The following is a 284,955-nucleotide window of genomic DNA, read 5'->3' on the forward strand; positions in this document are numbered from 1 at the left end:
GCTTTGATGTTCGAACAACAAAGAAGACATGTAAAATATTTCCATATGGACGGGGTAGCACAGTGTCTACATATGGCCGGTGTGTTTCGAATGCAACCGCCCCCACAATTCAGACCCCGCTGACAAGCAAAAGGCCCTTCCCTGTGAGCGAAGCAGTCTGCCTTGTGATGTTTCTCACATGTCTACATGGAGGCTCTGCTCCCATGATCGGCGCTCACCATGGTGCCCGGCTTTCCTTATTGGACTGGAATGCGCAGAGTCTTCCTGCACTGTCCAGTCCAGTTTGAATCTTCTTCTCATAACACAGGTGCGCCTCACTTATCTTGACAAATAATGAAATAGTGAGGCTGGCTGGTTTGTTGGCCTGTGGAATCACGCCACAAATGTGCTTTCGTTTTTTGGCTGCCGGCCTCAGGAGGCATTTGGGTTATTTTCCCATAAGATCTTAGACATACCGCTGTCTTGGAAATCATACATCACTGCATATGGTAGTTGCAGCAGTAGCAGAGCATATTATTTTAAGTAAGAATTTGTGCAAGCAATTTCTCAGTCTATGCCCTGTCTGAAGCAATTTTAGCAATGCAAGCACCAACCCTCAACGGATGGTAAAGTCGGTGTCTGTCAGTCCACCTCTTAAATATCTCAGTGACCACCAGAGGAGTTCCATTCCATTTTGTTCAGAGATTTTTGGTCCCCAGAGCATGAATCATAATAACTTGGATGATCCCCTGACCTCTCCTCTAGACCCACCAGAAGATGAAAGTTTTACTTAACCTTTTACTCAAATTTGTGAAGACATCCGTTGTCCCAGATAATATACCCTAATGACTTTTCCTCAAGCACCGCGGAGGCTCACATTTGGAGTTTTGAGTGAAATGTCTCACAACGACAATAGATTGTCATGGAATTTGTAAAATACATTCATGTAACTCAGTAATCAGTGTGGTTATCTAGTTCTATCAACGTGTCACTTCAGTCTGTCCAGTACTCTGGTTTGGGACCAAATAGCTGCAATACTAAGGACATTACTCAGTCTCAGTCTGTGTAATGTTAGCTAACACGCTAAACTGATATGTTGAAAGTGGTAAACATAACCTTCCACTGTGAGGATTTAAGCATGCTGATGTTTGCTTTTAGCTCAAATCACCACTTTACCTAAGCAGGGCCTTTATACCTCGCAACATTCAGGTCAAACACACCATGACGTCACCCACTGGTGTGTGGACTACAGTTCTGAAGCCCCAAATCTGGGTTACGAAATTGCCATCTTGGTTTTTAGAGCTAGACTTGACCATATTTGGTCGTGAGTGTGGAGTTGGGGAAGATACTATGCTTGGATCTGACTGAGAACTGGAGGTCATGTTGTGGTTGCGACTTGTCAGCCACAAGGTAGTCACACCATAAAGCATAATCCGCTTTATTGTCTGTTTTACTTCAAATGGGACCATAATTTACAAAAAGAGCATCATGATTCATTGAAGAAGACTTGAAACTAGCGACTGAGGCCATACACTCATGAGAAAAATGTTAACAGAGGTAATAAATCAAGTGAGAAGTAGGGTCCTTTTCTCATAAGCTTCCATACAATTGGACTTGTTTTTGAAACCCCTGCTGGCCAGTATAAGAATGCAGGTTTATGGTACTTCTGCATTGACTTCACTTTTAAGACTATGGGTCAAACATGGGTTGAGTGGAACTGCAACATTGAAAAGTTTGAGCAGTTTTGTCTTCGCCAGGTTCTAGAAGATTTTTTAAATATAGTGAATAGACCAAAATGTGGTCATGCAGCAGCACCACATACTGTTCAAATTCTCTACACAAACCTAGCTATATATATATATGCTATTACAGCCATAACACTCATGCAAGCTTTCCTAAAATGAACTAAGCGGATACACATTGAGCTTATTAGTTTATTTGGATCTCAGTGTCAGTGGCCTTTAAAACAAACAGTGGTGTTTCTGGGCTCTCGTGTCCTCATTTGCCTTCAGAGTGTTTATGCAAGCATGTCATTTTGCCAGTTGTTATTAGTTTAAACAGTTTAAATTAGAGTGGTAATAATAAGTCAAATGGAGGATCCTTTCCCATTGACACTGTGTCATTATGTGAAAGAAAAGCCTGTAAATCATCTGAAGAATTACAAATTGATGTGAAGTGACATCACAGCCTAAGTAATACTGATCCAATCTGTATATTTCTTTAAAGATTGACATGGAAGAAAATTGTTGAATTTGTAAAGCGAATTGAGACAAAAAATACTTTCTACTTCAGGACATCTCCTGCAACTTGATTTCCTGTTCTTAAATCAAAATATTCACATTTCTCTCACGGCATGAGATAAACCCTGGATACCCTGCACCCAAGGAAATCCAAAGTCTGCCTTCCACTCTCCAAACTTCATTGCTTTATATCATCCAGAAGAGTTCAAGCTGGGAGAAAGGAATTTATCTTATACGGCTGTGATCTTGCAAATCTGCCAGCTGATATCAAGCAAATATGTTGTGGTATGTGCTGATGACCTATCAGCACTTTGATCTAGAGTGCCTGAGCCGGGCGCTCACAGCAGCCGGCCAGCTTCTTTAGAATGGGCGGCTGTGCGTGATGCTGACAAGTCCTCTCCTCTGGACCCAATATCCATTGTTATTACTTGACAGAGGAAGCATTAAGATGAGACTCTGCTTCATATTATTAAAGTGTTTTGATGTCCAGAAAGGAAATTGTCTTTCTTTGGTGTTATGTTACTGCGCAATATCTGCTACTGTAGCCCAGCGTAACAGAAGCTACGACTTTTAAACACTAAGTGCTCATTAAAGCGTGGCACAGTTCACAATGCAGGGGATTCCTGTGTCCAATATCTCAGTATATTGTAGGTAAATACACTGTAATGGATTTGTAAGCCACGCTCTGTTTTGGAGTTATTGTTTAAAATGAAACACATGTAGACAGTTTTGGGTCGGCCGTTCACACCACTATCAGAATAAGACGTAATGTGAAGTAATTTCAGTGTGCTTAATACATTTTGCTTGACAGTTTTATTCAGGAAATCTCCACACCCTGACCTCAAAACATGGTGGGAAATTCAGCTAATTAAGTTAGCGGCCAAAAAGCATAGAAATGTTGGCCTGTGATTGGTCTACACATTTGGACCAGATTGAAGCATCATGAATACCGTTTGCTGAGAGGATGAGTCATAATGACTTTGGTATTCACTGGATTTTAGTCCAGCGGGACCATGAGGTTGACATTTGTGGCTTTAAGAGAAACCAGTTCAAACGTTCACGTTCCCCTCTGGATGAATTCTTATAACTTCAGTGATCACCTGACTTTTCATCTGGTGCCATCATTTGTACAACATTTTGATTTGTCCAGTATGTCCAAACTTTCTCTCCAGGCTAAGCTATACTTTTTGTTTACTGCATGCTAATGTTAGCATGCTAACATGCTCCACTATCATGATGAACATGCTAAGCATTATACCTGCTTAGCACTAGCATAGCTTCGTCATTGTGAGCACATTAGCATGCTGATGTTAGCATTTAGCTCAAAAACCATATGTGACAAAGTGCAGCCCCAGTCAGCAGCTAGCACGGCTGTAAGCTCTCATTTGTTTGTGAGTGACCAATCCATATAACAGACTATACAATACGATATGATATACTTTATTGTCCCCAAAGGACTCACATGCTGGGAACATATAGCTGCTTCCATAGTGGTGACTGTGGCTGAACAACATAGCCAATAAAGCCATTTTCACAAATCAGCCCTGAACAATGTCCACAAAATCAGGTCCAGATATTGGGTCTCATTCATGAAACGTTAGTAAATTTGTGCGTAGATTTGCACATAAAAGCCTACGCTACTAAAAACCTACTCCGGATTCATGAACACTGCGGGAAACTCAGATCTGATCGTAAACACGTGTGTATGATCGTGAATGCCAATCCATCGTAAAGTGACAGCGCGCTCCCGGTAATCAGCTATTAGCATAAATCCCCGCCCATGAATTGCCAATGACCACCATATAAGGAGGTGTAGCTGCATCCGGTCGACCTGTCAGTCATGGCGCAAACGAAGAAAGGGAGAGAAGGAAAAAAGACCTTTGCGGAAGCGGAGATAGAAATACTTTTGGGTGAAGTGGAATTAAGAATTTTTTTTTTATTTTCATCTGTTAGCAGTGGTGTGACAGGGACAGGCAAAGCGAAGGCCTGGAGGGAGGTGACAGATGCCGTCAATATTGTCTCTGTAGTCCAAAGAACCATGTCCGAGGTGAAGCGTAAATGGTTTGACATGAAACTGGAGGCAAAGAAACGCATAACCTCACACAAAAGAAATACATCAGCCACAGGAGGAGGAGGCTCACAGTCGCAGCTATCACCTGCAGACGAGCGCATCGCGGGGATAACTGGAGACCTCTCTGTCAGGAATTATACCTGGCGGAGACAGCGACATGCCTCCACTGGAGCCTATATTTTTATTATCATCATTCAACATGTAGAAAGAACGTGTAATCTGTTGAGTCGATTTATATAGATAATTCACAATCATGAACCTAATCTGGATCTTAAACCTGCCAATTGCCAACTACTTTAACTAAATGTGTTATATTTGTATCATATATTTAGGCTATATCACGTGTTTCAAAGGCATCTGCGTATTGTGTACATAACAGAGCGCAATATGAATTTAAATTGTAATTTCCAATAGTGACAAGCATTATTTATGTGCATTCTTAAATTTACACAAGCACTACGCGTGGTCAGCAGTGTAGATTTTGTTAGTAGCTACGAAAAGATCGGAGCTACTAAAATATTGATGAATGCGAGATGCACGTAAATTTCCGTCTGCGAACAGTTTACACACAAATTCGTTCTGCTCACGTTTCATGAATGAGACCCATTGTCCGGAGGAAGAGGGCAAAATCTGTGTAAAGCAGGTGGAGGACTGTTTTTGCCCTGATATCGATACTACATTAATTTTTACTGTTAGGGGTTTTTTTGCATTATTATTGGAGGTTGGTCCAAAAACGGTTTCTCTATTTCCGTGTTTACGGCCAAAGACAACAGTTGATCCGGTGTCAAGTCTCTTGCGGTTGTTCACAGTGGTTAAGCACCAAAATCCACACCAAATGCTGTTTAGAAGCCTTATCACACCTGGGCCACTGGGTTAACTGTCAAACCCCACTCACTACCAGCCAGCCAAACCAAAGAAGGAAGTAATAATATGACTACTTGAGAGCATGCTGCCCAACCTAGCATGAAGAATCAGCTATATCACCAAAAGAGTGGGAAGCAATAAACAGGCAAGTAGAAAAGATTCCAAAGCTCTCATGCAATGTCTTCAACACATCCACTGCTCACTGTGAATTATCCAGAAAATGACCCACTCTATTCACACATGCACCCAGTCTGACTTTGTGCAGACATACAGCTCCTCCTGATAATATCTGGATAATTTCAGGCTAGCAGCGCATGTGTGAAAAGGGCTCATGACCAATGATGGACAGCGTCTTACCAGAAGTGCAGTGTGACATCTCCTGTTCGTCACATTAGATCCTACTGCAGACAGATATGGAAACACATGCAATGAATATTCTCCTCACATAGTTTGGGAAACTCTTTTTATATAATGCATATATTCTAATACCAAATATTACAGAGTCATAATGAAAGCTTATCGCAGTCCAAACCCTCAGTCCCCATGAAGCGTGACCGCAAGTTTAGTCCGGTAAAATGAAAACACATTCATCAAATGGCATGTACATATATTCTGTGGAATTAGTTTTGATATTATCGTTGAAATTAGTGTGTGTGTGTGTGTGTGTGTGTGTGTGTGTGTGTGTGTGTGTGTGTGTGTGTGTGTGTGTGTGTGTGTGTGTGTGTGTGTGTGTGTGTGTGTTCTCTGGCACACAGCAGGAAATGAACACATTGGGTGGTTCTCCTGTCGTCCACGCCATAAATCTTCTCTTCAACACTGCCGCACTCTATATTTGGGTTTCAGCCTTCACACCAGCTTCCTGACAAGTGTGCATAGTGCAATATGCATTTGGAAAATGTCCTCTGAAAAGTTTGAAGCTGAAGTTGCTGATGCGTGTGATTCCCAGAACTCAAGGTTAGAGGATCCAGTGCCAGAGCTCAACTCAGTGTCAGTACAGACATGTTGGACGCCTCCAAAACCAAATTAGGGGTTCTGACTAATTGTTGGCGAAAGACTGTTTCCTTTCTTTTTCTTTTTTCCTTGTTTAGACTGTATTCCCACATATACTAGCTACCACAGTTAACACACACACACACACACACACACACATACATGTGCATGTGATCTTATGGGCTTTTGCAGGTGTACAATGTCAGCATGAAAAAGGAGTCAGAGACAATACCCAGACCCCCTTATCCCCAAAATGGCCACCCTTGAGGATTTACAGAGCGCTAATATCAGCCAAACCCTTGAGACCTTCTGAACACACCATTATGTGTGTTTTTTCAGCAGCTGGGACCTACACCTCTCAGGACATCTACACTGATAGAACGTACTGTGTCTTCCGTCTGCCTTCACTGATGTGGGAAAGCGGGACTGCATATTCTCCGAGTTGGATGCCTGTGCCTGCGTGGGTGTGCATATGGTATATGTGTGTGTGTGGTAGCCAGAGAGGAGGCAGGTGGCCTGTGCGCATCGCTGCGTCAGGATCGATTAGTTCCAGAGACAGAGGCAAGATGTGAAGATCCAGCAGTATACTGTCAAAACAACAGGCTCGTCTCCAGACAGCTGGATTTCCACTCAGACCATCACATGGACTGCATGCGTGCTCAGGGGGGAAGGACAATATTTATAGGTAGGTTGTGTGCGATCCAGTGTGGGCTAAGAGCGTCTTTGGGCAGTATTTGCTGCAGTCAGAAGATCAATGTCGTGCAATAGACTGATAGACCTACAAAGAGGTCATTCCAGGTGATTTAACACACACTGACAGCCATAACAGAAGTCCTCAATAGTACGAGCAACACTGCTGGTGAACAGACTGTGACTTTTTAAATGTACAACGTGGTTTCATCAATAGACTTTACAAATGAGGTTAATTTTTGTGTAGTTTTGACAGGGATGTCATTATATGTCATCTCTTATCAACTACAGTATATCTGCATGCAGGGGCTGGAGATAAATGAAAGGGTGCATTTAGACAGTATGTGAATAGTAAATTAGCCAGCAATCAATACTCCAACCAGGGCCGGAATTAAGTGGACAGATTACTCTAGACTATATTTTTAGGTTCCTTCCCTTATATGCACATTTTGATATTTGGTAAACAAACACAATTACTTCAATGCCACACTTACATATACATATGTATATATATATATATATGGATAACATTTTTAGACTGGAGAATCTTCTTTTAGATTTTCAAAGTATTTTAATGTTGAATATATAAATAAGTATGTTAAACATTATTTAAAGTAGGCAGTTCTTTTCTCCTCTGTCTTTGCTCCGTAGAGGCAAATGGGCCCGAGGCATGTGCCTAGAATGTCTATGCCTACATCTTGCCCGGCTCCAACCGTGTGTTAGCCTCAGTGTTTGTGGTTAACTCATGGTGAACATTTTCAACTCATTGGGATGCATCTTCACATCAATTTGCGCAAAATTTGAGCCTAATCAGGTCTTTCCATTGAGTTTGGGTGCAATCACACCACCTCTAGAATCTGTCTCTTGTTTTGTCTGTACACAGTCAGGGCTTAGTCGATCATTCCCAGGAAACAAGAGAAGAGAAAACACGGTTCTGCTATACAAGATTATATCTTTTGTTCAACTGCTCACAACTTTCAGACAGTGGTGCCTTAAAGCGTGGCCAGGGGTGGCCACTGCCACCCTGGTCTTTATGCTGGCCCCCTCATTGGTCCCCCCTCATGAGTTGCACAATGCAAGACAGGTTTCTGAGTAATGAGTATTGTGGACAGTTCATAGTAGGGTTATATCTGATATTTTTAATAGGTACTATTTGTTTAGAGTAAATCAGTATCAATCAGTAATATGTATTTTCATAATATTAAGTGTGAATAAAAGTAACAAATCCATAACCGGCCAGCTGCTTTTAACCATCCGTCATTGCGTCCAAAACAAGCAGACAGGACGGCCTCTTTATGGAGTTCTCTGCCCTGATTGGCTAAGGTGGGCAGGGATTCTTGAAAATGTCTTTTTTCTTTTACTGCATGAGCAGCAGGAGGAAAGGCATGTGTTACCGACCAAACACTCTGTAACAGTGATTACTGTTGGAATATAGAGCTATTTAACACTTATTTCAATTAAAAAAATATCACTCACAGCAGCTTTAATAATGCCAGTCATAAGTCCCTCTCTCTGTACTTGCAGCGTGTTTCTTATGAATGAAATTGGTGAATGTTTCTTAATTTACTTGGGTTTTTCCAGTTGCAGTGCATTGAGCTATTTCAGCCACCATACTGAAGTTACTTTTTTTTGTAGGCAACTTATTTCAGCTGTTATTCCTAAACTGATGGTAATGCAGGAGGGCAAGGAAGGTGTTGTGTGCAACTTGTACAACTATCAATCTGGGGCCAGCAGTGAGAGAAGAACCACAGCACAAAGAGTGATTCAGATTCAGTAAGACTTGGTTACTGTGCTAAGCAGTCACTTTCATTCAATTCAACCATCACATTTCATTGGAGTGATTCTGGGGCTATTTAAGGTCTTCACACTCACATCCGCCCTGGATGCAGATGTTTTTCTTACTCACTGTAGTAGCTGCTGTTGCCAGAGGCCCCTCGCTCCAGCCTCCACCTGCTTTAGCTTGGCTCTGTTTGTATGTACCTTGGATGGTGTTTACTCCTACTTATTACCCACTGAGGGATCATGTGTATGTCGTTTATCATGTGTTGTGTTTTCGCATTGTCCTGAGCTGTTGCTGCAGCAGGGAGTCTTCATGAGGGGGAATATACTGCCTAAGTCTAATTGCCATTAGCTGTAAGTTTTTCTGACATAACTGAACTGATCCACGCCAACATTTAATGTTCACTGGTTGTAATAAGTAATAATAATAATAAATAAGTATTTAAAACATTTTTTTTCTAATTTAATCAATACTGAGCATCACCTGGTTGTTTAACTGACCTAAATTTGACTGAAGTGAAGATCATCATTTCCAATATGTTATCACTTAATCCACTCTTACATGTTGTATCAGTCAGGAACATGGACCTCTAATCTGCTTTTCAGAGTTGACATTGTATGGCTTTTTTATTTTTATCTTGGACACATCCAATTTTCCATCAGAACCTCAATTACGGCACCAGTTGCAGGCGATTCATGATGCAACAGCTGAGCCTCTACATCCTGGCAGGTTCCCCGTATGTCCGGTTGCTGTGGCCGTGTTGGCCCATCTTTCATCTTTTCCGTTACGCAATCTGGATAAACCTCCAGCTCTGATGGATCAGAGAGCCAAACGTTACAAAATAAGACCAATATCTGAATGCCAGTTCTCATTTGTGTCGAGCAGAAGGGACACTAACATGAAGGGAGAATGAGCAGAATTTAGAGAGAAGCTTTAGGTAATGATGTCCTTTGGGTATCATCAACCGAGTCCCACATGGAAATGTGTAATAGCTACATTGGTCCACCGCGTATGAAGTATTAGTTTAGCAATAATGGCTCTAAAATTGTGAGCTATTTCGTCTTTTTCTGCCTATTTTTTTCCATCCGCATCTTTAAGGTGTATGCAGTGTTGTGACTCTCTGAAGATGAGTGATAATGTTGGACTGGATAGACTGGAGCGCACACTGACAATGAAGGTGTTGGACTGGAGAGGCAAAGACCTCAGATAGAGATCATACTTGTTTGATGCATACTTGTGTTGCAGTGTATTTATTTTGTTATTTTTGAAATTCACCAGAATGCAGGAAACAAAGTCTCTGAAAGTCAAAGACCCTGGCTTTGGTCCTGATATCCTCCCTATTTCTAAGGTCTCAAGGTCGGCAAGTATGGTTAGATATTACCAGCAGAAACTGAAAAAGATTTTAGTTGGGATAGTTTCTGAAACTAGAGAGAGCGAAGGTGCAGTGTGTGTCAGGAGAGATAATAATTATGATTCATATTAAAATCCCCTCACACACAGTAGCTGCTGGAGTCTGCCGACCTTATTGACACAGAGAACTGTCAGAGAGAAAATTACACAGAAATATGTCATCCTTCTACAAAGTGTTTGTATTTACGATAATTACTGTTTACAGCTAGACTGCAATTCCCAGTTTATCTCAAGGAGCTTTCTTTTGAGTCTTTTCTGGCTTTTCTTACATATTTTACCTCCTGTTGAAGAAAAAGCCCAGTTACACAGTATCATCTACAGACTAACACGACCTGAGTAGATGGGTTTATTTGCTGCCACTTTCAAATATAGCATGTGTATTGGTTTTACATATACGTACTTTGTCGTGCTCTCTTAATGTATATCAGTTTAAAGACAGAAAATGTAAACATCCTCAGTCCGCCACTGCTTTACCCCACAGATTGAAATAGACGATATGTCAGGAAAATCAATCAACTTGCACCATTTCTCACTTTATCAGCGCATATTGCAGAGATCACTAACGACTGTGACTTCATTAGCCGTGCTGGCCAGAGGATGCTGTCCGCTCTGGCTCCTTCCTTCACTGTTTCCACCCATCTGTTGCAGAATCATTTCCAAACACTCCATCAATACTTTCTTGACAGCTGCTGCCATTTATTTCAAGTAGCCACAGCTCTCCTCCTGTTCCTAATCATGTTAATGTAGTTATCTCACTCCATAAGAGCATGTATATGAGAAATGGAGGCCTGGATAAGAGTGTGTCTGGCTGTTTAAAAGTGTCGCACTTCACTTTGTTAAGTAGATATTTATAGTGAGAGCTCTTTGCACCCGGGCCAGTTTCCACTGAGAATGATCATACTGCAGTGGAGTCTTACTCACATATTACTGTCTAGAGTCTAAGCACAGTGTGTGGTTTGACCAAGAACCGACACACCTTCTCTTTGCCTCGCCACAGATTTAGATGCCATGTGAATGCGCACAGATTGACAAGATTTTGAAAGGATGTATTTTCAGAATGTGTCTCAGTTTCTCAGCCTTCACTCTTCATTAGGCTCATTATCTTGCTAAAGGGAGCTCCTGCTATTTTTTTGCAGGAGTGCCATCAGTCTGCTCTTTCTTGGCCGCCCCCCCCCCAAAAAGCAGAAATGTCCAGCTTGTTATTTATCCTCACGCTGTGGGAATGGCTGATTAAGTTCCTCAGAGACCCATTAGAGCAGGCAACCTGTCCCACTCAGCCAATGCTACCATCCATCATGCAAATCTAGAACATGGACACTGCGCTCAAGTCCACCACAGTCAGCTTTATTATACCCTCATGTCAAAAACCAGTAAAAAGTCTGCTGCTAACAACTCTGGACACTTCCTTTAAAAAACTCCCATAATAGCAGAAATGGGACACCGGTGGGCGAGCGTGGAAGGAGCAACAGGTCTCGTATCAGTAGGGTTCGGTTAGCCAGGTTTGACACCCCCCCTCGGTCCTGCCCCATATTTCTTCTCCCTGCGGTAGCTGACCCAGGTAGCTGGTTCTTGGACAGTCGGCTGGCTGCTGTGTGTTATTCTGCCCTCGACTCTGGTGAAGGAGGTAATTTGCAAATAGGCTTCAGGACTCTCAGCACCGGGGCTCCAGCCTAGAGGCCCCCTGACAGGTCTGATATGGTTTTCCAATGGAAAATCTCTCAGAGCTGTGGTTTGGATATCTACCAGTGGGCCTGACTGAGCTCCAGTTTATTCTGATAAAAAAAAGTTTCCTCTTTTTGATTCTTTTTTCGGATGTGAAATTCACAATCACAACTGTTTACTACAGAAATTAGAGAATACGCAAGAAGAAAACAGTTATTAAGGCTTCTGATGAAATGCAACATTTATCTGTTTATTGGATACCAGTGGCAGACTCAGGATGTTTGGGGGGCAGGGGCAAAAAAAAGAAGGGCACCAGCTGTATGCAGTGAAGCACCAGCGTGCAGAAAGCCACGATTTATTTATAGTGACCTGGAAGGACACCCTAGAGGGCACTTTATCACGTTTCCCCACTGGAAGGGCACCCTAGAGGGCACTTTATCATGTTTTCCCACTGGAAGGACACCCTAAAGGGCACTTTATCACGTTTTCTCCGCTGGAAGGGCACCCTAGAGGGCCCTTTATTATGTTTTCTCCACTAGAAGGGCACCCAAGGGGACACCTTATCATGCTTTCTCCACTAGAAGGGCTTCCAGAGGGCAGTCTATCACGTTCTCCCACTGGAAGGGCACCCTAGAGGACACCTTATCATGCTTTCTCCACTGGAAGGGCACCCAAGAGGACCCTTTATCACGTTTTCTCCACTGGAAGGGCACCCTAGAGGACCCTTTATCACGTTTTCTCCACTGGAAGGGCACCCAAGAGGACCCTTTATCACGTTTTCTCCACTGGAAGGGCACCCTAGAGGACCCTTTATCATGTTTTCTCCACTGGAAGGGACACCCTAGAGGACACCTTATCATGCTTTCTCCACTAGAAGGGCATCCAGAGGGCACTTTATCACGTTCTCCCACTGGAAGGGCACCCAAGAGGACCCTTTATCACGTTTTCTCCACTGGAAGGGCACCCTAGAGGGCACTTTCACTGTGTTTTTTCATACCCACCAGGTTCCACCAGAACTAAAATCAATCTCTTTTTTTTTACCATCAAAATCTTTCTCTTGGCATCAGCTCCTGTGAGACACTCTTGATAAGGCCTTTGGGTCTGGTCCATCAGAGATATAAACACACACAAACCATTTAAGGCTAAAAATTTGAGCTGATGAGGTTAAAACTGCTGTCTTAGTTTAAGTTTGTTACAATGATGAAGTGTTTATTTGGCTGAAACACATTCAGCGCTGTTAAAACAATTAACAGACACGACCACATCTCAATTCATTGTCTGCCAAGACGTGTCTGTGTTTTTCATCTGTTTAAGCAACCTAAATGCAGCCTCATGCACATGTGTGGAGGATCTGGACTCACACGCAAATGTGTCTAAAAAAAAAGATCCCCTTTTTTCCCTCCTCGCCAGTGACTTTTTTGCAAATAAGCTCTTTCTCAAACAATGCAGAAAGCCCCATTACACGGCTGATTGTAATTGATGCCTTTGATTGTGTCGGGCCCCGCCATACACAGCCACGCAACTATAGCCCGAGGCCTCAGACCTTCATCAAGTGAGGAGAAATCCCAAAAACAGCACGCACTGCTGCTTCTGTTGTGTATCAAAGCAGACAGCGGAGAAACCAAACAACGTCTGCATTGAGACCAGCAGCAAAACTGAAAAAGCTGTTGATGCTGTGCATTTACAGCAAGAGTGTATGACCGATGAGAAAAAGCCTTTAGATTCCCTCTCAGTTCTCAGAGCTGAATGGTCCACACTGATGTGTTGTTCCTCTTGAAATAAAGCAGCTCATTTGATATCAGATTCAACTGTTTTTGTGGGAACTTTATGACTCTGCTGTTGTTGGATACCAGTTAAACATTTTTTTTCCTTTGGAGAAATTTCATATTTTTCTGTCACCAGCCTGGAGGTACCGAACACAAATCGTTTTTCATTCATCCCATCAGTCGTCAGATGAGTGGATTTGCTGTGTTGGAGAGTGGGAAGAGCAAAGCAGAGCTCTGGAAGCAATCAAAAGATGTTTATATATTTGGCAAAACGATATTCACTTAAAGCTGAGTATAAAATGGAACTGAGACGACTGGTGGTTTAACTGCTTACTATCGCAGCCATTAGGCTGTCACTTTTAAACCAGTCATATTTCTTCATTAGCTTGAACCACAGTGATTTACTGGGCTTTGAGGGCTTTTTATGATGAGAGTCTAAGTCTTGGTGAATGTGTGCAGGACCGTGACCAGCTCCCCCAACTCTCTATTCAATAGCTGTCTTGGAGACTTCAGCATTTACTTTTGGGTGCATTTCAGTTTGGGTTTCATTTTTATGAATCATTTGTTCATCTTTTGACGTGCAGGGAGAATAACAGGCTTTTATATGAGGGCTTTCTTAGTGTCCAACACAAGTGTGAATGTGGTATATCTTTTGGTTTCACACGGGACACGAACAGTGGTCCTCTGAATGAAAATCGGGTTGTTTTTGACCCCATCCATCCACCCAAACATCCTCTATACGCAGAGTTTCATAATGACTACAGCCACTAGAGGTTACTGCCTAAAAACAAGCATTTAAAAAATTATTTTGGGTAAAAAAAAGTTGCTTACACGGACAATCCAAATGGCCCAATCACTAAAATAAAAGGTTGAGGTTATGTTTCCTGCAAACCATGGGTACATCAGAATTGGTACACTCCATACAATATCGCGCCATTTCACGATCAGATTACATGTAAGATCAGATAAGATGAGATATGTATATGAGCTGTCTTTCATGTGAGAAGGAGGGGATAGATACAAGACGAACAACAACAAGAAGATGGGTTCAAGAACGTTTTTATTTTTATTTTTAAGCATGAAATCATTGGATATTTTTAAGGAGAAGATGGGACATTCCACAGCCACGTTTTTGGCAACAGAACCAGGTAAGCCCAAACATGATCTGTTCCTTTCCCCAGTGTGGTAGTCAAGACCACCTAAACCGAGACCAAGTCATGACCAAGTCCAGAGTGTGTCGAGACTGAGACAAGACCAAGACCAAGGCAGGGCCATTAAACCATAAACCACAGGACATAGGCACTCATAAAATTGATCTAAAAGATTCATGTTCGCATAAAAAACACCCACAGAAGACAAATGAAAATTCCCTTCATGTCAGTGTGAATAAAACATCCCAGATTGACTTTTTTGTTGCTTGTCTGTTGTACTTTTATGTACAAATGCTGCTTTTCCACTGGGCTGAATGCAAAATATTATGGCTATGGTACATGTTCTCTACAATATGAACTCTCTGGCATATCTACAGTATTATTATCTACCAGTCAACATTAAGGAGCTCTGATATGGGAGTGTTTCAGTCACTGCTGATGCGACTCATCTTAGTGAGGACAGTGATAGGGAAAAGTATGATGTTTCATTCTTCACATCCTTTACAACCACTGGGGGATATTAATGTAGTGCCATGTTTACAATGAGACACAGCAGAGTAACAGGACAGGACAGCCACAATTTAATTTAGAATGTTATGTAGTAAAAGAAACAAATGAATCAGATTCACATCTCGTCTGCAGTGTTTGGCTGTTTGTCCAAGCAGATGTGAGTGTTAAGGATATTAATTAAAGAGATTCAGATGAATTCAACCTTCCCAGGGGCATATGAAGCCAAATCATTACTGGTCACACACATGGAAGTGGATTTCCTCTCCATTTGCAAAACAAACAGATAAATTGCCTGTTTCTTGGTGGGTGACACAAGAGATCAGATGTGGCTTGTGTTAAACCTCCATTATCGCCTTCTGTTTAGAGAAGTGATGCTTATAAAGAGCTGATAAAATTGTTGTCTAAATAATGATGAAAAGTCAAGCCAGGTGCATGAAACTGACATTTTGAAATGCATGAGCCAGTCTGTGTTTTCTCTGCACAGTTTGTACAACAATCAAAAATAAGTTCTGCTTTCTGTTTTCAACCACTCAGCAGGATTTTAAAACACGAAGCAAGGGTCTCACAGTAGCAGATTGGTTTCAGACGTCCTGACAGCCGGGCCTAAACCGAACATTTTTGATTTAATGTTTCATGACTCAAATTGCGGACTTTGTATGTTGCAAAATCAGTTCAGCAAAAACATAAATTCCATCCAACCCAAAGGGCTCTGTTAGTTAAAAACATGCAGCAACTGTTTGCAGCTCAGCGGGATCCATTCAGCTCGTCCACTGCCTCGGCCCAGCCTTAGAAAAGAAGCATGATGTTTTAATAACGGCAATCTGTACCAAAGATGGTTCTTTTTAGGCTCTCTGTCATCATACAGCACCACGGACACGCCTCAACATCTTTGATATCAAAAGGCAGCGTGTTTGGTCTTGTTACGATGAAATGTGCTGTAACCTTTTGCAGATATTCTGATAGTTTACATTGAAAATCTAGTCTGAGCTGTCAGCTGGTCAGGGGGTGGAAGCGCAACGTGACGGCAGCAAATCTTTGTTTAAAGATTAAGTTGTGTTGGAAACTGAGACTGAGCCTGTTGGATTTACAGGATGTGAATTTTAGAGCAATGCTTTTCAAACTTCTTTTGAATGCACCAAAACATGCAGCACCTGAACAAAGAGTTTCATTATGTGAGTGCTGCTTTGTAATGACCCTAGGTGTGGTTTGACTCACAGAGCAGCTCTTTGTGTGATGGACACCTGGAGGAAATAGTGCAGGAGGATGGAGGTGGTGCAGAGGCAGGACTGGTCTGTGGTTCAAAGACTTCACTTCTTCCTCTGTTCTGAATGATTTATTGTGTGATTCATAGTCCTGTAGACTGAATGAGCTCCTGGACATTAATTTAGTGAAGCTGCATTAGTCAGTCTGATTAATTAAGATTTTATCAATCAAGAAATCAAAGCTGTGGAGTCACAGGTGTCCAACAATCCTTTTTTGTAAGTGCGACTCTGGTTGCCAGACCTCCGACCGGACAACAACGTCCAGTGACCTGCGAGGAGCTAAAAATGTTCCCTCGCAATTAAACGCTCACCACAATTTCCTGGAATTCCCAAGAGATCATAAATCACTTTTGGGTCGGTCGACTAAAACACTTGTGTTAATACAACATCAACTGCAAATGACCCTTCAAATGAACATCTGTGGGCCATATTGGGCTGACTTCCCTTTTAGCTCAAAATGCAGGAGACCACATGTGAAAGGTGCTGGTGATTCACAACTCACTAAACAAAAAGGTACAGGTGAGATGAAAAAACCCAAACAAGGTTTTATATTCTGCCACAGTGGGAGCAGGCTACCCTGCCTTGCTCAAGGGTGTTGTTATAATAGTTGCTGAAAGGAGGTTGAGCTCAACTTTTTGTGTTTTATCTGCCCTTTTCCTTGTTTGTTGAAGGAATTAATGTGGTGACCTTTTGTTCACACCCAAGTTTTGTAACCTTCCAGCTACTGACACTACAGTGGTTCAGTCAGCAGACTCACATGGAATGTAAATCAGTGAAGAGCTGATGTTTGGCTCCACGCAGCAGGGATTGGGGACTGACAGCATGGTTTCTCCCTTGGGGAATGCAGGCTCGGAGCCTACAGGTGGATGCTGGGGTAGAGGTGAGGTTTTGAAAATTATCTTTATGAACAGCAACAGTAGCAGCAAAATGGCATTCAGGTGGGCAGTGTGGCAGCAGGCCTGGTAGCAAAAATAATGAGCAGTCCACCGCCAAAATGCAAAAGGTAAGTTTGACTCAGTTCAGCCTTTCATGTTAATGAGGACACACTTCATTATTATCATTTACTTGCAAATACCAACATTCATTGCCAATGCCAACACGTCCTAACTAAACAACTGAATAGGTTGATTGCTAATGACTCCCAACTCTACATTTATGTGCATGAGTACAAGCAATAAGTGCACCAGACTGGTTGTCACATGGTTAACGTTGTGCCATGGTTGTAGTTTGATTAGGTTTTGGTATGGTGACTTAATTACGTTTTATACCAGGCCTAAGTTATGTGCATTACGCTTTTTTGTTTTTTTGCAGGGAAGAAGATAGCATTAGAATAAATAACACCAAAAAAATCTGGGGACTCTGATGCAAAACTGGTCGAGTACAAAGTTAATTTGGTAAACCACATTCTTTCCTTAACCTAAAAGGTGCCATATGTAAGAATTGCAACCTGTTAAATTCATACCCAAAACAAATAGGGGGCATGTCACATAGTCACCGCTAAATGCTGTTAATTGTAGCTGCCAATAGCTTATTAGCTCAGTTAGCTGTGCAGCTAGTGGCCCATACTGGGAACTCGGAGTACCTGAGACTCGTTATTGTTTACACTGCTAGCACAGGAGGTTTGGACCAGGACAGGTCAGGGCTAGCTGGTTAGCATGCCAACTTCAGTAGATACATCTAACACAATACATAGATATCATAATGTCAAAACTGTTATTTCTTCACATTCTGTTAATTATTTTAGTTTTCAACTAAAATCTTACATATTGCACCTTTACCCAGGCAGCAATTATTCAAGGTGTACATACTGGACATAAACATTGGCAGTACGTTTCAGGGTTAAGCAGAATAAGCCAAGTTTGACACTGTTGTTTGGCGACTGGGTTGGAACAGTGTGTTATATGAGACTACAGACTCAAGCCTGCCTAAAATAGCTCGCAGGCCTTGTTTCATAAACACCAAGACTGCATGTGAATGGTATGTTTCCATACTGTTTGCTTTTATGAAAACAAAACATTGCAATCAACAGAACATGATCCAAACCATCTTCTGTTCACGATCCAACTCAAATGGTTCAAGTTTTGTTGAAAAGATTATAGTGTAAATCTGTAAGGTAAACACCAACATGCTGCAGTGCCTGCCGCCTCTGTGTTTGGCACATGTGCGCTCATGATTTCTTCGGTGAGGAGGGGAGAGTCGTGTATCAGATGAGAGAAAAGAGGGAGTTGGAGAGGGAGATGTAATCGAGATCGAGGTGAACTGTGCCAAAATATATTTCTTTCTTTTTTTTCATAAATAATCAACATGTTACAAGATTTGTTCAAATATTGTTTTCAAGGTTGGTTTTATGACATCCATTTTCCCTATTTATCCTGCCACCATGTCGGCTGGCTCCAGCACATGCCCAAGGTTATCACAGGACAAATTAACCAATCACAGCAGGATTATCCAACAAGTGAGCAAAGCGAGCCTCGGCAAACCTCCAGGGTAGAGATCTGAAGAGCTTTGTTTTGGTCGACTTAAGAAGCATGGGCTCGTTTTAATGTTCAGCACTCAGCCACAGTGGATCGCTGCTGGTGTGCAGACCTTACATGAGATAATTATAGATTTCACCATGTAATCATCTCTTCTAATCACAAGAAAGACTTTTCTACTTTAGGCATCATACTTAAACGCAATTACTTTAACTTTATGGTCAACTGTCGAATTCTTAAGAGCTTGTTTATATGTAAGAAATGTGAGCTCGGGTTTTATCGCAGAGACATCATTGAGTCAGATATAAGAGTGGCCTGGGCTCAGGGCAGGGGGGCAAATATTGCTGCTGGGCGGTTGTGGTTTTTGGAACTGTTGTTTGTAAGAAGGAAGAAGGTAAAACGAGAAACCAGCTTATTTCAGTTGATTGGTATTTAAATGATAAGTTGACCCAAAAATGGAAATACAGTCATTATTTCATAATTCAGCCTCATGCTGATGGAAAGTCGGGTGAGGTTTCAGACCGCAGAAGATTTAACAGCAATCCAACGATGCAGCATTCTCCTAAAAAACTGAAGTAGATGGGGACTTCTTTAAAAATGTACAAAAACAACAAGAAAATAAATAAAATGGCTCTACACAGCTAGTCTGTCATAAACCAAGTCTCCAGAAACCCTAATGTCACAAATTGGTTTAAGAAAAGACGTTATTTACACATTTTTTTGCTGTGAAGCTCCAGAAATGTTTCGTGGCTGCCAAAACTTCACCTGAAAACTCCATCATCATGAGGGTGAATAGATAATGACTGAATTTTCATTTTTAGGTCAACTTATCCTTTAAAGTGATAGTTTGGGTTTTTGATGTGGGGTTGTATGAGGTACTTATCCCCAGTCAGTGTATTACCTGCAGTAGATGACTGTCAGCTCTCCCCCACAGTTATAAGTACCTCATATAACCCTACATCAAAAGACACAAACTTTCCCTTTAAATAAGGGATAATGCCAGACGAGGTGTCCGTTATCAGGAACTAATGATTATGAACACCCTGAAGGGCATTATCCCGCTTATACCACTATGTTACTTGGCAAAGAAAAAACATTAAGACCATTAAAGTATATTTTTATGTGTTTCGCCATTGAAAAAAGTTTTTCACGAGTAGTAAGTCTGTTTCTCTAGTAACACAGAAGAGTTTGACTTATAGCTGAAACAATCATTACAATCCCATAAGGTTCTTATGTAATGGAAACATTGTTCACTACTCCAGTAAATAGGACGGACCTTAGATACAACTTATGCTAGAAAGATGCAAAGTCAATAACATTGCATACGGTCGACAAACTAGTAACTATAATTTAACAGGGTGTTAAACAACATGACTTGCTCGCTAACCAGCCATTTCACTGTCCCCAAGTCTGTAAACATTTTCACAAATAAATGACAGGTCATGAGTACTGTCGGACGCAGCCTGAAATAGCGAGTTGAACAGCGAAATGGGATGTGGGAGGATCTCTTGGAGCCAGTAAGCTCAGAGGGACAGTGCAGCGGGGCTGTGGTGGGGAGTGAATGCACATAAAGTCAGTTCAGGCACTGTTTTTAAATCAAACAGGGTTTACTCAGCTTTTTACGAGTTATCTGTTACTTATGGACAGTTAAGCCAGCGGACACTTAGGCTGCCTACTTTTTAATTTACAACAGCCCTGACTGTACGCCTCTTCTTGCGGCTTGTGTGTTATAACCGCCAAATTACACAAGAGAGAAAAAAGCATTTTTTATTCTCTTGCATGTTCTTAAAGCATCACACTTGTGTATAATATACTGGTTTAACCCCGCAGATCTGACTATGATCAAACATGACTTACACTCTATCCCAGATTGCAGTCTACAGCACGCATCCCTTTACATTAATCAAATACTGTATATAAGTTCTCAGCCAGTGTACTCCACACTTGTCTGCACTTCACTAGCATCATCAAAATTTTGATGCTCCACCATCTGTAACTAATCTAATGCATCCTCTCCCTGGATGACTCCTTTCACCACTCATAATTTTTTCAATAAACAATCCCAAAGGTCGACATGGCGGGGAAAACACAGGAACGCATGAAACAGGTCTGCTTTGGTAATCAGCTTGAACAGATGTGCGTGGCTTTGTACCAAGAAAGAAAAGCATTTGGGAAATAAATGCAGCTTATCACTTAAAAGGCTCCCGGTGGGCAGGATGCTCCATTTGTTATGATCATGAAAAAGTGGAACCGGTTTTCATTGCTGAGAAGAGCTTATCCATCATGCCATGGTATGACAGTGGAGACAGTGGCCTTACGAGCTGATGCAATAGATCTTCCTGTTTCATCACCCTGAGATCTGCCAGGGTTTAGCCTTCGATGGGTGCTGACTATATTAGTGAGAGGATCAGCTGCATTTAAAGATGGTTCGTATTTATGTGTCTCTGAGGCAAAGTGTGCCTAGCAGCCAAAAAAACTTCCAAATGGTATTTCTTGGTTAAAGTGTAAAAAAGTTGATGAGGGGTGTTGACAGTAATCAGAAAGCAGGAACTGTGCTTTGGCAATGTTTTTACTGAACTTGTGTGTGGTCTAAGCACATTGTTTTAATCAAATCAACGAAAAAAATCTAAAAAAGAAAATTACTTGAGTTGAACAAGTTTCAAGCCTTCTCCACATCACCGAGGACTGAAGAACCTGACAATAGTAAAATTACAATCTGTCTACACATGAAAGCTGTGGACTGCATTGACTTTGACTCCTGACACGCATGTTAACATTCATTTTCCTGTCAGGATGAATCGTTCGGTGATCCCTTGACTTTCATCCAGCGCTATAATCACTTCAATATTTTATTTTGTTTAATACTTTGATGTATAATAAATCATTACAGGGCGGCTGCTGTGGCTCTGGAGGTAAAGTGGGAGATCCACTAATTGGAAGGTCAGTGGTTAAATACCCGGATCCCCCCAGTTGCACGTGGAAATATCTTTGGGCTAGACACTGAACTGAATGTGTGTGACTGGCTAAGCATAAACCCCTTTGGATAGGAAGCACCGCACACTGTAGGTCCTGATGAACAGGTCAGCACCTTGCATAGCAGCCTCTGCCTCAGTGTGTATATGAATTGCAAATGTGACACTGTGTTGTTCAGCGCTTTGAGTAGTTAGTTGACTTGAAAAGTGCTATATAAATGCATGGCTATTTACCATTACATGTTAAACTAAAATAATGAATATGGTAAACATTATGCCTTCTTAGCATTGATGTGGTAGCGTTGTCACCATGTGCATGTTAGCACGCTGACATTAGCATTTAGCTCAAAGCACCAGTGTGCCTAAGTACAACCTCACAGAGCTGCTAGCATGACTGTAGACACTGTAGTCACTCTTGTCACACCTTCCATCCACCCTAGTTATGTTCCACAAAGTCCGTGCAGCACTATTGTCATTGAACACAATCCAGACAGAAGTTCTGTTATTTAATTTAACATTAATTTTGGGTTTTGCATTCACGGTCAAAATAAATAAGACATTTTTTTCTGAAATATTGAAATCATCTGGCGAGGGAGAGTAGCAATATTTCAGTTTGATTTTAAAGCTCTGTATCGCAAATGCACCTCTTTTATTCATACTGACCTTCTACATCTAGTGCCAATCTACATCATAGAGTATACATACATAATAAAATCACTGTGAGGCAGAAAAATGTTGCATGAACATTATCATAGTAAGTATTTCCAACTATGTCAGTAAATCCATCTTTTTGGCGCTTCAGTAAGGGTTTCTTCTCTGGCTGAAGCACCACAAAATCCAAGTTTCCAAAGAGCCCCTAATAAATCATCACATTTTTTCTTAGACTGCTTTGGAAGGAACATTTAAAACACAAATTCAAAACAAACCAGACAATTGAAACATTTCAGCATGGAGACAGAAATTATCAACTAATTAAACATCACACACTTGCAAAGCTTCTGGCTCTAACAAAACAGCACAGTATCTTGGCTCTGTACCTGACAAAAACCAAATACAGAAATAAATCTCAAAATAAACAGAGGATGATGTAGCATTTCTAGACATTTCTTCGCTCACCTACACCTGGGTGGTTACAAACTGGCAAAAACATCATTATTTTCTTGTCATTCATCACAGGCTTCGCCATCCAACACAAGCACAGCCAAACCTTTAAGTGTGTTTGGTTTTCCATAAATTTGAAACCACGTTCCCACATGTGGGCATTGTTCATTATGAATAGGTTTGTGCATTTGAGGCATCATGTCTGATACTTTGCAGAAGGCCATTTGACTTTGACATCAGCGAGAAAAGGTCAGCAAATCATTTTCAGTGCAGACTGAAAACAGAAAGCTACATTATATTAAAAATGCACACTGCTTGAAATCCTCCATGTTCCTGTAAAAACACAAGCTGCAGTGCATCTGACCCACATGTGACACTTGTTGCATTATTTATCATTCATGAATAATGAAGCGAACATTAGAACAACCCTGAACATCCCAGTGAGATATCAGACAAAAATGTGCACAGTTCATTTTAGGGTAGCAAGCGGATAATTAATTTGTCTTTGTGTAGCTGCTTCCAAAACCATGAACTGCAGGAAAATAAAGACATGGATGCTCTAATTGAAAGCTGAAAATGATTTAAATATTTACATCTTGTAAACTATCCTTGCTGGAGTGAATTGTATTGCATCTGACTTTGGCATTTTTTTTGACACTGCTGCTGAATAATTATTCAACCACGCAGGCGGAGGAAATGTACCCAGTAATTGCTTTTGAAAGAAACCATTATGCCTCCATGAAAGACCAGTTTTCAACCAAGTTACATTAATACTGTTGGCTTGTTTTCATCGGGGGCTCAACAGACATTTTAGGATGTGGACTGTTGAGCAGCTTGGCTATGATAATTAGCTGCTGCCTTTCCTTCATTTCATTGCTTTGTTCATTTAGCCAAGAGAGGAAATGGGACAGTGAGAGCAGCCCAAAAAATACAAAAAGTGCTTTTGGAAATGCGGTTTAATCATTTGTCTTCCCAGCGTTACCATGTCCATGGAGTCTAAAATCAATCTTGAAAGAATAATTTACCATTTGTGTTCTTGCCGAGAATTAGATAAGAGCAGCGCCGCCCCTCCCTACACGCAGAACACGCGCTGTGCGTAGGGCCCCACGATCCATGGGGGGCCCCATTTTGCGCAAGGGGACACATTCTCTGCAAATGCGCAAAGGATGCGCATCGCTGCCGTGAGGCGCGCGTAGAGCACCAAGTCAGCCCGAGGCAGGAGAGAAAAAAAAAAAACGAGTAATCTGACACCGCACACGTTGGCGCAATGATTGACAGCACGCAGCATCTGACCAATCAGCGGTCAGATGCGCCGACAGGCAGTTGGATGCAGGTGGAGAGATGGCCTCCAAACGGCAATATGAATCGGGAGAAAGCAAAAGAAAGACAAAGTCAAAACAAGAGGAGGAACACCCCAGCTGCTAGCCTGCTAATCATGAGACAGAAGAGAGGATAATTCTGGACTGGAGATTAAATTTTCCAGCAGCCCTGATTATCATTTATTGAATGTCTTGTTAACTGCATATACATTCACCTCTGTTGAAAAAGGAGTGGTTAATTGACCAGTTGGTGGTCGTATGTTGGCTCAGGTTTATAGCCTATCAATCTATGCTATCAATAGAAGTTTTGGGCTATTTTTATGGAGGTAAAATGTCGCCATCTCTTGGTGAATTTAAGATAATCCTTTATTTGACCCACAATGGAGAAATTTAAAGCGTTGCAGCAGCAAACAGCAGTATAGGAATATAGAACCTAAGTACAAAATGTAAAAATAAGTATATAAAAATATTTAAATATAGAGGTATCAAATAGCGGCAATAGCTCAGTCCGTAGGGACTTGTCTTGGGGGCTCAGATGTGGCCGGTTCAAGTCCCGCTCGGACAAAAAAAAAAAAAAAAGTATGATGTGAACTAGTAATGGAGAATACTAGTTCACATCCTGGGCATTGCCGAGGTACCCTTGAGCAAGGCACCGACCCCTAACAATGCTCATTGGGCGCCGCCTTGTGGGATTAAAATAGTATAATAAAATCAAATCATAATGAATATAATTATTATTTGCATTAATTTTAATCTTTGTGAGGCTAGTGTTTACATTAATTTCATTGTGTAATTTACCATTAAGACCAAAACAAATCTTAATAATCTGCTTGTATGATGGATTTCTTGTCATAACAGGGTCAATGCTTAAGTTTGTTACTAAGGGTGACACGGAGCCAGCGCCCAGTACGTCACAAGGGCCATCAAGCACCATGTCTACTGAAGCAGCCTGCATCTGTAAAAGGCTTGTTCCATTGTTGAAAGAGGCTGTTCATTTGATTTGTTCCTACTAATAAAGGTTGTAAACCTAAATGGCCTTTCATGATACAGTCATTTTGATATGGGGGGGGGGGGGGGGGGCTCAAAATAAAATTCTGCTTAGGGCCCCAATTTGGCCAGGGGCGGCCCTGGATAAGAGGACTGACCGGCTACGGTAAATATACATGTAAAGCTACCGGTTAGCTGAGTTTAGCATAGCCCTACACATAACCTCCTCTAAAATCAAAACTGGAAGATGGAAAATGCTTTATTATTGAATCATTAGGTAATGATTAGTTCATAAATACCTGTGAATCAATATACTGACCAATTTCTTGGATTGTTCCTGATTAACTGTGAACCACAAACTAGTAACAACTCATTAATCCCTAAATTAGTAGTGATTAATGAGTAACATCTCATTATGTTTCACTTTACTTGAAAGTAATTAATTAGTATTTGATGGTCTACTTAGTGACTACTTAGTAATATGTGTCACTTTACTTAACGTTACACAAAAAGAGTAGCTAATGATTTAGTAATTAGTAATTAACGACTACTTTGTAACAACACAGAATTATGTTTCACTTTTAGTAACTTGATGAGTTGTTACTAGTTTGTGCCACTCAACAGCTGGCTCATAGTTTATCACTAACAACTCATTAAGAAAGTGGTCAGTATGTTGACTTACAAATATTTATGAACTAATCAGTACCTAATGTTTAATTAATATAGTATCTCTCAGTCTGCTCTCTAGTAACTCATCTATAGCTACTATATTGTCGTCAAATCACAGTAATTCAGGAATTACTCATTAATGATTCATTCCGTATTCCCTCCTTAGTAACTCCTTACATTTTTGTGTAGGCTGCCTCACCATTAAGTATTACCTAAAAGGAAGACAGATTTTGTTGCCTTCAGAGCCAGGTTAGCTGTTTCCCCTTGTTTTCAGTCGTTATGCTAAGCTGAGCTAACTGTCTGCTGACTGTGACTTCATATTTACCATACAACCATGAGACTGGTAGCTAATCAATCTTCTTACGTCTCGACTCTCGTCACGACTGAGAGAACAGGCGGATATAGCTAGCCTAGCTCTGTCCAAACACAACATAACACCTTCCAGCACCTCCAAAGCTACACAATTAACACCTTACAACACATATGTGTTTAATCCATACAAAGTGTGAAAGCAACAATTCACCATTTTATGGGTGGTTTTGTGCCAGACTCCTTTCTGCCCCGGTTTCTTGTCTTTACATTAAGTTAAAAGCTAACCAGCTGCTAGCGTTAGCTCAATTTCTGTATGGATGTAAAAGTGGCACCAATCTTCTCATCCAACTATTGGCAAAGTGAATATGCATGAATACTAAACTTTAACCTCAACACTTAAATTCAATCGGTAAATCAGAGCAAACTTACAAGCATTATACTACAGTAGTTTAATAGTGTGCATTTTACATTGTGCAGTTGTGTCCTGAATGCAGCTGACACGGCCCGTTGTGAACCGTGTACTGCCCACTCACTAGCTTCCTCTCTGTGCTCAGATAAAGAGCCTGCCTTCACACTTGTCATTCCTTTGCTAATTCAAGATCAGCCTTACACTCCTAATTACTCACTCATTCATCCTCTTCACACAGTCTTTCTTCCTTTCTGTTTCACAGCACCAGCATGCAGGAATGCTGGGAGAGCGTCCTCATTATGGAGGAGACAGCAGTTTGGGAATAGTTCTTCAAACACAAGTTCGGTCGCCGCTTTACTCGGAGAGATACAATCGACCTTGGAGTGTCCCTGTGGGGAAAACACTAAAGCTGAGTTATGCGGTTGAGTGTGGGAAGAAAAGTGTAATAACTTTCACCTGAATGCCTCCACTCTACCAAACACCATGGGTTTGTCATTCACAGGCGTCAGACCCCCCTGTATTCAGAGAAGGAGGCCTGCAGGGATCTAGCACTAATGAGGCAGCAGGCATTTCTCTGGCTCGTTACAAACCGCTGTGTGTGAAGCCTTTCTCTTTACCAGAAGCTGCACCCAGTACCAGCTACTATTTCTTAGACTGAAAGGGATTCACAATTAATGATGCAATTATGCTAATGGAGTTGCCAAGCTGCTCGTTTGCCTCCCCTCCTACTAAGTATCAATCCTGCTGAAGAATGAGAAAGTGAAAGCATCACTGCTCAGATTCAGAGCGTATATTTGCCCGTGAATCTGAGCTTTCCTGAGAAATGGCAGGCAGTGAAAAGTTGATGACAACAATTGGCTGAGAAATAACGGAACTCTTGTTTACTGTCGCTCAGCTTTCCATGCTAATGTGTAGGATAGCATTGGCAGGCAGGTCTAGAGTATTTTCTTGAGATTCAATCAAGTTTTGGCCACAAAGTGAGCCGTTTAATATTGACAGTATGACATCATTTATGTTGCTGCAGCCACAGAGCATAGTGTGAGCTATTCTGGCATGAAGTTGCTTTTTCCTTCTGTACAGCCAGGTCCAACTTTTCAAAATCCACCTTTAAGTTGTATAAGTCTAGTCGCGGATGGTCTGATTGAGTCCATTTTCTTGTCATTCATGGGCAAACTCAGTCATACTGTTGGCCTGTGTAATTCTCACCAGACCATATGGGCGCACCTTGACACCCGCCAGCCATACAGACAGTTGAAAAAGCTCTTAAGAAGACAAATGCCGGTGGGAAGGACTGGGCTTTTTCTCCATAGTGACAAATGGCCATTTAATGAAAAGAGGGCGGTAATTGTGCCTGAAGTTGCCATAACAGTGGCCACATTGGAAATCCAAGGGAGTAACCCATATTTTCACTGGCACTTCCACTATCATGTAATAACGATTGGTGTATTTCTTACGTTTCCATCCAAAACCAATGCTTAATTTCATGCAGTGTTTAGTTAACCTTCTAAATAGCGCCAGAACCGGAATCCAGCAGCAACAGCAGACTGTGCTAACTCACTGTATCAGCTTGCGCTCTTGTTTTGAAAAGCAATGAGATGATAATCAGATTGACCCTTTGTACAATCATCTGCTGAGTAAGAGACACTGCCAGAGTCTTAGGTGAGTCTATCACCCACTAGGGTTATAGAAACATCTCTTTGTGACAGTTCTATGGTTTTGGCCATGCAAAATTACAAGATTTTTAAAGCCATTTTGAACCACATTGTTTCCTTACTTAATCCACTGACTTTATACATCAAACTCTGTTTACAGCTCATCAGGATTACTGCACTGTTGTGGGAGCTGCATGAAGCTGATATATTGCCTCAAATAATGTCACTTCTGTTGGTTTGAAGTTTGAAAAAGAGAAGATAAGAAGAAATCTGGGGGTGTGGCATTAGAAAGAAGTGAGTTTACAGACTTACTAGCTTGCTCCTTGTCTCTGCATGAAGCTAGTGGCTCGAGTTGTTCATGTGCTGTGGGAATTATTGGGAAAAAAAACATTTCTCCAACTGGGAAAATTCGCTCGAATGCCGTCTCAAGTTGGAACAACAACTCAGAAAAGTCTGAGAAAATGTTGGTACACGAGTTGCAGAGCTGATGTTATATGACACTGAAAAATGGCGGACGAAAGTAAACATTGGGTTGACGGTAAGAAACTTTTACCAAAGTCATGTATTGTATAGTCACTGATAGTTTCCTTTGTGTTTCCTTGTCACTCAAAGACTGGAAACAGCTGTCAATGTGTTGTCAGTGCTCCCACACTGACTCACATGAACACACCGAAGATGGAAGAATGACTTCGTAGCTCTGGAAATGACACCGTCTGAGGAGCACCTGAATGCAGTATAATGTTCTTATATATATATATATATACTTTCTGATTTGTTGTTCTGACTTGAGGGGGTATTCACATGAATTTTCCGGCTCCGAAAAATGTTTTGCTGATTATTCTGACACGCCATGAATGCACAGTGACACCCATTTCTCCAACCAAACTTTCTGAAGCTGAGTTGCATTGTGGGTAACAGTAAAAAGCGATGCATTGTCTGAAATGCTCCTCACTTTATTTGTCTCTTTGCGCAAAGACACAAAAAAACATTCATCGTACAATAATCTGTGCTAGTTTGTGTAACTTTGAAGTGATACATGGGGATTCTTTTCAGCACAACACAAGATAAATATCACAGTTTTCAGAAAGTGAAAATCTGGCAGCAGTTGTTTTGTCTGCCTTTGTTTCCAAGTGTTCAGCCTCGTTAACATAAGCTGTAGTCAGTCGCTATTGTTTGCCGTCTCGGCTTTGGAATCATCTCAACTGTTTGATTGCCAAATCGCTCACAGCTTGGATACACACAACTAGTGCCAAAGCTGGTAATCACACCTTATAATCAGGCAAATAAGATCAACACATTCACCAAACACCTCAACCAAAACACTTGTTTTGTCACTTCTATGAAGACTAAAATGACGGATTTTGATGTTAATGCAACACTGAGAGGATGTAATTATTTCAGCAACTTCGACTGCACACCACCCACAGTACAAACATCACACAGCGCAGTCAACCCTCTAAACTTCATTTCACAAACATGTGGATGGTGGTGCTCAGGGGTGGTTGTGTTTTGATTAAATTGAGAGCAGCAGTAATTGGAAATGTTGCACCTGCGAGTCCCTGCATAATCATATTACTTCCCATGCCAAGATCTTTCCACTGCTCCTCATTTCATCAGAGACAAACTGCTTTGGGAGCATGAACACATATGCTCGTTTGTTTCGCTCCACTGTTTTTTTGGCTTGCACGGATGAGAAAAGGTTAATTATATAAGCAATGCACAGAGGAGTCCTGTGTGTCAGCTGCAGATGAAATGATGAATTAAAAGGCTAGGACAGAAACTGTATAATGCCTTGTAGTATTTGCATTTAGTACTAAAACTTTTATGGCACCCTATCACTTTATTACAGCTTGATACAAAGTGTTATTGCATTTGCCCTTTAACAAGCTTATTGCCAGGTTCCTGTCGGCTTTACCAACAATAACTGTCACATTACACAACATCTAAAACCACACTACACAACCTGAACAATGGCTGACAATCAGGCAGTGGAAGAAATGAATACTAACTAATGGTAGACAATCGTGTCTGTGTATGAAAAGGGTTGTAAATGTGGGGGGAAGTCTGCTGACAGTTCCCAGGAGACTTCCCCACCGTGAACAATAGCATGGCTGCCTGAGTGTTTGCTCTTGTCAGTCAACTTCCAACACGACGACAGAGACGAACCAGCCAACGGCAGCTTGAGTCAACTCCAGACGATGATGAGAGACCCGGAAAACTGCAACTGAGCTGCCCGTTTCTTCACCCTGCTGCTTCCAAAGTCTTTACGAAGGCAAAGTGTGTTACGTGAGGGTGGTGCAAAAACTAAAGGACTTGAATCTGTCGTGTTGTTTTTCTGGATGAGATGTTTTTGCCATACCGTGCAAATGCAGGTACTTAATTTTGTTAAATCATCAGATGCATACTTCAAATGTCTGCATGTTTTAGTTTGTCACAGTTTCTATTATAAATCACGCCGCACTTTGTTTTTCATGCTGAGCATCATTAATGAAATAAAAATAACCATGCTGAAATCATAATAACCATAATATTTTGTTAAACGGACTACATCAGCGCAGAGCACATTTCAGAAAGTGTTCTTGACATTTGGACCTCACAGGCTCTCCCAGTTTCCTCACAGAGTGACATTTCATACGTGTGATATATTGGAAGTGGAAAGCGTAACACAACACTTGCACAGACAATTAATGTTGTAAGTGAAATGTAGAATATGCGGGTAATCCTCCACAGATGGAAAGAGTTTACAGTGATACAAGCTGGATCGTTATTCTTCTAGTCATGATGACAGTGTTTTTCATGAGAGTAACTTCACAAACAGAATACACATTAAGCTAGATGTTTCTTTTTAATAAGGGAGTATGATGAAAATGACTGAGATTAAATCTAATCATAGATTTTGTTTATATTTACAAGATCCCGTTACACACTCTTGAGGAAGGTCCAGAGGGACTGAAATGTCAGTAAAATAAATAAATTGTGATGCTGAGCAAGAGCAGCATGTGGGATCTGCTTTTTTCAAGACTGTGATTTATATTCACAAAGAAGATGCTGTTGAACCATACAGCCAGTAAATGTACCCAAGTCATAATTGAGTAAGAGTAAAGATATCATGAAATATATCTTTGGTAAAAGTGAAAGTCAACCATACAGAAAGTTCTTGATTAAAAGTCTTAAAGCATCTGATTTTAAATGTACTTGAGTATCAGAGGTCACTTTATAGTAATAAATGTACCTAGGTATCAAAATACAAGTAAAGGTAAATTATATTACTGTAAATGCATATATACTGTTTACTACAAAAAAGAAAATAATATAGAAAATACAAATCATAGATTCCACACATAAATATTGTTTTGATATTTTAGTATACAGTATAATTGTAATTGTAAATAAAGCACTTTTTTATATCTTGTTCGCATATCAAAATTATAATAATTAGTCAAAGCAAACATGAAAACAAATTTAATTCCAACAACAAAACTCAGAGTCTGTGGCTACGCTACATGTAGCAGTTTTGTGAGGCTGTACTCAGACACAGCAGTGCTTTAAGATAAATGCTAATGTCAGCATGCTAACGTGCATACAGTGACAATGTTAGCATGCAGACGTGTAGCAGGTACAATGTTCACCATCTTAGTTTAATATGCGTTGGTCTGCTAACATTTGTGCACATGGAAATCCATCCATTGAGATATTTCAGCTTGGAACAAGTTTGTGTCATCAAAACCAGATATTTTTGACTGGACATTGGGACATCTCTGGCCGTGTTTGTGGTGACCCAAGAAGGTATTTTACTGCAAAACATGATCTCTTTCCCAACCCTTACCAAGCTTTTTTGTTCCTAAGCCTAACCAGATCATTAGAAAAGCAATTTCACAACATGAAATAGAAAATTGAACCTAATGAATCATACAGTTGCATCATAAAGTAATGTAAAGTTTCAGCATATCAGCAATGTGCAGGTAAGTGCATTTCTGTTTATTCTGGTAAGTGGGTTTGACCAACATTACCACCTCTGGAGCTACGCCATTAGCATAGCAACAGTTCCTGCTCTCATGCAACAGAGCACTTATTCAGTCATCCAGCAAAAGAATCCTATTTTCTCCTCCTTAATGTGCCCGTCATTGTGTCATGTATATGACACAGACTGCACCGCTGCAGATAAAAATGTCAGCTGATAGGAGATGAACCGCTTTATCTATTCTAACATTAAAGCCTTTCACCTCAGCAACTTGCTTATGAAATCTCATCATCACAGCAAGGCCCATCAATGTTTAAAATATGCATTTTATGTCTACATTTAGATAATGTCATGATGAAATATTCCCCCCGGAGCTCTGAGCAACACTTTAGGAAACAATGGCCGTTTTCATTTAGTCTCATTCCTTTTCAAATTTTCATATTTTTTTTGGACCACCTAATTTACATTACAGTGGCCGTTCTAGTGGTAAGACTAACAAGGGGCTTTCAAAGCCTTTGGCCCAGGGCTTCTTTTCAGATGTGGCCCACTGTTTGACAGATGAAACACCGGTCAATCCCCCTTTCAAATCCCTTTCCCATTGTAGGGAAATAGTGCGGGTTCTGGCAGAGGCTGAGTTGCTCTGAGTGCACCGCTCATATTTAGACTGAGTCACAGTGAAAGGACGATACTGTGATGAGGTTTCTTCACGGTCAGATGGGAAAAAAGAAAGAACATACATCTACCTTAGCTTCCTAACAGTAAACCAGCAGGGTTTAAAGGAGCTTAACAATATTTTGAAAAATGCTTCTATAGTGTTGTAAATTACATGAAAATGCACCAAAAAAAAGCTTTTCATTTGATTCTCACTGTAGATTCTTGTACTGAGGCCATATCAAGCCAGTAGCAACAGGTGTATACATAAACAAGGATAAAGAGCCCTCTCAGTGTGGCTTATCACCATGTGTCCACAGTAAATGAGCGTCCCCTGCCCATCCTTTCACATCCTGTTCTCCTCACACTGTGACATTTCAGTCATGTCCCCCATAACAGAATGTCAACCTGGGCGCTGTATCCCGGGCCATTAATCTCCCTAATTGAATAAAGATGAAGAGAAACCGCTGTGATGAGAAAGGGCAGAAGAGTGTCCTGGGTGTGATTTAATGACCCGAGTGATTTATGGCTGAGGATAACACCCCGTTTAGGACTGTGTGGGTGGCGTGTCAGAGGACAGCTCGCAAAAATGCCCTTTCCACCGTTCTCCCTGTTGAGCTCAGGGCAGACACCCCTGCTGCACCTCAGCATCGTAAATTTCAAGCCAAAAGAGAAGCCAGTGTGAGAAGGAAAGTTTGTCTCGTCTGTGGAATACACAAGTAGTCAAACCTGAGAGAGAAGGAGAGGAAAGAGAAGACGTGAACAGAAAATGTACAGGAAACAAAGGGAAATGATGAGAAAGGTTAGGTAAGGAATACATAAGCAGTCAAACCCAAGAGGAAGGGAAAGGAAAGGAAAGGAAAGGAAAGGAAAGGAAAGGAAAGGAAAGGAAAGGAAAGGAAAGGAAAGGAAAGGAGAGGAAAGCAAAGGGCTGCAGGTTGCCAGGTCAGTCCTTGTGGGGCCTGCTGTGCTGAATGCAGCATTAACTTGACAAATTAAAGGCAAACCTTTGTGGAATACGGTCTCTTTCAAGGCTCATTAGTGTACAATCACAATTTGTTAGATATAGGTACACGGCTACTGGAGTGGCTACTGTAAATATACTGTGTGATTCAGACGTCAGCACAGTGTCCATGAATAGAAAAAAACGAGAAACAGCGCACCAATGCCGGATCTGTCTTATTTTGTTTGATGGATTTCATGTGAATTATGAAAATGACTGGTACACTGCAGCCTCTAGTTTAAAAACCATAAGGAGATTTTTTTTCACAGGAGGAAGCAAACGTGCGCACACACACAACCACACACACACACACACCTGTTTTTAAAAAGCGAAGCCTCCTTCCTTCCCTTACATATTTCAAAGGAAGGCTAATGGCATTCACAGACGCAGCGTGATTACATGGCATGTTAACGCTCCTGAAGACAAAGTCATGTCTAAGGCCTAGAGGGGAAATTTATTTTACAGCAGGGGCAGCCTGACACAGATGTTAACAGAATTACAGCCATCTGCCTCGAGGTGGCCACCGCCGTATGCCACTGCTGGTGAGTCATGCCATGTTTGAGCAAAGTCACACTGTGCCATCAGCTGTCAAGACATTCATAATGAAGCAAAGGGTTAAATGTGAGCACAGACACACATACACGGCTGGACGGACACGAAGTGGTATCGTGACAGCACACACAGACACCGGGGCTCCTGCTTGTCATTTGTACACTGTCGTCACGCTGCAATCTATCACACAAAGCTCAATGACTGCAGGTCGGTGATTAATGAACTTCTCAACATGTCTGAGCCTCCGGGTGCCATCACATAACGTGTGTGAGTGTAATATTAGATCCTCAAGTACAGCAGCCACGAGTGTGTTGCTGGAGTATTTTTGTACAAGCCCCTGGCAGACTGTGTGGGCTTGTTTCAATATCTACGAATTTGCCTTTAATTCATTTATTGTTCCCATTATTCCAACCTCAAGACATCTGGGCTCAGCCAGGGAAGCTGAATACACACAAATGTGCTTAAATAGAGGCGTATCTTTCATCCTTCAAGTTCACCAGTGTGCTCCAAAAACATTTTCAAAGTAAATTCAGGCACTTCCCTCCATAGTGACTCTATGCAAACAGAGGATCAAGGACCCAGGATGCAGCAGGGGTTTGTTGCTCGGGCGAAGCTGGCAGAATCCTAAAAAAAAGAAAAAAGAAAAAACAGGAAACAGGCAACAGCTGTGAAATTAATAGAAAGGCAGGGCACTATTCTTGGATGACTGGCACTAAAAGCATCGCCAGCCTGTGCTGAAAGTTTGGAAGAAGAGAAGAGGACTGTGATTTCAGATTTCAGTGAAACCGGATGTAATGAATGCAGAGGAAGAGGGTTGTATGGAAACGAATGAAGCAAACCACCCGTGTAGTCATGTAGGCCTCATTATACTCTTCATCTGTTTCATGACAAAAGAAGAGAAGTCACAGAATCTTCACTCTCACAACTTTTGCTGGAAATTGTTTGATGTCTCATCAAACATCCATGATCTGACTGAAGCTCTGAAGCTCTCCAGTGAGAAGTAATTGCACCTCAGTGGCAGCACTGCAGCTGCAGGCTCCCACCCTGCAAGTGCACATGTATTTAGGCCCCGTATTGCTACATTTACATAAAAGGAAGAGACGAAGGCCAGAGTGAGTTGGAAGAGACAGCGAGATAAAGACAGTGGCCCCTCGGAGGATTTAATGCAGGAAGCACACATAGTCCATATTATGGTTACATAATGCCACCATGATGTCTTAAAAGGGAATTCACACACTGCATAAATATTGAATTATGCTCTCTCAGAGAAAGGTATATTCATGTATATTCATGCCCGTAGCAGGACATGGTTTCAAGTCATTTCATAAGTATGTCTGTGAAATGCTGAAATAGGAACAGTTGAGTTCCAGCAGAGCTTGTTCTCTTCTCTTTTCTCAGGTTAGAATCTGAAATGAGGTAAATTCAGGGCAGGTGAGTGAAAGTGAGGCTCTGTTGCAGCTTTAGTAGCAAATTGCTTTTGTAGTAGCAGCCATTAATTAGAGGAGAAATAATTGCCACCCATATTTACCCCTAATGTTGCACATCTAAAGCAGAATCAAACATAAAAACTTTACTTTTTTTTCCCATATGATATGATAGACGTGTCTCAAGTTGAATATATGTTGTGGGCAATGTGTAGCCATCTGCTGGCACAAAGAAGAAATGCATCTTTTTTTTTCTTTTGGGGTTAACAGGGAAATACATTACTGTGCCAAATGAGAGATTTGTGTGTGTGCGCATGTGTGTGTGTGTGTGTGTGTGTGTGTGTGTGTGTGTGTGTGTGTGTGTGTGTGTGTGTGTGTGTGCGGTATGTATGATTTGTAGGACAGACCAACCCTTGATGACATGCGCGTTTCCTTCAACCAGAGGCAAATGGATAAGCCACTGGGGCAATGAGGCAATAAATTAATTAAATAGCACTGATGGTCTTTGAGTAATATTGGATTTTTATGTCTCTCATCAAATCCTCATTTTCCTCTGGTCGGCCTAATTTTCCAGCTTTGGAAACGGGTCAAACTGCAGTCCATACAGAAAACTGCACTTTTTGGCACTGCCTTCGGTATCCCTGTGCAATATTAGTGGTGAAGTTAGGAGAGAACCTTATATATTGAAGTTACATTCACCATTTTCAGAGGTCAAGTAGTTTACCACCATGTGCCTGGTGTGACGCTTTTCAGCAGCATATAGGGGCAATATGAGGATAATAACAGCAGAATTTATTATATATAATAGAATATATTATCACTAAATAAAAAAAGAAAATGAAACTAAATTTCCTACAGACATTTTGTTGTGTTATGATAAATATAATAATATGCAAGACTGCCAAATAGTTTTGCATGTTTATGTGACCAACCATCAGTAACATATTTAGTCTGAAACACAGTATTCCATCATTAAATGGTCACAAATTGCAGCTGTTTGACTGACAGCTCATTTGAGCAGATATAAGCGTCTATGACCAGCCTAGAGCCAACAACAGCCAATGCGTAATTGCGTTGACCCACTCTCTCATCTTTCTCCTCTCTCCTGAGCCACTTATGTGCCAGCTGATTTGCTCTTTGAATACACTGTTCTCCACCTAAGCACTTGCTATATGCACATAGTTAGTGTAAATAAGGAAATAAAGAACCATGATGAGTTTTTGCCCCTGTTACTCTCAAGCATGGGTATTTTGAGGTCACAAAATGGCAGTTTTTTGCCAGGCGACTGAATATTTCCTTAGAAAAACATGTGTTAAGTGTTCATTTTCAGTGATATTGTTATCTAATTTGAACTTGGACCATGTAATAATATACAATGTGGATTTTCCTGCTAAAAGGGGCAGTTACAGGTCACCTGCTGGTTTATTTTTGCATTACAAAATTGAGGCAAGAAAAATAGATAAATAATTCAGTGTGTTCAAACTCCTATAGATCAATGACAGAAGCATTTACACAGCTTCTGAAAGCTTCGGGGAAAAAATCAGCTTATAACCCGTCAAAAGAGCCCCAAAACCATGCCTGTACTACAAATGGTGCAACATAGCTTTGAATCTACTTTGGGCTGGACTGGGATAGGTGTTTTAGGATAATTTTACATAAATTTCCAGGAATGGTAACAGAAAGAAAAGGAAAAGGAAAAGGAAATGGCAATAGTACAGTTTAGAGTCCATTTTGAATGACTTTTCTTGCCCCACATTAGATAACTATAAATTGTGTCCTACTTTCATGACCGTGTAAAAGTCAAATAAATGTAAAAAAGGCACCCCATTTTATCCTGAAGGTTAACTGAGGCCTCCCTCTGTGATAACAGCAGCACTCTAACAAAACTTTATCGCCTCTTGCTCAAACGCTGCTCTGTCAGTGAGCACTGTCAGCATATATTTGTACACATGGAGGTTATATGACCATAAAGCCTGGAGAAAGAGAGCAAACAAACCATCTGTTTGGCAGTAGAGGACAGAAATAATATTAAGGGCAGTGACGTGGATCCTGTTGCGATTCCAAACCTCAACTTTTGGTCTTAATCATTAAAAGTGCCGACTGATTTCAAGTTTCTATAATCAAACTTAACTCCTACTCTCAAGCGTGCTAGAGTAGCAATCTAACTTTTGGTCTTAGTCCCACTGCAGATCAAGCAAAACCCCTAATACTGGATGTTTAATGTGGTAAGCTCGTCTGAAGCCATCACGATGCCTGTGCTTGTCCCTGGACGTCATGCTCGTTATAAGAGGCTTTGAAATATTAGGAACAGTCAGATAGTCCCACAGACACAGTAGCTGAAGACTCCGGCATGACAGGCCGCGTCGAAAGGCCTAATCCCAGTTTCCACTTGCGCCAATCCATCAATCTGTAATGATTCATAATGCTATAATCTGGTTCTCCTTACCCTTCAGTCCCTCTATGCACAATAATACTTTGTCATGTGTAAACAGTAAAAAGGTTGGATAACACTCTTTCCCTGTTGTTTTTAGCTGTTGAATTATGCATTAGTACATATATGACAGAAATAGAATTGTTGTTTTGGCTGTCTCTGGCAGACAACTGCAGAATGCTTTAAATTATAGATCTAGTCATCCTTTCTTGAATAATAGAACTGCTGAACTTTTTTGCCTCGCAAGATAATCATTGTAGTTGTTAAAATATTGCAAAAAAACCCAAAAAAACCTTGGTGTTTCTTTCTGATGCAAGGCATTTTTATCTCAAACTTATTCAGTGACTTTTTCATTCCAAACTTTTGGGCTCCGTGTTGAAAAGGGGCAAAGTTTATTTCCTTTGATCAACAAAAAACACCAAGTGTTGAGAGGCAGAAGTTTCTGCTATCTATGTCAGCACATATTTCATGAACCCAAGATCGGCTCTGGGAATAGTGTAATATTCCAAACAAATAACCGGATTTTCTCCTCGCTCAGCTTTATGAGTGTGTGTCAAGACTCCCATCCCTCAATATTCTATAAGAGGAAGAGCACACAGGCCAAGCCATCCTTCTCTGAGTGGATTAAAAAGAAAACTCCCTCGAGATAAAGATGAAGACAGATTCCTTTAATATCTTTGTCATAACACAACCAGGACACTCTGCCCTCAGACTACACTTCTCAGAGATATTGTCCAGTCAAAAATGATTACAGCTCTCTGGTTAGCAAGGCCACCGAGTTGATAAGGGATCAGCTGTCGGGTCTTACAGGGCACTGGGATGATCAATCATTTGTTGTCAGGGTGTAACAGACATTTAGAGGAAAGGGGATGAGACGAAGACCTTTAGCTTTCAAAACTGAGTTTCTGCAAATAGTAATAAATGATTCATTAACACAAACCCTCATATTTGGTTTGCAGTGCAGACAAGCAATGCCCGAGTACTTTCAGTCAGGGAATTATGTATAAAATGATACACAGGATATTTTCCATTTGACATAAAAAAAAAACAGCATCTTACAGTAGTTTTGACCTTGAAGAGCCCAGTAGTAGCCTATTCAGTGATCGAAAACTGGGTTTTGATATCCAACAAGACTGAGAGTCCATTTGTGAGCACGGCTGTGCTCTAAGCTAAATATAAACATAAGCATGCTAACAGGTTTGTTACGACAATACTAACATAATGATGTTTTTCAGGTATATTCACTATTTTCACCATTTTAGTTTAGTGTGTTAGCATGCTAACATTTGCTAATGAGCAGATTCCATTTTTGACCTGATGATGGCGCCAAATGGGAATATAAAGGACCAGTGTGTAGGATTAAGGGGGCCCTTTTGGCAGGAATGTGATATAATATTCATTAGTATGTCTTCATTAGTGTATAATCACCTGAAACTAAGATTCTTTGTGTTTTTGGTACCTTAGTTTATATCTAAAGCGGGAGTAGGTCCTCTTCCGCTGGTTCCATTCACTATGTCTCACTGCCATGTTTCTACTGTAGCCCAGAACAGACAAACAGAACATAATTTTATTTTTTTTTTACACTTTTTCACACATGTTCGTAAAAACATGCTAACATTGTAATGTTTTGAAGGTATACCATTTTCACTATCTTGGTTTAAATTTTGACCTGATGATGGTGCTCGATGTAAAGTTATCACCACAATGATTACAATTAAGGGGAACACTACGAATGTCTGTACCTCATTATTGAGACAGCCCGTCCTCATCAAAAAACCACCACAACTTTGAAAGCAGCTTATTATGACCCATATTTATGTCTGTTGTTAGATTTTGACCTCCAGTGGCTGTAGTAAACGTAACGGCCACAAAGGAGGAAGTCAGGGCAAAACAGCTTAAAGAGCAACAAAGTCCATGTAGTGAGGGGGAGGACGGATGGTTAGATTAAACAAGCCAAGTACTTTTACCCCAGAGACCATTGTTCATGTCGCATGTTTGACCGAAAGTAAACAGTGACTTTTTTTAATTTACAAACATAGTAAACTGGCTTCAAGTACATTGCATAACTGAAGTTATATAAGTAACGTAGCTCTTTTCACTCAAACCACAATGTTTGCAACAGTCATGTTGGTTTGGGAAATGCGATATATGTCGTTTTGGGAGTCACTGGCCATCAACCTGAGGATGTGTTGGTTGAGACATTTAACTCAAAGCCACAAATATCAGGTAAAGTCAGAGGATCACTAAAGTCTGAACCGTGAATGTCTGCAGAGTTTTTGTCTTTACTGCACTAACCGATGGAAAAGAAACTTTTGTCCAGAGTAATACTGATTCTAACATGTTTTTGATGAATTTCTAATGATTTGATCACCACAAATGAAGTTCCATTCACATTGGAGTGTAAACAGAAATCCCAGGGATGGATATACAAAAATGCATATAATACATATAAAACCAAAACTACCTACATGAGTGAATTCTTTATCACTGGAAGCAAGAGAAAAACAAATGTGTAAACTGATCCTCTAGTTAGGGTTTGATTAAGGGCATGATAGTTAAATATAGCAAATGTCTCTTTCCTTATTTTAATGATTTTTTATCATTTGCACATGTCATAAAAACATCTTCTAAATCAGCCCAATAGTCCCACAGAGCTTGCATTTAGTGTTAACTCAAATCCAAAACATGTTTTATGGAAACCTCCTGGACCGAACACAAAAACCAGCTCTCCACAGCCCTTAAAAACCAATTTCTTAGCATCTTACTAATGTTTGAGACATTCCACAATGGTAATGTGGTTAAAAACAGCCTGAAGGAGCTCCCAGGGTGAGAAGAGAGTAGAAGATGTTAAATCTTATTCCTCCACTGTAATTCATGTATGACACACACAGGACAAAAAGAGAGAGGTTGGACCTCTTGAAAACAAGCCTCTTCCTGGCCACAAGAATGCAAGCGAGCAGTGTGTTTTCAATTATATGAAACCAGCTCGACCATAGGTTGCTTCATTTAGCTGCCTGTCTTGGAGTCGGCATAATTCTCCTTTTCAATGAATCACAGTTTAGAAAATAAAAACATGTCTTTGTTCGCACGCTGCTAATCACACAGTCAGTATCAGAAGCTTCTAATTTCCAGATCAAACTGGTTGTGGATTACTGGATTTGCATACAAAAACAGGCTCTCCGCCCTCAGCAAAATGTACATTTTTGTGGGATCTGACAAAAGAAAACGCCGCAGCAACAATTTTGAAATCTGCACAACAGCATTATTTCATACAGCGGTGGCAAAGCAGTGAACTGTGTCAGCCCAACAGCTCCGGAGCATGGAAAGAAGTTTTTGGAAGTATTTGACATCATGTACTGACACCAAAAAATAAATTGCATTCAGAATTTTTTCATGAAAGACACATGTCATCATCCATAAAGCTGCAACAAATGACATCTGTAATCATGGGGATCAAGTCTGGTGGTTTTTGCTTGGTGACACAACTTGGATTCTTTAAGTTCTCTGGACTGTGGTTTACCAAGTCTCCCAATAGACACATTACCCCGACAAATCTTTCCCAGGCTCTGTGTGTGCCAGATAGAGATTTGCTTAATTATTCCCCATATGAAGGGCCCGGTGAGCACAATGTGTGTTATTATGCTCATCCACTGGGTGCCGGTTTTCACATTGTGCCCCCGTGCACTCAGGTTTTTCAGACTCTGTAATTTCCCCCGGGTCTCTTGAACATGGCTGTCAGTTTGACTCTGGCTCATAGTTGGGAGAGTGGCCACCTTCTCCTAGGCAGACATCTCATACCCGCTTGCCTTGGCGTGGAGACAGGAGGCTCCCAGTTCCCATTCCAGCTTCCTGCTCTCCACGGAGGGCCCGGCTTGGTGTGCAGCCCTGGGAATAGAGGTTGAGAGGTTGGAGCGGGGACAGAGAGGAGGGAGCGGAGGCCGAGGGGAGAAGAAGGGGGCACATTTGAAGGGATATTTCCTTTCACGGCTTCCGCTCCTCTCATTTTCTCCTTATTATCAGCATGCCTGGTGCCAGACCTCCAGCTTGATCCAGCTGAGGTGGGAGATGACATACAAAGTGCAGACAAAAAACTCAAAGTGGCAGTTGATCATTTTAAGGGGAAAAAGAGCCGGCTCCTGTTCTGGGGGTCTGCTTCTGATTAAGCTTTCCCTGGTTCTCCGAGTTAAAGAAAGAACACCAGTCACCTTTATTGGAAAAAATACAAACAAGTTATTTATTCATCTGCACACCCTCCCTTTTCTAAACCTCTCATTCTTCATCAGCAGCTTATTCCTCTTCACATCTCAGCATGTGTTGCACCTCCTTGACTTCAGCTGCCTCTCTATTCACAGGGACCCACATAGGCCTATGCACATCCACTCCCACACTCCCACAGCCTTGAAGGCAGATAGAGCTTTATCTCATGTTTAATTTACAGTGAACTCTAGCTGCTATACATCCAGCAGCGGGCTACTGCCCTCCTCCACCACACCACAACCTTTGTTGGCCGCCTGTGATGAGTTGTGCAGCCGCAGCCAGCACTTTTATTCACTGCCAAAATAAGAGTTGGGCAGAGAATAAAATTGTGCTACAGGCCAAAGCAAGTCTGCAGGACTGCTGAGAGACTGAGTGGTTTCTCTACCACGGGGATCCACAGCACAGTGGGACGGACAGAGCTCCGTGCACGCAGAGACATTCCAGACGTGCACACGCATCACTACAGACTACCGTCCATCTCTCTTCCCTCAGGTTTCATGCGTTTCACAAGGGACTGATTTGATTGGCCTGTAATGTATCAAGTTCAACTAAAGACATTTTCTATGTGATGTTATTTTTTTTTTTTGTAACCACCTGTTGTTGGCATGGTAACAGCAAGTGCAGTTTAATACTACAGCAAACACTCACTGAGCAGCTACTTTGTCAGAAATACACCAGATGGCTGTCGTGTGTTTACACAGCAGCCAGCACTGTGTAGAACTAGGGATGAATCGATTGTGAAATTCTGGGCTGATACTGATTCTGATGTTTAAAATGACAATTTGGCCGATAGCCAATGCAATTTGTTGTTGCTGTCGTCGCTGTTGTTTATTTGAAGTTTTGATGTGGATCCCAATAAATTAACAGATCCAGGATTTTTTTTTAAACTTTTTTCTAACATTGTGATTTTTCCAAAATCTAATTGTATTTCTTATAATTCATATCTGTATTTAACTGTTTCAGTGTTTTTATGTTTGAAAAGTTGAAATAGATAATTAAGAAAAATTACAGCAATATTGTGAGGTTTGACTGAATAAGATGGCTCAATTTATTTAGTGTCATTGTGAAATTTATGTAAAACTATCTTTAGAGTTATATGCTTTCATACAATATAATCTAGTGCGGGTCTTAACAGGCAGCTGTCACAGGGTGCAGTAACTACATCTACTGCAGTCTGCCTTGGATTTTGAATGTATTTAATAGCGACTGCAATTTTAACTTTGATTTCTCTTACAGTAAGTCACATTCCTTCATTGCTACCAATGCTTTCATCAGTATTTGATGACCTGGGAATGAGACTCAACAATCAGCTGTCTTTGAATGTTTAAAGAAACGTCCTGAACACAGTAATATAAGGGAAAATAAGAAAGTGCAGGCAAAGGGCAGGGACTCTGCAGATACAGACACCACCACACTCCTGCACAGAATACCTTTAAGGACTACAACTTTAAATGACTTTGATGCTTGTTTGTTTGTGACTTAAAGATAGTAACAGTAGCAGGTAAATATAAGCACCGCCAAACCTAATCTTACTCTCAGACTGCGTGCACTGACTTTTTAAATGGAGTCACAGCATGCATTTCCTTGGCAAATGGTTTTCTTTCTAGTTGGACCTTAAGCTTCACTGCTCTGCGTTCGCCGCCCTGTATTGAAATGGATTTAAAGCTAAATCAAAAGTGACTCCCAGGAAAACAACAGAGAGAACCTGCTGACAGCCTATGTATAGACAAATAAAGACTTTATTGACCCAGTCCCTTTTACAGTCCACTTTGAGGCTTTAAAAAGGGATTTTCTCTCCGGGCAACATTAATGAGGTTTACCAAACTCTGCTACCCAAAGGTATTGTGGTCTCCCTTACAGCTGAGAAACTCTCTAATTCTCCAGTATATGTGAATATTAAAATCTTATGGGGAGTATAAAGGATAGGGTAATGATTTTTGGGGTAGATGGCATCAGCCGCAATGACAACAAACATTATTCTGATGCGGTGTACAGTGCATTAGCCTGAGACATTGATATATGACTGTTTCACAGCAGAGCTCCTGCTAAACGCTGAGGTGTGTGTTTACATTGATCATAATCAGTGATATTTCTGCAGCCAGTCCTGCTTCCCCTTCGCCATAAGTCACTGTCATAGCTGTTTGTCCCTGAATATGCACAAGTGGAAAAGCTCACAGTCAGGGGGTCAAACTGAGGCAGCATAAGCGGAACAACTTTGAGACGGTGATATTTTGCACGAGGCACTCCGACAGGACAGCGCAGAGGAGAAACCGGAGAGGGCGCTCATTATGCTGCCTTGACCTCCGAGGTCAGGGACAGGAAGGAAGCCGGCGGACACAGCGCCAAACTGGAACTGAGGTATTTTTCTGTTTTTAAACCAGCCACAGATAATGAGATTTATTGTTTACTAGAGTAATGAGAATATAAAAATCATCTGTGAACATCTCTACATACTTTATTTTTACAAGTCAGTGTTTATATTCAGGTTATTTATCTACTTTGAGAACATACAAATGTGCATAACGTGATATACTGTATATGAGAGAGGTCCCTCCCCCATCACAACACTTATAATGTGGGAAATACAGGAAATATGTATTTAAATGAGGTATACTGATACAGTAAATAACTGCAAAGTGTCCTTTTTAGAAACTGGAATAAACAGCATACTGTTACTACAATAAGTTATTAATGTTTTATTACTTGTATGTTTGAGAGACACTCACAATACATTTTTGATATGTCGTACTTGTAACACGGATAAGATCGACTTCAAATTAAGTAATCAAGCATTTATATTAGTACATACATAGCAATATACTAAAGTGTACAAAGTATACTTGAAGTTGTTGCACTTTAGCAAAAGTTCCCTAAATACACTTCCAATTGTGCTTTTCTACAATTTAATTACAAACAAAATATTCTTGGTACAAAATCAGTTTTTCTATTTTGGAACAACCGATTTTGTACTAAGTATATTTATTATTTTATTTTTTAAATAGTAAACTTTAATTTAACTAATCATTAAGTATACTCAAGTATGCTAAGATTTAATATACTTTGTATATTTTGTTTTCAAAAGGGAAGAAAAGAAAAACAAGTAATGCTCCTCAATCAAACACGATATCAACTTCAATGCCAGTACATGTATATATACATGCTTGTGTCTTTTGTGTCTAAAATAGTGAAAGTTTAATCTTTTTGATTCATACAAAATAATCTTTATAGACACATGTCTGAAAAGGATAACTTTGGACGAAGAAACATGTCAACATGTGGCTTACTGATGTCCTTTTAATAGTTTTTTGGGAAATAGTGAAGCTTTGTGGCAAGAAATAAGATACATCAGGCTTTGGATATAACAACAAAATGTGTTATTTTGATGAATTCATTGTTGGTTTGGGTTGTCTTCCAGGTGCAAGCTCGAATAAAGTTTGGAAACCAGAGCTGTTTAAAATGCACGTAGACCATATGAGTGAGGGTTTTGTCAACCAGTGTCAAGTTAATATGTTTGTGCACAAAATGAAATCAGTGCATAAAACAACATGTTTGCCATCCTCTCTTGTGGTCCTATACAAAGAGCCTGGAGACCTGCACCAGGATTTACACATACTGAGAATGGAGCCAGTGATTTACAGTAGAGTCACTGCAAACGCCTTGGAAACATCCCATTGGTTTGTGAATGGAGAGTCTGTTTTTTATTGCCTACAGTTGTGAATAAATGAATGTAAACTGGTTGCACCTCCCATGAGACCAGACAACCAAGTCATTAAATGTGATGAAGCTTTGCTGGAAGGATGGAGGGGAAAAACCAGGAAGGGATGGAAAAGGGAGGGCTGGAGGAGTGAAGGAGAAGAGGAGGAGGAGGAGGAGGAGGAGGAGGAGGAGGAGGAGGAGGAGGAGGAGGAGGAGGAGGAGGAAGGAGGATGCAGTCAGGAGAGAGAAAACACTTTGGTTTAATTAAGACTAATGTGCATTGGGTAAGAGTCATCATGTTTAGGGAGGACTAGTATGGAGAGTGCAGCACAGCAGGAGAGCGTTACAGAGGAGTTTCACAACAGATGAAGCACGGCCTGGTGAAATGAAGTGTTGATTTCCTGCTGTGTTGATCATGTTTTGCCCCATCCAGCAGGAAGGGAAGGTCAGCAGATATACCAGAAAACAATTAAGAGCACAAAGCTATTTTACACGAAGGAAGGAACTTAAAGGTTACTCCAAAACCCATGCATTTGATATTTAAAAGCACGTATAGTTTTAATTTGTAACAAATTTGACTCCAATGAATCACACAGACTCATTACGAGTGAAGAGTTTTTTCTTCTATTCTGTAACAACCACACGCTCATCTGCAGCTGTTAACCCCAGCTTAGAAGGAGGCAGGCTTAATGACTTTAATGACTTAATGGATATGAACTTTATGATCAACATTTGGCTCAAAGCAAAGCCAAAAAAAAAAAAAAAAAAACACAGAGTCAAAATCTGTGAGAAACTCATTTACAAAGAGATTTCCCAACACCAATAACCTTATAATGATCACAAGTAAAAGGATCACAGCACTGAAACAAGAACAGTTCAATTTTTACCATTTACGTTTACTTGTTCAAGCAATTTTCCCTGTTTAAAACTTTCATCTTAATGACCCTGAATTCAACCAAATACCTCCCTTCATCTCACCGCTAAATTGATATTGATCTACATTATAGGGGTTGTGCACATTACTGTGAAAATAAGGCCCATAAATGAAATAGCAAAGGAATGCATGAAGTAAACATGTGTAGGCCTATGTGTCTTGTTTGTTTCACACAGACAGAGTGCTAATCTTAAGGGATTCTGTCTCAACAACGTGGAATTTCTGCATTGTATGGACATAATATGGTTGTATGTGTATTAATATCTGTAAAAGTGCAGTGTCACTGATGATTTTTCTGATTTTTTTAATTTAGAATCTGATCTGGCCCATCTGATTCAACTGGCCATATTATATCTACTGTCTATCATAACAATTACAGCAGTGTGGTGGTAGATCCACCACTTTGGTGCAGACTGAAGGAGCTTGAACACTTTTAAATGGGTTGCCTTGAAATGTTGTACAGACACTCATGCTCCCCAGAGGATGAAGCCTGCTGACTCTGGTGGTCTTGAATAAGGGTTCAAGGGGATTGAGTCTTTCTATTTATGAATTTTATTTAATGCTAATGGGATCATGTTAGCATGCTAACAGGTATATATAGTTGATAAACATTACATCTGCTTGACATCAGATTGTTAGCTTTGTTATTGTGAGCATGTTAGCATGCTGACGTTAGCATTTCAGCCTCACAAAGCTGCTAGCGTGGCTTTAGACTCTTAAGTCTGGTTCCCCAGCCCAGTCACCAGGAAAATATGTCAGCAGTTAATGTTTCTGCTCACCACTGATTTGTTGACATTTGTGTGACATAGTACCATACTGATATTTCAGTTCACATTACCTGTAAACCCAATCAGCAGAATAAATGTTAGCCAAGTATGTTTCTGCAAAAACAACAGATAAATTCAAACTTACCAGTCCTTTTCTTCTCATAATGCTCTAGTTACTGACTGCTCTGCTTAGGCTTAGGTACAAAAACCACTTGGTTATGGTTAGGAGAAGATCATGGTTTGGCTTAGGATACCTGTTTTGGTCACCATGAAAACAGCTGGAGATGGTCCGACTTCCCAATGAAAAATAGCCAGTGTTGGTCGCCACTTAAATGGATGGAAATGTCCCCACAGATTCCAACTGCGGTCGCCTATTTGCAGCCTTGTGTGTAATAACTTTTGACATGGGACCACAGCATTTCAACATTTGTAAGCATGACATCATTGTATGTTTTTTTGGAGCCCTTAGGACAATTTCCAGCTGTGATTGTGGAAACCAAAGCAGGTTGTTTAAGCCAAAAACTAATCTTTTCCTAACCCAAGAGAGTGTTTTTTGTGCCTAACCAGACAATAAGCATAGCATTGTCACAACAAAAAACTGACAATTTAATCTAAAGAAATATAAAGTTGCATCATAAAATTTCTGTTCCGAAAATTTCGAAAAAAAAATGATGTTTCGACATATCTGTGGTTTGTAGAAGCTACTTTTATTTTGGCGATTGGGTTGAGTTCTCATACTCCTCTGGCCAGAGGCACTTTCATCATGCACTGAATATATAAATGTTTGATCACAAAAGTACAGCTGTGAGTTGATTTTATCAGCAGCTGCTGTTACCGTATACTGTTTGTCTGCAGAGATGCTGTCAGTAACCATTTACACAGTTTTCAATTGTTTCTCCTCACATACCTCTGACCAGCACAGTCTCCAACATGTTGAGGTTTCAGCACACAGACAAAAGAAAAACCAGTGTTTACAAATGTGGTGAGATTTAATTCTTTTATTTATACATTTTCGTACCCACTTACTCCATTTCATGGTCACAGGGGTCTGGACTCTGTCCCAATGAGCACTTGGTTGGGAAGTCAGGTTGTGGCAGAATTTGATTTAAGCAGCGTGAGGTCTGGAGTTTATGGCACTCTGTGTCTAAACAGACAGTGAAACATGTCGTAACTACTTCCTCCAGAGACAAATTTCAGAGTCATTTACCAATGGATGTGTTCACTTCAAACAGGAGGCACACACTGACACTGACATTAAATCATGTAAATGGTCATTAAATCGGCTCTTTCATCAAATCTACATGCTCAGAGACACACACGTAGAAGACAGAAGATACACATGTGTAACTCATTTCTGTGTTTTCTTCAAATTCCTGAGCACTTAATAAACAGTCGTAATGCGAATAAAGCAGGAGAATGTGAAGTAACAAAAGCAAAGTGATGCAGGGTGATCCTCAGCAGAGTGCTTGATTTATTTGATCCCTGTAACACATATCCACATGTGTATACACACACACACACACACACACACTCATCAGCTGCTGTGAGGCAGCGCAGGCGAGCTGTGGAGACCAAACAGCTGCTCTCACGTATCACCTTTCACTACCACACTAGAAGAGTAGCTCTCAGGGCCCGCTAATGTCCATGTAGATACAGTCAGAGAGGAAATGTCACAGTTCCCCACAGAATGTTAATTGAGCGACCAAAACAAACAGCGTTTGAGCCAGAACAACACGCAGGAATCCTTTAATGACACTGTAGCGAGCAGCTACTAACTCCTTTTAAATTACAAGAGGAGATAAAATAATGAAATAAAAGTAATTGCATTGTGTATAGTCATCAATTTGCCACGAGCGATAGACACAGAGTAATTGGTTTCATTTGTTCATTTTCGTCCACATACGCAATGTATTCTCATAACACACAATCCTCACCATTAAGGGAAACTAGACAATATGGCCTTCATTTTAAGTTGCATTATATTTTGAAATCATTATCCCAAGTATTCCATCCACTTAAAATTCCACCCACTTAAAATTGCAGCTAACAACCTGCCCAAGTGTGCTGATTAATGAGATCCTGCAGCAGATGAGGCCATTACACAAGGAAATCCAGTTGTTTGTACCAGACAATGAAGTTTCAGTTATGTAATCTGTCATCAGTGTTTGAAGAATGAGCGAGTTCGAAATGGATGATGTTGCCTCGCCTCCATTAATTTACACACACATACCATGTAACTGATTAGGAATCAGTTATTAGCTAACTTTAGCTCTTCTGTATCAGACAGCTGAATTAGGCGCACTGTAAATCTTCGCTTCTCAAATCAGTTTGACGGCTAAACTAAATATTTATATTGCTCTTTTATATGATACATTTCTTTCCCACTGAGTCATCACTGAGCCGTCTCCTGCCAGCACTCTGAGGCAGTAGAGATGATGTAAGCCGAGGTCTGAGATCCTGTTCTTACGATCAGTGTATTGCTCATATCCCTGTTTCTACCTATGACAAACCATTAGTCACATTACTGACCATTTGGCTTTGGCACACAGTGATACTTGTGGTCCACAGCATCCTTCTGTTATTGTTTACAATACAGCGATACTGCCCTCCTAAATCAATATATACTGTTATTTGTATATTACATTGTTTGTTTTATGTCGCTTGTATGAGTTCTTGTAAATATGTACAATGTACCACAAATGAGAATCGTTAAGCGTGAGAAAAGTAGCCTTCATGGCTGAATGTGCAGCAATTTGCTCCCCGAGGCAATAAAATTTAGCGGCTCACATTTTCAGTAAGTACCACAACAAACTACTGTAAATACCTGCTCACAGACTGAACCAAGCTCTCCCGTAAGTGCGTGACACAGTTGGCGGTCGGACCACAGAAGGGGTGAGCCACCCACGCATCATTCCCGTAGACAGAGAGGTTGTTTTGATTAGAAACTCTATTGCATGTGAAGGAGGAACTATCCATGAGACTGCACAAATCTGATTCCAGTAAAACAATGCGTCCCGCCAAGAGGCCGGCGTAGTCATCCAAGTGCAGCATTTTCATCATTAGTCATGTACATTGACAAAAGCTGTGGTGGCGCTGCGGATTTTGTTTCTCTGATACAGTGTTGTGGTTGTGTAGAGGATAGAGGATCAAAAAAACACTGCAGATGCAAGACTAATATGTACTGTTAAACTTATCACTTGTAAGTTTGGATGATTAAGTTAGCCATGTGTGTGCATGTTGGATATGTTGTAACTTAAAAAGTCATCAATATTCACTGACGGATTCGAGATTTTTGAGGGGCAGGGGCGAAAAAAATGAGAAGGGTACCATGTGTATGTCGGGGGGGCACCAGCGCAGAAAGTTGTGATATATTTATAGTGAAGAGAGGGCACTTCACCATATTTTGTCCACTGGAAGTGTGACCTACAGGGCACCCCTGCACCCCACCACCTGGGTCCAGCAGTGTCGATATTTCTGCCATAATGCCTTCAATAAAAAGAAACTTACATTCATCGATGATTCCAATTTCTCTGTAGAGGAGAGGAGAGGAGAGGCTGGATGTTCTGGAGGACAAAGATCCATATCCAAAGACTGCATCATTTCATGCCATAAAACTGTCTACATACTTTTTAATTTAAAAAAAGAGAGATAAAGATTACAGAATATTGCTGCCTCTGGACCAGGATACCCACACACGGGGACATGAAACATGAGTGCAGCAGTAACCTCATCACTCTTCCTGCATTAGAGCCGGATCCCTACGTTTAGCACTGCCTGGGTCTATGATTTCATTACAGATGCTTGATTCAATACTAACAACTCCGATGACTTCAGGTCAATTACTCAATGACAGCGCTGCAGGCAACACCATCCATCACCTACAACTAACCTTCATCTCATCTCCCCCGTACACCGCAGCTCAACCTGTCCTGTTCACTGTTACAGCACACTCCGAGTCCCTTTCACCCCACTTTTGAGCTCAGCTTGCCTGATACTATACATACCACTCACTCCAGCCAAGTGCACAGCTGTGAAAACAATCATTTCACATCTATTTCCCAATTCTATTGGCTTAAAATCATCTGTGCTCGGGCTTTTGCTTGTACCTGTATATTCACGAGGAGGTCTGAGTGAGCTGCCTTTTTATATGTGATGGGTTACTGAGATTGAAAGCCATCAGATGGACTAGATAAGACTTGTCTTTGCCGGCACAAGGTCAGACTATACCTGTCGCACAGAAACAGAGATGGTGCCTTATACTCACACAGTGGAAAAGATATAAGGAAACACGACTACAGGTGTTTGGACACCAAGGACCAAACACCAGGATGCCACTGGTCCAGTTCTATATGCTGCTAGCTGTACTGGAACCACACATTAAAAAGAAAACCATCGATTTCTGTGAGCCAGTTGATCCTGACATGAACAGCGGCCGGCAGTCTAGGTAGAGACTCACACCACACACGTTAGGAAAGGGTGCGAAGAAACACAGAAAATCAAACCTGTTCCAACAAAAATGATGGGCAAACGTTTCAGAGTCAGTTTGTTAACATGTATGAAACAACATGAGGTCGTATTTATTTAAACATATTTATTTGTTTAGGCAATTTCAGATGAAAAGATGGACTTGGTGCGCAAAGGCCTTTAGAGGCTACAGCCATACTAGCTACTCCAGAGCTAAATGATAACGTTGCACGTGGTATGCTATCTAGCTCACAGTAACAATGCTAACATGCTGCTGTATAATGTTCACCATCTTAGTTTAGCTTGTTAGCATGCTAACGTTTGCTGATTTGCACTGAAAACAAAAATCTTGGATCTAAAAGAGGCTCATCAAACAATAAACAAAACAAAAGTATCTTATACAACAAATGTTAGGTCAGGATTTTGGAATGGACTCAATATGACCTCTGTATTTCTGAACTCCTGGCTGCGGTCCTATTTGGACCCAATGATATCGCTAGAGGGAAAGTCAAGAGTTCACCAAAATTATCACATATGAGGGCGGTATGTCTTGAAACAACTTGCATAGCAATCTATGGATAGTTGCTGAAACATTTCACTGAAAACCAAAAATGTTAGCCTCGTGGTGGAGGAAGAATCTGGAGATCACTGAAGTCAGTCGCACTGATCCTCTGGAGACTGTGTTTATCTGTCTAAAGTTTCATGGCAATCCATCCCGTAGTTGACGAGATATTTTAGTCTGGCCTAAAGTGGTGGATTGATAGGCAATGCTTTCCCTATTCCCTGCCACTTGTAAAAAGGAAGGAGAAAATAGAAAAGAAAGAAAGGGAGGACTCCGGTCAAGTGGATTACAGGAGGAAGACAGAGTGAAAGAGACAATAAAAGCTGGAGGGGGCTAATAGAATCTCCATCAGCCTGTGAAAGAGCTCATAGAGAAATTCAGGAGGTTTAATTGTAAGCTCAATGAAACTTAGGTCCATCAGAATATTGACCACCTTGTGAAATAAACTGAGGCAAAATGAACACACGCCTCAAATCATTTAATCTAATGAGTTCATATTGACATTTTATTGGGCCTGTGTGACTGCATGTATAGAACTAGTTCAATGTTTACACACCAGTCTGACTGTAGCTCACCATCTCCTTTCTCTTTCTTTGTAATATTTTGTTTTATGGCCACTAAAAGATTCAAAGAATGAGTAAACGAATGACTTTGGCCAGTCGGGTGAGACACAGACCCACTCCCCAGCTCCCAGCAGGACCCGCAGTTATAACCGAGGTAATGGCCTTGAACTGCAGGAGTCTTTGCAGCCTCAAACAGAGCCCTACGGTCACTTGCCCAGATTATTGAGCCATTACTACAGCTTAACTAGGAGTAGGAGGTGGAACCAAACTCACTTCAAAGAGCCTGAAGTGAGCTGGTTGTAAAGTGAAGAATTCCCTGTGCAGTACTGACATAAAGATAATGTTTTTGTGTGCAATTTTGCGTGATTGTCTGTGTTCTGTATGCCTACGTTTTGATGTCTAAGGAAGACAGTGGGCAGTAGACTGCCTCTGTCAAGGTCAAGGCAGATGGGAGGAGGCAACAATAGCTCAAAGAGCTGAAGAGGATGTGGAGGAAGAGGGATGTGTGGAAAGGAGCAAAAGACCTTGGATTTACGTCAATGACTATTGTGGATCTGTCTGAGGATTTACAGACAGGCACAGTATATTCTAATAAAAGTGCACGCACAAACTCAAACAAAGACTCCGAGAAGTGAACGTGAGTGATGAGGGGCACATTCAAGGCCTCGCCACTGCAGACAGCTCATCTGTCGTCCTCAGAGATAAGAGGGGGATTCAGGCGGGATGGATTCAGAATGTGAGGCAGTCTGTGTCTCTGTCTGCAGGCCGAGCATTCGAGATTGAAATCTTTGAATAACAGCTTTGAATGAAATGACAAGCAATAATGCAAAACTGTGTATTCAAGGATCTGTTTGAAGTCATTTTATATGAGTTCTTGGAAGTATGGAAGTTCAGGACTGACAATACTTTGTTCAAACAGAGGTTATTTATTAAGTTAATATGAAATGTATTCTACAACATGTGTGCATGATACCATATATGACAACATTTAAATGTGAATAAAATTAAATATAGTTTGCATTTACAGTTTTTTAGAATGCATGTGTCATGCCAAAAATAAAACAAAAACTCAAGTATTCATCATCCTTAAAAGCATAATTCTTCTGTTGTTATAATGAAACTAAATGCAAAATAGACCTTATGGATTATTATTATGTACATGTACTGTCCAGGGTTTACAAAAAGTTTTGGAAAAGGGTAAAGAAAAACATCACTCTGATGAAAATGTAGAGTAACACATTAAATTGAAAGGGAGTTATTTCATTTTAAATGCAGAAGCCCAGTTTGCTTTATCATTATGCTGAAGCGAAATGCAAAAGAACATTTCGTTTCAGAGTCTTTGCTGACAAGAAATATACAAGAAAACACAGAAATACATCGTATACATACAATACATACGTTTGTCCAGTGATCATGAACAAAATATTTCAGCGATACCTCATTTATCATTATTTCATTGATCAGTAATGAGAAACACCCCGCAAATTTTGCTTGCAGAGGACCAGTCTGCAGAGATTGTTTGCTTATTTGAACATGACACAAATGCAAAAAATAAATTTCATTAAGTGTTAGTGATTCTTTCTCCATATATTTTGATGTAATTTTCATTTTGGGCATTGGTGTTTTATTTTTAAACATGAGAATGAAAACTATATATTTTTTTATAGCATTGTCAGTCTGAGATTTGTATAGAATGAAAAAAACATCTCTTATTTTGTGAAATAGTACAGTTTATATATAAATACTCTACAGATTTCCGCCATCTGTCATTTATTTCCACACAAAGAGATGTTGAGCCTATTTTTTCTTTCTCGCTCAGTCTGCCTTTGTGCCTCCTTAAAACCCAAGAGAGAAAGATATACCAGCTCAGACAATGCAGTTGCTGTTTCGATGTCCTGATAGGGCTGGATACGTGTTGCAACCTAAACCCAAAACGCAAAAACACAGGTCATTTGTCAAAGTATGGTAGCTGCGTTCAGTCCAGAGCCCTGTTCCCACCATGCTATTTTTGGTAGTGATTTGGATGCAGACTGTCCCAGAAAGTCACGTTCTGAGTGCAGTCTGTGGGGATTTTGAACTTCTCCATCCAGCTAATTACAGTCGTGGCTCTGCTCTTATACTCTGTGTCTATGAGGAACAGATGGACAATGGGTTTGACGGTCTGACTGTGTGACGCGTTATTGCGCCAGCAAAAGATCTGGTCAGGGAGTGTGTCCCAGAAGTCAGAAATTATGGGAAGTTAGTATCATTTTAAAAACAGGAGGGTGGCTGAACGGATCATAAACTGGGTTTGGCCTGAAGACAGCAGCATACAATACAACGGCATAATGCTGACAGATGGTGTGTGAAAAAGCTGGGAAGTCTGCAGTATCAGGCTGTGAAGTGGCAACTGCCCAGGGTCTGTGGATGCTGTGTACAGTATCTCCAAACAGTGGCACAGAAAATGCTAATGTGTTGATATAAAGGCCGTACATATGACAGCTGACCAAGATATTGTGTTTGGAGATGTATTAAAAGTTCACTGCTTTCCTGAGTAAGGTTGAATTTTAGACCCAAAATCAAAGAGTGATACAAAATTATGGTGCATGTTCACAAAAGTTTTCAGGATTATCATATTAGTGCTTCAAATGTGGAGGAGACTCAACTAAAAACTTTGATTTGGGTTTGTCTGTGAGACAGGCCACAGTGGATGAGAGTTAATGCAGATTAATACTGCCATCTAGTGGAAAAGTGTTACTATTACAGATTATAGGAGCTTTATTGAAATGGGTGAGGCATATCCTTTTTTCTTCATGCTGCATTATATCTTTTTAGTCCAGTTTTGATATGAAAACATCTGACAAATTGGCATTTACATGTAGACTCACTCCATTTACGTACTGAGGGGGTCTCCAGATATATACTACTGCACTTCCATGTAATTGGGAGGTTTGTAAAAATAGATTTTATAAAGTAAAAATGCAGCAGCAGAGCTGGAGACAACCTAACTTGTAGTCCCTAGCTTGGCTAAAACCCTGGTCCTACATTTCCCATGATGCAATGACATAAAGACTTGGCTTTCATTATGCTGCGTTCAAGTCAACATCGGAAGTTGGACCAACTATACCAACTTCATATTTCTGACATCAAATTAGATGAAATAATACAAATTCTGTAGTCTACAAATACACCTACCTCCTCCCATGGGTGATGCCACTGTTGTGTAACATCAGACAAATTTACAAGTAGGAATTCAAGTGGGGTCAGAGGTTGGACATTTTTGATTAGCAGCATTAGACCCATCCAGCCACTCCTTGTAAACTCCACACCCTGTTTGTAACATAAGCTTTCTAGTATAGGCTACGTGCAGAGTCTCTAGCTCTCTGATGACGTTACCAGAGTGTTTTTTCCAGACTTGCCAAAGCTTCTCTGGTGCTACAGAAGATATTATGCAACAGTTTTCACACGTTGTACAGGATGCGTGTGTAAAATTGGTGGAATGCCCCTTTAATGTAGAAACTAGAGGAATAGCTCACACTGCACTTGTGCTTCTCTGTGGAGTATCTAGACATATATATCACATCATACTGTGTTCAGCTTAATCAAGATCAAGAAGTATAAATATTTTTCCGAGATTTTTTAATTGGTTGTAATTATCTCTGATCCTGACGCCCCTGAACCTGCTTTAAGGAATAAATCATTTATTGTTATTTCGTAATATGCAACTATGTTGTGCATATCACACTGTAGTTTATATAATTAGTCATATAGTATTTAAATGCTAAGATCATCATTGTCCAAAAGTCATATGTCTTACGTCTCAAACTGAACGCTGTATCGTTCCTCTCTCTCACAGCAGACATTTGGACTTGTCGTGGCAGGAAGAACACAGGTGTTACTAATAACATTAATGATGGCCCTGTTCCATTTAAGTCCACTTGGCCATGTAAGTAAGGCCAGCATGCACAATGCTGTGGCCCCGACACTGGCACTGCAAATGGAATGCAGCCATGAATAACATTATTAGTTACAACTGTGTGTGATGCTTCAGAGTGCCTGCCGTGAGAAAGATATGTGCCCTGTCCAAAATCACACACACACAAGCGCATTCCCTCTCAGTTATGGAGGAAGTATTTACTGAACTTTACTTTGGTAAAAGCAGCAATACCACTATGTAGAAACACTTACAAGTCAAAGGCCTGTGTTTAAATGTCAAAAATACTGTAATTTATTGAGTTATCTGTTCATTTATTTATTTATTTTTGCATTAAAAAGGTCCAGTGTGTAAGATTTATGTTTTCATTAGTGTAAACTCACCTGAAAATAATTCGGGTCTTCATTAAAGTAGAATGATCCCTCTATATCCACAGAGGGAGCAGGTCCTCTTCCACTAAGTCCACCATGTTGTGCGGTATCATTTGTATGGTAGCCCAGAATGGACAAACCAAACAGTGGCTCTGAAGAGGGCCGTTTGCACTGTTTCCATCTTCTTTTGCATTTTTAGTGGCCACTTGGTTTAATCTCTATATCATATTATGAGCTGATCAAACATTTTGTATGTTTCATGTTATTCTGTAAAGTAAATAGCGAGAACAGCTGTTAAAAAAAAAAATACATTTCTCTCTGTATTGTGGTAGAGTGGATGTAGAAAGTGGCAGAGCAGTCTCGCTCTGACATTTCGCAAGAGGCGAGTTGTTGCAGGAATACGATGGCCAGAACGCCAGAGTCTGAGTTGTGATGAGGAGTTCGTAGTACACTGGAGGAACTGCCAGCAAGTATTAATTCATTTCATCTGATTATTATTCAGATTATTTCTAGTAACTATAGAAATTCGACTCTTTGCACTGGGAGACCATGTACCACGTCTGGTTGACAAAATAATCTGGCAGCGTGAGTAGAGGAGGCCAGGGTTTTCAACCTAGTGCTGATTACCTCAACCCACTGCAGGTGTGTGTGATCAGCCATAGCTCAGGCCACCAGAAAGCCACGCCCACCAACCCCACAGCACCTCTGAAACACATAAGCACAGAACAACCACCCCAAAATAACACAAAAATAGTCCAAATGTAACACAGAAAACCAATAAATACATTCTTAAAAAAAAGGAATAAAAGCGATGAAACAGGCAAAATCACAGAAAAAGAAAGAGAGAAGTAAAAGTAATGCAAAAATGGAAATGAATAATGATAAATAAAGAATAAAATCAATAAAGGACGCTAAGAACGATAAGGAGACGACAGACTTTAGTGTGTTTGAATGCTAACGTTGGCTCAATATTACAGCTGAGGCTGATTGGAATGCCTTTACCTTTGATATATTGATATTTGATATATTGCAGTATGACATCACACATATGCAACAAACAAAGTCATTTCAAGCTGTAACTTGTAAATGAAAACATGTTGGCAAGTTTCCTTAGTGTCTCTTTGGTGTTCAGGACAAATTTCAACCCAAACCAGTGAAAAATGAGCGATTGGTGACGTTTCTTGTATCGTTTCTTGAATCACAAAAATGCTGAAATTCAGCTCAGAGGGCCAAAGTCCAAAAATTCATAACAGATGTTTGTTTTCAAAAAGTATTTGTGTGTGTGTCTGTGTGTGTGTGTGTGTGTGTGTGTGTGTGTGTGTGGGTGTGGGTGTGTGTGTGTGTGTTTGTGTGTGAAATCAAAGCAAAAGAATGGAAGCCAAAAGAATCAAAGCCAAAAGCATCAAAGCCAGATAGAACCTATAGCAGTCTATATAAGGTCTTCAACATTTCTTTAGTCCGACTCTTCTTCAACCACTGCACCAGCCGTGAAAACAAAAGAAAAGCTTCAAGAGGAAGACGTCTGATACGGACAATATCTGTTCATCAGAGACAACAGCATTTTTCTGAGACAGATTATACCAGCCGAAGGAAATGGATTTCTACAGCGAGCAGCCCAGCAACATGTCTCGGCAGAGACTTCTTCAAGAGCTGGAAGCGACAAAAGAGCAGCTGAAAAAGCAGAAAACCCTGAAAGAAATGTACATCAACAGGGGAAAAGAAACAACCAGAGAGCTAGAGCGGCTGAGAAAGTACAGCAATGATGTAACTCTCAGCAACGCAAAGATAGCTACTCAGGTGAGAGATAACACCAGGCAGAAGAAGAAAAAGGACCTTCATAAAGATTATGAAGAGCTCCAAGTGGCCCATCTAATCAATGAGGAGAAGTTTCAAGCTGACCTCCAGGCGGAGAAGCACAGAAACCAGCTTCTTCAAAAAGAACTGGATCAGATCAGTGTCTCCTACAATGAGATCAGCCAAAGGTATAGAGCTGATGTCAACACTGTCAAACAGCAGGTTGAGACACTTAAACATGAGCTTCAGAAGGAAGTCCAGCAAAGAAAACTCCTTCAACAAGAACATGAGGAGCTGAAAAAGGCACAAACATCCAGCCATGAGAAGTTCACTGCTGAGCTCCAGGTGGAGAAGCAGAAGAACAACCTAGTCCAAGACAAACTGGACAGGATCAGTGTTTCACACCATGATATCAGCCAAAGGTATGAAACTGAAGTCATCACTGTGAGACAGCAGGCTGATGCTCTGCAGCGGGAGCTTGAGAAGGAAGTCAAGTCTCACGCAGACACAGTTTCGAAAGGCTTGCAGATGATTACCAACTTGAGGGCTGAGCAGGATGACCTCCGTCACAGGATGACCGAGGAAATCAATAATCTCCAGCAAAACACCTTGGAGAAGGAGGGACACTATGAGAGACATCTGGAGGAGCTGAAAACTCAGCTTAATGTTCAGATCTCTCTCAACCTTGAGCTCTCCACAGAGCTTAAGGCCTTGAAAGAAGCTGAAGTCCCTGAGGAGAAGAGGTGTGAGCAGCAGGAATCCATCCCTACTGCACCGGCCCCTGAACTTCTGGATGTGACTCAAGTTCCCGAGGAGAAGCCGTGTGAGCAGGAGTCCATCAATACTGCACCGGCCAATGAACTTCTGGATGTGACTCAAGTTCCCGAGGAGAAGCCGTGTGAGCAGGAGTCCATCCCTACTGCACCGGCCCCTGAACTTCTGGATGTGACTCAAGTTCCCGAGGAGAAGCCGTGTGAGCAGGAGTCCATCACTACTGCACCGGCCCCTGAACTTCTGGAGGTGACTCAAGTCTCTGAGGAGAATCTCCCAGGCAAACCAAAAAAGACTGTCTGGAAAAGAGCCCGTCACTTTCTGGGATTGAGGAAACCAAAGAAGTGGAAGAAGTAAGATGGCTTCAACAACTCAAGCTGTCACATTCACCATCATAAATCAACACCAAGGACCTCTCTACTGCGGACAGCCAGTAGATACCATATGTCATCTGTGGTCGGGCATGGGGGGGGCAGTGTATCACCGTTACCTCCCACACACATATATCTTGCAGACATAGTACGGGGAGCTCTTCAACCACTGACACAGCCGTGAAAATGAGGGAAAGAAAAGAAAAGCTTCAAGAGGAAGAAACAACCAGAGAGCTAGAGCGGCTGAGAAAGTACAGCAATGATGTAACTCTCAGCAACGCAAAGATAGCGACTCAGGTGAGAGATAACACCAGGCAGAAGAAGAAAAAGGACCTTCATAAAGATGTCAACCAAAAAGCTGACATCTGGCCAATCAGAATTGCTCCCCATACTGTGTCTTTCCAAAGTAACTTCAAGCTATATGTGTGCTGTCTGTGTGGAGTTAACGTGTCCTCCCCATGCCCCTGTGGGTTTACCCCGGGTGCTCCGGTTTCTCCCACAATTTTCAAAACAATTGTTTAAATTTGGATTTGAATAAAAAATATTTAAATTGGGAAAAAAATAAAATTCCTGCTCAAATAACTTAATTCTGTAGTATGTAGTAGTAGTTGTATAGTAATGTATGTAAAATGTAGGACTTTGTCTTTCTTGAGGTGGGAACACATTTTGCCACTCAAGTGGTATTTCATTTTTTGCACACTGTCAACATGGTCTGTCAAATATCCTGATCAAGAGGGACATAACATTCAATATCAGCATGTTAACACGCTCAGAAGGAGAAGGCTAATATGTCAATGCAAAGTTAAATTTATCATGTTCAATGGCGTACTTTAATAATAATAACAATAATAATAATGATAATAATAATACACTTTATTTATATAGCACCTTTAAAAAGAGAGTTTTCAAAGTGCTTTGACAGTTAAGCTAAAGCAGGAAACTCAGGAAGTCAATATTACAGAATAAACACTCAACAGTCGAGCCAAACACAAGGAAGCCGAGTCTAAAGCATGTTAAAACAAGAAGGTAGAACAGACAATGTAAAAACACAAAAAGACAATATGATATAGTCCAAGTAAAAGAAATAAAAGCATCCTGTTCTGTCATGCCAAGCTTACCATTGCACTTGTATTTGTATTCAGCAGATCGTAAACACCTAAGCAAAAATACAGACAACCCTATTGTATCAAATATGATTAACCTTTAGTTTGACACTTGTGTATATATATATTTGAATATCAATCCTTCCTGGTCACATTTTAGCCCCATTTGGGGCAATGTCAATGTTAAACCAGGGAAAAGTGATCCAGGATTTCGGTTGTGGGCTGATAAGGGGTTAACTAAAATGAAATATCAACTAGTGACAAAACGGCTCTCTCTACAGATGAATCATTACTGTGATGTTGTCAGACATTTTTCCTGGGTGTAACTGCCAACAACCATTACAGCTGTGTCACAGCTGCCAGCTGAGGCGATCTGCTGGACCTGTCCCAAAACTTTTGGTAAGAATGAATCATTTACACACCAAATAAATACAGGCCCAGGTTTAAAAACAGCAGCATTCCCCTTTAACACTAAATAGCTTACTATGTAGTGAGTTATACCTAAATTGAGTTCATAAATGATAAATTCTGCAGGATTTAACAGTTTGAAGTATCTGGAGACTTTTCTGTTGTGTAGCAGCTGCTGTCAGTCCACAGGCATGTCCCGTCCTCCCGTCGTCAATCTTTATTCTCGTCAGCACTGCCAACTTCTTTTCATTAAGGAAGAAGTTCAAGTGAAGTGAAGTGAAGTGAAGTTCAAGGCATTATGCTTTCACGATTGTAATTACCCATTATGATCATCCTCTTATTTAATATAATCATAATGCAAATCTAATACTCACCCCAGGCTCTATCCACGTCTGAGTCACTCAATAAGTACACCAATTTGTGAAAGGAAATTATTTGGGGTACGGCCCAGAATAACATTTTCATTTAATTTGCCCATTGAAAGAATAATGTGTTTGTTCAAGTTTTTGAGCTGTAGTTCTTGGAGGTTTTGCAGAGGCCACAGCTCTCCTGCCAGTTTCAGCTCAGTCTGCGTCTGCATTCCTCTGCAGCAGCACAACTGCCACATCTGAGTCTGAGTCGCAGCTTTGTCCTATTCTGACTTCCACAGAAACACATCTGGGCGCCTGAGGGCCACATGTATGGAAATGACCTCTAGAAAACTGTGTGCTGTGCCCACATGTTGGCAGTACTGTGTATCCTAAATGAATGCTAAAATAGCTCTCAAACAAATAAAAATAATTTTATATGGTTGCACTTCTGGTAAGTGTTCCTTAGGCTTGTGGAGAAGGTGGACTGTGCCAAGCAGTGAACAAAGTCTTTCTTTGTGGTTTCTGCATTATGTTATGTTCCAGAACGTGGGGTGCGTGCATTGTATAATTGGAAATAATCACTTAGCTGAGTTTCATGTTCACGGAGTGTGAACTTTCCACATTTGTCCTCCTGTGAACCACAAACCCAGCTAGTCGCCGGCGGTCATTCTGGCACCGTCACGTACGCTTCGGCCCGCTGAGGGAGCATGCAGTTGGCAAAAACAGAATTAACTTGTACACAAACATAGCTCCAGAAGGACTATAAACATGGTTGATCACCCGATCAGTTCTGCAACCCACAGAGTGAAGCCAAGATAAACAAGATTGTTTTAAAGAAAGAGAGATAATGTCTGAACTCTATTATCATTTCAATCTAAAAGTATGACAACAGCAGAGTCGCCAGATTAAAATGTTGGAGTTTTATATCACATCAACATTTCTGCTGTACTGTATGTATCATTATACGTTCAGATTACTCATATTTCTCATCAGGATAAGGGAGGATGGTGTGGTGGCAGTAAGATAGACAGGTGAGAGGGCTGCCAGACATTTCTGCAAACCGTAAATATGTTGAAACTTTAGATTTCTTTCATTGTTTCTTTAGGTTTGATTATCTAGAATTTCATAATGTGACAATACTGTTTGTGATCTGGTTAGGTTCAGGCACAAAAAAACCTGTGGTTAGGGTTGGGAAAAGATCATGTTTTGGCTTAAAATACCTGTTTTGGTCGCCTCAAATGCGGCTAGAGATGTTCCAACATCTGGTCAAAAACACCTGGTTTTATCACAACAAACATGGCTGGAAACTGCCCAGAAGTCTCCTTAAAAATATCCTAAATGTTGAAATGCATCCTCAAACTGCAGTCACTGGCGTGGCTTGCTATCTGTATCTACAGCATGGATATGGAAGTTAGGTCATAAACATGTGATTTGAAAGTGCGGACATGCTAGTGCTTTGTAGAAATGTGCTCACATTTTATTCTGGTGACTGGGCTGGAGAAACAATGTTCGAGACCAGTTTACTTCCTGTTTCAACTGACAAAACTGGGTAATTTTAGCACCAATTGAGACATTTTCCAGCTGCTGCTAAACTGGCTGCCAAAACTTGATCTGTTCATTACCCTAACCAAGTGTTTTTTGTGCCTAACCTAGCCGAAACCTTAACCATAGCGTTGCCACAACAACTGAAACATTTATTCTGGCGACTGGGTTTGACTTGTTGCACTGTTGAGTTGCATTAGCACAACAATGGATTTTAAATTGCTGCTAGAGATGAAAAGGATGCTGACCATCAAAGACAAAGAAGTGTCTTTAACATATACCTGTAAGTGATGAGAAAAGGATTTTTTTTAAAAAGACCGTCTATGAACCTGGTGACAAGCAGCTGAAAGCATTTAAAGAGACGAGGTGCACAGTCAGAAGAGGGAGGGAGAGAGGGAGAGAGAGAGATCAGATGTGGATGGGAGGGGGGGAGAAAACAAAGTCCCGAGGACAGATGGGGTGGAAGAACATAAGTGATGAAGAAAGTGCACAGTCTGGTGTTGTGCGAGGCTGCAGATGCAGAGTAAAGAGAAGGAAGGAAATGCAGAAGAAGAGCATCCTGGGTACTGACGGGCAGAGACACAGTGGCAGATGATACAAGCAGCTAACACTGTGAGAGTTATCAGGCCACCATGCTGCCCTGGAGGATGGTCATTGTCGGTCTTTTCTACTGCTGCATCAAAACAGGTGTTACACAACAACAGGCTAAAGGTAAGACTTGAGCTGAAGTGTGATATTTGACTGCAGATCAGCAAACATTTCAGTTTGTGTATGTAGACTCAAGTTTTCTCTACATGGTTCTTCACAGAGCAAAAATTATTTCGCAGCAGTGTGAATGTTATTTGTGTTGGCTACAGGAGAATTTCACACAACAGAACATTAAGTCAATTATTTATACAGTGTTAATGATGTTTTTGTGCAGGGGAGAACAGTGATTGAATCAGTCCTGGCTGCAGACTGAGTGTACTTTGGTTTAGTGTAACATAATATTGAATCATAAAAACAGTGACTTTTTATTTTCTATTTTCTTTCCAAACTCTTGAGTTTTTACTCAAAACAAATTAACAAAATCTTGTATAAGCATAGCTTTGTAATAGGAATGACCTCATTATGTGTATTGGACACAGGAATATTTTTATCTCTGCAGTCCTCCTACATGCGTGGGAAATGATCCGTCTACAGCAGCCCATTGTTTTGTTTTTCACCTACAGTACATTTAATAGAGCAGAATCCAGTACAGTACAATGCAAAAAATACAAAATAAGTGCCGTCTCACTCATTTGTCAGTTGAATACTGTGTTTTTAAGTTGAAGCACATTATATTCTATGCATGCTTTTATTACCATCTCGCTACTAAGTTCAGATGTCATCCGCACCTGTTTCTAATACAAAAGGAGGAGCAGGAGGATCTAAAGACAATCTGACAGAGGAAACTCATATTCCTCAAGTGAATGAAAAGCATACCGCTGAGATATCCAGCCCTGCTCCTGTCATGAATTTCTTTTCTCTCATCAGTTGGGATCTTTTGATGATTTGGTCAAATGTTATTGGTTCTATCGTTCACGGAGACATGAACAGAAATTAAAATCCAGGGATAACATGGCGGTGCAATAACTCAGATGTTTGATGTTTTCTGGTTCTGGCTGGGGACACTTCTACATTGACAGGAAGCACAAGCAGCACTGAAAAAGCACTGAGAGTCATCAAAAGCACATATTTGTCCTCTGTTATCCCTTTGATACAGAGTTCAGCTGGTAAACATATGAACTGTTTTGTGCAGTTTTACTGATGTGGGTAATTTTAGGTATGTCCAAATTGCTCCAAAATAAGCATTCAGTGCATTTCACCAGTATGTTTCACTAGAACATAGATTTATTTAATCGTGGTAATTTGGAGAACCCCTAAAGAGAAAAAGTAATCTTTCTCTATAGTGCCAGCCCTTATTGGCCTTATTGAACATAGATTAATGGCGATCATTATCTAAACATTACAACTGACTCGTGTAGATGATCTGATCCTGCAGCAGTCTATTAAAATATCATCATCTTGTTGAGCTTGTTACTTCTGACACCAAGTCAATGGCGAGGAGGGAAAGAGTTGGCATTTGGGTCGTTGACTCTGGCTCAGACATCTAATGGATTTCTTGATTTTGTTTCTCTCTCTGGTCACAACATCTTTACTCCAGACTGGACTCCAGACAAAACTGTACAGGTTTAATGGTTTGGATTGTGCTGCTGCAGATTAAATAGATGACATCAAACAGCACAGTCCAGTTCAGTCACGAACTCTACCACTGTCTCCAATTCTGCGTGACAGGGTAGCTATCTGTCTGGATTTATGTCTGCATGATTTCCTCTTCAATTTTTTTCTTCCATCTGTTTTTTTCTTTTCATCTACACTACATAAACAGTCAGTTAGGGTCAGGGAGTGGTAACCTAGAATTTATCCCATATACCAATACTGAAAGGAAGTACTCAGATCTTTTCCTTAAAGGTGCTTTGTGTAAGAACTGGCCACCTGTTGAATTCATACTCACATATAGGGGGGCAGCATATCACCAGAGTAACCAAAGACTGCTGCCAACTGCAGCTGCCGTTTGTAAGTTAGCTATGTTAGCTCAGTTAGCAGAGCAGCTAGCGGTCCGGACTGGGAGCTCAGAGATCCAGGTAAGTGTTGGCGGTAACGCTGCTAGCACAGGAGCCTTAGAATGAGGTGACCAGGGCTAGCTGGTTAGCATGCTAAGCATGGTTTACAATATAATACGTAGACGTCTTAATGTTAAAACTGTTATAAAGTCACACATTCTGTAATTTTAGTGAAGTTTTCAACCAAACTTCTTACATACTGCACCTTAAATAAAAGTAGCAATGCCACAGTTTAGAAATACTTTATAACAGTTACACAAGTTATTATATTATAGTTATAGTTATAATTTTATAATAACAATACATAAGTAAAAGGGACTGTCAAAACATCCTTAATATACAAATTACAATATTTGTCTGCCTCTGAATAACCGTACAGTAGAAGTAAATATTGGCAGAAAATGGAAATACTGAAATAAAGTAAGTACCTCAAATTGTACTTAAATATGGTATTTTAATTGAGTAGATGTACTTAGATACTTTCCACCACTGCTTTATACCATATGAAATGTTAACTGTCTGAGCTCCAGACTTAACATGCTTTCATAAAACCAGCCAGCAGAATGTTACAGACACTGGACAGTAAGTGAAAACAGCAGTCTGAATTTCTTTCCTGTTTGTCCCCTCACAGCTATGATGGTGGATCCCCCGACTTTTCCTTTAGTGCCACCAGCAGAAAGTTTCTTCTTTCTACTTAAACTTCATTATAGCATTACCATTTGGAGCATTTAGCTCAAAGCACAACTGTCTAGCCTCACAATGGTTCTTGTAATTCAACCCAATCTGCAGAATAAATGTTGGCAATCATGTTTCTGCACACATATCTTGAAACTTTAGATTTCTTTATGAGGCAACTTTAGATTTCTTTGCCGTTCTTTTTTAATTTTGTCTTCTGACAACACTGTGTTATTGATCTGGTTAAGTTTAGGCACAAAAACCACTCATTTTGGCCTAGATTACCTATTTAGTCACCACAAACACGACAAGATATGTCCCAAGGTCTAAAAAATAGACCCAACAAAAAGAATCCCTTTCAATCATCACTCTAGATCCACTATAAGCGTGAGGCAGTGCAGAGCCCCTGCCCACTGCCTGCATTTTTTTATTTTCTTAGTATTTTGCTGTGTTCAGGATGTTTCTTGGTGTTTACAATACTGGACAAAGATAGTCGATTGTTGAGTCTCATTCCCAGGTCGTCAAATATTGATGCAACCCAAAGCGAGGGTACATTGAACTCAGCAATCAACTGTCTTTTTTCAGAATTACTTACCGCAGCTCTGAGCTGTTTGTTTACAAACAGCAACTGACAAATCCTGTATAGCATGCCTTTATGTAATGTGACTGCATGGTATTCAAGGGCTGCCTATGCAAATGCATTATGGTTATACTTCCTCATCGTCAAATCAGGGGGAAGGTTTTTCTTGCCTGTGAGTTTTCTTTGGCCACACAAGATTTGTCGTGGTTAACAGCCTGCTCTGAATCATGTGTCTGAGGAATGCTGTGAAGAGGCAGAAATGCTAAGCCAGTACACTTCATGTCAAAGTCATCTGGATCCTGTTGTGTAATCCGTGTGCTGCTCCGCCTTTGATTCTTCTGCTGCTTTTGAAGTTCGAGGTCACGTCTCATCGCCTGCAGATAGAAGTCATCTGTAAGGTCAGAGAGGTCAGCGTTTCAAATGCACAGTGTGCATATCGTAGACGAACTGCAGTATAACGTGGTGTGAGCCCGGTGAGCCTTGGCCTCACATGAGCCAGAACGTCAGCGCCCCACTGAAGCCTATATTTCATGGTGGAGTTTAGGGTTTGTTTTTTGCTTTGCCTTTGGTTCCACAGCAGTAAATCACAAGAAAAAAATGTGATGAAATTATGAAAGGAAAGGTTTGCTCAGGAATCTGTCCTGGCTTTTCTACCTCCCTAATTCTCACTGTCTGTCTCTCTTTACCCACAAGCCCTATTTCCAGCTGCAAGCAGAATAAAAAGGGAATCTGCAACTGCGGTGAACCCCACCTTCCAGGACTCCTTTGATGATGTTCACCTATTATTTGAGGTGAGACAAATCTATCTGTTTGAAGTGCAAAACCAGCAAATAAACCTCAATAATGAGCATTTCTTTTCCTTCATTTTATCTACTAGATCCTGCTGGCTGGCGTACACTTTGAGGCCAGTGGAGAGTTTTCAGTGCGAGATGCCGAGCTGGCTTCCCTCCGCAAGACGAGAAACCTGAAAGTCATCTGTGAGGAGATCATTCCCAGGGAGCTAACAGACATATTTCAGCTCATCTCTGCCCTTTCAGATCACATCGGTCACCTGCAACAGGACGATTTTGAGCGCACCCTGTTTACGTTGGTGTACACCACCCAGCAGATGGTCAATTCCACTATTGAAAACCAACGAGACATGTGGGAAGAGTCTTTTGTTAGTCTGTACAAAGCCATCAAGCAGGATCTGACGGGAACGAATTAAACAGATACTGGTGTTGCTACACAGCGGCCCCGTGTTGGACATATGGGGGGTAGTCCTGATATGTGCATGGATGAAATGTTTTGCGTCTTGTACTGTATGTTGGCAGGTTGTAAATGAGCCTTAGGCCCTGCCCACTCGTTCACAGGTATCTCTTAAAACAAAGCTATTTCAATGCATTTTGGCCTTTTGTAAACATGTACAGGGGGTTTTAGTTTACTGAAAATGGACATTTTGGAAAAAAAGATAGATATTAAGAAACTCCAGATTCAGTGTTTACGTCTGGACAGTAGAGATTTTTAGAAACAATGCCACAAACACACTCGTTATCAGTGTTTGTAACAGCTAAGTCACATGTGAACTCGGAGTATGTGTTATGATTGGAGTATTTGAGTTTGTATGTTGACGGAATGGATGTTTTATTGTGTTGACGTTGTATTTAGAAAGACACAAACAGACATTGATAACACAATGATGAAAAAGAGAGACAAAAACGGTTTGTTTTCTGACAAATTATCCAAGAATTCTGTGAAGAGCAGTCACACTTCTGTGCCTCGTTCATAGTATTTTCTGTAACTAAACAACCGACCACAGAGCAAACCATCACTTTCTTGTGCATGTGAATGGCCATGGGATATGTGTTTTCAGGTGTGTTGTGTGGATGGAGATTCTTTCAGAAATGGTGCTAAAACACTTGGACAGAGATATCTGTTTTAAAAACCCAGTTTCCAAAAATACCCATGTACATACTGTACTAGGCCTAAGAGAGAAGTCAGAAACTGTTGCCACAAATCATTAAGGTGCATGGACTGAAAAGACACAGTTATTAAAATTGTTAATTCAAACATGAGGTATTGTGTTTATATATATATGAACCTATACATTGGATTAGTATGCTGCAAGTGGCAATAAACAGCATGGATCTACTCACATTCACTTGTCTTTTCAGTGTTTGTTCACTAGCACCTGGTTTTGACTGACAAGATCGAAGAAAAAAGTCTAAAGCTTTAAACCAAAGAAATCGTTGTTTATATATCAACAGTGTAAGCTCTGTGAAAACCTCAGCTTACTGTCCAGAAAAAAACTATTATATATACATATAATATATATCAATGTCAGCTTTTTATCATTTATAACAATAATTACAAAATATCAAATAAAACTACATCCCTAAAGGAAGTCCATGTATTAATATTATGCACAATGTCAATTGCAAATGTCACTCCAAAAGTTCATGTGAAATACTTTGCACCATGTTGTTACAGTACAAAAGAAAGAGGTCCAAACTGAGCTGCCTCTGATGGTTTAGTTTTTGGAAAATCCTCAAACTGGCATGCTGACGTGAGTGCACCACTCACAGAGGGACTCCGATAATGATCTGCGAAGGCTCTGGATGTCCCAGCGGCTGCTTAGGCTCCAAGGCATTAGTATCTGTTCCAGATCCATCCAGTGAAGTGGGCACACCAGGAGGGCAGAAAGGTATGTACCGGAGCCAGGAGGAAGAAGACAAGTAAGAGGTGATGCCGAAGGGAAGGTTGTAGACTTCTCCGCTCTCCAGGGTGTTGCTGGAGTCGTCCTCGTGAGCCTTGTTCCAGGCCAGGATGCCTCGTTCATGCTTTGATCCTGTTGGACACGAGTTAGATGTGTTAAATCATACTAGCATGGTCTACTGAAGGTGCTGACTGTCTTCACGTTATTTTCTGACTGGACTTGTTTTCTCAAAAAGCTTGGGAACGCTGCATCATGTTCCAGGAACAATCGTTCTTAGTAAGTCTTCCTGTTCTACTACATGTACAACTGCCTCTCCTCAAAAATAAGTGTAATTTCTAAACTGCTTTGGAATAGAGTTTCTCTTTTTCTACCTGGATTGTCTCCTATTGAACAGTGAAGGAGGATTAAAAGAAGGAAGTTGCCACAGTATAAGATGCTATAAGTTGCTAACAGTGTCTTCAGGCCCAGACCTACAAAAGCCAGAAAAACCTGTTGCTTTCAGGCCAAGTATATCAAGATAGCCTTTTCTTTTAGCCCCACCACCACCACCCCAGCATCCTCCTGCAGGCTCCAGCAAGGGGCTTCAAGATATCTGCTCATCAGTGCCGAATATTTCTATGTAAACATATCCACGGGGGCTGATGAGGTCAGAACTGGGACACCAAACTCAGTTGTCTGACTGAAATATAGTAACCCTGGACCCCATTTTAACAGCCACCGTGTCCCTGTTGTGACCCTTCTGAATATCTATCGACTGTCCCTTACATTGTCGTGATAATCATCAGCCAGTCACTTACAGTCACTTGACAGAACATGAGCATCAGCTTTGGAATAAATAAGGTTTATTGTGTCGAGTATTTTGACCTAAATTGAATCTTTACTTGACACTTCTGCTGAGACTACAAGTTGCATATTTTTACAATGTGATTTCACTGTTAATAGGATGATAGTATAAAGTATACAGATTTAAATTACTTAAAGATGAGAGTTTAAGATTTCATGGCATCTAGCAGTGTGTGTGCAAACTGCAACTGAATAGCCCCCGTCTCACCCTCCCATAGGGTGGCTACTTAAAACATGAAAATGCAGAAGGCCCTCTCCAGTGCCAGTGTTTGCTTTGAACATTCTGAGCTACTGTAGAAACATGGTGGTGCAACATGGCAGACTCAGTTGAAGAGGACCCGCTCCCTCTATAGATATAAAGGGCTCATTCTCAGGTAATATAGTATTACTAATAAAGTAGACTAAATCAACTAAATATATAATTCAGTGGAAGATAATACCTGGGATTGTGTTGTCCAGTATGAAGCCAAAGAAACCTCCAACAAACATACTGGTTGTCAGGAGGACCAGCAGCACCTGGTCGAGTTCAACCACACCTGAACACAACATAATGAAATGAGTTCAATCTTAAAAATTAAAATGATACTTTTTGTAATTAAGATTATATGGTGTGATTTTATCCATGCACCTGTAGCAACAGCCTCAGGGTGCTTCACTATCCAGTTAGGAATGACCAGGCCAGAGAACATGGAGAAGCCAAACACGAAGATGTTTCGAGATGAATTCATGTCTGCGTACTGAAAGTGTGAGGGGGGAAAACAACATTGGAGAAAATGTTGGTCCTGTTTTTATGCAATATTTATGTCACAGTATACTTTTTTTTTGCCGAAATGCTGAGTGTACCTGCAGATTAGATACTCCTGCTGCAGAGATGACGCCAAACATAACCATGAACATGCCCCCGATCACGGGTGTCGGGATAGTGGTGAATATAGCACCCACTTTACCGAACACACCCATGACAACCATCAAGACTCCACTGGCTATTATCACCATGCGACTGCCAACCTTTGAAAAGAAAACTTGTATTAGTACGACATCAATATACCCTTAAAGAAAAAAAGTGGTTTTAATTATCACAAATCTGTCAGATTGAGTAACAGAGGCTCATCTTACCTTCGTAATACCAAGCGCTCCAACATTCTCGCTGTATGAGGTGGTACCGTTTCCTGTACCCCAGGCTCCAGCCAGCAGACAGCCCAGTCCCTCAATGCCAATCCCTCTGTTGATAGCATGTTTAGGGGGAGGTGGAGCCCCGGATAGCCTGGCACAAGCGTGGTAGTCCCCGACAGACTCTATCATGGAGGAAATCACACCAGCCAAGATGCCAACCACCCCTGCCAGGCTCACAGTCGGCATCCCCCACTGACCTAAGTTTGGATTCAGACATAGGGAAACAGAGAATGACACAGAACATATGGCTTGCAAGACCTTTTTTTTATTTTTTATTTTTTAAAAAGAGTCACTTCAGGTGATAGTTTGGCAGCTTCTTACCCGGGTATGGAAAAGTGAACCAGGGAGCTCGGCTCATGACATCTCCCTTTAGATCAGTGCGTGCCATGTAACCGTACCGGTGTGGATCAGTAGGAAGTACATTGTAGATTGTCAAGATGTAGCAGATTAGCCAAGAAATAGTGATTCCAAGCAGCACCTGAGGATATGTACCAAAGAAAAAAATCACCTTTTATGTCTTGTCAACTGATGTAAAGACAAAATGCATGATTTATTTTTATATCTCAACAGTTTGATACACACAGGGAGAATCTGGAAGACGTAGACACGAGAGATGTGCAGTTTTTTATCCTTGCTGTACGAAGGAAATGGCACAGGTATGTGACGGAGGTACTGAGAGAACAGGGTGATCAGCGCTGTGGTTCTGTGTGGGACAGGGACAAAGACAATAATTCACATTGTAACATTCACAGTGTAAAATATAAGTAGCACTGCATTTATTGTAGGTAAGTAGAGCAACTTAGCAGGTTCTTTGGCAAGAAACTTTTAATAGGCTTTCCTGCCCTGCAGAGAGATTAAGGCTTTACACAGATCTCAAGTCTATTATTACATTTAGAAAACCTTGGCTGTACTCTCGGCAGGGGATCAAGCAGATTTAACATCACCTATAAGATAAATTGTTTGGCAAAATTGCATTAAACTTGCATGAACTCATTTTTACAGAGTTCTCCATTTAGTCGATATCTTGTGCTACTGATCCCAAACTATTAAAAGGACACTCTTTGGGGAATTTTACCCACATGGCAGCCAAGCCCCAGTGGTTCCCAGCACTGGTACCAGCTGAGTCAAACAGGGACAGTCCAATGAGAGAGATGGTGGGAGCGATGGTGAGAGGTCCAATGAAGCGCATGAAGAGACCAATGAGGCCAGAGAAACCAACAAACACCTGCAAGAGTGAGCCCACCATGATGGATCCCTGCAGCTGAGGAGAGACACAAGGAAGTTTAGACATTTAGTCAAGACGTGGCATCACTCTCTTTACAAAGGTAATTACCAGAAATGAACATAAGTTATAATCTTCAAAACAGAATATATCATTGTCATCTCATTTTTGTTACCATATACAATGTACACATTGGTTGAGATGGCTGTTCATTCTACAGTGATACCGTTTGTGCTGCTTAAATACACTGATAAGTTGCACTGAGGTCTCAAAATGAATATGTTATATATTGAGTTAATGAAACATATCACACTTATTATCATGGATGCTCTCCTCTGATACAGAAAAGTCAGTGTCTCGTGAGTTCAGACTGTTATTGTCAACCACAACTATCCATTACAAATAAGGTTTTTCGAGATCCATCTGTCCCATTTCCACACAGCTAGCCACTCACTACTGAACCTGAACAACAAACAATCAAAGCAGCTGTGGCTCTGCATTGATGTTTTAACACAGAGCAGAAAGGGTTCAAACTAGCATGAAACATGCACACATAATACAACCATAACACAGCAATTGAACAATGGCTACTTCTGTGTAGCTGAAGGTTCTGTTAAACAATGAGCATCTGTCCCAGCCTAAGCACCAGGGCTGATACACAAATACTAATTTGATACACTCGTCCTTGCCCGTGGGACGGTCCTAAAAACCAACACTGTCACGTACAGTGGTTGACCTACTTCTAGTGTGTGTAAAACTCAAACCCAGTCTACCAGTATATCACATTTGGCTGTGGCTGGATCACCACATGAGCTGCAAGTGTTGTGCTAGCTTCAATACACAACTAAAAAAACAGGTAGAGAGGTCGTCCACCAATCGGAGGGTCGCTTGTTTGATTCCCAGCCCCTGCAGTCTACATGTCGAAGTACCCTTGGGCAAGATACTGAGAACCAAATTGCTCCCGGTGGCTCTTCCATCTGTGAATGAGTGTGTGTGAATGGTTAACGCTCCTGATGAGCAAGTGGCAGCTCACATGGGAGCCTCTGCCATCTGTGTATGAATGTGTGTGTGAATGGGTGAATGCTCACTTGCGTTGTAAAGCACTTCGAGTGGGAAAAACTCTATATAAATGCATTAAATTTACAGTCCATTCGGGCTGTTTACACCTACTCATTTTGAAAGAGCAGTGGCCAGTAGGGGAAACTCCAACTCTCAACTAACTAATGGTTTAATTTCATCACTCAGTGAGTCAGAGACAGACTTTGGCCATCCACACAGAGCACCTGTTGTTTTGTCGTTGAGCAGAGCTTCGTGTTTTTCCTAAAAATAGTGAATTTTTGTCAATTTAGGGGCATAACTTAACAACAAGCTGAGCAACATTCACACTGATATCGATAGGCATGTTATGGCCTTATAGTTGACATGTTAGCAAACAGAGCAGCATTAGCAGCCATGTTTCTAGCTGTCTGACAAATGTATGTCCTATATTTGGTGTTATTTTAGTTCTGTTAATGTCTTTACCAATTCTTCAGAAATACATGTAGTTGTTGTTGCTTTTAAAGTTAAAGGGAAAAAACTGGAGTGGCCATTTACATGTGAAGAAAATAGTCTTTTGTCAACTGTAAACTAAAGTTCAGTTGTGATTAGAAACATCAGAAGGTTTACTCACTGCTCTCATTCGACTCTGCCACACTTCTATGTATTCTGGGGAGGAGGTGTTGACTAGGGTGGCATTTTGGGTCCAAGCAGGACACGTCCACTCTGGCATGGACAGCATTGCCATGGAAGGTGCCAATAATGTGAACGTACCACCTTGGAGAATGGGCAGTCTGGAAATAAAGAGGTAAGGCAATTAAGAGAAGGGCACCAGACAGATATGATGTCAGGATAGGAGCATTTCCAGGTCAAATATCATCAGATATCATTATGTCAGATGTTCTGCTCCTGTAGACATCCAGTTTGGAGCGTATAACAAAAGAAATGAAAAGATTAAGTTTGCTTGACGTCAAGAGTGTCTCTGTATCTACGGCCACTGCATGGTTCACTCACATGTGATTGAATGGTTGATTTAAATCATGTGAAGGTGGAGAGAGTGACTCTCCTATTAGGCCAGCTGCTGTACTAGAGTTTAACTGAGTTAAAGTCATCTGCTATGCAATAATCCTCATTATGCTGCTCACTTGACTGTCAGCAATTCACATCAGATTGTTACAGACTTCAAATTTGTGTTTCCATCTCTCACAGTGAGTCAGAATAGTCATATGACAAGTATATTTGTGGAAAACATGGAAAACTCAAGGAAATAGCAAAGACACATTTTAGCAAATATCTTTTGATGGGAGTTTATAATGTTTTCATCCTAAGGGGGCAACAAAAAAATAGCATTATTTTCTTTTGGCTTCTCTGAAACATTGAACGAACCCATTGTTTTCCTCACAGCTGACCTCCAGGTATTTGGAGAGAGACAAGAAAGCGTCAGTGGTGCTAAGCCAGGAGAATGTGGATTTAGCAAGAACTAGATTCCAAAAGTAATAAGACAGAAATTCCTTCACTAATCCTGCTGTGACACAAATATTCGGCCTGGCTGAGCCTGCGCAAGCACAGCACAAGTTCAGAGCAGCAAAACATGGTTTAAGTCTGTAGTTCTGATAAACACAATCAGCCGAGACATCATTTCAAGTGTTCGGTGTTCATGCCACTGCACACAAGTGATGCTACACATTGAGTAACACTGAGAGAAGAGCTGCTGGTGTTGACTTCTTTATTTGGTTTATTTGGCTTTTTTATTGAGAAGAAATTTTATATTATACAGCATCAAATTGTATCATATTGTACCAGATCCTATTGTTTTGTGTTCATGTTGAATTACATTTATGTGGATTGTATTGCATCATATCATAACAGAATATATGTTTTCATATTGTACTGCATCTTATTGTGTCATATTATACTGTATTAGATCAGTACATGTACAGCAGCGTACTGTTGCCATGTCAGAAGAAGAATCAACAGATCAGTATCACATCAGAGCGTGAGGTTTATTGTTGTTACAAGATGTTTTCACTTTATAACTTGATATTTCCATATTTTTATGAAATGCAATCTTGTTATTATGTAAAATGTTTCATGTTGTAAAGATTTTTTTTTTAACATTTTATCACATTATAACATGAAATTTCATGTTTCATTCTTCAATTCTCATGTTTCACATCATCACGTCATAACAAGATAAATAGTATATTGTAATAACAGGATAAATTATTATGTATAAGATGAAACATTTTATGTTATAATAATAAATAAATAATAAAATCTTGTTTCATGTTGGTTTCATGTTATAACAAGATAAATAGCATATTATTATAACAGAAGATTCTTATAATATTGTGATAAGTTTGTATGATAACGTGAAAATATCTTGTTATAATGTGAAAAACATCTTTGTCAAAACTTTCCACATTATAATGTGATATTGATCTGTATGCTGTTGTAAATATAAATTTGGTAGCTAAGTAGAAGTAGTGCTGTGGCAAGAACATCAAATGCAGTTAGGTATCATTAGAACAGTAAAGTATCTCCATATGTAAATAATAATTTTCCCCATATTCCTCATCCCAGCTAAACCTGCCTGAACATTTGAAAGCATCTTTATGTAAAAACTCTACTTCCCCTCTGCTAATCACTTGACTAAAAGCTGTACCTGCTGTACCAACACACTGGAACACTCTATTGTGTTTTTGTGGTTCAGGCTGCACTAACTTTGGCAGCCTCACAGTTCAACAAGGTTAAGAAGGACTTCTGAGAGATGTTTTGTTCTACCTGTTTAATAAGAAGCAGCCGCATGGTGAATTCCACTTTAATGAACCTGCTGCGCTGCTGCACACTCTTATCTTATCTTCTTATCTTACTTAGTAAACGAATGTCTGGAAACAGACATCTATTGTCCTTAACCATTCCTAACGAAAGTAAACATTTAATCCCCCAGCATCCTATCTGCCTGCTCATTAACTACTTCTTCTTTACTTGCTCACCTAATGCCGAAGGTAACTTGCAGCAGAGTGCAAATACCAGAGACGAAGAAGATGGTGCTGATGAGGTGGCTTTGTGTGAGGCCGTCGTGCTGCAGACACAACCCCTGAGACAGGATTAGGGGGATGGCGATGATGCCTCCAAATGCGGTCAGACAGTGCTGAGAGAGCAAAGAGAAAAAAAGGGCATGTTATGTGCTGCAGGGTAATATTCTGCCTGAGAGGCTAAAGCATTATACCAAACATAAACTGATCTCTGCATGTGTGTAGGACACTGAACATTACTGTATGAGTGCATTACCCATAAAGTTTACTATCTCAACTGTATCTGAAGCAAATTTCACATCAGGCCTGCGAACATAAAACCAAGTCTAACCAACTGTGAAGGAAGCATCAAACAGAAGCTCTCATGCAGCCCTGCGGTCGTGTTTGCATTGTTACATAACATCATAAACAACACAGGCTCTTAATCAGGAAATGAATGGGGACTAATTGTCAACATGACCTTAAAACCGCTCTGCTGACGTACCTGGATGCCTAGAAGGATGCACAGGTACCAGGGAGGAACATCTGTCACACAGTATGCTAGCTTATTGCAGTCCCCCTCCGTGGACGTGTCCATTTCCTCTCCTGGTTTTGTGTCCGGTAGATCACAAAAGCGCCCTTCAAGCTTCAATTAGTGGGACAGAAAGGCAAACAGAGGTCAATTAGAGGTACAGAGGAAATGACGGCACGCAGCGCTGCAGCAGTCATTTATTTAAATAACAACAGAATGCTTCAACATGTTTGAACTCCCATTCAACCAGTCCATAAACTTGTATTTTCCTAGTGAGCGGATGTGATTAGCTTGTGACTTTTTATCAGCCATAAAAATAAATGATTTGCTTCAGAAATCAATTTTGTCAATCAAAACAAAAAGCCACAGTCTAATTTTCAATAGGTTTGAGGCAAGAATTGTTTCCATAATCAATCATAGATTTGATTAGATAGATGTCTTTCTATATATTTTTTCATATCATTCAAGGTTTGGACTGAAAAAAGATTCTTCTTGTGTCTCCGACTAGACAGCTTGCCACATATCTTTTCCATTATGTGATTTTTGGCATGGAGGAGCAAGAATGTAAACAAGTACGTTCACATGTATCCATGACTACGACTACTTTACTAGCTTATCTATCTGGTATCAATTATTAACTGACAATAAAATCTAGTTTCTACTACAATTAGAGGAGAGATTAGTTAATAACTAATACTTATATAGCCTGCTCACCTTCACAAAGTTTGAAAGCAAATCACTGAGATATTTACTGGTAGAAACACTGGAATAAAACGTATAAACAAACTAATTAAAATAATATAGTTCAAGCTTTACAACCATCAGAAATAGCTTCACAAGTTTGCAGTCTTTTCAAATCACATCCTTGTAGTAGAGGAAGTAAAATCCATACTCACTGCAAATGCATAGTTGTCAAGACCGTTACTTTCCTTCTCTGGAGCCATGTCAACTTCAGCCTACAGGCTCAGGTGCAGGTGGTGGTCCTCTGAGCCCGAAAACAAAACAGAAAAGTGAAAAAACATGAGTGAGAGAGGAGTGAGCACATCAAGAGAGGACCGGGGGAGTGTGAAACAGAGGGCGTGGGCTGGGCAGCTTGCTGGGAAGGAGCAGAGTTCAGACATGAGACTGTAGCGCATGCTGATTGAAATGAGTCCCACCAGCAGCTCATGTGAACCCAATTACAACAGTAATAGCAGCTGACCAGGGGATAGGCCATCAGCCTGGGGATGACATTTTTCCTGCCTTTGCTCGGTCTCAGAGAACTGTAAGGAGAATGAAAGAACAGAAACATATATAATTCCTTGAGGGAGCTACAGGGAGCAGTACTGTACTTACTGCTTGTTCTCGCCGGCTGTTTAACACACAGTCAAGTCAATTTTCTGTATACCGAAGTACTGAATGGTTAAAAATCCAGTCTTCGGGGCATAGCTTGGGTATGTCTTGCCTTTTTCAGCCGACTTCCTTCTAATTTTAACACCGAATATTTGTTTTGGGAGGGCAAACTTCCACAATCACATGTTGCCAGACTATCACATGGTGCAAAGCAGTTATTGATGACTGGGATATGTTCAGTAAATTGCATTTCCTTATTTACCGTATAGCTCTGCTTTCCCTGAAATGATGTTAGATTAAATTAGATTATTAGACGGAATTAAGAGTTTGATAGCAGCCCACATCTACTTCATTAAGAAGGTCCAAATGAGGACATTCGTTAGTGATATGGCAGCAGATTCTCACACTGCTGGCACCGCACCGGTGTGTGGGTGAGTTTTCACATGCCACAGGATTGTTTATCTGCGTCTTTTCTTGTTTCAAGGTAAAAGATCCAGGTCACAAACCGGCTGATGTGTCAAAAGGTAATTTGGTAAAACTCATCAAAGGAACACCTCAGCAGATTATTCCCAGACACAGTCACAGCCTCCAGCTGCCTCTGCTGAATTTTATGAGGCATAATGTCTGGGCACTAGTTTTTCCACTATTTACTTCACAGTTTATTAGATGATTAGATTAAAAAAGCACTTTCCGCGTCTAGATCTACAAGAAATTTAGACATTTACAATTTACACAATCATTACTGCATAACCCACAATTGTCAGTCCTCATAAAGTACAAAGTATTTCAATAGTCTAGCACCCTGTGGCCATGTATATCTACATACACTAGTATAGTCATATTACAACATGTGGAAAACTTTGAATATAAAATAATTTCAGGAAATTCATAAAAATGTATTTGACTGTATTTACTTGCCATAATATTAATAAAGTAGTTATATAAAATGTTAGTTGTGTTATGAAAATACATTCTAGCAACATCATTTTTTACAGCAAATCACATCTTGTAATCTATTAAAGGGGCAGTTCAATGCAAAACCAAAAATTGATATATATTTTTTTTTATTATTCGTCTTACCTTCAGTGCTATTTATCCATCTAGATTGTTTTGGTGTGAGTTGTCAAATTTTGGAGATATCGCCCATGTGGATGTCTGCCTTCTCTCAAAGACAATGACAATAAATGGCGCTCGAGGCCAATCCGCGAAAAGACTGATGCTCAGGTCCGATCACATATATCACTTATAAAATCACATATAAATACATCATCCCGATCCATCCTGCAGTCTCTCTGTCCCTCGCACGCGGCAGCAAAGATCCTTACAACAGCAGGTGCTGGTGTCATACCGCTTTTGTCAAAAGGGGCCACTAGAATCAACAAAAACTGAAAGTTCCTGGTAGTCACTTTAAACCACTAAAAGTAAAAAGCTAATGTTAGACTATAAACAGACTACATTGCAGTCGGAAGACATAAAGTTCTCCACCACTAAGCATCTTACTACACAGTGACTATACAAGCTTTCTATATATTGATCAATCTACAAGTTGTAAAGTTAGAGTTAGACTAGTTTGCAACTAAAGTCTGCCTAAAGACAGACTAGTGAGTTGATCAGTCTCCGTGTTCGGCATGATGATGTTTAATGTCAGTGGCACCTTCTGTAGTCTCATTGAGCCACTTGTTAGCAACCGCCGTTTTTAAGACACGTAAGCGCTTAATGATGTATTTGATGACACGGAACAAAACGTGTAAATATGTTCAGCATGTGGTAACCACAGACCTTATTTCAGGCATTTAACTCAAAACCCATTCAAAAAACTCATTGACTTTCAGACGAGGGAACCGGATGTGCAAAAATCCTAACAGATTTTTGTTGTTTAGGGCTCATTACTACAGCTCTCTATATGACTGCTAACCTAGCTGCATGGCTAACTGCACTAGCTTCCTAGCTGCAGCTACATTTAGCAGCACGTAGCTGCTACTTTAGCAACGAAGCTAGTGGTATCTGTCCGTCAGGAAATGCCATTAAGCACCTTGGTGTTCTTGGAGGCTGCGTACAGCACCAATCTGGAGGTGTTCATTTGGAGGCTGCTTGTTAGCAGTAGCTAGCAGTTAAAGCTAGCTGTCCAGAGCTGAGGCAGAGCAGCCAGAGGACAGCAGAGGGAAAACCAGATAATATTTTTTCCATAAAATATGATCTGATATAAAGTTTGACCCAAATCAATCAACTGAAACTGTAACTCCATGAGACACGCTCACCAGAAAGCCTCTGCTCTAGCTAGCTGCAACCTTTTCATACATCCATGATAGCGTGATAAGAATAAGGAGAGCATTTAATGGATGTTAAATTGAGTGCTGAGTGCAGGATGAGTCATTTTCAGGAAGTTACAGGCTGATAATTTAATCATTGTTGAGGCAATTAACTCAAAACCACAAATCACAAATGTCAACAGGTTTCACTGACTGGGGAACATGAATGTCTATACAAAGTTTTACAGCAAACCATCTAATATTCAAGATACTTCAGTGTGGAGATAATTGGTTGATCAACCAGCAACCGACTGGCACCTAGTATTTATATACCATAGGGTTATTTAATGCTCTCCTCCAACAGTTTGAGCATATTTCAAAAAGTAGTTACAGTAGTTAAAGTGAAACTTTTGTCTTGACTTGTCATATAGTCGAAATGGGAGCTTGAAAAAATCCCCCAAATAGAGTAGATAAAGGAAATTGAGCTCACATGAAACTTGCAAAGCGAGAGAGAAGCAGTGCTGGCACATCATGAGGTCTCCTGCTTCGTGTGCATGTGACTGTGTGCAGTATACAGGGTAAGGATCCAGCACGTCAGGTAGTGAAGGCCTGGGGATTGGCAACAGTATTCTTTCAAAAGACTTTATGAAGACAGAATCAAAATGTAAAATGTGAGCCATAGAAATGGATGTATTTCAGCCAGTGGTTGAACTGGGAGTGATAATCAGCTAACACATTGTTGTCATCTCCTCATTAAAGCTTGCTGAGAGCGCTGACAACCTTGACATGGATCTTTGTGAATGTGTGTCCAATCACCAAAGCAAAGCCAAAGATCTTTCTTTCTTCTGGTCATGTCGTTCACATGTGAGGGTTTTTTTTTTTTTTCGTCAGAGGCACATGATCACATTAGGACACACAGGCAGTGTACTTTTTAAATGTGTGTCTCTGAGACCGTTCCCTAATCAAATTGGGTGAAGGGTAGTCTGCAATCAGTCGCTGAGCAGACAGGGAACCTTTTACAGAATAATGTGTTGCACGTGAAGAAATTAAAGGGAGAGAATGAATTGTTTTCATTTTAGGGTCAAATGTAAAAAAAATAAAAATAAAAAACATTTCTGCTCCTGTGTATGAGAATTGGATTAAATCTGTTTTTTAGGGTTTGGTCATTATATTGGTGATAAAAGATGAAAAATGTTGAATACCTTTTATAGTATTACAATAATATCAACTTTTTTATTTTAATAAGAAGTGTACCTTAGATGTTTTTAATGTATGATAACCAAAATATCTCAGAACCTAAATTTGGACAGCATAAAGAATCGTTGCGATCTTAGAGGTAAAGTGTTGTCTCTCATTAATCAAATGGAGGAGTATGCATCCTTCTCCTGTGGATACTCAGCATTGAATATTATCTTCTATCCAGTTCTCTTCTGTGTTCATACAGGCTCAACTAGGCACAATACAGTGATATAAATAATATGGTATCATGGAAACAGCTGCACAAAAGAGGTTGAAGTAAAAAACAAACAATGAAGTCATTATCCTTGGTGTAGCATGCTGAAAAGCCCTGGAAGAGGCAACCTGGGAGACTGTAATATCATTCATACAAACTGCCTGAGTCAAAACATTTGATCCAGAGTCTCACTGCATCTCGTGATCTTTCTAATTGTAATAAGAGTACAGCCTTGAGTGCCTTAACCTTTCTTTCCGCACTCATCTGTGACAGAAAGCAAAACTTTTATTCACAAAATTTTTTTCAGTCCACTCACAACACTCACACTCTGCACACTAGATTATTTACAGACCATGGCAGACACATGTGGGTCACATTTTGTGACTCATGTGTGTGCAGAGATGTAGAAAACAGCACCACCCAAAACTGAGTACACTTTCATGTTGCAAACCATATTTGATCAGAGAGTCAAAATCTGTTGCTGCTGAATAGAGATTGAAACTTATATTTAGACATGCATTTGCCATCTGTCATTAATGTTCAGTTATATCATCTTTGTAACTTCGCAAATGTGGACATATGTACGGAGGACTGAAACTGCCAGAAAGAAAGAAAGAAAGAAAGAAAGAAAGAAAGAAAGAAAGAAAGAAAGAAAGAAAGAAACGGCTTGATAAATAAGTAAATATGCTATTAAATGCACCAAGAATAATACTAAATATAGATGTAGGCATTAAGCAATTTTTAAAAAGTGACATAAATTTACATTTCTGTTTCATTTTTTCTGTATTTTATTTACTTTGGTTCTAATTCAGCTATTTTTTTATATTCCCAATTGTTTTACCATTTTATTTATTCATTTTTTTATTCATTTTTTTACTTACGTATTAATTCATTAATTCATTCATACATAATCTTGGGAAATGCAAAGGGAGAAGAATACAGAAAACATATGTTAATTAAAACATTTGAATATTGAATGCAATACGGGAAACGTGTGCCTCAGATGCCAGATAAAACATGATAAAGTGTCCTCAAGGGCGTCCTTCAGGTGCAGAAAACGTGATGCAGTAAAGGCTTTACAGGCTGCCATACATAACATGCTAGATAAGGGTTTGGAACTGTTTGACCATAAATGCATCAAGGCATCACTGGTCTTTGTCCAGCTGCCTTTAAGGCTGATCGCGATGTCACCATGTTGAAACTACTACAACTACTACTTGCACACCCAACCACGTTGTTGAGACTTTTCACAGCAGATGATTTGACTCGACTGGTGTGATTAAAATATTAACAATGTCTCACTTCTGTTAAGGGTCCTGGTAAGAGCGAATCTGATGAAGCTACATGCTAACATGTTCTTCGCTCCCTCTTGTTTTTAATGTAACTGTTAATAAAATAGTGTCAATCGTGTGTACTGGAATATTGATTGTTTGATTTTTTTTTTATCTACTGTTATTTGCCCTCTACTGGCTGCACCCAGAAGAGAAGCACTGCTGTACACGGTCTATCTTCTGTTTCCTAGTAAGATATTCAAGTGAGCCAGAGCAGGCAATACCAGGAACTCCTCTGAGTGAAGTGCAGCCATTGTTACATCATTAAATACACCTGCTATGAAATGACAGAATGTCTGCCATTAAAAAGGTCTATTAATATCACGGAAGACCTCATGATGTTAAAATCTTATGGTCTTAATCATCAAAAAATGCATGCAATGATGAGCCACCACCAACAGATGGAGACACACCAGACACATAAGACAGTATGTGTTCCCATTATCATGTGTGGAAAGGTGAACTGAAGTTTGAGAGGGCATTCTGAGGACGAGGTGATAAAGGTTAGTCGTCCTGTAAATCTGTTGATAAGACAGAGAAGCTTTGATTTAAATATGTTTTATCTTTGAGTAATATCCAGGTGTTGATCCCACTACATAACCACAGAGGCTTTGTCTGAGCTCGGCCCCTGCAATGCAAGTATTTGTTTTTATGCTGGTTACACTGAAGGCAATAAAACTGGACAAACTCAGTTCTATTAAATGGTGTGTGATAAGAGCATATAATAATATCATCAGAGGTACACATTTACACGTTTACAATGAGCATGCTATGAAGAAAAGGTGACTTGGGGAAACTTTGACATCAATGGATGTTGATTGCAGAGTTTTCCTAGAAATATTGAGACACTGCCAGACGCTCCTCCCTAATAATGATCATGTGATACAGGTCAAACAGAGGCTGACAGGAGAGGGAGGCAACCTTACCTTCCTCACCTTGCAGAAAAGAGAGTGCAACACATATACCAGCGACTGGAAGAAGAGTCTTCTTATCCTGACAGCGGTGCAGAGAAATATATTTTGTCTATACTGTATAGGGTCATCTGATGACAAAGGATCAGATGGCAGGGGTTAAACTGCTGGAAATGTGGAATAGAGGAAATACAGAGAAAGAGTCCTGTATGGATGAAGAAAGGGAATCTCAGCCATGCAAGAAATTGTCCCATTCGATAGAAGAAATACTGAGGGAGCCTACATGTGTCAGAAAAGAGAGAAGAGTTCATCGTGAATGGTCTGTTATCAAAGAGAACACCAGAATATCTGACCAGCTCTCGTCTGCAGGTATGTTTTTTATTACTCTTTTATATAAACTGTCCCAAAAGGGCTTTCATCATCAAAGAATGATTACAAAAAATATCTCTGTTCATGTTCAAATTTTCTCTTTTCCAACAGAATCTCCCCAAATCAGACTAGAATCTCCAAAAGCCACCACAAACTGCTTAAGTGAGTATAACAGTTTTTTTAATTAGGAACTGTGACAGCCACATGTTTAAGTGGATGTTTAAATGATGCTGACAAGGAGGATTTCAGTGACGATAATTTGTCCGCAGATCAGAGGAAAAAGAGGCAAACGAGGGTCACGTTCACACCGTTTCAGGTGCAGGAGCTGGAGAAAGTCTTCCAGCAGAGCCACTACCCAGACGTCAAGACGAGAGACCAGCTAGCCTCTCGCCTGCACCTCACTGAAGGCAGAATACAGGTAGGACACATGCAGCTCATCATTTCTCATAATTAACTGCTCATTTAAGTGTATTTGTTGGACTTTTACTGTCTTTAATGTATGTTATATATATATTCAGCATTGTAAATGAGGCAATATTAATATTTGTGACATCACTCTGATAAAATTCCAGACATGACCGCACAAAGCCTTTTTCTTGCACCTGATTTATTGCTGATATAAAGGAGTCAATAAGTCAAACTGGGCTAACCAACAGTTTATTGAGTGTTAGACTGATTATACTAAATAATCATCAGTGGAACAATAGTAATGGTCTTTGGACAGTCCCAAATGATAAATGACACATAATAGTGTGCACTAAAAGCATTGAGTCATTGTTGTGCACACTCAAGATGACTGGGCAAATATGGACCCAATTTAGGGTCAATACACTGATGCAATAAAACTTTACCCAGAACTACCCAAAACCAGAGATTTATTTGACCAAATTTTAAATTACACAAACTTTAATATGAACTGCAGTATGGCTGTATGTGTTACATGTCACTTTGTTAATGATGGTTATTAATATTGCAATTTTGAATGTCCCTTTAAACATGGTTTTGTACAGCTAACAATACATTTGTGATAGTTTTTAAGGTCAAACTTGAGCTTAAACTATTGTAGTTTGAATAAATAACTGTAAGATTTAAAAAACATAAAGCACTAACACTTGGTCAAACTTACTGGTTAAAACAATGTTGTGTTAGTGCTATATTGATCAAACTGGGTGAATTTTTAACCCATTGATTTTTAGTGTGTATGAGCATTTGTCCTCAAAGGCAAATGATAACAAAACAGGCCTTTCAATACTCTGTTACACGTGTGTTTATGACTACATTGAGAGTTTATTTCACTTCTTGTTTCACATGTCTTCTCTGTGCTTTAGATTTGGTTCCAGAACCGCAGAGCCAAATGGAGGAAGACCGAGACACTGAAAGAAATAGAAGTGGTGACTAAACAGCACGTACAGTCTGCCTGTCATCCCCTGCTTTATTATGAGGTAACAGAAGACTTAAGATTTTGTAAATAGCACATATGATATGAGAATAATTTGTTTCAATGCACCATATTTATTGTCCATCTCCATTACATTTATAATAAAAACACTTTATTTATATAGCACTGTTCTTAACAAAGTTATGTGCAATAAGTGCTTTACAAAAGAAAAGATAAAGTTACTTAAAAGTAAGTAACACAATTTTAAAATCAGTTCTAAAACTAACGGGGTGCCAGTGTAGGGAGGCTTGGATTGGCTGCCAAGATAAACTCAAAGAGAGCTGGTGAAATCTGGAGAGCTGAAAAAAGAATGACCTCTGACTTATCATTGGAAACTTTGGAACAGGTTGTGAGTTTAGCTCAGCTGCTCGGATCTGATGGGTTTTAACAGCATGTACTGTATAGCTGAGTGTCGTCCGCATTAAAAATGGTAAAATACATAATGATTTGAAACACCTGGACAAGACGCAGTATATAGATAAAAAACAGAAGGGGGCCAAGAGTAGAGCCGTGAGGGATACCACAAGGAGCAATATAAGCCTTGTAGGCTTAGAGCAGTGCCTTTGAGGCCTACTCAAGGGGATAGCAATTCAAGGGGATAATGTGATCTACAGTATCAAATGTGGCACTTAAAACTGAAAGAACTAAAATCGAACAGCCTCTATCTGCAGTTAACATTGTAAACCATTATAGCGTCTTACATACACAAAATGCAGCTCAAAGTGATTTACAAATAAAAGAGAAAAGAACTGACAACTTAAAAAGCTGTTTAAACAGTTTAGTACAATAAAATGCAGTGTCATTGAAGTAAACACAAAAATAATGACTATATACATATATATGTATATATAGATATATATAGATATTATCCATATACTACAGCAATAACTAATTGTTGGAAAAACAACTTTCATTGTCATTATAATGCCAGCAGTTGTACATATATGCACACATAAAATAATGAATAGAATAATGTAAGATATGTGACATTTTCTGTTGCAATAAGATGCATCATCAGCCTTATTACAAATACAATAACATGAATTGATAATGGATAATTGGCTGAAGCAGGTATCTAATCTAAAGGTAATCTAAAGGTGATCAGACTGTACAGTCATCATAGGTTAACTGAGTAACTGAGATAACTTCTCATCAGTATCTGCACTCTCTTACACAGCTCTTACAGAAGCCTCAGCTGCAGGCAGCTTGCTGGCTGCCATGCTGTTTACCTGAACCGCTCCAATCCAGGCGGTTCCTCAGAGCCGCATCAACACCCACCTTGCTGAGCGACACACATTTGGATCACACAACTCTGTATTTTGATTCTCTGCAGACGGACAGATACAGAAGCACCTTCAGTATTCTTACAAACGAGGGTAAAAATGAGGGATCACATTGAGTTTCTGTAGACTGTAGTCTGTAATAACTGTTTAAATTATTTTTTGTAATGTGTTCTATGTGTTGTTTTTTCAACCTGGAAATAAAGTTTGCATGTTAAAGGTGTGAGGTGTAACAACTGTGTAGTTCTGGGGAAGACATTATAATTTTTATGCCTTAACAAACTAAATAAACAAACTTTATTTGTTTTCATGGCTGATTAAACTGAGTAAACACACTGATCTTAAAGGAAAACACAGTTTCATACTGTTTTACTTTGTTTATATGTGGCAGACCCTGCCACCTCTTTAGCTTCAAACAGTGTTGTGGGAACTTTTTTCCTCTGAGAACAGCTTGTTTATTCAGTTATGGAAGAAAATATCTCTGACTTTGTATTATTACCTCATTAATATTGTAAATATTCAAATGTTGAGTTTGAATTTCTTCTCCAAAACTACATAGCGCCCTTTTAACAACTAAACTTTTTTTTTCCTTTACCAATAAAGTTGACATTCAAAATCGGCTGGTTACTGTACTGAATGCATTCAACTCTTCCTTTGTAATAAAAGATCTTGTGATAAGTCTGCACTTATGTATTATGTATTTCTACAGATCAAGGTTTGAGGACACTCAGTTCTGCGACATACTTCTTGGTAGAGAGCTGTGTTTGCGCTCTGTTATTGTGCCGTTTGATTTTTTTCATGACACCACACTTCCTTGTCAGAGATAAGATACGGCTCTGCCATAAACTGTTCATCTGTTTGACTCTCTGACAGCCTGTGCTTATCTTAATTTGGTATCATAAGTCGGGGTTACTGGCAGGTCAGCCGGGTCATTAAAAGAACATGTTGAATGTCACCATTGGGGAAAGGTGTGGACAATTATTGTACATTGCTGCTGTAAAAATATGCAAATAATTGTGACTTAAACTTTAAGAAATGTGTGTACGGCTGTCTTTACCCATCTTTATTTATTTTGTTTAACCAGTATTACATGTTAGACTACTGTAAATGTATTTCACAACCCTCAGTGTAATAATGTAACTGCCTCTGTTGCCTCCTTTCACCATGAAACCTGCTTCTTGCAACAGTGATGTTGTTCTGCGAAACGGCTCCGACGATGACATGAACTGCTCCCATCCCCTCCTTTTCCAAAAAGTGTTACAGAGGGCATTTTCCAAATAATCATCAATTATAAGAAAGATAACACGGCCGCCTTCACTATCAATACCATAACTGATTACATTTAACAAGCCTCTGAGTGCAGTTAAACTTTTCACCCTGGTCTTATCCTCTTTTATTGCATCTATTTGCTGTTAGATAACTTTATCTTGCTCCCGGTTAAGGAGGACAAAAAAAAAAAGATTGGTGGAAGCAGTCACACAAAATACTCGCTCTGCCACGCTTGTGTAACCATAATTTCATCATAACGTAGGTCTTGCTTTTTCTGCTATTATAAATTGGTATCATGACATGACGTTCCTCCTCTGAAATTTCACAATTTCATTTCGGACATTCAGGACATTTAAAGAAAAAATGTTTTTCATAACATGAAAATGGTAGACCATATATTAATTGTGATTGTCCAGGACAGAATGCCTTCAGGACAAAGACGTGACACATCAGATATGACCAGTAGGCAATTTGTTAATTTTTAACGAAGGGAATGAACCCGGTTTGTTTCATTCACCTGCCACGAGCAATCTGACTCTTCTGGTTCTTTTGTTTTCAGAGCCATGGTCGGGACCATGTATTCAAACCTAAGTCAGATAAAGGATCAGTGAGTCAGGCAGACTAGGCTAATATACTTAACTGAACAACCCCTCTGTCCCTTTCTGCTACAAGGGAATAGAGATTTTGGATGGCACGTTAACAAGGAGGATGCATTTTGGTCATTTTGTTAACAAGGGGGATGACATCCCCCCTCAAATTGACTGCCGGATATGCCTAAAACAAAGATGTTATAATAACTTGACACTCAATGTGTGATAATTGCTCACTCATACAGTAACACATCAAGCACAGTTTGTCAGAAGTGCCATAAATCCATCCACACACACTGTTACTGTAGAGCAAAGTCTTGTAGTCTTGTACTCACCCTGACTCTCCTGTATTTAAAGCATGACAGTGAAGCAGTCAACACTACTGAGTGAACAAGATGTTTGAAATTCACACAGTTTGGTTTGCTTTGTGTACTTTTATCTTGAATCAAAAACTTCAAATGTAAATCCCTCAATCCTTGAATTGTGAATATAAGAAATATATGATTAAATTCATAAACTCAAAGAGATTCAATTTAAAGCAACAGTATTTAGAAATGTTCAGCGATTTGGCGCCCCACACAGTTTCTTTACCGTGGTAAATACAAATCCCAGGTCTGTAACAGTTTGTCAGATGTAATGCAGGTGCTAACTACAAACAAAACTTTACGTCAAAACAATGTTGTGTTTTGTTTTATGTAATGCTGTGATCCTGCCCTCTCACTGAAGTTAAACAGTGCAGATACATAATGTTGCTTTAATTTATGAAAACTACATATTACAAATTACAAAAACAGCCTGTTGATAACACAAAACTATATCACATCCCATGCAGTTAACTTTTAAAAAGCATTACTGACCTGTACATAAGTCATATAGATGAATCCAGGGAACACATGCCAGGGGTAATATTGAACTGATGTCACTGCCATTTTTATTTTGAGTTCATATTTTCTTTCTGTTTTTCTTTTATAATTGTGAACAGAAATTCTCTGTTGTTCAGTACAATAAATGAAAACAGCTATAGAGTAGACAGCCGTGCAGTGGGTAATCAAGACATCTTGTCTTGAACACAGGCGTAACTAACAACATGAACAGCTGCAGTCCATTAAGCCATCATTGCTGTTATTAATAACACCTGCTGAACACCTGCACTGCTCCTGCTATCACAATGCAATGAAAGTGGTCTATAAGAGAGAAAATTATAGAGCACATCCAAAGTTGAAGTTGAACTTATTCTTTACTGATTTAATATTTTTTAAATGGCAAGTATGAAAGTGGACAATAAATACATACAGTGACAGCTTGGAGGCCTGTATGCTGACTTTTCCTTGTAAAAGAGTTTTTTGTGGGGAGTTTTTTATGCCCCTTTGGGCAAATTTGTGATGTGTGATATTGGTCCATAAAATTATATATTATTATTATATTACTTAACTGACTTGGCAGACTTTATTGTGTTAAAACTGCACATACAAAGTAAAAGCAATTCCTTCGTTCCCTTACCCAGTGAGAGTTGTTTTCACTAGCAAGGGCCGTGACAACAATATGTTTAATGTACCGTATAGTCAGGAGGTATTTGATATAAATGACAGCTGTAAGGGAGTAAGGGATGAGGAAGGAGGGTGAATGGATGAAGGGAGGGCAGGTCAAGAATCTGAGACAAGCAGAGCACCAGGTTTCAATAAATAACTTCATTTATTCATCCAACACAGTAGTTTCATCATATACTTGTTCAGAATGAGTTAAATATGAGTAATGAGAGCGTGCAGGGCCATTTCTCCTGATACAGTGTGTGTGTACATTATATAGGATTTGATAGGTTACACCCAGGACTTGGAGGCATGGAGATAGAGAGAAATCTTCGACCCTATGCCTGAAAGCAGCAGACAGGTGGCGCCCTTTCACCCATGAATAAGCAGAAATGGTGTTTTGCTGAGTGTCACACTGGAAGCAACACTGACCTGATTTTATATCGCAGGGTTTCTCTCTGACAGCCTTTCTGCTCGCCTCGGGGTGATTTACCTGCTGCTGGGTGCTGCTGACAACACCTCTGAGCTAAATGTAAATACTCTGTGTTTGTTTAGGTTGGTGTATTTCCACATACTGCCTGCACTGGCTCTCTCAGCAGAGGACAGGGGGGCGGATATTGAGCATCTCTCAGCCTCCGCCCGCCTCCGCGCCTCTGTCCAAAGCGAGCGCTGGAGACACAGTGGGCACCGCAGAGCGACCGGGGGACACACAGAGAGGGGCGATGGCCGCCGATGGAGGATGCGGGGAATCGGTGGATCAGTACCGGGCCGAGCTGGAGCGACTCACCCAGGAACTTGCCGAGGCGAACCGGGAGAAGATCAGGGCTGCGGAGTGCGGTCTGGTCGTGCTGGAGGAGAACCAGGCGCTGAAGCAGAAGTATGTAGACCTGGAGACCGAGCAGGAGACTCTCAGGAAGGAGCTGGAGCAGTTACAGGAGGTAAGAGGAGCTGCCTCCGCTGCTTGTTTTTCTGACGAGCCAAACGCACTGCGGTCAGGTGTGATCAGCTGCGTCCAGACAGCAGGGTGTCCACAGCAGGTTAATGTGGATGATGTCTTGTTTGTTGTGTTAATGTGCACTCAGTGTGAGTCCAGACAGAGTGTGTGGGAACCAGCAGGGGTCGTTATGTGGTCTCCAGGGTCCCCAGCAATTAAGGAATAGTTTAATATCACTTAAATTTAATTTAATTGGGGAGGATGTGGTGCATAATTCCCATAATGCTGTAGGTTTCATCCAGTAATCTATGCTGTTTCTGTGCAGGGAACAGTGCTGGACAATGCATTAATTATATTGCAAGCTCAGGACTCAATAACATCCCACACCATTGTGTTTCACTGTCTCAAGATTCCTTCCCTGTGTGTGCACAGCAACAGTCATCCCTCTCAAGCAACTGTGCTGGGACCCTGGGTGCTCTGTTGCCTTGCCAAGATATGTATTCTTTCTCAGAAACCCCTCAGTAATTGGATCTTCAGAGTGTCCACTACTGTTTGTGTGCTGGCTCAGTTGTCCTTTGATCTTAATGTCAAGATATGCGCAAAGACACATCAAGACTTACTGTGAAGTTGTTAGATTGGAGTATATAAGTTTGGGGCTGATAACCTGGAGAAAGTGCAGAGAAGGGCTGTCTGCTCCCGCTCCAGCCTGAATAATGAATGCTGGCTGTGCTCATACATATAGTCATTAATGCATACATGCATATAGCGACAAGAAGCAGATGCTGACAGAGCTTCACAGCTCAAGGTCGCTCATGGAGATGCTCTTGAACCAGAGGGCCAAGAGGAGGAGGAGCTGAGGGCTGTGTTTTTGTGAATGCCTGTGACTGACAGAGAGAGGGGACATTAGCATATCAGGCCTTCGCTGCAAACTTGCCTCCTCATTAGTGAAACAGTGTCATCTCTAATCATAACAGGCAGTTCCCTTCTAAATTAAAAGTCATCCAGTCACAGGAAAATGCTTGAAGTATGAAACAAAGTAGAGCGGCAAGTGTACTGAAGTGTGTACACCTCTGACAACCTAACTCCAATATACGAATTTGTTGATTTTCTTGGTTTTACATGAAAGTGAATGCAACATTTACTGGTTTTGGACAGTTGGCCTGACAAAAACAACAAAAAAGGACAACTTAAGGATGTTACATTGCAATTTAGAATATTGTGATGAGTATTTTTCATTGCTTTCTGGTGTTTTACTGACCAAATGATTATCGAAAAATTGTGAAAATAATAGTTAGTTGCTATTAATTTATTATTATTATTTATACAGCGCAAGTGCCCTTTTGGATGCCCCTTTGGTAGATAAAACATGATGAAGTGCCCTTCTCGAGCCCTCTCTTCACTATAAATATATCACGACTTTTTGAGTGCTAGTGTAGTGTACATCTGGCTCCCTTATATATATAGTCAGGAAAAAAAACATGATAACATCACATACTCTGCCTGACTGGCAGCACCCACCACGTTACACTATGCATGCACGGTTATATAATGTGTTTACATCGTCCACTGTCTTCCCACTGCCCTTTTCTTCCGCTGCTTGACTAGTTGAATATTTTGTTTTGACTTGCATGCAGAAATCGCAATGATCTTTGTGCACATTACAGCACAAAGTTAAAATGAGGAGACGGCCTGACACAGCCGGCAGCAGAGCACTGTCCAGCTGATATCTCACACTTATGGATTATTGGATGATGTGGCGGGTGATGGCGGAAAATGTGATGAGACAGAGAGGAGAAACAGAAAACTTTGACTGTGTAGGGGAGGGGATGAGATGGAGAGAGTAGACGTAAGGAAAACAGTCAAAGTGAGAGATGTTGGCCAAATAGATGCCGAAGATGATAGGCTATTAAGTCAATAACAGTTTCTTGATCGTGTCGTCACCTAACATACAATATGGTGCTTTTGCAAAATCCTGCGTAATAAAACTTTGATTTGTGCTCTAAAATGTCAGCTTTAACTGTGCTACTACAGCAGAAGTGCTGTTTTCTGTGATCTGTCATCCGTTAACATCTACACCCTTTGTATTCTCTGCTTCCCCACCTGCCTGTCTGTCTGTCTGTTTGTCTCTCTGTCTCAGCGAGAGGGAACATTTTCCGGAGGTGATATTACTTCCACAAAAAAAAACACGTCCTGGCTCATATCTGTCTGTCGCACACTTCTATGAATATGAGGCAGAATGGCAGAGTGCAAACCTGCCGCCACAATAAAGTCACGTCTACTGTCGCTGTGCTCAGGAGAGGTGCACGATGAAAGGGCAGGCAAACTGCAAATGGAAACTGGAATTGCTTCTGGGACCGAGTGACCGAGCTCACAGCTGTTATTTATTCTTATGATAGACCAAAAATCTATTATACAGTCTGACCAGCTTGTTTTGTTCTTTTATTTGAGAATAGATTGTATCTTCTGTTTCACCCAGTCGGATTTCATTTTTCAGAAGCTTTCAAAAAGTGTTTCACCAGAATATTGAGTTATATCTTACGTATAAAAATCTCGGAAAAACACAGTATTTCTCGTAATAAAAATACATTTTTTGTTTGAATTTTGCGTGAATGTTTTGGCCTTTTACTGTTTAAATAATTATATTTACATGAAAACAATGAAATTTCCCTTAAATATGGTTGAATACTGTCATAAAACAAATAATCAGACTTAAAATTGTAGAAGGGTGCTGTTATTGGTTTACGTTGTGAAAACTTCCATAATGATTATACAGGATGTGTCAATTAACAAACGAATCTAACCACACAATTCCAGTAAAAGTACTGTAACTACAGAACAATTACTTATTTTAATTGTCACTCATTTTATCTGACAATTCACAATTCACATTCTTGTTTTTGTGATTTTATGGATACGTGTGCGTATTTTAGAAATACAGGGAAAATCTGTAAAATAAACAGAAGAAATTCCATTAAATGTCAGCGTATGCTCTCAACAGAAAACAGAGTGCTGTATCCCATATGTAAAAATAATCGTGTCATGCCTGAAGCATATATTTTCCAAGTATATGATATTGTGTGTGCAGGTGTGTTTGTGCACGTTAGCCAGATTTGCATGCATGTTCCTTCTGTGTTTGCATGTATTCTGTGGTGACACATATGTCCGCATGCACTGGTTGTCTGCCCTCAGTCCAAGTCCCAGCTGGTGGAGAAGAGTACTGCTTGTACTACACTCTGTCTCTCTCACACACACACACAAACACACACACGCACAAACCCCACAGGACACTAGTGTCACAGCTGCTGTAGTTCTGGACTAATTTAATCTTTCTGTAAACTGAACTTTGCCTTTGTATGTGGCTGTATTTAATATTAGCCATGATTAAATGACCAAACACAGGGCCATGATGATGGGAACAAACAGACCAACACCCTCCAGGGGAAATTTGGGCTGCATTTAACGATTATTTTCATTATTGACTAATTTACTAATTATTTTCTCCTCTAACAACTTCCCAGAACCTCAGGCGACATTTTCAAAGAGTTTATTTTGGTTGACCAGCAGTCAAAAACACAAAGCATTTAAATTAGAATTTTTGGCAATCTTGCTTGAAAAATGCCCCAAACTATTAATCAATTAATCAAATAGTTTCCAAACCATTTTCTGTTGGCTGACTCATTGAATAAGCATCTAATTGTTTCAGCTCATGTGGAGGCGCAGCAGTGCAAATCTAAAATTCACCATGGCCTCCTTAGTTTCCTTCTCAATTCATTGAAAAAAATATTTACCTATATTTCTCGACAAAAGGCAGGCTTCTTGTTTTCTTTGTCAAATAAATTCAAAGCTGCTATTGTGCATTGTTTCTCTCATTGTTTGCACAGTGCAGTCTTACATCTCTGCGGGCTCAAGCAGAAACAGAATGCTAAGAGCGTGTATTGGCTCTTAAAGCAAGAACTGTTTTCTTCTCTCCTGTGTCCTCCCCTCTCTTATATTATTTTCCCTTCAGCCAGCTCTTTCTCTCAACCTCCCTCCCTCCCGTTTTTCTCTCTGCCTGCCGGCCCCGTCACTCTCTCGTTCCTTGTATCCCTGTGTGTGCATGTACTGTATGTCTCTGGATAGCTGCCGAAGCAGTGACGGAGACACCGTTACCCCCGTGGTTCTGGCTTGTTAGTGCTGTCTCTGGGCAGATCAACCTCAGATTGGAGGCAGTAAGGAGGAAGATTCCACCACTGCAGAGTGTTTGTGTGGTTTACAGTGATGTTTTCATGGCACTGTCAATAAGGCATAAGATTAAGAGAACTGGAGGAGCAGCCTTGTAGTCATAAAGTCATTTTTTATTCAATTTAATCATTAGGTTGTTTTCTGAAAACTGCCCTGTACTCACTAATGTGGAGGTTAATCTCTCACATGTCTCCCATTCAAAAAAATCTATTCATCTCTGCAACTCACGTCTGAAGAGTGTGAAAAATAAGTTAGTCATTTCAGCCACTGTCATAGCTCATCTTTTCAGCCCTTGTAAAGTCTGCAGAAGAATTGACATTTATGATAAGTTGAGAACACGCATTTCTCAGGTCACTTCTGCTCTAAAGGCTTCAGGCTGAGAAAGATGCCAGAAGAAATCTACATCAGATTCTTCACAGAGTTACTTGAAATACCTTAAAAGAAAGATTCAGTCATGATTCATCAGGCCCACATGAAATCTGAATCTTGAAGACTGTCTCTTAATGTATCTTGCAGCTGTGTAGTCATCCCTCTCCTTTACACTGTTCTTGGTGGTGTTTGCACACGTTTAATATTTTTGGCGTACAGCGCTTGCAGCCATTGAACTTCCAGCAAACATAAAACATTTTTTGGTTTTATGGATTTACTGTTATTCTGATTAGTATTCATCTTGTGTAGAAGTCTGATACCACTCTCATGTCTGTAGCTAAGTTTGAAGTCAGAGCCAGCAGTCAGTTAGCTTAGCTTAGCTTAGTTTAGCATGCAGACTGCTTCTTGTCGGGGAGTAGTGACTTCCTGGAGTCCTGCACACAACATAGATGACAGAAAATGTTGTTATGAGCTCTACAGGCTCTGGTGGGTGGATTTGTTTACCTTTAGACAGAGCCAGGCTAGCTGTTTTCCCCTGCTTCAAGTCTTTATGCTAAGCTAAGCTAACCCCTGCTGCCTCTCGCCTTATGTCTCATGTATCAAATGACCCTGCAGTAGTCACAAGTATTTATCAGCCCCAGCTCTGATCAGCAGTGATGAAACACAACACCCAAGAGGACACGCCATTTTGCCCCTTTCCTAGCGTGATGCTAGGATGCAGTTTAAAGTTAAGGAGGCCGGCTCGTTTATACGTTGCCATCCGTCTCTGTTCAAGCAGCACTCGTACACTGTTTAGTTGGCACTGAGTTTGAAAGAGAGACTGAAGTAAAGGATACAAAAAAGTAACCACCGTAACACTGTCATTGGTCTATTTGCCAGCTGCCTGATCAGTACTGCACATGTGCAACTCTCAACAGAGATGATAAGGAGGAGAGATGTCTCACTCCTCAGCTATTTCCATCATCAGCTCCGGAAAAAACTGATAGGTCTAATTTCTAATGTTGTTTAAACTTTTTTTAAAATAAGTTTTAATGTTTCCTGGACACAGTCTGATGAGGTATATTATCTGCTGCTTTCTACTGTTCCCTGTTTTCCCAAAACTAAACAAAATAACAGATATTCAAACATGTTTACTGGCAAAGGAAAAGGAGTCAGTCGGCTATATTTAGCAGGTTTACACATGTTTAAAAAATCCTGCATACACGTGCTAATTGTTTTTTTTTTCACAATTTCTTTATTGATTTTCCATTTTAATTAACAAACATTCATACACATAACAACAACAGTATAACATACAAATACAAAAACAGGAACCCCTCTAACCCACCCTCTTCCCACCCACAACAAGATCTACGGTTAACAAAGTTCTGATAATAGTATCAAAATGTGCCTTACATATTTAATCTGTACATATTCCAGTGAATATCAATCCTCTTACAGTACCAATACTCCAGCCGTGTAACCCTTATTGGGCCATTCCAAGATCATGAAGGTGGTGGCAACAGATCTTGTCCAGCCCTAGGTTGCACATTCAAATTATTTATGAAGGTTAGGAAAGACAACCACATTTTGTTAAAGTCCTCAACTTTTCCTCTTGCCATGTAAGTCAACACGTGCTAATTGTAGTGTAAAAATGTGACTCTAAAAAGCCTTTTCCCAAAATTCGAAACTGCTCCTTTAAAGGTATCTTCCTTATCCAAAACTAAACAATTTGAAAAACAATTGAACCAGACAACACTGCAGTTGTCTAACTGCGTAGGCAAGCATGTTATCTCATGTGGCAAACTATGTTACAGTATAAAAGTTATTCTCAAGGGTCGGCTGTCAATTTCAGGAAGAGCAACACACACCTTGGCTGTACTGTAGATGATTGATTCGCTGTCAGTTCATCCCCTCTGGGATCTTCTCCACAGTAACCATCATCTGCACGAGTCAGGCTAATATCAGGCGACTTCTTGGTCATCGGGGACCGGTGATGATGAGGGTGTGAAGCTGTTGGTTGACTCTACCTCCTTCAGAATTCATTATGAAGCTCTGTGAAGGACCTGGACAAATTCACGCTTCAACCTTCAAGACTGAAGCAGCAGAGTTGTTCTCACGCTTACAACGTCTGCCGTTTTTTCTTTGAGGTGGTGAATCAGTGTTGAATAGAAGAATTAGCAAAACCTGAATAGTAATTAACCTTTTTTTTTACTATTGTGGAAATTGCCCAGTACACCCTGGTGTGTTTGACTAGATGTCCAGTTCATGGGCTACAGTCACGAAAGAGAGCAGCTGTGGTTGTAAATCAGTCTTTTTTTGAATGCGCAGAAGGGCTACATTACAGGTTTCTTGTTTGCTCCTCTTTTACATTAGCCGGGATTCGGAGGAGGGCATTAAACATGGATGGAGGGTCTGAATCAATAGTATCTCTCGAGATGGTATTCCCTTCTTTCGCCATCAGCCCACCATCCCCCTCCCCATCTCCTGGAGCCCCTCTCCCATCCACCCCTGTGATCCCTCCCCGGAGTGAAGTGGGAATTATGCATCGATTTCTGTTCTGTGTGGTGAAGATGTATCATGTCTGAGCTAAGCTGTGGACTATTGTGTGTACCGTCACACGCGTTGGGGAAATCAGCGCTTGTTGGTGAAACATCTGATAGATGTAATTTCTTTAAAGTGGATCACACAGCTGCAGAATCACTAAAAAAAACTTTTAAATTATTGTAGCCATTTACTTTGTTCCTTCAGTTTGAATGGCATTGGTGTTTGAGAGGAAAAAAGGTGTGCTGTGCTGCAGGTTTCATGCTGTTGACCTGTGACCCCAGCAACAGGCTCAGGGATGCAGTAGAGCATATAGATAAGGACCTGTCTGCCCTTGTGTTATGGCCTCTGGTGTATTCTATGGCGGTGTTTGATGCGTGGGTGTTTTGTCAGGACCTGAAGGGAAGGTCATTTGTCTTTGTAGTTCAGTCACACATCGGGACCACTTTTTCCTGCATGTGTGTGTTTTTTTTTCTCTCCTGTGTCTGCTGCACATATAGCGGGAAAGGTTGGGGAGGGGAGGGCGGTGTTGGGTGTGGATGTTGTGATTGAGACCAGAGAGGGAAGGAGGGGCGGCAGGATAGAGTGGTGGTGGTGGTGGTGGTGGAGGTTGTGAGTGTCTCTTTGTTGTTTCAGGTTTTAATGGTTGTGTTGACTTGATTTAGAGGATGTCAGGAAGAGAGAGAGTGCAGACCAATTGCTGTATAGACAATCTGACAACAGAGCTCATGATTTTGCTGAGTTATATCAGAATCTGACCCATATTCTTTTCTTTCCTCCCTGTTTCTGAAACCTCGTGATCCTCACATGAAAGAGAACAGGACTTAATGAAGCTGTTCTCTCCACAGAAACCCTTCAGGCACGCCCCAGCCCCGCATAGATTATGTTTTTCAGAAAGCTCCTTTTTGCTGCAGTGAAATACAGTAGTTGGTGAGAGGGAAGAGGGAACAGGACTCCCCTGCCTGCAGGCTGCTGTATTGATTAGTCGTCTACTTTAGCTGTGTGCGCTGCAAACTCTGAAAGCATAGCAAAAAAAGCAATCCACCCTCTCACAAGGAAAACTTTTGTTTTTGCAAATCAAAGGTCCTCCTTGTGTGCATTAAGCGCTGCGGTTGTGGCATCTGCTGCCCATGTTTGTTGTTATCGCTCACATGAATTACATCTTTTTCATTAGCGCTTTAAAGCAACGCTGAGTCCAGTTATTCTGCCTTGGTTGTGTCTAGACAAAGCAATTTAGTCCCAGCTAAAGTCTTCTTTCATGCTTATCATCTCTGCGGCCTCCCATCTAGATGTCCAGAGGCCATTATATCCAGCAACGATGTAGAGCAAGAACAACCATGATCCTCTGAACGTTCTGCCTACCCCCCCTCGTCACAATTACAGTGCGCATGAGCATGAGCATGTACACGCCAAAACATGCACTTAGAGACTCAGAATCAGGGTCAGATGATCTGTCTTTGTCACTTCTACCCTGTTAGAGGATGTATAGGATTAGGCAGGTATTAAATCATCCCCTAGTTAACCCATTTAATTAACCCTGTCCTCCATCACAAGAGAGATGATGTCAAGTTAGGTCATTAAAGTGAAAGAGAGTACATTATATTAAGTATATGTATGTTGTTTTGGGCCTGCTTTTGGAGGGTTCGGAAAAATGCTGAAAAAGAAACGTGAATTGAATCATTTGGTCTATAAAATGCGAGAAAATACAAACAATTGCCATTACAGTTTCCCAGATCACTGTGTGAATCACATATTTACAATATTGTAAAACAGAAATGCAGCAAATCCTCACATTAGAGAGCAGGAATCTGAAAATGTTTGGCATTAGGGAGGCATTTGTCATTCAGTCGGTCAGTTGATCAAGAAGAAAACATCTGTTATGTTAAAGTCTGTTCTGTGGATTGCCGCCACATTCATGGTCACCCGAGGATGAATCCTAATGATTTCCCCTTTATCTCTAGTTCCCTTTTCTGCTCATACCCCATTCAGGTTCAAGTTGTCATTTGTCGAGGTGAAATATATCTTCATCTACAAGATGAACTGGCACCAAATTCAGGATTCCCAGAGGATGAACCTAATGTATTCTATGATCCCCTAACTGTTGCACCACCATGATTGATTAGCACAAAATGTCCATGTTCTCTTCAGGATGAATTGCAATAACTTAAGTGATCCCTATACTAAGCAGGTGAAAGCTTTTATCTGGCCAGTACTAGCAAAACCTGCAAAACTAAAGGAATTCACAGCCTTAGCCATACTTTGTGTGTAGTGCTAATTAGCGATTGTTATTCTGCTAACTTGCAAAACTAAGATGATGAACATGGTATACATCCGTGTCACATGTCACTCCACTGAAAATAGCAGGTCTACCTGAACAGTCAGTGTACCTTGAGTGAGTCTGGGTCGAAGTTGTCGCAAACTCCAGGGTTAACCAGCTTCACTCAAATCCATGTCACGATATCTCTGTTGAAGGGATGCACTAATATAACAGCTGAACATTGGTATTAGCCCATATTCTCCTTGTTTACTGCTATGGGCCAATCTGCAAATAAGATAACATACACCCATGGCAGTGGCTTATGTTTATCTGACGTGTCACATCAATTTTGCGCTGGCACATTCACAGACTACTGGTTTGTGACATTCCTGCCATCAGTTTGTAAGGCTTTATAAGTTCTTATAAATTCTTAGTAATGAGTTGATGGTTGTATAGCCGGCAAAATAATCTTTTGAAGCAGTAATTTAAAAAAAAATCTCAATGTGAAATGTTATATTAAAGGTTGTTTCAAACATTTGAATTTGTATGTTATTTCTTTATAATGACGATTTATGTTTCCTTGGCACAAAAGGGGGAATAAATATGAACCAAAACAAAATACACAACAACAAAAGAAACATTGTACCGGCATCATCAGTCAAATTGTTATTTTAAACTTAGTATCAGCCCAGAAATTCACAATAGGTGGATCCCTAGTCTAATGGTAATGTCTTCTGATAAGAAAGAGATTGAATTCCAGCCAGAGAAAAAGTATAATGAGAAGGAACAACAATGTTTGGATAAAAGACAAAAACAGAGATAAGAGAGTAAAGAATCCCATTTGCCTGATGAAATGCTGCTGCTGGCGTCTTCTTATTAGTATCCTGTACAGTGCGAGGATTCCCACAGGTCTGCAGGCCTGGCATGGAGGCTCTCCTGTGGCTGCACAAAAGCACTGAGTCACCCAGAGGCCCCATGTGTCAATACCAAGAGGGTCAGTGTGTGCAGGCCGGCCGCTCCATTGTAGTCTGTGTTTGTCTGGCTTGACTGAGTCCTCTTTATCAGCAGAGACCAACTACAGAGACCGGAGACAATGTTATCAGTTGAATCTGTCTCCTGTCTTTCTGTCTCTCTGGCTGCCTCTCTGGGTGCGTCTGCTGGCACTGACACAGAATACCAATCAGCCTGCGAGCTCTCGAACACCTCCATCTTTTTATTGCTCATTGCCATCGTCATTGCTCTCAGCACACTCACTTTCCCCTGTCTCACATTCGGTCCCTTGTCTCATGGAATAGCACTTAGTCTTACAGAGCAATGAGAGACTATAAGAAGGAGGGAGTGAAGTGTGCGGCAAAGAGGAATCAGAGTGGGTCGATCCCCCCACTCCCCACATTAGCGCTCTAATTCTTCTTCACCCCGGGCAAGTCCCTGAACACTTGAATGACTGAGGAGACTCAGTGCTTAGATAAGGATCATAATGGAAGTGGTCTGTTGTCATTTAGGAGGATTATGATGGAATGAGAGAGCACTTAAAGGATTCTGGACAAGGGAGAATAAAAATATTTGAGTCAAAAAGTCAGTAAAACAGTAAAATAGGCCGTTTGCACTGTTATGTAAGACCTTAGGGATCATGATCACTGAAACCTTTTATTTAGCCCTGTTTGTTCTGTTAGTGTTCCTGAATCTGTGAGCATCAGTGTATTGCTGTGTTTATTAGGCTCTATCCTGAGGGAGAGAGGCAGCTTTAGTTTATTGCAACAGCCCATCCCCACTCACACAAACACCTGGAGGCACAAAAATACTGAGTGTCTTTAAATTTGGCTGCAGCACACCTGCCACAAGCTACTGCGAGAGGCTGCAGCAAGGAGAACTCATTGACATTAAGCATTAAAGAATGTGTGGCTGAAAGTGTAAAGTAGAGGACGGTGCACATCAAATGTTAAGGTCCCATAGCGTAGAAAGTGAGACTACATAGATGAGGAAATTGTTATCTGCAATCTCCACAATTTTTAGTTACTAACTTATGACTTAACTAATGAGTTTATCAGAAAATAACTGGCCAATTAATGGATAATGAAAATACTCATTATGTGCAGCCCTATTTAAGTCCTTGTGTGTTAAGTTGAAACTATTAAATGACTTACTTGATTAGTCAATGGACAGACAACTGATCATCAGTTAATCATTTATTTATTAGGAATGATTAACTCCAAATACTCTGAAATGTGATTTGTTGTTGTCTTACTTTTATTTCATTTTAAGTGGAACTTTCTTCTTCTTCCTTCCTACTGTCTGTGTCAGACACTCTCTCTGCATTACAGCCTCGTCTCTTCCTTCTCACTCAGTGCTTTTATTATTTTCCCTTCCAGCCTGCTGGTACTTTCTGCCTCTACAAATGAATGGCAGGAGTCCGGGATGAATACCAGTGAAGTGCATGTCGGAGTGTCCCCGTAGCCATGTGTGTTTTTTTTTTTAATATCAATTTGTGTGCTGGGATGGCCCACAGGGTGGGACATGTGTTTTTGTGGTTGACTTGCTCATGAGCTCCTGCAGGGCCCATTACCAAGCAGAGAGAAGGCTACATATGACACAGTTACAGCTGGTTTGTGCAGTGTGTATGTGCATTAAAGTCTGCTCACGCCGATCAGAGCTTGACAAAGCAAAAAATCCGTCTACGTCCGCCTCTTTATATTGTGACCCCTATCTTACAAAATGTCTCCCAAGATTGGTGTAATGGCTCATCGTGGAGCGGTCCACAATTTGATTTAACACTGGGTCGATGTGTTGAATTCATGAAAAGAGTCAGGAGGAGAGGAGGGGAGAATGTAAAGATTCAAGGAGAAATAAAAAAGGGAATAAAGAGTCATTTGGGCTCCGGCAAAGAAATCTTATGCCCAGCTGCTTCTCGCTCTTCAAATTCAATGTCCATTCAGCCAGGCACAGACTGAGCACACTTAAGTGATAGGCATTCTGGGAAAAAATCCAAGCATCATTGTTATCAGCAGCAGACTTGAGCCAAATTGAATCACTTTAACAAGCCACATCTCTTTAACTAAACCCCACATGTCTCCTGGCAGACCTTTCAGCGTCACACTGCATGTACTGTACGCATTGTGTCGGTGAGGAAGCGACAGATGTGATACCATTGTGGATTTGCTGTAACTGGCTGGGATTTTCCACTATAAAGCTTATTAAGGCGTTTTTTCAGCTGTTATCCTGCATTAGAGCTTTTTTTTCTTCGAGTGTCAGTATAATAGCATATTGTCATGGAGGAATAATAGGCCTCACTGAGCTGAATAGCACTTCAGTGAGGAGGAAGAGAAAGCAGGGCAATACGCATTTCCCCTCCCGACTATCTATAAAGTATTCATATCATCCCCGGCTCAGTGTTTATGTAGACAGTAATTCATTAAGTAGAAGGGCTTTAAATGGTGCAGCGGAGCATGCCTGAGCACTCAGCATTATAATGATAAACCATACACATCCCTGTTGATTCACTGGGGGACTCTAAGTCACTTACAGCACACACAAAAACACACAAAGCAAATTTAAATTTTATTTTTAGTGTTTGTACACATTATATAGTGATCGTTATGTAATTTCAACTTCACACAGGACAACACACTACATGTAGTGTGTGAATAAACGGTTCAGATCTCAACATATGTCACTGAATGTGTTTTTGATCATGAAATTGCTCCTCAGCATCTGCTTTGTTTGTTAATTGTGTTAGTGTGACTGACCTCCATTCCTGCTGGGCTATGATTACCCAGCTTCCCCTCGCTCACGAAAATGTGCTTGTGTGTTTTTTTATAGATGACAGATCTCTTGACTTGGCACTTTTCCCTGTGGCTGAGAAGCACATGGGGACGTTTCGGTGTCCTTGCTAAAGGGCAAAGTATGCCAGGGCGACGAGGCCCATAAACCTGTACTTCAGTGGCTCATCATGGATATGGCTTTTAAGTACATCAGAGGATACTAAATACACAAGTCTGAGAAAGGAATTGCATGTATTAAACTTCCTTTAAAGTCACACTTTAACGAGAGTCTGACTTTTGTGTGACACTTAATTACTTGCATTTAAAGAGGCACTCAGTTTGTCATGAAAAGTGCTATCTATGAGCTGTCCTCTGTGGTGCAGAAGTGAGCTTTCTTAAGTTTGTAGAAAAATAATAATGGTGATGTCATTGTGATATCAGATTGATTTGGTCAGGAGGCTTGTATTAAAAAAAAGGAGGTGTGGAATTTAAAAGTAGGCTCTAAGGAGGCAGGGAGGGTCTATTGGAATATGATAGTTAGGAGGAGATAGTAGAATGTAAAGGTGGATCGGTGAAATAATAATAGGAATTAAAGTAGGGATGCATGCCGATTCTGATAACCAATAGCTAATTACCTGCTTCTTATGGTGAGTTATTATTTTAAAAGAAGTTCCTATAACCTGTAGTTCATCCAGACCTGAGGGTAATGGCTAAGATGTACTGAACAAAAATGGATTTATTATTATTTCATAGCTCTAATGAGATTTGGTTTGTTAAAACTTGTAGTTTTCTTTCTAAGAAGCTGTAGAAAAAAAAAAACATCCACACCAAAGACAACATGTTTGGCTCTCCAGTCTACTGTGTGGCTCTACTCAGGTCATCTTCTCCTCTTCTTCTCTGTGTTTATTGGTGGACGGCGAACTAACTTTCAACATGCAAACAGTCGCCAACTGTATTGAGTTTGTAAATGCTGCTCTTGTTAAGTCAAAATGTCCGATATGTTTCGTGCAACCTTGAAATAAAGAGTCTTTTGGGCAATCAAATCTTTCACTCAGCTTTCTATTGTAGAATAATCATGGAGGAGTAAAGTATCATTTAAAGACTTTGACATAACCAGAGTTTGCACAGTCATGTAGAGGTTATTCACTAACTAAACTGGCAAAGCCTGACTCCTGACTGACGGCTCTTCTATAATTTATGCTGTTGTGGTGTTTTGTACCTGCTGGTCTTTTGTTTTTAATGGATTATTTGGCTCCGTCTCAGACACTCGTGACATGATTTAAAAACTGATGATTGACACAATGCAAGTGACCTGAATACCAACTTGTGAATTCACACATTCCCTGGCATGCAGGTACACATTTATCAATCTATCTGATCTCTAACACACACACACACACACACACACACTTCTCGTCATGACGGCTGACAGCTGTGTGGCTTCTCAGCAGCAGTCCTGCATGTCTCTCTCCATGGTACTGAAATCCCTGATGTGGTTGGCTGGGTCGACCATCTGGACAGGACACAACAGCGTGTGTGTGTGTGTGTGTGTGTGTGTCTGTGTGTCTGTGTGTGTGTGTGTGTGTCTGTGTCTGTGACTGTGTGTGTGTCTGTGTCTGTGACTGTGTGTGTGTGTGTGTGTGACTCTGTACATGTACTGTGAGTGTGTGTGTTCATAAGAATTTTCCTACTTATGGCTTGACTAATACCCTGATTTCCCCATAACTTATCAAAATATTGGAGCAGCGGCAGAGATTAAAGCTCAGCAAGCTGTCTGGTTGACATTTCAATCATTCTCGTGATCCAAATTTAAAGATGTCATCTTTCAAATTGAGCCGTAAAAATGATGCGTTCCTTTCAGAAAATAAATAAATGGCTGGCTGCGACTAATTGATTTTTAGTCTTTGAGTCTTTAATCCACATCCATCACGGTTCAAATTAATTTCTCGTGAATGCATCAATTAATTAATTGATAAACAAAGGCCCCATTTATAGATCACAAAAAATTCTACTCTTGCCACCGTCAATTTCTCATTTCCCCTGTGTTTGAATTTAAAGTGCAGCATTTAGCTCTAAGCTTTGCTCTGTGACCTTTAAAATTTAATTAAGTCTATATCCCTTGCTAGCTTTACATTTGTATCTATAAATAGACTTGTTTTTACAGTGTATGACACTGGGAAGACCTTGTACAGTATGACCCAATAATCATGAAAGTTTGCAGTAATAAATCAGAGTTCTTCTCCCTCCTGGGTTTAAAAATAGCCTCCTCCTGCTGCTTATACACACACACACACACACACACATGCAGGATCACACCCTCACAGGTCCTCCCCTGACTCCTCATTAGGAACTGCAGCAGTCAGGGAAGGATTTCAGGGTTGCACACGCTCCTCCTCTAACACTGGTGCAGCGATGGGTTGGTTCCCTCTTTCCATGGCCCCAGGGATGAATATCTATAGAGGGGGACTCTATTGTCTGGACTTTATCCACTGTGGCACAGAAGGCAGAAGAGCCTCAAGGTTGAATGCATTATCGGGTTTTCAGTACACAAAAACGAACAGTCTGCCAATCAGTGACTACATATTAATATCATCCTGTGGAAAATGGCATTAAACTTTAATTTTCCACATTGTTCTTCACATGTTGTCTGGCTTGTTAGCTGTGTTGCATTTGCCAATTAGGGCACAGATACAGGCCCAATGCTAATTCATCAACATAATGAAACAGCGAGCAGTATTGTCAGTGACGTTGATGTAATTAGGGTGAAAAATGCAGAGCTGTCAAAGTGTTATTTTTAGCCCAACAGAAGCTATGGTGCAACAGCATCAAGAGGGCCAGAGCACACTGTGCTCCGTTATGTGTAAATGTTCGGCCTCAGTGTCAGTCACTGTGAGATCCTTTGAGAGGAGAAGGAAGCAGATGGAGCAGGCAGACTTGCAGTGTTGCTGCATTGGGAGGATTTCCATTGAGTTGGGTGATTTTGGGTCTCTTTGTGTGGTATAAAAAGGGGTGAGGAGGTATATAGGATTCGGGCTGGTTTTTAAACACACCGAAAATTACAGTTTTTTAAAGATATATTAAGAAATTTCACTCATTGGTCGATCAAAGACTCTGAAACAACATTATTCGTTGGGATTGTGTGCAGTCTCTCTCTGTCTCTTATGCATGAGTGTGTGGGTAAAGCTGGCATACTGTCAAGGCTTGTTTCAGTTTACCAAGTTAGATAACACCTTATTTTTGTTATTTTAACCATCCTTTTATTTTATTTCTTCATTTTTAAGGTAGATGGCAGAAATGTAAAACGGTTTAATAGTTTAATTGTACAACGTAGCCTCCTATTTACGATCTAGCACACATGTGAACACTTATATTGTTGTCTTATCATTATGTCACATTGAAAGAATGTGATGAACCAAAATACTGTTGTTATTGTTTATCAATACATTTGTTTAGTTTATTATAAAGAATATTTGAGTGATTTTTTTTTTCAAAGTTAATGAGCTGGAAAACATCAAACCAATCTGCCAGCACTGGCTTCAAGGAGCACAGCTCAGCCTGTGAGAGAGGGTTGTTATGAAACCTTCTGCCTTTTCTTACGCATCCAAGACCCACCGATTCTCCATGGATGACTTGCTGCTGAATCACTGTCTGCAACTGGGACAGTCCTCCTGTCTGTGTGTCTGTTGCTGTGTGGTTCTGCCACACATCATCAGGCAGAATGAAAGGTGCCTGCAGAGTATTGAAAGTTGGGATAGAGTGCTTGGCCAGATTTTTCTTTACTTCGACAACAACTAGCCTGTCTCATTATTTCACTAAGACTTTAACACATTTGTTTAATCTGTACAAAACCAAAGTGTAAAAACAAGAAGATCTATATTCACAGGGGGGAATCTGCCAGACTCTTTATTGGGAGCAATAACTGTGAAATCGATGCTAGTTGCCTGGCGTGCTCACCTCAGGTCATTCCTCCCACACAAGTCGTAATCCTGCATGTACACTCTGGTTTATGTAGGGATTAAAGAGACAAGATATAAGGTGTTAATTATTGAGCTTTAGAGGGCTTGGTAGGTGGGTTTTGTTTAAGACAGAGCCAGATGAGATGTTTCTTCAAGCTAACTGGCTTCTTCTGTCTGAAGCTTCTTAATTAGCCTGTTGACATGAAAGCGGTGTCCATCTTCTCATCAAGCCCTCGGCAAGAAAGCAATTTAGCATATTTCCCACACACACGTCTATTAGTTGTTTATATTTCTGTTTTCAAATTACCAGCGCATGAAGGGCAAGACTGAAGTCTAAACTGTTGCATTTCACATTTCACACACTCTGCTCGTTTGGTAAACCTTGCTCTCTCCTTCGACTGCGTCGGACTAAAAGCCCGACAGCAGGACTCTGTGGGTCCAGATTTTCCTCCTGCAGGGTCCAGCTGTTGCTGTGAGGCCTGCTCGGACATTGACAGCCTCTCATCTGAAGCCAGAATGCAAGCTCATTCAGTCACATTGTGCTTGGAATTAATCAGCTGTTTTGTTCCTGAGGCCCTCCCTCTTAATCATTCACTACAATCACACTGTGCCTCCCCGGAGAGTGACGGAGGGCACAGGGCAGAGTGAACAAGAGAGTTTGAACATAAAAGATATGTGGTGAGCGACTCAGAAGGAGGAGGAGAGAGACAATTATAATACAGTACTTTTATTCTGCACGAGTGTTTCCAGTCATTAAAAAGCAAGCCCTTGAGTACAGTGTTTGTGGCTGGCTAAATGTTCTGTGTATTTATAGCTGTTTTGCTGAGCTGATTATTGCTGGCTGTTATTCACATGCTAACTGTTACATTTGTAATTCACAGGGAAAACAAAGAGGTGTATTGAGTTTGAATAAATCCATCTACCTAGGGAATCGGTGCCTTTCTGAATAAATAGTGTTTTATTTACCTAATTTACAGCATGGAGATGAAATGTGGGTTCATATTGACAGAAAGGATAAGTGGGTGCACCATTTTAATTCATTTGACCAGTGACTGGATCTATTGTTCAGCCTACATTTACTGGTGCTCTGCTGGCTGGTGTCGAGTACTCAAAAAGCAGGTGGCATTCGACAGAGGAAGGTGGTCAATAAAGCTCATTAACTGACATTTTGCTCCTGTAATTTACTCTCATGCAACGATACAGCAAATAATTCATCCCAAATTGTCATTTAGTCATACATTTAGATTGTTTTGTTTATTTTAATGGAGGCAAAGTTTTTGTACAGCTGCTGTTAAACCTATAATAAGACATTTTGGGAAACAAACTTATTCACTCTCTTGCCAAGAAGTTAATGTTTTATACATTGTTATCTACAACACTGGGCCTGCAAAACGAAACCTAGTTAAGTCCCTTAATGCGACATAACAGAGAAAAAAGAAAAATAAACTATTTTATACAATGGAGCGTGGAGTATGAATGCTGCCCTGTAGTCTGATGGTACGGCAGTGGATACTTCTGTATCTTTTGCCAGATGACTGAGACTGCTGGGGTGGGTGTTGTCTTTTAGTAGTATTAGTAGATGAGAGGATCAACAGCACTCTCATATCTGTCCGTTAAAGCTGCTGTAGGCATTGTTTTGCAGTTAGCATTCCCCTCCCTCCTCTCTACGTCACCACATGTATGCACAGCAGTAATCGGCAGACAATCGTCAGTGTGGGCACGTAGCTTATTCTTATGTAACAAAAGACAAAACTACAAGTGTTAATAGTGTCCAAATTACTCTAAATTGAGTCCTTTTTTATCTTTCGAACTGGGTCGATAACTGTCAAACTGCTTGTGAATAAGTTATGAGCAAGATGTCACTTCAGAATGGGGAACAGACACTGAGCGATGAGGTTTTTGAGGAAAAGCTCTTAGTTAATAGCCTAGGAGTTGTAGAATAGGGTATTAGGAAGGGCTTTTATAATGACTATAAAAGAGCCGGTAGGCAACTAAGATGCAGGCTAAATAGTAACTAGAAAATGAGTAATATGTGTTCCATATATAAAGTGTTTGCAGGAGCTCATAGGGGCTAAACATCCATGAGATTACCCCCTTCTCTCTGCATTATTGCTCTATATAGTCTTTATGCTCTATATACTGATTCATGATCTGCTCAAAAGTAGATTTCTAACTGTAATAAATTGCCCCTGTCTCACAATAGGACCTCAATGTACTGCACGCTGCTCACTTAACCTGTTAGCTTGTGAATCAGAAGTAAATAGAAAAATGAAAAATGACCAGGAAGAAGAGACAGCTGCACACTGAAGCTCTTGTCGTCTCCAAATAATAGATGCTTGTACCTTATAAATGATTCATCTGGAATAGAGAAAATGTTGTTATTATGTCGAGGTGGGATTAGGAAGACTCATTGTGAATTATTAATACTCCAGGCTGAAATGTATGGCTCCCTTATGATTTATGCTGCATCGGTTCTCAGGTCGGGTAACTCTGTCCAGGAACTGCGCCCTGTAGACGTCATAACTGTACATGCTGCATTGTTTACAGTTTCATGTGGCTATTGTAAACCATAAAATATTTTTCAGAGGCGACGGTATTGATCCATTGTCTCTTACCATGGGCAACATACCCATTTTTCCTGCTGATCTGCTGAGAAAGTGAAGGATGGCTCATAGTATTTATCGAGCCGCTGAGGCAGCGGGCGCATGTGTGTCGAGGAGTGTGCGGTTACAAGTCATGAAATTCTGTCTGCACCCGAGGCAGCCTTTTCAGGGAAATACTGCAGGATTGCACTCTCATATAATATAAATGATGTGTTATTCCCTTAACCTTGCAGGAAGTAACTGTATATCTCTAAATTTCCCTGAGCTCGTGTGCGTTTGTTGCACCACTAGTTTAGGTACAGTATGGGAGGCCTGTTTTGCTGTTGATGCTCGCTTTGATTTTCTCAATCAAGCCTCGGCTCCTTTATCATGGCAAGTCAGCTCTCAGTGCCGTGAAAACCTGTGTCAGGAAAATGGGAACAGTGTGTCTATTGATCCCAGTGAAACATCATCCCACCTAGACAGAAAGCAGGTATCCTTGAGGGACAGGCCCTGCAAGTGTGCTCAAAAGTACAGCAGGAGTGCGCCTAGTGGCCGTAACTGTGAAAGACGTGGTAGATTTATTCTACATGCCAGTGGGTGCAAATCCCTCGCATGGATTAGGATGTTGATGTTATATGACAGGATTTGCATCAGTGTCACTTCAGTTTTGACTTCCCAGAAGATGATTGTTGGTCGTTTTATTCTTTTTTAAATTATGATTTTTTTTGGCATTGCTCTGACCGTCCCGTTTCTTCCTCCCCAGGCTTTCGGCCAGGCGTACACCAACCAGCGTAAGGTTGCAGAAGATGGGGAGACTAACGAGGAGACGTTGCTGCAGGAGTCAGCCTGCAAGGAGGCCTACTACATGGGCCGTCTGTTGGAGCTGCAGACGGAGGTGACGCTAAGCCGTTCTGTGGCGTCCAACGCCCAGGCGGAGAACGAGAGGCTCAACGCACTTGTGCAGGAGCTACGAGAGGTGAGGTAGTCCACAGCAGACAGGGAATTTATCACTCTGTACAAGACAAGGAGACGCAGGAAGTCAGTCAAATGATAGATCTGAGAACACAGCATGGCATTATCTGACAGTGGAACACATGAATGTATATATATCCCCATTTTAGTAGTAGTGGTTTACATGATTAAGATGTTTTTATGTATAGATCGTAATACAATAAAAATGCAAAATCCCTCAGGAAGACTTTTCAATGGCATGTCCTTTTTCAATATGTTTCAGTCGTGTATTAAAGACTATTATGCTTTTTCGTTTTTTTTCCCTTTCCTTCAGTGTTTTATGTTCTTGTGCATGCAAAATAAATAATGAAAAATAAAATCATGAACCTGAAAATCATAATAATCATAATGTCCCCTTCAAAAATGTGGTAACTGGTGATAAAATTTTTGGTCTGTTAGTTTTAAAATGTATTATACATTTAAGACGTGCAAAATAAGTAGTAGTTGCATAGATTCTCATTTATTTTGAAAGTTGTGGGGACTAAATGGATTTAAGAAATATAAAAATCTGCAGCTTAGTCTATGGTTATGAAAACTTTGTGAAGAGTTCTAACAAAGGTACCTCTGGATTTAGAGAAAACTGGTAAAACATTATAAACATGCAATTCTTTTGTTTTAAGCTGACTATTTTTCAGTTTCTGCCTTTATTTATGTACAGTACATAACCATACATGAGGTCAGTGTGTCTGATAAAGGCCCAAGGGTCACAGTGACAGGCAGGCAGATAGGGGGTCAGACCTCACACAGAGAAAACAATATGTATGTGTGAACGTGCGTTGATGCATCTGTACATGTCTGCAGCCACTGTGTCGGGCAGTGCAGGAGTTCGAGCGGGGGTCAGACGCCGCGGCCACGACCCCATTGTGGGGGGCAAATCCGGTGCTAAGCTGGGGAATAAGTGAAATGCCCTGAGCTCGGCACATGTGAGCCTCGCTGCTCTCATCACACAACCAGCGATACACCCACAGGACACACACTCATTCACTATATTCAACAGGGAGTGTTGTGAGGCTGAGTTGTTACTGTGACACAATAAACTGAGATATTCCAAATTATACAGCATACTGAACAAACCAATATTTTCAATTGAGATGCTGCTCTTTCTCACATACACACCTGTCACCTGTTGGCATCATGATCAGAGCTCTTTGAAGATGCACTCGACTCTTTGAAATGCCCATTAACGAGGAGCAGCCGCCAGATGTTGCAGCCACACTGGGAGATTTTCATTTGTCAGAAGTCGCATCTAATCAAAAGGTTTTTGCAGGTTCCAAGCAACTTTTCACAAACCCCCATCTCCACATATACAGATTCAAACTCCTGGGAAAGTTAGATTCAGCCAGTGAATGTTTGCTTTTGCTGTTTTCAGTCAGAACATGAAATAACTAAGAAATAAGTTGAAATCCCAACCATACAAACATAGGAAATTTAACAAATGATATGTTTTTATAAGCCTAAGCTTACAAAAGAATGACTACAATTATCCAAAATGTTATTGCCTTTATTTTGATTTAAGTCACAGCACTGTCCGTCCTGTCAACATTTTGTATTTATTCCCCATTACCACTGCATCAGTGGTGTTAATGATGAATGAATACGAGATAGTTGGACCTCTGCCACATTTGCCATTGTGTCATGAATCCAATAAAGCTGTCTGTGCTGTGAACTCCAGATGAGGGGTGAGTCGCCCAGTTCTGCCCCTGTGGTGGGCTCGTTGCCAGCGTTGTGTGCCGCACTGTCCCTGACCCCGGCCGCTGTAGCCCCTGATCAGAAAAAGCCTCTATAGAGCCTCACTGACTGATAATTGGCTTCTAATCCTGTGCAGTTCATACCCAGCTCAGTGTAAATCCCCGCATTGACATGAATATGTAATTGGACAACAACAATACAGCGCGCTGTACAGCAGTGTGTTATTGTATGACTGGTTATTTATGGGAATACTGTTTGTTCTTATAATGTCATTTGGTTTCTATTATCTTATCCTGTATTTGCAGAAGCCATTCTACTGTACTTCTGTGTACTTTGCAGTTTAGGCTGCATTAGCTTCAGAATATAAGAGCTGCTGTCAGCAACTGTACAAATCAAAAGGTTCACTGTATCATAACGGTCTTTAGTTTCAGTCCAGTTGCCACTTCAAATAGTACAGTTATCCCCACTTAACACACACACACACACACACACACACACATACTGAGGTACTGAAGAGACCATATGTGTCTCACGTCTCCGAGTTTCTTCCTCCTGTGCTTGTACCCACCCACCCCTGACACTGTCTCTGGGTCAGCACTTCTGCCATATGCACAGAGAGCTGCAGGGGAGGTGCAGACAGTTCTGCATTGAGACAACTACACACATGCGCACATATACTGTAAATTTCACTATATAATGCTTCAGTCAAGTTACATTGTACTGTACACGTCTTTGTTTCATGATAAGAGCCTCATTCCTATTCTGCTCGTCATTTCTGACTTGTGAGTACATCTTTAGGAATGGAACCATGACTGTGGGAAGAGATGATTTTGCTGGTCTGTGACTATATTCCCACCGCTGTACTTAGATTTATGACTTATGTGGCTGGTGCATTACTCTAATCGGCAGTTTATCCGCTCCAGCATATGCTCATGTTTCTATCGGTGCATAGCAGGTGACCCGATAATAATAATAATGATGTGTCTGGAGTCAGAGGGTGCTGACTCATTGCATTTAACATAATGAAACTCGCTGCCTCATTCCCATGCTATCAGAGGGGAAAAGTTTGCACGGTATGTGAGGGCTGAGATATGTTGAACCTCAGTACGAGACAAATCATCCAATCATAAGCCGGAGGGAGAGTTTTTAAACTTTGGCTGGGATTAAGGTTATGAACCCTTCTTTCTCCAACTTATCTTCTTTCTCTGCTCCAGAGTAACGAGACGCTGGAGCTACAGAGGAGCAGGATGAGGGAGGAGATCAAGGAGTACAAGTTCAGAGAGACCCGGCTGCTCCAGGATTACACCGAGCTGGAGGAGGAGAACATCACGCTGCAGAAGCTGGTGTCCACGCTCAAGCAGAGCCAGGTCAGTATGAAGGCCGTCACCATTTTAGTACCTCAGAATACATTTATAAAATAAATTGTCTCATTGCCTTTAATGATGAGGCACCAACTGCCATCTCTGTAGAGATGCATGACTCACACTAAATTTTCCAATATAGCCTTTGAATGTGGTCGCCTTTATGTCTCGGTATCAGTTCCAGGACGATAGAGTGATCTCATCTAGTTGTTCATCATCCTTTATTTCCCTTAAGGACCTGCTGATCCCCCGCTCAGTTACATAAAGTTTAAAGTGTCTTTATTGGCTTAAGTCTCAATTTCTAATACCTGTGCTGGGCTGGAGTAGAGTAAGGTCATATATCAACATTAAATAACCACGTTTTTAACTGAAATAAAAAATAATGCTTTCTCCTGCATATTTCTCATGATGCAGGCGTTTTTTCAAATTTTAAGATGAAATATTGTATGAAAGCAAAGTAAATTTTTGTAGTTACTGATCAAAAATATCTTATTACACTAAAGGTCCAATATGTAGGAATTGGCCACCTGTCAAACTCATACATAAAACAAATAGCGGCAGCATACTGGTAGGCAACCACTACCTGCTGCTACAGTATAGCTGCCATTAGCTAGTTACCGCTAGCACAGGAGCTATGGACCAGGACAGGCCAGGCCAGGCCTAGCTGCTTAGCCTGCTCACTTCAGTAGATACAGTATCTCTGCAACACAATACGTGTTTTCAACTAAAATTTTGCATAATGCACCTTTAGTTTAAGGCATAATCACCTAGAAATTAGCATTTCAGTGAGATAAATGAGACTTGTTTTTAGACTGTTTTCACTTGCTTCATCAGCAGATTTTTTTTTACTTATTACAAGCAAGAAACCAGTCGATGACCAGGGATTAGAATTGCAGCAGTATAATGGTTTGACAGTATACTGTAGTATGAACATTGACAGTTATTATTCCATGTACACTTGTTTATCTACAGTATTGAATTCGAGTGTATTATTGTTATACAAAGTCAAGTTGTCTGTCAGGACATAATATTATGTGAAGTTATATTAAAGCATTTGTTCAACCAAAAAAACAAAACAAACAAAAGAACTTCGTTTTTCATCCTTTTTGGGGTCATTCGAACTGACTGTAATATTGTATACTGTGACACTGTGAAACTTTGATATTTATAAAAATCTCAATCACAATCCTTAACAAATAAGATTCTTGTGTTTTAGAATTGAATTAAGTAATTAAATTACATGTTTCCTTGATGTGTTCCTTTCTCCTCCTCCTCAGGTGGAGTATGAGGGACTCAAACATGAAATCAAAGTACTAGAGGAGGAGACTGTTCTTCTGAACAGTCAGCTGGAAGATGCATTACGTCTGAAGGATATCTCTGAGGGTCAGCTGGAAGAGGCCCTGGATGCCCTCAAGAGTGAGCGTGAGCAGAAGAACAATCTGAGAAAGGAGCTGGCCCACCACATCAGTCTGAGTGACAGCGTGTATGGAGCAGGGGCCCACCTGGCGCTCACCGTCACAGGCGTCGAGGGCCTCAAGTTCCCCGAGGAGACCAACGGCACCAATGGCACCAACGGCAGCACCATCCCTGCTGCTAATGGCAACAATGAGGACAGCAACCGACGCAATGGCCACCTCCACACAGCTGCCGGATTGGCTAAGATGAACGGGGAGTACCGACCCGGGCGGAAGGGAGAAGGCCTGCACCCTGTGCCGGATCTGTTCAGTGAGCTCAACCTGTCGGAGATTCAGAAGCTCAAGCAGCAGCTGCTACAGGTGGGTCATAAGAACAGGCCTCACAACAGAGTCAATCAGATTACCCATAATATAAAGTAAAAGTAAATCAGCAGTGCTGACTGCTTGAAAGCACTTAGTCTTTGTTCAGGGCTTTTAATCATGAATGTTCCTTTTAAAGGTCAGTGCTGACGCCACTGGAACATCACATTGTTTACTGTCTAGTTGATTTCAGTCACTTTAGAGCTGGTTCAAATCCTAAACTGAAGATAATGTACTGCACAGAAGACGTATGAATTGCAGTGTAGAGACTTAGGGGTCTCCACAGTCGTCTTGCTAAGTTCTGTGTGGGCGTGCGTCTGAGGTTGTTTGGTGTGTGACATTTCTCTGTGCTCAGTGTATATTTGTAAACTGATGAAAGCAGCCCCAGCAAGGAAATTACAAGGTGATGACAAGAATATAGACAATGGCACAGCTGCAGTCAAACCATAATGACACAAAGTACATCTGGTGAATCGTATAATGATTATACAGTATTATTTTGACAGTGAGAGACCACACATTACACAGGAGCATTTTAGCCCATATGAACTCTGTATCACGTGTTTTACATAACATATGCTTCCATGAGTGCTCATGCCTTAGTGGAAGTATTAAAGCCAAATCATAGCAAAAACAAAAAGAGTCCAGCAGTGGAGGCAGTACATTTGCGTGTACTATAGGGAGCCCTGTCAGGAAGATTAGCGTCCAGTAGGCACAGGGAACAGATGCAGAGGCAAGGCAGAGACAGAAACAGAGTTTAGAAACAAGGGGACAGAAATAGAGCCCAAAGATGGAGGGAAAATGCAGAGTACACTTACATTTATACCGCAGTGAGTTCAAGCCTTCTGCTGTGATAAGCTAAATCCATATAAACAGAGAGTATAAATATAGAGCTTACATAATGTAGTATAGCAACCGTCTTTCTCTTCCAGTCACTAACACACTGAGTCAGCTGAGTACACCACACGCTCATAAACATGGAATAGGCCCACAGTATGTATGTCTCAGGTAGATTAGATTCATACTGAAATCAAGTTAAGTAATTACCACGCATTTTTGCCTTCGCTTAACTCCGCTGGGAAAATAGAAAATGAGATCAGTGGCTGCTACATGAGCAGTGTGCCTTTCTCTGTAAACACAATTACTCACTAATCAATTTTCTCTTTGGAGATGATTATTCTGGAAAAGATGTTAACGCCGGCAGCCTCGGGCTTTATAATTGCCAGTTGAATTGAGGAAAATCAATTTTGTCTTTCTTCAGTATGGACGCTGTTAAAAAATGTTGACAATATCATCACCTTAGGTATCAGTTATCATGATATTTTCTAACCTGATCTTTTTTTTCTTAGCTTCCATGATTTTCTTGTGTTTGTTCACTTCCTGCCGCATGATGGCTGCGTGGTACATTGTCCTTATCTTTAATAGCCCCTTAATGTTATGGATTTCTGCAGGTCATACTGATTATACATTGGCATATTGGACTCCTGCTATGCTGTATTTTTTAACTGTGGAATCTAAATATTACTACTATTTAAATTTGACTGTGGGGAAATGCCATAGTTGGTGTTCAGAACTTGGAAGTCACACATTTTCATCTGTTAACTGTTAACATAACAGGAAACATCAGTGCAGAGAGTTATATAAAAAAATATACATTTATAACATGATAATAGTTAAAAGATAAATTCGCCCCACAAATAGATATTCACTCATTATCTACTCACCCCCATGCCGATGGATAGTCGGGTGAAGTTTCGTAGTCCACAAAACATTTCTGGAGCTTTAGTGTTGCAGCATTCTCCTAAACAACTGAAGTAAATAGGGGCTTGTTTTAAAACCCAAAAAAACCCACATAAAATGGATCCATACAGCTAATCCTGCATAATCCAAGTCTCTGGAAGCCCTGAGATCTCAATTCATTTCATTTGTTCAGACATTATTTACACCCTCAATGTGTTGTCGAGCTTGTGCATCCACTTCAGACGGGTTGCGTGCTAAAACTTTTAGCTTAGCAGCTATAGTGAAGATTTCAGCTTAGAGAAGGGTGTAAATAATGTCTTTTCAAATGAATTTTGAAAGTTGAGCTTTCCGGAGACTTGGATTATGCTGTATATGGCTATATGGTTGTTTTTTTTGGTCAAGTCCCCATCTACTTCAGTTGTTTAGGAGAATGCTGCAACACTGTTTTGCTGTGAAGCTCCAGTGAAATGTTTTATAGACTACAAAACTTCACCTGGCTTTCCATCTGCATGGGACCAAGTAGATAATAACTGAATTGTTATGTTGAATTGTTGAATTTTTGGATGAACATGTCTTTTAACTAATTTCCTTGGACTCAAAAACACACTGTCCTGGGTTGTATCGTTAAACATATATGCAGCATTGTATTTTCCCCCCGACTGCCGCTCATGTGTTAGTGTATCCTCCCTTCCTGCAGGTGGAGCGTGAGAAGACTGTGCTGCTCATGAACCTGCAGGAGTCTCAGACCCAGCTGCAGCACACACAGGGTGCCCTGAGCGAGCAGAGTGACCGGGTCCACCGCCTCACAGAGCGCATGAATGCCATGAAATGTCTGAATGGAGACAAAGAGCTTGATGACCTACAGGAGAGGGAGAAACCTGATGGTGGCTCCTCATCACCGCCAGCCAACGGTCACCATGATCCGGATATCCACGGGTTCGAGATCCTGGAGTGTAAGTACAAGGTGGCGGTGACGGAGGTGATTGACCTGAAGGCGGAGCTCAAGGCCCTGAAGGAGAAGTACAACAAGGCTGTGGAGGGGCAGGGAGACAACCACAGTGACGACAGGGTCCAGGCACTGAGTGAACAGGTTTGTCATTGTCCAAATCTTTTTCATTGGAGGGTATAAGCTGTTTGCATCCCATGATGTTGCTTCTGATTTTGTCCAAGCAGGTAACTCATTTGGAGCGCAGTTATCGTGAGAGCCGGGAGAGGGTGGCGAGCCTGGAGGCAGAGCTTAAAGGGGCCGCGAGCACAGCCACAGAGAGCCAGGGCATGCTCAATGCAGCACAGGATGAGCTGGTAACCTTCAGTGAGGAACTGGCCCAGCTCTACCACCACGTCTGTCTGTGCAACAACGAGACACCCAACCGTGTCATGCTGGACTACTACCGCCAGAGCCGCGTCACACGCAGCGGCAGCCTGAAAGGCTCAGACGACCCTCGCGCTCTGCTCTCCCCTCGCCTGGCACGACGCCTCGCTGCAGTATCTGCAGCCTGCTCCTCCGAACCCCCGCGCAGTCCCATGGACTCCCCATCCAAAGATGGCCATCACAATGAGACAACAACCAACACAACAGACCCTCCATCCCTCCATAGCAGCCCCACCCGCAACCCCCCAGGCTCCCCAGTCATCAGCATCTCTCCTTGCCCGTCTCCGGTGCCCTCAGAGGCAGGCGGGGATCTGCGGAAGGAGCCCATGAATATCTACAACCTGAACGCCATCATCAGAGACCAGATCAAACATCTGCAGAGGGCCGTTGACCGTTCGCTGCAGCTTTCCAGGCAGAGGGCTGCAGCCAGGGAGCTGGCTCCAATGCTTGACAAGGATAAGGAGTTGTGCATGGAGGAGATACTCAAACTGAAGTCCCTGCTCAGCACCAAGAGAGAGCAGATAGCCACACTCAGACTGGTGCTGAAGGCCAATAAACAGGTAAAAAATATTTTTTTCTTTGTAGGTAATATCTTCAAGGAACATTTGTTTATCCATGCAAACAAAATAAATGATGCAATATCTCTGGTAAACCAATCATTTTGGGGTTTTTGTCTCAGAAATACAATCCAGACTTAATCTGAACTAGGCCCTACATGTTGTAATTAAATGTTAAATTATCGTTGCAGACAGCAGAGGTTGCACTGGCTAATTTGAAGAGCAAGTACGAGAATGAAAAGTCGATGGTGACAGAGACCATGATGAAGCTGAGGAACGAGCTGAAGGCTCTGAAAGAAGATGCCGCCACCTTCTCGTCTCTCAGGGCCATGTTTGCCACCAGGTGAGAGGGGAAATAGAAAGCCATACAAGCTGGGAAGTGAAACTTGTGGAATTTGCAGAAATCTCCTACTAAATCTTTGTTTCTTTGTAGATGTGATGAGTACGTCACCCAGCTGGATGAAATGCAGAGGCAGCTGGCGGCAGCGGAGGACGAGAAGAAAACGTTGAACTCCCTCCTCCGTATGGCCATCCAGCAGAAGCTGGCCCTGACCCAACGGCTGGAGGACCTGGAGTTTGACCAAGAGCAGACCCATCGTGGCCGTGGCCCTAAAGTGCCCAAGATAAAAAGCAGCCCGCCCAAAGTAAGTCGCAGAGGCACCTTGACAGCTCCCTCCAGCCCCACCAGGCTCCACAGCCCCTCCATTATCACCACCCACACCCTGAACACCTCCCTGACCCTCCTTAGTCCTCCCTCTGTCGAACTAACCGCCTGTCCGTCCATGTCTGCCTGTACCCCTGACACATTTTCCGAAACAATCCGGACCTCAACCCTGCCTAACATCAGTTACCCTAATTTGCCTCTGGGCACCCATCCCATCACGATAGACCCTGAGTGGCTAACCTTAGAGTTCAGACGAGTCATTTATTCAAGACAAGACTTAGTTCAACTGTCCCCGTCTCACAGCACCACTCGCCCTGTCTCAGTGTCTCCTCACCTTCGGCGGAGGCGATGACTCATCATCATCTCCACACCCAGCACCAATATCTGCTAAATTCCCGCAAGCCTCTGGATTAGGTGGGATACAGAGAGGAGGAAAAACTGGTTTAACCTGTCTTTGGTTTGAATATGCAGAAATACCCAGGATGAAGGAGCCCGTTAGCTCGCTACATCCTCAGAAACAGCACAGAACAGCCTTTTGGTTATTGTTAAGGTTGTGTGAACATCGGACTGCGTAGATTTTTATAGATATCAGGCATCTTTCTCTGCATTTTAATAACTGCTGACATAAAATGTGACATCATGTATCACTCTTTAGAGTACAGGGATGGGTTTCGAATTGGAAACCAAGCACTGCAGCATTTGCTTCAGCATACAGTGACTCACAGCACCTCCCTGTGGCAGACTGCATAAATTACATGTCTTTTTGTGTATTTTTCGTAAAATGTATAATGTTCTATTCTATTATATGTTAGGAAATTATATTTCCTTAAGGTCACTCCTGCATGCCTTGTCTTGTCACATCCAAAGTTCTGTCAAAAAGCATTTGACAGGCTTCAAGTGTGTTACTGAGTCGTATAGAAACCAGTCAGACCTCCTCTCTGTGCCTCAGCCTCATGCCTGATTCTCCATCTTTTAACTTCTCCTCTTACCTCACTAAACCAAATCCATGTATTCCTCCACTGATGGTCAAAGTCTTGACTAACCTCTCTAACAGTATTTGTCCACCAGATGTCAGTGTCTGAGCACATTTCCATTCTCCTTCCTGTCAAATGCTGTTTGACATCTCTCTGTCTTCCGTATCCTACCTCAAATAATCCGATATGAGTGAAACAGCTTAAACAACAATAAGATATCAAGACATCATATAAACCAACAGCTTTTAAGTGGAGCTAAAAGGAAGACCGACTTACAATGGAGTTCATGATTATGATTGAGCCGTGAGCAGCAGGTGATCTGGAGTTGAGCAGCATTGTTCAGCATTAGCCTCACTGTGTGTATCCTTCCCTGTTTGTGCTGTACGCATTAATATAATAACGGCTTTTGGAAGTGTGTGTGTCTGTTGTGTCCATGTCTCTGACTCATTCAGTGTTTTGTGTTTCCCACTTCCAGTGCTGATTGTCTAGCTGTGCAGAGACTGGTCCTGTCAGTGTGGTCAGATGAGACTGGTTTACATTATTAGTTAGATTCACACTTTGCAAGCATTTATGTTAACTGACATGCAATAGAAGTAGTCAGTTAGTTTGTACTTAAATACTTCTATCTGGTTCTTCTGCACTTAAATTGCTTAAATTTTTCCTCTTGCTCTCTCTGCATCTCTCCTGTGCAACACTGATTTTCACTGCATGAAAATCAGATTTCTTACCCAAGAGAAACCCATGAAGTAAAACTACAAGAGGATGATTATCCTCTACATTATGTAAAAGAATTAATAGTATTGTGCTTTAGTAGTGCCATAAGAACATATACACCAGGATCAGACTGGTGCTTAAAGGGACAGTTTGCTCCAAAATCAAAAATATATTTTTTTTTCTCTTTAACTGTAGTGCTATTTATTCATCTGGATTGTTTTGGTATGAGTTGCAGAGTTTGGGAGATATCAACTATAGAGATTTCTGTAGTCTTGCCAAAAAAACAAAACTAGTTGGCTTCTGGTGCCTAAGCATAAAAAAAGAAACTTTAAATAAAAACAAAAAGCAATGTCTGTTTCCACCTGCCAACCATATCACCGTGCAGAAGGAAGCATGCCTCGATCCGTGAACAAGAGGCTAGCTAACTAAGCAAGCTAATGTTATAGCTCAGCTGAAGAGGATGCCTTTAATGTTTACATCCTGCACTGTTATGAGCCACTCGTCCATGACAAGATGCATGCATGATTGTCTCATGATTTCTGGAGACATTGCTGTCGAGTTTTTCAATGTATTTTTCTTTTTGGGTGCCACAAGCTTAGTGCAATCCAGTTCCATAAGACTGGAGACATCTCTATGGCCTATATCTCCAAAACTCACACCAAAACAAACTACATGAATAAATAGGATTTCAGGTAAGAGAGAAATATTTGTTTTTGATTTTGGGGTGAACTGTCCCTTTAAGTATGAAAATCAGAGCTTCCATAGCAGCAAACCAGTAGTAGTCTCTTTATCTCTGACAAGGCCTCCCCCTGTCTAGTCTTCCGTGTTTTCTCTGTTGTATTGTCTAATCTGAGTGTCACCACTCTGTATATTTGTCTAATTTATCAGTTTCTTGTAGATTGTCAGCAGCCTGCTGCCTCAGTACCGTCACTCTCCCCACAACTAAGGCGAGGGAGAGCCTCCCTAGTCCGCAGGTAACAAGCTGTAAAACCGGTTAGTAGTAGGCTCACTGACATCTATCTATCTATCTATCTATCTATCTATCTATCTATCTATCTATCTATCTATCTATCTATCACATGCCACAAAATTGCAGATACAGCAAATCACATTCTATTTAATATTTTAATAGTTGTCCTGCAGCTGAACAAGATTAATGGTTAATGCATGCTATCACTTTACATTACTAGTTGTGAACAGGTTATGGGTGACGGCCTTATGCTGCATAAATAATTAATAACAACTCTGGTGCGGCAGTGAAGGAATTGTATTTTACCTTGCATGTACATTCTTGCATGGCATTTTTTTATACATGCTTTCACTGTATATATAAACATCTCGATTCAAAGTTCAAGATTAACCTTCAATGTGTTTTGTAGTTTTCTCTCTTACATACTTTTTACATGGCAGACACTTTGATTTCCCATAGTTGTAGTTGTCGGTGAACTGAGAGATTCATGCAAGGCAACAAGGAAACTGCTGACAGATCTGATGTCTGGTTTTATTGATGTGCTGGTTAGCCTTTCTCTTCAAACCTGTGTTGTTCTGTAGAAGTTCTCGCCACTACTTTATCTTGAAGTATGATATGAACAGCCCTGTTTTTGTCTCTGAGGTGGTTTTAAAGGAACAATTGGCTTTTTGGGAAATACTCCATGTTTGTATGCTTTCTTGCCAAACTTTAGATGTGAACTCATGAATGTACAATGAATATGAAGCTGCTAGCAGCAGGTTAGCTTAGCTACGCACAAAGATTGGAAACTGGAGGAGACAGCTCACCTTGCTTTGTCCAAAGCACCTTAAAAGTTCATTAATCAACGCAGTATATCTAGTTTGAATAGTCTGTACAAAAATGTAAAAACAACAGTGTGTTTTACGTGGAGGTGAGGCTATATGCTGGACTATTTCTTGCCTCGGCACAATAACTTCCTGTAGTGTCTGCTAGTTGCCTACCGTCCTCAAGATGACAACAAGACTACAGGAAGTGAACTTTGGACAGATTTTTTCACCTTATGACGGAGCGAGGCTAGCTGTTTCCTTCTGTTTCCAGTCTTTGTGCTAAGCTACGCTAAATCCCTGCTCACAATAGCTTTATATTTAGCATACCGACATGAGAGTGGTATTCTCATTTCAGTCGCCAGCAAGAAAGCAGATGTATTTCCCCCCAAAGAGTTGAAATTTCTCTTTAAGAAAACCATGTCAGTATTTTTTCCCTTGTCACATGTTGTTGGCTGTTTTCTTTGTTGATTTGGTTTGACCTTATTCTTCCAATTACTGTTCCCCTTTTCCAGCTCTTAAATCGGTGGTCTTTTTCACTCAATCTTATTTATGCTCTTCTACTGTCTCTCTGCATTCTTACAGTCCTAAATATTTGGCCGACCTCCAGGAACACCACACTGTCCTGATCGGGAACAGTAGCCTTCTCTCCCCCTGCGACCCTCGTAACTGTCTGGCCCAGCAACCCCAGCCCCCCGGCACCTAACCTTGCTGCTCCGGCCCTGGCCCCGGCCTTGGTCTGGAAGGAATCATGCAGAGACAGAGACACTCTAGACGGGGGTTCCCGCAATTTAACTCCCCCAAATCTAGCAGTCCAACCTGGTGCTTACTGAACTCTGTGAATCCTCCCCAAGCCCTTCTGTACATGGTCCAGCCCTCGGCAGGCCTCGTGGTTACCCGGGTCGCAGACGAAGAGCAGGACGCTCTCTTCTTCTCTGGAAGTGACATCCTATCGAAGGACTGAACTGAGGCGCAAAATGCCAGAGTGACAAATCACGGGAATCTTCTCCCTTATTCGTATCAGTATTTATTTATAATTTATTTACTCTATTGATAATTTATTTACACATTGATTTGTGAGGTATTTATTACTGGAATGTTTTTTCTGTGTTTGTTGGTCATTCTTCAAGATGGAAATCAAGTTTTACTGCTGTGGTGAAGAAAAACCAAAAGCAGAACTTTTACATTGCAAAAGTTCTTTCGGGCCTAGAGAACAGGTTTAAAACTGGCCTAACCATACTATACGGCATTTCAAATGTTAGACTTTGTCATTATAATAATCAAAAAAATAGTACGCTGGGTTTGACATTGCAAACAGACTAATGAAGGTAAACATTTTATTACAAGAAAGTTATTTCTTGTGGTGGTGGTGATGGGTGATTTCAACTACCTTTCTAACGTCACTAGTCTTTCTTGGGATGCTTGTGTTTTTTTATACAAAGATTTTTTTTGCAAATCATGTGCATAAAGACTATTTTATACCTCCTATAATTTTTATTTATTTTTACAGCAGACTCTAGCGACATGGTTGTGTCTGTAACGTAGCTCAGATCTCTTCAGAGACTGGGATAGACGAGAGGCTGAGCGTTTGAGATCAGGACTAGGGCTGTTGGCCTGGGTTTTTTGCCTTTTGAATTGCACAGGTTTAAGTGACCGTGGAGTGAACTGACCTCCATCTTTTTAACCTTAATTAAGAACAGAGAATCCCCCCCTCCTCCCCAAAGGTGTGCCTCTTCTAGAGTTACCATCTTGGTCATGTCAGCATTGTACTCTCACCATAAAGTATTCTCTCTTTTCTCTGTGAGCTCGGTCACAAGCCCAGATAACTGCTACTATCACCTTAGTTGCTCCTACAGTGACAGAAATGTCAATCAGATTGATATTTTCAGTATCCCAAGCTACCATTGTCTGTCTCCATGTTTAGTGTCTATACATGCTTCTTCCAAACTGTATGCAGTACTGTCCAAGCACAATTATGCACTATGCATTATAGCAATACAGTAGCACGGGTTGTGGACTGATTTGATTAAGATGAATCAATCAATCTGTCACCATGAACTAACCAGCAGGCTGACAAGAAAGGCAAGCCAGCAGGAGTGTCCCCAGCTTTCTCAAACAAAATGGAGGCACGGCTACAGCACTACTGTCATTAGATGCTATCAAGATATTGTTTCGTTTTGAAACATTGTTTTGATCCGAGAGGAACGGGGCTACGTCAAACCAAGATGGATGTAATGTGTAGCGATTGTTGCATAATTGAAGTCCCATCTCTCTGTCGTTATACCATCATAATGTCTTTAAAGTTAATCTTCTCCTCACTGCACTGAATACATACTTTTCCAGATGGAGATGAAACGGATCAAGTGAAATAACATAGCCAGTATAGTGTTGTAATGACAGCATTTCTGTTACATCAGCAATGAATGAGTGGATCTTTTTGTTCTCAGTGTGTACATTTGTTGGATTTGTCTTTGTTAACAGTGTAGATTGTTACATTTGCAACTACAGAGTGATGAAAATGTCTGTGGTCCAAAAGTAGCTTCTGTACCCGTGCAGGCTCGTCAGTGACCTAACTCTCTTGGTTTGTTTGCACAATATAGCATTGGATGGAGAGAAACTAATTCAATGAAAGAAAGAAAAAAAAACTTGGAAAAAAACTGGTTTAAAAAGAATGATAGCTGTACTACAGTGGATTTGACAGTTTCTCCACCATTAAAAACAGTGTTTAATTGGTTTCACAAGTAAATAAAAGACCTGCCCTTGGATTTGTATGTGACTTTGTGTTTGTGTCTGTTTTCTATCTCATCATTAGACTGAAATGAACTTTTTGCCTCTGAGCCCAGGACCTGTATCCGTGCATCCACACAGAGAACACACAATAGATTAAAATGTTAAAAATAAAACTAGGTATAAACCTCATATATGGCTGGAACAGGTGTGGTCAATGTGCTAAATTGAGATCAGTATGTAATATACATGTAATAATTTTAGTTAAAAAATGTAGAAATTAACCAACACTTTAACAGAATGTGAAGAAATGGCTAGCTGCATAGCTTACTAGCTAAGGAAAGCTAGCAGCTACAGCCACAAATGGCTTCAGTAAAGAGTATAGTGAGCAGCAGCAGTGTGTGGTTACTCTGCTAATGTTCTTCCCTTTATTTGTTTGAAAAAACCTTTGACAGTTGACCAATTTTTACTTAATAAGAAATCCAGAAAGCTCAGATTGGTAGTTATACCTCCTCTAGTTGTAATGCTCAACACTGGAGTCCCTCAGGGCTGTGAGCTTAGCCCCCTCCTGTTGACACTATACAGCCACGACTGCAATGCCACAAATGGAGAGAACTGATCTTGGCAGGATTTTAAACAACAATGATAGTTCACCTGCTTCATCTCTGTGTGCAGCAGGTGAACAGTTTTAGGTTCCTGGGAAGCAACATCACAGAGAACTCATCATGGTCTTCACACATCTCCACCCTGCATATCATAAGTTGAGAACTTATAATGAAGTTATTATTACTAACAAAAGTACCAGGCATCAGGTGCTCCAAATGTTAACTGTAGTGGCAGTAATTAAAGATTGACTTTAACATGAAAAACATTACACACATAATTTTCTTTAAAAAGTATTTAAACTACAACCACCCCAAGATTTTCAGTGGCCCTATGAAAAACTTCTGGGGTGCCACTGGCTGTACCTGCAGTAGATGAGGCATTAGATGGTCATCGGTGATGAACATTGTACACATGGTTAGTCATGGTCAAGTTGGCTCTTTTCTTATCGGTGTCTTTCTTTAATTTCATTCTCCTCGAAAATATCTCAGTTATTAATGTAATCATGATTTTGATTGATTGATTGATCAGTATATAAACTTCTGTATAAAGGTAGCCCTGGATCCATCTACTGACTGATAAACAGATTCAGCTCTCAGCTGATGCACACACTCAGCACAGTTGATGTGCTTTAAAGTCCAGTCATTTTAAATGCTTCAGTCTCAAATAACAGCAAAATAATATTGATGAGCTCACATTTTGTGTTCAGTGTAGGAGCTTTCCCATCACGCCTGCTTTATTTATATTGTATTGCATAAGTGTGAACTGCCAAAACCTTGGATGAATCCAGCTCATTGTCTTGTGAAACAAACACACTCCTGCCCCAAAAATATTTGTAAAATGTGTTATTATTAATAAATATGACTTAGTGATCTAATTTTCACCAATCTCAGTGATTATCTCATAATCTTGATAGCTTCATGACATAATATCTTGTAATACACAATAATTTCGGATGAATAATAATTTAGACTTTAAAATCACAGGTTTGATTTATTGTCTCATGAGCGATTTAGCATCTTAAAATGAATATATCATAATTATGACTTACTATCTCATAAATCTGAGGTGAGTCATACATTAGAATTGATGTTGACTTTATTGAGTGACAGTATATCTAGTTAACTCACACTATGACATCACTTCTTAACCTCTTAAATCTGATTTATGTCCAACTAATAAAATACAAGATGATCAACATAATGCATGAACATTTTAGTGTGTGTGTGTGTGTGTGTGTGTGTGTGTGTGTGTGTGTGTGTGTGTGTGTGTGGACACAGTGGCTGTTATAATAAGGATCCCTGCACCATCAGTACGCGCTCAGCCTGAGGGGGGAGGAGGGGGCGGGGCTTGAGAAACACCCCCGTCAAGGTGACACTGATCGGAGAAAAGTGGGTGATGTCGACCGAGCTGACACATGTGCGTACAGCTGTTTACCAAACAAACCACACTGTGTCCTCACTGGTGTGATGTTACTGACCTGCACAGGGCTGGACTGAGTTTCGGAGGAAACTTGTATCGTTATTTCCGGTCACTCTGAATGCGTTGCACTTTGGTATCTCAATGCTGGAGCGGTCGTTGTCTCACGGAAGAATGGACAGCTTCAGTAGGGTCGCTTTTCGGAGGAAGCAGCGGAGTATGGACATTCATGAGGCGGAGGAAGCAGGTGAGTGTTGAGGGAATGCTTGAACAACACTTTCACAACTTAACTATCGAAAAACTAGTATGTTATGATCTTTTACAAGCTGTTGTAAAAACCCAGTGCTCCTTATACCAAGAATGTATCATTTCTCAACTGATTTTATTTTGAAATCACCTTCTTATTTAATTTAATTTAATTTAATTTAATTTAATTTAATTTAATTGTTATTGTTTATGTCTTATTGGAAATGTTCTCCTGTGCAGCTCTGTCTTACAGCATGAGTCAAAATCTATAAAAAATGAAATCTTTAATTGACCTACTTGTGACTCACTTCTTGACTTCTTGGATTAGCCATCAGGTGTTTTTGTCAGTGTGGTTGAGAAAGCTTGGAGTGACCAGACTGTAACACACCTACATTACAGAGATTGTTTACACACCATTAAGTGGCTGCTCAGCAGGTATGAAGGTCTCAAAGACAAGCCCCAGCCTGTTGTGTAACCATCTACATGCTGGAGGGCTCATTTTTTTCATTCCGGAGAAACACCACCTTGTAGGAGCCCCTAGAAGATTGTCTTGCTCATGATGCCTGCAAAGACAAGTTATCTCCTACAAGTTATCTGCTCCTCTGCAGTCATGTATCTTAGTTTTTAAAGTCCTGGGATCTGTTTCCACGCTGCCGTCCAGATGGATCTCTGCAGAGCTGCAGCCTGCCAGCTGCAACTGAAAGTTTGCCCAGGCTTTAGCGTGATTAAGCAGTCTATATTTCTCTGAAAACTAGGATCCAAATACATGTCAGCACTGCTCCAGTCAGTGTGTACTGTCTGGGCATGAGCGTCTGAGACAGGAGGCGCCCACATGGCTTCGTCTTATCTCGCAACTCTGCGGAGTGCTTGTACAAACACGCAGCCAAGGATAAACTGTACTGTAGGTTGGATTTGAACTTTGCTCTGTGGTTAAAAGTGCCAAGGTGTCTTCAGCTCATGAGGTGTGTGTCAGCAGTCAGCCTCTGTCACTTATCTCAGGTAATGAGCTGTACCTCAGGAAGTGAGGTAAATAAGAGAATACACAGAGATGTTATCCGTCAGTGAGTCACCGTGTGTTAGCAATACTGGAGTCAAATTTATAAAGGTTATATTCATCCTAATCTTCCCCTAGTATTGCACATCTCAACACATTTGGTAATATACTGTTGGCCTCCGATATATTGAATTCCTTATGCTTTATAAAAAATCTGCTTTGGCAGGAGATAACAAGAGAGCAGGCAGTACTGAGTACTGAGTCCGAGTACTGAGATTTATGTACTAATGTGAAATGTCAGCCAATAACCGTGATTGTCTGACGCTGGCAGAAAGGCTGTTGTCATGTGGGTTCATTCGATTTGCACACCGTCCTCACAGCTCCTGAAACTATTGCCTTCATCCCAGTTGCTTTTGCTGCCCAGTCTGAAAGGTTGTCCCAATTATCTGTCATGCTGTTTTTGCAAAAATCAAACTGACCTCGTCATGAACCGCCATCGATTTTAGAAAGTAAAAAGTATAACTCGATTTCCCCTGCGACAGTTAAATAGTAATTTCTTCCATTTGACCGGGTTCAACTCTTAATGGCGAAGACATTTTATTGTGGCTGGCTGACCGCGGATGGGATTTCAGTAGAGAAACTGCTTTTCGCCTTTAATGATCTACCATGCTCTATTATTTTGCATCCATTCCTCCTGGACGAATGCTTAGGAAGTCTGTTGTCCTATCAGCCCGCTCATCTTTGAATGTAAACTGCAATACATCATTATCCTCTCAGCTCTTGTGTAACAGTAAATGTCAACACTACACTCTCTGTGGATACAACTCAAAGAGGACTTTTGTCTCTCTGTGAAGTTGAGATTGCAGTAAGCAAATAAATTGAACCCCTCCCAAGTTCCTCTCTTATTAAAGCTCACACGTGGAGTGAAATCTATTTTGTGTTTACAGCACAAATAGCCCCGGGGGCATGTCGCAGCTTTGAGCTGGTGTTACTGTGAGGACAGCTGTATCTGTCTCCGACAATGAAGCTGCTTGTTTTTCTGTCTGCTAAGACAGAAGCTGTGGGACTGTATGAATCAGATGCTGTGTGGCCGGCTGCTAGCCTACTGCCTCTGGTATTGTTATGCTGAACTGGTGCCTATTCATCCTGAACTGAACCCTCTCACTGTCCTCCGCTGGCTTTAACTCACTGCAGGCAATAGTGGTTCCTTTGTGCGGCTCAGTTCATGATGGCTTAAAGATGATTACTTTTTATGTGTCGTGTATTGCTTTACCACATTAATATAAACTACCCATAAATCCTAGCTGCGGTTATAAATAGGCACTGAACATTTCATGTGTGATATTTGAATTGTCACAGCTAAATTGGAAAGTATTTCCTTTTCCCCTCGCTGCGTTGTTGAACAAGCAGAGTTTCAGTCGTATTAATACCCACTGAACAAGGTAGAAGGTTCATATTCTCAGAATAGAAAACTTGCTAAGAGAATGTAGAATAAAGTTCAGGTTCCCACAACCAGAAACGTACAAACTTCACAACTTCAACCAACAGTATACGCCTTGTTAATTCAGTTCTTCTGTTTTGTCAACTTAGTGACAGATCCACAGAGTGTTATTCCCCTCAGCTCTAAGGGCTGTTTTAGTGTCCTTCGGCTCATTGTTTTGGTTTCACAACCTGCACCTTTGGTTCAGTCTCACCGCTTGATTCCAAACAGGGTAGTCACCAGGGTAGTCACCTGTTTCCAGCGAATACTGGACCCTCAGTTTTTTTAAAGACTGCAAGCATGGCTTTAAATAGAGGCTCTGGGTTTCCTGGATGTGCACCTCAGCTGGTTGTTGGTCTCACGTTCACCTCTAAGCTTTATAATTCGCAGAGTTTGAAATTGATTAGTGTGAATTAAAGAAGAGTAGTAGTAGTAAAGTAGTAGTATATAACTAATGATTATTTGCCACTGCTTGGTCTTCTTGGAACCTTTCTCCTTGTGACAGAACAATACAAAATTAGACGAAAACTGAAACATGTCAGAGTGTCAAAGCCTCTAGCTGTGTCTCAAAAAGCTTGATCATTTTGTTGTCTTTGAAATTATAGTGACAGCTTTAATTCAAATTGCATTCAGGGTTTTGTCATTTACCTGTGCTGCAGGAATGACATTTTTGTCCTAATTTGTATTTAAAGGCTTTTTTTGTCATTGATTTGTTTCCTGTTTTTATGTTGCCATGTTATTAAAGACAACCTGTTCCATCTTGGATGTTTCGTACTGAGCCTGCTAATAAGTGAAGCATATCAGTGTATTGTTCTTCATCGCCTGAACGGACTTGAATGACTGCGTGACATATAAGTGATTATGGTGCATATTTCTGTCATGTGCCAACAGTGATTAATGCAAGGTGACTGTTTGTTCTAAAAGCATATTATTTCTTCAGGTGCACAAAGACAAAGATCATAAAAAGTTCAACACCTCATCTAAGAGGATATCAATCTTTATAACTACCTAACGTCTTTCATTTCCTTATTTGAATTTTCCCCCTGAGTTTACTCTGTGTCTAGTAGTGAAATCTCAGACTAGATACGATTGTGTGTGAAGGTGTGGAGGAGGTTATCAGTTTGCTCAGTTGATAAATTACAGTGGGTGTGGGCTGCCTTCAGCAGGAAATGTCTGATCTGTGTGAGTGTTTGTGAAATATTCCTCAGCAGTTGCACACACATGCTTTCACAAACAACAGTATCTAGGTTAGGTTTGAGGTACGCCAGTTTGCAAATGTTCCAGTAGGTGGAGGTAAATGCTCATAAATGTCTCACCCATTGGGCAGCTTTTGGACCTTCATGCTCAGTGTGAGATTAGGACACACGCAGAGTTATGTACTCCATTACAACAGAGGAACCATCCACATACACTATATCCTGGCATGAAACTGTGCTGTTGCTCCCAAATCAATTAGAAAACAATCAACAGTCGTCAGTTTAGTTAGATTGTCTCTATAAATCTAAATGCTCCTTCCATTTGAAAGCACATGACTGTGCTTTAGCTCTTTTGATTATTTAATTTTGACTCAGTCTTAAAGGATATTTTTTTAAAAGATAGAAAATTGGAAATCTAATATAAAGTCTTACTGTAACACACAGACACAGTAGTCCTGTGATTCTGGGAAGACTGAGGGGGATTTCTCACAGATGTCTGCAGGAAAAACAATGAGGTGGACAGAGGAAGCTAACAATGAGCTACTTTTAGACGTTTGTGTAGAAATGTGTAAATTTCTCAAGGAGAAAAAGAAGGCAGACAGAAACAAAGGCTGTTGACACTTCCTTTATTGTTAACCGCGTGTTTTGCACATGCACCTTTAGTGTTGGACACCATCCAAGGACCGCTTGTTATCTAAAGTCATCTTTTATTTGGCTGCACAGTTACTCTAAATATTATCCAAATGGCAATAAGGTTAAGTACAACATGACCGGAGATGAAATTCTTTGATAAAAATACAATGTGTGACAAAACAGTAATACAATGAAGTACGGTAGTGCTGCAGAGATGTTCTGGCCAACTAATCGTGTTCTCCTGATCTGAGATAACATGTTGGTTTGGCACAGAGCCCAACTAATGTCACATCATCATGATTTTAGTCGTTTTTGCTAAATGTGAATCATATCGCAATTGTGATATCTGTCAAAATAATCTTAAATGTTTGGGGGTTTTTTTCACTGTTGTGTAACAGCACTGTTAATCAGTTTTTATGTTGCTTCCAAACCTAATGACTTTGGGTTTGTTACACTGATACAGGACAAACACGAAACACAGTTAATACTCTCCATCTTGAATTAGAGCCACACAGAATATACTGTATACATAAACACACACACACACACACACATACGCATCCAACCATCAATGCAATATGTGACAAATAATGTATAATATGCACCTTACTGCCAGTATTTTTGTTGGGCCATCATCTAGTACACTTTCTATTGCTTTTACACCTTGTTTTTATACTTCCCGCTTTTAAACATTGTTGATGTTTGATATTTTTGATATACCTATGCACCTTTTTCCTGCTGTTCCATACCTATTCCCTGTTATACGTTTGTTTGCTTTATACCTTATTGCTTACTTTTACTGCTATTATACTCCGAGTGACAATAGACATCTTGAATCTTGACTATAAACACACATTTTTTGCAATGATCCCTCACATGTGGTCATCAAGAACTTGTGACAAAGATTCAGGTATGTATGTAAAAACAAACAAAAAATCATATGAGACAACATAAACACTAATATAAATTGATGCTGATATATCTTTCATAGGCCAGCTGCTGACCAGTATATTGATCGGGCTCTAGTCTAAATCCCAAGCCAATAGGTACCTAAATATCTGCTGTGTTTTTCCTGTCCATGTGCCAGCCAGGGGTTTCCTGACTGCAGCGTGTGTCATTTCCCCCTCCTGACTGGCATTGTTAGCATGAGAGGTTCTTCCCAGAAAGCCCACTGTACTCTCTTGTTACCTTACAAGCGTCGTCTGAGCTCGAAAAAGGAGAATTCAGACCTGCAGCAGGGCCTGCTGGACTCCGAAGTTCTCTGAGGAAGTAACTTTACAGAGAGGAAGATGTGAGGCAACTGTGCAACCCTTTTTTTTTTTTCTTACCTTTGCGAAATAAAGGACATCCCACTCGCAAGAGAACAGACATATGTGATGGTGTTTGTGGTCGGATGATTCGTCTTTTTCTACAGTGCTGTCTGTCTGCTCTTACGCAGAAGAGTCTCAGCATAGCATCCTGTCAGGGGGTCTCTTCAGCCTCTTCAGTTCACTGACTGAAGTCGAGGAAGGAAGGGGTGAAAGTACTAAACAGAGGTGTATTTTCGGCCACAGTTTCCACGTAGGAAGTGAAACAAACTAGTCGTTTGTACTTTTTCTTGACCTGAGCTTATACGCCTCACCTTCTCCCGCTGGTGTCTCTATTGCGTTCCGTCCACCGACGTGGACGCAGCATGGACTGGCTGGTCGCTCGTTACCGGAGGTCCCGTCTCAGACACATCGTCTCGGGTAGGTCATCCTTGCAGGCTGGACAGCACAATGCGGATGAACACTGTCATTAGTTGAATATATATATTGGGAGGAGATCTTGGGTTGGTATTTCCTTTTTTTCTTTTTCAAAATAAAAGACACTGGACTGATCATGAAACGACGGCGCAAGTACTGGTTTTGGAGCCGGAAAGGTAAAAACGCAAAGATGTGTCTGCTCTGCTGTTATGGTAAGATTTGGAGATTCCATATTTGGCTTTACACTGAGAAATCATGGATTATTCTTAATAAGTGGAGAAAAGTATTCTGCCCATCTTTTCACAAACATCATCTGTGACTCATCTCTCATTACCATAAACATTTCCATGACTTGTTTCATCGCTGCTGCTCTGTTTGACTGGCATTCAGGGATCCTCTACTTTCTACCAGCAAGCAGCATTTTCAAATGTTATCATCTGGCTGCACTCCCACATAGACCATTTATTTACCACTCTGCTGATATGCTGTTGTTCCTCTGTGACTGTGTGGTTTTTAGAAGTGCAGCGGCTGCACGAAACCTGAGCAAATTATATGAAAAGCTTCCTCCCCTCTGCAGTATAAATTTGCAATTCTTATTTTGATCAGGTTTTGTTAGCAGCCAGTGGTTTTACCAATGCCACTGTTTTGTAAAGGCATTTGTTTCAGCATTACTTGTCAGATACAGTGCTTGGATAGAGTGTGTTGATTCACTGAGCCGCAGCATCGGTCTCCATGTGGACCGGCTTGCTGCTGTGGAGCAATACAGCAGAGTGTAAGGCAGCATTTAAATCCACCATGCTGGAAAAAAAAGACAGTTTTGTTCTCAGAAGCCTGGGAACCGTTTCCCCCTCTTAAGACCCTCTTCCAACCACTCTGGCCTTTTGGCAACCTCCCTGAAGGCCCATTACCCAACTACATTTGTGCTGTGTGTGTTTATGTGCAGCGTAGTAGGGCGATGAAAGTGTGAGTATGTGTGTTTTGTAGCAGTGCAACCCCTCAACTCTGTACTTTCTTAGGGGGGTGTGAATTGTTGGTGGGCTGGGGGTGAGTCACCTGCATTTAATAGCAGAGGAGAGGAAACACAGTGAGGCTTTCTGCTTTCATTCTCATTGGCAGGAAGGAAAAGGCTGGGAACACCAGCAGGCCCGGGTCCTTTCACCACGCTCATTGTTTCAACGTGGGAGAGGGTGTCACAAGCAGTAGTAACACTACAGAGCGTATACACTCATATGTTTGGATTAGCTTTTTGTCTGTTTTTATAGAAAGCCTTTTAAAGGTAGTTCTAACAGTTCTGGAAAAGTTTGAGTGTTTGATGGTCTTGAAGATAAAGATTGAGTTTTCATTTTGAGGTGAACTGTTCCTTTAAAGGTGCAATATGTAAGAATATGTAAGGCCACCTCTTAGATTCACTCTACAAAACAACTAGGGAGCAGCATACCACTAGAGTAACCACTAACTGCTGCTTATTGTAGCTTTAAGCTCAGTTAGCCGAGCAGTTAGTGTTTCGGACTGGGAGCTTGGGGACGTGTGGTGTTTACACGGCTAGCACGGGAGCAACACATAGACATCATAATACCAAAACTACTATTTATGCACTTTCTGTTGATATTTTTAGTTAATTTTTAATATTTTAAACTCAAATGTTTACCCATCGTCCAGATGGGCTCTCAGGTACAGAAATGTGGCACCGATTGAATGCATGCTCTGTGGTACCGAGGTAATTTGTTTGATGCCCTTAAAAGAATGGAGTTGTTGTTACTTATTGTTAGAAATATGTGTATAAATGTTCTATAACTTCAAAATTAGGAATGACTACAATAGTTTCTAAATATTTAATGTAATAATAATATAAATATTCAGTACGCGCAGAACCTAAAGATGGCCGGGTCAGGTCATATCTCATTACTGTTCAATCTGTGATTTATTGTTGTACAGACATTCATAGTCTCCAGAGGATGATACATAAGGCTTTTGATGACAGGATTTATTTTCTGTAGCAGCATCGTCAGGCCAAAACTTTCACATTTACAAAAGAAGTCTCAAGAAGTATGGGACTATTGACATTAGATGCATGAAATGAATTCATGCTCCCCAGAGGATAATCCCTTTTTTCGCGCATTCCATGTGTTTGACTGATTTGTACCATATTCAGGCCAAAATGTTCACAAACATTTAAGTAACTGTTTTCATCATTTAATATGGAGAAATGTGTTGAGGGCATTCATGGCTTAGCGGGATAAATCCTTTTAATTCCTGCCTCAGCACCTCTCTCATGACATAGTTTTTATTTTTAGCCCCATTTCTAGTCAGACTATACACAGATGTGTTCCATCTATTGTATTATGAACCCTGTAGCTTTAAGAGGCTTGACTGGTTGTTCCTAACATGGTTATTTATTCATTTCCCCCGTGGCTCTCGTGTGTATACCCTATAGCTCTAAACAACAGCACGGTATGTTCTAACAAGACGTGTGTGTGGATGCCTGGAGGCAAAACTAGACAGTCAGGTAGTCAGGTGAAGATGATGATGATGAGCTAAATATAGAGAGGATGTTTGTTTCCACTTTCTCTCTCAAGCTCGTTGTGGTTTTCAGCCTCCTCTGCATTTTCTTTCTTTCTTCAGTCATCGGTTTTTCCTTGCTGATATTTACTGTTTCTTTAATTCAACCTTGTTTCTCTCTTTACCTCTCTCTACATTGAACCGCATTCCTCCTGTCATACCTGAGTCCTGACATCATGCTCCCATTGTTTTACTGGAATGAAATAAGAGATGTGTTGTCACGCACACACCAACAGACACCGAGAATGCTAAGATACACATAAAAACAAAGGCTAATGAATATGTTTATATTCCCTGAATCTTGTACTATGTCTGCACCCATACACATTCAAGTAAAGTCTGTTTGCAGACTTTGTGCACGCAAATGAATAACGCCTACGATGTGGTACTCAGACACTTCAAACACCAGGCATGAGACGAGAGCACTGCATCAATATAGTGAACCTCTCAACAGAGTTCATTCACTTCCTGCAGAGCTGAGCGATCAGAGACATTTACCTGGTGTGTGGACTGTCAGCAGTGGGCATAGTGTTCCAAGATGGAGGCCTTTTCATTGCAGTAAAATGTTCTCACCCTGTGCAGTCACTGAAAAAGTTTCCCAGACTTCTTTAGACCACTTTTAGATTGGATTCTTTCTGTGGTTCTGCCTGACTGACAGTGTGCACACGTTACACAAAAGTTAGATGGAAAAGTTTTTATTTATTTATATATATAAGAGATTTGTTGACCATATGAGATGTTTTCATCCCACTCTTGCTGATGAATTCATCCCTTTGGATAACATTAATGTGAGGAAGCTTGATTTGTCATGTATTTAATTCACTAGATTAGCCAGAAATAGACATTCCCATCTGTTTATCCATGATAGGGCTGCAACTAATGATTATTTTCATTATCAGTTAATCTGCAGATTATTTTCATGATTGATCTATTAATAATTTTGTCTATAAAATGTCAAAAAAAATTCAGCTCCTAAATCAATTTTGCAGAGCCCAAAGGAACTTAAATTTCGTATTTTTTCCAACATAACACAACAAACCCGAAGACTCTTCATCTGCTACCATCAATCACAAAGAAAAGCAGCAAATGTCTGATATTTTTGCTTAGAAAATGACTGAAACAATTAAGTGATTATCAAAAATAGTTAATCGACTAATTGTTGCAAAACAATTTTAGCAATTTAAACTGAAGACAGTTTACCACTGGATGATGTGCAGCACATTGTATGAAGGAAAAGGGCTCTCTCATCAGTAGGCTTCATGTGGCCTGTACTGTAGACTGTGACCACAGGAGGGCTTGTTAACACTGTGTGAGCCACCAGAACAGTGGCCTTTTTGTTGTTCCACCTATCAGGAGTAAAAACGGAAGTAGCTCATTACAACCAGCACTTCAAAGTCACTGTTCAGTGGTTACGTATATTTTTGGGTCAAGAGTGAAGTTATTTTATTAAGTGTGATTCTGCAAATTGTGCTACCTTTAGTAACCAGTGCTTACCAGCTAATTGTGTTAAGATTATGAAAACCAGAAGTATGGCTTGCTGGTAGGTAAATGTTGTTCCAGTCAGTGCATAAATAAAATCTGAGCCTCCCACGTTGCCTGTTATCAGTCAAAACAGAGAACTCGATCAGCCCAGTCTGCTGAAATGTGATTGCTCCCTAGGAGAGTTAAATGATGTAAAAGGGAGCGCAGTCAATCCTGTCGGCAAGGACGTGATTTGTGAAGCTTGCGCTGAATATTTGTTCCAGAAGGCAGAGTAGAAACTAGAAAGGTGAGTACATTACAATAACTTCACTATCACACACATCTATAGATAACAATTATAATCTACTTGACTGCAAAGGCACTTGACTCAATAAACTGTTCATTTAAACAACAACTGTTTCATCTAGCTGGAATCCACTCACACAAACACACACACACAGATACAGTCACTGATGCACTCCCAAACATGAAAATAATGAAGCACTTATCGCTCCCGGTGATCGCTCTCTTGTCTTGTTGTTAATTCAGGGTGGATTACGGTGGGATTTATACTGTGTGTTTACTCCGAGGGAAGATGAGGAGGATAAGGTGGATAATGAAAGCAGCCGAGCGTCGCCTGTGCTGAGATGGTTCTCAGACACTCCCAGTAAACTAATTGTTTAATCAATTTGGTGTCTAGATAAACGCTATTGTCTGGCAGCGTTATTATATCTCTCAAAGTGCAGAGCTCAGGACCGACTCTGCACAGTCACCATTGATTTAAGCCAGTTGTTGGTTGTTTCAGGGACAGATTGACAGCTGGGGTAGCATGGTGGTGGTGTGTGTGTGTGTGTGTGTGTGTGTGTGCCAGGTTGATGGAACCAATCCAAGGTGGGTTGTTCCTGTGACGCGGGGGCAGATGTCGACCCGTGCCCTAACGACAGATGTGCCCTGCTGCTGTAGAGACAGAGGTTCAGCTCTTGTACCTTGTTTGTCGTGTCTTTGTAGCTTTTGTTCTTGTGTATGTGTGTGTCTGTAAACACGTGTGTGTCTGCAGACAATACCCATCATTCATCATTGACCTTCATAATGTGCATAGAGCACCGGGAGGAGGGGAGAGTCAATGAAAACAGCAAGGGGCTCAAATGCTGTGTGTGCATGCCAAGTGTGTGTGTGTGTGTGTGTGTGTGTGTGTGTGTGTGTGTGCATTTTAAGTGATGTGGGTTTTAATTGATGATGTGTGTGTGTGTGTGTGTGTGTGTGTGTGTGTGTGTGTGTGGGAGGCCCGTGGTTCTATGCTCATAGAGACGTGGTGGGTAATGGCCTGGAGCCATGCTGCTGTCCTCCCTTCTCCCCTTTTCTCAGGCCAGAGAGAAGAAAGAGCTGGACGGTGGAGGGAGAGGTGGACTTGTAACAGAGTGGTAGGTGGATGTGACAGAGAGGAGGGAGGGAGTGCTAGCCGCAGTGATGAGGAGGTAGCGAAAGTGTGAGATGGCCAGCGTTTGTGTCTGTGATGTGTGGGAGGAAGGTAGTGAGGCATGAGGAAGGAGAGGACAGAGGGAAATATATGCACATATATTATGTTGTTACATGCTTGAAAGCAGGGTGACAAAAAATGAAGAAGACCATTTGCAATGCACAGAGATGAGGTTTAAAAGCCAGCTGAATCAATCAGATTTGCATGCTTTTAACTCAAAATGAATTGAAGGTGTTTCTTTTCAGTCAAACATTACTGCAACAGCTGAGAAATCTTGATAAAGTTGAGCGATTTTGACAGGTTCAGTGTTGATGTGTCTCCATTCTGCATAGCCAAGCAGAAGAGAAGTGTAAATCCAGGTGGGAATTCTTGAAAATCACACAGACACACTGAGCTGTTGACATTTGACGCTTTAGTTTTGACCTGAAAATAAAACCAATATTTGGACTACTGCCTTAAAGCTGCACTAATCAATCTTTTCTTATATAACAATAGATCCAATTATCTTGCGCAATGTCAAAAGTTTGGGCTTTAACCAATAATTACATTCATTGTCGATCAATCTGTTGAATATTTTCTCGATTAAACAATTAGTTGTTTGGTCTATGACATGTCAGAAAATGATGTCAGTGTTTCCTTAGCCTAAGACATTTAAGGAAGCCTAAAATGTCTTGTTTCTTGTCACAAGCCAAAGATATTCAGTTCACTGTCACAGAAGAGTAAAGAAACCAGAAAATATTCACATTAAAGAAGCTGAACTCAGAGGATTTTGACTTCTACTCTCATCAAAACCGTATCCTGCGGCAGGCAGATGTCTCCAGCAGAAAAGCCCTGATGAACCCAGGGGATGCGACCTGCGCTGCATTAAACAGCAGACAAACAAAGTTATTTCCCCTTAGGAGTTATGAGCAAGCAAATATTGCTCTTGTGTTCATCTGTTACCTAGAAACCAAATTCAACGAATGTTTCACGCCAATATTTCTCTGTTTCTGTTGGATTTGTAATCAGGCAGTTTTTGCGAACACGTTCGCCATTTCATCTTCAATTCAGTGATAATATGTCAGTGTTGTGTTTACACCTCGTCTCACTTCCCCTAAAAATCAATGAATGCAGCTTACTTATACATCTTTATTAACTCCTTAACAGTATGAAAGCCAACATCAGTGCGGTCCAAACAGAATTTAATCAATACTGTTTGGACCAATTAGACCCTCGTTAGGAAGTATACAGTATTTGCAGTATTTAATCTTAATAGTCACCCATAATACAGTTTTAAACCAACAGGTTGAAGCCACGAAAAAGGAAATTAAATTATAAAAATCTGCTGCTTATTTTGTTGTCCTTCAAATCCCACAATTTGAAAGACAGTTTACTGGACTCTCTTTCACTGTGCTCCTTGCTGTTGTGCTGAAGGGCGATCTGACACATCTCCACAAAAGGAATCCTTCAGAAATTTAATTAGGATCACAATAAAATTAGGCTTAATCCCTTGCCCAAAACATTTCTAATTAAAGACAATCATTTGTCCGAAGAGAGCAGGATGTGGGGAGCAGAACTCACAATAATTAAACACAACAATTAAATGATTGTAAGACTTAATTGAATAATTAATTTGATAAATTCTTTGTTAAATTTTAGTTTAAATTGTACAGCAAACGCATAAAAACGAAAGCACTTTGGGACATGTGAGAGCTTCAGTGTCACCCAAGTGTAAAGAGGAGAGTTTGATTCTGACAGAAATAAGGTGCACAAAACATCCAGCATGGTGGTCTTACATAATGTGGTTGAATCTCACCTGGATTCCAACAGAGGGGGTTTAAATTAGGCAGTTTGTCTACAGTATGTGCGGAAAGGATTCTTCAAGCTGACGTTCACAGTGTCTGACAACAGATCGATCCGCGGTTGCACAGCAGCGAGGAGGGGCTTATCTGCCACCCAGCAGCGTGCGTATTAAGTGTTTGATTGCATTTCTCCGTGTGTATTCCTGCTTTCATTTGTGTGCGCTGTGTGCACGCGCTGTGCGTGAAATAATGTAAATACAATCTGTGGATTTGTGGCCTGTCATCATGATGGTAATGCACTGTATATATTCCTGTGTGCTCACCTCACTTTACATTGCATATTATATGGAGAATACTTAAACAGACCCATTACTCACTGTCTGAAAACCAATACTTCAGTTAAGCATCACCATGGAAACAATAGGCAACTCTGCTGATGATAATCAATGAATGTGTTTGAGAGGTTTGATTTGCTAACATCATATTCCAATATTCAACACCTTACAGGTGCCTGACATTCTTCCTGGTACGCTGTTCAGCTCTCCGATGGCAATCTCCAACAAAACAGCCAGATGTTATCCTCTTATTTCACATCAATTCCAATAATGCTGTACATATTTTGAGATAAGAGCAACATATTTTTTTTTCCCTAAATGACCCAAATGAGGCTGAACGTTGCTGTCACATCTATGCTACTAATTTGAAACGGTCTTACTAATGTTGAAACAATTCCTGCAAGTTTTTAACTAAATTAGCACCAATTAGGTTGAAAGCTGACAGGGACAGTACATTAGGATAAATTCAATGTGAGCTTGTTAGCGGCGGGTTTCTTGTTATATCCTCACATGTCACTTTTAGTTTGGCAGTAACTGCAGTGCTTAATTAGGTCCTGGACTGCTGTGCCTAGCGTTATTAGATTCATGAATAACCCCCAGTTAAAGTTTTCCTTTGTCTCACCACTTAAAGCCCCTGACTGTCTTCTCTCTTAGACTTTCTTTTATGGAATCAAAGTCAGCAAAACTCCATGAACACATACAAACGAACTTGGATGATTACAATTCAATATGTAGATTTACAGCATAAATAAGGAACTGAAGCTGTAATGGTGCACACAATTCACAGTTGGGTTTGGAGTGTTTTGGGTACAAAATATGTAAAAGATGTTAATTAATTTTGAAACGCATCGACATGGATCTAGAAATCACCAAAAGTTCCTTAAAACCAAGGCAGTCAAACATTTGCATAGAGACAGTAAGTGATTAAAATAAATACAAAAGGAGTATCACTCAACATGACACTCTACCTCTACAGTAGTTATGGAAGCACGCAGGTGATGCTGTTGAAAATAAGTGTGTGTGATGTAGACATCTCCACAGATATTACAGTACCCATGACGCATATTGAACCTCCCCAATGACTTCACCAGGAAACTCGTGGACACAGAAGAATGTCATTATTTGGTTTGTTGGGTTTATCAAAATGTAACATCACATAAGCAGCCTGTAATGAATCTGCTAACCATTACCAATGCTCTACAGTACTTACTAAGAAAGTTGTTACAGTTAGGTGATTACTGTACTGTTTCTGATTTGTACCTCAGTAATTACATTACACTTGCTAATCCCAGGAAGAGCACAGCTATTTCAACTATTTGGCGGTGGCCTTGTTTGCTGTCTTAGTTGGTGTTTTTCACACGTTACATGTTTTGTCGTCTTCCAGCAGCCAGCTTGGCAGCTTTGCTCGTACATACCTCCAGGACTTTTGAAGTGCTGCAGGCGGTCAGTCACCGGAGCTAAGCTAACGTTAGCTGTTGATTATCTGTAAATACCTGTCGGCTACCTGATGGTTTAACCAGAATGTCTTGTTTTCTATTTCTACATGTGTTAAATATTTGACAAACAAGTTTAGTTCTGTTGATGCATTAACAAAGTAATCTAAACTTTTGAAGTAGTAATTGGTAATTATTAATTGATTACTTTTTCAAGTAACTTGCCCAACACTGACCATTACACCGGCTCATTAAACCCAACAGAAGTGCTACATGTCATATCTGTGTTTAACAATGCAATCGACTTGATAGTTGCATCTTTTCTTCCAATCCCGAATGTCTAAACTAATCCAGCAAGGAGTCTTTTTGATTTTTCAGCCTTTAGTTTGATATTTTTCTTCTCCTTTTGCTCAGGTTTTTAACTATTGCTGTAAACCTTTACTCACTCCTAGAATAAGGACCATGAACCCTCTAGTCCTCGGGGTCTGCATGTGTGTTTTTGTGTGAGTGTGTGGCTGCAGGCTCTGTGACCATAGAGCAGCAGTACTGACCTGTTGGTGGTAATGGCTCTGCAGTTAAGATCCAGGAAGTGTACAGTTATTTCTGTAGCACCCTGATTTCCTGTATGTGGTTTACACATACACACAGTCCACAAAGACACATGTACCGCTGCTGATGGTGAGGTCTGGATACAGTTATTGCTCTCTCTACCTTCCGGTCACTAATTACCACGTTGTGTAATGAGGTCTGCACAGACTCACAGTGTATCAAGGTGTGTGTGAGACTGAATGTGTGTATGGTCGTTTTATATAACTGCTGAGAGGATTTCATTTTAATGAGCATCTGTGTCTGGGACTGCTTATGAAGGGGTTAACATGAAAGCGGGTGTTGTACAGAGAATCACCAGCTCCCCACTGAATTTCCAGCTGTGGTAAAACATAAGAAATTGCAGATCAGTGGAACAGGTTCAAAAATGGATGATTCAAGTGAGGTAAGGTTAAAAGGCCACAAAGACAAGATAAATGCAATGACTGAGAGGATAATAGAAAGGAGGTCAGGACTGTGATGGCTGCCAGTCTGAATTAGAAAACGAGATGGACGGAGTGCGGCTGCTTGACACAAACACAGTTTGTTATTAGCTGGATGCCCGAGGTGTGAATGTGCGTGCATGTATGTTTCCTCTTCACACAGCTTGTGAGAGCAACACTTCTCTCTGTGTGCTACAGTAACACTTAAGCCATAGGTCATGTTCACAGACAGGTTTGACGCTATGACAACAACAGAGAGCTCTTTCTCACCCTGTCAACATTTCAGCCACTCCAGCCAACCACAGCAAAGATCTTCCTGCTCGGTAGTGCGCTTTATTCTGCTGATGAGCACAGAGTGACAGAAAATGTGAATAAAATAGACGTCATACTCTGAACCACGCCAACCGGAGGGAAAACAGTTGGCGCCACAATATGCAAGCAAACGAATGATGAAATGCTAACAAAAAGCCTGAAGCTAGCTCAAAACATTAGATTTCAGCATGCCAGATGAGTATTTCTAAGCCTGCTACGTCTAATTATGAAAAGACTCTTACAGTACCAAAAAGCTATTTATGTGAAATTCATTTTTGGTATCTTCTTATTCTTTTACCTCAGCTGGAAGCTAAATTGGTTCTCTATGGGTTGATGACATACTACTACATGACTACTTCAGCTTATGAAATCAGCACAAAACCCAAAATATGAAAAAAGTGCATTGTCATCAAGCTAAAAAAAAATGGTTAGTTCCCGTAATTGAGACATTTTAGAGGCTTTCGCAAGACCTGTAAATTTGAGACTTGATCCTGACTCAGACTCAGACTTGAGACTTAAAATGGACCTGACTGACTAGAAGTCACTTGAGATTTGAAAGCATAAAACATTAATGTGTTAAAGATTTATGTAAAATTTCTGCATTAAAATGTCTAAGTTGGCGAGCAAGACTAAACATAACATGAATAAAACTTTAAAACTTGGACATCTGAGCCTGCTTCATGCTGATTTTTATTAGTAATGGTGGTTGCTTAATAACTGCAACAACTCCAACGATCCCACGCTACTTAGCCTACGTCTTTTGTTTTGTTTTGGCTGAGAGAATGGCAGAAATGACATAATGTGCGTTTAAGTTAAAGTCCTATGCAATAAAGAAAACTCAGCCTACAGCCATGTCAGCAACTCTGTCAGGCTGTTCTCAGACACAGCAGTGCTAGAAGCTGATCACTATCTCTAGCATGACATCGTGCTCACTTAATGGTAATGTTTTGACAATGATCTTTAGCGGCTATAATGTTTACCATGCTCACCATCTTAGTTTAGCATGTTAGAATGCTAACATTTGCTAATCAGCACTAAAAACAAATCACATTTGTATTAGCCATTTGAATTTATTATATTTCTTTAAGACTCAAGGGTTTAAAAAACAAAACTATGTTGGAGTCCTTTATGCTACATCTATTTTAGAAAATGAAGTGTTGATGATGAATTGGGATGTTTCTGGTGGTACGGCAATGGATACTTCTGTATCTTTTGCCAGATGGCAGCAGGGTGAACAGTCTGGGAATTTAGCCTTCCTGTGTTTTATTAACTAAAATAATAATAGACACAATTAAAACAGGTAAAAATAAACCATTTGAGTAAAGAGCCTATTCACCCATGGAAGAACACAAACACAAGCAGCCATAGAGGCGTGCCCGGAGGAATCAAGGCATTACACTTGACTTTTAAGTCTGAGTCAAGTCTAATGCCTCCTCTTGTCTAAAGACCTCTACAGCTCTGGCTTTCACAATGTGGATTTCTACTCAAAGAATACTCAATCCTTTTGTTGTTTTTGTAAATATTTCTCCATGTAACCACTCATTTGGTTGTCATGGGAAAAGAGTAGGTGGCCTTCACTCCCACTACCTCCAACCTACACAGTGCTGTTCACTATTAACCCTGAAAGAAATGAGTTCAAAGCACATCACACAAGCCACAGAGAGACACTGACAAATGATAACCCAAATTCTATAACCCTTTACTTTAGGCTCCTACAGATCAATTCCTAGTCATCTCTCTCTCTTGCCTTTCTAGTGTCACCCCCTCCTCTCTCTTCCTGGAGGGGGTTGTTTTGTGTCACGCTCAGCACCTATATCTGCTGTAGCCACCGGCAGCAGCAGCAGGGACAGCAGATGAGTACGGCCATTGGCTTCTTCCCCTCTCACTGGCCCTCCCCTCGCCCAACACAATGGGGCTGATTGTCCATGCGACACACACTCACACACAGAGGGGGCTTTACTCTTCGGGCTGAGTGTCGCTTCCCCCGCCATATGCCCCATCTCCGCTGGAATGTGATTATCTTTAATCGGCATAGAGAGGAATGAGGAAAAGGGTGAAAGGAGAGAGAAGCATCACAGAAGGCAGGAGGGGAGGTTGAGTGAAAGGGCGAGCCGGTCTGTCACTGAGCGTGCAAGTGTGTGTGTGTGTGTGTGTGTGTGTGTGCGTGTGTTTGTGAAAGAGAGAGAGAGAGAGAGGGAAGGAAGGGAGGATGCAACCAATGCAGCGAGGCAGCAGTTTAACACAAGCCTGAACCTGCCAGTGCGAGCGACAGAGCGCAGAGAGGGAGAGAGGGAGAGGAGGGAGAGGTCTTTTCACTTCAGTCCAGCAGTGGATTTTAATTTCTTCACTGGACTCGGGACACAACCTCCACCCAGGTTAGTGCTTCTCTCTTTTGAGACCGGTTTACCAGTCAGCTGTGGAGCACTGTTTCCACCAATGGCACAATGCAGCTGTGGGGCGTTGGGTTAACGGAGACGATAGACAAAATGTGGGTGGTTCGCGACCACAGAGACACCGAAACGCCGTTGCTATTCAACACACACACACAGACACACGTCGCCTGCTGAGGCTGATGGTTAACAAAGAGGGGAGCACACATCACAAAAGACAAACCCTGGATCTCACCGCAGCATGTTCCTCTGGCGGGTGCTGTAAATACGAGTGGCAGGGGTGGCTGTGTGTGTGTGTGTGTGTGCTATAACTATGTGTGTGTGAGGGAGCTGTGGGTACCCTGAGCTGTGGGAGCTGTTCTGGCTGGAGGGGACTACTAATTTTCTTAAAGGCGTTTACTGAGCCTCTCAGCTGCAGACTGTCTCAGGATATGCACTTCAACTCACATGCACACAAACACAGACACACGCCTGTGCACGTAGAGGCCACTGCTGCTGATTTCAGTTAACTCTGTTTGCCATGATTGCCGTAATCGGCCTCAGCTGTCCACAGTGAGCTGTGGGAAAATATGCAAGTCCGTGCGTGTATGTGCAATTGCATGCGTGTGCGTGTGAACTGCACACTGTGATTTAAGTCACCTTGTCATTACAGCTGTAATGCAATCTCTTGATGATAGATGTAATCCTAACTGCCTGTAGTGGCTGCACTCTGTCTTCCCACTCTGTCGAGCGAGGAATATGGCTTCGTAAATGTTATTTAGAAAATGAATAGTTGCAATAATTACTTTTTTATTATCAGACAAATAATAGCTTCATGCTTTTTCTCTCAGTCTCCTCTCCCCATCTTCCTGCTGTGTGCGCTCACTGTAACTCATTTGACTGGCTATCTCTGCAGTTAAAACCATTAACTTTATCTGCAGCGATATATTTTCTGTAGTGCTTCCTCCACTCACTAAGCCTGGCTTCCCATGCAGGCAGGCAGCGGCAGGGGTGTTATCCGATCCTGCTGTTTGTGCTGGGATGGAGGCAGGCGTTCAGCGGCCCTTATACTAACAAGGCACCTCGCTGGGTCTGTGTGTGATCCCACTGAGCCTGGGCCTCCCCCCCCAGGATCAAGGAAGTCCCTGCAACAAATCCAAAAGCTCAGGTGGAGTCAACTGCAGGTTAGGAGCTCATAGGTGAGGCGGCCTCTGTGGCTCAAATATGAATCAGTAAGGGGATTTTCAATGGGTGTCGTAACTGTAAAAATCGTCACGGACAGCTGTGGTTTGGTGTTGCTTCATCAGAGAAAATCAGCCTTTCAGACATTGATGAAGCCAATATGTGAACCAAGATTGCAGCTATTCAGGGTTAAAGGGAACCTGTCATATACGCAGCAGGGGTCAGGTATGAGTGCGCATTTTGTTTCTAAAGAGAAGCTAAAAGGAGGAAGAAGCACTAAGAGCCAACCACAGTGAATGCTAATGTACGCACAAAGACACAAACTTTACAGTCTGCTTCTAAGAACCCTGAAGTTCAGCTTGTTCTTGGATTTTTCACAGGTGTCTGTGCATGTGTGTGTCTGCGTGCATAATTTGCATGGATATAAGTTCCCTGTGTCCTGTATCCGACTCTGTGCTGGGATCTATCAGCAGCTGCAGCGCTGTCGTCACGGGATTCTTCCTCCTCACCTTCCCTGCCTCCTCTCTCTCCTCTTCACTTCCTGGATTATTTATCTTATTTCTTCGTCCCCACTTTCTCTGAATGCTACAGTAAAAACGCTCTGTCACTGCCACGCACAGGCATCACTGGCTCGGTTTTTGGCAGCTGTCTTGTCATTCTGTCTGCGTCTTTCTGCTGAGCCTCCTGTGACACAGAGCAGAAGTGCTGATGCTGTTTGACACTTTATTCCAGCAGGACGTGTCAGATTAAGTGCTGCGTGAGCTCGCGTGTGTGAATGCAGACTTACAGAAAAGCAGATGAGTCAGTTTATGTGGGCTATGAAGAGTCCAGATCCGGTTTAAGAGAGGACTTTTTTGACAAACATGGTGTCAGAAATGAGGAAGAGAGGATATAATTTCAGTTCAAGCTTTATCAGCTAAAGAGGAAGTTTATTTTGAGTTGAATGTTGGTCGTCTGTCTTTCTCTTTCTGCCTCATTAGCGTCTTGGCATCGAGCAGGCCTGCTTTCAGAGTTGCAGGGTTTTCTGTGCATTCCAGCTCTGCTCTGAGAATATGGGCTCCAGTGGCTCCAGTCAGAGGGGCTCATTCATACTGAGCACAATGATCCTGTTTGAGCCGCAAGTTTTTACCCACGCTGTTTGATTGGCATTATATTCAGCATCTATTTACTTCATCCATAATGCATTGAGTCCGATCTGCTTAGCATGAATCTCTGCTGCTCACTGTTTCTTCAGTGCAGTGGAATCAATAGACAGAGATAAACAAAGAGACATTTTAATATGAACTCTGATGTGCTGAATTAATTGATGGTTCGCTAAGCACCACACAGTAAATCTGTGACAGTTAACTGTGGCAGCTTTACCACTCAGGTGGGAAGATAAAAGCGGGCTATTTGGGCTTTGCAAACTGAAATGCCAGCCATCAGCTTTGTTTTATCAGTTGTAGATAGCTTGATAATTTTAAAAAAAAAGCTTGCACTAGCTTCACAAGTGGGTTTGGAAACGTCATATGCCTAGTTGACTTTCATAACTTCAAACTGCCTCATTTTGAAACAAGAACTCTGTAAAACCTGATGGCTACACACATGATATCAAGCTAAAAGACTGGGATTAAAGCTATATGCCTCAGGCAACAAGTCAGCATCATCAGTAGATGATAACCCAAGTAGAACACATAGAAATTAAAGGATAAGTTCACCCAAAACTGAAAATTGAGTCATTATCTACTCAGTTTCATAGTCCACAAAACATTTCTGGAGTTTCACTGCAAAACAGTGTTACAGCCTATTCTTGAACAACCAAAATAAAACAGAAATACAAAAAAAAAAAACTGATTAAAGACAGAAAATGGCTCCATATATTTTGTCCGTTGTAATCCAAGTCTCTGGAAGCGCAGCAAACCCAAACTGATTCAAAAAGACATTTTTTTGTACCCATTTTAAACCAAAGTATTCACTGTAGCTGCTAAGCTAAAAGCCTTAGCACACACCCCGTCTGAAGTGAGCCAGCCATGCATCAAGGGCATGAGATTTCAGGGCTTCTGAAGACTTGGATTACGGCAGACGAGGTGTATGGAGCCATTGTCTGTTGGCTTTCTGTTTTTTAACATTTTTAAAACAAGTCCCCATCTGCTTCAGTTGTTTAGGAGAATGCTGCAACACAGTTTTGCTGTGAATTCTCTATCTCGACTTTCAATCAGCATTGGGGCGATTAGATAAGGTCTCTATTTTCATCTTTGGCTGAACTTTTACTTTAAGGAACAGCTGTGTATTTGTTTTGCATTGTAGAGCTGGTTAGCCGAGTCCCCAAGGAATGAAGAAGTATCATAAGGGAAATTTTGACTTGTATTTCCTTCTTACATAACTCTGTTGAAATCTTGGCATACTTTGACAAGCACCTGAAAGATGATGAAGATGTAGCCTATTGTTTATTGTTTATATTTTCAAACATTGTGTTTCAAGTTGAATGTTACAAAAGGCTTTCAGGCAAATGTCACACTAATACTGAGTTGCTAACACGACTTAATCAACCGTTCCAGTGTAGTTGCAGCGATCACACAGGGAAATACTACACAGCTTGTTTTTTTTAAGCTCCAGCCCCACAAAGTTTGAAATGCACCATGGCCATGGATATAGCGCTGACTTGCTAATGTTGGTTAAAAGCTAAGTTAGGAGGACATGCTAATGCTTGCAGCTCACATGAGAGAACATAAACACATTGCTTAATCAACTTCAAACACTTGCCCTCTTGTATGTCATGTTTTTTGGAGAAAAGCTTGAGAGAACACATTGCCATCCAAACTGTTTATATATGGAGTACCGTTTTTTGATTGTAAACAGTAAAATAGTCAAGTTATAATCATCCCTGCAATGATTCAGACTCGCTGCATGACAGTTAGAAATCAGCTCAGGAAATGTCTGCAAAATATCTGTCCACCGCGACCTTTCACAAGTGTCGTGTGCTGTATCTGGTCCTGTGTACAAGGCCTCTGTTGTGGCTCGATGCCTCTTGCTCAGCGCATTAGAATATGACCGAGTGTCTGTCTTTGTTTTCATCATCAGACAGCATGAGTTGTAGCAGCATCAGATGAGTAACAACTTGCTCGTTAGCATTGTGAGAGTTTCTCATGGGGTTATTTTTAGAGATGAGGCTGTATTTTTAGGTCCAGGAAGTCGTTTACTTTTGCCAAGCAGATAGGAAACTTGAATGGTTGTTTTTGGCGATGTTTTGATTATAAATGGGCTGCATGGACATTGACTGGAAACATAGCTCAATTATAGGATGAAATACCCTTGGGGCATCTCTGCACAGTTCAACTTGACTGAATTAATATAAATATGAGAGTGCTGCTGGTGTAATTGAGTTTACTGTAGTTTATACTCACATTCTTTGTGTGAGTGTGTGTGTGTGTGTGTGTGTGTGTGTGTGTGTGTGTGTGTGTGTGTGTGTGTGTGTGTGTGTTCTTTACACACCAAAAGAGGAATGGTCTTTTATGCTGCTGGATATAGGTCACTTTCACGTATCTGCTCCTAATCTGTGAGACATTTCAAATCCATTTGGTTCAGTCTTATCTTAAAAGAGCATGCTGTGAATAAGAGCCGTTGTCCATTTATGAACAGTCTGCTGGGGCCCAGTCAGACGTGGTGATTGGGTGGACAGGAATATTGATTGACACATTTGGAAGCTCCTGCCCAGCAGCTGTGATCTGTTTTCCAAGGTATACAGGCAGGTCACAAGGGGGTTGGTGGGGAAGATAGAGGGAATAGAAGGTGAGAGAGAAAGACAGAGCAGGCTGGACGAGAAAAGAAAAGAGGTACAGTGAAAGGGAGGAAGTGAGAGAGATAGAGTAGGAGAGAATGACTGCCTGTCGATGCTATCGCATAGTCTAGTTCCAACAATCAATCCCCTTTTCAGTGCCCAGTGGTCACAGAATCCACTATCTCTGTGCGAGTGTTTGGATCTCAATCGTAGGACTCTTCCATCAGCTTCATTCATTAATGTTTCATACCTGCTTATATTAGTTATGGAATTAAATATGTCTGCCATCTGATATCCAGAGCACGTTTCAGTATTTAGTCATGGCTATCCTCCTCTGAATGGTAATTATCACTAAAATGGCAGCCAACAAACATACAGTAAACCCCTCTCTCTCTCTTTATGTGTTCCCTGAGGTACGGAGAGGAAGCATTTAATGCGGTGGGGCACCATTCAGGTTCAGGATCACAGGACGCTCAGTCGCCTGCCCTCATTAGGCATGGTCCAGAGAGCATGTTCAGATCATGCTAAAAGCTTATGTTCACATGCTGGGGCCATGTAAGAAGCACGCTGGGATCCAGAAAGTAGATGGACAGCGTCTGCACACGATGTACGAATTTGTGAGGCACACGTTTAAGTTAGAGGAATGTGAGGAAGAGCGAAGGGGAACAAATTGTACGGATAGTTTTTGAGCTGAAAAGGAAGATTTTTTGAAGGAAGCTAAAGATCCAGCTATTTCCATTGGAGTTGGTGGAGACCAAAAGAAGAGCTGCAGCTGTGTGACAATATATCAATGTTGTATTTAAAGCTTGTTGACCTGCCCCCAGTTGGCCCAAAAAATCAATTAATACTGCTTTATAGTGACTATAATCAATATTTTGTATTACCAATTGATCAATCAATCAATCTATCACATGGCTGCTCGTGTGTAAAAGGGGCCGATTGCAGTAATAAAGCCTCAGAGAATTATCATCTTATTCATTGTTTGCATTTCTCAATGTGCAATGTTCATGTTTTGGTTCACACTTACCCAATTTAAACCAGCATTTGTGGTGACAGGCAGCTTTCAGCTTGAAGGCTCTAAAACTTACTGTATGCTACCTGCCCAGTAACAAACAGCAGACACATAAAGTTAGCAACTAGCTGGTGAACACAGTGAGGCATTAAGCAGCCAAAGAGCCAGAGATTTCCCTCTGGAGTTTGTGGAGACCAAAACAAAACTAAAAGAATAGTGAATATTGGATTATATTTGCCCAACAGGGAACCACTGCGCCAGATCACTAGAAATATGCTTGAAAGACTTTGTTGATTGGCTCATTCTTTGTACAAGAACGATCACAGAACTGAATCGTTAGATTTTGAGTCAACTGAGCTGGAGACAGGGGTCTCATCTGGTTGCCTTGGCCACATAAAAGCCTTACAAGGCCTTTTAATTTTCACTCTATTATGTTTGTGGCAGAAAACCATAACTCTTTTGGTAATTGTCCATTATGGAGGGACGAGAGAGGAGGAGGAGTGAGACAGACGCATCTGGTCTCATTCAATAGCCAATCTCCACTGTGTCAAGCATGAAAACCTCAGACATGTGCTCACACACATACACGCGGGGACACACACATTATCACCAGCATGAAACTCAGTATGATTAAAGGGGTGTGACTTGGCATATTAATACATTCTATCCCTTTCCATTATTTATGAGTCACATTTGAATGGTAGTTATCTCAATCTAGGGCAGCCATGCAAATGAGGCCGGGGTTACTTTGCATTCTTGTGTCCTTATGGACTGAAACTGTCTTTTTTTATATTTAATAGTATCCATTTCTAATCATTATAGGATGATACGTGCAGATCCCCCTCTGTGATTTAGATTTTTTAATTTCAGAATCTCTTTCTGCAAGATCCATTTCTGCAGCAGTATATCAGGGTTGAGATTAGGTTAAAATTGGGCTTTGGGGGGTTTGCAGCACTGGCACAAGAGCACAAAATAGGCGGTAGCGTGGTTCATCATGGTAAAATGTGTTTAATAATGGGCTGTCAGAGAATTTGTCAGGCCTGCAGATGGTTAAATATTAACTGTTATGGCTGGTTAATCTTTATCTTTCTCACTTCTCCATCTTCACTCCCCGCTTCCTCTACCTTTCCTCACCAGTGGTACCAGTGATTTTCTTCCCCCTCCTTTGGTTTACCTCTTCTTCCCAATTTCTCTCCTCCCACCCTGGGGTGACTTTGTCCTTGAGTGCTGGCTAACCCTCAAAACACTATTATGGAAATGGTTAAAAATGACCGTGAATCAACATCTTGAAGGACGACCTCACCCTCCTCCTTCCCTCCTGTTCTCCCTCCCTCCCTCCCTCCCTCCCTCCCTCCCATTCGCTCCAACACCTGGTGACTCTGGTTTCCAGGGAACCGGTTTGTACAGTGACGGAGAAGGCACTCTGAGGGTTCAATGGGTAAATACTAGATATGAAGTTACCAGCTGACGGGGAAACTTGTCTCTGAAGAACGGACTGTAATTTCCTTGTAGATGCTGATAAAACTTAACTAAAACTGGAAGAAACACTCTGAGATGGATAAGCGTTATGTGATGGACAGGAGGGGGAAAACCCAGCTGTACTGGAGAGGAATACTCACAGGTACTGTTCACATGTTTGGTTTTGTTCAACAGTCTGGCAGCTTAGAAACATCAAGAAAATACAGTTTGTTTTGGTTTCAGTTACAAGCCTCTACAGTTGAGCCGTAGATGAACCACTGAGAAAAAAAATACTGGAGGAAGTGCTAGTTTTAACACAGAAACCACACACACAGGTGTTGTCAGACAAGTGGATCCGTCATTGTGGGTGCAGCCACCTTAAAAAATTTTAGATATGCAGGGTATCTGTTGTGGGGAAACCATGTAGATAATTATTTATGACAAGGTGACAGGTACATCGAGCTATATTTAGTTTGTATAAAAGGTCTGGTAATTTTTCTGGCTTAAAGTGTCCAGGAAAGAGATAATAGTAATGAATTAGATATAACTACTATGTTTTTTATGTCAGCCCGTGTGACATGTTGAATTACCATGTGTGAATATGGACAGAATGTAATTGTTGTCTGCACATGGTGTACTTTCTTTTGTTGTCATTCTTTCTGTTTAGGAAACAGAAGTCTGGAATAAGCAGAAACTTCAAGTTCAACAAGTTTCTTGGCAGATTTTTCAGAGGGGACTTCTTTATTTTTTGGATGAATTGTTTTTTATTGCTTTTAGTTTTGCTATAGTTGATATTATTTTTATTTTCCAGTAGAATGAATGATGAAAAACCAACAATTAATTGATCTTACTTTCAAGTATTGAGCACTTGATCTTCTCCGATGACGTCAATATTTAAAAACGTGTAACAAATAAATGGGTTGACTTTTTTTCTATGCTAAATAATTTATTGAAACAGCTGGGCACTGTAGTTTTTAGCAAATGTTACTCAAACACTGGTAATTAATGCATTTTATTGGGGCTGAGGATGAGTAGCATTTGGTGCTCAGTTGAGTATTTAAAGCAGCAGGATGGCATATGTGTGTCTGAGAACTGAACACTATATGATGCCCATGTTGATGACGAGATTGATCTGCTTGCAACAGAAAGGTCGATGCCCTATGACTCCCAGTCACCCTTCCCAAAACGACATGACCATTGCAGCGTACACGTGACAAGCATATCAGACATTTTGGTTGTGTGGTCACAGTTTGGTTGTGTTTAGGCAACAAAAGCACTTGGTTAGGTTTAGGAAAAGATTGTGGTTTGGGTTAAAATAAGTATGTTACTTCTGTTGCTTAACTTCCGTATGTTCATAACTTAGTCACATGATGTATGTTCAGTTCAGTTCAGTTCAGAACTGAACTGAACTGAACTGAACTGATGATGTATGTGACATGACGTAATTATGTGACCAAGTCTGTTTGGTCTTTTCACAAGGTTTTCATTGACTACAAGATCGATAATATCATTGGCCTTATCTTTAATATATGAGTGAGTTAAGTTCAGTGTGATGTGTGTATTTTGTTTCCCCTTTAAACCCTAAATACTTCCATTGAGTAATATCTTATTTCTGCTCTGCTTGGCATCCGTAACCTATAGCATGTTAAATGGTCCAACTCCACATTTTCTGATGTGAAATACAAGGCGGCGAACGTGTGCAGTGAAGAGACTGGGATTTCATTTTGTGTGTTGACTGAAGGTCAGACTGGGGCCATAACTCATTTTGTGTTCAGCACCGTAAGCGTCTGTCTCTGTGTTGCTACAGAGCAGGTGAATGTAAACAGAGACAGAGCTGCTGTCAACAGTGATGATAGCTTGGTTCACACCATTTTTACATACACGCACATGCACGCACACAGTCTGAAGATTTAATATCACAGCTCATTAACTGTCCTTTGTCTGTCGGAGAAGTCACCGCTTTGCATTTGATCAGCCTCCATCTTTACAGCTTTGTATAAATAAAACAAACATCCAGTTTATAGTGGTATTAGAATGATAATGGAGGCACTACAGCTTCCTTATGTGATACTTCGGTTGTTTCAGGAGAAGCTAAAGTGTTTATTCAGAGCACTGATTGGATTGCTGTGAACGTAACTGCTAAATTAGATTTTTATTTTTCTCTCGACTGCCATCACAGGAGGATGTGCTGCAGTTTGCCACCTGCCTTGATGTGTGTTTAATTCATGCCGCTAATAAGAGGAAGCTGAAGCCCAACACCATACAGGAGGCAGATGATGGAGACATGTCATGGCAGAAGTTACTTGAGATTCACTTTCACCTTTTGCTGTGACAGTAAATGAATAAAATTGCCCAGTTTTAACTTCCTCAATTTCTCTCACAGGATCAGTCATTTTGTTTGGACTCCTTTTTGTTCACGAGTACTGTTGAGGCATCTTTTGCAACAGCCTCCTGAAGTTCACTTCCAAAAAGAATCACTTCATCGACGATGTATGCTCCCTGAGTATTCAGGCCTCATCATGAACGGTGGGGTTGGGTTTGTGTCCACTGTGCGTGTTAATGTGCAAGTTAATTCTCACAGATTCTCTTTTGTGCTCGGATCACAGTGGCCAGATTATAGAATATGAAAAACAGGAAGTTGACCGATAGGAAGAGGAAGTTTTAGGTCAGTCCAGTAGCTGGACTGGTAAACGCTTCCCATCATACATCATCCCTGAAGTAGGTTTCCCCCACACCCATGACTCAGAATGGTCATTCGTTCGACCTTTGTATCCTTCTTGGATGTTGTCACTTATGTTCTGGCAGAGTGTGCAACATTTTCTTTTCTTTGTGTTTGTGTGTTTTCAGTGCTGACATAGAAACACATCCCCCCACTTGAGGAAACAATAGGCATATGATGACTCTGGTCACATGGCTGAGAGTCTGCTGGAGGGTGGGGGTCACAGTTGAGTGGGTGGGATATGTCTATAGAGAAGTGTCTGATATTTGCGTCATGCTTTTGATAAGCTGCTTATGTCTGTTATATTCTGAATATAGAACTTATATAACAGATTGGGGTTCACCTAAAGTACTGCACACACATACACACACACACGCATATAAACTGTAAAGTTGATATATGTGTGTGTGATAGAGGGAGAGAGAGAACAGCAGGCAGGCCTGTCATGAGGAGTCCAGATGGTGGGTGGAGAAAGCCCTCCTTTAATCCCTGAGCCAGGATATTATACCCCCCCTTCACACACATGCACGCGCTAAAACACACGGACACAGTCATTTGTACATCCTCTTGACTGCGTGCACGGCCCCACACTGAGTTTGTCCACTTTTCTTTTACGTGACATTAGCCACACTCCATTATGTCGGTCTCAGTCCACCGCTCCTCTGTTGATATATCCTGACTGATACTAAACACTTGCAAATTATAGTTTGGTGCATTCTGGGAAATAATGACAGGTGATGTATTAACATTGACATGGCAAAATGTGTGTAAGTAGGCTCATAGTATTAACCTGTCATGCTTTCTTTTTATACTTTTTGTGATTTTTTATGCATGTGTCTGAATTTTTGATACACTTTCTTTATGTTCTTTATGTTTTGTGAAAACATAGAATAACTCATTTTACGATGATTTTTTTGAGGCTGATGCCAATATTTATACTTGAGAACAGTAAACATTTGAATAATCTGATACTCTGATATTCTTTTAGTACACACATACAGTACACACATTCTGTGATAAAGATGTGTGTTAAATATTTTACAGCTGAAAGATACATTTAAGGATTAAAAAAGAAAGTAAAAATGATTTGAGGCTGAGGCTATGGCACTGTCATTTCTTTGGCGGACACTTGGTTGTAGACCAATGTAAAGGACATGTTATAATTTTGACCTGATGATGAAGCTAGATAAAGAAGATTTCATTAAGGGAGACATGGATGTCTGTACCAGATTTAATGAGAATCTGTCAAATGATTGTGGAGATATTTCGCTCTGAACAGTGAATATCAACATCATGGTGCTGCTAGAAGAAAATCAAAGTCATTAGGATTTATAATCTGGGTGCATGAATGCCTTTGCAAAATGTGTCAGTGCATCCAGTAGATGTTGATCCACTGGATGAGTGACAGCTCTGACCTGACCAACATCTTCAATAACATTTGTACCCAGACAGTCAGGAATGAATTTGGTATTTCAGTTTGGACCGAATTGGTGGACCGAGATTGATTGGTGTCATTGCCTTGCCAGCGCATTGAGTGAAGAAAAGTTGAATAAAGCCAACTTTAATTTGTTATGTTGTACAGCTGTTATCTTTTTCTATGTGTCACTTGCACCTGTTGCTACCTGTCAACGGCTACATTGATAATCCAGGAGCTTTGATGCCTCATAGTAGATCAGACAGAGCATCGCTTGTGTGTGTGTGTGTGTGTGTGTGTGTGTGTGTGTGTGTGTGTGTGTGTGTGTGTGTGTGTGTGTGTGTGTGTGTGTGTGTGTGTGGAGGGGACTCGCTTATTCTCATGTGAGCCCATCATTGTTTTTACGACCGTTGCTATTTTCTCTTTAATCTTTTATGTGCATATTAAACGGCTGTGTTGAAAGAGTGTTAGCTCTCCCCACAGACGATGCCCTACATATCACAGACAGACTAATTAGGGTTTCTATCTCCAAGGGGCGGTATATTCCTTTTCATTTTCAAAACAAACATAAGTCGACTCCTGATCTTGATAAATGCAGCTACCAGAAGAGCTATTTGAATATCTCCACTACCGTGCATGTCCAGCTTGTTGACTCAGCTGCTGTTTAGCTCATACAGCCTGTGGAAGGTATAAAATAGTACGATACGCTCCCTCCTGCCTCATATTCCACCATTCCTCATTTTCATCTGCTCTTCTTAAATAAAACATGGGGTTGCCTGAAACAGCTTGAAGCTCCTGCCTCAGATGCGGGTCGAGTATTAAAAATATCATCCTGCTCCCTAGTTTGCTCGTATTTCTATTTAAAGTGAATCTTGCTTTTTGTTGTTGCAGAGAGGAAAGAAAAAGCTGTCTGTTTCCAGTCTAAGAACGCTGATGAGGAGGCCTGCGTGGCGGTGAAGATCGAACACTCCAGAGGTAGGCTGCAACACTTTCACTCACCTTACAGCCTCCTTCTTTCTGCTTTTTTTGATCTCTTTCCTTTAAATGCAGATTTTTCTTGTCGTGGCACAGAGAGATGCTCTTGGCGGTCAATTAATAAGGCTATAGCTATCTCGCTGCTTTACTTGTGCTTAGATGTGAGGAGCTTGTTTATTTCCTGTGGTTTCGTGTCTGTCTATGTTTGTGCTGGGGTTTTGACGCAGCCCTTTTTTTTTTATGCCTCTTCTGGATCCTCATCTTGTGATGTGTGGGAGGTATACCGCGCCAGAAGCCGAATTAAGATGCAAAGCTTTGGTGCTTGTCAATCACCAACGCTGATTCACAGCAGGAGGGCTGCACGTATTTGCATACATAATCAATATCACGGTGAGAGTTTGGAGCCCTTCAGTCCTCTGTAAACCTGACCAAACTTAGCGAAATCTTTTGCTTCTTCTAAGTTGATTGGCCTTGGTTAAGTAAACTTTAAGATGAGGTTGATATGCAGAGAGGGGTTGCAGTACGGCACTGTGGAGGGTGAGTATGAGCACTCCTCCCTGCAGCTCACAGCTATGCAGGGGTGTGAAGAAAGCTGCTGGTCTCTGCTCTATTTTTATATCAAACTTGTGTGTGAGCGTGTGTGTGTGTATCAGTGTGATGAATGGGTGCTTTCCTCCGGCCCCTAGTGTCTCCCTATTTTTCACCTTTTCTCATTTTCTCTCCTCTTCATGTGCAGTGTCTCGCTCCCTCTCGTAAATCCCTCCATGCTCCATCCTTTCACCCCTCTTCCATCTTGCTTTTCATCTGTCTGTCTTCTCTGCGCTTGTCTGTTTACCTCGTGCCCTCACTCTTCCTTCCTTCCTGTCTGTGTCATCCTGTCTTTCCTCAGCACTGATGAAACTTTTTTTCTCACCTTTTGCCTTTAACACATTTATCCCCATCTCTTTCACCTCCCCACGTTTGCTCCTCTTTTTCACCACAACCTTCTGCCACTTTTGTCCCCCCGTCCCGCCTCCTGTTTCCGGGTCGACTGGGGTTCTAATCTCACGGTGGCCCTTGGATTAGGAGATGAGGCAGAGTTAATCTGAAGAAAGTCTGGGTAGTTGAACAGAAACAGCTAATCCTCCATTCCTGCTGGTTATCTGTCACCCTGTCTGTCACACACAAACACACACACACACATACACACTGTGCCAGCATGATGCGCACAATGAACGCCTCGTGTACCAGGGCAGAGCCAGACGTGTACTGTAACTACACTCTCTCTAATCTCATTGACTGATGTAGGGCACCAGGAATGGTTTAAAATGGGGTTGTGTGTGTGTGTGTGTGTGTGTGTGTGTGTGTGTGTGTGTGTGTGTGTGTGTGTGTGTGTGTGTGTGTGTGTGTGTGTGTGTCAGTATTGTCTTTGTGTGACTGTGTAAAGAAGGTGGCAAGTAGCAGTGAGTGTCACATTGTCTCGGAACCCTAGCTCCGTCTGGACAGGGGACGGGGTGTCATACATCACACTGTAAAAAGGGTGCAACATGTAGCAACAAAGTCATGCAGGACACCTACTTAATGGGAAGAAGCACACCTAAAAGCACATTATAACCATGTTTATCTAAACCAAACACAATTCTAACACCAAGCCACTAAAACAAAAGCAATAAAAATGTTGCATGCCAGAAAAAATAAACAAGTTTTAATTTCTGTAACATGAGAAATCAAAAATTGGGCTAAAAGTGTTACCTTTATTTTGGTCCCAAGATTTTTCATATGAGCTTGTAATGGCTGAGATATACTCATTTTCATTTTCAGAGAATTTTGATTGTTTTTTAGGCCAGTTCTTCACAGATACATTTAATTTTATCTGTTTTATCTGAATTTTAAATTCACTTGATAAATATTGACAATAGTCTTTCTGGCACTCATTAGTTGTAACCAATCATAACTTCCGCCCACTGTGACATCACTTGCATAGCCTCTAAGATACTATTCAGGTTGCCTAGTGAAAATTGCAATGTATATCTTGTATTTTTTCATATTGCAAAATATATCGCAATGACACAAAAATCGCAATGTCAGTTGCATGCAGCCATATCTGATAAATAAAAAAGTCAAACTTTCCAGGGATAAATCCACATCATGAGGGAATAAAACATACAATTGAAACATGAAAATATAAAACCTGCACCTAAGTAATTTGGATTTCTCATCTTTTGGCAGTAACCACATTTTTTACACTTGATAAGAATTAGATTGAGGTGCGAGAACAACAGAGTTCGAGAGAAAACTGGCTTCTTTTGCCATGTATGCATTTTGACATCCGTGTGCACACACAAGATGAAGAATTCAGATAGGAAAAGTGTTTCTGTTGCAGCAGAATGGACGGATGAAAAGAAAATGTGGATAAAACAGATGAATCCACGAAGATAAATGATCCTAAATAAACCAATCCTGCACATAAAGGGTTGGATAATTCACCAGAGAACCTGTCCTTTCATTAAGCCATCAGTCCAAATGCTTTGTCACAAAAACACCACAGGATTCAGCATCAAAATTGAGGGCATAAATCTGAAAATCGGATTAGCAGCATGTAAAATGTGGCTTTATAAAGTACCCAGGTGCTTGGAAAAACATTTCCTGTATTTCCTGCATAATAGTCAGTGAATGGAAGTGTTTGAATGCAGTTTTGCGGAGGGGAGAGGTTGGGTGCCAGTCAGTCCCGTCTGTAGAGACTCCACTGAGACCCTGCCAGCAATCATGCTGCAGATGTTGGCTGCAAGTGTTTACTGGCAACAAATAATCGTTGCGACACAGAGACGTGATCATGAGAGTGCAGTTTTGGTCACCGTTGCACACTTATTCAGGGTTTTATCAGCGTGGGAGATTTTTCTTTATCCCTTCAAACATAGATTTTGCATCATTTATGTGAAATGTAAAGAATTTGTTTATAAACTAGAGCAGTGCTGCCATGGTAATGTAGAAGGGATTGCTACTGGCCAACAGGTTTACTGGGAGAGTAAAAAAAATTCCTGTCATTCCTTCTAATCATGCTCTGCTGACGCACGACGCATGTCGGTGGGCATGACGCTGTGTGAGTGTGAATATTTATATTCAAAATTCACTCACACACACACACACACACACATACACACATACCTATCACAGTTTCACATACATCACAAGAACAAGCATGATTGAAACTAAGGTTAAACTGAGGCTTCCTGTGTTGTCTTTTGTCACCATGTGATGTGGCCTAAAGTTGAAATATAACACTTAAGATCAGCAATCACTCTAAAGCTCTGCACAGAGGATACATACAGAACATGGAGGAGCTCGACTCGCAGTTCCCTGTGCCGACTTCTGCAAAAGGTACGTCTTGTTCATAATAAGTAGCGAGTTCCTGGGATCTTTGTTTCAATTTCATATACGTTGCAGATTTAAAGGGGCACTATGTAGTTTTGGAGACAAAATTCATATCCTTTTAATATTTACAATATTAATGAGGTAATTATACAGACTCAGAAATATTTATTTTTTCCATAACTGAATAAACAAGCTGTTCTCAGAGGAAAATAAGGTCCCAGAGCACTGTTTGAGCACTGGGTTTGAAGTAAAACAGTATGAATTTGTGTCATCCTTTAAGGCAGTTTATTCAATCATTAAAACGAAGAGGGTTTGTTTATTTAGTTTGTTTAGGCGTCAATAAAGATCTCTCTCCTCTGATTAAAATTCCTCTCCCAAACGACATAGTGCTCCCTTGATATGAAGTCAGTGGCTTTTACCACGTTTATTCACTTTTCGTTCAGTTTGTTGACTGTTATAACTCGCCCATCCCGTTCCTGCGTCTTAAATATTTGCACGAGAACTGTGCCTGAGGAGATGAAGTTGATGGGATGGTGGTTTGAAATAATAGATTAGAGGCTATGGGCTTCATTTACATTGCGGCAGGCAGATGAGAGAAGTGGTGTGTGGCGCTCCAGGCTGCTTTACTGTGCTGATTGTTAATCATTGATCAGACTGACTGACTGATGGCAGGCGTAGACGGAATGAGAAGTGCATCGGCTGTTGCACAAGCGGGTCAGTCCTCTTCTACTGTTTCCCAGCGACTCTCTCGGCATTGTTTGATCCTTTTATGATCTGATTAAAATGGATGAGATCAACAGGTGAGAGGAAGCTGGAGAGCACTTAAATCATGCATGTACCTCACAGCTTCATACTCCCTGATTGATTTACTACTGTTCATTTCTACAATGCAGGAATGTGTTGCCGGTCTCTCAGTAGTGCTGTTTATATCTTATAAAGTCTAAATGTGCAGAGTTGTGTGTTATGAACCACTTGATATGTGTGTGTGCGTGTGTGTGTGTGTGTGTGTGTGTGTGTGTGTGTGTGTGTGTGTGTGTGTGTGTGTGCCACTGTACTTGTTAAAAGCCACTTAAATAGGGGGTGTGTGAGCGAGAGCGAAGGAGGAGTCTTGTCCTGCTCTACTCTCTTCTCTGAGCTGAGTCACTCAGCGGCAGCGCTGCCTGGGAAGAATCGCATGTAACCTAAACTTAGTCGTGCTCTTCTGGGACACACACACTCTCACACACACAGCGTGGTCCCTCAATGAGGAGGATACACAGTTTTCCTCTCGGTTTCTAGCGCAGGGTGAGTTCATCCACAGGGATTTATTTCTTCTCTCTCTGTTTGATTCCTCTCAGATTGCCTTGCCTGAGTGTGATCTTCTCTTCTTCCACGTCTTGTTAGATCTGTTTTTTATTTATTTTTTTATGTTTGATTTGAGGTTATTTACAGCAGAACACACAATCACACCTTGGTAATAGAACAGGCTTGTATGCTATCAGGCTGACCTGCTGTGGTTGTCTGTCGATTTATGAGAATGTTGCAATGTTTGCACTCCACAACTGGCCGAGCCTTTCATTTAATAAATCACTTCATATGCAAACATGTTCACATCACTACACTCCGCAATGTGCCTCTACCATAATGTATCATTTGCTGAAGACTGTGTACGTGAAGGATTTCTGATATTCTTCAGCTAACTCAAATTTCTCCTGTTAATCTTCTCTTGTTTTTCCTGACATTGCTGTAGCAGCGTAGAAGCCACCCAGACCTTTTTTAATATGCCAACCCATTTAAAAAGAAGAAGCAGAATTTGTGATAAGTCCTCTCAGACATTCTGTGTGAAATGAATGTGGTGCCCGTGGGGCCATGAGGCAAAGCCGAGAGAAGACAAAGCTTTAGTTTCAAGCTGTGTCTGGCAGGGTGGGGACACACTGCGCCACTCATGCACAGGTGTGCCGTTTGTTTTGTTCACCTGGAGATCTAACACCGGAGTATCGGCACACATTTAGCCAGCGGGGGTTTGGAAGGAGGGACACGTAAAAGACAGGTCAGGCAGGCCTACTGTCATATGACAACGCTTCAGGGAAGTGTTGATCTCACGAGCATGAGGTAGAAATGTCTTGTACGTTCACTTGACTTGAATGGTGTTTGACTGAGAGGCTGAGTGGAGATTAACCCACTGACACACACCTGCCTGTCTGCAAAGGCAGTAGTTTGTTTGTGACAAGAAAGTTTCTCAGACTTCACTGCAGACGTTCGTCTCATGTTGTGTTGAAGTGCATTGTTGAACAGGTCAGCAAGTTTGTTTTGAACCATGCTCGCAGCAAGGCTCCAGGGATGACAGTGTTGGTCTGTGGGTCCACCAAGACTGTTCAAGATTGAAATATCTACAGTGTAAAATGGATTGCCATACATTTTTGTGAAGAAATTCAATGTCCCTACATCCAGTGACAGGATGTCTATTACTACAATTGCTACAAAGTACAGTTACTCAGTTTTGAGGTACTTGTCCTTTACTTGAGTATTTTTTATTTCCTCCTGCTTTATACTTCCACTACGCTACATTTTGGAGGCAAATATTGCACTTATACTTTATTACATTTATTCTAATACTTAAGCTACTTGTTACTTTGCAGATTGCATGCTGCATCAGAACCAAAGTAGCGCATTTTAAATACTTCAGATAAAACACTGAATACTCACGCTTTTACTCAAGTACTATTGTTATGGGTGACTTCCACTTTTACCCAAGTTGTAGTTTCCCACAATATCTTTACTTTTAATCAAGTATGACCACTGGGTACTTTTTAACAACACTGCCCAGATCCCAATGAATTTGGTGAGCCCCTGACTTTTCCTCTAGCACCACCAGCAGGTTGACGTTTCTTTGTTACATTACGGAGATTAATGGAGATTTGTTGCTTCCATCCTCATCAAAATTGTACTTTTATTCAGGTGAAATACTGTACTGAAAAGCTTTGTGCTAGTGCTAATTAGCAAATGTTAGATGGTAAATATGAAAAAATATGCTTAGCAATAGCATGCTGCTGTGACTGTATTGTCACTGTGAGAATGTCAGAATAAAACTTCTGGCATGACTGTTAACTCTTCTTGTTTGGATTGTTTTTTGTATTGGGGTGCCAATATTTATTATTCATGCAAAAAAACTGTGCTTTTGTTGCCTCCACTTACTTTAATGTGCTTTCTAAATCAGACTGAAATAAGAGTTAACCATACAGCTTGTGTGGGAACTAAAGTTTAAAAGTCATTAGGATTGCTTTTTTAGGGACCATAACTGTAGAAAATTGTACAACATGTTGTGGAGAACCACCAGATAGTGTGTGACCAACAAACTAACCGACCTTGCCATCCCTGGAGCCAAACTATTTTGGGCACAAGTTGGGATGATTCCCTATTTTCGGACACGGTTTGTTTTTTTGTTGCAGAGAAAGATATTTGTGTCGGAGTGATACATTCCTTCAGCCTCCTTTGCTGGCTTGCAGTGAACTCATTCCCCTACTGCTGTGATGTGGCAGAGCTGGAGGGTTGTGGGGGGGTGATGCCTTTCATGCTGTAGTACTACGGCAACATTGACCACACACATACACACACATGCACACAACCCGCTGAGCTCAGGTAAATGTTTAAAGTGAATTCTCCTTACTGATTCTCTTTGAAACATGGTGGATCTGGTTCGGTGTTTCCAGAGAGTTGACATAGCTCCGTCTCACTGAGGGAAGATGCCGTTCATGTTTTCAGATAAGTGTAGAGGATATTTATGATAAAATCAAAAGATGCAGCACCTTGCCAGCCAGCACAGGTTGTTCTTCCTCATCTGCACTTCCACTGACACCTGACCTTTATGCGAGCATTTCTCATTTTCTTGCACTCGCTGTGCAGTTTTGGATTTATTGAGATAGAAGCAGATGCCTTCAGGCTCAGTCCACTCAGTTGTGAAATAAATGATCTGAAGGTAACCGGCTAGTTGCCATGGCAGCAAGTCTCACCATCCTTCAATAAGGACCGAGGCAAAGGTTAAGTCTCAGTTTGACGTGTGAACTCACACTTCCTGGATTGCAACTGTGCTCCAACAGGGTTTCGGTTTCTTTGTAAAACTTACAGTATGTCGATCAGAAGCATTTATCGTAGCATCAGTTAAGTCCAGCTGAAGTTCCTCTTCTGTTTGTATCGTCTCACACCCAGACAGCAGGGTTCCTTCTCTGCTCACACAGACGGAGGGGGATAATCAAAGTGTTTCTGCAGGGTGGTGGCTGGCTGCTTCTAATTTACTGTACAAGGCGGTCTGTCACTTGTGCCAAGCCAGCTATAATGAGAAGATGCCAGAATGAGTGTGTTACCAGGAGCAGTAGCTCCAGTACTGAGAAAGGAAGTAGAGTTTGTCCTATTCTTACTGAAGAAACTGACTGTTTCCCTAATATATTTCATAGAAGAGCTTCAAGATACTTGATACCATCTTAACTGAAAATCATTTTCTGCGCAATTTACAAAAGAACTGGTTCGCAGATTCAAGGCAAATACATTTGCATTTCCAGACACATCTACTCATACCTCTGTTTACATCTCTCTTTTCTTATCTTAGGCAGTAACACTTAAAATACCTGCACGACTTTCTCAGGCTCAAGTGAAAGCAGAGGTGATTAAAAGCTGAAGGACTGGTGTTTGACACAGTTAATAACAACCCTCAGAGAGGAAGCCAGGCTGTGGAGAGTGGACCCCCTGCAATCATCCCAGATAAATGCCATATGTGCAGTACAATCTTCATTTTTAGCCATACATGCATAATATGGCGCATGATGTTTTCTTATGATCTCTTAATGTGGCCACGAGGGGAAGCCAAGCACGTAATCAAGAGAAATTCCTGAGGCCGCCTGCAGGATTGATTGGTAATTTTGGGGCCGTGTTTAGAAAGTCTGCTCTCCCAAACGCAGCGTGGGACTGTTTCCAGTCAGACGGTTGCTAGAGCTGTTGTCTTTAATTACGGTCAGGCTGTAAAAATAGGAACTGTGACTATATGATTCTGTGGTTGTTGTTTTCCCTTTCTGTTTCAGGATTGGTAAGATAAAGATCACTGTAAAGGAAAATAAACAAGGGGCCCCAAGCAGTAACTATAAACTGCATCTGGAAGGGTACACCATATAGTGTGTTTTTCACTCAAATATCAGTCGTTCATATAATTTAGAACTAGGGTTGCAACAGTATACCGGTTTTCAGATATACTGTAATTGGGACTGTATTTAGGGCTGCAGCTGACATATTTTCATTATCAGTTAATCTTACGTTTATTTTACTTGATTAAATTGCTGATTGTTTGGCCTGTAAAATGTAAGAAAACGGTGAAAAATAGGCCCGCTTGTTACAGTTTCCTAAAACTCAAGTTTCTTCAAATCAAACAGTCGAAAACACCCAAAACTCAATTTACTCAAACAAAAGACAAAGAAAAGCAGCGCAAGGTAGGTGTCTGCCATAATGTATACAATTAGTGCTAATTAGCTGATGTTAGCATGCTTACAGGGTAAATGGAAATGGTAAATTAACTTATTACGACTTATTTTACATGCTAAACATTAGCATATTAGCATCACTGTGAGCATGTTACCATTTAGCTCAAAGAAAGCCTCAAAGAGATGCTAGCGTAGCATAGCTGTAGACTCTTTGGGCTGTTGCTCAAAAATATTTTTAACAGCGACTCAGTTATTAAAATAGGTACCTCCACTAATGACGTTATGTTTTCACTCGTGCCCGTTTGTTGGTTGGTTTGTAAGCAGGATTACACAAAAACTACTGAGCAGATTTTCACGAAACTTGGATGGAGGATGGGTCTCAGCCCAGAGTAGATCCGGTTACGTTTTAGTGGGGATCGGCAATTTTTTTTTCTAACTTCTTTTAACATTGCATTTTTTGACATTTCCGTTAATTTCTCAGAGAATAAAACATGCATCTTGATGAAAAAAACCACAGCTATTGAAGTCACTGGTATCTATGAGTGAGTGCTTTGATGTGGCTCCTAGATGTGGTGATCTTAAATTATGGTTAAGCGGTTCAAATGTAGAGTGATACAGGACTGTCAAGTTTGATATTGGATTCGGCTTGATTAAATTAAAGGGGACTGTAGGGCCGTGGTGGACGTATGCGCTCTTTGCCTTTCTAGTTGCAGATAAGATTTTTGAGTTTTTTGATAGTGTATTCGTCTAAAATTCAGAAGCTTTTAACTATTTTCAGACATGACACCAGGTCTATCAATGAATTAAGACCTCTAATCAATGATTTATATTAGGGGGTGGAAAATGTCTCTTTCAATATTAGCATCACTGAGTGCCAAAATAAGGTTGATTAAACTTTACTGTCTTTGTACTAGACGTTCTTGACTAAAAACAGAACAGATACTAATAAAAGGCGCCTGAAGGTCTAGTGTGAAACTGTTTGAAGTCTGAATCCTCTAAGGTCCACTCTATGGCTATTGCACTACACACACTGTTTATCCGTGCAGGTTAGCCAAGCGCAGAGCTAAATTGATTTCTGCATTCAACCCATACATCAGCGCCACTTGTTAAATCACAAACACCCATTTAAGTGACCACCTTAAATGGAAACTAATAGCTTGTAAAATAATGAGTGCACCTACTGGCTATTTAGTACCATATATGGGCATTTGCCTTACTGGGCTACATGTCAAAGTACACGCGTTTCACATGCGTGTGTGTGTGTGTGTGTGTGTGTGTGCTGTTGAGGTCAGAGAGAGAGGCAGATTTAGGCTACTGTAAACACTGCCAGTCGCTTCATTAAATCAGTCTGTCTGCTCTATCTAAACACTGACGCTGTACCATCTGTGGCCAGCTGGTCGAGTAAAAGCCTCGCCGGAGCTGATCATCAACGGGATCATTAGCTGGATAATCAACTGAACTGTCTGACACTCTCTAATATTTACCCTGCAGCTGTTTATCATAAACGTATTTGCAGAAATTAATATATACAGTAAGCCCTGTGTATAGATGTCAGGAGGGATGAGATTTGGGAGGAACTGTGTCAGAGTGTATGAGGCACACTGAGGCGTAAGGAAGGGATCCTTCAGGCCTTTAAAATAAAATCTTGGGAATGGGCATGGATTGAGAAGATTTAACTACTTGTCCTCCACTTGTTTTATAATAATAGAGATGTCTTCATGTTCTCTCTCTCCCTGTCCTTCAGCTCTAGGCAGTAGCACGGCGCACCAGCACCGCAACCCACCCAGTGTGCAGGCGTGCCTGAATCGGGCGGGCGGTGGGACGACTTACAAGAGCCGGGGAGGCGTCAATGGAACAGGCCCTGGAAACAGGCCGCCCTCGCTGTCTAAACCACAAGGTACATAATGACAACTCACAACAATTCAGCCAAACACTGCAGTGGGAGGGTCAGTTGACACAATTGTATCGGTCTATGATTCATGTGTGGAGTCAGTGAGAAGGTATCGGCACGCACAAGCTAATTGTCTCAGAGTGACCTTTGTCCTACTTTCATATTGTCCCTGTAGTTCTTAAGGGACACAATGTATCCCATAAATTTCGGTGGTGGAGGAAGTATTTAGATCTTTTGCTTAAGTAAAAGTGCCAGACTGTGAAAAATGCTCTGGAACTGGAAATGTTATTTGAGTAAAAGTATAATCAGGCAAACTTAATAATACTTAGAGCATGAAAAGTACTCAATGCAAAAAAAACCTCTTGTGACTGTTATACTATTATATATTATATCTTTACATTACTGTCACTCAGCCAGAAATATAAAAGCAGGATTTCACTGTTGTAGTTGGTTGAGACGGAGGTCATTTTGAACTGTTAAATCGTTTGAATGCTTGGTTTGTAAAAATTCTGAAAATAGTGAGAAATTAGAGTAAACTGAAACTTTCACAGTGTTCCCTTTGTCCAACCAATAGTCCTAACACATTTTTTACAAATATTAAATTGGTGAAGTCACCCTTTAAGAAGCTGGATCCATGAAACGTTTGGATTAAAAATTACTGAAACAATTAATTTTGTGTCAGCTGTACTTGTTTATACTGTTGGGTGGCTTATTTAATAACAAAACATCATATTTATAAGCTCTTCATATGTTTTGTATAAATAAAATATACATTTTATATATATATAAAAATCTTAATTTGTAAAGTTACTAGTAACTAAAGCTGTAATTTGACTCGTACTTAAGTGTGCATCACACCATGTAATCTACTCAGTTACTTTTAAAATGATAAATGAGTACTGAGTACAATTTGTATCGGTATCTAAAGCATTTATGTGCATTCTTGTAGCCAACAGAGCTATCTGATCACTTAGGGGCCAATGAAGACCCTGGCATACAGCCAAAAAAACAAAACTCTGCAGCAGGCGCAGGTTTGGAGAGGAGACCACGACCACTGAGCAGAACAGAGCAGGAGCTGGGAGTAATTCAGACTGAAGATTTGGAGAAACAGAAGCCCTTTTGATTGAATGCCTGCTATTAATAATGTATAAAACACCAATGGTTAAAAAGTAACTAATACTCTGAGTAGTGTTTGAGAAGAATATCAGTGGTTTTACTTGTAGTTGAGTAATAGTTAAGTGGTGTAACTGTACCGGTACTTTTTCAGCACTCTTTCCACCACTGCTAATTATGTTATGGGTCCAAACATTCTCAGTCCACCTCAGGGAGAGTGAAAACAGGAATAGAGTTACATAAGATGTCCTGGGATCAGTGAACCCTGTGCCTCGTTCCTCTTTTTATTTGCGCTGAGTAAATCATTGTACACAGATAAGACAAGAGACAGAGCTCCATTCTTTCTGCTGCTAATAGTCATCCTGGAACTTCAAGTCCTAACACATGACTTGTGAGTCAAGTGAAACTGATTGATTACTCTGTGCTGAGCTGGGTAACTTGTTTGTCACATTAAGGATGTTAACAGCTCAGTGTCCTGTGTGCTGGTCATTTGCGATAGCTTATACCGCCCCCTTCAGGTCCAACCCCACATTGCAGTAACATATTCCCTGATGAGTGAAATCAAAGCAATCATCTGCATCAACCAGCGTCCAAGATAGTCACTAACAGTTCCTCTGTCTTCTCTCCAGTGCCTCCAAAGCCACCACATCTCCAGAGCCCAGTGACGGAGCTCACGTCCCCGCTGGGCCGCTTCCAGAAACCATCGCTTAGACCGGGCATGGAGGACGGAGGAGGAGGAGGAGGAGGAGGAGGGAGCAGAGGAAGAGGGGCTGTGAACAGGGAGAAAGGCAGGGAGAAAAACTCCAAAGTGTCACACCTCATCAGCCGCTTTGAGGAGAACAGGTAGGCGCACTTTACACCCTGGTGTTGTGTGTGTGAGAGATCAGGACAGTATGCTTTGAAAAAGTTGATTTGTGTGTTTTTTGTGAGGAATTGCTCGTTTCATTCGATCTGTGGTGCAGTGTTATTCAGTGAAAGTGGCTCTTCAATATTGAAGTTTGGCTGCGTCCAGCATGGCAGGGTTCATCATGACAGATGGCTGAATAACTGCGAAATACGTCACTTAATAGCTTTTGTAACAAAACGACCTCATTCAGGCTGTTGCAACCCACAGTGACGGAAAACTTTTCTGTCTTTCCTAACGTTTCCTATGCCGGTTATTTCAAGGATTAAAAGCAGAAGTGCTCTCGATCAAAGTCTCCAGCCTGACTCATTGATAGTAGCACAGACGAGGGCTGTAGACAGAACAAGCCGAGATTAGCCCGTGCTCGACAAGCCAAGCGTTAGCAAAGGGGATGAAAGGAGATTTACACAAGCAAGGGGGAAACACCGCTCCTCATTCAGTTGTGGGACAGTGCTGGGAGATGAAACCCAGGAGAACGAGGTAAGATCTCTTGCACTATCTTTAATGTGTCTGCTTTGATCACGAGGCTCGTACTGGTGATGTAAGTATTCTGTCGGCTTCTACGCAAACTCTTCCCAGCAGAATCTACTAAATCTAATGCAGGCTTCCAAATGTTTCTCCCTTTTTTTATAGACTTATATTCCAAGTCATGTAAGTTTTGATTGCTGCAGCCTTGTCTGTGCGAGGGAGGCCCGTTGAAAGTGGTGGAAAGGCACAACAATGGTGCCCTTGTCCCCGCTGGACAACTGCTCATACAGTAGAGCCCAAAAAAAATGCAAGCAGTGGCGTGCCTGCTTAGATTTCCCTCAGTATCATCAGTCTGTAGCCTTGTATTTTGGATCTCTGGAAACAGAATTAGAAAATCCAAGCGGGATCCCGCACCCTTTCATCACACGTCCTCGTGTCGACGCGAGGTTAATCAGAGCAAACGGGTGTATCTTTCTCATTCAGACTCTGCGGGGGCTGTGGGGGATTAGCCCTCCAGTGGCCTCGGTACAGAAAAAAGAGAAAGGCCCGCAGCTTCCGAGAAACAGAATTAGCCTACTAATATACTAATCTGGTTCACATGGCACTGAAGGCACCTTAGAGGACTGCCACATGGCAAGTGGAGCTGCTCTTAATTCTTGTCTCGTTCTGCTCACTTTAAAACACTGTCATGCACTGCTACACTTGGTGTGTTATTTATATGCAAAGAGGAACTGCTATGTGCACCTTCCTACACACTGCGAGGTGAACAGTGCGTTTGTGTTTTTTCTTATATAGAAATATGAAACAATGTCTGCCAATCAGGGTGTTATTCAGCCTTGCTCTGAGGGGTTTGGACGGTATTGTCTGAAATACAAGCATCTCAGGTGGCCGACAGCCCAGAAGTGATTCATCCGTAGAGTGTTTCACCAGCCTGTTGTTGTTCCTCTATTTATACATACTTCCTGTTTCAATCGGACAGTGACAGTCGTTGCAACAGCGAACAACTAAAGCTAAAAAACACCTGCGTGGCCGATGGGTTTTTTCATGGGTTTTCATTTTTGTGTAGGTTATCTTGTTTCTTTGCTGCTAGAAATGGTGATGCTTTGACTCCTGGAAGTATTTTTTGTGGCCAGTTTTACGACCGAGTTGGGATCAGCAAGCCGAGCTAAGATACAGTAGCTACTGGAGGTTTCTGCTTGCTGCGAGACTGGAGGGTAATTTACAGGGAAACAGCTGGACCGACTGCCGGTACAGGATGTGGAGCAGATGAATGGTGACATTGTACATCCATGTGTGTGTGTCTGTGTGTGTTAATCTAGCCTCCATTCCTCCGCTGTATATCAAAACGTCTTGTTCAAACTGTTTTTTCCATTTCATTCATGCTCAAGCAAAGAATGGAAGAGACATTACAGCACAATATATAATGTGGGTTCTCCTTGGAAGTAGGACAGGATCGGTCTCTGGGGAGTAGTGTTGTACCTCTCCCCCTCCTCCTGTCCTGCTCATTACTGTACTTCCATTCCTCCTCTGCTCATCCACACACACACACACACACACGCACACACACACACACACACACACACACTTCCTCTGCACTACACCAGCTCTCAGCAGCCTCATAAAACAGAAAGAAGTTTTTGCATCTCCACAGTTTTATTTTTAACTCTCACACTCACGTGCAGAAGCTCTCTGCTTACCGTCGGGTCTCACACTCTCTGACCAACGTGTCGAAGAGACTCCTGCAATCTATCTCGTCTCTCTGCGCTCTTGCCGTACTGACCGACTTCCTCCTTTTGCCTTTTCCTCTGTTCCACCAGCAACACAGAGAGCAAGAGAGACGGCTCGCCGCTGAAACAGATCAGCAAGTCAAACAACTGCAGCCCAGCTCACCGCGCCCACCAGAAGCAGAGCGAGACCGGGGGGACTCAGGAGAACGACTCCTCCGTACCGGCTGCGCCGCAGGATGCTCACGAACCGGCGTCTAACGGGGTGGTAGCGCAGATGGAGCAGGACAAGGAGAAGGCGGAGAGGAACATTGAAAGCGTGAGGATAGAGACTGCCGGGCTGGTGAATGGAGATATGGGGGACGGGAGCGCAGAACAGAGCAATGATCATTCACCTCCACACACAGACAGGACTGGTACAGAAAGCCACACTAAGAATGAGGACAGTGGAACAGAAAGTGAGCACAGGAACGGAGAAGGGAGCACAGACCAGAAGGTACGTGCATGTCTGCTTTGTTAGAGTGTATTTACATCCTTTGTGTCGGATATTTAAAGCTGTCTCGTTGCTCTGCAATCTCAGATATTCTGAGATCTCAAACCTTCAGCATTGATTTACGTTCTGAGCGTTAAGTGAAATTAAATCTTCTGAACTAATTCAACCATGGGTTACTCTAACAGTGTAAGGGTAGAGTTACAGGAGTGTGTGCGTGCGTCTCAGAGGGGCTATTATCTGCGAAGGCCGAGCAGATGTCCAACGCTCCAGCAGCTGAGTTCATGCCTCAGTGAACTCCCCTGTGGGAACTGCTGGTGACTGCAGATTATAAATATCTCAGGTTGAGATCAATCTCTGTCTTCTCCTCTGCTCAAAACAACCACACAGTCTCTCTGGCAACAGGAACAACAGATATCTTTACTGATGCTGTGGCCCTGACAGAGAGCTTTGTCAAGTTGAAACTTACCGTTGGTGGTGAACTTGAGTCTTCTATTTGTGGACATGAACATGATCTCTGGTCAAATCTAGTCATTCAAACTGTTTGATCAGTTTTGAATCAGATTGTTTTTGCTGTTTGTGGAATTATCTTGAGTTAACATACAGTTTAGCTCCTCTGTGTGTCAGTTGTTACAAAACAACGTCTTAAATACTTCTGTTCAGCTGGGTTATTGGTCTTTATGTGTGCCTTTTGCATTAGTGCATCAACTACATGAATACCAATAAAACCATGTGGAAATAGTCCACTACAAGTTAGTAAGCACTGATTATTTTGTTATTATTAGCAGCAACATGTTAAAAGAGCACTGCATGGATTCAACTTTGCACATTTTCATGTCACGTTGATGCAGCAGAACCAAAGATTTCCTTGTCGTAACGTGGCGCATGCATTACCCACAATTCAACTCAACTGACGAAAGTTTGAGTGGGGATTTGGGTGTGTTATGCTAGTGGCAGCTAATGTAACCACTTTACTCCACACCCTTCTTATTTATTCACGTTCAAAGGTGCAGTCTTCAGACCCAACCAGCACTGATTCAGGCTGAGGACAGTTATCAGACTTCACAGCCCCTCCAAAGGGTCACAAGATATAATGGATAGGTCGTGAGATGATTAACGAGAGAGGAAAGAACAAACGAAGAAATTCTGCGACACAAAAAGGACGTACTTGGGATTTCTTTAATGATATTTGTACTATTGTGAAGTATCGAAAGTGAAATGTTTTTTTTTTTTATCTCTTTGTGGCCCGAGCAGTTATTTAAATGAAACCATCTAAGAGGTTTCACTCTTGGGTGGAACTGCTCACAACTCAAAGACATCTGAAAGGGGCCCCAGCTGCACGCAATTACAGTTCCTTTTCTGTCAGGGGTCACAAGTCAAAAAAGATTAGGAACAACTGGTTCAGTCTTTAGAGATGCATTCAGTTTTAAGAAGCGCATCATGTTTTTTTATCCGTTTGTTTGTTTTTGTTACCTTGTTTTGTACCTCAGCCTGAAAAGAATTAGTCAAATTAAGGTGTCCAGTTAATGTAGTCAAATAAAAAGAGCAGTATTTCCCCCAATAACTCAAGCAAAGTACCTCATTACAGAACCTAATTACTGTACTTGAGTACTTGTTCATGTGGAACTGTAGCACTCAAATGCATTTCAGATATTTCTCTACTGATCAGTGTTGACTTGAAAACCATACTGAATTGCATTTCTCTTACTCTGTAGCATAGCATGCCCGGGAAAAAACAAACTCAGCAGAGAACATTGCGAATGTGTTGACAAATGAATTATGTTGAAATGAATTATGTGCTCTTGGGCCGCTTGAACCCACAGACAGAGGAAGATACTTGTTCCTTGCAGTTGCATAGTGCGAAATATTCTGCTGCCATGGTCATTGTCACGGGAAAACGTCCCAGCATGCCATAGTTCATCCAATCAGTATGCAAGAAATTTTTTGAGTAGATTTTGAGGCTACATTTGCAGTTTGTCATACATATCAGTATACATACATACTGCATACATATCGACCTCTCACACAGACCTCACATGTTTGTGTCCTTTTTTGATTTAGAGTCATTTCCCTTATTCTATATTTTCATTTCCTGTTCTGAGAGCCTCAGTTTTGCCACAGTCTAGCCCACCATCAGCCCAGTGTTGTGGACACACACATTAGTGCTACATGCTGCTGTTTGCTGTATGCAACAACTAATAGTACATACCTGAGCTCAAACAGCAGAGGAGTCACTGAGGCGTTGAACCTGAGTCAGTGCAAGAAAATGCACAATATGTAGAAAATGCAACATGTTGTTCCTCAGCCGTTCACTCTCTGATGGCTGTTTTTAAAAGAAGTAGCATCTCTTAAATCAGTGACCTAACCAAAAAGGAACTTGCAAAGGGTCAGGAATCAAATTACAATGATGTGGGAATATAATACTGACCTCAAATGCATGCACTACAGACCGTTTATACCACACTTCTGCATTATTTTATTTTTATTTAGCTCCAGTCAGTGTCTCAAAAAGCTCATAAGGCCCCATTTTCCTTTAAGCCTTCGATGACAATACCAATTACTCACCGTTAGAGAAGTATTAGAGTGGAAAAGGTCATTACGCAGACTGTGAACTGTGAGACGGTGCTGCTGTCTTCCTAGCCCAACAGAATAAGATCACTTTCGCACCTCACTAAGTCACTAATGAACAGAAGTTATATAAGATCACCACACGTGTAAAAACTCACAGTGATGTACCCTCTGTTCTCAGGAGACAAATGAACAGAAGCTGTTTAAGATCGCCAGCGAGCTCTTGCATACAGAGAAGGCCTACGTGGCGCGACTTAACCTGCTGGACCAGGTGAGGAACTCAGAGGGAGCGCCAGTTCCCTTTTTTTTATACATTACGCAGGAGGAAAATATTCATGTGAAAACAGCAGGAAACTGAATTAACTTGAGCTTGTTCCTTTTATATATCACTTATTGTTTCTATGTTGTGTACGGCTCTTCAGGCATTCTGTCTTAAGCTAATGGAGGAGGCAAATAAAGGGACGTTCCCTGTGGAGGTAGTGAAGAACATCTTCTCCAACATCTCCTCCATCCACGCCTTTCACAGCCAGTTTCTGCTTCCAGATCTGGAGAAACGCATGGGAGAATGGTGAGCTTCAGCGGGAATGAAATGAGAATGAATGCTAGAAAGTTCTGTATCAAACATTTTTTAACATACTGTAAATAGATTTTTCATTGTAATGTAGTAACAACTTCAGGTCAAGCCCTACCTCCTCCTCTCCCTCCCTGCAGGGCGTCCAAACCTCGCATCGGAGACATCCTGCAGAAACTCACACCCTTCCTCAAGATGTACGCAGAGTACGTGAAGAATTTCGACAAGGCCATGGAGCTGCTGAAACAGTGGACTGATCGTTCGCCTCAATTCAAGGCCATCATTCAGGAGATACAGGTACCGCCAGCCAAAATCCAGTCCTTATAAATACATTTATATTTTAGAAATAGGTTCGAGTTTCTGAAAGAACACAGACTCGTTGGATAAGCAGATTTTACGCGCACAAATTTGGTACAGAATGTAGAAAGTGAGCTAATATTACGTTTGGTTTGGTTATTTCTGGACAGAGTCAAGAGGCCTGTGGCTTCCTGACACTTCAGCATCACATGCTCGAGCCCGTGCAGAGAGTCCCTCGCTACGAGATGCTGCTCAAAGACTACCTGAAGAAGCTGCCTCAGGACGACTCTGACCGACGAGATGCAGAAAGTAAGTCGAAAATGCCTTAAACTCCCACTCCAAGGGGCCATTGTTATTTCAATTAGTCTATCTTAAGGTAACCCATCTTTTTTCCCCCCTAGAATCGTTAGAAATTATCGCCACAGCCGCTACTCACTCCAACAGCGCCATACGAAAATCTGTAAGTACATATGTTTCAAACCAAGACAGAATCTCTCTGACTCACCGACATCTGACTAAAATGAAATGACCCATCCTCATTTAGGAGAATCTGAAGAAGCTGATAGAGATATACGAGATGCTGGGTGAGGAGGAGGACATCGTGAACCCCTCTAACGAGTTCATCAAGGAGGGCCACATCCTGAAGCTGGCAGCCAGGAACACCTCAGCCATGGAGCGATACCTCTTCCTGGTAAGAGAAACTGTCAGGCGCAATAACACCTTCTTATCTAATGAAGGACGCTGCAGGGAAATATGCTGCAGCGAGACTTCCTCTGCACAAGTCAATTGAAACAAGTGAATCATTTGGAGCCAGGAACACCTCCATGTGAGGATACACCAGGGGCACATGAACAAATCTCTCAATTACTGAGATTGCCAGATGATGTGATTACGTCGTGGCTGTTTCTTATTAGCTTCAGGTGGAATGTCTCCCGTCCGTGTAATTCATGTTACCCGCCGTGCGTAGGACTGCCCCAGCTGGAGGAAAACAATGCCAGAGAGCTGAACTAGAATAGTGCTGATCTATTCTCACACATGTTCTGCCATCACTAAAACGTGTTGTGTTCCTTTTGCTGCCAGTTCAACAACATGCTGCTGTACTGCGTGCCCAAGTTCAGTCTGGGGGGGACGAAGTACACTGTCCGGACGCGGATTGGCATCGATGGCATGAAGATCCTGGAGACACTGAATGAGGATTACCCTCATACTTTCCAGGTGTCAGGGAAGGAGAGGACACTGGAGCTACAGGCCAGGTACAATTTATATCAGGCAAAGTGCAACAAGGGGGTCATTTTAAAAAACACCCCAGCCCCTCCCAGATTGAAGTATACAATTGTATTTAATTTGATGGGGAATAGTGAACTACATGTAATTAAACTAGTTTTAACTACATTTTGCAGTAGCTTGCTGGTATTTGCATAGTGATTCAAGCAGATAAATTACTTTTGGTAGCTTAGTTAAAGATCCCCTCCACAAATGTATTGAGGCATAAACAAAAACTCTCTAATGTGTGCCAGTTTAAAATCTTAAAATTGCACCTATTCTTTCTCCCTCATTAAAAATTCCAGAATAACTGTTTATTAAAGGAGATATATCATGCTAATTTTCAAGTTCATAATTTTGGGTTCCTACTAGGATAGGTTTACATGCTTTAGTGCGCAAAAAAGAAATCCACCCTCTCATGCTGTCCAGTGCTGCAGCACTGTGTTCCCCCTCTGTATGAAACGCTCTGTTTTAGTTCCTGTTTCTTTAAGGCCCCTCCTCCCCAATACCCAGTCTGCTCTGATTAGTCAGCTCACACACGCTTGAGCACCGCTCACTGTGTCTCTGGTCGGCTCTGTCGTGTTTTCATCTTCCAGTTAGCTTCACTTCTACCGTGAATAGAGGCATAAATTACGCAAATGTATGACATGGTGATGAAGAGTGATGTCAAGAAGTCACAGAGAGAGGTGTTCTTGCTAGCACAGACTTTGGGCTTTTTAACTTCGAGACCTTTTACATGCACAAGAACATCTATAAAAAAATTATAAAAAAACAAAAAAAAGCATAATAGGTCTGCTTTAAACATTTTTTATTTCTCAAGTTCACCTGCTGGATACAAGATGTCTCCTTCTTTACTGTAAAGTCCATTCTCAGTGTATGTGCACTGGAGGCTTCAAGTTTCCACATCACACTTGTGTATGATGAATGTTGACCAGGATTGGCTTACAAACTATTTGTGATGTCACAAATCATGCTCGCAGGCCCGCCTCTTAAAATCAGATTTTCAATGAGATCAGAGAAAATTTAGACTTTTAGCAAATGAAAGTGAAAACAGCCTTCTAGCATCAAACCCTGCACATACATCATTCTACACAGCGAGGCTTAAATTGTAGGAACAAGAGGAAAAGCACATTTTTGACTGCGGAGGGACAAACTAGATTTTTCCCGTGGGTAGCTTTGCTGTAGTTCAACTTCTTCCAGTGTGAAGTTCTGGTAAGCTTGCAGAGCTATCCTTTCAAAAAGCTTCCCACTGGTAAGCTGCACCACATACAGTATAATTTCAGTATGGACGACCACCACAGCACACCCAAGCTCCATATTTAAATCCTGTAAATCTCTAAATAAACTCTGACCACATCTAACTGCTATGTTGGTGTGACTGTCACATAAAGTTAAGGTTTATACGTTCTCAGTGTCTTAATGCTAATTCTGGCTTTGTTTTTCCTCTTCAGCTCAGAGCAAGACAAGCTAGACTGGATTAAGGTACATACAGTACATATTGAACATGATTTTCACGTTTGATTATGTGTCTGTGAAGAGAATATAAAGTGACTCACACATGTTTGGTTTTTTTTTTATCCTTCAGGCTTTCCAGGCGACCATTGAGATTTTCCAACAAAAAAATGAATCATTCAAAAACGCCTTGAAAGATGTGGAGGAAGTGTCTGTAAGTGTCACATCACAGTTGTACACACACAAATAAGATGTCGAAAACCGTTCTGCACTGTCATAATGAGCGTGTTTTTATTTAACTACAGAACGCAGAGCTGGGGAAGCGTGCCCCTCGATGGATCCGCGACAATGAAGTGACAATGTGTATGAAGTGTAAAGAGCCTTTCAACGCTCTGACACGGCGGAGACACCACTGCAGAGCCTGCGGCTACGTAAGTCATCTTGATGGTGTCGTGTCATGCATAATGTATGTGCAGGAGGTGAATGAGAGTGCGTCAATCAGGATAGACTGGTACAACAGGGAACCTTTACTACATTCAGAGCTCACAACTGCAGTTCAGATGTAGTGGTGGCACAATCTACAGGTGTCCTGTGTGTATTCTACAACATGTACGGATGCTGTTTCTTTTGTGTAACTTTTTGTTGCTGCTGTTTTTTTAAATCCAAGGCCACATGGAGGACTCCTCTCTAATGCAAGAGGAGCACTTTAAAAAATCAAAATAGTATTAGTTAAGTCACCCTGAACAAAACTGAGAGGATTAGTTTACTTGGATATGCAGTCGAGCATATTCATATGAATGAAAACAAGAGTCATCATTTTAAGATTGCTACATTTTAAAGTGCAATCAAAAATGTAATCAAGTACTCTATGACAATGCAACTATAATATATATATAATATATAATTAATATAATATATAATATGATTACATGTTTTCAAATTTCATCTAGTTAATTATTTTTCATTATCTGATTACATATCCCCAATTGCATGTAAACCATTATTACCCAACCCTGTTTTTGACAAACTTGTAGATTTTGCTGCAGTTGAAGTTTTCCCTTTACAGTTCCCAAAAATGTGAGAAGAGTCCCTGTCAACTACCTGAAATACATTCAGGAAAATATGATTCATATGTGGGCTTCAAATCAGGGAAATCTATTGCTCTTCCATGTTAGAGTTGCTGTCCTTCAAGGAATATGCACGTACATTTAAAGTTTTAAGACAGAGACCGTGTAACAGAAATGTCCCTGACTTAACTTGGAGTCTGGCAAGGGACATTTGTTGCACATCATCCCTCACCAGTCGCAGGCAAAATGCCCCTAAATGTTCTCATAATTAAATAACATATTATTTAAAAAAGAAACAAGAAGTGTCTACTGGCTTATAAATAGTCATGGTGAACTAAATGATGCCCAAAGATAGTTCCTGTGACAGGTTTAGTAAGCATGTGCTGTATATTTACTGCTCTTCTCTTCCTCTTTCTTACAGGTGGTGTGCTGGAAGTGCTCAGACAATAAGGTGGCGCTCGAATATGACAACAACAAGACAAACAAAGTCTGCAAAGACTGCTTCTTAATCCTGACTGGAGAAAGGGTAGCTGAGGGCAAAAAGAAGGGCATCCTAGAGGTAAACAGGATGTACTGATACATACAGAAATCTGTTTCTCTAAACAAAAAGATAACTGACCTAGAAGTAAATTAGTAAAGTAGTGTTGCCTTATTGATTTTGTCCTCATTTGCCGTGGTCTTATTCCCACCGTGCAGATCGAAGCAGCTCAGTTCTCAGGCAGCAGCATCATGTGTGGCTTCCTGCAGTACTGTGAGAAGAACAAGCCTTGGCAGAAGGTGTGGTGCGTCATCCCTGAGAAGGAGAGTCTGGTGCTCTATCTCTACGGAGCTCCGCAGGTAAAACACCAAGACAAGAATCGAAAAATATGATTACCAACATTTATATAAAACTCATCAATTCACATGACGATCTGTTCATCCCTCAGGACGTGAAGGCCCAGTCTACCATCCCCCTCCTGGGCTACTCTGTGGATGACAGCGCCCGGCCCACAGACCCTCCAGCCACCTTTCGCCTCTCTCAGTCGAAGTCCATCCACAATTTTGCTGCTGAAAGCGAGGAGCTCAAGCAGCGCTGGCTGAAGGTGATCCGGGTGGCAGTGACAGGAGAGGTGCCGGAATGCCCTCCGACCAACGGCAGCAATACCACCGTGACAGACAACAACAACACACAGGAAGCGGGCACTGATAGCTCATAAGGTGCAGGCTGGAGGATGCTCAAGGAAGACAATATGTGCAGATGTGTGCTGCACGCACAATATACAAATGCACTTTCTCCATGCTGTCCTTAAATCTGAATCTTAAAGACAAAGTGGAAAAAAAATCAGTGCTGGATAAGCTGCCTTTCCTTGCCACTCAACTGTTTCCCACTTTCTTCATGGATTTTCTCAGCTAGAGCTGTGCTGGATTACTAAAAGACTTGTCTGGTACAATCAACACTAGAGCAAAGGGGCCTCAGGATTGATTGACTTCCCTCAAACAGGCACTATTAAAGACAGCTCAAACTTCATAGACTCTTAACCTGAATCAGCTCCTCTTGAGCCAGTGGACTACCATGGACTTGCGCAGCACCCTTTACAGGATGTGAATCAAAGCAAAAGGATGGTCCAAACAAAGTCTGCTGGTGCTGAAACTCAACTCCCTATACCTGTACAGTATAAATGTTTCGTTTTTGTTTTTCTCAAAAAGGAAAAATTGTGTTTTCATGTACAGAAATCAGTCTGAATCTTTGTTTTGATAATATAGAAAACATCTAAGTATGATATAAAGTATTTACAGTATTCCTGCTTTTCTTTGCTTGAGAAGATGGTTCCAAAACTGGGGGGAAATGATCACGTGGTTGGCTAATGATGATCTCATCTCCCGCTCTCGTCACTCAGTGAAAATACTTCTAATCAAACTCTGGATGCATGTTGGCTGATCTTTGTATGTTTGCAAATCTATGAAGCGAAGGAACTAATTTGCAAATCAGTATGACCACAGGAGAAATAGATTGTCCTCGAGTTGGTTGAGTTTTAAATACCAGCGTCTTATGCCGCTATATGGGAGGGCGATATGGAACTGGACTGGCAATACACATTGTAATATCCTAAATTTCCGTACATTTTTTTTTTTTTATGTTTTTGACTTGTTCAGAAATGCCTGACAAATCAAGGTGCTTCATCATCTTGATGCAAATTCCTTACAATCCATTACTACAAGTCAGTCCTGATCATTGACTATCAACATTGCCCACACTGGCAACCAGAGCTATAAACAGGCACTCCGGTAATTATTGTCATAAATTTTGGACAATTACTAAAGAGATTTCTTAAAAATGTTTTAAAAAACTGTCAAAATTGAAGCAGCAGAGGTTGAGATGACCTGTAGTGTAAAGCTTCAAAAACAATGGATCCTACAATTCCCATAATGCAACTCAATACTGACTATCATTGCGTTCACCTGATCCGTAAAATGGTCCCATTTCCTTAGTTAGGAAGTTGTTCGTTCGTTTACAACTCAATACCATATTACACATACATGTGAGCAAAAATTTGATATCTTATGTATAAATTTATAAAAGTTTCTAGTCATCAAGCAAACATTTACTTTCGTCTGCCATGTTTCTGCGCATGTCAAAATTTTCGCCACTTTCAGAGTTGTTGCTCCGATTTGAGGGGGTGCTCACACATCAGCAATTTATTTTTCCAATTATTCCAACATCATATAAATGCACAGTTTAGACATTATACAGCTTGAGTCTTTCTCTCTGAGACAAGTAAACTGACCTTCATGTGGAAAAAACAATGGACCAGCCCTTTAATTATAAGTAGAAACAGTACAAAAACATCTCAAATTTCTATGGTCTCCCAATATGTATTGTCATACATCGCCCAACCCTGTGGCCCAGTTAGTGCTGTTAGTACTAAAAACTGAGAGTGTTTGGTAAAAGCTAGTCCAGCTAAAGGACAGTCTAAAACTTTAGTTCACGCGGGGAGAGCTGAGCGGGGATCATCGTTGTCTTCATGTGCCAGGGTTTTCTATTTAGATGCAAATGCAGCACAATCAGTTATAGCAAAGCTGGTGCGACAAATGTAAATGTGTTTTTAATGCTGTAATTAATTTTATTATTTAAAGTAATTTATAGAGTATGATGACAAGCATGATCTGTTAAAAGTAGCACAAAGTCGTTCCCTCACTGTCAGCTAAGAAGTGCAGTAGGTAGATGTTAATTTTCTTTCCGAGAGCAAATGTTTTTCCACTAACTCATCAAAGATGTCACCTCGGTTGTTCAGCGTGACGGCGACCGGTCACTGCGCTGGACGGACCATGTTCATTCCCTCTCTGTGCTCGATGCTGGTGCTCACCTGAGTCTCACCCCTCTGAACTCGTTCCCTTCTTCACTATTCAAAATAATAAAACAAGAGCACAAAACTTTCCTGTCTGAAAGATCTGAATGTATATCCAGATTTTTTTTATGTGTCCTCTCATCCCCTGCCCTAAAGGCTTGAGAATCTACGCACTTTACAGTCTTAAAAAGTGTACCTTCAAAGAAAATAAAACCAGATTAAATATGATTTATGTCAATCGAGCTTGTTTGTAATGTTCCTGCTTGAATGGCTTTACCTAGAATTTCCTATCAAACCAGTACGACAGTTCTGGTCATATGAGTCATTGTGATGCTACTTTCACAAAGAAACTTCTTTTGTTTTAGTTCCTTGTTTTGTTTCTCCTGATAAGAACTTTTCACAATGAGTCAACCCAGACATGCACGTAACCATAGGTGAAGTTAATAGTTTGTTTGTCACAAGTGGTTGACTGTCTCATGACGTTCGTGATAAGTGAAGCACTAAACCATCTGCAGCTTGTCTGATAACCACAAAGTACAAGCAAAGTGAGAGTGCCATGGTGGAACTAAGAATTGCTGTAAACAGGGAAAAGTTTCTAACACTGTATTCTCCCCTGAGTGCATGTTAACAGAAAGTGACTCCAGTTTGCCATTACTAACAAAAATAAATTCTGCTAATTACTGGTGTGGTTTAGGAGGGTTGTTGCATAATGTTTGAATGTGTACGGTGTAAAACTACACAAACATTTAACAGATTTAGAAAACATTTATTTTCACAAAGAAATCAGAGCAAACAAAAGAATATCAAACTTCTGAACGAGTAAAAATTTCATAGGTGTGTTGTGCAAGTTACTTTATCTCACTTCTTTGAGGAACACTCCTTGCACGACTTTCGTCAAACATAATTATATTGGTCACACAGAATGCACCACCTGTTGGATGTGTTAACATACAACACTCAGAGAGGAGCTGCAACAGGTCAGCAAAAAGGAGCGATGTTGCCAGAAAAAACACACCGACACCTTGGGAGTCCTTTGATGTTTAGTCATCTGGTGTTGCTTGGCAAAGGTTTTCAGAGTGTTTTAGTCTTGGCCAGTCTTTGTATTTGTGAGTGTCTGCCTCAGCTTTTGGGCTGTCGCAGCAGGCCACGGATCCTGCGAACCAGGGCCTGGATGAAGGTGTAGCGGGAGCGGACCTGGCTGTACAAACCCTCCACCTCCAGCAGCTTCCTCTGCAGAGCCTCTCCGAAACCTGCACCCATGTCGCTCTTCAGCTGCACTCACACAAACACAAGACAGAGAGATCAGGAATTATGTAGGTGGCAACCCACATATGTTGTCACAGCAGTATTCAAAGTGTACCAGCATTATGCTCATGCCAACGTGTGCAGCTGGTTGCCAGCTCACAGCCATTCTTACCAAGTCGAGGTCTTGCTGGCTGACTCTGGACAGACCGAGGCCACGGCCTCCACTTGCCTGCAACCCGCCAAATGAGTCTGAAGAAAAGGAATATTGACATTAGTGATCGCAACCAAATATACATTTACTTAATTCCAACACTTGCTTAAATGTGCATCTATCTGTGACGTCTTTTCTCACCATCTGTGAGCCGTGATCTATACAAACTGGCTCCAGGCAACAGGGAGTCCTTGGGGTCAGTGGGAGTACAATGCAACAGGTAGTACTCCAGGTGGCGCCACAACACAAACAAACAGGTCTCAATAACATCTGAGGAAGAAGTAGGTCAAGGCATTTCACAGTAATTCATGATGTGGCGTTTATACATGGTGTTAATCGGAATCACTGAACAAAACTCCTAAAGACAAATGTGACAACCTAGTGATGGACAATTAGTGGGCCTATTCTTAATTCTGGTGCGCTGCAGTGGTCAAAAACTAATTTTGTTTAAGTCCTGTGACAACAATCGTGCTTGCAGGTAACAAAGGATACAGGAACACAGGGCCAGCAGCTTGGCTCTGTTGTTGATAAGCTGGACCAGTCGTCTCTTAGCCAGCAAGCTCCTCTGGACTGACGAGATTTTCTCCACCCCTCCTGGGCCTGACACCAGGCCTTGGCACAACTACAGAGATGATGTCTAGTCAGAACTGAAGACAATGCATGCTGGAGCCAATTAGGTTCATTAAATAAAGAAGAGTTACCTCCTTGAGCTCCTCAGGAGGCAGCTGATCCAGGCTCTGCAGCTTGCCCAGGCTCTGTCTGTGACTCTGGTGGAACCGGAAGAAGTCTGCAGCACTGTTCTTCAGCAGGTACAGGACCATACCCAGGCTAGGGGTCCGGGAGTAAGTCATCGATGGCAGAGTGGATGAGAGATCTTTAAAAGGAAAAGTTTAGTCTCATACCTGTAGAAACTTGTTGTAAAAGCTAAAAGAGCCTCAAGAAATTGTGGATTTCAAGCTTTATATATCAGGATCCTTTAGAAAAGTATGGCTATAGTATACAATAACACAAGTCAAATCTCTTTTCCTCTTCTTCGGTATGGGCAGAATATTACTGACCTGTGCGTCCTCCGTCCCGGCCAGCTGGCTCGCTGCCTGATGGGCTGAAGAGGCAGATGCTAAACTGGGCCTGGGCTGAGCTCTGCAGCAGCAGGGTTTGGCAGTACTCCATGATGTTAGCACACACCTGGGCACAGAGGACAACACCTCTCAGGTCACTGACAGTGGACTTCTGATGAATAATAATGACTATGGATACAAGACCTGACACACATTGTTTCAGTGCCATATTATCCCATTTTTAAAATTCCCACTGTCCATTATACTGCTGGAGTATGTGAAGAGGTACACCTCATAACTTCTTACAGGAAAATTACACTCATACTCCCTTATTAGAGAGCTTTTTGTCACACCTGTTGCATTGCCACCTCCATCTCTTCTCGTCTGTCTGCTGAGTCTCCGGGTGCAGCGATCTCGGCCTGCTTTAGCAACCTCTCCCGCTCACTCCCCGCCAGACGACCAAGCAGGGACAGACAAAGGCGCTAAAAAAGGAAAAAAAGAGACATATTGCCAACTGTGCAATTTTCACACTGGGATGGATGTGCATTAGCAGGGAAGACAACAACAAAAAACCCATTGATTAGATAGAAACCTGGAATCTGTTGATGTGACCCTGAAACTCCAGAAGAGCAGCACTGTTGACTTCCCCGCCCATCTCAAGGGCACCTGAGAGACCAAGCAGCAAATGACCAACATCATTTACAGAATCTACATATGAATATGTGGTTTGAATGATGGAAAGGGGGAAATACAATAAAGGGTGAATAAAAAGAGAAGACTGTTATTGATTGTACCTGGCAGAGCCGTTTTACTGATGATGCCAGTAAGCAAAGAGAGCTCCTGCAGAACTCCCATACTGAGCTCCTGACAACGTAACAGGGACTGAATGGTGTCTGCATGAACTATCAGCCACTGGAGAACCTGTAGACACACAGAAAAGGAAAAAATTAGAATGCGAGTGCAATGTTTATAAAGCGAACACTGCAGTGACATTTATATTTTTGCAAAAGAATCATTTGTGTGCTTACCTGTGCTGCACCCTGCTGGTGATTCATGGTAGTGGAAGTCAGGATGACCTGAAAAAGCCTCAAGGTTGGTAACAGAATCTGCCTGTAGCGGTCCATGGGACTGGGGATGAAGCCTGATGGGTCCCTCATCACCCTGTAAACAAACGAGGGAACAGACACACTTAAGTAACACCACAAATAGACCTCTTAAGATTAGAGGTCACTTAGACGAGAGCAAAACAAGATACAATCAGCTAAATAATCCTCAAGGAACAATTTGCTGACTCACTGTATCATCCTATTTTCTCCTTGCAGAGTAGCCATCCCAACATATATTAAATCCTTATCCTAATTTGGTGAAAATCAATCAAGAAGTTAAGTATGAGTGAAATAAATTGACTTCTTCCTGTGACGTTTTTATTCGAAATGACCAGTTCAAAAACAAAATATCAAGAACAACCCAATTTGATAAAAAATTAAAATACAATTGGAAATTACTCTACCATCTCCTTCACTTTCCACATTCATACCTGTGTGCATCGCTGTCAGGGACCATGTCAAACACCTGACACTCTATTAGCTGTGCCACTAGCCCACAGCGCAGCAGCTCCACAGCTCCCTGACCGGTCTTAGCCACACGAGTCAGCAGAGCCTGAAAACACGACAGCAGAGTTTTACTTTCAAAATAATATTACAAACTTGCGTGTAATCATAACATAGTGTGTCTTTCTCCTCACCATCTTGCTCTCATAGATGTAGAGTGGCTTGAGGAGGGGAGGCTGAGGTGTGAGCAGGCTCTGAAGGGCGACATCATCCTGTCTCAGGCTCTCAACCAGTGACCGCAGGTAGCCACTGTTGCAGACGTAAACCAGCCACTGATTCTGACGGTCTATGGACAGAATCCGGTCCAGCACGGCCAGAGCCAGCATCTGATAAACAGGGAAAGGAGACAAGGATGACAAAGGAGTCCTGAGAGTAAAAGAGTCTGGCTAGGTACTCGTAAAAAACATGTCCTAGCTAATTCAACTCAACAGACATTTGTAGTTTCACTAATACTTAATAAGTTTATGTTCCTCCTGTCCTCCAACTACACATGTAAATGGCAGAGTAAGTACACAGACCCTCTGTCTTTGTTTGGCTCTTACCCTGCTAATTTCGTGGCCGTCGCAGGCGTCCCGACAGACCACCTCCATGAGAGCTTTGCCGTAGCTCTCAATGATAGCCAGGTTCTCTCTCTGCAGTTTGGAGAAACCATCTTCGGGGGCAGTGAGACGCTCCCACATTGCTTTCCCTGCTGGATGGATGGCGAGAAAGACAACACAATATCTATACATTGTCTCTTTGAAATAATATCAGATAGGGGACTTAATTACACACTTGTCTCTCTTTGTTGTACCTGTCTGCAGAGTGTCTGGTTCATCAGGCTTCTGGGCGATTTGAAGGTAGTACAGCAGAGAGCCGTACAGGTGGGCACGCAGACGCTGGTATCCACCTCCTTAAAGTGCAAAAGACAATATTTTGAAATCTAAACTGACCATGGGTTATCTCAGCATGTGAGAAATTTGGATTTTTATGGATGAAAGCTCTTTAAAAGTCATCACTTACCAGTACAAAGGATGAAGTCCAGCAGCTTGCGGAGAATCAGGTGGAGGGCAGAGTTAGCGATGGAAGCAAAGCCGGAGGATGCCTCTAATCCTGCCCCCTGCTGCTGCTCAGACAGGACTGATTGGCTGAGGTGGGCTGTCAGAGTGAAGACTGCCCCCGCAACAATGGGCATCAGCTCTCCTGCTGCATCCTCAGATAACACCTGGACAACATAAAGCAACATTGACACCGAGTTGTTATTACAACCTGCAAATCTGAGGCATTTGTTATGTGTCAGCTCTGACAGGAACTAACTAGCAACTCTACATCATTTTACAGTAACAATAAACACTAAATAAATGCCATGACACCCTTGAGGTTATTCCTTACTATGACTATGGGCTGATTCCATGGCTGTCAGGTCAACAACTTCATAAATGACTTCACCCAAAATACCCTCCATGAAACACTGACCTTATCATGCAGGTCTAGCAGCAGGTCTCTGATGATGAGCTGCCTGTCATCAGCAGGTATGAGATCAGCCGGGCAGGCGGTCAGCAGCGTCTCCACCAGACTCCTCCAGGACCGCAGTGCATGTCGCTTTGCACTCAAACTGCGGCGCACACGATTGCGTTCCACCACCTGCTGCAGGATGGAGTTCACCTCCTGGAAGAACACAACCAGGGACAAAAATGAATGTGGGCACAACATTTCTAGCCCCAGGTTTACACAAAACATTACACAAAAATGAAGACTCAGTTTGAGTTCCCTCACCTCCATTAACAGAGGCCTCTGTCCAATGGCTGCCATTCCTTGCAATGCATTCACCTCAGCAACCAGCACTCTATGTAGCAACTGTGAGGAAAATTAAAAACAAAATCAGTGGAAGATCAAACATAAAAAACAACACACCAGAGAGATAATGTGTTCAACCTTTAGACCCACCTTCACATTGCACACTGTGTGTCCTTGCTCATTGACGTGCTCACAGTTGGAGATCACCTGTTCTATTTGAGTGCGCTCGAAGAAGTCAAGCTGCAGCAGCTCGGGCATGTCCTGGCTGAAGTCGATGGTGTCCAGCACACTCAGCAGCTTCCTGCGCACTGATTGCATGGAATGAGGACAAGATGAGAGTAAAAGTCAGAATCAGTATGCTATAATATAACAGCCTGTATGTCGTTTGTATTTATTTTATTATATATTTGATCTAAATATCTACAGAGGTGGCACAAACCTTTAGATACAGTGTCAAAATGTAGGAAACCGCTGACTGATCTTGTTTCCTCTTCCATGCCTGATTCTCCATCAGCTAAAAAGAGAATAAATATCAGGTACTTAGGTTCATGCATTAATGAGCTTTGTTGTGTGGTCATGGTGTTTGGGAGTTCGAGTTTAAAACAACGACCATTAACAATAAAAGGCCAGATTTCACTCAGTTGTTTTCACCAAGTGCTCATCATGGAGAATTAAATAGTTTTAGACAAGATATACCTGTATGTTGAGTGTGTGGCTGGTCATCCAACAGAAGGCTGACGAGGCGCTGTGTATGTGAACGCTGGCGGTTCAGTGAGGTCACTCTCAGCTCAATTGCAGCTGTTTTCATGAGCCAAGACATCTGGGAGAGGGCAGCGATCTGATTACCTGACGAGAGCAGAAAGAAGAATCGGGACAATGATAAGAGAAGAGTGTACTTTGTTGTATTTTCATCAACACAGTCAACAACAGTTTATCACTCACACACCTTTGTAATATTAAAATCATAATTTCGATTTTGCAGAAATTCAAAACAACCCCCAATTTCTGTTCTGTTCTGCATTTCCTGCTTTTCATTCATCACATCTGATACTCACTAGACAGGATGAAGGGTAGGTGCTGCAGGTGAGAGAACAGAAAGTCCTGGCTGGTCCTTAGATAACGCATGGTGGGTCCAGATGTTTCTGGGCAGGCACACAGCTGGTAGATCACCTGACAGAGGAAGACAAAAAAAAAATAAATCACATTACTCAGACAATCAAGGGTGCTATATCGACATCAAGCGCCTAGTCCCTGGGTTTTTTAAGTAGAGGATGAAGAGTACCTGGTAGCAGAGCTCAGCCAGGTGTGGGGCCTGCTGTGTGAGTACAGGTCCTGATCTCTTCTCAGTGCCTCTCTGCAGCAGACTCAGGATGGCGTGCAGGCAGCTCCGCGGACATCCCAACACACCTGTAACAAACAAATACACCTTCAGCTTAAAGATAACACTCAGGTCACCTGACTCCAATAAATACTGCTGAAATCACAACAGCCAGCAAAATTAACATGCCAGCAGCTAAAGCTGTGGTCTGACCTGGGTCCTGGAGGTTGGTGGAGGACACAGGCTTCTTCACTTCATATCCCAGAAGGTACAGGGCCAGATTTGGTGTCTTCAGCTCCAAGGATGTGATGAGCAGGTTCAGGATGTGGATCTGGGTTTCGTGTCGGATTCTTCCAACCGTCTTCTGTGGTTCAGAGTCTGGAAGTTTGGGGATAGTGAAGTGAGTGTGTCTGAGTGTGACAGCAGGATTTAAATCGAACACAGAAGATGGTACAGTTTTTCCACAACAAGTCTCTCTTACCATCTCCTTTCTCTGTTCCCTCTTCTGCCTCTTCATTGTCCAGACACTCTACAAAGCCTGCCATTAGCTTGTCACTCACAGTCTGAAGGACAGAGGCAAAAAGTGGCAACTTCAAACACAACAAAACTTTTCATAAACATTGAAGTGCCTATAAGTAGAATGCATGCAGGATTTATTTCTATTCTATTTTAAAAAAATGTAAATAATATTAAACAACCAATATTTTTGTTATCTTGCTGACTTTTATTCTTTGCTTACGGATTATAATTTTGTGAAATATCCAGAAGCTTTGAGGGGAAACAGTACTTTTTAATTCAATAAAACTTGAGACTTTATGTACCTGGTCGTGTGTGAAATCTCCCACAAGCCGATTCTGAATGTTGGGGTAGTTGGCGATACGACGCAGGATCTTGGCACTCTGGAATGCAGCCTCTGGGTTGGAGCTGCTGTGGTACAGATACCTGTACAGGAAAAACATAGGTCACCATTAAGTTCTTCCACTCCGAACAAATTAGTCTTTGAAAGGGTAGTTTTACTTAAATACAACCTACAATGACTTCTGATGAGGTTTTATAACATATAATCCTTGCTAACTAGAAAAGCATTAAATGATGCAGGACAAACAGACAAGTTAAACAAAAATAGACTCAACAAACAGTTTATATCAGAGCCTGGACGCCCCTACCTGGCAATATTGACAATGTGATCAGCCTTCCTCGTTTGAGGACTGACCCCCTGGAGGAGCTGTTCTAAGGGGGACACCAGCAGGGATGCCTGGCTCTCCCTGAGGAGGTCCATGAATACCACTTCCTTCTGCAGTGCCAAGTCTAGAAGGCGCAGGCAGTGCAGCACGGCCGACTCCAAGTGCTTCTTACCTGTAGGGGAGGAGTAACAGAGCATGACGTCAGAACACACAGACATAAACACAAGCAATCTCTCATTCTCGGAGCGTAGAGCAGCATATGATCTCTCACCAGGGAAGGGTGCATAGGTGTCCAGCTGCCGTACGCCCTCCTCCAGCAGGCTGAGGCAGAGCACCAGCATGGGCGAGTCGTTGAGCAGGTGGAACATGATGCTGTGTCCAGGGGGCTTGTGGGCCGGGACCTGCTCTCCCTGTAGCTCCACCATCTCTTGCACAAAGTCTGACGGCTGGGGCTCATAGTCCCGCAGCAGCTTGTGGAACACCTCCAGGACAGCATCAGCAACCTCCCACTGAGATGGCAAAGGAAAGAAAAAAGGAAAAACAAATAAAACCGAGTTATGTGTAGTTCAAAGACCATATATACATACATGCATGCAGGTAACTACATGTCTTCTCTTTTCAAAGACATGGTAAGAGCACTATACAGCAGTTTACCTTCTCCGCTGGACGGCGATATGCTCTGGTGGGGAAGGGCAGGAACACAGAATCACGCAAGAAGTCCAGGTAGGGCTGAAAGCCTGGCACGCGCAGTCCGGCGCCCAAATTAATGGGCAGGCTGTTCTCAACCAATGTGCTGATCAGATGGCAGAAGCCTCGTGTCAGGGGGTACTCCTCACAGCTTGACTCAATCTCATTCAGTTCCACCTGAGAGCCAAAACAAACTAATCAGAAAGTTTGCCGCCAAAATAGGCGTCTCATTACAGGTTATATAACTTCTGAACGGGACGTTTTTTAGACTAATGCAAGTCAATTTTTTCGTCTTTAGCTTTGTACTGACCACAGAAACATCACATACACATATAAAGATAAGACCACAACACATCAAGGTTTTCACTCTATTTTGTTTGGTCATCAGTCAAATGTATCTTAATGCAAACAAATCAAAAACATCCTTGCAACCCCAAGTGATCTAATTGCTCTCTGCACCAACTAATTAACTTTTTTGAATTTGAGTGCGACACAAACATTAAAAAATGTCCCTCAGATTGGGTTGAGCAGTGGGTATACAGCATTATATTCACTAACCACAAAACACTCACCTCAATTCCAGCTGCCTGCCTCTGTCCTGGGGCTCGCACTGTCTGAAGGATCTGTTGTAAAACAACATGAAGTTACAAAACTTTGCATCTACTGCAAAGATATTTTAAACGCAGCAATCTGCCAAACTCAAAACAATGTCATAACCCTACAAGAATTAAGTGCTTTAGATAAAAAGAAGAGATTACAGCCACGGTACAATTTAATGTTTGCATATTTGTTGTCTGATATTATTGACACTTCACAGATGCAAACCTGAGCTTTATATTGATATCAAAAGAAAAGCTTTCAGTAATTATTTCCATACTCCATATGACAAAAGGCAGAAAATCAATTATGAAGGCTAACCTGTGTGTACTCCAGTGACTGCCAGAGTGAAGCAGCAATCTCTGGTGACTTCCCAAAGGCTGCCAGGCATTGCAAGACATCAGCCTTCAGGACAGGAGGAACACTGCACTGAAGCAACCCCAACATCACTACAACTGGGGTCCACTGGGGATGCTCACACAACGCAAGTCGTGCATTTTCACTCTGAAGAAAAATATCACACACACACACACACACACTACCGTTATATAAGAACTATCTAAACAACCTGTATATCACAGGGTTTTCAAAGATTAGATAAGGGATTTACACTCTTGATCTTATCCTGAATATTGTACCATACCCATGTGATGATGGTGGTGAGCAACTGAAAAAATGAGGTGAGTCCTTCCATCTCTCTTTGGGTGATACCCCTTAGTGGCGGGTGGCGGTACTGTGCTGCGTCTGGATTTGGAAAGTCTCGTCGCAGGTTCTCATGGTAGAGCATTAGGGAGTGAAAAAAATGTTCCCAAGACACTGGGCTGCCTGAAACCCCCTGGATATTATCACCTGCACATATAAACATGAAGTTAGTTGATATTCATTTGAAAATGTATAAAATCAATGCAATCAGCTTTTGGAGTCTGATTTTTAATATTGCTTCTCCCAAACATAGAATAAAATAAAGAATTTGAACATGTACTGAACAGCCAGGAGCCAAGAGTCAATACTCTAATGGCAAATATTCCTGATCCAGATTACGAGTCAGTTCACATAGGGCAAACTGCACATCAAATGGTATCAGTTTCACAAATCAATCTGAAAATATCTACAATTTGCTCTTACTGTGTGTGGCTCCATTGGTTTTAAGCAGGCTGAAGCAGTAGTGGGCACACTGAGGACCATTAGCCAGGCCTTTTAGCATACGGAGATAGGAGATATAGAGGGTGGAGGGAAGAAGGTCTCCCATCTGACGCACAAACTTGGACAGAACCACCTGCATCAAAGCATACGGAGTGAAAAAAAACAACTTTTAACAGAAAGAATGGCACCTAAAAATTTTATTTTAGGGACTTTTCATACCTTTAAGTACAATTCTTGCCATGAAGAGAGTCCAGAAAATACAGCTCTTACCTGTTTATGTGGAGGTCTTTGCAGTGCCATTCCCAGGTAGGATCCCTGCAGGGAGGTGTGTTGGAGAGACTCAGTTGGACACCAGAACTCCAGACCCAACTCCAGCCCAAACGAGTCCTTACTGTAAAACTCTCCTATCTGGAAAGACAAAGCAGTAACCAACACTATGAACAAATATTATCAGTTAAACCCTAGTAAAACCCATTAATATATAATATTGATGATTAGCTGATATGTGTGTACTGTACCGCTGCAACTATAATCGATTAATTGATTGAAAGAAATTTTTAAACAACTTTTTAAATAATCACCTAATCATTTAAATTATTTTTAAAGCGAAATGTCAAACTTTTAAAGTCAGAGCCTTTAAACGTAAGGATTAGCTGCTTGTTTTGTCACTTATGATATTAAATGGAGGGTGTTTGGGTTTTGGACTGTTGGACAAAAGAAGCAATTTGAATAAATCGCCTCTGGCTCTGGGAAATTGTGGTGAGCATTTTTTTTGCAATTTTATCATTGCTTATGATAAAATTCTTAATCATTTATTAAGCGATTATTCGTGAAAATAATCTACAGATTAATCAATAACAAATGAAATGCTAGCTGCAGCACTAATGTAATGAATGTGTGCAAGAGTTTGTGGAAAACACTGACGAGGATCATGAGGTGGTCTAAGTCCTTGCGTAACGATGATGGAAGCTCACTGTCCATCTGTAGGGACATGTGCACCAGACGGGCATCCTCATCAGCGCGGTTACGAAGCTGTTTCACCTACAAAGACAATAAAGTGTTCATTAAATAATCTAATCAGTCAGTAGAATGATAAAACAATGTGATAACGAATCATTGGATTTTGACAAGCTGGTGCATGATATATAGACGAATCAAACTCTTACTAGAGTATAAAAATTGGTTGTGGACAACTGTGGCCCATCTCACCTTCATTGGCATAAGTGCTAGGAAGTCTGTAATGAGTGAATGGAGGCGGCGAATGTAAAACTCTTCCTGGCCAAAACTCTCACATCCCAGCACGCCCTCCTTCATAAACAGGAAGACGTCTCCCAGTAGAGCCTGGTCGGCCAGAGCCTCGTCTGCCTCCGTGAACTCAACCAGGGCTGCACAGAATACACGGAGAAACACACAACATTTAAATGGCTGCTATCTTTGAGAAATCATATTCTTTTAAAAAGGTTTTCTTCATACAGCTTGAAGGCATTTAATGCCTGTCAAAAGAATAGGGATCTTACCGCATCCCTGTGGTAGCTGAGAGAGGACCCTCAGAGACAGAGCCCACGCCAGTCGACACAAAGCCTGCAGGCCTGGAAGCTTCCACGGCTGGCCATCCATCAGGCGACTGTGCACTGCAGACACATACTGCCTCTCAGTGAGCAATGGCAATGCCTGGAGTAGATCTAGAGGAACACAACACACAGAGACAGTCCTTCATTAGCTGTAAAATCAAAATGCTGACACTAACAGCAATCGGATGTGTAACTCTAATCAATCGAGGTTAAAATTATAGACATTTATTATTAATATTATTATTATTTAAATGTGTTCTCACCTTCTCTATCTTCTGTTCCTTGTTCTATGAAGCTGACATCCAAGCAGTACAGCAGTGCCATGACCAGAGCCATGTTCATGCTGTCCAATGAGCCATCAGCTTGAGCTGTCACTGTCTCCAGGTGGCCAATAAGAGCCAGGGTGTCATCTTTACTCAGAGGTGATTGGCAGGTCCATAAAAAGAGGCTGTCTGCCAGGGCCTGTCTGGATTCTTTGATGAGGTCAGAAACCTGGGGGACAAGAGTGGGACTTAAGAGTTGTCCATATTCATCTCTGTATATTCTAACACTCCACGTTTCTACTTCAGTTATAACCATTGTCTTTGCATGAGTCAAGTATGATGGAAAATACATGCATGTTGAGAAGATGATTATCTCGGTTTCAAATTAACAGATATTTTGCTGTCACCTCTTTTCTGTGCTTCTCGTTGCCCAGGCCACGCTCCTTTTGCAGCCTTTCAAACTCACGCGTCACATTTATCTCTGACACCAAGGTTAGGATGCGTTTGGTCAGACCCTGGTTCATCAATTCATCCGTAAAACGTGTTGTCAAAGCCACCAGTTCCCCACTGAGTGAGAAAACAAACAGCAGTACAGATAAATAACAAGATCACATAAGTATTAAGGAAACATGCTCATCATGTAGACTTTTAAAAGCACCTTTCGTTGTTTGAATATACTACTTATAGACAGCATTATTACCTCAGGTCCAGTGTGAATGTCTTGCCCTGGCGTGACTGGATGAGTGTGCGCAGGGAGTTGGCCACACAAAGCTTTCCATCCCAGTAGAGCAGCACAGCTACTAGACCTCGTGTCAGACCTGGAAAATGGGGCTGCTGCTGCTCACCTAGAGACAAATAGACACATTCAGAGAATCAATCACATCATGTAAGGCCTTGTCTCCAAATCACTGATTTGATGAGGACAATCCTAAAACGAAATAGCCATTATAAAATAATGTGACCTCTGTATGATTAACACAGAAAACAACTTAATAAACACTCACCAAATTTACTAAATCACATTCTTGATAAATTGCTTGCAAGTCATTACTTTTTCTCATGTCCACGTACCTGCCAAGAGGAGCTCCAAAGCTGCCAACTCTCCAATATCAAACAGGTCACTGAGGATGAAGGCCTCTTTGAGAAGCTGCTCTGGAAGGAGCCTTGACCCCTGCTGACCTTGGATGGCGATGCCCTCTGTGCTGGCTTTACGCACCTTCTCTCTCTGCTCTGCACTCTTTGGCTGAAAATGAGTAAAGAGAAGACCTGGTGTTATTTACATTACAGTCTCAGAAGACATACTGCATATCAAAAATGTGTCTGTCAGCACCGATGGAGTGGAAGGCTACTCAGGATGAATATTATTGTAACATCCAAATATGAAACTACAGAAGGACAAAGGATGTGTATTTGCACAACATCTCACCGGGTTCCTAAAGAGTGAGAGAAAATGTGATTTGTGTTTCTTCAGCTGCAGGTCAAGGAGGTGGACGCTCTCTGGCTGTCTCCTCAACACCGCCCCGTCCACCGTCTCCCATAACTCCTTCAGCGGCCCCCACAGACTGGCTCCTGGGTGGGAAAATGAGTTTTTAAATGTCTTGCCTCATCACACATACACAGAACTGATTTCTACCAATACCATTGTTATCTTGTCCTTATAGTCATACAGGTTCTGCTGAATCCTACTCTCATAATCAGACTCAACTGTGATGAAAATCAAATTGTCTTCTTGCAATATACAGTAAGTGAATAATCTTTAATGCAGTAAATAATCCTGTATACTGTGAGGTAATTGACTGACCGGACTGATGTTTGGAAGTGACATTTTCATTATTTTGACATTGTGAGCCTCTATCTGACTTAGACAAAGTGTTATAACCAATACGAATAAGATGCTGATGTATATACACCATACAGTTCACTGATGAAAGATGGTCATGTGATGTGTAAATGACAGTACCAGTGAACAAATCTTATAAGGATACTTATATTTCTCTTGAATCTAGCAGTTTTCCCTTTTACGTTTGTTATTGTAGATTTAGCTTCATTAAGCCATAACACTGTGGTTATTGATTATTGTATCACAGACCCCGAGGATGTCACTGAACATCAATCAGATCTGTACACAGACACCTGACTGTCACCAGTTTAAATCTGGTCTGAACTGCTCCATGTGTGTCTGTGAGATGATCTAAGGCGCGGTGCACCAGTGTGCACTGTGCCAAGTTATGATGCCAAACATTTCCTTGCTTGTTCAGGTCAGTTAGTTTCAGTTTTGTTGTTTCCAAATAAGTACTGCTGACCCATTTGACAGATGAGGGAGGTTATGTTGACCATATGGCATCGGTTCTAACATGGTAATTGTTTAACGTTAGCTCTAAACGAGCTTGCCCTCTGGTTAATCGTTTAACTAACGTTAGCTAACTTAAGGTTTACTTGTAGGCTAGGCTAAATTAGCCTGAACTTGAATGGCCCGTCACCATGCGGTCATAACATATGACTTGCGGCACAACTGGCACTGAAAAGCGAACAAGTACATTCTCATATATGAAATGACAATCAATAGCAACTGTTAGATGTAAACGCATTAAAGTTACACTCGTTGAAAGACATATAATTCATACCCGAATTTACCGCCATCTGCGCCGCCATGATACGCTCGGAAAATTGGACAGAAGCTTCTGGGATTGTGCCGGTGTGAAATTCAAAATTATAAATTCTCTAAACACGCTTTGCTAGCGCTCGTTCAACAAAAAAATACACCAGTTCTAATTTAATGTGTATATGTGTTAATTAAACGGATAGAATATTTTGAACATTGCTGTAAATCTATGTAATCTCTTCAGGCGGGGTCCTCGGATCGTTGGAGTCGTCTAGCTGGACGGGACTTGTAGTTTACCAGTGCAGATTAACTCAAGAAGTGATTTAATTGTATTTCATGTGGATTTGAGTTCTATTTTACAAATTCCATTCTTTTTCATATATTATTCTAATAAAACTTTAATAAAGAAATGCTTGCTGCGCTGACACGCGTTCATGAACCTCATGTGGCAACAACATTGGTTCCGCCCTGTGTTGGTCCGAACTGTTTTGAGGTTACACCAAGATGTCCATGCTAGTCTGACAGTTGTATATCCGTGACCGCTGGGATAGAAATGTGTCATTCGTGATTTTCAAGCTTCGGTGCCTCCGTAAATGTAGCACCACATTAAAATAAAGGGTTCGGGGACATTTTATTTAAAGCCATGGCTCGGGTTGTGAAAGTGTTTCGGACGCTGCGGAATCACTGGAAAAAGTCCACAGTCGCCGTGTGCGTCCTGTCTTACGGGGGTTACTGGCTGTATGGTAAACACTGGTGAGTATCTCAGCTTATGGCATTTCCACTGATCAGAGCACAGGCCTGTTCGTGTGTCTTACAATTTTTGTCTTTTGTCTTATCAGTGATAGTGTTCTGCGGACAGAGGCTTGTCTAGTGGCCAGGGTGAGGCATTACTTGTTCTTTCAAACTAATTGTCAGCCAACGACATGATACAAACCAATCGTCTTCAAGTGCCCATTATTAATCCTAATCATCATCTTCATGTCTGATAGGAATTTGGGCGTCAACAGATAGCACCAGGGGAGCAGCTGAGGAAAGCAACAGTGATCTTGAACCCTGCAGCATGTGGGGGGTAAGAAAACAGAAATGTCAAACTTCTAACTTCAAGTTTGGTGTTGAACAAGTTTTTCTCAGAATATTTTCAGCTCCCTGTCCCAATCTTCCCCCAGGAAAGCCAACAACCTGTTTGAAAAGAATGCTGCTCCCATTTTACACCTGGCTGGTGTGGAGATAACAATAGTAAAGGTATGCCTATCTTTTCCCTTTCAATCCATCTGTGGTTTTAGTGTCTCTATTCAGGATTCTACTATGTGACACCATGATTGTTATTTATTGCCTGCTCCTCTACAGACAGATTATGAAGGCCAGGCAAAAAAACTGATGGAGTTAATGGAAAAGACAGACATGCTGATCGTAGCCGGAGGGGATGGCACCTTGCAGGAAGTCGTCACAGGCTTACTGCGAAGGCCAGATCAAGTAGGTGGCACGCAGTCGTCATGCTTTGGTTTAATGGTCACAGATCTAAACGTTTCTTTTAATAATGTCACTGATGGATGATTTATGGCTACAGGAAACACTCAGTAACACACCGATTGGATTCATTCCACTGGGCTCTCACAATTCCCTGAGTCCAAGTCTTCACCTCCTCAGTGACAACAAGGTCAAGTAAGTATCTCATCAGTATCATATCTAAAGATCCAGATGTGTAGTGGATGTGTCTCATTGAGTAAATATTTGCATTTTTCAGAGACATTACATCAGCAACACTGTCCATTCTGCAGGGAGAAACTGTTCCTCTGGATGTGCTACAAATCAAAGTGAGAAAACGTAGAAAATAACAAAAGATTCTTGTTTATGTCTGATCTTTTTTTAATGGTAAAATTAACAGATAAGAATAAGTATGTTTTAAGTAATTTCATTCTTTCTTCATAATCAAGTAAAATGAAAGATTGTTTTATTTTTACAATGTGTGTGTTACTAGGGCGAGCAAGAGCAGCCAGTCTTCGCTCTGATGGGACTACGTTGGGGTGCATTCAGAGATGTGGCCGCAACAATAAGCAAGTAAGATTCCACAATTGGTCAATCGGACTATAATTCTGTGTAAACCGTGACATAATTCCCCATACATAAGATTAATCAACCATATTTCCTCATAGATATTGGTACCTTGGACCACTGAAGACAAAAGCAGCACATTGGTTTAGCACTCTTCGGGTGAGGCTTTATTAAAACATGCGGTTATCTCATTGATACAGTAGATGTTATGAGGTGAGATGTTGCATCTTACACTGTTGTAAAATCTTTCAGGAGTGGCCCCTTGTCCGAGAAGTCTCCGTGTCCTACTTGGCTCCCAGTCTTCGGCCCCCTGACCTGCCCCCTCAGAAGCCCCTCAGACCCAGCCTGCTCTCCCGCATCGCCCGCAGATGGAGAAACTACTGGAACCCTCCTGTTGAAGGTAGTGTGTGTTACTGTGTCGATACTTGGACCACAGCATGGCAGTAAACTAAAGTTTTGAGAGTAAGAATGTTGGTGTGTGCGTGTTTGCTCAGAACCTCCAAAAGTGGATGAGCCAGAGGTGTGGAGGGAGCAGAAGCTGTCTACGTTGGAGCTTTTTATTCAGACACACAACAAAAACCCAGTGGAAATGGTCAGTGCAAAAAGAATTGTGCTTATAAAACCCTGTACCTGCTCTTATTGAGTGCTGACATGATCTTACATTTTGTAATTATTTCCTGTTTATTTGGACTTGCAGCGCATAAATGACTCCCTGATGATCTGTGCAGAACCAGACGACTTCACAGTGGGCGAGTTCATCACTGTCGGGTTAGTAGATTCTGCTTTTATAAGTAACAATAGAGGCCCAAACACATTATATGAAAGTTCATGTTTATGTTAATTCAATAAAAAATGCAAATGTTCTTCATTTTAGAAATAAAAAAGAAGAGGACTCAACTGTATTCACTAAAACCTCCACAAAACTGGAGGCCAGTGCTTGCCGGCTGCAGCTGCCAGAGGTCAGAAACCCTTTTACGTGACCTTATTGCAGTTTGTCACATTACTATTTTAGGATTGTCAGCTCTCTTTTTAAAGCTCAGTATATTAGTTTTTGTCTTGACATCGAATTGTATGTCCTGACCCCACAGGGTGCCACTGGCTTCTACAACATCGACAACGAGGAGTATGAGGCGATGCCTGTGGAGATAAGGCTGTTGCCACGGAAACTACGCTTCTTCATCAATGCGGAGCGCAGGGAGCAGCTCCTCTTGCAGATGCAGTGATGGAAAAAAAAGATTAACCAGAAAGAAGACAGGAACAGTGAGACACGAACTGAAGTCAAGAAAAACACAAAAGCAAAGATCAAGATGCCATGAAACTCTGAAAACAGATGTTTGGATTAGGAGCCATTTGAAATGATCCTAAAGAATGAGTAATCTGTCTTGTTACATGTAAACATTACTTTAAATCATATGAGGAGGATTTTATTACATGTCATTGTATGTGAAAGGACCAAGGCTTTATTTCTTTAAGCCAGTAACCCATGTACAGGTTGTCTTACACATGGACTTTATGTTTACTAAATGGTTTTCTTTTTCCATCACAATTGAACTTGGTAAATAAAATAATGTCTGTCAAATTCAAGTGTGTTTAATCAGTGTGATATTTAGTATGGAAGAATTCAGCAGATGCCTGGTTTAGATAAGGGGCACAGGCATTTGTTTGAGGACTGAGAGTGAGTAGCTAATGAACCAAGAAGATTATGGATAGGTTTGAGGTATATAGATTAAAGTATGAAAGAACACAGGTATGATCTGCAGCATTTTGAATGTGTTGCAAATGATCCAAGATCTTGGACCAGGAGTTTGGCATCTCCCCGATGAGGCTGGGTCTGATCTGACAGATGATGTAGACAGAAAATCTGCAGGATTAAACAAGTGGCTGCTATGCAGGCCTCTTATCATATTTGGTTGTTCAGGAAAACAAAAAAGGAGGCTCTCGCTTTAATTTTGGTTGTGTTACTGGGCTGGTAAAATCTTTTTTGCAGAATGCTAGTGGATGACAGTACATTTACTTGATTACAATTTTGAGGTGGTTTTAGTTTACAATTATAATATAAGCCCTTTGGGCTTCTTTTCCTCTCCTGCACAATTATTTGCCTTTGTATTATTAAATATAATTCTTGTTTTTTTTATCATTGTGCATATGAATAAAATAAATAAAAATAAAAATACTTATAGCAACAACTTCAGTTACTAGTTACTTTGCATATTAAGAATTTGCATACAAAGATCAACTTAATTTCAAATATAACATCTGAATATGATTAATTGTTATTGTGGTACCCCAGAGATTTAGTATCACATGTCCAAATAATTGGGGAATTCACAAGAGATGGATTAAACAAAAGAATGTTCACAATAGTCTCTTGTACGGGTCAACCTCTCAAAGTGCTGGATCATACACTTCCCATAATACAACCAGGTAGCGGCGTTTTCTACTTGTCTTTTTCTAAAGGCCACCTCGTTCAAACCTCTCACTGCCAGTTTCTAACTTAAGGTTTCTGTTAAATCTTTAAGTCGGAGGCCCACGCACTCAAAATAGCTCTGATGATGTCATCAGGGTCTTTTTAAAAAAACTTTGGAGCACTCACTCCAGAGCCACAGAGGACATTGTACAACTGTTTCACAAGCTGAGCAGTTATCTTTTCTTTTGTTTTGTATTTACAATCTGTGCATGTGTTGTGGCATATATTTTACACAAAAAATAGTTCACTTACAAAACTATGGTAGTGCACGTGTATTGTTACTGCTTTAATTTTTGAGTTTTGTCTGTTTGTTCTTGTATAGTTTCTATTTTATTTTACCCTTATTTTATGCACATTTATTCTCTAAGTTTCTCCATTTAGCTGTAATCATTCTGTCCATGGGATCAACAAAGGATGATATTTTATAGGTTGCACAATCAATCATAATATAATCAAAATTGCAATATGGCCAAGTGCAATATCCTAAATCACAAGGAGCAGAATTTTTTTGATAAAGGTCAAATGTCTTTAAAAACATCTAATTTTCTTTACTCTGAAAGATTGGGATAACAAGTCATGTAGTGTAGTGATTGGACACAATGTCAAAGAGAGATATGAAAATGTTAAAAGCATTAAGTCCTACATGTCCAGATCTCTCTTTAAACGCAGAATTAGGAAAATGTGTTGATTACCATATTGTAGAAGAAGGGTTTTGCATATTTTGGGATCTTATTCAAATTCCCCCACAAGAAAAGATGTATTTTAAAAATGTATTTATTTTATAATTATATATACACTATATTTATTTACAATGTTTGTGTGTGTTCACTGTTCTTTCTTAGGCAGACGACACATCAAATATGTCACTAGTTCATACAGCTGTTCTATTGACAGTGTCCTGCCAGGGCACAAAGCCCTGTGCTGTCTGGAAGTACGACTTCAGGCTGTCTCGGATTGACACTGCATCCTGCGATGCCCTGGCAGTTGACAGTCGTCCTGGCTCCAGCAGGCTGTTGTCCCCGGCAACCAGCCTCCTCCATTTACCTGGCAGAATCTCCCCTGATGCTGCCGTCCCGTCAACAAATTCAGGTGGGATGTATCTGGTTGTATGAGAGGCTGCAGTGTCAGTGTAGGTGAGCATGTTGTGCAGGGCCACACAGGCCTTAACCACGTCCACAGTCTGGTAGAGATCTATGGGCCGTCCCAGAATCCTCCAGCGGGCAGCCAGAACACCAAAAGCATTTTCAATCACTCTCCTGGCCCTTGAGTGGCGATAATTGTAGACTGTCTGTGCATCATCAAGGTTGATACCTACAAGCAAAGAGATGTAACACATTAGACCACACTGAAAGCAGAGAACAAATGTATGATGTTAAGGGAATGGCAAATCTGTTGATGTCAGAATAGATTACCTGAATATGGCCGCATCAAATGTACATTCAGTGGGAATGCTTCATCACCCAGGAACACATGTGGTGTTGAGGTGTTCGTGTCATTCAGAGGGGCGGGTGGAGGAAGATCTAGGGTCCCCTGCAGAATTTGTGATCCAAATACACTCTCCCGGAAAATCCCACCGTCACTTTCGCTCCCAAATGCACCGATGTCCAGCACGGTGAAGCGATACTCTGCATCGCAGGCGGCCAAAAGCACAACAGACCTCTCTTTGTTATGGAAGCTGCCACGCCCTGGGCCTGCTGGTGCCCTGGTTTGCACGAGTCTCGCATCAATGGCTCCCACGCAGTTTGGAAAATTCCAAACTCTCCAGAAATCACAGGCAATGCGGGTCCAGTCTCTGGCCGTGGGTGAAAACACAAAGTCCTTTCTCAGCGCCTTCCAGATAGCCTGACACACCTCGGACACAATCGAAGACAACGTCGCCGCATCTAGCTGGCAGCTGAGCGCAGCACTTTCCTGGTCACTGCCTGATGCGAGTAACCTCAAAGTTATAGCCAGCTTCTCTTGCAAACTCACCGCCAGCCTGCTGCGAGTCCTGTCGTGTTGTGTGAACGGTTCAATGCGATGCAGCAGCTCATCAAAACGGAGAGCGGACATGCGAAAGTAACTGAAGTGCATTTCCTCGTCGAGAGCGCGCATTGGCCCCAGAACACGGTCAAATTCCCCGCCGAGACGTCGCTTTGCGAGTAAGCGACGGGCAGGCCGCCTCCTTTTGTGTTGCATTTGTCGTTTTAAAAGCCATAAACAGATAATTTCTTCCTCCGCAAGCAGGAGCTCCTGTGCACTGCGGGCCGCCATGTTGGATACTGACGTTCTTCCGGCAACACGGTTGATGTTCTTCTTCATTGGAAGTTCCGGCAGGCTGTACGAAGCTGCTGCCCTCCACCGGCATGAAGTAGTCACTTCAGTTCATATTCTAGTAGCCGACAATCCAATATAACAAGAAAACTTATTCACTAATTCACTCCAACATTAGCTAGTAGCTAGTTTAGGTGGGTAAATATCCAGCTCCACTGTTGACATTTTAATAAAAATCTAAATCAAATTTTTGTTGTTTCAATAAGTACTTCTTTGGTTAAAAATCAAATTTGGTCACCTGTATTTCAGTTAAACATTATTATTGCAGGCCTCAATGTCCCCCCTTAGCGGCTGGGCCCCATTAAACTCTACTCTCTCCCCCCTTATGGACGGCCCTGGGTGTAGGTTAAATGGGATTGTGTAAGAGGAAACTGAAATTGTTTTTAAAGGATAAAAACAGAGGATTAGATAACACCTAAACTGTATCAATGTTTTATTGTTTTACAATGGCAGTACAGTGAAATTAACAGTTGCTCATGCTATTGAGTTCATGTGTACATTTACTGACATCTCTTTACAGTGTTTCACATTAGTAGAGGTGAAGACTTATTTGTTATTCAGTGAACACTCTTGATTTACATTACAATCAAGAAGAAAACACTACTCGGATGTGTTGCTGCATGTGTGCAATATTTTTGCTGTCTTTGACATTCAGTAGAGTGACACGCTGTACAAACAACTTATTTAGCTAATGCTGGTACACACCTGTGAACGGCTCTACAAAGAAGGCATTTTATACAGTGGTGTGTGTTGTGTACATTCCCTTTTACATTAAACATACACCTGTAAAGCCAATATAGACAGAGGCAAGAGTTGCCTATACGTCTGTTGACGAGTAAATAGACCAGTCGGAGTGAACAGGTTTCACTGGCGACAGTAAGGTCACTGGGAACAATGTACTTAATCTTTCAGCAAATACTGTTGACGCACATACAGAAATGAGTCAGTCACTTTGCTGCAGTAATTTTGAGAAAATCACATTTCTTTAAGGCCCCATTTAAACAACAAAGCTTAAGTGCCCTTTTCTTTCAAATACAATACTTAGTGCACTTTTTTTTATAATTTAACCAACCCAGAAAACATCTTTGGGGGCGGTCAAGTCAAAACAGTATAGGCCAAGACCATTAGTAGTTCTCAACCTGGAGATCAGCCTGCAACAGATCATTACTGAAATTGTGACAATGAAAAAGAATGAATATTTGTAGACCATTGAATGAAAAAGACATGTTTTTAAAAATTACTTGGTGTTTTAGCTTGCAAATGCATACAAGGCGAATATCAGCCTCATGTGTTCCAACATGGAACAAATTATCGCTCTGATTGGCAACGTGATGGATGAAATAAACCAGTCTGCCAGGGTAATTCAAAAGACACATTTGGCTCGTCTCTAGAGCTGGATACGCTCAATGGGGCTGTGATGAAAAGAAACCGTCAGTTGAATCTGCCCGTAGAGGAGGAGTTAAAGCTTCTGCTCAGCCCTCACTGTGACAAACGCCACATCTCCAAAATCACAAAGAGATCTTTGTCAAGGACACAGACAAGCAGAGAGGGTCTCTTTGAAGCTGATCAACAAGTAAACTACAAACGGCTCCATCAAGGACTTAACAGTTTCAAAAGAGGTGGATAAGCTTATGCTGATTAACCAGCCTTGAGACTCAAATAAAAATTCAAGCCTGTATACAGTGCAACACACACACACACACAAAACCCCTCCACTCCATAACCGCTTGATGGCTCAGTCATAAACATAGCAATAAAAAAAGGTACAGTTAAGTATGATCACTGTGTGCATCAGGAGATAGTCCAGTGTTGGACATGGTGCAGCATTCATGATAAATTAGTGTTTAAGAGTCACAGTCATTGACAATTCAAGAACCTCAGCTGAACACGACGTATGAACGTAAAACAAAGCACAAAGGTTTCCAGAACAGCACGCTCAAACACAGAGACACATTATCAGACCGACCTCGTGTTGAAGGTGCATCAAGGTGAGCAAAGTATTTAACAGCATTTCCCCCTCTTGTTCTTTGACTCACCGTCATAATAAACCATCCCAGTTATAAAAAGAGGATATCTTACAAACATATCTTACCTTACAATTGTGAGAGCCCGATAATTTCAATTAACATAAAGACTCCTATTGCTTCCTTTTTAAAAGGCAAATAAAGTTTCCAAAGTAGCTTTATCAAGACGAGGAACATGATCATCCACGTATGGTATTATTTCAAATGGTCGCACATTATGACGGCTCAAATCTCCTATTAGATATATTTGAAGGATCTTCAGCAGTGGAAACGTGCCCACATTATATGAATCTATTCTTCAGACAAAGTGTTAAGTGGACACCAAAGCTGCAGGAGTGTGAATGTCTCAGTGTCTTCATTGTGATGGGTGCAGATGCGAATCATTCTGCTGTGAAACCTGATGATACTTTTATCCAGTGCTTCAGTCATGGCCACATAAGCCGGAATCAAAGTCAAACAAGGACACACAAATAAAAATCATTACATGACATAAGGTGTGAGTGGCTTTAAGAGCTCACCGCTGTCAAGCGTCACTGTCCGCTGGGCAGGAGTTTCATCAGCCACCACGGACCGGTACACAAAATGTCCTCAGCCTCCACAGCGGTTGGGAACAGTCTCCGCAGGTCAGATGAGACGCACACAGAGGGAAAACAGACACCCAGGAGGGGACAGCAGGCAACAGATGGAAGTCCCAGGGTGGAGGCAGTGTCTTCAGTGTCTTGGTGTGTGTGTGGGCCTTGAAGGCACAAATATCCAGTGGCAATCCAAGTTTCCCAGACTGAGGGGGTGCCCTCAGGGGCAGCAGAGGTTGTCTATGATCAGCGTGATGTCAAAACCGTACACCTCCAGCAGGTCGACCAGGAAGGAGCGATCGCCCTGGGGATCCAGCCCCATGGCCCTCATGTGCTCAGCGGTGAGGGTGGGATCAATGCTCCCTGATACCTCGGACAGGGTCTGGAAGATGCGGTTATTCAGCTCCATGAAGAATCTAGGACAGGATTAAAAACAGCTCCGTCATGCTATGGTCCTCCGCATTTTCTTACAATTATAACACCAACAGTACCACCTGTGATTATGACTCAAGTAGCAGCTACAAGTACGCTTGCCAAGGACTCACAGAATAAAAAGATCCTCTTCAGTTGATGTGCAGTCCCCATCCACCTCCTGAGAGTACAGCAACAATTGCCTGGGGAAAAAAAATTACAATCAATCAATCATTATGAAATCTGAATGATAGGATCTTGAGGCCTCTAATCTTGATTTTTAATTTTGCAGCATTTTCTCTATAACTGAATAAAATCAGATCATTTGACAGTAAACATGATGCTATTTTAGCTGTGTTACAGTGCGTAGTGTACCTCTGTTCCGTCAGTTTCCTGTACTTTTCCTTATCTGCCGCATTCAGTCGGAGAAGCGGCTGCAAGTGGCTCCTGTGCGTTTTCACATTCTGGTTATCAATGTAGACGTCGTACAGCTCCTTCTTCTCCTCAAATATCTTCTCTGTTGTGCCTTAAAAACGAAATATGGAAGCATGCTCACAAATAAGGGATCATTTCCATAGATTACACTTAGCATTTACAAGCATTTACATGCAGTAGAGCTTCACTCACAGGCCACGTAGGACATCTCTGTTTCCAGGGCAGTGATGTCGGCTACGTTGATGTAGAAGAAAGGTCGTAATTCAGGCACAGAGACACCGATTCCAGGTAAAGAGACGTTGGCCAGACAGCAACAGCAATACACTGAGGGAGCACAAGAACACAGGGGATGAAACATATTCATGGAAAGAGAAATAAAAGACCAGTTAGGATGCAGCATTAGTGCATTTATCAGACGCTGAGCTTTTAGTGTGGAAGAACAACAAGGACAGAATCTGTGCTGCAGCCACAGATTAAATAGCACTTGTCTTTGTGTGAGCATGCATGTTTGGGCTTCTTACCCCGGTAGCAGACCACGCCTACAGGTGGAGGCGAGAAGATGAGGAGACGTTTCCTGAGCAGCGCAAACTTCCACAGCACCATTATCTGCTCCCCGAAGAACTGGATGAACTGGGACATGCAGCCAGCTGGGTGGGTGATCTGCAGGGAGAAAACAAAAAAAGATTTTAAAAAATATGTTGTTTTTTTATTTTGAGGTTGTTTTCTGACTGAGCAAACATGCTGTTCTGCTGCTTTCAGACCTTCATTTCTGGGTGCATACAGCGGTTGATGGTGGTGACGCTCCAGGTTGGGCAGGCGGTGACCAACCCGTTTCCCATAGGGGGAAGGACCGCCTTCTTATCCTCATAGAAGGCTTCCAGTGGAGAATACTGTCCTGGACACTGCAGCTGGTGTCTACAAGGCAATAACAGGAGGAGGAGGAGAGAGAGAGACGAATCATGTTGGGTCAGTTTTTGATTTGTATATTTAAGCAGATTCAGCTTGCTTGAGTGTATTTACACAAATCACACATTCATATTAAAAGGTCCCATATTATGCACGTTTGTAGGTTAATACTTTTATTTTGGGTGCCTACTATAAAATGATTACATGCTTTAAAGGTCAAAAACAACATTATTCTTCTCAAACTGTTGATTTCTGCAGCACCTCTATTCACCCTCTGTCTGAATGCTCTGTTTTAGTGCCTGTCTCTTTAAAAAAGGTGCAATATATAAGAATTGGCCCTCTGTCAAATTCATACTCCAAACAAACAGGAGGCAGCATATCACCAGAGTAGCCACTAACTGCTGCTAACTGTAGCTGCCCTTAGCTAGTTAGCTCAGTTAGCCATGCAGCTGGCTGTTCAGACTGGGAGCTCAGGAACCAGGGGGCTGTTAGTGTTCACACTGCTAGCACAGGGGCTTTGGACTCGGACAGGTTGGGGCTAACTTCAGTAGGTAACTGCGCAACACAATACATAGACATCATAATGCAAAATTCCTACATATTGCCCCTTGAAGGCCTCTATCCTAGAAAGCTCTGCTCTGAGCAGGCACGATGTTTCTGAAACCACGGCCGCGCTTAGCACGTGGACGGGGGCGGTGACTGTGCAATTGTGACATCACAACCTTTCAGAAGTCCTGATTCCTCGTTCAAAGTCACAGTCTCCAAGACCTGCTTTATACTAAGAAAATCTCACTTTCTACATTATGGGACCTTGAATGATCTGCACGTCATGTTTGCAGCTCATGCAGAGTCATCTGACAGATTTATAGACAATTACTAAAGCACGCATCTGAAACTATTCACTCAAACTGATCCAATCTGCTACACACTGTAAAGGGAAGTCTATGTGGAAGAATTTTGTATTCAGTATCAGACACTATCAGGTCATCTATAATGCAAGATCACAGATTGTGCTTGGTTAGTCAGCATCGCTTGTTCTTAAATTGCATTGTGGGATCACTTGAGGCCACTCACATTACATAAACACCACTTTTTTAAATTAGATTCAGCCACATCAACTCATGCTTTACATATTTCTACCACCACCCGAGGCATCTGCTCACTACTGTAAAAAAGCCACAGTAGCCACACATAAACTAGATCACCACACTCCGTTCAGATGAATTCAGATCCACTTGTACTTGCTGGTAACCTGAGCCGACTGTGGCTGTGTCACATATTTATGCATAGTCAATGAGGAGATAAGCTTTTTTCGTGAGAGGACTGAAGCAGAAGAGCAGAGTTACTGAAGAGAGGAGAGGCTGTCAAGGCTCCTTCCACTTCCTCGCTTAGACTTCATACAAAAACTGCATGTAAATGGGCCCTGGTGACGATAGCTGTAACTGGGACTCGAGGCTCATGTTTAATAGATGAGAAGAAATTTGAACAAAGAAGCAAGGACAGGAGGTGCACACATAAGAAGAAAACTAGGAGAGAAATAAGGTAAACAGAATACCAAAAGGGTGGTGCACAGGCAGCAAAATAGGATAAATGAGCACATACACACACAGGACAGTATGTCTTACCTGACTTGGTTCTCCAGGAAGTGCATGTAGCGGTAGAGCAGAGTGTAGGAGGGAGACAGAATTCCCACAGACTTCATCCTCGCTCCTCGCTCCAGCTCACTCTCCACAGGCATGTTCGCAAAACAGGCCAGCCCAAAGTAGGAGCCTTTACGGAAATATCTAGCCAAGGGGCAAAACAAAGAGGAGGGGTAAACACACAGTGACAGAATTCTGGCAGGGATTGAAAAGACGCACGTTTCCTCTATACATACATGAAGTCGCTGGTGATCCGATGGGAACCGCTGGCCATTGACTTGAACTCAACTCCGTCTAGATTGACGTCGTGAGGCAAGCACCACTCTACCATATTCCCTGCCATTCACACAGAAAATAAACCATGAAGTTACTTCCCACACGGACTACTTTCATCCTGACTGCTTCCCCTAATTCTGCGTGTCAGTCATGCTGTAGCAGGAGGTCAGACAGAGAGAGAAAGTACTGACTCAGCAACTGTGACTTTCTATACCCTGGCCTCTTCCATATATTAAGGGGGCATTATGTAGTTTTGGAGAAGAAATTTACAAATTTACATAATCATAATACATCATCATAATGTCATAGGCATTTTTTTTCCCATAACTGAATAAACAAGCTGTTCTCAGAGGAAAATAAGGCCCCCAGATCACTATTTGAAGCTAGAAAGGTGGCAGGGTCCGCCAGCTATAAACAAAGTAAAACAGTATGAGATTGTGTTGTCCTTTAAGGTCAGTTTGTTTAGGCATTAAAAAAAAAAATCAGTCAATGAAGATCCTTCTCTTCTGATTAAAAACAACATAGTGCACCTTTAAGTACCAACACCCTGGCCTTGTTTGCTGAACTATTGACTATATTTTTTGTCTATTTTTAAGTACAGTCTTCTATTAGGACTGTCTAATCTAATAATCTAATCTAATAATCTAATAGGACTGTTTTCCGTTGTTCCAGCCTGGGCTTCAGTCACTCAGCTCCTGCTCACAGTATGTTTGAAAGCTTGTAAATCAGACCAGGAAGTTCATTTCTTTTGGAAGGGCTGCCCCACTGGTTTGATTGTGAATCTTTATATCTGGGTCTTGAAAGTTAAAATGCTTGACAACACCACCTCTATAATGTCTTTGGTTAAGAGCAGCATTACCCCTTCACTCCCATGACTCAGTATAATGCACTGAAGCACATCAGATAGAGAGACGTTTCAGGATAACAATCCTTCAGATTGTCTGGTCGACAACAATTTGATCCATGACAGATAAGAAATCACTCCTGCAATTCGCTCGCTTACCTGATCTTGTATCAAAGGTAACCACAAACACAGCCACGATCTGGTCCTTTTCCTCCCACTGATCCCTCACCGAGAGGCCCGGGAAGGGAATATGACGGTCTGTACCGAGGGTGTGCGGGCGATCCCACCCGTGCCCGCAGAGCACTGTTCGCGGGCGGCCCGGGCTTCCGTCCCCGCTGGCAATAACAGCTGTTAGACTCTTCGTCGGACTGCAGGTTATGGCGGTGGTGGTGGTGCCGCTGCTCCACCCAGTAACAGCCGCGGTGCCTGTCGGTGAGCGACGCCCGGCTGGCTGCGAACTTTTCTCCGGCGGTGCGTCGTGCTCCCTCGGCGGCACGGGCTGCGGAGCGGCCGCCTGGTTCGGATCGGGCGGTGGGATCTCCTCCCAGTCCAGCAGCGGGGCTCGGTCCGACTGCTTCACCATGGTGCTGCGGCTGCCTCCGGGGACTCGGGAAGGGAGACAAATATGACTAAAGTCCGCTGTCCAGTTGAGCTAAAACACACTAAACACGGTGCTGGAGCCGGATCATGATGTCCTGCTGCCTGCTGGGTTGTTTTCTATGTATTTGTAAGCGTGTCACATCCACCGACGGGCTGCTTCTCCTCCTCCTGTCTCACTGTTTTGATGACGTCGGTGACTTCCGCCCACGTGTCTATATTACTATTTAATACAATGACCTAATTTCGGTTATGGACTATTAACTTTGCCCATAATCATTCATTTTATTATTTATTCACACAGAGATTCCGCTTTAACGTGCTTGTTGTACTTAAGTCTATTACAGATTGTTTAATGGTATTTTCATGTTGTTAACTCCATGTATTTATGTACCCATACACATTTAACAGTTAGATTCTCATAGTTTTAATGGGACCGTTGTAAAAAAAAAGTTGTTTACGCAATTAACAGCCATTTTAAAGTCAGGTGTGCTGTTTATGAACAAGTCAGCCAATCAGAGGGCTAGATGTGTTGACCCGGGGGCATAGTTCATTTAAACAGGAAGTCATTTACATACAAAGCGCGAAATTTAAGCGTGGTGGTGGATGGGGAAGGCGACTCGTACGTGAGTATGCGTCATGTATCATCATACAACATACATTATTACTCAAGCATAAAGTACACACTGGTGTGTGAGTGAGTGAGTGACTCATAATGTGAAGCTTCTGTTGAGCTTTCAAATATGTCTGAAAATAACATCACAGCTTGACAGATGTGATGCTTTTCAACTGTCTTGCTTGCTGTGGTAAGCTAAATGTCATCAAAACATAAATCAATGAGTAATATTGACTTTTTGATTAAATTATGGGTGTGGAGGTCAACAGTGTGCCGACAGTAGGATATACTGGATACATATAGGCCTACTGCTTTTGAGGTCAAGAGAGTATAATTCTTTCTTCCAAAGAGACTTGAATGCAAGCATAATAATCTAAAGCGTGCTGAATTTAAAAAACAGTATTTTTGCTCTCCAGTGGTAATCAAATACAGGATTAAGCATATTAAACCAAACCTTTGCCAAAACTCAGGCCCCAAGCATGGCGGCATTGTATGACGGAATCAGCCAGCAGCTGGACTTCACTAGCTGTGGAGAGGAGGGGAGCAGCAGCAGTGACAACAGTTCAGATGACTACACCTCCAGGATCCGGAGTCCCAGGATTTGCAGTCCCAGGATCCGGAGTCCCAGGATTTGCAGTCCCAGGATCCGGAGTCCCAGGATTTGCAGTCCCAGGATTCGCAGTCCCAGCTCTGTGTGCAGGACGCCCCGGGTACAGCGCCACCGCAGCAGAAGCAACACCATATCTTCCCCTGTAGAGTGCACCAGCCCCATACCTTACGCTTCCTGGAAGAAACTGAGGCTCTGTGACTCTCCCAGCACTCCCAAGGTGGGGAATAATTCCGACTGATTGTACTTAAGTGTGCCCCCTGTGTTCTTGGAGTGAGTCTCAGTATGTCAAAGCAGTTTAACTTGATGAACTGTATTTCTCTCTATTTTTCCCCTGCAGAGCTTACTATCAAAGTCGTCCCAGCCTTGCTCCAGCACTAAGATAAGTCGCAATCAGAGGACCCTGCGTTTCACCTCAGCTGCTCCTAACTACGTCCATGCACCTTGTGTCAATGTGAATCCTTTCACCCCTGACACAGTGCGGAGGAACAGCGAGCTGCAGTGGAGGAACAGTTGTAGGAGTGATGATGATGAAGATTATGGACGCAGGTAACTATTGCTGAATGTTGTATCATCATCTGTATTAACTGTGAAACCTAGTGCATTTTCAGCCTTCTTATGCAGATTTGTTTAATGATAATGTCTGTCTTGTCTGGGTGTCTCATAAGATTGAATGCACTACTTTGACAATATTCGTCTCCAAAATGTAGTGAAGTGGAAGTATCAGAAAACAGAAGTACTCAAGGAAGGTACAAGTGCCTCAAGATTGTACTTAGGTATAGTACTTGAGTGAATGTACTTCACTGGGTATGGCCTTAAAATGATATTGTGATATTTTTTGGCTATATTGCAATACATTATCTATATATATCTATATATCTATATCTATATCTATATATATATATATATATATATATATATATATATATATATATATATATATATATATATATATATATACTGGTGAAGGCCAGTATTAGAACATGTAGAACAATATGGTAAGTTGAGGCATCAAATGTCATCACTTTACTGTAACACAGCCTTTAAAACCAGGAAAAGGTAACACTTTGGCCATATCACTATATAAAGACATCCAAAATCAATTTGTTTTTAATGCCACTACTCATAGGCCTGACTTTAATCCCTTCGTGATGCAGTTTTGTTAATATAAAAAGGTCTAAAGGCCCTCTTTAACCTTTCAGGTTGAAACACAGCTTAACGTCATCTGAGGAGGATGATGAAGCCTTTCTCCCACCAAAGGTACAACTATTTTTATCAGTGCTTTCTGCTGGATGTGCGCCTCCCTCTCAGATGCCTCTGATATGATTTCATCATCAGGCTTTGTCATCCTCGCCTGCCTCCTCACTTCTTGTTTTGTCCAAAAATTACATGCTGCCAGTCCTGCTTCCGGGATTTCTCTAAGGAATCTCCAGCTCTGTCAGACTCTTCCACCTCTTTCATTATGGAAGCACGACCATATTTGGTGATGCATGAAAGAGATTCCCCGGTTCTTCTAGCTAATGAAACTCGAGACTGATGACGCGTGTTGCTCCTTTTTAGAAATGTCTTTTGGTTTAACCACAAGGGCCTCCCGTCTGTTTATCTGGCAGAGGCGAGCCATCCAAGCCTTCATGCTGTCGCGCTATGAGAGCGAGTTCCTGGAGCTGGAGTGCATTGGCGTGGGCGAATTTGGGGCAGTTTACAAGTGTGTGAAGAGGCTGGATGGTTGCTGGTACGCCATTAAACGCTCTCGCCGACCCCTGGCAGGCTCTGCCAATGAGTGAGTCAGCATTATGTCGTGTCTCTGCCAGAATCAGATCAGTCCACTTGTTTTACTGTTCCTGACTTGATCAAATTTATCCTTGACTGTGTTTTTTTTTTTTTTTATGTCCTCTCAGGCAGTTGGCCCTAAAGGAAGTGTATGCGCATGCTGTTCTTGGGCACCACCCACATGTTGTTCGTTATTATTCAGCATGGGCAGAAGAAGATCACATGATTATTCAGAATGAATACTGTGATGGTTGGTTTCCCCTTACGGTCAAAAACGGTTTAGGAAGACTTTTGACAAGACAATTTTTGGTCGATCTTGAATTATGTGGTTTTGTTAACGTGTGTCTTTGTGGCAGGTGGGAGTCTCAACAATGCCATCGTGAAGAAGGAGATGCAGGGTGAGCTGTTTTCGGAGGCCGAGTTGAAAGATCTGCTCTTACAGGTGTCGATGGGGCTGAAGTACATCCACAGCTCAGGCCTCGTACACCTGGACATCAAACCAAGTATGCCTCATTGAGCAGTTTGTATTTCTAATATTGTCCAGTCTTTTAAAAAATCTGCCTTGTTTCAACTCTTTTGTAGGTAATATATTCATTTGCCAGCGTCCCAGTGCTGCAGGTGAAGGGGAGAGTGAGGAGGAAGATGATGGAAGCACTTCAGCAGGAGTCATTTACAAAATTGGTATTACTGTACATGGCATATTTTATACATTTCTACCTTAAATGTTTGATTGCTGTAAAATCTGATTCTTGTTGTTTTCTACAGGGGATCTGGGTCATGTGACGTCAACCAACAGCCCTCAAGTTGAGGAAGGGGACAGCCGTTTTCTGGCCAGTGAGGTCCTGCATGAGGTAAAAATGTTAAAAGCAAAGTAGTCATGGTCCCTCATTTGGTTGAACCTCACTGCAGATCGAAAAATGTCCAGTGTGTAGAATTTAGTGGCATCTAGTGGTGAGGTTGCAGATTGAAGATCCCTCGTGTCACCCTCCTATAGAAATGCTCGATGTCCACTGTAGACCCAGTGTCACTTGGCTTGTCCATTCTGGGCTACTGTAGAAAAATCTTTGCACAACCTGGGGGAAGAGGACCCACTCCCTATGTAGATACAAACTCATTCTAAGGTAACAAAACACTGAAAGAAAACATAATTATGAATATTAGATTTCTGAATCCCTAGTAAATCTTGCACACTGGACCTTTTTTTTAAAAAAAAATAAATAAATGAATAAAATCTCAAATTCACATGTTCAGTTGTATTTGCGTTGTTTCTCGTGCTCATTTCAGCTATGTCTCTGCTCTCCAGGATTACAGCAACCTCCCCAAGGCAGACATCTTTGCTCTGGGCCTCACGGTGCTGCTGGCAGCCGGCGCTCCTCCCATGCCGCAAAATGGAGATGAGTGGCACAGCCTTAGAGAGGGGAAGCTCCCCAAACTTCCCCAGGAGCTATCGGCTCCCTTCAGAAGCCTACTTCAGGTACTCCTTTATTTTTGGGCTGATGTTTTTGTCATGATGTTTGAATATTTTAATCTAAAATAATCTAAAAGGATTTGATTTTCAAGATGTCGTCTCAATGGATAGCATGTTTATGTTGTAACAAAAGCATTTAAATTCACTCTTACTAGCGTAGCTTGTCGAAAATACTTTTTGTTTGTTTTTTTCTTTATTTCAGTTGTTGCTGGATCCAGACCTCACAAAGCGTCTATCTGCCAGGGAGCTGTGCAAGCACACGGTCTTAAGGGAGGAGAGGACTGGGAGGCTGGCTGCTCAGCTACGAAGAGAGCTCAATGTAGAGAAGTTCAGGACTGCAATGCTTGAAAAGTAATTAGGGGCGGAAAATAAGTTTAAATTTAACCTTAATAAATTGGTCCTGCTTAATACTCGCATGCTGATGCCAGTTAAAAGCAGTCACTTATTTCCATTTTCTCCTCAGGGAGCTGCAGGAGGCTCGTCAGGCTGCTTTGTCACCCAAGCAGAGCCTCCCTCCTGGGCTGAAACCCCCTGCTAAGATGGGGCCTCTTCCAAAATCAGGGAGGAGGCTTGTCGGTAGGAAGACTGCGCGATCCATGAGCTTTGGTTGCCCAGGATATGGAGTGTGATGGGACGTTGTGAGGTCCCAAGGCTCGACTGCAATGTGACTCCTTCTGCAACAAGGTGGTGGCACAAATGTACCAGTTCTTCATGGGAAGACCACGTGACAAAATCCCTGATACAGTAAAGGTTTTGCTGGAACTGATTTGAAATAACTGGATGGACAACCCTACCAGTGGTCTGAGTGGACACAGTTTAATTGAGCGACTGGTTTTAAAGGACTAATCTGCCTTTTTAAGTGATTTTCAACTGCTTGTTACTGCCACAGACCATTGTACTTGTGTTTTTTAAGTGTAAATAAACTTTTTAAGCATTTTATCAGACGGGTTTTGTCTTTTTTGATTTTCGCTGTGCAGCTCCAGGGTTAATGGTTTACCCTGCAATCCAGAAAAGTCCACTGTTCAAGCAGGGACTTTCCAGTGGTGTGTTGCTCGCGTTATCTTTAACGCCAGCTAACTGTGACTGTGGACTCAGGAAGTATGAGCCAGCGTGCTGTAAATTCAGTTGTTTTGTTTTGCAGGTCATGTATTACACTGTTTGTGACAATACTTTTAATTAACATCAGGTCACATCTACCCAAAGTGGCGTAGTTTACTATCAGTCTCACAGGTTTCTATTAAGATAATTAAAGATACCCTGGACACATTTCAGGCTCTGTCATATGCCTTTCCTAGGCCACTAGTGGAAGACTACTTTCATTTTTCTGTTCCAACTAAACCCTTATTTGCGTTTTTTCTAATGGGGTTTCAGTTTTCTTTTTATGTACAGACTTACCATGGCGATTTCCGACGACTGTGAACACCTCATTTGGGCGTTCGGACCTCCCGCTACTCTCGCTGTGTGACGCAACTTCAAGACGTGCAGTTGTTTTCGTGCTGCTCACAGTCACACTCAGATTAACCACAGCGGCACCGCGGCTGGTTGGGGCTCTACATGGCGCATCACTAACCAAGAAACTGTTGCTTGTATGAAGTTAACGCTAAAAGCTGACGCACCCGGCACAGGAAACGACTGTGAGTAAGATGAGAAATCCTTCGAAACTTATTTAGCTACAGACAACAGTCTTGGTTTTGCTAACTCAAGTTAACTTTGACGCCCGCAAGATAAGATAGCTAATATATCGATGACCAAAAGTTAGCATTAGCTTGTCGTTCTAGCTAGCTGGCAGTCCAATCACAACAATTTCCTGAATGCGGTGTAGTTGTTGTGGTTTCCCCTTGATTATATCTGTTACATGTTACATGAATATAACTTTTTAAATATCCCTTTGTGTAAACTGAAGTCACCTTCCTCCATGGTGCAACTTTTTGAGCTGGTTAGTGTTTGTTTCACTAACATTATCCTCATCACTCTTCCTCAGGCTGAGATGGATGACCTGGGAAATCTTAACAGTGGCAAAAACGCCGCCCTGGTCATTTTAGCCTTCCTTCAAGCGGACTGTAGAGATTCAGAGTACAGCAAGAATCTTCAATCCTTGGTCCAGGAAATAAACCTCAACCGGGACATCAATTGCAATGGCCTCGGGGAAGACCATTTGGAGGATGGAGACCTTGAATCTGATGGTGGTCACTTGTCTGGTAGCATCACAGATGCTGTACGTGATATCCAGCCTTCAGTGGGGCTGCCTGGTGAGTGAAAGCTACGATGTGTATATGTGTCAGATGATTCTGAAAACAAAATGCAAGCCTTAAGGTAACAGGCTCACTCACATCTGAAGTTTAACACACCCGTTTAACCATGTAATGGAGAAGCTCTCACTTGATAACAGCCCAGAAGTCAAAGCATTGACTTTCACATCTGATAAGTTGTTTTCAGCTGTTTAAAAAAACAACCTGTGCCTCAAATAGAAAGCAGGAAGTGACAGCCGTCAACCATTTCATGTAACCGGTGTCTCATTTGATGCAAACTTACATCCACATTCATACATCTCTCACTTGATTACTGTATGTGTTCAAAACCCTACATCATAAAATGTGCTACAGAGGTGAAATGTGTGATATGTTTTTAATCGTATGATAGAGTTACAAATACATTTAATGAGGGCTCATTTCTGCATGTTCATTTTTGGAAAAGAATAATAATAATTCTTTGTCCTTCCTGTTGGATCCAGAAACAAACATTATGTTGACTCCTTTTCCTGTAGGGAACCATGCAGATGCAGAAGTCTTCCGGCAGGTTGCAGAGGGTCTGAGAGAAATTGCAGCCCAGCTTGAACACAATGTTGTAGCTCAGGCGACGCAGAACCTGAGCAGGAACATAAACGCCTCCACCTCTGAAGTGAGTAATTTCTGAGCACAGGGATTTTTGAATTGTTGATGCTTTGATGGTCATTGTCTGTCACAGAGAGGACAAACTATGTAAATCCAATCCGTGTATCATTCGTTCATTCGTTTTTCAAAATAAAACCAAAAATAAGAAAACGAAAAAACAAATACTGAGAAAAGGAATTGTTTTTTCGTTTTCTTATTTTTGGTTTTATTTTGAAAAACGAATGAACGAATGATACACGGATTTATGTAGTTTATAATTGCTTTCAAATTAACATTCAGTTATTTTTGTTAGAGGCCACATTTTTCCTATATTTAACTAGGGCTCAAATGATGGAAGTGTCTTTATCAATTTGTAGATTTTTCTTTTTAAAAGTTGGTCAAAAATAATGACATGATAAAAGTCAAATTGCCAATAGGCAAAAATATCCCAAACTGCTTTGTAAAGAGATACAAACTCCATATGTAACAAAGAGAATATCACACAGCCTGAGCTTATCTGCACAGTTTGTGGCTGACTAAAGTAACTTAAATACCTAGAACAGCACTTTTCTGTTGCTGCAGCAACATGCTGTTAATCTTACACACCTTCACTCCTTTACTTCCCACTGCAAACCCACTTGACGTTGGCCCTATTGGCTCTCATAAAAGCAGGATATTTTACTCTTTCTTTTTGTTTTCTAGGAGTGGGGAGAATACCTTTCCTTTGAGGTGGAGAGGGTGATGAGACAGGGCGTAAGTCTGAAGGATCTACCCAAGGAGCGTGTCATCTTGGCCCTGAGTCTCACCCTGGTGAGGGGAGTGTGCGAGCAGGCCCCCCAATGTCTAAAAAACCTCTTCAACACAGCGGTGCAGTACATTATCAGCTCTGCATGGGCCAGGTGACTTTTGAGCTGCAGGCTGTGAGGAGATTACTTAGAACACAGCTGAATCTGAAACTGACACCTGCTCCTTGTGACCAGTTGACTGTGTAATTGGTTGTGTTGACTTGTCGCTAGTGAGAACACTTTTCATATGAAGGAAAGTGGTGATGAGTCATTTTGGTCACCATAATTTGAAGAAGGGAAATTTTGTTTCTAACACTTGAATTTTTTCCTTCCTTTATGCGCTCTTTGTTTTCGTTTTATACTTGAAATACCGGTACATGATTTCTTTGCATTCAATTATTTTACTTTTGACATATACAGTTCATGTATGTGTATTGTTTGTGTACCTTAAATAAATAAATTGTTATTGAAGAATTGAGTTTAATTTCAATCTTAAAACAATACTGTAAGTATATATTTTTATATATCATATTTACATACATAGGGGCTGTGTGGAACGTCTGTATTGTGCTGGAAGTCAGTCGATAGTTTATGTTAGCGGACTCCATTTCTACACTAATGTTGGTTGCTTTTGCTCTTTGTTTGCCAACATGAAACCGCTCATAACAAGGTCTGGCGTATCCTGGGTGATGATTTCTGGAAAGAGACATTTCTGTTGAGTTTTTAAAATGTATTTTTTTGAGATTTGCCGAGAAGAAAAGGCAGACATCTCGCAAACTCTGCAACTCATACAAAAATAATGTGAATGGAAGAATAGCACTATATGAAAAAGTATAAAGTAAGTAAAGTATATATTTTTGATTTTGGGGTGAATTGTCCCTTTAAGCATTTTAACAAACCACCACAGAAGAGCTTCTCAAATATTTAAATCTTTTTATTCTCATTTTAAACAGTGTATTGTAGGAAACTCAAGGTACAAAGTGTCATGTTTGGGACCTTTTGACATCCATCCTGCTCTGTACTGTGACAGTTTCCCTTTGAGAGCAGGCATAGTTTGAGTCCATGAGTATTACTTGTGTGTAACACTGACTCACGTACATGGAAACATCCTTTCTGTATCAAAGAAGATGGTATCTGTCCAACACTGTTTTAACAGCCATTCATGAATTTTCATAGTGATACAACTTACTGCAGCAGAGAAAATATTTAAGTGGTGAGGCAGCAGCAGCAGCAATGAGGGCAGAACATGGTTGGTCACATTTTATAAATCATAGGAGGGGAAACTCACTAATTTTCTGTCTAAATTTAATTTGAAAGTGATAAGGAGACATTCCACCATAAACAGCTCACGTGTTCTGTTTAAGTACTGTATACTGGTGCACTAGTAATTGCAGAGTTTCACTAGCCAGGTGATCTAAAAATGTCATTTTATAGCAACACAAGAGGCTGAGTGGGTCTATATCAACTTTCCTTGTTACTTGAAACACAAATGTTCAGAACTGCTTACTGAATGCACATGTAAAGCCATACAAACATGTTGATGCTGATTTGATTGTCACTTTGCCGTTAAAACCCTCACAGTGGCCTACTACCTCATTTTCTACTCAGGGAGGGAATGAAGTATAAATAATAACTGGACAAACTGGAGCAGATGCAATACTCACTAGAAAGCTGTGTTTTGAGTCAGGTGCATCAAAAGTGGTGAAGTAAAAGAAAAGGGTAGAGAGCAAAATATGAAAGACTAAAGTAACCTGGCAGGAAAGAAACTGCAGAGAAAAAGTTAGTCCAATAAATTCAATCAAGACTGAATGTATGTGCTGCAGTCAAGTTCCTGCAACTCCTTATCTGGAGAAGCACTGCTCACTTTGGCAGGGTAAATATAAGCCATGGCTGACAAGTGCCACCTTGTTCTGTATAAATAAAATAGGAAAATCTATTGCAACAAGAGTTAACACCATGTTACATGCTGTATTTAACTGAACTTTCACAGTATATTCAGATTTACATACAAAGGATAGCAACAGAATGACTCGGGCTCAAAGTATATCAGCATACTTGATGTATCATTTCTACAAATGCAGCAGCAGTGCTGTATCTTAGGACACATTTGAATACTTTCATCCATTCTCGGGCAAACTCTTTAATGTTTCGACACACAACAACTAAAACACGCTGCTTGTGAAGTAATACAAATCATTTGTGCAATATGGAAAGATGGGACATAAATCTAATCCAATATTCTTGTTTCTGTGTCAGTAGTAGTTTCACTGACAAATAAAATTCAAATTATTGGTTTCATTTCCATATCATACATTTGTGGTTTGGTAAACAGAGGAAGTATAAGACCAACTCATCACAGTTAGTTAGAAGGAAAAATGTAAATAAGTGCGAAAGAAAGGCAGCTTGAAAGGCAGCTGGACAGCAACAGTAAATGTGGGCTTGAGGTTTACTTTAGCTACGAGGGGGGTGATGCCAGTGAATTTTCCATGGAAGCACACTGACTCAACTGGCACAAGACAATCCTAAACAGTGAGCCACAGACACAAAAGAAACCGAAAGTAGCAGAAAAGGGCTAGAAGTCAACACATTTTCCAGTCTAAGAGCTGCAGGGCTGGAGTCTAAAGAATCTTAACACAAAATTGCCCTAAAAGGACAACACCAAAAATGAGGAGAACAGTGGAGTGCATTGATTGTTTGCTGGGGGCATTTTCACATTGCCTTGAAACCTTCATAAGCATAGCAGATTTATTTATTTTTTATTTTTTTTTAAATGCAGCCTCATTTGATAAATCCAACAGAATTTGTAAAGGGAGTCCCACCATGTGTGCACTAATACATTTATTTCTACCTTAACAGCTTGTAATTTTTATTCTCCTTCCCTGACAAAGATACTTTTCTACTTCCTCCTGTAGCTTATGAGACCATACGCCATTACAGCAGCCAGGACCGCCAGCGCAGCACTGCCATAAAGCAGGAGCTCTGATGCTGGCTCTGTCTGCGCTGGGGGCTCCTCAGCTGGTGCTTCTTCTACAGGGGCTTCTGGGATTAAGGGTGCAGCCAACGGGGTCTCCGGCTCTGCCACAGTCTCTGGTTCTGGCTGGGGAGGCACTGCGACGACGGGCTCCGGCTCCTGTTCTGGTTCAGGAGCTGGTTCTGAGGTGGCTTCAGGCTCTGCTGGTGCTTCCGGGGCTTCCTTAGCTAGAGATGGGGGTGCCACCTCAACAGGCACTGGGGCAGGGGCGGTAGCTGGTTCTGGCTCAGGCTCTGGTTCTACTGCAGGAACAGATAAGGGTGCTGGAGGTTCTGGCTCAGAAGGAGGGAAGACAGCAGCTTCTGCAACTGGGGGGAGCAGCTCTGGTTCTGAGGAAACGAGGGAAGGCTCTGCAGACAAGACTGCAGGCGTCTCTATTACAACTGGCTCCTCTAGTGAAAGCAGGGAGGCTGGGGTTGCGGAGTCTGCCTCGGCTGACTCTGGAACAGGTGGAGTCTGCCCCCTAAATTCTTCCCTGAGCTCAGCCAGCTCGCTCTCTGTCCCTAAAACACTCATCATGCTCTCTTCTATCGCTGCCACTTCACCGCCTTCCTCGAGCAGCTCGGCTTCCTCGCGCTCAACATGGACAATGTCCGAGTTCGAGGAGTTGTTCTCGCTTCGCTCCTCGGCCAGAGCCACGCCCTCATTGCTGTCCAGGCTTTTGACGTCTTCGGGGTCCATCACACCAACCTGTGCCCAAGACTCGTGGCCGGCCAGAGACACAGGTAAGCTTTCCGTCTGCCAGGAGCTCTGCTCACTGCTGTTGTCTCCAGTGCAGAGCAGCGAGGAGGGGGGGCTGAGCTGGTCGTGATGCTGCTCCCCGGAGAGGATGTAGATGTCGTTGCTGTCTTCGGCGATGGTTACACCTCGCTCCTCATCTGACTCAAGGTTGTATATTTGACTCTGTGGTAGACAGAGACAGAGATGGTATCAACATTCTGTTTATTGTAAACCAGATGAGTAATATTAATATTTCATAATGAAGAATTTTGAGTTATAGATGGAAAAGTTTCATTTATTATTTTGCATAGTGAGTTTGCACTTTTGGTGCAACATGAACTCAAAGAAAGTCAACAGCAATCCCCAAATGGCATACAAAATACAGTTTTCCCTCAACTTGTTAAACACCAAATTCAAGGACTTTCCAGGCCCAATTCCCTCAAATACAGATAGTCTGAGACATGGATCAAGGTTAGTTACTGTTTTAGAACACTGAGAATTTTTATGATGAGAACTTGCAGGCTTTACAGAAGCTCAGACAACAATTAAAATGAGAGAGGCCTGAATGTGTGAACACTTTTCAATTGCGCTGCTGTGTTACAGTGATGGCAGAAAACTGCGAGAAATGCATAACAATGTACTTGATCTTGCATATCAAATATTGACCTGTGTGACTGAATTGACTGTTTGTTTAGATTAGGACTATGCTGCAAAACACTGAGTGAAAATTTAAAAAGCTCTTGAAATGACTACATACTGTACATAATGTAACACCGTACATAATATAACACTGCACTGCTTTACACCTTCAGTTACCCTTGTGTGCCACCTAGTGGTATATAGCTACTAACCAACTACATCAGGAGCCATCTGCAAAGTTCTATTATATAACAGATAACATCATTTCATATGATCATGTGGGTATGAGTGACTAACACAGAGGTCAGCTCGCTGAAGCTGAATATGTCGAAATCAATCAAACTGTAGAGTCTGCTAAATTAAATCTGACCTCAAAATATTAAAACCTTTTCCCAAAGCTCATTTTTCATGTCAGCTGCAAGAACCAAAACCAACACTGTAGCATAACAGAGTGAGCGGACCAGCCATATCTTTTATATTGCTGTGCATGCAGTGAAGTGGTACAGAATCTACAGTATGTGGCTCATCAATAGGCCAGTGAGTAATCACAATGAGTACAAAACAACAAGATGCATACGGACATGCTTATTGTCTTGAAAAACATATAAAGAGGTTAACAAGATGCTGCTGTTGCAGCTTGCTACACTTGAGTTTTATCCTCTCCCACTGTCCAGCAGCAGAATCTAACACCACCTACATAGCAGCCCTGTAAGTCCACCTGTGCACATTGGCATCTCTCTCTTAAATCACAAAAGGGCAGTTATATAGAGCTATACCAAAAAGACCACAGTGTCTACAGCCACGTTAGCAGCTTTCTAAGGCACAGTAGTAGTCAGCTAAATGCTAACACGCTCACAATGACAACACCAACATGCTGATATTTAGCGGCTATGATACATCTGGTTTTAGCATGCTAACGTTAACTACTTATCAAGAATCACAAAGTACAGGTGAGGTTGATGGAAATCATCAATTTAGCAGGTATTTGGTACAGTCCATCCTGAGGGAAACAAATTTGCAAACACACTCCACAGCAATCTGTGTTAGAGCTGCGCTAGAGGACAGGGCAGGGAATAATCGAAGTCTGCAGATCATGAATGACTATACAGATCAGTCTAATTCAGTCTGGATGAAAGTGGTTGACTGGCAGACCAACAATCTATCCACAGAACCATATTTGTAGCACAGCCAATAGTAGAGCTGCAACTAACAATTATTGCTTTATTGATTACTCTGCCGATTGTTTTCACGTTTAATCGTATAGTGTAGGAAATGTCAAAAAATGGTGAAAAACCCTCCTCACATTATTCCAGTCCAAAGTCCTAAGTGATGTCTTTAAATTGCTTCTTTTGTCCAACCAATAGTCCAAAACAAAAAGCCTCTTCACTTACTGTCATAAATGACAAAGAAAAGCAGCAAATCCTCACATTTAAGAAGCTGGAACCAGTAAATGTTCAACATTTGCTTAAAAAATGCCTGCTGAAGTTACTGTGGATCTGTGACGAGCAGGCTTCTCTGGTGTGTTTCTTTGCATGTCACACATCTGTAGGTGTGACCTGAACGGATGAGATTCAAACTGGCAGTGGGTATGTGTGTGTGCGTTTGCATGTGTGGGAGTGTGCGTGCAGCAGACAGACAGGTTCTGACAGCAGAGACAAGCTCCCGAGGCAACACCGTCTCATTTGAAAACATGATAATATACTATTGTGGTCTTCAGAGTGTCCGCTGTGTGCCACCTGACCTGCACAGTATTTAACCTCTGAGAAAGCATATAATATGTAAACTACTATTGACCTACGTAAATGAGATTGTTAAACAAATGGTCAAGCTGTGAAGGTTATTTTCCTTACAAGGACACTCACATGGCAGATGCATCCCGGGAGGCAGGGAAGAGATTAAATCTAACAGCGCTCCATCATTATCCAACATTTGCCTTCTTCATAAGCTGATTTACATGTGGGAGAGTGTTTCACCAAACGCTCGCCCTCAGGATACAGGCTCCCTATCAGCTGGACAGGGCACAACAGGGATGTCATGCTGGATAACATTCACAGCAAAAGGTTGCTGGTGGTATTCAGAAGCAATGACAATCAATCCTGCTGCATTTGTAGTTTCAAGTACTGCTGCAACATCCTCACTTATCTTATATCTAAACTGAAATTACACCTCTAAAAGGAGGATAGACTGAGTTAAAATTGCGTACGCAGTTTAAAGGTTGTGAATTACGCAACAAAAATTCCCCCGAAGCTAGAGGCGCAAAAAGTAATAGTAAACGTCTGTGCAAAGAAGGATTTATGAACAAACAAAACGGATGAATAAACAACAGTTCTTGAAAAACAACTTTTAAACCTGCATTAATAATTAAATCAAGAATAAACAGTTAAAAGAAAACACACCTGAGGAGAAAATCCACTCTGAATCTGCTCTGTGCTCCGTGTTGTTGTCCTCCAGCACTGCTGAAGCTGGGAAACACACCAACTTTTTAACTATTTGGTTGTCAGGTGTGTCCTACTGCTCTCCACCCTTTGCCCCAAGACAAAGACTAACTATATAAAACACATTCCTGCTGTAGAGCCAAGGGTGTACAGCCTACCTGTCCTTGCCCTGCCTTTTCATGTCACACTAAATTAACACTGCTCTGACATTCAGTCTGAAAGACCCTTAAAAATATCTCTAAACTCACTGACATGTTCAGAGAAGAAATCAGCTGCCACATTTTTGGGAACTTGTCAAGTACTTGCTACGTTGCCACATGACTGCCACATACTGTCAACATGCAACATACAAAACAGGACGTAGTTGTTGTTTTTTTAAATATATTTTTGATTGTTAATGCAAACAAGTAAAATCCTTTAGATCAAATTAATGCAGTACGATGATACTTGACATTTATGAGGATTATGTCATCACTGTTCCTAATGGACAAGCACTGCAAAAGGTCACATGGTATTGGACTGAGATCAGCAAAACCCAGGATAGAGAGGGACAGCTACACTGCTCATTAGCATCTAAATACTTCTTTGGAAGAAGAATCATTTCATTACTAGCAGAGATCATTTTCTTGATATTTTAAATGCTTGACTAGAATAGCCATTGCACAATCTCCATCAACCCACAGTAAAACAATACAACATTATTATGGAAGAATACTGTGACCCAAGCTCACCGTGTCATCTACAAATAACAGGAATATAAACAATTTAATAGATTATCTTCCTCTAAAAATAGCCTCTGGCTCAATAATAGATTTGTTGCATTTACTTGCATTCTTTCATGATGTTAAGACACATAATATCTCCTTAAGTTTCATATAGAAGCAAGCAAGACAAGTTTAGGACTGAACATATTTATGGAATCTGACAACTCTGCATCAGCCTTGGGCAAACTCCTTTTAAAACTCGTCTCCTGCTGATGTGCAGTGAGAAAATTTGCAGCAGTAAATATTGGTTTTTGGCCAGTCATCATTAACAGTGTTGTGGTAGCGGGGACACTGACAGATAAACAGAAGGACAGAGAGATGGTTTGGTACCCTGTTTAAACCTTGGCACTCAGCCCGTGTGCTGCTGCTTATGCTGCTGTAGCAAGTCTTTTAGCAAACCACAAGTGGGCCAGTCAAGCCCCTCGTGATGATGTTGTCGGAGGATTAAGAGAGTTATTTTTGGGGGCTTCCTCAGCCCGCAAAAAGATGCTCTACTCTAGTGGAGTCTAATGTTGATGCACAGAGATTATTGCATATTTCGACCTGGCGAGAGGGTGCTTACATAACATGGGGGAGCACTGTTAGTGTGCAGGGTGCAGCGTGACGTGCCCTGACACGGCCTGGGCTGGAACCCTTGCAGCACCTTGTCCTTAAAATATCACCACTGCAGCATCATTGTTTCTACGCAGCACACAACACAGCTACAGCCAATGTAAAACTGAATGCCTGTAGAAGTTGCTTTATTACCTTTTTAGATAAGCTGCTTTGACTATCGATTTGCTGCAGTAAAATAAAGTATGTCTTCATTATCTCATCGCTAAGAGGTCAGGTGCATTTGTCAGTGTGCCACTTTTAGACCTCAGGAGTCGCATTACATCACACTCAAAAGGACTGTCATTTGAAATAGCTGTTGTGCACACTCAGTTCTCATGTAGCAGTTTTCACTCTGAAGGACAACTGTCTGACCGGCAAAAGCACGTAAGCATTCAGACTGACACCCAGGAGTCAGGCTGTGAACTAACTACTAGAGACAACCCAGAGAGGTTGGCTGGTGTACAGGCACTCGATTACAACCACCCCTGTTTGGTATCAATTCTGCTCTCCAGTTTTGTAGTACATCACTTTTATTTTAGAAGAGGGCTGCAAGATATGGTAAAAAAAAATCATATTGCCATTATTTTTGACAAATATTGCATTTCACGCTTAGTGGGAATGATCATCACAATTTTATTAGCCTCGGAAAAAACGATTAAAATCATGATAATGTGACATTTGTTGGGGTCTGTGCCAAACAAATTTGTTTTCTTACATCTGGAAAACCAGAGTCGTAAGCCAGGACGTCTCTGCAGCACTACAGTACTTCATTATAACGCTGTTTTGTCACACATTTTACCTTTATCAAAAAAAAAATTGCAGCTTCTTGTGATTTCAACTATATTTCGATTAATTCTGAAACCCTATTTATTTCACCATGAACGCCATCTTTTTTTTTTGCTCCCCCCTTCCCCCCCTTGTGCTTCCCCATCATGTCCTCCCCCTGCCCCTGGCTGTGCGCTGTCTGAGGGCTGCTGGTTTTGTTCCTGCCAAATGAAGTGGACACCGCATTAGGGTCATAATAATCCGTATTGTATTCTGATGTAAGTAACAACGGCATTACAAGAGCCACCCAAACATGGTGCCTCACTTACACTACAGTCACACCATGTCCTCCGAGAAGAGAAAAGGCTGGTACTCATCGGCTCATTTAGGGTTTATTTTGTGTCGTTTCATCTAAACTGGAACAACGGATTAATAAATATGATAAACATTTATAAAATGGTGTTCCGCATGCAGTAGCGATTAGCATTTTTATATTTTCATTTTTTTTCCCTGTAAGTTCACATTTCACGATATTATACTATGATAAAAATCAATCTGTACGTAGTGTTTACTTGCGACCCCGAAACAATGACAAGAACTGGAAAGATTGACCTATTCTGCTGTCAAGAGTTTGTCACACACTAGCACGCACACATCCAGACCAATGAGCTCACTCCGTTTTCGCTTCAACATCACAAGTAAAACATCCTACCTCGGTATGAAGTCCTGCTTTCACTTGAATACACAAAACTCAAGTCGTAGAGATGAAGAGGATTCAGGTAGCTAGCTGAAGAGAAGCGTGCATGCAGGCAGCTGTCAAACTAATGGAGATTTCACTTTGCTCTCACTGGCACACCACGCTTCTCGCCCCCCCTCCTTTTCTCCCTCATCTCTCACCCCTCCCTCTTTCGTATTCCCTCCCCTCCTATCGCAAACTCTCTCTCCGTCTCCTCCTGATCCTGCCCCAGCCGTTCATCTGTTCATCCCCTATGACATAACGCAGAGCAATAATGTATCTTTGTCTGCAGCCAGCACACTATGTTCACTTTACGTTGCACGAAACCAGGCAGAACGTCATGATAATGAGGCAATAGTGATAACAGCGGTGGCTAACAAGTCATGTGACTGTTCATCAGCATGACCTCTTTCACAGGGAGCCATCTGTGACGCAGTGCTCCACTTATTACAACGCTGGAAAATTAAACCCATCTTCAACAAGAAAAGTTGCAAAAGTTGTATTTCTATAATATGAAAACAGGGAAAGTGTGAGCATAGGAAACATTAAGAAATCATATAGCAAGGTGTACAGTATCACTATACTCGCAGTTATATATAGCTCATTTGTTTTCACCTGAGGACGTGTCAGTCACAACTTGCACAGCTCATCTGCATCTGCTAGGATTACTGTCCAGCTCTAGCAGCAGACGTCATGTTTTAATAGGCACGTTATCTTCATTAAATATGCAAATAATTATTATGTAACAGAAATACTATTGCATTTTGTTCTGAACTATGATTGAATGTAGTCGAAAGATGGATAATAAAGTTTAAGTGACCACAAAGGATCTGACTCCTGACTGACAGCAATCTGGGGCTGCCAGTTTGGGTTTTAACCTTTTAAACACCCACCCTTTTTAAAGGAACTTCCACCTATTTTGCATACCCAAATACAAAAGCTTATGACAGAAGAACTGTAAAGCAATGCAAGTGTGATACTTCGATTACAACCTCTAGTTTCTGAAAATGTGCTTGTTTAGCATATGGCTACAGCACAACCTAAACTACATCAGTTCAAACTCAAAAACTTTTTTTTTTTGTCCTTGTCTATATTAAGTCATATCTGAATAACAATAACTAGGACATGCTTAATGCCAGAACTATGCCACATCACCACATACCTTCTATTTGTCAGCTGTGTAAAATTTGTAACGTCTAGGCCTAACTTTGTGCAAGCTAGGGACTTTTTAGTTTGTTGCGTCATTGGTGCCATCAACTGACTATAAAACCTTTTACCATTATTGAAAACATTACAGAATGCTAGTATATGATACATAACAACAAACCATGTTGAACTTAGTTCCAAACAAGGGTTTGTTTTGTTTTTTTATTTCAAAATGATTTGCACTGTGACAAAAAAATATACTGTAAAACTATATATAAGAAACCATACAACTACAAACCTACATTTTACAACATATACAAGATGCTATACTGTATTACACAACTGAATACTTTAGTATAAAAACCATCTATGTACAAAATACTATACTATACAACTATATAGAAAACTATTATACAACTATATACAAGTGTCCTGTACAACTATATATAAATGACTATACTATACAACTATTTCTAAAATTTCAAAACATTTGTAATGCTGTAACCAAGGCAGTGATCAGGGGGCCAATGAATTTCTTTCTCTGAGTTCAAGGTGTTGAAGCAGTTCCTCTGTGGCCCAAAGCACACAATAAATACAGCCAGCTGGTGTCTTCCGGTGGCAGAATGTGCATTTCCTTCTGCATGTTGTGGCTGCATCCTTTTTGGGCACAGAGGCACTTTGCAAAGAAGCGTGGCCTGTGTGAAGCAGCTGGCTTGGGGGGTTCAGTGTACCTCGAGCATGGCGGTTGAGATGCTGACACAGAGCCGAGGTTTGCAATCACTTCTTTTTGTGTCATGGCAGGACCTCTCTGCCATTGTTGGTGGAGAATGTGGGCGTTCACTACAGCAATGTCTACAAAGGAAACCAGTTCTGTCTAGACCTATAGTGCCACAAGCCCTGATCTTCTAGTGTAGAAGTTGTCAACATACAGGTGGAAACCTGTGCCCAGATCATCAAAATCCATAAGGGACATCACACCGTCGTTACTCAGTCCATTTCCAGATCCAGATGACTTGCCCTCATACACAAAGAAGGTGCACATGTAGCCACATTTAGAATTGGCCAGTACAAATAACTTGTACCCCCCAACTTAGTGAGCTTGTTTTTGATGCACTGTTTGATCGAGATCCGTGGTCTTTGACGCCACCATTCTTTCATCGATCGAAATGTGCTGACCAAGTTGGAAATGGGACTTGCAGGCTTGAACGATATGGTTGTAGAGGGGCTTTATCTCACCGAGATGGTCATATTCTGCTGTCCTCTCTTGGCATCATTCTCCTCATCAGCTTTGATGTCACTCACGTGCAGAGCTCGGCAGATGGTCAGAAATGTATTCCAGGACATGACAGAGGCAGGGAATGGGAGACTGTAGAGTCAGGATCCTTTCCAGTAGTCGACCAGTGCAGAGCACTTCACCAAGCCCATGTAGATCACCATAGCAATGAGGGAGACCATGTCGCTGATGATGAAGTCGTGCCATGGTCCTCTCTTCTCTTCTTGCTTCTTCGCATCATATGCTTTGGTGTTGGTCAGCAGGGTCCTGAGCACGGATTCTGTAAAAAAAAATTTTTTAAAAAGCCTTTAAAAAATTCAGTGGACTGCAGGCAACCCTGGTCCCTTGCTGTGGTCCAGCCTGTCTTACAGGTATGAAGATCAGTGGAGCAGGCTCAACATCCTCATCATCAGATGTATGCCACGGCTCTTGAGCTGTGTAGAGGGCATGAGGAGTTTCTTGCAGTGTCTTTCCTCTAGCACGAGAATGTGAAGTCCAGCAGTGGTAGATGTGTTGGGAGCGTCGTCCCCTGATCCAGCGGGGTTAGGAGCATCACCGCTTCTGTCTGCCACAGTCAACCAGGGAGGGAGTCAGGCGCTTGACTTGGCTCTTGTCAGGCTCTCAGTCTGAACCACTGTCCTAGCTGATGACCTCTAAAACACAATATAATACACAGTTGTAAGCATAGCATTCAGTTCAATTCAAAGTGAAACAGATGTTTACATTGCCAAATCAATTGTGAAATAAATATTTATTGTTTTTTTTTTAACAAAAGAATAAAACACAAGAATTTGACTGTAGGAGTATCCCCAATATCTGGTCATTTACAATTTGCTATCTCAATCAAAAGTGTAATGTAATCTAGATAACGAGGGAGAAAATCCACATAAAATGTGTTTACAAGCTTGACTAGATCATTCTTCAATGAATTTATTACATGCAGAAAATCAACTTTTACTGTATATGACATTATACTGAATAGAAATAAAGAGAAAGTGAAAGCAAAGTGAGTCACGGGCTAACGTGGTCAGCCATTTTGCATAGCTATTGCATTGCTAAATAAGCGGGACAAAGCATTTTGAATAGCCATGGGAAGCCAGAAACAAGCACACATGGCTTTCATTTAGATGTCACTCAGGGCTAGACAGGTCACAATGAAAACAAAAAAATATTTTTTTTATAAATATAAAATTTTTTATAATAAAAATAAGATACTCACTGATCTAAAATGTAGTGGAGGCCATCAGCAAACATGTCTTCTCTCTGTGAATCATATTCACTGTCCTCACTGTCATCAGACGCCAATACCATCTCAATAACCTTCTTCTGGTTGAACCAGGTCTTCTTTCCCGCCAAAGACATGGTTAAATATACAATCAAATACAAAATACGAATAAAAAGGCGAAAAAAATGCGGTCAAAATGCGGTCAAAAAGTGCATTTCTCTCTGTGACGGTTGTGCTGTGCGTTCGGCTGCGTAAAAGGAGGGACGGCGCACAGTGACGCATTGAAAAAGTCTGCTTAAATAGCTTGGCTCAAATGCAACCTAACTATCCATGCATACCAGCATTGGAAAAGTAGAATGATTGGCTACAAGCGCGAATGATTGACGTGTTGATAGGCAATAATACCTCGTTCTAGCATGGCTGCAAACAATACATGACAGAACCCACTGGCCTTTCAAGCTAGGAGCACTAGCTGTACCCCAGGGGTTGTCCCGAGATGAAAAATTAACAGAAAGGGATAGGGTCACTTTCATGTTGTAGGCAGCAACATAAGGAAAACAAACATACCCAACAACACCGGTCAGGAAGAAGAGAAAACATCTACTCATGAAAGTAGATTTGTTTTTGTTTTGCAAACAAAATTTCCAGACAGAAAGCAATGATGATGATCAATGATCATGGTGATTATGGATGATTCAATTTTACATCACAATTTTCATTGAAAAACTAGTAAAATCATGATGATGTGGCATTTTTCCTGGTCTCTGCCAAACAAACATATTTTATGTCATCTGGAGAACAAGTTTTGTAGGCCAGAGCATCTCTGTAGCACTACAGCATGTCATTAAAACACTGTTTTGTGACACATTTTTCCTTTATAAAGTAATTGCACTTCTTGTGATTTGGATTATGCACTTAGTCATATAGCAATTTTGATTATCTTGTAATTAATTGTTTATGAAAAATCCTTTTTGATTTTTTTGATCACTGGACCCTTACAGGCTGAAGGAATGTAAATTATCAAGCGTATTCAGGCCTCATGACCGCTTCAAAAGGTACAGAGTCGCCACTTTTTTCCCCCATCTCTTCAGTTTACTATGCTGGTAAATCTGAATGACTCATAATTTGGTAGTCATGATTTCCCTAAAATGAATTATATGACTATACTGTGAAGAATCTAACAAGGTATAACATGCCTATATTAGTATATAGGCATGTTATAGTGTAAACATCTATATCCTCATGTGTGGTGCCGACCCGCTTTGAACGGGCCGAACCGTTAACCGTTAAAATTCTGTCTGGTCATTTATGTAAATTGTCTGTTGAGGATTTACTGCCATGCATATTTAGGTACGATGTATGTTCTAATCTCGTGTATGGTAATGTGGCTGTTGTTGGAACAGAAACAGGGACTCGGGGGTATGAAACATCTGTGTGGGAAGCACACTGACGCCCTCATCTGGCTATTCTGAGTTCTGTGCATCAATTTTGAGGAAGGTGGAGGCATTTTTTTCTGTTCACGGTACACAACATCCCAACTTTCTGTTCCTAACATGCCATCTCTGCACAATCTTGCAAAAATATTTAGACACTAAGAAGCACCAAGTGGTTGCCTTTGATCATATGAATAACTAATAAGCTTATACTTTACAATTTCAATGCTGTCACTATTTTTGTAACTGTTGTTAGGAGGGCACCCTGTAGTGGTAGCAGTACAGCAATCTAAAATCCTCACTCATCCAAATATGAATATTACAAAAACTATTTTTGAATTCCAGCTGACCTCAGTATAAACTATTGATAGAAGCATAGAACAGTTTTCCTCCATTGCATGCTTAAAAACTCACCCATCCCCCTTGCTGGATGATGTAGCCAGCTTCGTCCTCCTCTAGGAAGCGCACCCCCAGATGCAACAGAGTTGCCAGTGACTGGCCTTCGCTTTGTAAAGCCTGGAGCAGCACCAAGGGCACTAGCACCTGAGAGAAGGGGGGGAGGAAGGAGTTGAAGTTAAAGGTGAGGAGAAAATGAAACAAAAAAAAAAGAAATGGGGACAACTTTTGCAACTTTTGCATGTCCTAAGAAATCTGTTTTTTTTTCGTTTTTTTTTTTTAAACCAGGCCTTTGTATAGAGAACAAATAAAACTCACCTTGCTCCAGCCTTCCTGTGTGTGTATTGAGAGATCCAGTGTTGTGTCTCTGAATCTCTGGTAATCCAAGGGCCTGAAACACACATAGACATCATCCCTGGTGTTAAACACAAGGTCTACATATAACTGTCCAAATATTAAAATGTGCTTAAAATCCAAGAATTATTGTATTGTTATTTCGTGGCCAAACCTAGATTTATCTTCTAACCTGAGTGTAACCACTGAGGTGTTTATATTGTCCAGGACTTATTGCTTCTATTGAATGTGTTGCAGTTTCTTTATATATCCATGATTTCTGTTATTATCTGCTTTCAGGGAGTCAGATCGAAGTTTTCCAACTGATCACTTGTGTACCAGAGATAACTTGTGAAGTCATACCTTCCCTTCCAAATGAGTTTGTCTTGCAACATGTGTATGTCAGCCATACTTTAAAATAAAGGATTTTACTATAGTCACAAATTTGTTTGCCTGTGGGGTTTTCTTCCTTTTTTTTGCATATGACTGTATATGCAAAGGGAACATCCAAAAAGCTGCTTTTTACTCTCTGGGTTAGTTCCCTTTGTATGAATGGTCTTTTGTAGCAATATTCTGCTCAGTTACACACAGTCACAGTTGTCCAGTACAACCACAGTCTTATCTGTTGGCCACAGAGCAACTCTACTGGAGCAGTGGATTAGGCGTCTCGCTTAAGTGTGCAACTTTTAGCAATCAGTATTTGACGACCCGAGAATGACACTAAGAAATCAACTCTCTTTCTTCGCAACCGCTTTAAGAGTTTGCCTACACTCCTACACTACAGTGTGTTGCTTTAATTGTCCACATTAATGCACGGACACGGGCTTGTCTCACCTTTTCTCACTTGTCTCTTTCATTCTGTTACATTTTTTTTTCCATCTGCGATTCTGTTGTCATAACAGCAGGTGAGCCGCACATGGAGGCAGCTGGTTAATTATTTAGCCGATCAAAACCAAGGTGCACCCAATGACATTGCAACAACGGGGTGCACTTACAAGTTTGTACAAAATAACGGCGGTCAGTAGGCTGACATTAGATAAGATAAGTCGCATCACAATCAGTATGTTTCCAGGATGGATGTAATACCAGAGAGCCTCTCTCTCTCTCTGCAGAGCATGTGTAATTGACAGACGGGATGGGAAGAGCAAGGGCAGATTGTCCACTAGTTAAATCAATCACGAATGGCATTTTTCTCTCTGACTGATAAAAAAAACGATACAAGTGTAAAATGGGTCACCAAATATACTTGGGCTGGCATCAATATACACAGATCAAGTGTACGTGTAGGAAACACTGCATCTACAATAGTTGGGTTTGGTTTCAAAATTCGAATTGATGCAGTACAGCCTTTTTTTTACCTCATGTGACTGCATCACTGTGAAAGTTCAATAGTTCACTAAGGAGAAACGAACTAAGCAGCCGTTTATCAACATTGACTCGGTCATTCCTCTGAGATTGTAACGCTCACCATGTGGCCACACATTTCCTCATACTGTCTGAGTGTAGTGTGAAAAGAGCAATCAGTTCTGATTAGTGTAGTTGCTGCACCGACCCTCACAATTCTGTTTCCATATGGACCAAGTTTTGGATCAAATATTTGTAAGCAGTCAAGAAAAGCAGCAATCATGTCAAAGCAGCTTTTTTCACATAAACAAGTCAGAGTGCTGCAGACTGACCCTGCGAGGAGTGCGTGTACGGCTGCTGCCAGGTGTGCGTCAAGCTCTCTGGCCACCTGGTCTCCCACTGCAGCGAGGCAGTCTTCAATAGAGGTCTCCGGGTTGGCCGGATTAAACACCAGCGATGTGTGTCGGTCGAAGCCTGTTGTAGAAAAAGCTGCAAACACACAGGACAGAGTGATACCTCAGACAGGAAGTGCAGTTCATTTTTTAGGAATTATTCACATGACCAGAGAAGAAAATGTGGTGGTGACACTGGAGAGAGGCAAAGAATTGTATCATATCTTTTAAAGGCAGAATAAAATCTAATGCACACTCAGACACACTAGTGATAACTCAAGACAATCCACTCCACATTAAGAGTTTGGGAGACTCTGTATGGTTCAGTGTCTGAGTAGCATGAGGAGAAGGAGTGTCTCACGCACCAAAAAAAAAAGAAAGGATGCAAGTTGTCTGTGCACTGGCTTCACACCAAACAATCCATCATTCATAATGCTCAGCTCCTCCTTTCTACACAAGAGCAAGGACGATAGCCTGGAGCGTCACTCAACCTTGGTTATGTAAAGAAACCAAAGTTCTCTTTCAAAGCATACATTTCATGTTTTACATTGACAGACTTTGACCTCTGGATTCCTTTGAACAGGCAGACCAACTGTCTGCATGACAGAAAAGCCAGAGTATTAACAACTGAGAAACTAGAAGTACCACCTTGCAGTGTTTGCCTCTGCAGACAAGTCAAGTTACTGTTCCTGAGCTATACTGTTGAAAAGTGGCCAGTACGTTTTTTTGCAGAAATTATGACATCACAGTGAAGTTGACTTTTGACCTTTTGGATATAAACAGTCATAACATCATCATAATCATCATTATCATCATCATCATCATTTTAAGCTATTAGACATTTGTGCAAAATGTTGTTGAATTTATCATAGGAATTGTTAAGTAATGGCTGAAATTGTGTTTTATGAGGTCACAATGACTTTGACATTTGACAATCAAATCCTAATCAGTTTATTCTTTAGTCCAGATGGACGTTTGTGCCCAACTTGAAGAAATTCCTTCAAGGAGCTCTTGAAATGTCACATTCACAAGAACGGGATGGACGGACAGACAATTGCTATAGCTAGTACAGAGGCATAGATAAAGAGTTTTAAAACACATCACACATCAAGGTGTTTGATTATGTGTTTCCTTTCAGTTATTTAAGGAGTACTGTGCTTTAAAGCGTCATTATAGTGGTTCACATGCATATAAGCATTTGCGTTAAAATGTCTTTACAGTGACTGAACCTATGCAGACTAAATTCCTTGATTTGAGACTTGAATATTATTTGGAATCTGTATCCAATAAAACAAACAAAAACCACTGAAACGGACTGTGTGTGTGTGTGTGTGTGTGTGTGTGTGTGTGTGTGTGTGTGTGTGTGTGTGTGTGTGTGTGTACTTGTACAGCTATCTTTGTGTCCACTTACAGTCAGCGATTTCATCTTCCAGTCTTTTCAGCTCTTCCTCTATCTGCACTTTTATCATTGTGGTCCTCTCTCTCTCATTCTGGGCATCTCCTGAAAGAAATAAACACATAATGTAATGACCAACGACCTCACTCCCATCTCAAACACACACTCACTGTTCACAAACACTATACAGTACAAAGCACTTTACAAGGTCATTTCTGTTTATGCATCTTAACACATTATTGCGTTTACTCTTTTGTAGTATGTAATAGCTGTCTGAAGTCTTTTTTATGTTGTTTATAGTTATTGTTGTAACAACCTTTGGCTTGACACCAGTGATGCCTGCACATGTAGCATGACACTAAATACACACAGTTTGCTCAACAAGCCTGTTATGCATGTATAAATACTCACTCTCCTGTATGGAAGAACAGTGTTTGCGGGCTGAGGTGCAGCTAAAGTCATATTAACAACCTTTACTTTCAAGTCACTCATTTACTCCTCTCCAGCACGATGTTGCTGGACTCAAACAAGAAAAAAAGAGGGAGAACTGAGCTCTCTCGTCGCGTGCATGTGGCAGCAACATGCAGCTTGTGCTTGAGTAAATAATTCACGAGATTCAGTCTTCACTGCTGAGGACATAATGAATCAGACTAGGGGCAACAGTGACACAAAGGCTGCTTGGGTGTATGACCACGAGCTTCCACATTCATTCACTCACACTCACACTCACACTCACACACACACACACACACACACACACACACAAAGCCATTCAGCTTGTGAAGATCCAGCAGTCATTTGATTAAGAAGTGAAACAGTTGTTAGTGCTCAACTTGGGACTAACAGCCAAAAAAAGAAAATGGCATTTAAGTATTAGTCTTTATCGATTTAGCAGCTGACTGATGTGACTTTTCCAATTAATGTTTTCATGACACAAATCAAACGCTGACGTTGTTTTAACAGGAAGGAAGAGGGCCCTCAGTCTTTTCTGTCTGTGTCCCTGCGGCCCATACATGACCGCCCTGAGGACCAGTGTTGGTTTTTACCGAGCTTGGTGCTGTTTCAGCACTGAGCCAGACAGCTAGCCGGCCAACTATTTGCTTCAGTCCATTGGCGTGTGAGTGATCCTGCGGTGATTACACATGACAGGCTGTCAGAAATTGGACCGGGTCAAGCGGAAAGCAGGGATCAGCCACTCCTCTGACTTTCTCCGCCCATTCCAAGCATGCACACAACAACAAAAAGGGACAGGAAATACTGAAAACTTCCCCTCTCTCTCTTTGACCATCTCTCCTTCTGCTTTTAATCCTTAAAACGCCTGAGCTTCTCTTTTTCAGAAAGCTCTGTCCATATGCTGTGACAGAGGGAATGACAGGCATGGCCTAAAATGGTCCTCCTGCAAACCTGTAGTACCTTCCAAGTGGGATGTTTCTCTCCCAGTAATTGATGTCACCACTAACTCACTGTGTCCATAGTTTTATTGCACAAAGTAAGAGCCATGACATGTTGTTGGTGGCTAGTGCGGGATTTAGTTTCACACAGCATTTCTCTAACAGCACAGGACACACACAAATATGACAATTATAGGTCAAAAACTATTCAAAAACAGTCCACTGTGTGTTTTTTGTATGCCAGACACATAGGAAACCAGATGAAAAACAGCTGCAAGGTCACAACACAAGTCTGTTATAAATGCCTCTGTAAAGACAGGCCTTCGGCTACTTTGGACACCATATTGGAAGGCTTATACAGAGTTTCACATGACATCTATTTGTTTACAAGCACTTCTTCACTGTCACATTTAAACAGACACACTAGTAGCTTGATGAGTTTCTATGCCAATGTCAGAGGAGGCCAAACTAAGTGGTGGTAAACAGGTGGCAACCTGCATACACAACTTGAATATTTTCCTGCTATGTGTGCATGTGCACACAAATCTATTTGTGTGCTGTGCGAATGCACAAGTGTGAGGTTTGCCCTCACATATGCGTCATATACCGCCTGAAGAGACTGTGGAAAGCAATAAAAACAGGGTGTCCTTGGCAGTGGTTGCACTTCATTATGCGTGTCCCTTCAGGACATACAGACAACTCATTTTCAGATTTAAGCAATACTTTCTATCAGATTGTGTTAACTACATTTAGAGCCAAAATTAGTCTTTCTTCTCACCTTGAGCTGTGGTTGTGTGTGATCTACCAACAGGCAGCATTCCCAGGTAGTTGAGAACAATGTACTTGGTTTCATAATGGAAATCCTCAGGCACAGTGGCGGTAATGGAGGCAGAAGAGGTAGAGCCTGAGGTAGCCATTGAACAGACCTGTGTCAGACTCTCAGGCACATAAGTTCTTACAGTCAAAGATGGACGTATCACCTGAGGGCATGACGACAAGAAGAGAAGAATGTACAATCAGGATTGCTGCAGTACAGTCACATGTTAACAGGACATGAGAGAATCCACATCAGACTCTGGAGAAAAGTCATTATGACATCTGTTGTGACACTGTAAAACAGCTGTTAGGCGTATGACATAAAACAAATGTCCCACTTAGTTTCATTGCAGGCATGATAGCACAATGTCCTTCTCACATTGTGCCAGGTGGACATGTCCATCTGGCAAAGGGGCGAAGAAGCAAAACTTGATCAGTAAATGTAAATACTGGTGCATCCGAGACACAGATGGAGATAGGCCCAAGACATGTCGATCTCTTGCATGAGTACGTTTTGTACCTACATCATCACACAATAAAACTTACATAACACACGTGGTGGACAAAGGGGCGTGAAAGGTCTTTCCAATAGAGCCTTTACTGAACAGATGTATGATGGATATTTAGATATCTCTGAGCTGTAGTAATCAGGCCCTTAAACCACCGTTAACAAACTCACTGACTTGCAAAGTTTAACTTGAACAGCTCACATCGTCCTTAACAGATGAGATGAGGTGAGACCATGCGGACCACATGAGATCAAATTTACCAGATTAAAAAAAAAACGAAAAACTTCCGGCTTGCCCTGTCAGAATAAAACGTCTTGCTGACTTGTTCCCAAACCGATAAATATCAAAGTTTAAATTACATTTTTTAACTACTATACTAATTAGAAATTAAGTTAATACAATCAATATTGTTTTTTTTTCAAATCGATAGCATGGCTCAGTGAATAGTACGATTTAATGTTAACCGCTCATATTCAATTAATAACCCGACGTACAGCCCGTTAGATAATTACCTGACATGTACCTTTAATGTCTGCCACACTGGACGCTCCGCTTTTACTCAGACGAGCGCTCACTGGAGTATCTCACCACACATGCAGGCTATAGCTAGCTTAACATTACACGTTTTAGGGTGCTATTTCAGAGACGCAAAACTTCATTTGAACTTCAGTTAAGAACAGCAGGAGTCCATTTCTTACCGTCCGTGTCCAAAGGCAACCAGGTGCTGACAGACTACAAGCTGAATGGAAATATGCGACACAATCCCCAGCAGCGGCAGCGGCAGGAGCAGTGAAAGGGATAGACCACCACTGGCAGGCAGCTACAGCACTAGCACACAGTGTGCTTTGGAGGCTACACAAGCTAGTGAGAGTATAACGCCAACCTTCCGGTTGTGACCTTCGAAATAAAACTCTCACGGACAGGTGGCGCTACTTATTTACGCGACGCTAATTTTACACTGAAAGTGAATGATTGAGCGTTTCCTGTGTGTCATGGCAGAGCGGCAGTTGAGTAGGGGATTTTGGATGGCTATTTAACTGTGACTTCTTCTGAATGAAAATAATAAGCTTACATAATGATTCAAATTACCTTTCTGAAAAGTGACATTTAAGTTAGCACTAATAGCCACACCCCTTTCTTAATTTTAAAGATGGTAGACACAGTCGAATATGACGCACGGCATTGTCAAAAATCACCCCAAAACCAGTGGACGGACTGAAACAGTACAGTCTGTATGTGAGGCGACGCCCCCCGACCTTTTACTGTAAGAGTCGGCATACACTGAGACACAGCATGTAGCTAGGCATTGTTGGAATAATTATGTTAGTAGCATTCTGCTTACGTAATATCTGGAAGTATGTGAAAACACATGTGTTTCTGCTATTACAAAAAGGAGGGGAGTGGCACTCTTTCCTCATTGCTCCATTCCAAGGACTTGACCTACTGAATGTGTGTCTTATTTTGAAAGTTACGACCGGATATTCTGTTCTGTCTTGTGTCTGTCTTCTTGTTTAAAGATTTTTCTCACATTTGATATACATTGATAAGTAGGCTACAAACAACATCTTAGTCACAACTACAGTGAGATTGCATACAATTAGGTCTGTTTGCATATTTATACATGCCATTAGAGGGCTTCAGTTTTGTCCCATTCGTCCCTGAATTAAATTCTTACATTTCAGTAATTGTCTAACACCACAGACAAGCATTTACACAGCACTGCCTATAAACTTCATTTTCTAAATGTGTTTGATTTCACAGTATCTGGATAATTGTTTGCTACCACGAACTTTAAAGTAATCCACGTTAATCAGTAAAGCCACAGGCTTTTTCTCTGACTTTAGGCTGCCTGTGTTCCAGTCTCAGGATTCGTTGATTCAGGCTTGTCAGAGACTTATGGTGTACTTTTAGCTTGGTGTTTTTAATGTTGCTAACTAAACAAGTCATCCTGTAATATGTGAACATTTGTATTTTTCATAGGGTCCCCAAGAAAGCCCCAGTTCATATGTTCAGACTAAGACACCAAAGGTGAGACACCAGTCCTAATGTCAGCTTTCGATAAATGTCCAATGCATGTGAGCATCAGAAAGCTTTCTTGGCAGGCTGAAGACGGAAACTGTACGCTTAGTTTATGACCAGACACCGGCCTCCGCACTTTAACTCGAAATTACACTGTTTGTTCTCATCCTGGCCGTTTTTACCAGTCTGAATAAAATAAAACCGCACGTATACATACACACATAACATCCCACCATGAAATCCCACTGTATATGTGATGAAACACATAAACATTTAAAGGTTTGTGATTGACAGTCCGGCATTCAGTTTTGATTAAAAGCAATTCTGCTGGTTCAAATAAAAGTTGAATATAACTGGTGTAAAAATGTTCTTCCTGCCTAAAGACAGAAAAATGAACAATTGCAGCTTTCATTGCTAAAATGCATAAGCCTATCTAGTTTTCATATCAGTCTCCTGGCATCAGTGTCTACTATTTGGCACCGTTGCTTACATTTGCTGTCACAAAGCTGGAATCTAATACTGTCATAGTATCATAACACACAAAGCTTTCTGTGTCACCAGGATGTGTTGTAACTCCAGTCTTTGACAAAAAGGGGCAAGGAGATTACAGACTGCAAGAGCTGGCACCAGATAGCCTCATGTCTTCATCAAGACTCCTGATGGCAACAAGCCCTGTCACGCGTTAGTGTCAGAGTTTGAGTCAGAATATTTTTTAACAGCTGCATTTATATTAACATTGGGGAAAAGTTAAAAATCTGAGATTCTAAGGTGCATCACTGTTTACAGCAAATCCGGAGGAGCAACATCGTTGAAAAGATGCAGGAGACTGAGGATTTGAATATGACCACTGTACATCTGGAATATATTACCTGTGAATAGGCTACCTGTAAGAGTAGTCAGTGGCTCTGAAACGGCCCTCAAGCTGCCTAGGTGGAAAAAAGGTAATATATAGAGTTTCTGGGACATAATTAGTGTTTTGTCTTCATTCATTCAGTCTCAGTTTTTGCCCTTTAAACTCGTGATCACCGTTATAGATCCTGTCTTAATGACTTTATTTCCTCCAACAATGGCACTATGAGGAGGATGAGAGGATATAATAAGACTGGACTTAAATCAGGGGACTGCTGCCCCCTGGTGGAGCATTGCCCACCCAACTATGACTTCCTGAAGGCTGCCAGGTCCATAGGCTCTGGTAGGGGCCATGAGTGAGGTCATTGCAGTGGTTTATAAGAGCTACCTCAGCTATTACACATTTAACGCTGGTTCTATCCTCTGTTTAAACAATGTATTTCTATTTATCAGTTTATTTGTCAGGGGCAATACATGTACCTGAGGAGGACCAAGGTGCCGTTGACCCCTGTTTCCATCCAGGGGGTCAGTGTGGACATTGTGGAGGATTATAAGTATCTGGGGGTCCACTTTGATAATAAACTGGACTGGGTAAAGAACACAAATGCCCTCTACAGGAAGGGACAGAGTCGTCTCTATTTTCTGAGACAGCTGGGGTCATTCAACATCTGCCGGACTATGCTCAGGATGTTTTATGAGTCTGTGGTGGCCAGTGCTATACTCTATGCTGTTGTGTGCTGGGGCAGCAGGCTGAGGGTAGCAGACGCCAAAAGACTGAACAGACTGATCCGCAAGGCCAGTGACGTGGGGGTAAGGCTGGACTCTCTGACGGTGGTGTCAGAGAGGAAGATGCTGTCCAAGTTACATGTCATCTTGGACAATGGCTCTCATCCACTCCATGACGTGGTGGTGAGTTACAGGAGGACATTCAGTACTAGACTGATCCCACCAAGATGCACCACAGAGCGCCACAGGAAATCATTCCTGCCTGTGGCCATCAAACTGTTCAACTCCTCGCTCTGAGTGTCAGACACTCTGAGTCAATAGAATGACTCTGGATGCTTTGTTTCTCAAATAATGAGCAATAATTGCGACAAATAATGTGCAATAACCCATATTTCAACTGTAGCATTATTTATTACACTGTACATATAGGTATATTTCCAGTAGAATGTACATTTATTATATTTTTATTCTATTTTTATTATTCTTGCTTATATATAGTTTTTTTTCTGCATATTTTCTAAGACTTTTGAATGGGAGCAGCTGTAACGCAAGCAATTTCCCCTCGGGGATCAATAAAGTATTTCTGATTCTGATTCTGATTCTGATGTAGGCATTGTTACTTCTGATTAAAATGCAACCGATGCAATGTATACAGGACTTCTAGCCGGGGCTAATTTTCACGCCTTGTCCCTTGTTAGGCTTTTGAGCTGTAAAACACATGATACAACACTCTAAAATAGACAGAACTAACAATCAAACGGATATAGACAAGCAGCCTACTATCTTTTCAAATCGAGTGTGACATCTTGTGTGCATGTCTACCAACATCCTAGACCTCTAGTCTAGTCTTTCCTCTGTGGTACTAAAGATTAACAAGTTGTAAGTGATTTTAACTTTCACATTGAGGATACATCTAAATCACTTGCCACAGATTTTTTAAGCATTGCTTAAACATTTAACCTATTGCAACATGTTTCTTGCCTCACACATAACCGTGGGTACACCCTTGAGCTCGACCTGGCCTGACCCTAAACTTCTTGCACACGACTGAGTTAGTTTCCAAACACAAACATATTATTTTTGACACAGCCTATAATGACCTCCAAAAAAACAAACAGTACAGTCTGCAGCTAAGTTCTCTGCTATTTTCTTCAATATGTCAAAAATAATTCCCAAGTTTACCAATATTTAATGAAACTGTTAACTGGCTCAATGATCTGTGCTCCTTAGCTCTTGATATTATAGCTCCAAATAAGACCAGACTAGCCCCAGTTCTGAACCCGTTCCACTGGATAGGTGATTACATTAGACACCACAGAATGGCTGAGCGGAGATGAAAAAAAAAAAAAAAAAAAAAACAAGCCTCCACGATTGAATATATGATGTTCATCTGAGTTTCATGTGTCAAGTTGTCAAGTTTCAACTGCAAAGTGTGAACCACAAACCAAAAATAGCAAAAACTTAACAGGAAGCAGCAGGTTAGCGATGCATGTGCTTCATACCAGTTCTGACTCAAGGCAGAATGTGGGTACTACTTTAACCAGAAAACCACAGCTGTGTTTTCTTCATTCCACTGTATGAAGGAATGTTTTATAAGATCTTAAGGAAGGATCTTATCATAAAATATAAAACAACATAATATATAGAGCAATATAATATAATATTATATAAAAATTATTATACAATCATGGCTGCATCAGATCCAGGCCCATGGTTCAGCTTCAGTGTATTCATATGAAATACATTGCAATGGTGCCCATTTATTTTATTTTTTTAAAACATCTTGCTAATTTCCGTGCTGTTTTGGGAAAATGGCAACATAAATTTTCCAGTATTACACCAACACCTCAGTGGAAAACCCTGTGATAGGCGTGAGACTTTAGTCTCACATTTATTTAGGTCAAAGCTTTTTCGTTTTTTTCTTTGTTTTTTAAGGTCAAGTTGTGCTAACCATGGCACCACCTGACTTTGCGGTGAGGCTGTTCCAGGTAAAGGTAGAAAAATAACAGACGAGGGGGGAGAAACACCATTTCCCACAATGCTCCGCCCCTTGTCGTCAACGCTCTCTCTGCGGTCAGCTGATCCGTCTGAAGTCAGCCTAACGACGGAGATGTACAGCCTGTGGTACAGTGTAAAGTAGCTTAGTGAGATGACAGCAGGCTCCATATCTCTTCATTGGCTTACACCCGAGATTTTACATTTTTAAATGTTATTTATTAGAGAATGAGACGAGACCAACGGCTTCTCGTCACCAAGAAGCTATTAGCTTAATTGCTAACGTGAGTTAACCAACGCAACAGCTTTTTAATGCAGCTAGCTAGTGAATGGATAGTTGATTGACCTGTGATGGTCTGGAGCGCTTCATACTGACGAAGGAGAGGCTGAGATGGAAGACTGCAATTGGGAGGACTTTACAGAAACACCTGAGCTGCCTCTGGAGGTCAGTTCATGTATTGGTCAGACAAAGATTAAGCTAGCACAGACTTTTTTTCTTGTTTACAGTAACACTCTGCTGCATAGTCATACTGTCACACACGTGGGAGCTGAGAGTGTAGCCACAGTGACCACCATCATTTACTGTATTCAATTCATATGCAGTATGCTGTCACTTGGGTCAATAAAGTGCAATTATGTAGGCCTAGGATGGACTTTTCTCCCAGGATCATAAACTTTAATGTGATCTAATGCTGTTTTTCCATCTCTCACTGTAGATTATAGTTTACATCCTGAGCTTTCTGCACGCTTCAGACAGAAAGGAAGCCTCACTGGTCTGCCGCAGGTGGTACAGTGCCAGTCAGGACCTGCGCTTTCAGGTAATTTGCTTTGCAGCATGCTGTAACTACTGATTGCATTATACATTTGCATAACAAAAGTGCCCCTGGAAGGAAGAGTAAAAGTTAACCCCATGTTCCCCCTCTGTCTTCTCTTTGTGCAGAGGGACGTCACCTTCTGCTTCCCTGCTTCAGCCTCGTCCCTGGAGCTGATCAGGGGTCTGGGCAGAAAGTCACGCTGCAGTCTGATTATAAGTCAGCTCGATGGCTTCAGTCTGTCCAGATCGCTGCTTCTGGAGGTGCAGTGCGCCGTTGTTATTAAAAACACTTCACGGCATGAGTGTGGAAAGAGAGAGAAAGAATAATAAGATGATTAGTAATTACTGGATGACTTTGAGAGAGCTTTTATCGTGATAGATATTCCATGTGGTCATACACTTCTTTGTGAGTTCAGAGAATTCCCCCACCTCGAGGGCTTATAAAAGCTTTTTTGGGGAAAAAAAAAGTTAAAGGAGCCTAAGTCTCATGGACTTTACTCAACTCTGAGTCAGACTGCTACCAGGCAAGACAGGAAGTCTGTGCTCCTGAAAGGAGTTGTTGTATAAGCCAGGAACAAGAAAATTTCAACAAAACTTTTGGGTTTTTTTTTCGTCTCTTATCACGAGTGTTTGCATGGTTGATGTGACTCTTATCGTTTTGATTTTTCATCATACTGACCAGGATGTGGAACAGTCATAATTAGACTTGTCATGGTCCAAAGTTCATTTCACCCTTATCACAAAAAAATGTGTGTTTGGACGTGCAAGCAATGAATTTCCTGTTAAAGCTTTACTGTAAGTCCTCAACCGTTGCCTGTAACGATAAGGAGAGGGATACGTCGTATCTACTAGTGTTTAATCAAACTTTCAGAGATTGATTGTTTTAAGAAATGGACTGATTGCTATGACCAATACACACTGTCCATATGTCATTTTTAATGGCACAGAGAAAGCAGGAAGTGAAGTTACCTGCTCTCTCTCTCTCTCTCTCTGTCCTCCTGTCACCTCCCTCGCCCCAATTACTTCCATATTTGCTTTACTTAACCCGTTTCTTTACCTTCTCTTCCCTCTTCAGGTGGGTCTGTGCTTGGGCCCTAAGTTGAAGAGCTTGGCCCTGCCTGGCAGCAGTATAACAGAGGCCTCTCTGCTGGCCCTCCTGCCTCGCCTCACCTCCCTCCGCAGGCTGGATCTCAGGGGCCTGGACAGCCTCTTCATGTCTGGGGCCTTCCTCTCCAGGGAGGAGCACAGACAGCAGGTATTTATTACTATTATGTAATAATAGTGGAATGGTGGACTGAGGTTGGCCATTGTTTCAATAACACCTCAGCTGACTGTCCTGTCAACATGTCCTGACCACCCAGAAATCATGACTCTAGCATAATTTTTTATGCTTATCTGTATGTGTTTGGACACTGGAGATAAAGTGACAGAATAATAAAAATAAAACCAAAGCAATTTTGGGCAAAGAGTCAAAACACTTTAACTACATATTTGGTCAAAATTGAGTTAAGACCGGTATCAGATTTCTGGCACCTGTTTTACCATATTAGAAAAAAAAAATCCATAGAAATTTTAGTAATTTTTGTGACTGATTGATTGTAAACTACTAAGTAATACTACTAATATTATTTTTAAGCAGTAAATGGACAGACAGAAACTTAGCAAGACAGCTGGTTTATACATGTAATTCTTTTGAACTAGGATAGTGCAGTAACTGTATTGTTTTGTACTTTTTAAAATAAAATAATAATAATCAGTTAAAATTTAATAAGATGAAGGTATTACAACCTTTTTTTTAATCTGTTACAAAGATTATCAGCCAGCCAGCAAACTTAAAACCCTCATTTTCTACTTCTGCTGTAGTTACTGTTCTCTGCTCTCTTTGTAGAACAGTATTAGTTTTTACTTTTGCCTACATATTTACCTGTATAGCTCTACTATAAGCCAGGATTAGCATCTCTGTATATCTGTAGTTCTCTGAGGAAAACAGGGCATTGGCAGTGATTCCACGCAGTAAGTTTTGAGTGTCATCGTCTTTGGAGCTTTATTGTTTTTCCACCTGTAGTAATGGTCCCATTTCAGGTCAAACCCAATCCTCTTGTTACAGGTCAGGTCAGCACTGTGTGGTTTGGAGGAGCTGGACCTCTCCGACCTGCGCTACCTCTCCGACCTCACCTTCAACCGGCTCACGGGCTGTACCCCGTGCCTCCGTCGCCTCTCGCTGGCCGGCTGCCACATCGCTTTCGAGTTCGACCCGTATCGAGGGTGCCCGGTTGGAGCCGTTGAGGATTCGTCAGCATTGCTGTCACTGAGGAACTTGCGGAGGTTGTTAACAGAGCAGAAATCCACCATTGTAGCTCTGGACCTCAGCAGAACCTCCATCACCCCCGAGTCACTCCGCATTGTTGCACAGGTCGGATAACCTTAAGTCACTGCAGCTTCTTTACTGCTTGAAGGAATGATCCTTGATCTTGGTTCCTATTTGGTGGTTTATATAGAATAAGATTTTATTTATGATTTAGAATCTTTTCATGATTTTAGCATGTCCTTTAGTTTCTGTAAAGATAGTTTCAACTGCCTATCTTCATAAGACCTTTTTTTAATTTCTTGATTTTCTCTCTGTTCCAGGTTCAGGGTTTAGTCTTAGACGAACTATGTCTGCACGGCTGTAAGGAGCTGACCGACTACTCAGTGGAAGTTCTGGTGAAGCACCAGCCGAGCCTCAAGAAACTGGACATTAGTGCCTGCACTGAGCTGACCAACAGGTCTGTAGAGGCCGTAGCCCGGGGCCTGAAGACACTGACACACCTCTCCTTGTCCCGTGACTGGAGGATCACTGAAAAAGGTAGAGTGTTATTGTTTTTGAGTGAATTAAAGACTTAAAGATTGAAATTTAAAGAATTGTCAGTGTTGTGTTTACAGCTTGTTGTGCTGCCCCCATGTCGTCAAAGAAATAAATTAACATGGGTTTGATGCTTGTGAAATACTATATATTTCCATTTGACACCCTCTGTGCACATTAACTAGTAACTCTCTTAGTGTTCTACTTCAATTAATGATTTCCTGTCATCCACAGGCCTCGCTGACCTTCTGTCTGTGTCGTCCCTGAGGAGTCTGGATCTGTCTGAGTGTCTGCACATCAGTGGGACAGAGATAGTGAAAGGCTTGACGGGATCCGTAGCTGCCAGAGCACAGCTTGAGACACTCAGCCTTAAGAGCTGCACCTACATTCGGGTCAGATTGTGTTTGTACACTATGTGTGATTATATCTTACTGTGTCTATGTAAAAAATACATGAGAAACCTATCTTCTTCCTCCTCTCTCTTCAGGATCTTGAAGTTTTCTCTCTGACCCAGCTTCTTGGGGATACTCTCCGCGAGCTAGACTTGACATCATGTGTCAACGTGACTGACCTGTCTGTGCGCTCTATCGCCACCTACCTGCACAGGCTGGTGGTTCTGCGGCTCGGCTGGTGTAAAGAAGTCACAGACTGGGGGCTGCTGGGGATGGTGGAAACAAGCAAATGTGACCCTGACAACGAGACGGTGAGAAAGACAGACATTTTGTGGCTGTAAGGAAAGAGGGAATTGCTTTCCTTATACACTGGAATTTACAGTAACTGTAGTTTTAGCAGGATGTGCTAAAGCTGTGCATAAATATACTTATCTCAACAGAGTGACAAGGGTCCCAAGTTCACCCGGACCTTCGGCAACATGGGCTTCTTCAAGCCTCCTCGTTTGCCTTTTGAGGAGCGGCCCAAGCTGGTGACGCAGAACGACCTGCAGCAGTTCAGACAACAGGCTGGAGCTTCACTTTTAGCTCTCAACAGGCTGCAGGAGCTGGACCTGTCTGCCTGCGACAAACTCACTGACAGCAGCATCACACAGGTGGGAGGCTGAGGAGCAGCCAATGTGTGTGTGTTTGTAGTAGAATATATTATATTCTTTTATATTTATATATTTTTATATTTCAAAAAGTCAGTACTGTTTCTCCTGTCCTCAGGTGGTGCGTTACCCGGACCTCCACAGTCTGTCACTCTCCATGCTGCCGGAGATCACCGACGCCAGCTTGGCATCAGTAGCCTGGCACTGCCGCAGCCTCACCAGCTTGGCCCTCAGCCACTGCCCAGGGATCAGTGACCGTGGAGTGGCACAGGCTGTACCGTATCTCCACAGACTGCAGCATCTCTACCTCTCCTGTTGTAATAACATCACTGACAGGTGAGTGTCAAACAGCCCCACGTCGCCTGTATCTGCAGCCCCAGACAAAAAATGAATTCCTAATGTTTTAACCCTCGATCCATCCAGATCTTTGTTCCTCCTGGTGCAACACTGTAAACGTCTGCGAACACTCGACATCTCAAGGTGCAAAAACATCTCCATGACAACTCTGGAGCTCCTTCAATCACAGCTGCCCTTCTTGGAAAATGTCCACTACAAATTCATAGGTGGGGCAGATCATATACTTGCACTCTGACTGACTCCGGCAGGACCTTTTTAATAAGAAAACCTGCTGACCTGCCTTCTCCGTAAGTTGAGCTTTTGCACATCTCAGTAATTTGCACAAAAACTGAAGGAAATGTTGAAATCTATATGTTAACTGTACTGTAAGTGGTTTTAAACAAGTATTGTCCAGGTACAACTTGTATGATACAAAACCACATGGCAGATAAAATTGTATTTAACCACCATATTTAAAGATCATTAACTGTTAAGTCCAAGGGGAGAAATTTGTAGTATTTATGTTCACTTTATGTGATGCATCATCACTGAGGGCACAGATTTAAGTGAGGCATTTAAAGGTGGCACATCTGTGCACAATTGTCTGTTTAAATCAAGAGAAACTCTGAAAACTGCAACATACAGCTGCCAAAGCAAGAAATACATTCACATTATCTCAGTAGGACGAGATGTGAAGGTGTCTACGAGTTGTAGATATCAATGAAACCAGTCAGTGTCTCAGAAAACATTTCCATCACTGAAGGTTGAAAGAAAATGGAGGAAGCTTTCATAAGAAATCATTTTGTTGAGATTAAGTTGATTATTTTTGTAATGCTTTAGTTTTGTTGATTTCTTTTCTATTGCAGAGAAAAGAACGTTAATTCTTAATAGTGTGTTATTATATATTTAATACTTATTAATTACATTTAGTCTACAACTAATGACATTCCAATTTTGTTTTTTTTAAATGCTAAAAGGAGATCAGACTTCAGTTCTCATGTTTGTCCATTTCTGACTTTTTTCTTTCTTATTTTTTTAATGGCAAAATAGGTTTAATATTTTTGTAACAGTTTTGTGCTGCTGAAGTATAAGTAAAGATGTGATATGAAATGAAATAGTGGTTCTCAAATAGTTTTCTCAACAACAACTGTCAGATACCAAAAAAGGTTGGCCGCTGTGTAAAACATAAATTAAACAGAATGTGATAATTTCCCTTTTGACATAAACTAGACTGAAAACATTACAAAGACGATGTATCAGGTAAACAAGTTCATTGGTAACAGATGATAGTATCATGATAGCATTCTGTTATTTCATTTATGTTTTACACCGTGTACCAACTCTTTCTAAATTGGGGGTTGTAGAAACAAATTACTCCGATGCTTAGGTGAATGATGAAGAGAAATTTATTTTGCATGGTCTCTTTCAGAGGTTTTCCTTTTAGAGGATGTCAGCTGCCCCTGACAGAGGCAGAGACTTACAGACTGTAAAAATTAAAAATCAAAGATAAAAGATGTTGATTTTATAAATAAACCAAAGCTTGGCTCTGAGCAAAACACACACACATGCTTGTTTTTTTTTCCTCAGTATAAATCAAACTGTTTATTCATGTGAAGTCCCCCAAAGCACATGACTCAAAGTGAAGGTTATCACAGAGGGTTGCGCATCAGGAATGCACTGCACAGGACAGTGCTGACTGAATAACATAATGTGAAAAAAAACACTCAAACACACTCCGTGATTATGCTGTAGACCTGTGTCAGTTCATACGTAGCTGCTTTGAGTGTCGCCACTACAGTGCTTTGTGAGTGAGAAAGTCGTACACTGTCAGAGCATGTCACTTCTATCATAGTATTATAAAAATGTACCTTGTAGGCAATTGATCAGTTACAAAACAGTTCAGGAAAAGATCATTGATTGCATACTGTATCATACCGATTTCCTGGGATGATTGCTGGTTCGATATAAAACTTGTTACAGGTTTTTTGTCATTATCAAACAGCTAATTATGGCAAAGGTTTACAAGTACCTATTGTTAAAAACCAAAAGAAGAAAGGTAAGTTTGGTACCTAATGCAAAATCAAAGTTGTACGGAGCATCTTATTGTATTGTCTATTTGTTGGAAATGAGCATAACATGTACCACATCTTGAGAAAGCACTCAGTTTTAGTTAATGCCCATTAAAATAAAAGCAACTGAAGGTTCAAAGCATCTGTAACCTCCTCACACATGGGATCATTCCATGTATCGTACATTTTAGATATATTTAGAAATATAAAAAGATTAAAAAACAAAATTAAAGTACCATTGCTTGAGTGGCTGTATTGTATAAGAAATCTTTGTTGTTTTTGGAGCTGTGTTGAAGCTTCCAGACAGCTGAGGAGGAGGAATCACGAAAGGAGATATGAGCAGTGACAATGTGCAGCATTAGTACAGTCAATAGCCATTTGGCAGCAGTGCACACACACACAACCACTATTGTAGTTTAAAGACGTCACTTTCGGCAGGGTTCCTCCTTTTCATCGTTTCACTTGGATGCAGAAGACCGCAGAAGAAGAATCTAATGTCAAGGTTATAAATCTGTATTATAGGAATAAGTGCACGGATGCACAGGTCGTCTCTCACCACACATACGCCTTATTTCACGCACACACACACACACACACACACACACACACACACACACACACACACACACACACACACACACACACACACACACACACATATATATTTACACATTCACACATCCTAGTTGCACTCCAGCTGATGCACATGCTCTACTGCTCAGTCTGACTGAAGTCGTAGCAGAAGTTGTAGTTGCTCGGTGGTTTGGGGACGACCGGCGCGCTGTCGGGGATGGGAACGTTCTCGAGGTCCAGGAGGCGGAGCTTAATCTCCATTGAGAGGAGGATCTCCAGCTCGCTGCGCATGGATTCACTGCTCATCTCTCGGCCCAGGAGGACACTCAGTCCATCTGTCCACAGGCAGAACTAAGACAGAGAGAGAGAGAGGAAGCCTCTAATTAAACTGTTTATACATTGTAATGCACACAGAAAAGAAGAAACTGTGATAATGAGGGGAATGTTCTGTAGATTTTGGGTACAAGTTCAGAGCGAGACTCACATCAGTTCTGGAGGGGGCGATGAAGTTCAGGCTGTACTCTTCTACATCATACATGATGCTAAATGCCAGGTCCAGCACCTCCTGAAGCAAGATAGATAAACACAGTGAGATCTCAACCAATGAGAGGTGAACATGAACAGAATCTGAAAACAAGAAGAGTGTCGTTGACCTTGTTCTGTTTGCCTTTATTCTCCTTCATGTGAGGACAGTCTTTTCCTGTCAGCAAGCCTTTGATATCTGCTACTGGAACTGAGGAACAATCATAAACAGAGACAATTAAGTTTAATTAATTATTAATTGAAATAAATAAGTCAGGGCTCCAACTCATATACATGATCAAGTTTTGTTTGCCTCCTCTAAATACAAGTTGCCAATTACTCCGTTTCGACTCACTCTTCTCTTGAAGTGTTTCGATTGGTGGATTGTCTGTGTCCTCCTCCACGTCACCGTAGTGGAGCATCTTGTGATTGGGTGACAGGCGGCAGTACCACAGTTTATCTGAGAAAATCAGATGATCACAGGGTTTAGGTCGAACAAGACAGGATCTACATTTTTTTCTTAAGGGCGTTATGTATGTGTGTGTGCTGTGTCTCACCCTGTCTGCGTCGGCTGCTGATCTTCCTAAACATTGTTCCTTGACACAGCCGGTTGAGTCTCTGCTGGCGGATCAACTCGAGTAGCTCTGGCTTCAGGCGCTCTTTGAGCTCACTGAGATGACATAATAAAATGCTTCAGAATGCTTCATCACATGGGAGTACCGCTTCTTTTTGTTTTGCAGACACGGTTGCAAACTCAGAAGCAGACAATCAAAATTTCATGGGAAGTCAGATGGGGATTCACAAATGCCAATAAACTCAATCTGCATGGATGACCCCTTAATGTGGCAGCAACACACTGTTACACTCAGTGTTTAGTAACAAACACTGGCAAAATAAAGAACAGTGTAGCTGCTGACCTGTCAGCTGGCTCCATGAGGGTGGAAACTATCCGGAGTCGTCAATAAAGCAGCTGATCAGGCTGCACTACAGACACTGTGTTGCTTTACTTTTTCCACATTTAAAAAAAAAAAACGACTTAACCAACAAGAATCTCAACCCATTAACTCATTTTTCTGGAGGGACATCGAGTCAAAATAGCTGCTCCAAGAACTGAAATGCCTGAAACAATCCACACAATTAAACAAATCCTGAACCCAGTGTGCATCACAAGGGCAATGAAACTGAAATCCATTCTAACTCAATTAAGCAGCTAGCAAACAATTAGTCTCAAGAATGATTTCTTGTCTGAAGAACATTCTTTGAAGTGTCAAGCTTCATAAAAATATTTATTGTAATACTCAGAACGCGACTATATGAGAGGGGCATCTTCTGTCATGCAGCTGAAACAAAGGAATCAAATAAGGCAACAAGAAGGTGCACATTCAAGTGGTAAGCATCCTGCTACTCACAGTACAGGTGGAGCAAGAGTCTCTTCTTGGTGCAGCCGTTCTGTCTGCCGCAGTTTGAGGATCTCGCTGTAGTTGAGAGCATTAACTTTGTTCTTGAAGAGCTCCAGGGAGGTCGGCTTACTGGACAACGTCCTGGTGATCTGCTCTCTCACCACCTGCATCACCTGGGGACGGACACAGAGAGTTTAGTTAAGTTTGGTTGTGTTGATATTTCAGCTGTCCCATGCAGCTCTCCCTTACCAACACTTCCCCTTGTTTCAAAAAAAGCCCTCAGGTTAAATTATCCTTCTGAGGAATGGTCCTCTACTAATAACTTGTACACATCGGAGGTCAACAGCAGAAAGGAATAATGATGAAGGTATGGAGAGCTATACATTTTTTTCCTCTATTTTACTTTTAATTGTATTGGCTTTTAAGTTCAGTTGTGTACATCTGCCAAAGAAACATCAGTTTGTCACAGTCACAGTCATGTTTATGCTTGGCGTCGTCGGAAATTTCAACTGAGAAATTCCAGGAATTACCGCACACTGTCCACTGCACTTGCGATCAACTTTAATGACAACAACATTGTGGTACTCAGACCTTAATCAGGTTATCTAAACTGACAAATTCCAACCCCCAATACTGACCTACAGGAACAGAGTACTGCACTTCCTCTCCTCTACTCTTTCATGACTCCTAAACCACACCCCTTGTCTTTGAGCCATTCATCTATTTTCCCGCCTACTCCTTTTATTAGTTTGAAGTTAAACTCCCTCCTGGGTCACACTGTCCAATCACATAAGCCTATATGTGCCTCCCCTCTTCTCTGACCCACACAGTCATTGATCAGTTCGGTCATTATCAACCCAATTATCTGCTACGTCCACCCAACACCGACCATGCTGAATTAGCACAATCAATGATGGAAAAACTGGGTGGTTATTTTACTGATGGAGTTCATTATTATAAATGGATGAACCTCAGGTAAAAAAATCAAAAACACATTTAACTTCAAAACTAATGTGTGAGCAAGTCCCTCCACATTGAACTGCTGCAGCAATGACTCAGCATTTGCTCCGATTTTGTGTGTGTATGTGTGTATTCTGCATGACCATAAACTGAAGCTAACACTGAGGGACGGGGGGTGACCCTGGCAACCCTAAAACAAGAACTCAGGGCAGTTGTTCAAACAGTGTACTTTCTTCAGTATACGTGCCTCAGCTGTAAAAAGAGGAAAATCTATTTTAAAATCTATAATGCGATGAGACCAAGCCAACTCCAGCACTATACGTCCTGCTCTCGCTGCTCTGACACACACTCTGCTGACCTAGATCATTCCTGTTCACACCCAATTTGACTGATTGTGAGCAATCAGTGACTAAAGTGTAATTTGATCCATTCAGTGCAGCTCTGTCCAGACTTCTCTCTATGACAGCAATTCACATCAAAAGCAGAAATCTTTAGCCCATGACAATCCGATAAAGCTTGTAACCATCGGAGAGGGGTTTTTTAATGTGACCGAATGGTTTACGACCACAGAGAATGGCCGAGTCCATCCATCTGGCAGCCGTGCAAGTGCAGACGGTGAAATCCAGACTGTCATCCTAGATTGTGTGAACATGCAGGGACACAAAACAAGCGACTAGTGTTTCACACTGTCAAGCCCTCTGCGCCAAAATAACCTCACTGTCCAGCAACGTTCACATGACACAAGCCTTGGGCAGCCACTTCACACCGTTATGTCATCTTAACTCTCCTGCCACAATTCATGTCTGTTGATACGCATAACCTTTTTAACAATTTAGCTAAACTGTGGATGACAAATCTGATTTTTGTCTTCACCTGGAACATTTGATATCACCAGCCCGATTAAACTGAATGAATAACAAACTAATTAAGTGAGAAATAATACCAAAGACAACCTTACCTCCATCTTTTTTTCCTTTCAGGCTGACTATTTCAACAAATATTTCAATCCCAACTTCAAATTCCACCCGTCGTCAACGATCAGAGAAAAGCGACGGGGATGATGAGCGGTTAACGTGAGGCAGAGAGAGGCAGAGATCACCTACATGACAGGAGAGGTGCAGGCCTGTGGCTGTTTTGTAAACAGACACCCTGATACTCTCACACACATGCACACCCCCTCCCGTCCAGCCCCTCTGTCATTGAGCTGAACTGGCCAATGGGAGCGATGACTGGCAGCTGTCCCTGTTCCCTGAAACCCTGCAGCATGTGCACATATGCAAAATGTGTGTCCATGTGTGCGTGTGGAGGATGACCGTTATCACAGCGGGTCTACAGAGCTACGCAAATCCATTCACATGATTTGATGGACAGAGAGTGTGTTTGTGCAAAAACACTTCCAATTAATTCTCTTGGTAACGAAACCTAAATTTGTGATATCAAATATACCAACACCTCTCTTTTTCTCTGGTTTCTCCCCCACTCCAGCCCTCTCATTCTCTCCCTCTCATAATGTTTCCAGGAGTTTTAGGTTCCCTCTGTTGTTGTGTAATTACTGCTCATGCCCCTGAGCGCTTTGTTTTCCTCATTTCCTTCTCCCTATGTTTCTGCCGCCCACCACGCTTCTCTTTGTCCACCTAATGCCTCTTTGTCCTTGCCCCAAAGCACCCTGGGTAGGGGGCCGCAGGCAGACACAAAGGCCGGACTGCTGGCCTGGCGCTCAGGACACTGGCCCGATGCTGAAAGGTCGAAAGGTCACTGAGTTTTATGACTATCAGGAGAGCACTTTGTTGATGTGTGATATTGAAATGCGGCTCAGGACAAAGCTTGACCGCTCTTCTTTTCAGGACTGCAGATTCTCAATATTTCTCCCAGACAAGAGCCCGCTTCTGAAGGCTTGGCTCAACTTACTACCATAGTTTACACACTACATTGTGGCTGTAAGGTCACTGTGTGTTCCTAAATGCAGGGTAAACTATCTGTGGGGGTTGGGGATGTGTAGCATAAGAATGATCCTATATAAAGTCACTATAGTACAAACTTAAACAAGTCCATCATAAAACTCTTTTAATTTCATTTAAACTCTGTGTCTGGAGGAGATGGCCTTCAGTTCAAATTTAATTTGTTAGGCCTTCATTGTCCACATAACATAACTGAGATGAGAGAAATCACTCAGAGCTTTTGAGGTTTGTTTTATGATTCATGATGCTACTGTGCAAGATAATAAGGGATTTATGAACAGAATGTGGTAATTGCTGCTTTGCTTTCATGCATTTAATAAGCAAAACAGTGGGTAGATAAAAGGAAGTGACCAATTTCAACATCATTTCATCATTTATATAAGTGTAATTGTGGTTGGGCCTTTCCAGCTTAACGGAAAATGACCACAATTGAGCCCTTAAGTACTTAATAGAAAGCACACGGTTGCTATGTCACTGTATTTGTTTGCAAGATTTGCAGTAAACAGGACCCTTCTGGCCATGGTAGGCTTGGATCTGAAATACCCTGTGTCATCTTTTTACCCACACAGCGACAATCGGTGTGCCATTATTCATGCTAGACCAGCAGTCAAAAGTTATTTGTCTGTGCAGCAACTGTGAAATCTGCAGATTATACAAAATTCCCTTTGCAAAGCTGTAATATTTCCCATCTCTGTGGGAAGACCTCAATGCAACTGTCACCATAGCACAAGAAAAAAAAAATCACAGCTGGCTTGTTGGCAATAAAATTTGTACATCCAAGAAATTAAACTTTGTCCTTCAGCCTTAGACTTTTCTTACAGCATCTTTGAGGAAACACCATTACTGTTTAAGTGTATGTCCCTGGATTACAATGACCTAATTTATGCAACACGGCTTGCATCACAGACAAACTGTGTTGTCTGCTTTTAACTTAGTCAGTTAGCTTAGCTGAGCAGAGAGACTGGAAACAGGGCAAGGAGCCTAGCCTGGCTCTCTCCAAAGGTATCAGAGCTGCTGGCTCAATGTGCGTATTTTCCATACAGAAATAAGAGTGGTATAAATCTTCTCATCAAACTCTCAGCAAGAAACTGAATGAACACATTTCCCAAAAGGTTTAACTATCCCTTTAAAGTGAAAGAAATTTGAAGATTGGAGTTGGCCTGCCTCATCAAAATTCTCTTGTATGATCCAACAGTTGTCGCTAGGCCTTTAAAGATAGCGATGCTATGCTATTGTACCTTGTCAAAGTCCTCCTGTGTGGCTCTCATCTCCTTCCAGGTCTTGTTGAGCAGCTGAATGCAGACACAGAAAAGCTCCTCCATCAGCCGATCCTGACTGAAGAAGATGGGGTGGTAGTCAGATCCCGTTTCTGAGGCTGTTAACAGAGGAAGTGATGGAAAAGATGGAGGACAAAAGCAGCATGACACAACATTAGTTGTTTTAGAGTTAGTTTGACCAAGACAAAGTTATGGCACTTGGTGGGTTGGAGTTGAACTTACGAGGCTCTCCAATACGAAGGATTTCACAAAGGATGAGTGTGAGTTGGATGCTGCTCCTTGCAAATGGACACTCATGTTTGTCTTCCCTACTGCTGTTCTCCAGGACAAACTGGGGGAGGGCAACAATTTTAGACTGAACAGTAAACACTCCAAATTAAACTTTAATTAGTCATAAGGTGAAGCATGGGTCACAGAGCTCTCACAAACATAATAAACATGACATTATGTAACCTCACGGTTAACAGTGGTTTTAAGATGTTTTATTGCGCCACTAATATAAATTTAAATGGAGAACTTATCAAATTGTCAAATGAACAGCAAATAAATCATGCTCACCCTACTGTAGGCGTCAGGATAGCGTGCTGCAAAATAAAACATGGTGTCCAAAGCTAAAAGACCAGGAGGCGTTCGCACCAAGTCCTGACCAGGGTTACTGTTGTTCTGAAAGGAAATAATCAAAGACAAAATGAATCACTGTAATGTGTAGCTAAAAAATAATACAGCAAGGAGTACTGATAATAATGCTAAACAGAAAAAATGTGAAATAACCTATGAGTCAGTCACTTACAGAGAAGCCTAACTTCTTGAACTCTTTGGCGCACAGCGAGCGCCGTCTCTCGTGGCTCAGGCTGTTCTCGCTTTCTGTCTCAAACGCTGCCTGACGCAAACCATGGAGGATGTCTCTCTGCTCCTGGAGTGACAGAGGGAAGAAGCAGATCAAAGATGGATGTTTACTACAGAGATGGATGTTGATCTTTGAGTGTTTTCAATATTTCAAGCTGCTATTTGTTTTTAACCTAACAGACAATTAATCAGGATATTTAACTCATTCTTTCAGCCATGCACATACTCCTAATCAAGTGTATCTGGTCATTTCCACTAAGAATGTTTGTTTTTTTTGTCTATGATTAACTGGCAGATTTTTTTTTTCCCGGGCAAATCTGTTAATCTTTCAAAGGTCAATTGAGGACTGGTGATGAATGCTAAGGGGTGTGTGTGCAGGGTTAAGAAATTAAAGTATTAAATATCTAAATTTTTATAAAACCGTGTGTGTGTGGGTGTAACAGTCCGATAAATGAGTTTGACTTGTTATGTTGTAGCTCACCTGGTTGTAACAGTCCAGAGGCGTCCTCATGCGAGGCTCCAGGTGATTCAAGGTAACGGACTGTAGGACGTAGAGGTAGTGGGCCATCTCGTCCTGGACTGAACCAGAACTGTGGATGATATTCTGCAACAAAATGCATGGTTTTTGTGAATAGGCCAGACAGAGTGCTGGCTTATCTACATTCCTCTGCAACAATGTGGTCTTCTGGCGCCATATAATCACTGAGATATGAATGTAAAAAGTAAAAAAGAAGATAATTTACTTTATAAATGTACTGACGGAGATTCTTCTTATTCAGGAACGCAAACATGTCCTGGAAAAGAGAAGACAAGAGAACAAAATGCGTAAAGGTAAGCTGTGTCACTGAGGTGCAATGACATGAGTGTAACATGGGGTGGCGATATAGTGTCAGTAACTGATTAGTGGGCGGGAGGAGAGTTAGTGTGTGAGACTTTGACCTCTGTGACGAAACCATCACTTGCTGGTACATGCATCACTAACCCCACCTCGTTTTGTTCGGGACCAATTTGCTGATAAGAAGGGTGGATTTGTTGACCTACTGTAAAAGTGAGGAAGTGTGTGTGAGAGTAACAAAGAGAGTCTGAGAGAAAGGCGACAGAGCGCTGAATGAAGGAACTGTGTCCGTACAATGAGAGAGGAGCAGGAACAGAGCAGAGGGAGAGAAAGCCTCGACTGTCTGAGCTGACCAGACAGAAAGAGATAGATGGGTCATTTCCAGCTATAAGAAGTGGCTCTGACTCACAATGATGGCCTGCTCATGCAAATAACCACCCTCCAGCCCAAGTCAGCTCGGGATATTAAATCTTCACATCAGTGCAAGAATGCACCACAGTAAAGAGCTAAGATCATTGAAGATGTAAAACATCCGCAAATTTAAGTATAAAAGTATGCACTGATTTCCAGCTGCAGGGCGCCTCTGTCTTGAAGTCACAGACATTCAGGAAGGCCCTGAAACAAGCTAAATCCCTTCTTGTCTGCATGCTTTGAAGTTTGAATAGCTACGACAAGAGGAAGTTGATGAAAAGTGCGTTGGAAAGTGAGAAACAGATTGCAGCAGCACCTGTCTGTCTGAGTCCCCGGCTGTTTGTAGTAGTGCCATAAGTAGGGCCATGGCTTTGGTCTGTATCTGCTGGTTCGTCCTGAAAGAGGTCAGAGAGGCAAGTGTGAGACAAACACACAAAAGTTAAAGGGTTTCAATTCTCCAATCAATACAGTACGTCTAACTGTGAAATCTTAGTGTGATAAATAGCAGAGACAGTCAGCTCTAGTGTTTTACATATTTAAAAACTTCCTGTTACAGTGACTTTGTTGATACTCATCACACTCAAAGAGGTGTCAATGTGTCAGAGTTTGTTTTCTCTTTTACTTTCACTGATTAGTGATGATCTTGGTTAATTAAACTTATGTCAAAAAAAGAGAGAATTTACTTTGAAAAGGTGCAAATGTTTCTAAAAATGAATGATTGCCGTCATTCCACATCTTTCTGTCACTTACACCTGGAGGTGAGCGATGAGCCTCTCCATTGTCACTTCCTGCTTGACCTGCAGGAAGAGGCTGTGGCTGCTCAGTACCATGCTCTCCAGGATGTCCAAGGACACCTGCTGTATTGAGGCATCGGTCGGCTTGGCGTTGACGAAGCTGGCAATCTGAGAGGAGAGGAAGAAGGTAGGAATAGTAAGAGAGAATGTGGCTAGGGTGAGTAAAAAATATAAAATGACAGAGAGAGAGCGGCAGACACAGCACCTTCTTGATAAAGACAGACGAGAGGTTCTCCCAGGAAACTATCCCATGATCCATCAGTTCCATGAAGGCCGTCAGTGTGTGGGTCATGATCACATTACTCCTGAATGACACACAACGAAACATTTATTTTGCATATTTGCACCCACATACACACATGCACTGACAAACAGCATTCAAAAGGACTGCTTGTGTAGAGCCCCTTCAGTCATTCAGCTACTGGTTTTAAGAGTAAATATTTATACAAATGGACTCAGAACATTTCCATGTTGTGACACAGCACTCAGGATTAAGCTCACTGTGCTACATGCTACAGTGATGTTTGTCAGTGTTATCTATGATCATGGAAACAGATAGTAATAAATGAACTAAGAGTCTCTGACTTTAACTTCTGCAGAAGATCGCTTAATATTTGTGTCTCTCGATACAAAATTCTATGCAGTCAGCTTAGCAGGATCTGCTGCTACATGTATGAGATCCAATCCATCCCACAGCACCACTGATATCTATCTGAGGAACAGGATTCCACCTCAGGGAAGGAAACCATGCAAGCACTGACACACACAGCGAGTACTAACTCATTAGAGTCCTCCACTATCTTGACCAATAAGAGGTGTCCGTCTCGGCTGATGAACTCCTGAGCAAAGGTCACGTCTGTGGAAACGCTGGCCAGTTCCTTCAGCGAGTCGCATCGCACGCCCGCGTCTGAGCTCTGGATGCCCTTGAACAAGTCGTCTGCACACCGGCCCTGCGTTCACCAGCATTGATGAAACACACAAAAACAAACACATATGCTCAAACACACCATACTCAACAGTTTTCTCCCTTTTTTCATTGTTCATATATTGCTGCTCTTCTTGAAACTTAGCTTCTTGTAGTTTGCAGTGACAGATGAGTGCTGACTTATTCTACTGACTGTGAATGCAGCTGATTGTGTGAATTTGCTTCATGCAGAATATAAAAGAAAGAGTGACAGAGTGAGAAACAGAGGGCGGCAGGAATGTGAGAAGAGGGAGGTGAGAGAGCAGTGTGGCAGGAGGATGCAGACTTACCGGTGCCTTGGTCAGACGCAGAATGCAGCCGTTCTTTATGTCCAGACGATTCTACAACGCACAAACAAATGGACACACACACAAACACAGAGGTGTTTAAAAACTGTTGAAATCTAAAACACACGTATAATGTAACGTATACCGTTACATTTGTTCAGGAAGTAACACTGACAAAAATAAGTTGGCAACACAAACCTATACAAAGACCTATACGCACACAGACACATAAACAGCACAGTAGCTCACAGACAACCTTACACTTTGATAAATATAGTCACCTATAAACTGCCAAAAAAGCTCTGGCTAGTAGTTAGGCCTGTCACTCTACTTGCTGTCAGTAAAAGAAAAAGCAGAAGGGTGTGATAAAATACATATTTAAATGCTGAGTCAATTTTTTTGTGTCAAATTTTTCTCCAGAGCGATAACAAGCTCTGCAGCTTCTGGCCAAGTACAGCTTTTTTCTAAAGAGAAGACGCCCTGAACTCTCCTTTCAGGGCAAGAGCAAAATGTTTTTTTGCTCTTACAAGGGATGAGGGGAGTGATGGGAGTTGACAGCCAAAACTCAACCTGCTGACACTGCATTGCTTCTAATATAAGTGCATTTGTCCTACTCCAGCCTTGTGTCTATTTAACAGGGACAATACAGACAAACCTTACATACAACAGATGAAGTGTATCTAGCTTGTAGCTGATGTAATTTTTATCACATGTAGGGCTGAACACAAAAATAGATTTAGGATAAAAAAACAAAAGAAACAGAGCAAACAAAACAGAATGTGTGCATATTAATATTGATACATGTGTCAGTGCATGTCTGTATTGTAGATCTATATTGTGCACATAGCTGTTGGCTCCAAAATGTTCAAATTTTACCAGCCACAAACTAGATTACCATTGTTTTTCTAGCTGACAAGTGAAGCAAATCTACCAACCACTTGCATATTTTACCAGCATCTGGTGAGTGGCTGGTGCTAATTTTGAACAATGAGTGTGTGTGCATGAGCATATACATGTACGTGACCACTGGATGCATTTAAAAACGATTCTGTTGTGGTTAAGCTGCACATCTAGTCACCAGAATTGCAATATTTGGTGTCTTTGCTGCCCCAGATAGCTCCCACATTTGTACTCTTGTCCACTTTGACAAAGACAGAGGCAAACGTGTTAGACTGGCATGCAACTCACAGATAAGTTTAGAAACTCCAAGTCTGACAAAGCAAAGAAGCTTACTTGAACTTTATGTATATGTGAATTCAGTATTTATCGTGCTGACCTGAATAAATAAGACAGTGTTGGCATCTCATTGTATTGGAAAATAAAAAAAATACAGGGATCTGTCTGGACTCAGGTAACTGTTGAAAACAGGAAATGAAGCATCATTACGCTGCATGCATTCAAGCCAAGCGTTCCTAAGACTCATCAAGAGGTTGCTCTTAAACTGAAACATCTGCGTTTAACTACACTCACTTTAAAGTCTGAATGTTATCATGCAGAAAGTAAATGCCTGCTGTGTGTTTCAAGCTCTAAACAGCAGCACACGTATGGTTGTCTCACTGCAGTTAAATAAATAAAGCATATTTCTTTGTATCTATCGGATGGCATTGTAATGGATTCTGCAGCCCTGTCTCCAGCCCAAAGAGGGGGAGGGCCTTCAGTAGCAACCTTTTCAAAAGGTCACTTGACACCAGCTGAGCGTAGTTCCAGCTGCTTTTCTCTTTTTCTTTTTTCCATGTCTTTTGCTTCTTCAGCCTGTCTCACTCAATTTTGAACAGCATTAATGACATTGTGTTACCTGGGTTTCATCTTAAGACAAGTAACTGTATGTACTTTTGGATTCTAGGGAAAAACCTGACAAAAGCTGACAGTGGTAACAAAGTGCTGACAGCGTTATGAATCACTGCTTCACTGCTGTGTTCTTAAATCTTACAGAGATTTACAACATTCTCGTCGTAAATGTAGAAGCATCAGAAAGAGATGACTCACGTCTGTTGCTCAATGTCTTCAAGATGTGCTCAGACGTTTACCAGACAGATTTCCTGGTGTAGATAAATATTTGTATTGATTTGTGCATAAGATGTGACTCACAGATTCAGTGATGTACGTCCGCACTCCATCAGCATACTGAAGAGCGTAGTTCTCAGGACCTGGGAGATTCCAGCTGCAGACACACACGGTAATAGGAACAGTTAATGATAATGATGTCAAACATTACAAAAAGAGACGCAGCAAAACAAATCTGATCCATTATCATCAACTTACCCATCACACACCTCCTTTATTACAGCAGACAGAGGCTTTTTCTGCACAGACAGCAAAAAGGCATGTAGTCAGTCAACTACATTCACACATCATAAATAACACACACCTGCTGCATACATGTGGGTCATAACAACAGGATTTAGCAGAATCTACTACTAAGTATTTTCTCTGTCGGGAGCTGAGGCATGCTTCAGTAATAACATGCTGTTATGGGATCACGATACCGCAGCTATTCTCTCTGGCTGCAAACCTTGTTTGCTGAGGAGAGGAAATCCTAGAGCTCCCCAACTCTTTCTGAACAATGTTACCCTCACTACCCAGATCCCTCTTTGTACGTAAATAAAAGCCAGACTACTTCCATGTCTGACTCTCAGCTATCCTGCTATTAGTGGTCAGCCCGGCGGTCAACCAATCAAAATGTCTTCGGGTTCTGTGGTAGACCCAGTGGCTGCTCTGTTATTAGTGGCAGCCAAGAAGGTCGACCAATCGGATGAGTTTAGTGGAGAAGGCTGGGACAGGATTGGTTGTGATCTAAAATAAATGGGAATTCTCATCCAAATCAACACTCCTGGAGGCTCAATTGTTGAGCGACTCCAAAAAAGAGTCATGAAAATTGTTGGTTAAGGTACCAGGGCTTGAAAAAGTGTGAAACTGGGATCTGTTTTCATTCCAGTTTCAGTTCTGCAGTTTCAGTCCAACTGTGAAATTACCAGGCAGTCTAGCACGTACCAGTAAACCCACTCCCTCAGTTCAAACCTTCTCAAGTGATGTACAATGTGTGACTGTCAGAAACACACCCCTGCTGCCTGGGATACAGTTTAAACTTCTGTCTAGTTTCTTGCGCAAAGTACAAGTTCCCCAAAGTTTCTCAGAAAGACTTGGAAAACTTCCCAACAATCACATTTAGAAAAAGATGAAGAAATAAAGCCATTGGGTGTGTATGGAAACCTTAAGTGTCCAAACAAATAATCATAAGAATAAATTGTGTAATATATATATAAATGAGTCAATAATTTGTAAAATGACTGAAGATATTAAATAAAATGAAGATTGCTTATGCTACCTACCTAACCAGCTAAGTAGCTAGGCTGGCTTGTGAGCTTCAGTTATTACTGTTTTCAAGGTGTTAGCAGTGTGAGCCGGCTCTGAGTAACGGAGCAAAATGCTGGTGAGGTGACTCTGAACTACTCGCTGCCATTAACACTGTCTCTTCACTGATGCCAAGTAATAAGCCAAGCTCACCCTGCTAGCTAGTTGTCCAGTTGTTTTAAGTTTCTGTTTCTGAGTCTGAGTCTCTTGTTGATTCAGAATTATTTTGACGTTAGCAGAAGCTAATTGGCTAAATCTGGTAGCAGGGGTGGCGCTTGCTTAAGAGGCAGAGGGCAGTTGATTGGCTGAAAGGTGAGGGCCTGTTGACGACACCACTGTCATGAAAAGTTAAGAAAAAAGATGAGAAATAAATAAAAGCTAATATCAAAATAAGAATGATTAAATAACAATTTATAACAAAGAATTGAGATTAAATAATTTCCTAACTTAATTTCCTAAATCATTTCACATAATATCATTTTATTTTATACATTTTACCCAATGTATTCATATTTATTTTATAATAACTTATATTGCTCAATATTGGCTCCATAGGTCATGATAAGAAGATGTTGAAAGGCTGACCTGTTCTGCTATAAGACCTGTTCTGACCTGTTCATCAAACTACAAGCCAATGGCTTTACAAGCATTTAATATTGTGGCAGCAACATTGTAGGGCTAGTTTAAATATCACGTGCCACAGCAGTTGTGTCAAACCACAATGGTAAGGAAGTGATGACAGTTGACTTCTGTAGGTACACACCCCACCCTGTCACCCAAAGGCTTTATAGCACCATCATAATTCATCTTCCAGTTTACAGTGGAATGACAACTATCTCAGCTTTTGAAATGTAACATTTGTGTTGATGTTCACTGTATCAACATGTCAGCAGCATCTTGAGCAGATGGTCGAATTTCAGTAAGTGTATGTCTAAAACTGTCAAAGCCTGCTCAATGTAAACAGAATCTGTCTGCAAAATCAGATTGTCTGCAATCTAAAAAATAATCACACAGCCAGAGTAATCACTTTAATCGTGTGATTCTCGGCTTGATGTCTTAATTGTCCTCTCAGACCTAACTATATCTCCACCAATTGGTCACAGCATTAAAAGGATGAGCAGGTGTTGTGAAAAATATTGATTACTTTGTCACAATGCAATGTTCTGCTGGGAAACCTTGGGTCCTGGCATTCATTTGGATGCCACTTTGACACCCCCTCATGGCTGGAACAAGTCAGATGCGCCGCTAACGCCCTGGTGCCAGACAGGACGGGATCCCACCAGAGGTCTTGTGCCCATGCCTCTGTGGGTAAGAGCCAAATGTGATCTATGGTGTGGCCTCTGTGGATCAGAATTGTTCCTGCACATCCCACAGTTGCACTGTCAGATTGGGATCTGTAAATCTGAAGACCAGGTCAACGCTTTTAGCAGTGTCCTACTGGGGGCCACTGCCAGAGGGGAGTGCCCCCACCATGAGGGGGTTTAGTCGGTTTGCAATAGTGTTTGGGTGGGTGGTGCATGTCATGTGACATCCACATGGATGCCAGGACCCAAGGTTTACGAGCATAACATTGCATTATAACAAGATGATTAATTTTAATCACTTAGCCTGTTAGTCTTTCAATGTTGTGGTGTGATAGGTGTAAATCATGCTGAAATTCAGGCTTGTAAGCAACATGACAACAACAGCAACAGGGCTCCAGAGTGTAGAAAAATATATTTTATTTTGTTGTGGATGGGTAAAACTTATTTGTGTGTTGTGGCCCGTAGCACTGCTGTAGATTATTTGTCTGTCTTGCCTCGGAGAGCTTTCGAACCATACATACAACTCCTAAGCTCACGTTTATGTCCTGGCAGAACTAACATCAGACTCAAAGCAGCATAATCAACATCTCTTAAAAGGTTAGGGTTATGGTCTTTAGGTTTACCAATGTCCGCAAATGAAGCAGCTGAGAGGAAGTGCTGCCTGAAAAGGCTCAACTAAGAGCAAGAAATTCCCATGGTGGTTTGCTGTCAGAGCAGCTAGCTTGATCTAAGTCTGAGAACAGGCAGGCACCAGAGCCTATACTGTATACTATACCGTATGTATGTGTGTGTGTGTGTGTGTGTGTGTGTGTGTGTGTGTGTGTGTGTGTGTGTGTGTGTGTGTGTGTGTGTGTGTGTGTGTGTGTGTGCGCATTACTTGGTCCAGTTGTATGAGCTGGGGGTAGGCCCCAGGCATCTGGATGGCTATCTTCACTATGTCCTTTTGTTGTGGCATGTTGGCACCTCTTGACTCCACCACTCTGTAGCTGATGATAACAAAAGAGATGAAAGGGTAAAAAAAAAAAAGTGGAACATCACATTACAGTAGTATGTCCCTTCACCAAAATGTCATGACATTTACTAGCTGGAACCCGAAAAAAAAAAAAAAAAAGACTTCATTGTGTACCCTAGACAAGACAAAAAAGTATGGGCTCTAAACTGACGACAGACACAATGTTGATCATAAATCTGCACAAATGTGGTCTAGTCTTGACTGAACAATCATTCTGTTCAGTTCAAAGACTGTCAAATCTTTGCAGTGACAGGCGATCTGGCCGGAGATAATTTCGCAATCTACTTAATCACAATCACGATCCACAATCTAAATTGCTTTTCATTCCTAAATTTTGACATGCCCTGTAGACTATAGCTAGACTTGAAAGAGCCGATGCATTCCTCTATCTGCACTGTTAAAACAACATTGCATTAGGGATCATTCTTGTTTGGCACATGCTCCTCATCCATGTTGCTGACTATAACTCATGTTGCATAATTTACTATACATCACATAAGGAAAAGCCACATGAAGTAATTTGTCCAATCATTCAGCATAGCCATCTATTTGGCTACATTCATTGGTTTGTTCATGTAGGACCGATCTGTTAGTCAATGAGGTCATGTAAAGTTTGGAAACAGAAGTAAGAGGACATGAAATACAACAAGCTTTAAAATTCATTCATTCATTCATTCATTGATATGTAGGTTTAGGTGAGATTGTGGACGCTTTTCAAGATCAATCATGATCTAAAATCTGAGCTGTGCTGCTGTGTCAAGCTGGAAAAGTTCATAAAACTGAGAGCTGTCTCTGTCGTTTCATGAATGACTCATGTCTGTCAACTATCATTTTCAATATGAAGCTGTAGAACAGTGTTCCTCTTTCACTGGATATTTATGGATCACTCAGTAAAGAAGAGAGGTTTAATACTGTCTGTGCACGCACTATGGATTATTCACTCTTTTTTCCCTTTCCAACTCACACACACATCTTCAACACTTCCTCCTCAGCCTTCAGACAGCATTCCCAGAGGATACAGAAGAAGCTGTTGTTGTGTTTCCAACCCTTCCCCCTTCCTTATCCTTCTCCGTCTCTCCCTTGCTCTCAGCACATGGAAACAATACAGTTGGATCTAAATTCTTCTGTACGTTCGTGAGCTCATGATGAAGGAAAAGAGGTGGAGCTTGTGTCTGCAAGTGTTCGGTGTGATTAATAACCCCCGCCCTCTGCTCTGATCTCTTGAATAGTTCACATACCATTACTCCCGTCTAAAAAAGAAAGCCCTCACAGTTTATTGCAGGTTTCAAAGCAGCAATACTCAAACTGTCAAAACAACCACACGCCTTTACTGTCTTCTCACCTCACTCAGCCTGAAGCTGGATCTTTCCTGATAAAGAACACTTTCAAAGCAAGAATGAAAACAGGGAGGGCAAATCTTCCAACAGCAGGACTGACTGAGGCCTGCTGACTTTTTTTCAAGAATATGCAAAAAATAAATCACACAAGGTTTGATTTGGATCATTCAAATGGATTAGACGGCAAAGAAAACCTGTGGCGCTGAAATCATTATATTGGTGCTGGTGCCAAAGGTCACCTTCACTACAACAAATAACAACAAGAGTGTGCAGACTTAGTCTTAAAGAGATTTGGGGGAATGCAGGTTTGTTCTAGGGCAGCTTATGAGTCAGCAGATATAAGGGCAAACTCTGGGTAATGGCATGTCATGTCTTTGCAACGGCAAAGACCGCCTGTGGGTTTTAACTGAGAATCTGTCTAAGATGCATAATGATGATTGTGAAACTGAGTCCACGTGTCTTTTAGCTGAAACCCAAATTATTGCTTTGGCTGCTGAAAAATAATGAAAGGAGAGGCGGCTTTCTCTTCTAAAAGCAATTCCTCACAGGTGCTTATTAATAATGAAATGTACACTGTGGGGCTTCCACAACAGCTGTATCTTAGAGTTGTTTTTAGCTAGCCACTGGGAACTTGACCTTTTATTTTTGTTTACTACATTTTTTAAATGTTACAGAGAACTACTTAAAGCATTTAAATGAAGTTTTAAACTGAATAATGTGATTTTGCAATACAACTTGTGCACCACTGTTGGTGCTTTCAGATGATGTTTACAAATATAAACATTTTGAGAAACTAGGGATGGGAATCACAGAGTAACCCACGATATAATAAGATTCACAATACATTACCTGCGATACTATACATCAATATATCTGTCTAACTGAAGAAAACAAAATACCTCTAAAAAGGCAAAGTGCAGGAATTATGTATTTCTTCACTGCACTGTGGTGCCATTTTCACAGAATTTGACATGAACTGAGACGAAACAACATATAGCAAGTGCATAGTGTCTTGGCTACGTGCCTCTTTATCACACACACTGACTGCAACTTGTCCATGTCTATGTAAATAAGCCATAAACTGGCAAAAGGCCAAACCAGTGGAAAGCAGAACAGTTAAAATGTTTAGAGGAAGGATACAACTATGATTTACTAAAAACTTTTCAGCCAGTAAATTATGTTTATAGAAGTTTGCCCCGCAAGGGGTAATGAAGTAGTGACTCTGGTAAGACAAATTGTCAGGGAAATCTGTTTTGAGCATCTGCATTTTCTGATAAAAATATCAATATTTGGCGCCAGTTTATCAATAATCGCATCATTAAGGAAGTAATATGATATATTGCCATATGGATATTATGTCCAACCCCACAAGAAACTGTCACTAATGTGGCCAAGCAGCATTCACTTTTTGGTTTATTCAACTTCTGTAAAGTCTAATCATTTAAAAAAATTGTCTTCAATAACAAAAAAAAAGAGGCAACTGATATCATGATCTTACCATTTTCAGATTTCAGAGAATTTCTTGTCTCATATCACAATACCATTAATGTTTTGATGTATTTGGGTTTTCCTGAACTGCAGACTGAAGTGGAAGACCCACTTTCCAGTGCGCTCACACCCAGTAGTGAATTTAATCATACGACAGAGAAAAGGGCTGATAGAAAAAGGAAATAAATGTAGCCAGTTAGATTTGTTACGTCAGACTAGTCAGAACAGAGAGTTAAATATCTGGTTAAGTCCAGAGGACTTGTAGCTCTCTGGGTTAACCTGAGCTGATGACAGAGCACTACTAGTTTACAGTCATCATGACCTGTCTGTACATGCTTCAGGCCCAATGCAACACTGGGAAGAGCTCAGGATGCACCGACATTCTCCCGTCATTACAACAAGACGAAGCTCGTTTCTTCCACTGCAAAATAGGACAAGCTTACAAAGTGTTGTAACCTGTATTGTGGTTCATCAAATGCCTTACATACTATTCAAATCAAATCACATTAGGTATCAGTGAGAAGACAGATGAGATGTTAAAACATTCAAACACTTGTTCTTAGATAATTCCACTATTTAGTTGTTCCCTTGTAACTAGAAGCCAGAGCAACTGTTTTTTTGTACTTTTAAATAAACTGTCAAACCAGCCCTTGGTTTGTTGTGAACCTCAGCTCATGATTCTCAACAGAAAGATGCTGATGTGTAAAAATGATTAAGCTGTTCAATGTTTCCCTTTCTGAACTCAGCACAGAGAGAAGGGAGATTTTCATCTCCGTCTCTCCACAGCGGTTAACCACCGAAGTGAGTGTGTCTGTGCCTGTCTGTGGTGTCTCCTGAATTAGATGGAAGACGAAACTGCACCTTCTCTACATTTCTGTCTGCATTAAAGCAAAGGTGAACACTATTGTCAGCACACTGATTCCAGTTAACATAATAAAACATTACGATGGTAATTTAAAAAGTTGAAGTAAGGTTATCTATGATATAATCCCAGTTGATGTGACATTAGTCGCAAAACTGAACAATAAGTCAATTATTTAATTAACTAATTTAAATCAGCAACAATTTTAATCTCATTGATAGTTTCAATCCTTTTGCAAGCCAAAACTTTACTGGTTGGTTTTAATTTGTAATTGTTTTCTGGCCGTCTCATTTTCCTGTAAATTGAGTATTTCTTGGTTTAAGTACTGGGTTTGGACAAAGTAATGCATTTTGAAGGTGCCACATGGACTCGATAGATTGTGTGTGATATTTAATGTTATCTATTCTGTATTTTTTAAATTTCCCTTTGAAATTACACATAAATTGCTGTCCGAGGGAGAGAGAGAGGGAGAGAGGGAGAGAGAGAGAGAGAGAGAGAGAGAGAGAGAGAGAGAGAGAGAGCGGTCAGGTCATGCAGTGAGGCCTGAAGCATTTCAGGGTGTTTTTTGCATGTCACATGAGCCATGCTGGCAAAATCCTTTATGGTGTCTAATTATTTTGGCATGTTTACTTATAGCCACAGCAAGTGTGCATTTCTGCTGTGAAATAGAGAAATGGTTGTTACTTACTAGTTTTATATCTTAGCCAGTCTGCTTTACATGGTTGTAAATGAAACTTTTGGCCCTAAATTGTATTTCCACAGAAATCGACAGACAGAAGGGAAATGCCAGGGTTTCTGCGTGCCTACCCTTGCTGATTTTGAGTGGTTATTGTGAATGCGCCGCTGAATAAATGTTAAAAAAAATAATGCTTTGTTGTGATGACAGTTTTAGTTTTGTTTAATTTAACACCTCTGCGCTGTCCAATTTACTCCAGGCACTGTGGATTTGCGATGCATTCCCTGACTGTTTTTCTCCTCCTGACCCAGTCGAACAGCACCCTATTTTCTGGGATATCTTGATTTACAATTAAGAACTTGCCAACACTGATATATCTGCAATAGGCCAATATTGAGCGATAATGTCTGCTGATTGATACACTGGTCGGCCTCTGAATTCTAGACATCTTATAGACCGACCAATAAATAGACTAATCAATAAAACGGTTGTCAGGCTTCATTTTAAGCAAAACTGAAAAGTCTAAGATTGATTTATTTCTGAGGACAAATCATACTGATAACCACTTGTAGTTGTAGCTAATAATATGTCATTACAGTGCTGGGAATACATCTAGGCATATGTTTACAGCTGTCATAATATACTGTAACAAATATTTTGTTAACCACACACTACAAAGTGGAGAGGAGGGGGACTGATCTTACAAACCCAGATTTTACAGAATAAAGATTAAAATGTCCACCATGTTGTTGACCAGCTGTCAGTGCCTGTATTCTTCCATGAGCACTTTGCTTCATTAAGCTTAAAACCACCAGCATGGCCAGACCTTTTGTTAGCCTGCAGACTCACCAGTGTGTCTCAGACCCCCTGGACTGACTGACCTCCCCTCCCCTCCCCTCTATGGTGGTGGTGGTGGTGTGTGTGTGTGTTTTACCCTGTCAGGTTAGGAATTTCAGGCAGCTGAGAGCTTCCCCCTTCACACACACACACACACACACACACACACACACAAGCAAATAGATCTCAAATACAAATCCTTCTACTGAGATTTAGTGGATTCTGACTTTGTATCTATAAAAATATATATACATATAAGACATGAATTTGACACTGGTACCCATTCATTACAATACTACAGTTGTGTTTGACACATATTAATGTAGGCTAATTTAGGTGCACAGTCATGTGCTGCTGTATAAATTCAATTAGTTGAAGCTAACTTGGTGTGAAGTAAACCCCTCGATGCAAACTGAGGTGAAAACAGCACCTGAATTGTTCGTACGTTTTTAAAAGTAATGCCTCTTGTTAAATCTTTGTAAAAACACACAGGACAGGGTGGAAATAGAAGTGTGAGAGTCAGCTGCAGAGCTTTTTTTCTAGCCTGCGTCCTACCTGGGTTGAAAAGACAAGTCGAGGGGCTACTGTCCTGCAGGAACCGCCGCAGTCCGACCGAGAAACATTTGCAACTGTCTTTTTCCCCTCAGACGGAGCTAACCGAGTCCTCAGAAGTGACTTATCTCACAGAAACATTCGGACTACTCGGAACCACACAGAAGAACCTCTTGCAATAAGCTCCCAGGAATGATTAGTTTACTTAAAAGTTCCGGGTTGGTTGGAGTCTTTCAGTCGAGTTTTTAAGTCAAGCTAGCTTGATTCAGACGACGAGTTTCCGGTGATGACTTTCAAGATAAAGCCTGTCCAGTCCAGTGTGTCTTAGCATGAGCATTAGCGTGGAAATAATGTCAAAGACAAATAACTTGCCCTTATTGGATCTTTTCATGGCATTCAATTGCACTCGTATGCTATCATTTAAGATGTTACCTTTAACCCTTTCAGTGTGCTTCTTTATGACCAACATTGAAATAATTTAAATTTGAGCGAAACGGTGCTTTTATTTTGAAAGTAACATTATATCAATTGTGGAAATGCTGTCGCTGCATATCCTGAGCTAGATCAACTTTTCTTAAACATTTCCAAGAAGTCGATGATGAACTAATTCAAAGTTCCGGGTCGGGTACAGCTGGTCACAGCCGCCCTCTGCTGTCCCTCCTGTCTCCAAGCGTTTTGTCATGAATAATATATACGCTCATTTTCACTGATTCTCACTGTTGTTCTCCACATGCTGGGTGTCCTGGTGGCTTATTGGGCCAACCATGAACTACACTACTGCACTGATTACAAAGACATTGCTGCATGTAGTGTCTCTCCTCTGTACAGCCCTAAAAGTATATTTCTTTTTTATGCCCTCGGCCCAGACATATGACAGTAGAGAGCTGACAGGAAATGAGGGGAGGAGGAGATAAGGAATGCAACGAAAGTCTCCAGCTGGAGTTAAAACTGGGAGGGTTGCAATAACATGGCCAGCACCCAGGGGCCCCCAGGACACCCCATGCAGACCTTTCATTTTCTAACCTATAATGTTGCTCATATCCTGACATCATGGCAATCTATATGTCAGCTGTGTGTTGGTGCATGTAATTAAGCCATTCATCTTGCATGGTAACCTGATGAGGCTGACAGGACTTATTACACTACACTCCAAACAGATGACTCAGCTATATGTTGAGCGATGGAGTTGAAGGGATAATACACTCTAATCTCAGAATCTAATTACCTTCATATTTAACAGGTCTTTTTAGATTTATGGATATTATGAGGTCTCTGTGGCTTCATTTGAGGCCTGAGCACAACAGAAAAGACGCTGTGTAAGCTTAGCTACAAACACCCATGAATTTTATACAAGGTGGAGGAGGTATTGAGATGTTTTGCTTAAGTAAAAGTCACCCTCTAGTACCACACTGTAAAATAAATAGTGTTACAAGTAAAACTGCTGCATTGAACTCATTTTACTTAAGTAAAAGTAGGCAAGTATAACCAATGAATCTTCTTAATGTGTTAAAAGTAAAAGCACTCAATGCAGAAAAATGTCCCCTGTGACTGTTAAACTAGTATAGGAAATTAGATTATTATTACTTATGCATTGGGATAAAAGCAGGGTTTCACTGCTGTCGTTCAGATACATTTTTAACTGTTTTGCACAGGACTGCAACTAATGATTATTTTCATTTTTGGAATAATCTGCATATTATTTTCTCTATTTATCGCTTATTTGGTTTGTACAAATTCTGACAATAGTGATAAATGTTGTCGCAATTATCTGGAGCTCAAAGTGACCTCTTCACCGTTTGTTTCGTCCAACCAACAGTCCAAACCTTTAAATTATATTTTTTTAAAAACATACATTTAGGTTATTACAATAATTAAAAGGAAAGGCAGCAAATCTGCACATGTGCAATGCTAGAACCAGGACTTGTTTGTCAAAATAATCACACTAATCACTTCAGCTGTACATTTTGAGGTTTTGCATGCAA

General features: G+C 41.3%; 12 protein-coding genes and 1 long non-coding RNA gene across 22 annotated transcripts; 8 read left to right on the forward strand and 5 right to left on the reverse strand.

Moving 5' to 3' along the window:
- Nucleotides 1-64,790: 64,790 nt before the first annotated feature.
- LOC141000706 (protein FAM180A-like) lies at nucleotides 64,791-69,265 on the forward strand. The gene is made up of 3 exons (XM_073471502.1): nucleotides 64,791-64,869; nucleotides 68,752-68,849; nucleotides 68,936-69,265. The coding sequence occupies exons 1-3, from the start codon at nucleotides 64,791-64,793 to the stop codon at nucleotides 69,263-69,265; spliced, it is 507 nt and encodes a 168-aa protein (XP_073327603.1).
- A 1,184-nt stretch (nucleotides 69,266-70,449) lies between these two features.
- Nucleotides 70,450-79,557, reverse strand: slc23a4 (solute carrier family 23 member 4). Its single transcript, XM_073472462.1, has 12 exons — nucleotides 79,472-79,557; nucleotides 78,549-78,689; nucleotides 78,023-78,180; nucleotides 75,661-75,820; nucleotides 73,849-74,030; nucleotides 73,352-73,472; nucleotides 73,091-73,247; nucleotides 72,713-72,966; nucleotides 72,440-72,604; nucleotides 72,225-72,333; nucleotides 72,037-72,132; nucleotides 70,450-70,885 (listed from the first exon to the last, which is right to left on the reverse strand). Exons 1-12 carry the CDS (start codon nucleotides 79,517-79,519, stop codon nucleotides 70,617-70,619), a joined length of 1,860 nt encoding a protein of 619 aa, XP_073328563.1. The 5' UTR covers nucleotides 79,520-79,557; the 3' UTR covers nucleotides 70,450-70,616.
- A 6,521-nt stretch (nucleotides 79,558-86,078) lies between these two features.
- LOC141000642 (uncharacterized) lies at nucleotides 86,079-87,647 on the forward strand. Its single transcript, XR_012179561.1, has 4 exons — nucleotides 86,079-86,220; nucleotides 86,332-86,382; nucleotides 86,490-86,638; nucleotides 87,549-87,647. It is a non-coding gene; the product is annotated as an uncharacterized lncRNA (long non-coding RNA).
- Nucleotides 87,648-93,045: 5,398 nt separating this feature from the next.
- bicd1a (bicaudal D homolog 1a) lies at nucleotides 93,046-127,262 on the forward strand. 4 transcript variants are annotated; one of them, XM_073472281.1, is made up of 10 exons: nucleotides 93,046-93,261; nucleotides 113,690-113,902; nucleotides 116,841-116,993; nucleotides 118,265-118,762; nucleotides 121,200-121,592; nucleotides 121,676-122,434; nucleotides 122,623-122,774; nucleotides 122,865-123,075; nucleotides 125,672-125,757; nucleotides 127,142-127,262. In XM_073472281.1, the coding sequence occupies exons 1-10, from the start codon at nucleotides 93,046-93,048 to the stop codon at nucleotides 127,260-127,262; spliced, it is 2,802 nt and encodes a 933-aa protein (XP_073328382.1). The 4 variants fall into 4 exon arrangements, with proteins under 4 accessions (XP_073328382.1, XP_073328383.1, XP_073328384.1 ...); XM_073472282.1 differs by lacking the exon at nucleotides 127,142-127,262 and having other exon boundaries at nucleotides 125,682-125,729; XM_073472283.1 differs by lacking the exons at nucleotides 118,265-118,762; nucleotides 127,142-127,262 and having other exon boundaries at nucleotides 125,682-125,729.
- Nucleotides 127,263-137,753: 10,491 nt separating this feature from the next.
- Nucleotides 137,754-189,007, forward strand: fgd4a (FYVE, RhoGEF and PH domain containing 4a). Of its 3 annotated transcripts, none has more exons than XM_073472423.1 (18): nucleotides 137,754-137,790; nucleotides 162,767-162,850; nucleotides 173,390-173,542; nucleotides 175,279-175,492; nucleotides 177,839-178,241; nucleotides 180,985-181,074; nucleotides 181,226-181,371; nucleotides 181,515-181,671; nucleotides 181,842-181,980; nucleotides 182,073-182,131; nucleotides 182,216-182,362; nucleotides 182,752-182,924; nucleotides 184,386-184,416; nucleotides 184,520-184,600; nucleotides 184,692-184,817; nucleotides 185,875-186,012; nucleotides 186,150-186,290; nucleotides 186,380-189,007. In XM_073472423.1, the coding sequence occupies exons 1-18, from the start codon at nucleotides 137,769-137,771 to the stop codon at nucleotides 186,647-186,649; spliced, it is 2,574 nt and encodes an 857-aa protein (XP_073328524.1). In that variant the 5' UTR covers nucleotides 137,754-137,768; the 3' UTR covers nucleotides 186,650-189,007. The 3 variants fall into 3 exon arrangements, with proteins under 3 accessions (XP_073328524.1, XP_073328525.1, XP_073328526.1); XM_073472424.1 differs by lacking the exon at nucleotides 137,754-137,790 and adding an exon at nucleotides 150,233-150,339; XM_073472425.1 differs by lacking the exons at nucleotides 137,754-137,790; nucleotides 162,767-162,850 and adding an exon at nucleotides 167,430-167,485.
- A 517-nt stretch (nucleotides 189,008-189,524) lies between these two features.
- On the reverse strand, nucleotides 189,525-204,261 carry nup205 (nucleoporin 205). Its single transcript, XM_073472422.1, has 42 exons — nucleotides 204,067-204,261; nucleotides 202,869-203,011; nucleotides 202,514-202,685; nucleotides 202,143-202,287; nucleotides 201,850-202,009; nucleotides 201,443-201,671; nucleotides 201,126-201,290; nucleotides 200,818-200,993; nucleotides 200,533-200,649; nucleotides 199,879-200,016; nucleotides 199,591-199,741; nucleotides 199,109-199,314; nucleotides 198,787-198,969; nucleotides 198,441-198,491; nucleotides 197,836-198,045; nucleotides 197,453-197,690; nucleotides 197,164-197,353; nucleotides 196,819-196,939; nucleotides 196,479-196,560; nucleotides 196,211-196,375; nucleotides 195,962-196,086; nucleotides 195,735-195,849; nucleotides 195,376-195,525; nucleotides 195,119-195,193; nucleotides 194,830-194,987; nucleotides 194,659-194,739; nucleotides 194,359-194,550; nucleotides 193,906-194,107; nucleotides 193,697-193,795; nucleotides 193,446-193,594; nucleotides 193,038-193,229; nucleotides 192,831-192,952; nucleotides 192,322-192,454; nucleotides 192,088-192,214; nucleotides 191,886-191,959; nucleotides 191,647-191,775; nucleotides 191,294-191,420; nucleotides 190,937-191,109; nucleotides 190,728-190,857; nucleotides 190,377-190,505; nucleotides 190,197-190,273; nucleotides 189,525-190,051 (listed from the first exon to the last, which is right to left on the reverse strand). The coding sequence occupies exons 1-42, from the start codon at nucleotides 204,092-204,094 to the stop codon at nucleotides 189,899-189,901; spliced, it is 5,982 nt and encodes a 1,993-aa protein (XP_073328523.1). The 5' UTR covers nucleotides 204,095-204,261; the 3' UTR covers nucleotides 189,525-189,898.
- A 279-nt stretch (nucleotides 204,262-204,540) lies between these two features.
- Nucleotides 204,541-207,680, forward strand: agk (acylglycerol kinase). Its single transcript, XM_073471911.1, has 14 exons — nucleotides 204,541-204,797; nucleotides 204,884-204,923; nucleotides 205,034-205,113; nucleotides 205,211-205,286; nucleotides 205,392-205,517; nucleotides 205,612-205,706; nucleotides 205,789-205,858; nucleotides 206,023-206,102; nucleotides 206,198-206,255; nucleotides 206,349-206,496; nucleotides 206,591-206,688; nucleotides 206,794-206,864; nucleotides 206,971-207,055; nucleotides 207,185-207,680. Exons 1-14 carry the CDS (start codon nucleotides 204,688-204,690, stop codon nucleotides 207,317-207,319), a joined length of 1,272 nt encoding a protein of 423 aa, XP_073328012.1. The 5' UTR covers nucleotides 204,541-204,687; the 3' UTR covers nucleotides 207,320-207,680.
- Nucleotides 207,681-211,292: 3,612 nt separating this feature from the next.
- dennd11 (DENN domain containing 11) lies at nucleotides 211,293-219,098 on the reverse strand. Its single transcript, XM_073471928.1, has 9 exons — nucleotides 218,144-219,098; nucleotides 217,101-217,200; nucleotides 216,850-217,008; nucleotides 215,080-215,233; nucleotides 214,840-214,978; nucleotides 214,511-214,642; nucleotides 214,259-214,409; nucleotides 214,018-214,086; nucleotides 211,293-213,888 (listed from the first exon to the last, which is right to left on the reverse strand). Exons 1-9 carry the CDS (start codon nucleotides 218,565-218,567, stop codon nucleotides 213,693-213,695), a joined length of 1,524 nt encoding a protein of 507 aa, XP_073328029.1. The 5' UTR covers nucleotides 218,568-219,098; the 3' UTR covers nucleotides 211,293-213,692.
- A 32-nt stretch (nucleotides 219,099-219,130) lies between these two features.
- On the forward strand, nucleotides 219,131-223,981 carry wee2 (WEE2 oocyte meiosis inhibiting kinase). 2 transcript variants are annotated; one of them, XM_073471927.1, is made up of 13 exons: nucleotides 219,131-219,207; nucleotides 219,668-219,817; nucleotides 219,863-220,024; nucleotides 220,145-220,353; nucleotides 221,007-221,064; nucleotides 221,415-221,584; nucleotides 221,703-221,824; nucleotides 221,931-222,077; nucleotides 222,157-222,255; nucleotides 222,340-222,425; nucleotides 222,878-223,048; nucleotides 223,245-223,393; nucleotides 223,506-223,981. In XM_073471927.1, exons 2-13 carry the CDS (start codon nucleotides 219,677-219,679, stop codon nucleotides 223,669-223,671), a joined length of 1,680 nt encoding a protein of 559 aa, XP_073328028.1. In that variant the 5' UTR covers nucleotides 219,131-219,207; nucleotides 219,668-219,676; the 3' UTR covers nucleotides 223,672-223,981. The 2 variants fall into 2 exon arrangements, with proteins under 2 accessions (XP_073328028.1, XP_073328027.1); XM_073471926.1 differs by having other exon boundaries at nucleotides 219,668-220,024.
- Nucleotides 223,982-224,293: 312 nt separating this feature from the next.
- On the forward strand, nucleotides 224,294-227,171 carry bida (BH3 interacting domain death agonist). Its single transcript, XM_073471929.1, has 4 exons — nucleotides 224,294-224,676; nucleotides 225,024-225,291; nucleotides 225,807-225,940; nucleotides 226,615-227,171. The coding sequence occupies exons 2-4, from the start codon at nucleotides 225,030-225,032 to the stop codon at nucleotides 226,813-226,815; spliced, it is 597 nt and encodes a 198-aa protein (XP_073328030.1). The 5' UTR covers nucleotides 224,294-224,676; nucleotides 225,024-225,029; the 3' UTR covers nucleotides 226,816-227,171.
- Nucleotides 227,172-227,610: 439 nt separating this feature from the next.
- Nucleotides 227,611-248,871, reverse strand: bcl2l13 (BCL2 like 13). 3 transcript variants are annotated; one of them, XM_073472933.1, is made up of 7 exons: nucleotides 248,734-248,871; nucleotides 247,489-247,690; nucleotides 245,335-245,424; nucleotides 243,864-244,020; nucleotides 242,173-242,245; nucleotides 241,873-242,001; nucleotides 227,611-230,631 (listed from the first exon to the last, which is right to left on the reverse strand). In XM_073472933.1, the coding sequence occupies exons 2-7, from the start codon at nucleotides 247,625-247,627 to the stop codon at nucleotides 229,594-229,596; spliced, it is 1,626 nt and encodes a 541-aa protein (XP_073329034.1). In that variant the 5' UTR covers nucleotides 247,628-247,690; nucleotides 248,734-248,871; the 3' UTR covers nucleotides 227,611-229,593. The 3 variants fall into 3 exon arrangements, with proteins under 3 accessions (XP_073329034.1, XP_073329036.1, XP_073329035.1); XM_073472935.1 differs by lacking the exon at nucleotides 248,734-248,871 and adding an exon at nucleotides 248,210-248,298; XM_073472934.1 differs by lacking the exon at nucleotides 248,734-248,871 and adding an exon at nucleotides 248,073-248,285.
- A 4,884-nt stretch (nucleotides 248,872-253,755) lies between these two features.
- On the forward strand, nucleotides 253,756-260,218 carry fbxl9 (F-box and leucine rich repeat protein). The gene is made up of 11 exons (XM_073471925.1): nucleotides 253,756-254,069; nucleotides 254,341-254,442; nucleotides 254,565-254,699; nucleotides 255,514-255,693; nucleotides 256,546-256,851; nucleotides 257,067-257,283; nucleotides 257,515-257,672; nucleotides 257,768-257,983; nucleotides 258,113-258,325; nucleotides 258,441-258,658; nucleotides 258,746-260,218. The coding sequence occupies exons 1-11, from the start codon at nucleotides 254,016-254,018 to the stop codon at nucleotides 258,912-258,914; spliced, it is 1,968 nt and encodes a 655-aa protein (XP_073328026.1). The 5' UTR covers nucleotides 253,756-254,015; the 3' UTR covers nucleotides 258,915-260,218.
- elmo3 (engulfment and cell motility 3) lies at nucleotides 260,047-283,180 on the reverse strand. 2 transcript variants are annotated; one of them, XM_073471923.1, is made up of 22 exons: nucleotides 282,977-283,011; nucleotides 282,519-282,558; nucleotides 277,087-277,195; nucleotides 273,817-273,857; nucleotides 273,643-273,715; nucleotides 271,558-271,608; nucleotides 271,084-271,253; nucleotides 270,509-270,608; nucleotides 270,260-270,411; nucleotides 269,826-269,904; nucleotides 269,007-269,057; nucleotides 268,745-268,867; nucleotides 268,208-268,330; nucleotides 267,976-268,080; nucleotides 267,640-267,748; nucleotides 267,379-267,515; nucleotides 263,232-263,395; nucleotides 262,380-262,492; nucleotides 262,178-262,282; nucleotides 261,954-262,033; nucleotides 261,785-261,865; nucleotides 261,354-261,651 (listed from the first exon to the last, which is right to left on the reverse strand). In XM_073471923.1, the coding sequence occupies exons 3-22, from the start codon at nucleotides 277,162-277,164 to the stop codon at nucleotides 261,439-261,441; spliced, it is 2,148 nt and encodes a 715-aa protein (XP_073328024.1). In that variant the 5' UTR covers nucleotides 277,165-277,195; nucleotides 282,519-282,558; nucleotides 282,977-283,011; the 3' UTR covers nucleotides 261,354-261,438. The 2 variants fall into 2 exon arrangements, with proteins under 2 accessions (XP_073328023.1, XP_073328024.1); XM_073471922.1 differs by lacking the exon at nucleotides 282,519-282,558 and having other exon boundaries at nucleotides 260,047-261,651; nucleotides 282,977-283,180.
- Nucleotides 283,181-284,955: the final 1,775 nt, after the last annotated feature.

This window comes from Pagrus major, chromosome 8 (genome assembly GCF_040436345.1).
Source record: "Pagrus major chromosome 8, Pma_NU_1.0".
NCBI classification, from domain to species: Eukaryota; Metazoa; Chordata; class Actinopteri; order Spariformes; family Sparidae; genus Pagrus; species Pagrus major.

Bases quoted from the DNA above. Each gene is read 5' to 3' on its own strand.
- elmo3 (XM_073471922.1), bottom strand. From the start codon at position 277,164: ATGCCACAACAAAAGGACATAGTGAAGATAGCCATCCAGATGCCTGGG. The intron at 269,058-269,825 runs GTGCTGCTGCAA...TCTCTTTTCCAG, and splicing joins CCGGGGACTCAGACAGACAG to GACATGTTTGCGTTCCTGAA. The intron at 262,283-262,379 runs GTGAGACACAGC...TGATTTTCTCAG, and splicing joins CAGCAGCCGACGCAGACAGG to ATAAACTGTGGTACTGCCGC.
- LOC141000706 (XM_073471502.1), top strand. From the start codon at position 64,791: ATGCTGCCCTGGAGGATGGTCATTGTCGGTCTTTTCTACTGCTGCATC. The intron at 64,870-68,751 runs GTAAGACTTGAG...TTTACCCACAAG, and splicing joins TACACAACAACAGGCTAAAG to CCCTATTTCCAGCTGCAAGC. The intron at 68,850-68,935 runs GTGAGACAAATC...TTTATCTACTAG, and splicing joins ATGTTCACCTATTATTTGAG to ATCCTGCTGGCTGGCGTACA.
- nup205 (XM_073472422.1), bottom strand. From the start codon at position 204,094: ATGGCGGCGCAGATGGCGGTAAATTCGG. The intron at 200,017-200,532 runs GTCAGTGTTTTC...TTGTCTTTCCAG, and splicing joins TAGACCACCTCATGATCCTC to ATAGGAGAGTTTTACAGTAA. The intron at 199,742-199,878 runs GTAAGAGCTGTA...GCTTTGATGCAG, and splicing joins AAAGACCTCCACATAAACAG to GTGGTTCTGTCCAAGTTTGT.
- bcl2l13 (XM_073472933.1), bottom strand. From the start codon at position 247,627: ATGGCTACCTCAGGCTCTACCTCTTCTGCCTCCATTACCGCCACTGTG. The intron at 244,021-245,334 runs GTAAGTGGACAC...GTGTGTTTGCAG, and splicing joins GGAAGATGAAATCGCTGACT to CTTTTTCTACAACAGGCTTC. The intron at 242,002-242,172 runs GTGAGTTTTATT...CCCTTCTCTCAG, and splicing joins CACAGGAAGGCTGGAGCAAG to GTGCTAGTGCCCTTGGTGCT.
- fbxl9 (XM_073471925.1), top strand. From the start codon at position 254,016: ATGGAAGACTGCAATTGGGAGGACTTTACAGAAACACCTGAGCTGCCT. The intron at 257,284-257,514 runs GTAGAGTGTTAT...TGTCATCCACAG, and splicing joins CTGGAGGATCACTGAAAAAG to GCCTCGCTGACCTTCTGTCT. The intron at 257,673-257,767 runs GTCAGATTGTGT...CTCTCTCTTCAG, and splicing joins AGAGCTGCACCTACATTCGG to GATCTTGAAGTTTTCTCTCT.
- bida (XM_073471929.1), top strand. From the start codon at position 225,030: ATGGATGACCTGGGAAATCTTAACAGTGGCAAAAACGCCGCCCTGGTC. The intron at 225,292-225,806 runs GTGAGTGAAAGC...CTTTTCCTGTAG, and splicing joins GCCTTCAGTGGGGCTGCCTG to GGAACCATGCAGATGCAGAA. The intron at 225,941-226,614 runs GTGAGTAATTTC...TTTGTTTTCTAG, and splicing joins TAAACGCCTCCACCTCTGAA to GAGTGGGGAGAATACCTTTC.
- slc23a4 (XM_073472462.1), bottom strand. From the start codon at position 79,519: ATGGCTCCAGAGAAGGAAAGTAACGGTCTTGACAACTATGCATTTGCA. The intron at 75,821-78,022 runs GTGAGCAAGTAA...CTTTATTTCCAG, and splicing joins CAAGTTACCTTCGGCATTAG to ACTGCCCATTCTCCAAGGTG. The intron at 73,248-73,351 runs GTGTGTATCAAA...ACATATCCTCAG, and splicing joins ACGTCTTCCAGATTCTCCCT to GTGCTGCTTGGAATCACTAT.
- fgd4a (XM_073472423.1), top strand. From the start codon at position 137,769: ATGTGTCTGCTCTGCTGTTATG. The intron at 182,363-182,751 runs GTAAGAGAAACT...TTTTGCTGCCAG, and splicing joins TGGAGCGATACCTCTTCCTG to TTCAACAACATGCTGCTGTA. The intron at 186,291-186,379 runs GTAAAACACCAA...TTCATCCCTCAG, and splicing joins ATCTCTACGGAGCTCCGCAG to GACGTGAAGGCCCAGTCTAC.
- agk (XM_073471911.1), top strand. From the start codon at position 204,688: ATGGCTCGGGTTGTGAAAGTGTTTCGGACGCTGCGGAATCACTGGAAA. The intron at 206,103-206,197 runs GTAAGATTCCAC...ATTTCCTCATAG, and splicing joins GTGGCCGCAACAATAAGCAA to ATATTGGTACCTTGGACCAC. The intron at 206,497-206,590 runs GTAGTGTGTGTT...GTGTTTGCTCAG, and splicing joins CTGGAACCCTCCTGTTGAAG to AACCTCCAAAAGTGGATGAG.
- wee2 (XM_073471926.1), top strand. From the start codon at position 219,677: ATGGCGGCATTGTATGACGGAATCAGCCAGCAGCTGGACTTCACTAGC. The intron at 220,025-220,144 runs GTGGGGAATAAT...TTTCCCCTGCAG, and splicing joins ACTCTCCCAGCACTCCCAAG to AGCTTACTATCAAAGTCGTC. The intron at 222,078-222,156 runs GTATGCCTCATT...ACTCTTTTGTAG, and splicing joins ACACCTGGACATCAAACCAA to GTAATATATTCATTTGCCAG.
- dennd11 (XM_073471928.1), bottom strand. From the start codon at position 218,567: ATGGTGAAGCAGTCGGACCGAGCCCCGCTGCTGGACTGGGAGGAGATC. The intron at 217,009-217,100 runs GTATGTATAGAG...CCCCTTGGCTAG, and splicing joins CGGATCACCAGCGACTTCAT to ATATTTCCGTAAAGGCTCCT. The intron at 214,643-214,839 runs GTAAGAAGCCCA...GTGCTCCCTCAG, and splicing joins AGGCGTGGTCTGCTACCGGG to TGTATTGCTGTTGCTGTCTG.
- bicd1a (XM_073472281.1), top strand. From the start codon at position 93,046: ATGGCCGCCGATGGAGGATGCGGGGAATCGGTGGATCAGTACCGGGCC. The intron at 113,903-116,840 runs GTGAGGTAGTCC...TCTCTGCTCCAG, and splicing joins TTGTGCAGGAGCTACGAGAG to AGTAACGAGACGCTGGAGCT. The intron at 123,076-125,671 runs GTAAGTCGCAGA...CTAATTTATCAG, and splicing joins TAAAAAGCAGCCCGCCCAAA to TTTCTTGTAGATTGTCAGCA.